Source organism: Podarcis muralis, chromosome 5, assembly GCF_964188315.1.
Source record: "Podarcis muralis chromosome 5, rPodMur119.hap1.1, whole genome shotgun sequence".
NCBI classification, from domain to species: Eukaryota; Metazoa; Chordata; class Lepidosauria; order Squamata; family Lacertidae; genus Podarcis; species Podarcis muralis.
The window spans coordinates 35050533-35338890 of record NC_135659.1 but is presented as its reverse complement, the minus strand read 5'-3'; positions in this window follow the sequence as shown (position 1 = coordinate 35338890).

Sequence of the window (288358 nt, the reverse complement as noted above, 5' to 3'; positions counted from 1 at the left end):
TGGGGGTCGGGAGCGAAGCGCTGCCGACCCCCTGCAATTTAAAATCTCCCCGTGTCCCAGGAAGGTTTTAAAATCCTGGGGGTCGGCAGCCCGACCCCCAGCATTTTAAAATCTTCCCAGGACACGGGGAGATTTTAAAATGCTGGGGGTCGGCAGCGCTTCGCTCCCGACCCCCAGCATTTTAAAACGCTGTTCCGAAGGGGGGGGGACACCTGCCCCAGCCGCCCCACTTCGGAAAGCTGTTCCGAAGCGGGGAGGGAGGGCGGGGACATCTGCCCCAGCCGCCCCACTTCGGAAAGCTGTTCCGAAGCGGGGCAGGGGGCGGGGACATCTGCCCCAGCCGCCCCACTTCGGAAAGCTGTTCCGAAGCGGGGAAGGGGGGCGGGGACATCTGCCCCAGCCGCCCCACTTCGGAAAGCTGTTTCGAAGCGGGGAGGGGGGGCGGGGACATCTGCCCCAGCCGCCCCACTTCGGAAAGCTGTTCCGAAGCGGGGAGGGGGGGCGGGGACATCTGCCCCAGCCGCCCCACTTCGGAAAGCTGTTCCGAAGCGGGGAGGGGGGGCGGGGACATCTGCCCCAGCCGCCCCACTTCGGAAAGCTGTTCCGAAGTGGGGAGGGGGGGCGGGGACATCTGCCCCAGCCGCCCCACTTTGGAAAGCTGTTCCGAAGTGGGGAGGGGGGGCGGGGACACCTGCCCCAGCCGCCCCACTTCGGAAAGCTGTTCCGAAGCGGGGCGGGGGCGGGAACACCTTCTGAAGGCGGGTGGGGGGCGAAAGTCTTTGTCCCCCCTGCCTGCCTTCCCAGGGGCTTTTAAATCGCCTCGGACAGCGGAGAAGTCCTCCGCTGTCCCGGGGTTTTTTAAAATGCTGGGGGTGGGAAGAAAAGCCCTTGTTTCCCCCCCCCCCAGCCTTCAGAAGAGGTCCGGGGACAGACTGTCCCCGGACCTGGTCTGAAGGCGGTTTCCCTAGGAACGCATTAATTGATTTTCAATGCATTCCTATGGGAAACCGTGCATCGCAAGACGAAAAAACCGCAAGACGAAGAGACTTGCGGAACGAATTAATTTCGTCTTGCGAGGCACCACTGTATAATTTTGTCACTGTGAAAATACAATAATTTAGTCTAGGAAAACTTGAAGTATGGAATCATTTTCAGGCCAACCTTGTGTCTTTTCCCCTTCAAAATGATACTGTTTTTCAGGTTTCTAGCGTGGAGGGTCTCTGCTGTAGTCCTCGCAGAGGTAGGCTGCTTAATGAACCACATTAAAAATAATGAATTGCCTTTCTTTCTGAGCTGTATCCAAACAACAGAACGAAACAACAGAAATGTGAAAAAGTAAGAAAAAATAAATAAAAATGGCAGGATCCTACCAAATGAATGAAGGCAAGAACTGCCTCTTGCTGTTTAACTCCAAAATCTGATAATTAAAGGTATTCTGCTTGGGAACAGACATTCCACTTTCTTTTAGCAGCTAGGATTAATAGCCATTGCTTGAACCATACTCCACGAAGCTGTCAGTCCTCTGAGCTATCTATGTTGGAAGCCATCATAATGCGTTAGTAATGATTTAGTAAATAATAATAATAATAATAATAATAATAATAATAATAATAATAATAATAATAATAATAATAAATTATTCCTATGATCTAGCCTGAACCTACTTTCCAATTAATTTCATTGGATGAGTCCAAACTTGGACTCAAGGGCTGGCATATTCAGGCACTACCAAGTTCTCTGTGACTCAGAAGGGACCAGTGCAGACTGGCTCAACGCTATCGATCCATTGGAAACATTGCGAAAACATTGTGAAGTGCCAGCTGCGCCTGCCGCTATTGAATTAGAATCATAGAATCGTGAGAGTTCGAAGGGGCCACCAGGGTCATCTAGTTCAGCCCCCTGCAATGCAGGAATCTTTTGCCAAAAGTGGGGCTTGAACCCACAGTCCTGAGATTAAGAGCTTGATAGTCTACTGATTGAGCTGCATGGTACTACAGTCATACCTCGGGTTACAGATGCTTCAGGTTGCGCATTTTCGGGTTGCACACCGCGCAGAACCTGGAAGTACCAGAATGGGTTACCTCTGGGTTTTGGTGCTTTGCACATGCTCAGAAGCACCGAATCATGACCCGCACATGCACAAATGCGGCACTGCGGGTTGTGAATGTGCCTCCCGCACAGATCACATTCGCAATCCGAGCGTCCACTGTATTGCTATTCATGGTCATAATACACCAACTTTGAAGGGACTGCACAAGCTGCCAGTTTGCTACAAGTGAAATTTAAGGAGCCCTATATAACTTGGGTGCTCAGTATTTGAGTTAATGGCTGCTCCCGTATAGACCTGTCTATATGTTGAGAATTTTGAAGAAGGCTTTCTGGGTTGTACTTTATATGGCAAGCCACAGGAATATGCTCTCCATGGTGGCATCTCCTTTGTGAAATTCCTACCTCTCTGAAATAAGGCAGGCATCAACTCTGATGAGTTTGCAGCATCTGCCTAAAAATTCTCTATTCACCCAGGTTTGTTCTTAGCTTGATCACAGCATATAATTGGCTGTGGTAGTTTGCATCTGTGCCTTCGTAACTTCTTTGCAAAATTCACAAAGCAATTTGTTTGTGTGCCCAGAAGATGGAGTTATTAGCTATTTAGCTGAGCCCCACAATGCACACTGCTTATGCCAAGACAAATAGTATGAAAAATGAGTAAATATTTATTATCCTCTCTGATACAATATATCTGAAGAGAAGATATTACATTCAGATTACATTTGTCTTCCTTCCTTTGCAGTCAATAAAACAAGTATTTTCCCAATTGCATTTGATAGGGGATGGACTCAAATCCATAATTCTGTCTTTTACATTTCAGATGCATGCCCACTGCTGTCAAAGTATTTTCCCTTGTAGGAAAACATCTTATATTTGCATTCATTGTGTCGGGTCCAAAGGTGTTCTGTGCATGCAGAAAGGCACTTCTGCCTGTGCAAATACCTTCCCTCAATTCTATCAACCTGAGCCCCTTTCCACGCTGTCCCACACTTTTCCTCAACTCTCAATAACAATTTTCAGGAGATGCATATGGCTGCAGAGAGAAGGAAGAGGTGGCAAAGTCCCATTGTCCAAGCGGAACTTCACTCCTGATTCATTGAATGCAACCCTCTGTTACCTTTGTTAGGCCTGCCTATCTTTCTGTCCTTCCAGCTCATAACCAGAAGTTTAAAAAATCTGGGGTGTCCCTTATGATGAGGGACAGATTCTGATGTATTTGCAGAGTATCTTTCTTTTCATTTAGATGTCAATAAGACGAAAGTGGAAAGGACCTAACAGAAGCAGAAGACATCAAGAAGAGGTGGCAAGAATACACAGAGGAACTATACCAGAAAGAAATGGATGCCTCGTACACCCCAGGTAGTGTGGTTGCTGACCTTGAGCCAGACATCCTGGAAAGTGAAGTCAAATGGGCCTTAGAAAGCACTGCAAATAACAAGGCCAGTGGAAGTGATGGTATTCCAGCTGAACTATTTAAAATTTTAAAAGATGATGCTGTTAAGGTGCTACACTCAATATGCCAGCAAATTTGGAAAACTCAGCAGTGGCCAGAAGATTGGAGAAGATCAGTCTACATCCCAATCCCAAAGAAGGGCAGTGCCAAAGAATGCTCCAACTATCGCACAATTGCACTCATTTCACACGCTAGCAAGGTTATGCTTAAAATTCTACAAGGAAGGCTCAAGCAGTATGTGGATCGAGAACTCCCAGAAGTGCAAGCTGGATTTAGAAGAGGCAGAGGAACCAGAGACCAAATTGCAAACATGCGCTGGATTATGGAGAAAGCTAGAGAGTTCCAGAAAGACATCTACTTCTGCTTCATTGACTATGCAAAAGCCTTTGACTGTGTCGACCACAGCAAACTATGGCAAGTTCTTAAAGAAATGGGAGTGCCTGATCACCTCATCTGTCTCCTGAGAAATCTCTATGTGGGACAAGAAGCTACAGTTAGAACTGGATATGGAACAACTGATTGGTTCAAAATTGGGAAAGGAGTACGACAAGGCTGTATTTTGTCTCCCTGCTTATTTAATTTATATGCAGAATACATCATGCGAAAGGCTGGGCTGGATGAATCCCAAGCTGGAATTAAGATTGCCGGAAGAAATATCAACAACCTCAGATATGCAGATGACACAACCTTGATGGCAGAAAGTGAGGAGGAATTAAAGAACCTTTTAATGAGGGTGAAAGAGGAGAGCGCAAAATATGGTCTGAAGCTCAACATCAAAAAAACGAAGATCATGGCCACTGGTCCCATCACCTCCTGGCAAATAGAAGGGGAAGAAATGGAGGCAGTGAGAGATTTTACTTTCTTGGGCTCCATGATCACTGCAGATGGTGACAGCAGCCACGAAATTAAAAGACGCCTGCTTCTTGGGAGAAGGGCAATGACAGGCCTAGACAGCATCTTGAGAAGTAGAGATGTCACCTTGCCAACAAAGGTCCGTATAGTTAAAGCCATGGTCTTCCCAGTAGTGATGTATGGAAGTGAGAGCTGGACCATAAAGAAGGCTGATCGCCGAAGAATTGATGCTTTTGAATTATGGTGCTGGAGAAGACTCTTGAGAGTCCCATGGACGGCAAGAAGATCAAATGCATCCATTCTTAAGGAAATCAGACCTGAGTGCTCACTGGAAGGACAGATCGTGAAGCTGAGGCTCCAGTACTTTGGCCACCTCATGAGAAGAGAAGACTCCCTGGAGAAGACACTGATGCTGGGAAAGATGGAGGGCACAAGGAGAAGGGGGCGACAGAGGACGAGATGGTTGGATAGTGTTTTCGAGGTTACCAGCATGAGTTTGACCAAACTGCGGGAGGTAGTGGAGGACAGAGGTGCCTGGCGTGCTCTGGTCCATGGGGTCACGAAGAGTCGGACACGACTAAACGACTAAACAACAACAACAAGGTGGTGATTTAAATCCAGATGAATAAAATTATTCCCTATAACAGTAGGAAGTTCCTCCATGCTTCATGTTATTGTGCACTGTTTAGGCATTTTGTCAGTTTGTCTTTCTTAGTACAGAAAGTATTGAGCTGATGTGTAGAGATCTTTCCTGTTCTGCTTAGTTCAAGAGGGTTCTGGAAGGTTTCTTCTCTGTGTGAAAGAAGGTTGCTTGTTTGGGTTATTCCTTCTGAGAAGCTGAGTACAGCTGGTTTAAACTGGTTCTGCTGTCAAGGTCATGCTGACTATACTAGTCAGGCCAGAAGGAGCCTGGGTTTCACTTACTTTCTCTTTCTATCTTTTTGTTCTGGTGTGGTGTTCTGTTCTGTATATAGTATAATGGTTTAGTCTTATTATAAGTTCTTGTTGGCAATCTAAGATAAGTCTGCTGCAACTGGACTTCTTATGGACTGTGCCGATCCTGAATGTATTGGATTTGTGACCATTATGCTCATTTGCCTTCAGTAGCAGATAAGCTTTGCTGGATTAAGTAGAATTGCCCCTGGTCTATTTCTTGGGAACTCTGCAATGTGTTTAAGTTTTTTCTCCACACACTTGACACATTCTGACCTCCTCTGCGGCCCATGGCACTCAAAATCTTCTCCAAAGATTTGGGGGGCCTCCTAGAGCAGACTTGGGGAGGGTATAAGGAGAGGAGATGGAAGGGGAGTCCCCCTGAATGAGTGGAGTTTTGTTCATGCAGCAAGGGGTACAACCCCAAGTTGTGATTCATGATATGTTGTATTTGATGATTTGATTGATTGATTAATAGTATAAACTGCCCTGTTGTCTCTTGGGCTAAGAGTGGGCTAGAAATAACACGAATAAATGAAGCTCTAGCTATGCAGTCAGGTGCAAAAATTAGAAATATCCACACATATAGAGAAGAATGATAAATCCATGCAGATGGGCTGCAATCAGAGGTTCCAATCCAATGATTTGTTTGCATGTGCAAACCGAAATTTGTTTTCTTCGTTGCTATGTAAACATATGAACCTGCTATTTCTTGAATCAGGTCATCTGGTCCATATTTTCTACTCTCCTGGAAGTGGCTGTCGAAGGCTTTGGCGTGACACCTTTTCCAACCCAGCAGTTTGACATCCTTTTAACTCATTGCTAAGGATGGGAACTGGGATCTTGTTAAGTATGGGTAAATCTGTCAAATATGGTTTTTCTTGCTTTATCCCCTCCCCCTTAATCTTCAGCACAGTCCTCCACATTTTCCAGATCACTCTCATGAAAAGAAACCAGCTTTTCAGTGCAAATTTCTCCTAATTTACATTTTTGGAAGAAATTTTGCCTAATATACACATTTTGGCAAAGCAATTTCTGCTAAAATAACGCATTTTTGAATATTGATTTGCTAACCTAAGCAGCTGTATGCACACTTTATTCTGGCGTTTGCATTTTTGTATATATTACTTGGCTGGAAAACTGCATTGCAAAATTCAGAGAAGTGCAAAGATCAAAGGATGGCTGGGTTTCATGTTCCCATATTGTTTGGAAAAGTGTGATTTACATGCAAACTGAATTGAATTTCTCCCCCTCCCTAGAGCTTGTGCTTGCCATGCTCTACCACACTGAGATTTAGTCCCTCCCTCCTTGTGGCGCCAAGACTATGGGTACATTTGTTTCTTCAATGAGCATTTGAGATGAGCTGATGTCATTTTGTGATTTGAAATGTTTTCGTGGCAGCAATCTGGATTTCATTTGAATTTGTTTTGTCGCTGATAAATTTTGAAGGTTTTTTTTTTTTTTTAGCTTACTATGCTTTTAATTAGATACATTATTACTTTTTTGTTTAGGGAGCTTCACAGTTGTTTTTTGGTAATGCCTTCTATTAATACAAGTTAATGGGGGACACGGGTGGCGCTGTGGGTAAAAGCCTCAGCGCCTAGGGCTTGCCGATCGAAAGGTCGGCGGTTTGAATCCCCGCAGCGTGGTGCGCTCCCGTTGTTCGGTCCCAGCGCCTGCCAACCTAGCAGTTTGAAAGCACTCCCAGGTGCAAGTAGATAAATAGGGACCGCTTACTAGCAGGAAGGTAAACGGCGTTTCCGTGTGCGGCTCTGGCTCGCCAGAGCAGCGATGTCACGCTGGCCACGTGACCCGGAAGTGTCTCCAGACAGCGCTGGCCCCCGGCCTCTTGAGTGAGATGGGTGCACAACCCTAGAGTCTGTCAAGACTGGCCTGTACAGGCAGGGGTACCTTTACCTTTAATACAAGTTAATAAATATACTAGCTTCTTTACTGTTTGCATACAATGGAAATTGCTGTAATTACAGACTCGATATGGCCTCATCAATGTCACCGATGCCAATTTACACAAAACAAAATGAAGATTCAGTCATACTAGCACAGGGCTATGGATTTCATACTGTGGATTTCATTTTTAGTTTATACAGTGAAGGAGAGATAGGCATCCTGGTTCTCAAACATATATGTTGAAAGCTGCCATTTACAAATCCAAATGCCAGCATATATTTTTAATTTAACTATTCTGGAGCAGTTATTGAACAAGTTTAACTTTCATCGTTGCAGGTTTTTTAGCTTTCCAGTTATAGCAGCGATGGGTTTTTTTCTTGCTCAGTAATGAGCTTGTATTCTAGCCAAACAGCTGCTTATGTGGGCTGCCAGAGTTACTCTTCACACACTTCTCCATTAGCAGAGTTTAAATTACTTGAGGTTCATAAAAATCTATTTCTACTACTTTATGAAGGGAGGTCAGCATGATGTCAGCCAGCATGCAGTAGCCTTATTGCAAGTTATATAACTAATGACTTTTTTGTTATATCTGAAGGGGGTTTAATATGCATACTTTGATAATGAGTGTACACGGCCATAGTCCTAAATACATCTCTTCTGTCATGTTTGTCTGCAATGCTAGTATGATGTCTCTATAAAGCCAGTGCACAAAGACAAGATTATTTTTCTTAATGTACTTTGCTATGCGGTTGGTATCCTAAACATATACCTGGCAATTGTAAGTCTAAGGGTCTCTCCTGACCAGTGGTAGTTTCCCCCCAGGTGTATTCTTCATCATGTTCTTGACACAATAGAATCATAGACTCATAGAATTGTAGAGTTGGAAGGGACCCTGAGGATCATCAAGTCCCACCCCCTTCAATGCAGGTCCCAAACAGGAATCAAACCTGCAACCTTGGCATTATCAGCACCACACTCTCAGCAACTGAACTATCCAGTGCATTCATGGTGGATTTGTATGGGACCATCCACAAATCATTCCATTTTATTAGTTGTTGTTCTACAATGTTTCCTCATTGCAACCATGTTATTGCTGTCTGGAGAGGCCATGAGGCAAGAAAAGTATGACCTCCCCCCCAACCCAACCCCCCAAATAACCCATCTTCAGGCCACTGAAAACTACTTGGAGCAGAGGAGAAGGAGTAACATCAGGTGATCAGGTCTTGGTTTAATACTTCACAATGTAGCCTGAGGTTCTTTTGTTTTCTTTGAACTTGCAAATGATAAGGTTGGGATGACAGAAACTTATAGTGAAAAGAGACAATTAATTTACCAGGTACTTTTGCAGCTCAGCTTGCTTGGAATATGCATAACTGGCATCCTGTTATGGAGTCCCTCTTTTTTTAAAAAAAACGTTTTAATGAAGATTTTCTTGAGTAACAATAGAACATAAAGAGTCTATGTTTTACTGAATTATTCAGACAAAACAGTCATGTTCAGGGTGATACATTACTGTTACAGGCAATATGGGGTTGTTGGAAAAGATAAGTGGGGAGAAGGGGTGCAAAGGGGAAGACAGTGAAATTGCATTCTCTTTTACATGGTGTACACACAAACTTTTGTGTCAGCATCACGTAGACAGGTATTTTATTTTGCTGGCAATGCAAAAGCCTGGAGGGCCCAGGGTTGGTTGGAGCCTCTCTAGGCCAAAAGCAAACCATCCTTCTTGGGTGCTGCCTATCAGAGCAAAAATAAAAATGGATCTTTTAGGGGTGTTTCAAAAAAAACACAAGGAAGATTGACACAAATTCAAATGCACGGTTTAAAAGTTACCTGCATTGTTCAGCTCACCGCCCACCCACTGTGCCTTGCAAAACCTTTGCTAGGTTACATGTAGCATCTTTTTCTTCAGCTCAGTTCAGACCTCAAAGCAAGCCTTGCTGGAGGTAGAGAATATCACATTAGGGAGGGCACAGCTTTTCCATGAGATAATTGGGCAAGGCAGATAATTAGCTGGTGGTTTTAAGCACCCTTATTCCATTTGCTAATTCCCCCCTACAAATTCTCCTACCCTATCTGTTTAATAGTATTCAGAAGGGGTGATGGCACCGGAGACCCTTTGTTTCTCTCATAACATATCATGCAGCCTCTGGAATCATGATGATACAAGCAGAGGGCACTATTCAGCCAAAGGTCTGTACTTTTAATTACAAGGGGTGATGTAAAACATCTTCTTAACTCTTTCCCATTGAAATCAAAACTACTTAATGCTTAAGTCCCATTGATTTCAGTCGGAGAAAGAGCATGCTTTACATCTCCCATTGGAATCAATGAGACTTAACAGTGTTTCACTTGGGCTGGGATTGTCTCCAATTGATTTCAATGGGAAAGAGTTAAGCATGTGAATAAATCTTTCCGATTGAAATCAATAAGACTTACATTCTGATCCCAGCTCTATTTACATGGGGATAAATCCCACTAATTGGGCATGCTTCCAATTAAGCAAACATAGGGCAAGGCCTTAAAAGTAGCTCACATTGGTAGAATAATTCCTAAAGCAAACTTTAATTTGCTTCCCCACTGCCCCACAAATGTGCTATATCTGGTTGGCACAAAAGGGAGGAAGGTAGGGGGAAAGAATGTGTTCGTTTGCACCGAAGGTGCTCTATGTTTAGATTGCCTAGTTAGAAAAGCAAACCTGTTCTGATCAGTAGTCAATAACTGTCTCCATCAATGATCAGTGCCAGAAGCAAAATATAGCACAGCACATGACAATTAGAGAACAATCTGAACTTTGTTGCCCATTAAGCCTAGCAACAACAACAACAAAAATAATTCAGAAAATGCCTAAAAACATTACGGGTGGGAACTATTGAGAGTAGTTCCGTCAACATGACTAACTTAAGTCCGTTACTTTCAGTGGGCTGAGTAAAACTTAGCTGACTAGCACTCTTTGTTATTCAAAAGTTGCATAAAGGCACAGAACTGCATCACATTCAGTTTATAAAGCATTTCAGTACAAGATATCACCTTAGTTATATCCGCCATATTAAGAAGAGACCGGCTGGATCAGGCCAAATGCCGACCTAGTTCAGCATCCTGTTCTCACAGTGGCCAACCAAATGCAAGCAGGACATGAGGGCAACAGCACCCTCTCCACTTGCGCTCCCCACCAACTTCTTCTAATTTCAGAGAAACATCACCTGATATACTAGATGTAGTACACAAACACTGTGACCAGTATCCACTCGTAGGCTTATCTTCCCTTAATTTGTCTGATAGTCTTTTAAAGCCATCCAGGATAGTGGCCATCACTGCATCTTCTGGGACCAAATGCCACAGCATAGCTTATGCAATGGGTGAATAATGATTTTCTTCTCTCTGCCCTGAATCTATCAATATCCATGTGGATTGGATAGTCTTGATTTCTAGCATTATGAGATTCTCCGAAATTTTTTTACACATCACTTGGGAAGACAGGCAAAATAATACCAGTGTACTGGAAGAAGCAAAGATCACCGGTGTTGAAGCAATGATACTTCAACATCAACTTTGTTGGACTGGACATGTTGTGCAGATGCCTAATGATCGTCTTCCAAAGCAACTACTCTATTCCGAACTTAAAAATGGAAAGCGTAATAGCGTAATGCTGGTGGTCAACAAAAGAGGTTTAAATACTGTCTCAAGGCAAATCTAAAAAAAAAATGTAGTATAAACACTAACAATTGGGAAACACTTGCCTGCAAGCACTCCAATTGGAGAACAGCCTTTATCAAAGGTGTCATGGGCTTTGAAGACATTCAATCTCAGAACGCAAGGGAGAAATGTGCTAAGAGGAAGGCATGCTTGGCAAATCCACACCGTGATCAACTCCCATCTGGAAACCAATGTCCCCACTGTGGAAGGACGTGTGGTTCCAGAACTGGCCTCCACAGTCACTTACGGACTCATTGTTAAAACGGTGTTTATGGAAGACAATCTTACTCGACTACAAGTGATCGCCAAAGAAAGAAGTATTATGAAAGAGGGTGAAAAGCATCTTCTTATCCACTTTGTAATTTTATACATTTCCATCATGCCACCACTATCTTGCCTTTTCTCTAAGCTAAAATGCCACTGAAAAGTGACAATATGCCATGGAAAAGTAACCTGTGCCCTCTACCTCAGATGCCACTCTGTAGCCCACTGTTTGATATTGCTGCTGCTGTTATTTTAGCACTGAGGTCACCAGCAGTTGCTGAGCATACTTGGCATGTGGCATGTATCTAGCTCCTTTCTGTCTAGCTCACGGTCAAAATGACTGGAATTCATTGGAAGTACAAGAAGATTGCCATGGATATAAGAAGACTGTTGATATGTCTCTGCTGCTTCATTATCACTGAGATTGGTTCCCATACCCATTACAGGAAATGACCTGTTCTTGGCAATTTATCATAGTGTTCTCTGTATGTCCAGTATGCTGGATAATACCCCTGCTGATTACTTGGTGCTAATTGTTGTTCTGTTGTGTCTCATTACGTTTACATTGAGTGCAATGTCAGTGGATTTAATTTTAACATATTTCCGTCTCTAACGTACTGGCATCACAGATGCACATTAAAACAGGGTTATCCTATCATTTCCTTGGCCTTACTTTATTATTTGAGTTTCTTAAACTCTTCTGAATAATGTCATGTAAAGAGGTCAAATTATGCTTAAAATATGGCACTGTAGAATATTTAATGTAACATAAGTTAATGCATTCTATATTAGTCCAAGAAATATTGAAATTATTTTCCATACAACCCTTTGATAATATATTTATTCTGAATAATAGAGCAAACTTCCAGAGAACGTCATGAATCATGGAACAGATCTGAAATCTTGACTTCCATTTCCTTGGAATTAGGGTTCTGTCTGCCACTGGCACTGTGGCATACTAGAGATTGCCTTATTCACGGAGCAAATAGCTCTAAATCCTTGAACCATATGATTGAATGAAAACAGAATTAAAATGTGGTTGTGGGAGATATTGCATATCCTAAGGAAATAATACTACATATACATATATATATAGATACACACACGTGTGATTTTATGATATATCTTTTTCTTCTTCATGGTAACATCACAACAGTACCTGTTTCTTAAGCTGTAATAGAAAGGTCTTACCACTCAATTAAAGCCACATAAAAAACTTATCCTTACCCACTGATTGTCTGTATAGAGTTCTGTGGACTGTGGGAAACACTTGTAACTGCTAAGTGTTTTGAAGGGAAAAAATACAATAAACCCATCCATATAAATGTGCAACGGAAGAAGATTACAGCTGGAAATGCTGGTTCTTCATATTTATATTTTTATTCATGTGCTCTTCTTCTCTAACAGCCCAAGGTGAATTAAAACACTCAAAACATGGATTGTTTTGCAGGCAAGATGGCACCACCCACACTTGGGTGCAGCATTACACTTGGACAAACTCCAAGATTTGCAGAAGTGCACAGACACAAATAAGAGAAGGGGTAGGGGAGAAATAAAATTAACAGGCCAATGAAGGTTCCGTTGCTAGCAGGGGCCATTTTGAAGGGGTGACTCAAGGATGGAGGTTCCAATTGTACTGATAGAAAACATCCACCACCTTCTCAGGGGCTGTTTAAAGACTAGTACCTCCTGATGAAAGGCAGAGGAGGAAAAGGCAGGGCTGGGGAATGTATGCCATCAGCTCCTGAAGAGCCCACCAATGGCCTGAGAGAGCTCTCTCTGTCATATTTTGTAATGGATTTTCTTTGTAATGTTTTAAAATTCCCAGTGTCTTGTGAGAAGGATAAAGAGCATAAGTGCACAGTTTGATGGTTCCTTCACAAGTTGGCAAAAACTGGGCAAACCTGTTTAGTGGTTACATTCTTAATATCCACTTTGCCCTCTGCTAGTTTCATCTGTAGTACAGTTGTACTTGTATCATGTCTCCCAAAAAAGAGAGAACTGGCCATGGAAAATCTCATCTTTGACCAATAGGGGGCTGATTTCATGAAACGTAAAAAGCCATTTAATCCTGGCATGTGAATTAGAGAACACTTTGCCATTGCTGCTTGTAATTGCCAGCAGAGCCTTTCTTTTCTAAAAAGCTTTCATTTCCACCTTCTCAAGCTGAAGTGTTTGTTCCTAGCATTTAAACATTTCGAGAATAAGCTATTTTCCTTCCAAGCTCCCTGACGCTAGATAGCAATCTCTGTGTCATATTATTTACTGCTTTGAAAAAATGATGCTAGGATCTTTGCATCTGTCAAGGGTCAGGAGAATTGCCATCTTCTTCCCAGATTCCTGACAATACAAGGCAATGAGGCAACTGACCTTCTTAAACTTTTCAATTGTGTCAGGAAAAGAACACTTTGATCAATGGAAGAGGATCCAGGACAGCTTTTACATTCCACAATGTAAAATGAATGTGCTAAAATGATCTTGTTCAATACATGAAGAGATTTGATGATCCAGGCTCACTATGAAACAGTTTCCATTTTCTGTGCAGAACTGAATCCATGGCGTGGAGACCCAAGGTTGAAAATGCTGGCCCAATTCCCTCACCACCAAACATTCACAATATAACAGAAAATCCATAGATTCTGTACACATGTGCCTTCAATTCCCGAGCATTCAAACACTTGTGTATTCATACATGTACATACAATCCTAGAATGACTGAGTACTGGATGCCATGCAACTTTATTCCACTACGGTTCAAAATTTAATACTGGTACACTGCCTGGAGAAAGATTATTTGGGTTAAAATGTTTTTGAGTTAAAAATCTCACTGCCAGAAGTAACAACACTGTCACAGCTGGTGCTAAATGATTTAGGCCACTTATTGCATTTAAATTCTTCTTTGTTTTTTGTCTAGTTTTCTCCTGTTAATATAGTGGTTGTAAGTTATTCATTCATTCATTCATTCATTGTGGTTAGAAGATTTGTATGAATGATATATTGGTGTGGGGCAAAGTAATCCACATTCTTCTTATTCCAGTTTGAGGAGAGATCTTGGATTGAGTGGAGCTATCCCTTTACTCAGCTCTGCCAACTAAGGATGGGGCACTTTATGCTACACTCTAAATTTCTATTACACATTTTGCAATTACCACAGAAATAAGGAATGGTAAAAAAATAAACAATATGTATATAGCTTTCAGTGGTGAGGCCTACTATGATCTTGGGAGAGGTTAGTACCTTTTTATTTTATTTTATTTTTATTTTTAAATGTATACATTTGATTCACTGATTACTGGTTCCTTCTTTGAGTCACTGAAATGAAGTACGTAGATTACAGCTGTATATGGGTAAAGGTAAAGGTAAAGGGACCCCTGACCATTAGGTCCAGTCGTGACCAACGCTGGGGTTGCGGTGCTCATCTCGCTTTATTGGCTGAGGGAGCCGGCGTACAGCTTCCAGGTCATGTGGCCAGCATGACTAAGCCACTTCTGGCAAACCAGAGCAGTGCACGGAAACGCCGTTTACCTTCCCACAGGAGCGGTACCTATTTATCTACTTGAACTTTGACGTGCTTTCGAACTGCTAGGTTGGCAGGAGCAGGGACTGAACAATGGGAGCTCACCCCGTTGCGGGGATTCGAATTGCCGACCTGATCGGCAAGTCATAGGCTCTGTGGTTTAACCCACAGCGCCACCCGCGTCCCACAGCTGTATATAGCTGCCCCCAAAATGAAAATAAAACAAAACATACAAGTTTTATTTTCATTTTGTGAAATAAGCATGTTCTCGTAAGGGTTGTTACAGTGCAGCTTCCAAATGTGTGTAGCCACTCACTTGTGCACTCAACATTTTCACGCAGGAGCACATATTTTTGCAGGGAAAACATTATGTGTTAATCAGCCCAGAGGTTTTTACAGCTAAGTATTCATCATTTTGAAAAGAAAAGGGGGAAAGGAACACTTCATGTTAACTGTTAATATTCATGGGTTTTAGGGCCATTGAGAAACATCAGCAGGAGAAGCAGAAAACCCAGCATGAAGATTCAGCTTAATCCAGGCACTAACCATCTGCAAAGTATACAGCAAGGTCAGAATTAAGCAGAGGAGCAGTGGGATCTTGAAACATTCCTCACCAGGTGAAGAAGAAGAAGCAGCAGCTTTATGTTGGGTATGAAAAAATAACACACTTTAAGGAAGTGTATTGTTTAAGCAGTCTCTGCCTGTGGAGTAATACCATTCCACTGATTCTCAAAACACATAGAAATCATTGTTTAAAAGCTACCGTGGTCTTTTTGAAGATGTCACATGTGAGAATCCTTAGGTAAAAAGGAGGGAGGCTTCAGAAGATGCATTTAAATTAAAACTCTCATATAGTTCTGACCACAGCAGTTCGAACACATTGCCCCTGCATACTGAGAGGAAAATATCGGAGGTATGTGTGAGATCTGAAGCCACCATCTTATTAAAAGAATCTGAACAGTTTATCCTGGGGGGAAAAGCAAAACACAGAAAATCTTATGAAAACCAAACATATTTCTCCCTCTTTGCTTCTTATATTCTATTGCTAAGGGTGGTTAATAGTTTAATAACCCTACCGACACACAGTTAAGACTGTGTTCATGGAAGACAATCTTACTTGGCTACAACTGATTGCCAGAGAAGAGTACTAGATGCTGAGTGGTCCTGTCCCCCCCCCCCCCCCAAAGTTGTGCTTTTCCAGCTTCCTATTACACATACACACATCAACACAAATTTTCCTGTTGAAGTTTTAATATTTAGCAAGTCTCCCCACCACCACTTCCAGCAAAGAAAGTCCCACAATAAATAACTTAGTGAATGGACATCTGAAGAACGCAACATTGAGCAGCCAGAAATATAGCAGTAAAATTTAATATTGCTTCCTTAATATAATAAGGGGGGGGGGATGAAGAATCTCTTTCTCACACCTGGATATCAAAAGTATTTGTTCCAGTAAATTTCTAACACCATCTTGTATAAGGCTTGATCACATCTTTTGAGCAACGTTCCTCTTCAACCAGGCCATGCCTATAACTGATGAGCTGCCAGAATTCGATACTGTTTGCAGTAACAATGAACCCTTACAAGTTCCAGAATGTTAGCTGCAGTAAGTTCTCCTGCAAGGGCAGACTTTAATTTTTGGGGGGTGTGCACAAATGGAATCAAAGGGGGCAACAGGTTTGTAAAGCCTTGGGTTCTCTTGAACAAAGCTTCCTGTATAACAGGAGGCAGAGTTATATGTTGGAGTATTACGACTTTTCAAATTCACAGCTGTTTCTCCCTGAAATGGAGATATTCATATAATATACTAATTTTAGCCTTGTTCATGAACACTATAAGCAGCAGCAACCTACACAATCATTTTGAATAAGTGTGTTTCTCTGTGACTTCTTCGGTTTATCTCAGTTGTACAGTTGCTTAGCTAGATGGGTCACTGTCAAGCAAAGCAGAATGAATAACAGTCAAAAGGTGAGATTCTATTTTCAGCAAGGCAGAACTGTTGTCAACTGAGACATTTTTGTTGATTTTTTTATGATTATAATAATAATCTCACTTGATGGTAGACTGGCATCGAATATGAGAGCATCCTCTTTTTTAGGTGAGACACATAGGATGATTAGAACCGATCTGCTGCCATAACAGAGAACTGTTTTTTGAACGTGCTCTGTCATGGAAGTGAAATGACAGGGTAGAGTACACACTTTCCATGAAGAAGTGCCAAAGTTCCATCCGCAACATCTTGAGTTAAAGATTCTTAGGAAGCAGGGCTAAAAAACTGCTTGGGAAATCTAGAAAAGCTGCCTCAGAATAGACAATATGGGGCTAAGATGGGTCGGTACTGGACTAGATGGAGCCACAGCTTCATGATGGAACCTTGTGAGACTTGTTTCTGAGATTTTTGAGAGAAGCTTCCAGGCTTGTATCTACATCATACCTTTCAGCTGAAGTAAATTATTGTTGGCATCGTTGACTTATTTTCTCACTTCCAAATCAGGATGCTGCCAACTAAAGTGATGTCCAGCTGAGGCTGAAATACTGTATCTGGGAGCAAGTCCCACTGAAGTCAATAGAGCTTAGTAAACATCTATAGGATTGAGCTATCTAATCACATTTTAAAAGAAAACCAAGCACAACGAGAACATTTTCATTGCATTAGTCAACACATTGGGGATGAAACTTACCCTTGCTGAGCAGAAATGAGACTAGGATAAGATAAGACCAGCCACAGTATGCAGGTAACCTTGGATCCAATAATATTCTTACATCGGTTACATGAGATGGAAAAAATATACACAGAAGAATACAGTGAGCATATTCTAAATGAGTAGAAGTTTATGTTCTCCCTGTTGACAATGTATTACATTTCAGAGGTTGGTGGAAAAGCATACTGAAATTTTCACTACGGAGGTTTCATTGCAAATTTGGTTCTTAACGCAATCCTGGCCAGCAGTCATTCTGTTTTCACAGCTGTCAAAAGGCAAACTACTGTTCTTTTCAGAACTATGTGGTCTTGGTCTCTGTGAAGCTTGTGAGCATTAGACTGTTTACAGGGAGGGGGAAAACAAAATTCTTTCCCCCCTTTCTGCTTAGAATTAGGCATACTCTGATGAAACAAAATAAATCATAGCACAATTCTAGCCATGTCTATTCAGACAAAAGTCCTATGAATTCAGTAGGGTTGCCACCCAGGTAAGTGGGTTTTGGATTGAAGCCTTAGTCTGTACCTTCCTTGCTGCTTTTCTGAGTAGCAGGATAGCTCATTTGATGGAGCATTACACTCTTGATCTCAGGGTTGTGCCTTCGAGCCCATGTTGGGCAAAAGATTGGTGTATTGCAGGGGTTTGGACTAGATGACCCTTGTGGTTCCTTCCAACTCTACAATTCTAGGATTCTAAGAAGAAGAAACATTGAATTTGATAGCACCATGGCTGCTGTTCTCAACCAGGTCAACAACACTGAGATCTCTCACCCGGTCTTGGAAGCCCCTTGTTTGGTTTGGGTTTGGTGAATATACAGGAGATTGCTGGTACAAAATGCTGGAATTGTTTGACATTGAAGTATGAGAATGAAAATATCTAAAGAATATACCTTGGAGTCTATTTAAAGTAATGAACCAATGTGAAGCATTAAAAGCATGGTGGATTTCAGTATGATTTAGAACGGCAGTATTTGAGCCAAAATTGTTTTGAATTGTGGTTGTATGACTAGTTTCACTTGAGAACTCACTAGATGTTGGCCCAGATTGAATCTAAATCATGGAATGAACAGCCATGCTTTTAACAAAAACAGGGCAGCAATGTGTGGCAAAATTCTGTTTTTCTTTCTGTTTATTCTAAAGTCCAGCTGAGAAAACAATTACTTACTTTCAGTTTTACAAACATGCTCCAATAATGTTTTCTTAGACCACACAATCACATTCCCTTCTGATGTAAAAGTAATTTTGAGAAGAGAAATTTTGCCTGCCCTCCCCACAGCTATACATTCTGCAAATATTTGGTCACAAAATGCCTATCTTTAGCCTTGCATGCAATTTATCAAATGCCAATTATATATACTGAGGAATGGAAAAGCTTTCCCAGATACTGTTATATGTTGAAATTGATGTGCATTTACTTTAAATTGTTGTGTGAAAATGTGTTCCCCCCCCCCACTACACAAAGTAACTGGTAATGCATAACATGAAATACCAAGTTAGTCTACATTTAAATGATATGCATTTTCCCCAATGTAATATCTTGAAGGACTTTTTTGTCAGCTGATTTAGAAGACAAAATAGGGAGCCATTATATTGTAGCAGATAGAGAGCTAGACTACTACACCTAGGGGTATTTGAGTTTCAATCTTCACTCATCCATCAAATTCAAAAGATGACTTTTAACCTAACTTACCACACAGGGTTGTTTTGAGAATAAAAGAGGGGCATCTGCTATGGCAAACAGGTGTTCTTCTAAAACACACGCCACACATTCTCTAGGGCCATCAGAACAAAGTGAGGCAGGAATTCCTGGGAGGCTAAGATCCTCATGGTATTGTTTCAATTAATTAATTAATTAATTAATTGCCTTAATCACTTGTATGATTGATGCATTAACTGTATTTTATGTACTGTTGGAAACCTACCTTGGACCACTTGGTTTGAGAAATCAAACCAAAATAAAGACTGAGAAGTCATGTGTGAAGAGGGCCCATGAAACAGGAAGCTTAAGAGAATGGAGACCCAAAGGTGCCCTAGTTGTATATTGTTACAGGAATCAATTAGACACAGGCACAAGCATCTGACTTCAGCTGATGTACTTCCCTATAGATTCCAAAGCTGGGGTGGTTGTCTCACATTTTAGGAACATTCAGTTCTTACGCAGAAAGTAGAGAAGATCCAAACTTAAGAGCAGTAGGCACATGACATGGAAACAGCAAAATGGAGGGGAGTTTGTCTCTGTTTCACCTTTTATGCTCTATTACAGCTGATTTAGGGAGCTACTTAAACAGCCATGCCTGTCCTTCTGCCTTTTAAAAATGTATCATCTTACATTTCTCTAGCAATTACAACATATAGCAGTTAGTAAGCATGCCTATTAGAAACCAAGATTCAACATATCTTCGTGAGCTGGCATTAATGAGATGGGTAAACCACAGAACAACAACAACAACAACAAAATCTTGAAACCAAATCTAGGCAGAAGCTGTAACTACTTGGAGCAGAAATATCCTGCCTAATGAGCCACCTCATAATTTTATTGTAACTCAGACTAGAAAGTTTGTTCTTCCATAATTCTTGGTGTGTCTGTGTGTTTTAATGTGGCAGCTAGAAGGCTGAGAAGGCTCATATCACAGATACGGGCCTTGCAAGCATCTAATTTCTTTTATTTAAATTATTTTTACTACAGGTGCTCAATGGCCCCCAAGATTCACTTTGGTCTTCCACATTTTCAAAATCTGGTCTGTTACTAAGTCACTCCATACTCTTGCCACTTGAATTTTTGTTTTACATTCTGAGATGCTTTGATTGGCCAGGCAGGCACATTATGTGACCCATGAGAGCAGCAAAATAACAAAGACTGTACAGTGGTGATTGGTCACAATCAGGCCTAATCTTCATTGACAGCAGCAGGCGAGATAAGGGTTGACGTGGCATTGAGTCCCAGGATCATTCCTCAAGCCTCATGTTGATGGAATAGATCCGCCAGGTTTTGACCACCCCAACCCTGTTCCCATGGTAGTTTGAACTTTGCTGTGGTGCAAGCCAGGCAAGGAAGGTCTAAGTGAGCAACCAAGGTGCAGATTCCTACCAAGCAGGTACCCCAAGCTTAGGGGTGCTGTGGTCAATCCTCCCCTTGGGCCCCTTATCCCCCATACTACGTTGATCCTGACCAATGCCATTTTCACCCTCATAGAAGCGAAATTCTTCAACCTAACAAAGGAAGGCTATAATTTCACTGAGAGAAAGACCCAGTCAAGTGCCAAACAGGTTGAGCAAAATAAAAATAAAAATAAAAAAATCCTTTCCAGCCTTGTCAACTAGAGACCCAAAATTGCTCAGTGAACACTCTAACCTGAAGGTGGGTGGGTAGCTCTAAAAGCAAAATGGCCCTGAGCTCCAGAGGAAGCAGTCTTATATAGGTTTCCCCTCCCCTTTGCAAGGGCTCATGGGACAACCCCTCCACTTGAAGGACAACATAAACGTGTTTCAAATAAAATGAATGGACCAAGGACAAATGCCCCTCTTATGCTCAATAAGTATCTAAGAAGTTCTAGGGGCACAGCTGTAAGCAGTGGCACAATTAGCACTTTTATATCTGTAATACAGTGGTACCTCGCAAGACGAATGCTTCGCAAGACAAAAAACTCGCTAGATGAAAGGGTTTTTTGTTTTTTGAGCTGCTTCGCAAGACGATTTTCCCTATGGGCTTGCTTCGCAATATGGAAACGTCTTGCAAGTTTGTTTCCTTTTTCTTAACACCGTTAATACAGTTGTGACTTGACTTCAAGGAGCAACTCATAGAACGCGGTGTGGTAGCCTTTTTTGAGGTTTTTGAAGACTTTTGTGATTTTTGAAGCTTTTCCAAAATTTTCCCGACACCGTGCTTCGCAAGACGAAAAAAATCACAAGACGACAAAACTCGCGGAACGAATTAATTTCGTCTTGCGAGGCACCACTGTATACTATATGAAGACACTCCAGATTTACCTAGCATACAATCCAGCCAGCCATGCTATCTCCCATAACATGATCAATCCTTTTCTATTTCACATTCTACTTTGGACTTTCCATAGAATTTAGACTTTGGTGGAAAACTGAGAGCTGCATATCATGTCTCACTACTGCTGTTGAGGCTGTGATTACTATATGCTGAAACAGAATCAATTTTATTAGATTTGAGGGAAACTGTGCATTAGTTAATACTTTCTCAAATAGCACACATGATAGCATCCTGTGAAGATGTTAGCTCCCCTTATTGCAGCTTAAATAATTTTAGCATACAGATGTTCTTGGTATCTGTGAAAATCTAACCAAGTCCAGGTGTTTTCCCAGCAGGCGTGAAGTGACTGTATTGCCGTTCAGACTCTCTAGGTGGTAGTTTCCAGCTTGCATGTTGCCTGCCTTAACAATAACGAAACAAAATTCCTCAAGAAGTTTGGAAAGGAGCTTAATTTGTCTTTTTCACTGGCACAACAAAAAAGAAACTTCCTATTTCTTTTCTGGCAGCAAAAGCTTGTGAGATTCCATCAAAGTAAAATTTAAGTACAGGCCAAAGACCAAATATCACTTACGAAGCTATTTTGTGCAAGTGAACAAATCAATATCTGATATCCATAATGGGAAGAAATCTGAGAGGTGCAGGCTTCACAAATGCATTGAAAGTGGATGAGGGAGCATAAGAAAAGAGCAGTACCAAATTAGGCACAGATTCACAAAGGTGGAGCCTTCAGTCAGAGCCTAGATGTCTCAAAATTATCCTGCACGGACTGCATATTTTAGAAGAAACATTCTAGAAACAATGAAAAGCTCTCATTCTCATTCTTCTCTTTCTCTATGCTCCCTTATGCTCAAGGTCCTTATTCCCCTTACATCAGGCATAGGCAAACTCGGCCCTCCAGATGTTTTGGGACTACAACTCCAATGATCCCTAGCTAACAGGACCAGTGGTCAAGGATGATGGGGATTGTAGTCCCAAAATATCTGGAGGGCAAAGTTTGCCTATGCTTACCCTACATTCATAATGTATGACATCATTTCCTGCTTTTCTACATGACATGATGACTCGCCATGATGGCTATATGTTGATACTGTTCATATGGATATTGTGGTATATTTTACTCATAAGACCAAATAAAGATCCCCACTGGATCAGACCAAGGGCCCACCTAACAAAGCATTCTGTTTTCACAGTGGCTAGCCAGAAACCTATGGGAACCCCACAAGCAGGTCAGAAGCACAATATCACTTTCTTGGGGTCTGGATGCAACAGTATGTCGGTACAAATGTATATATGTTTTCTTTAATGTAATCTCCTTCGTGGCCCTAAAGACATCTAATAATCACTCTTGTTAGGCAATCAGAAAAAGAAAGTTGACCACCCACTGTTGGCGCGTAGGGGTGGGTGGGCTCCCAGTAGGGGGGGGGGGACCAGAAGAAGGTGGATGGATAAGGATACCTGGTTAAGTTTGTTTAAGCATTTTCCTCATGTACACACTTTTTCATTTACACTTTACATAGCAAAACATAATTGGAAGGCATTGGTATGTTTTATTCATAAGGAACGTGTTAGAAATAAAGGAGCTTTCCTTCCTATTGACAAAAAAATTGGTTATATTGCAGTCCCTGCATTGTGATTTTCCACACATGCCCCCCATGCCACTACTGGACTGTTTGTCATCACATTAAGCATAAAACAACACGATAACATATAAATGTATCAGCAAATGCAACACATGCACATGCAAGCCACATCCCAGTGTTCTCATTTACTTCCTCTTCACCTGGCCAATACCTGACCCTTTCTTGTTCTGCAGAGAAAATCTGAATGGAACTGCTCACATTTGCTTTAATGCAAGCAGAGCACTTGATGTTATCAGGAATTCTGATGAAACAGGATAGCCATTCATGCTAAGTATTCAGCTTGTGCTCAAGCCTTTTGCAGATCTTCCCCACTAGGGGAGTTTCTGGGGAGGCTGATTGGGGCTGGGGTGACACCATACACAATAACTTGGGGGCACTGTGTTGAGGCAAACACCTGAACACAACCTTTCTCTCCACTAATGCAAAATTCACACCATTCCCTTTGCAGAACTGATTTGTAGGAGAGAGTTCAATTAATTTAGTAGTTAAGCTTAATTCTCCCAGGTAGTATAGTAGAACATTTATTGGTATGGTAGGTAAACCACATTTTTAATTAGCATTTTTTTTGAAGTTTGGGTTTCTCTATCCAAGAATGTTTCCAAAATTAATGAGCTAAATATTTCCAGCTGATAACCTTCTGCACTCTTACCTTGTTTTCTAAGGTTGCTGCTGCAAACTACATGCAAACTCTTTGAGTTAGCTTCCCCAGCCCCCCCCCCCCCAATAATATCAGCAAGATATTGCTGGACTTTGTATATTTGTGATTTGTGTACGTTATGATGCGATAGTTCCTCATAATTGCTTGTTTTAAAAGGAATTCTTAGAATACGTGTTGAAAGCTAACCATACAGCTAAAATAAATTTAGTACGAGTTAAACAAAACTGTCTCTCTCACCCCCAATATGTTTGTTAAAATGAGTCAATTTATTAAAATAATCTAGTGACCCACATGTACATTTCACAGAGGGGAAAAAGTGATGTAAAAGTCCTTTTCAGTGGGGCTTTCTCCCAGGTGAGTAGCCACAGGCTTGTAGCAGAGAGGTACATATTCTTAACTTACTGAAATCTATCAATTTGCTCACTTTTATTCTGCACTGTGCAATAGAAAGCAGACTCCCTTCTGAGCCTTGGTTTAGTCCCCTGATTTTGGTCTTTTTTCTGCAACAAAAGAGCACCAGCCCAATTTTCATGCACACAGGGGATACAGCCTTTTCTATTCTGTGTATTATTATTTTTTTGCCATGCCTGTCCAAGCCCCAGTCCACTTTCAGATGGCATTCCAGCACTTAATGCTGATGGAAAATCATTACTATCCTGGTAATGCCTCCTACCATTCTAAAGCACTGCCTAAAAATTCCAGTAGCCTATAGCTACTTTAGATTCCCCCTACCCCCTCCCCCATCTACCACATCTACAATAAACTTACAATAACCAGCTTATAAACCAGGCATAGGCAAACTCTGGCCCTCCAGATGTTTGGGACTACAATTTCCATCATATCTGACCACTGGTCCTGTTAGCTAGGGATGATGGGAATTGTAGTCCCAAACATCTGGAGGGCTGGAGTTTGCCTATGCCTGTTACAAACAGTAGTAATGTAAGACCATGTGAGAATTTCTCGTGAAAGCAAACCTTCTTTTCCCCAAGATTCAACCATGTCAAACCTAGCAGAAACAGATTTACAGAAACAGATTCTGCAATGACTATTGGGATGAATAAGAAACTTAATAAGGAATGGGACTGTATGCTACTATGAAATTGAAATGTACAGATAACTGATGAGAGGATTTATTGATTTATTGACTTATATAAAACATACAACCCCTTTCAGAACAAATGTTTTTCACAGAGGCTTACATCAAAACCATAATATTCAATAACCATAAAACCACTATATAAAACTAAAATATCAAAACATAAGTGCAGTAAAATAGCAGCCACTATAACAGAACTGAGCACCACATACAGAAAAGCAGTTTGATTTTTTTTAAGGCCTTAGTGTCCATTTTAAAGCCAGCCCAACAGGGGGAATGTAGAAGGGCCTTCAGGTCTGCCTAACTTTCTTAGAATTATATCCTGAGTCTGCCTTCTCCTCTCCCCTTTAATTCAACAGATAGCACAGCATCAGGCTTATATTTTTTCCCCTCCTGTGTTTACAGAACAAAAAGTGTTTTTATGTAATTTCATTCTTTCACGCTATTATTGATGCCACTGACTGTACTTTTCTTTAGCTATTAAAACATGCCTAAAATTGCTGAGCATCAGAAAAAGAGGCAACTATGGCGTCAGTGCACCGTGTTCATGGTGTGAGTGCATTCTTTTAAGTGCAGCGCCTAAATTCCTCAGATCAATATATGATTTGTGATCCTTCAAATACTCAATTATCTCAGTTTTGAAGTGGTGACCTGAAGATGTCAGAAATTGTATTGATTGGTCTTTAGTACTTCTTTTTTTCTTTTTGAAGTAGCACTTGAAAAAAAAAATCAGCTTTGAATGTCATGTTTTCCTATAATTATTTTGATCAAATAAGTATGGTATTTTATCATTGTAGGCATGGGCAATTTTGCCAATCTTCACAGAAACCATTGCAGAACTCTTGAAGACAATACACACGTTTGTTTAATCCTTTCCAGTTCATCTTGAAATAAATCAAAAGGAGCGGGACATAGACTGTGCTTCAGAACTGAAGAAGTAGGGATGGCATTGATGTGACCTTGAACAGGTGGACCCAATCCAGCAAAAGCTGGCCTTAACTAGCATGACAGTTCCCTAAGAAAACTTACTGTCAAATCGTCAGGACTTACTTTGGGGTATTTGTAGTTATAATGGGGCTTTAAATCCAGTTGAAATCAATAAAATTCAGTTGAAATACAATGAAGTCCTGTTGCAAACAACATTTCCTAGATTTTGTTCCATGCATAAATCTTTGTCTCTTTTTTCCATAACACTGGCTTGGGGAAAATAAAATGAATGTGTACCTATTTACAGAGCCTTTTTAAATAGCCTGAATGGTTAATTTATACATAATTACTGTAAGCCTTAGATTTTTAACCAGAAACAGATGACATGGTTTTGAAAGAATGAATATGCTAGTATATTTTGGTTATATAAATAACTTGATGGGCATTTAATATTAACAGTAACACATAAAACCTATGCATAAATGAATAATTATACTGGGCACCTGCTCTAATATGGAAAATGAAAGTATCATCAAAATTTGGGAAAACTGTAATAAAGACGAAAAACCTGGAACATACTAAATGCTTCAGACCATGAGATTTTACTTGCATGTGTACTTCAAAGTGCCACTGTTCACAGACTGGAAAAGAGCAACATTTTGCTTTGTGAAATTTTGCTGTGAGAAGTTTTGAACTGGGGTTGAAAATGGGTTGGGAAATGAGAAAGCTCATCCAAACTTGGACTCATCAGCATTCCAAAACAAGAGACATAAACATTGAATCCCTGAGATGGAGACACACACAGGAGAACCTATCTACTTTTCCTTTTTTTGGAAACTCTGGGCTATCCTGTACCTAGATTAGGCATTCATATCAATGTCCCTTTCCTCAGTGCTTTTTCCTTTCTTTTTCCACATCAGGCTTAATTACCAAGCAGAGGCATATGTATCAGAAGGCTAATAAATAGATACAAGGAAACTATGAACTACTGATCTTCTCTCTCTTCCTGCCCCCTCCCATGGACCTTCCAATATCAGGTGATGTTAGATGCTCCTCATTTTTCACAGTAACTGAGACAGTGACACCTATCTGTGAAGGCATACTATAGGCAACAGAGAGCCACAATATGCAATACTGCATATTTATTTATTTGAACCACCATGAACTCTTAGAAATAAATAATTCAGAGATATTTTCAGCTCTGTATATCAGGGGACCTCTTATGTGGTGATGTCATGGGTGCTCCTGCATGCCCGGAACCAATTTTAGGGGCACAGCAGCCACCCCAGTGATGATGGAAGACTTTTCCTGCATCTCGCAAGGCCTAACCTGCTCTTAAGTGGCCTTGCAGGATCTCAGGAAGGAGACAGGGTGATGGACTTTTAAGGTCCAGGCATTGAGCCAAACTGGTCCTATCGCAGGTCCTATCTGCACCACACATTGCATGCAGTATCACCCCACTTTAAACTGTCAATGCTTCCCCTAAAGAATCCTGAGAGCTGTAGTTTGATAAAAGTACTGAGAGTCTGGAGGTTAAAAGGTAAAGGTAAAGGTACCCCTGCCCGTACGGGCCAGTCTTGACAGACTCTAGGGTTGTGCGCCCATCTCACTCAAGAGGCCGAGGGCCAGCGCTGTCCGAAGACACTTCCGGGTCACGTGGCCAGTGTGACAAGCTGCATCTGGCGAGCCAGCGCAGCACACGGAACGCCGTTTACCTTCCCGCTGGTAAGCGGTCCCTATTTATCTACTTGCACCCGAAGGTGCTTTCGAACTGCTAGGTTGGCAGGCGCTGGGACCGAACAACGGGAGCGCACCCCGCCGCAGGGATTCGAACCGCCGACCTTTCGATCGGCAAGTCCTAGGCGCTGAGGCTTTAACCCACAGCGCCACCTGCGTCTGGAGGTTACTAACACATGAATGTTTGCAGCCTTCTTTGTCTCCTACAGGAAATGCATTCTGGTCACCGTTGCCGCCTGAGCATCTAGAAGCAGGGCCTGATCAATAACTTCCAAGCTGTTTTCATTTACATATGTTCTGCTTTGTGCATTTCCCCTCCATACTCAGATATGCAACGGGAAATACAAATCAGCCTTCAAGGTCCTTGGTTTTTTTAAGGGAAAAAGCAAACGAATTCTATAATTTGAAGAAAAACCAGAGAAACCTACTAGCATTTAATGAGTTCATTGTCATGATTTAAATAAAAAGCCCTAACCAACAAAGGAGGACAGCTACTTGGCATAAGAAATGGCATTGCTTGCTTTCATTCTGACTCAGGCATCTTATCCTACACTTTATATTCTAACTGGAAATGGCTCTCCAGAGTCTTGGGCAGAAGTCCTTCCCAGACTTGTTACTTTAGATGTTTAAATTAGAGATGCCAATCAACTCGGCTGAATGTGAATTTGCAAAGACCTGCCTCCACACGCAGACACCCTCATCTTTTATAAGTGATGTTCCACTTTTGCAGATTATTTTTATCGGCATCTGAAGTCAGGTATTTGTAATACGAAGATACAGGCAAAATAATTGAAAAGACTATACACAGCCCTGGTTATATTTCCGCAGCAGCAAAGTCCTTTTGAAATGGGTAATGTGGAAAACAGGAAAAAGTCAAGACTCTGTTGTGCAATCCCCACTTAAGAGGTAAGAATTTCCAAGGCAGTACTTTCAATTATTTGGCTTCCTTTGATGAGATCATTGGCAACATATGACATTAATTGTGTACTATTTTATTTATTTATAAATAAGGTAACATATAGGTGAGGTAAAACAGCTTAAGCACTCCTACAAGTAGCAAATCTACTGCCCTCATTAGATCCCTGGAGAAGTATGGCAACACTCCCAAATGCATCTTCCAAACTACAGTTCACAACTGTGGCTGGATCCAGGTGCATCAAAAAGCGCTTCAGGAAAACGCATGGTAAACTTTATTATGGCGAAAGACAGGGCTCCACAGTGCCATCTGGTGTCACAGTATTACATTGTATATAAAACGGGTTTTCTTTACTAATGTAGCTGAGTCCTGTATCTCTGCTTCAAGAAACACTTCTAGTGTTACAGAGAATGAGAATAAGAGAAACAGACAGACAGACACTGAGAGATTTTTAGTCTTTCCCCTTAGCCAGAGCTTCTCAGAGTTGATTGCATTCTCCATTCTGAATTTACCAGGAATTCTCCAGGTTGGAAATCACACTTCCATCCCAAGCTTTAAGTCAATATTGTGCCTTTAAAAAGGTGTAGCCTTGCCCACATTCATAAGAAAACCAATTGTTTGGTTCATTTGTTTTGATCTCAGAGTAGCTGAATCACACATCCATTCCTTTCACTTGACTGTGACAAGTAATAACATGCATGTGTGAAGTCACAGTTTTCACATCTGTACTAACCTTTCATATCTTCTCATATCACTCCCAACCCAATACTTGCAAACTGAGGAAGCATGAATTATCCTAAATCAAAAATATGCAAGAGTAAGGCACCCTTCTTGCGATACAACTTTTGTTAAAACGTGTCATTCATGAAATGCTCTAAAGGACAATAATCACAATGTAAGGAGAGGCAATCAGGCTGTCATTAAGATTCTGGTAAACTTGGAAAGTTAAACCAAAAAAGAAAAAGAAAAAGTTTCCTTATTCCATCATAAAGTGTTGCGCTTCAATGTCAGAAGCAACTTCAAAATCCATTAAGTTATGTTCAAATATATGCCCACATTGCACAATAATAATTTGTATCAAAGAGTACAATTGTATCAAACAGTCAGATTAAGGCTCTTCATATGGAGAAAACACTGGAAGGAGAGAACACTGTGGAGCACCAGGGAAATATGTAGAAAAAAACTGTGATAATATTCTCCTCTGCTTTTGGCATAAAAGCAATACTTAAGGAAAAATACAAAATTACTACCTCATGAATTTTATGCATTCTGATCAGCAGGTAAAGGGAGCATTTCAATGTGATGTATTATGCTAAAAGTTATATCTATTTGCAGAAGTAGGTAAAACCACAGAGAGACGGCTATAGAAAATCTACTGGCTGCTAGTTCTTTCAGATTGTTAATGTTCTGTCCCTGTTGATCTTGCACGTTTTAAATGGGTCTTTTGTTTCTTCAAAGTCATGTAACTAAAACTAGTAATACTTTGAGATTGGACAGCCCTCTTGTGAGATGCAGTCATTATGCCACAACCAAGAGACACTTCAAAAACATTACAACGGAAGCATTCAATATGGCAGGAGAACATGCTGGATTTCAGAATATAGCTCCTGTTGCTCTAGGTCTGAGCTGCTCTGCTACTTGTAGTTTGGTGTTTTCCATTCTGTTGGCAGGCATTTTGAAACATTCTGCTACCCCAAGGGACCACATCTGACAAGGGAACCCAAACTTCACACTAGCATGGTGATGGACGGGGTGGCAGAAACCATTTTTCAAGTCAACTGGTATTATAAAATGCAATCCTCCAGACTAACTCAGGTGAGCACAGTCGACTAGGATTAAACTGCTGAGCAAAGTGGAAAGAGGTGATACAGAACTTTCTTTCTGCACTAACACAAAGCATGAAGGCCTGCAAATATTCTTTCTTCAGGGAAAGAACAAAATCACAAACAGGGGATAAAGCAACTGTTTTTGCTCCTTTCTTTTATACTCCTCCACATCTTCACTTGCCACTGTGATTGGAGGGTACTGTGAAGAAAGAAGGCCTATCATATTATTCAAAACATTGGCTAGAATGTGCCTGACTTGAAGAGTGGGTGCTCTCTCTCCACTACCTTTGCCTGTAATTTCATCTGAACCTATGCTTGTTGTTGTTTAGCCATTTAGTCATGTCCGACTCTTCGTGACCCCATGGGCCACAGCACGCCAGGCACTCCTGTCTTCCACTGCCTCCCGCAGTTTGGTCAAACTCATGTTGGTAGCTTCGAGAACACTATCCAACCATCTCGTCCTCTGTCATCCCCTTCTCCTTGTGCCCTCCATCTTTCCCAACATCAGGGTCTTTTCCAGGGAGTCTTCTCTTCTCATGAGGTGGCCAAAGTACTGGAGCGTCAGCTTCACGATCTGTCCTTCCAGTGAGCACTCAGGGCTGATTTCCTTAAGAATGGAGAGATTTGATCTTCTTGCAGTCCATGGGACTCTCAAGAGTCTCCTCCAGCACCATAATTCAAAAGTGTCAATTCTTTGGCGATCAGCTTTCTTTATGGTCCAGCTCTCACTTCCATACATCACTGCTGGGAAAACCATAGCTTTAACCATCTGCTTATTTTACATCAACAATTAACTTCCATGGGAATTGATTTGTGAGGGGAAGATGAATCTTATATAAAATACACTAATTCACTGTGATTGAAAGCTAGATCTATCCATCAAAATGAAAGATCGCCACAGCATTCCAACTCTGCTTTCTTCTCTTCATCCCTCCCATCTCAAGCTCTGCGCATTTCTCCAGTCAACCTGGTTCCATTTCTCAGGGGCAGGGAAAGTGGGGAGCAGTGCCTTTATGTTTTTGGGGACTCAGAAAGCTGGGAACTCCCAAATCCACCACAACACACCTGTGCTGTGACTCAGAAATGTGAAAGTTTCTCCCCAATCACCCCACTTTGCCTTCGTATTTGGTGTATATGCAGAGCAGATGCGCACCCCTACTAAATAAACCAATAAAATTACCTCATACATAAAATTCCTACCTTCAATTGAGAAAAGAAGCATTTGGCCCCAAATCACAGGTTTCTGTCAACTGCTACATACAAACAGATGCTTAACTTTGAGCGAATTCTTAAGTGATACTTGAAGCATATAAAATGTCTTGCATTTAAAGCAAAATAAAACACAGAGCTTTTCCTGGCTGTTCACACAGCACAGGTGCAATGATAGAATGAGAAATAAAGGGAAAGAGAGAGAGAGTTCATCTAAAAACGCCTGCAATTACCTGCACCTGAGGAAAACTGGTATCAGATACAGATTTTCTTAATGACTCTGCAGTCAACACAGAGCTTAATGAGGTAAATGGGAAAAGCCGCTGGGAGCTTCTGCTTATTTTACATCAACAATTAACTTCCATGGGACTTGATTTGTGAGGGGAAGATGGAATCTTATGGATTTAAAAGCTATCCTTATTTGCCAGTAATGGTTGAAAATTTAATGGATGCTGCTAGATTATTCTCATGTCAAAGAGAGGTTACATTTCCAAGCAGACACATCCCCCTCTGCCTCTCTTTTAGGATGCGTCTGAAATGAATGCCTATTCAGCATGTGTTATTTATTTCTTATTGTTCTGGAATGAATGCAGGAGAAAACATTCCTCATTGTGCAATGCAAGTGATTTTACAAGTGGTCAATACATAGAGATAATTGGTATACTCAAAACTCAGGAATGGCTACACTATCACGAACGTTTAGGGCAGTTTTTCAGCATTATTTGTGAACATGTTTCCTTATCTGTTTACATTGCCTACCTTTGTCTTGCCTATCTATTGTCTTCATTTGTTCTCTCTGGCATGAGCACATAGCCAATCTGATTGTGGACCCAACTGGTATTGTGATGTCATTCCTTTCTGATTGGTGGGTATATTCATCTGCCTCATCCAAAAACAACGAAACAGCTGTCAGCAAAGTGGTGAAGGAACAGCCAGAAAAAAATAGTATAAAATAAATTTATAAAACAAAGCATCTTATCCAATGGGTCTACCAGTTTCGTTGTATCTTTATATTTTATTGGAAGGTGCTCAGAGTGGCAACCCAGTCAGATGGGCAGGGTACAAATAAATTGTTCTTATTGTTGTTATTAGAAATGAATTGACATTACTTAAGATCATTAATTTCAATGGGTATACTCTAAGTAAATTGTAATTAAATACAACCAAAACAGCCTAGTAAATATTCAACGCAAATTACTTTCATCCTCTGCTCAAGATAAATGGCTAATTGCAGAAAGTGGTGAAAATGTGGTTCTGCCATTCACTTTCAACGTTGTGGAGAGGCTGTAGTGTAATGCATAGCCAAAGAATGAATACAAGGGGACATAGATTAGATACAAATTCGGCCACAACATTATTGGTTACAGATTAAACAGGCTTGGCATGGGTATTGGCTGTGTATCTAATAAACAGCCAGCCAGCCCGCCTGCTGTTTGATGGATAGTTGTGGTTGAATAAAATAAACAAAGGAGCCATAGGGAGTGAATGGTGGACGCTGGCATATCAGGGTCATAATTTTGACTCAGGGAGACCACTTTAATCAATTAATTGGAATGATTGATTAACAGCAGCTGAAAGAATACTTGAAAGAATACTTTTTGAAAGAATACTTGCAAGCCTACCTAAAACAGTGACATCAACAAACCATCGAAACATGTGCAGAATCACATAGAAACACAGATTTGGAAGAGACCATGAGGATCATCTAGTCCATGCATGTCCAACCGGTTGCTCGTGATCTACTAGTCGATCGCGGGGTGTACCTGGTCAATTACCTAATCTTGACTGATTGGGCAAAACAAAACAAAGAAAAGAAAAGGGAGGGAAAGCTCAACAACTCTGGGCAATAACAACAGGTAGATCACTGCCAGTTTTATTATACTGGGAGTAGATTGCAGTTTCCAGGGAGTTGAACATGCCTTCTAGTCTAATCCCTTGCAGTGCAGGAATCTTTCACCCAACATGGGGCTTGAACCACAACCCTGAAATTAAGAGTTTCATGCTCTTAGTTAATTCTTCTTAAAGGTTATTCCCTGCTAGATATGGAGGAGAAATTGAATTCCGTTTGCATTTAGAGGTGAACCTACCTAATTTTCCATTTCCAAAACTATCCAAGAACCAAAACATATACATCCTTCAAAACTTGCACATCTCTGAATTTTGCAATGCTGTTCTGCGGCCAAGTAACATGCACAAGAAGGCATATACTAAGCTAAAGCGTGAGCTGAAAAAAGCACTAAAAATGCATTGCATTATGTGCAAAACTGTGCATATTTGGCAAAATGCATTCCAAAGTGTGAATGACAGGAGAGCTATGCACTAAAATGCTGAGGAATTTTCATGAGGACTTGGTGGGGGGAGGGAATCTGACTCCTGTGGAAATGTGGAGAGCTGAACATAAGAGTGGGAAAATGAGAAACTGAAATTGGCAGATTCTCACATCCCTAGTGCCTGTCATTCAAAGGTAGTTCACACTTTAGGACCCTAATTCATCCATGATAGGACAGGTGTGAGTTCCATAGCCATAGTTCCAAAGATGAGGTCTTTCCATGCATTCTTGATTTATTTAGTTAGCATCACAAAAATTATGAAATCTGGAGTTTGCATTAAGATTGCTACATTCGAAAACCATGACACTGCCAACCTTCTGCTAGTAAGCAGTGAATAGACTGGGCCCCATAGCATGACAACTAAGCTCCTATGAATTTCTGTGTGGTCAAGGATAGCCCACGAGGCTTCACAATGGAAAGGTGGCAAATGCCGAGATGTATTGAACAGAAGCTTTCAAGTTTGGATGATTCCATGTGGCACAGTAAAAGAAGACAAATAGGTACTTGACTAATGTGGTTAAATCAAATGTCATTTCCAGGCAGAGACCTTTTGTAAAAGTCAGCTTTTGTTGAGACCATATTTATTTCACCTTGGAAAAAGATGGCTTTTTAAATAGAAATGGACACCACGGGGGGAAGGGTGGGAGATGTTGAAACATGAACACAAGCTGTGTTATTGCCACAATTTAAAGCTGTTTCCTCTCTCCTGCTGTGTGCCCAGTTCATGTACCTGCATGACAGGCAGATATCAAACAGGTAAAGTTTCATTTATTTTCGGCATATGCGCTTTACAACTAAAAGTCACTGAAGTAGCATGCAAAGGATTACAGACTCAGGAAACCAAACGCAGCAAAATCATTTCAACAATTGTACAATTATTATTTCATAAAATAATATATATGTGGTAGGATAGGTTTCTGTGCATCCACTGCGGTAGTATGTAACTGTTCCATCTGTGCAGGAATATCTACTTGCACAACAGGACTTCCCTCACCTTCTCCACCTTCCAACATTTCTCCAATGAAAACTGGGATGTCCTATTCCATAGTAGTAGTTGTCACTGGCAGAGGAAGAGGAGTGTGGGGGAGCGCACGCCCCCAGCATCACGATCCCGGTAGGGTGCCATTGCGGCTGCCTCCCTGCCCGCGCTGGGCCCCAGGCACCTGCAGGCCGCGTGCCCCGTGGCCAGAACGTGTGCCACGCCTCTGCGGGTGGCACGCCCCACCCCCAGGATGTGCACCAGCCCCACCCCTGCCTGCTCTCCAACCCCTGGTGCCGGAACATGAAGCTCCGCCACTGGTAGTAGTAGTAATTTTATTATTTATACCCTACCCATCTGATTGTGTTGCCCCAGCCACTCTGAGTGGCTTCTAACATATATACATTAACAAACTTCACTATACAGAGCAGCTTTCAGATGTCTTCTAAAGGCTCAGGAGTTGCAAAACTCCATACCATTCAACATTTCTCTGATGAAAATAGGGATGTCCTAAGGAAAAGTGGGACATTTTCTGGGATCTGATCAGAAACTGGGACTGCTTCTGTAAATCTGGAAAATAGGGAGGGTCTGATGTTAGGCCCAGCTGTGCATACCCAAAAAGAGTAGCACATCGAGCGAGAAGAACAGCCATGTTTATATTACCCAGGGCTTTCCTGATCACTATATTTTGCTAAGATAGTGTGTTGATTTAGCGCACTACTCTTTATGGATATGATGTGTGTGTAGCTGCCTTTTACATTTGGGTGTCTGTATCTGGATACGAAACGTAAAGTGAAAATTGGCCCTTAGCCAAGGCATTTATCCGCTGGCGATGCATGTATAGCTTAAGTATACAATGTCAAGTTCTGTAGCAAAATGCTTCTAGCCATCCACTGTGACATGCCCTGATACTATGCAAAGTGTGTGTGGCAGCCACAATTTCTAATTTGGATATATTATTAATAAGAATGGAATAATAGAATTATTGTTATTATTATTATTATTTGCACAGACATGCAGTTCCACTTCTTCCTTCTGTATTATACAACCCCACACCAAAGACGCCTTTCCTCTTCTTGTATGCTATCTGAGGAGCATTTAACTCCCAAGCCTTGTGGTTATGCTTCTATAAACTAGATGTCATCTGTTGGTTCATTATAATACACTTGCCAAGCATAATCTCACTGCTGTTGAATGCATCAGGCCTTACAAGCCTGGATTATATTTCCCCTCATGGAGGCTAAAGGAACATTATGGATTTTATCACTGACATGTGGAAAAGCAATCAGACACTACATTAGTCAGCTGTCACTGCCCATTTGCCTGTTCTTATTCTCTCCTTGTAGCAAAAGAAGGAAAGAAACAGGCCTGCGCCACGGCAGCTGACATTGCTTTGCAGAACCGAGCAAACGCTTACGACAAATAATAACGTGTGGGTTTTATTTATTTTCCCTTTTGATGCATGTGCTTTATCTGCATAAAAGGTGCACTAGCTGCAAGACAGCATTTTTTTTTAACCCCGATATTGTGGAAATTTAACCTATTAATCAACAATTAATAGATCAGGCTTGTTGACAGATCATGGCTTGCTGCGGAAGACTCGTTTTTATTTATTTATTTTTAAAGAATTAATTGATTCTGTGAGTTCACAGTATTTATTTCAAGTCTCCTGCTGAAATGCATCAACAGGGTGAAAGAGAAAGAATACAGTGCGAGTAAAAGGGTATTTTCCTTAAGAGAGAGAACTCCCTGATAGATGTACAGAACACGACACAATTGCATTGTTCTAAAACAGGTGGGAAACCTTTTCTTGTTGTTCTTTTAAAGGTGAAGGGCCACATTTCATTGTGGGATTCAAATGTCAGTGATGGGTGGAGCCAGCACTGTAAGCCAGGATGGGGCACCATTGAACCATTAAGGGTTAAACCCTCAACAATGCGAGGAAATGAGTTCATTTTGTCTTTTTTTAATGTAAGCAAGTACATTTGTGTACATATGCACTTTATAACATTTGGGATTCTCTCCTATATGTTAAGATAAGGAGTTGTTTTCTTTCCTCCATGTACTGCATATTTTATTCACCTTTGTTCAGTTTTTTGGGGTGTAAAATACACAGACTGGTGTACAAAATGTTGGTCTATATAGCAAAAGTTCCATTCCAAGATTTTATTCTCTTTACCTCATTGGCTGTGAGCCAAGATACTGTCAACAAGCACAGAGCAAGCCCATCAATCTGGAGGGCAATTCCCAAAATACTTAGTATTCTTGTGTGTGTGTGTGTGTGTGTGTGTGTATGCGCTCTATGGTAGGTTTTTACAAGAAACATGTGTGTATCTGCTAACCACTTAAATGATCTCAGTGAATCTGTTTTCTTAATTGAGCAAATTAAGCATACATAAGTATTTATTTAAAAATCACATATAACATTTGCAGTAAGTTTTGTTTTATTTATTGCTTTTGACTTATATTGTTAAATTATTTATTTATTATTTCCATCACACCATTATTCTAATAAACTATTTATTTATTGAACTCGGATATCTATAACCCCATATAAGGGAGGACTTCTCAGATCCTTTCACAATGAAGGAAAGTAAGGGCCAGCACATTATATGGTAGCAGGTGAAGTGCAACTACCCCTGCTTTCTCTCCCCTCTCCCTCTTGTTTTGACTATTTTGACACTGCCAATTCAGCCGTGGTGTGCCTCTCTGCCATGGACTGGTTGGATGCTGAGGAATGGTGGGATGAACCAGCTGGGGAACCACAAATGGAAGAAGTGTCAGTGTCAGGAATGAGCCAGCTCCTAGTGGAACGTTACAGCCTGCTGCAGAACAGAGAGGGCTTACAGCGAAACTTCCCCATCCCTTGGAATGCCGGGGGCCAAGGGAACGCCTGAGAGTGGGCTGGAACACAGCCAAAGCTCTCAAGAAGTTCAATCAGGCGGGAACATACACAGAGAGAGTACATCAGGGCAGGAAGAGGTTGGAGCTAGTCCAATCTCTCCAAGAAGTCATTAAATGGGAGGGCTGTTAGACTGGAAGCAAAACAAGGAACGCAAGGGGCGACCGTTCAATATATTCTGTAAAACCCGGAAATACTCTTCAGAAGGGTCATCTTGATTGATGATGCTGGTGGCTGCATTAGAGCTTTCCGGAGCTATCTGTTTGTTTTTGCAACAAATCCTCACTTTAAATTACCTACACTTACTGTGTTATCAAGCTGGGAACTTGGATGCCTGACAGTCAGAGCCTGAGGAGTGGTGGTGGGACTAAGCTGAGTGGTCAGGGGGAAGAGAGAGAGAAGATGGAGAAGAGGAGGTGTCAGAAGCTGAAGAGGTAACCGAGCTGGGAGAGTCTGTGGCAGAGAGAAGTTCAGAATCAGAGACAGAAGCTGGAGCAGGAAAGTGGGATGAGGGAGCCCAAGAGGCAGAGATGAGAGAGCCCAAGAGGCAGGCTGGTGAAGAATGTTCCTGCCCTGCTGCAACAAACTCCCCTCCTCTCTGTTTCCCAGAACCAGAAGAGGCATGCAAAAGATGGGGGAGAGGTTGGTTATATGCAAGTGCAGTCTCTAATTGCTTGGGGGAAACCCCGGAGAGGAACAGACTAACTGGCTATCAGGAGTTTTCAGTCTCAGCAAGTGATCCTTGGGAAAAGACCTACTGGGGATGAAGTGATGAGCTGCAATGCTGTGAAGATTGTGTTCTTGCTAACTCCAACTTTCACAGTGTGACTTACTGCCATCTCACTCCTATTACTCTTTTTCATCTCCAACTTGGTCTGAGGAATTGAAGAGAGCCCTTCCTGAGTACAATATTCTGGGAGCGGTGGCCCAGGACACTGCCTTTGCTATGTCTGTGTGTGCATATATGTGTGTCCATGTGCATATATGTGTGTCCGTGTGCATGTGTGTGTGTGTATGGTGAATATAAGCATTCTTTTACAATTATATGCCTTGCAGAATGTATCTGCTTATGTGGCAGTCACTTTGGGGGATCTGGATTGCATTTAAATATAATATGAACATAATAATATTATATATGTATAATAATGTGCACAATAATGTAATATTTGAGAACTGCTCCAATTTTTAGTGGAGCTAGTAGAATAATGATGTGCTTCTCATCAAGATCAAGGAATTGATAAGCCTGATGGTTTCAGAAAATTCCATCCCTACCTACTTCATTCTTGACATGCTTAGTGAATGCGGTTGTGGTCCTTGCCTCCATCTACCAGCCCCAGCAGCTAGGGCCCATGTGTCTTGCTGGGGCCACATTTTGTTGTTGTTGCTGTTGTTTAGTCATGTCCGACTCTTCGTGACCCCATGGACCAGAGCACACCAGGCACTCCTGTCTTCCACTGCCTCCCACAGTTTGGTCAAACTCATGCTGGTAGCTTCGAGAACACTATCCAACCATCTCGTCCTCTGTCGTCCCCTTCTCCTTCTGCCCTCCATCTTTCCCAACATCAGGGTCCTTTCCAGGGAGTCTTCTCTTCTCATGAGGTGGCCAAAGTATTGGAGCCTCAGCTTCAGGATCTGTCCTTCCAGTGAGCACTCAGGGCTGATTTCCTTAAGAATGGAGAGGTTTGATCTTCTTGCAGTCCATGGGACTCTCAAGAGTCTCCTCCAGCACCACAATTCAAAAGCAATTTTTTTTTAACCACCCATAAATAATCTTTCTTCTTTTTTTGAGGGACTTGTTATGGGGATTAAGGACAGAGCAGCTTTATGCTCCTGGTCCAAAGTGGAGACACAGCAGCCGAGGGAGACCGGAGGATGGGAGCAAAAAATATTCAAAGGTGCTGGGGGGAATGGGTGGCTGACCTCCCCACACTGATTTGAATTCCAACCAATTTTTTTAAGCTACAGCACTCTGGCTATTTAACTACATCATTCTGAGAACATAATATTTGAATATAACAGTGATATCTATGTCTTTTAAAAAAGAGAGGGTTAAAAATAACACCAGCTGGAAAGGCTATTTGGGCAAATATCCCTGACAGGAAGTTCACCTGACCTTTCCAAATGTGTGTTTGTGTGTTTCCATTTTCTTCTTTTCACTGACAGTGTCAGATGTGATGGAATAAGTCATAACGATTTTAGTTTTCTCCTCTGAAACGAGCCGAGAATGATCCCGTTCTATAGAGATAAGCACTTAGTGTTCTCCACAGCTGATGAACAACTCCCAAAAGCTAGATGTTGCCCTGGGGACTGTAAAAGGAGACAGTACTATCTGTTTCCACCTCTCTCCTTATCCTTTTTCCCTGACCCTTAGCCACCAAGGAGCTTTGACTACAAAACAGAGCAAGTCTTGTAATATATATTGCGGATGTTTATAATGATCTTTTGCTTTTTTTTTGTAGTCTAATAGCTGCTTTTCTTTTAAAAAGCTGCAAATTTTCCATAACTGAGGAAAGAGAGGAATATTTTTAAAAGAAACAAACCCAACAATCTCTATTCGGCTTAATTTAAAGTAGGTGTTATTTTCACTACTAGGAACAAGCGCAGTAGGTATATAAAATTATAATATTTGTATTAGTGGCGGGTGGCTGGGCACTCGGTCCCAGTTTGATGTCCTCTGTATTAAAGGCCGTATCTGTATATATATTTATGGTACTAATATACTGCCTGATTTGCCATGTTCTTTTGGCAATTGGCAAATTTAAAAATCAATGAACATACAAATAAAATCGAAACTAAAAGGCGGTCAATACAGCGCTAGCACAAAGATCAGCGTAAAGCCACCGTAAAGCATCACAGGGCAGCGTAAGATCAATAAGAACAATAAAATCAGCACTAAAACCCAGCAAAGGGGGAAACAAAACAAAAAAACGTGAAGAGATAAAATGTGAAAAGAAAGGAGAACATATTCACTGAGTTCTGAAAAGGTCCTGATGTAAGTACCAGGCAAAACCTCAGTCCAGTTAAGGACTATGTATGTGACAAGACTTTGTTCTGGAAGTGATAGAATTCAGATGCTGGTTGTTGTGTGAGTTTGTGGGGGGTACGTTTGGGGCAAAGGGACTCTGAGAGATGGACTCTGCTGTGACACAGCAACTTGGGCAAATGCACACGCGCGCACGCGCACACACACACACACACACACATAAATGGAATCATCCTACTCCTGTGACTGCAATTTGTTTTAAACTGCTTTCATACTTCATTTTAAAATTGCTGTACCCCCCCCCCCCGGAACCTTAAGGTGAAGGGCATGTAAGAAACCAATAATAATAATAACAACAACAGTAATAGTAATAAGTGACTGGTCCAAAAAAAAGAGAGGCGAAGACAATAAATAACCATGAGAAAGTTTGATAAAGAACCAAAAGGTGGAGGGTGGGGAGATATTAATGGGTATATACATTATGTACCAAGGAAAATGTGGAATTGTTTCCTTTTTAGTCACACGTCCTAAACACAGTGCTCTCATTGGCCACTTTTTAATTGATTCAAGTTTTTCAGACCACGTGAAAAGTTTGGTCCTCTTGCTGCAAAGCTCCTGAATTGTGGATCATGACCTTTATAAGGATGGTTTTCAATTAGCCCATCCCATCAGTGCAAGGATTTATCTTTGCCCAATAGGACCTCTTCCCCTACTCCACCTTCCTCAAATCTTCTCTGGGGGTTTACATAAAAATTACTGTTAATCATGTGACATGCTCTCATGTCCCAAAGTTATTCAAGTGAGTAATTTCCACACAATTAAGTTTTGTGAAGCAGGCACAGAGATCATAGGCAGATATCGATATCTTTAGGACCAGATAGAGATATCAATCGATGTAAAGAAATGAATATTCATATGTTGCTGGGATCAGAGGCAAGTAATTCAGCTAAACTGCTCAGGTTTTCACATTGCATAGGTAATACACAATCAAAAGTAAATATACGAAAAATATTCATATATGGTATATACGGTACTTGTATATTGATTTTTTCTATACATTTTGTACCTTTTTCTTTTTCTCTTTTTCTTTGTATCACTTTATTTCTTTATAATTGAACCCTTCTCAATAAAATATTAATTCCCATTTTTAAAAAATAATATATTTTTTTAAAAAATCAAAAGTAAAATAGAGGGCCCTTAATCACCCACATACAATACTTTGCTTTCCGCCCAAACTGGTATCCTATGTTGGCTTGATTTACATGCAAGAAGGAAGAATCAATGGATTTCTTCTCCTGTTGGTGTGGTGGAATCTCATGTACATAAATAGCCATTCTTCCTGCATTCAGTGAATCTTGGACCGGGTGGTTAGTGGTTACATATCAAAGAAGGAACACTTCTGATCAGTCGGCTTATCTGTAGTATTTAGCTGGTAGCTTGCATAACTGGAAGGGTTGATCGGAAGCATATCGTAATCTGAATAACTGTCATGTAATTATGGAAAAAAGCATGAAGGTGATAGAAAAACAAGCCTTGTTTGAGATCCAAACATTGGAAATACGTTGACAAAGTGGATGTCTTTCATAAGTAGACATTACCCCATCTCTTGCAATCAGGAAGAAAAATTGACTTTGTCATGATATGCTTCTTAAAGCAAAAGTAATAAATTCTGTACAATTGGCAAGCCTGCAGTGTGCCTAATTTATTCATTACCCACCCTGAAAAATAATTAAGTCATGCTTTCTTTCCTGGTGCTTCATTACAGTTTAGCCTTTTTTCTGCAGCAGTCAGTGACTGAATGCTTATTAAAATAAATTAGCTGCAAAACTTTTAACTCTGTCTTAAAGAAAAACTAATCCATTTTTCTAGTGGAAGCAACATTGATTAAATAAACCCAGTTTCATGCAGAGCAGGCTAATTCCTTTAGCCACAGTTTCCAATCGTAAATCATGTTGTATCTGCATTAGTCTGAGCAGGATATAATGAGCTGTGAGTTTATAATTGCTATTAACCTCTTTCGGCAAGCGCTTTTATTGGCAGGATGGGTGGTTTTATAGTGCCGTAGACTCACTCAGACACACCCATATTTCTGCTTTAATGCAGCTCCTTTAGATAGATTAACTTGATACATGGCAGCCACCGGATGTTGGGAAGGTCATGCAATTGCTGAGACCCAATCCTTGCTAAGGTGCTTCCAGACTGGTACTCAATGCAGAGTGTGGATGGATGGATACATCTGTTTTTGGTTTATTTGGAAATGTTTTTTTCATAAGCCCATTCTGTCTTCTTTCCATTCTGTCTTCTTTCTACTTTTTTTTATTATTAAACTCGCATGGTAATTCATATTGAATTGTCCAGGTAAATACATATTTGGAATGCATTTTCTCTTAAAGTAAGCACTCTACCTCTGACTAGGCTAAGCACTGCATGGAAAACATCTATTCTTTGAGAAGCCCCCAATGGGCAACTGGGGTTCACACTTCAGTGGGCATCATCCATACTTCACTGGAGAGTGACATCATACGTGACAAACTTGCCGTTGCCAAAATTGCTGCACTCCACCGTATTGACAAAAGATAGCATGAGCCAGAAACAAGTCATTCATTTGTCAATGCAAGAAGGCATTGGCAATGAAACATCGCAGTGAGACACAAACAACAGTGACATGCTGTTGATTGGAGCACTTAGAAGAAGTGATGCCTTGGTCCCTAACTGGGATGCCTTACAAAGCTTTATATGGCAATGTATGTTTCAAAGAATGTCTCCATTACACTGAGATACACATCACTTTAAATGGCTGCTCACCTGTATACATGATATCTGGAGAAAATGAGTGGCCCTTAGACCCAGGAGGGAAAGAAGATCTTCAGGTGGCCTGCTGTACAGTCATACCTCGGGATAAATACGCTTCAGGATAAGTATTTACTGGTTGCGCTCTGTGGCGACCCAGAAGTAATGGAGCACGTTACTTCCGGGTTTCGCTGCTCGCACATGCACAGACAGTCAAAATTACGTCATGCGCATGCACGGAAGCGGCAAAACGCAGAATGCACAGATGTGCTGTCACATCTTACATTCTGTTCAGGATGCGAACGGGGCTCCGGAATGGATCCCGTTCGCATCCCGAGGTACCACTGTATATAACTAGCGGTAGGCAAACTTCTCTTGGCTTGATTCAGAAGACAGGCAGGTGAGAGTTGGCTAACGTTGGTAGAGCAGGGCTCCATTTGTTCTAATGGGCCAGCTTCCACTAATCAGCACAGTGGCACCGGAGGCTTAGTACAGTAGCTTAGTACAGTTTTTCCCCCTTCAGCTGGAACTTGCCGGAACTCGGTTCCGGCATCTCTCAGGTGGACGCCATTGCCATTTTAAGAGAACGAGGAAGGATGGTGAGTTCAAACATCTCTTTTTCTAGAAAAACAGCACTGGGTTCCTGTATTAAAGTTAAAATGAGCAGCAGAGAAGTCCTCTTTCCAAATTACTGAAAGCCTTATACCTGATATATTATGCAGCCGTTTCATGGCAAAAACGTGACCCACCATGGCCATCATAGCTCTCAGTATTTTTACTGACTTCTGTGAACATCTCTAGAGGTTATCTGGACGATACCTTTTCAAGTTCCATTTGGAAAATGCAGATAAGCCCTGCTTTCTAGTTGAATTTTACTTCCTTAATTAAGAGCACTCCATACAAACTTTTTTATATATATAGAAAAAAACCTAATGTGCAATTTGTACAAATGAAATCTATCTGATATAAATTATATTTCACTGATCTAAACCCAATTAACCTTCAGGAAATCTAGATAGATATACCCTGTGAATGATGTTAATTATGGCTGGGGGAAAGCTAGGCAATTATTGACCAAGTTTGGCAGACGTTTTATGTTACCTACTGATACCACATACTGCTAGCTGCCTTGATATGTAACGGAGAAGTATTAATTCAAATGAGGTCACTTGGAGAATCATGAGCTGAATATCTCTTGACCATTTAAAATAGCACTTTAGGCTCTTTAAAGCAATAGCTGCCCCTTACTCCACCCTGTCTTTCAAAAGAAAATAAATTACTGCTATTATTGCACAGATATGCATTTAGAAATGAAAATAGGTTGGTTGTAGACCAAATATTAAGAAATGCCATGAGCTGTTTCTAATTTTGAAAATGTTTGCTACTAATCTCTTGAGACTACTTAAAATTCTTCAGCCACATGGAGCCTGGAGCTTTCTAGAAGCAAACCAAGACACTAGGCTACAGCAAGACGGAACATTAGAAGCACTTATGTGCCGGTCTGATAGCAAGCATTTGGGAGCCTGTTCTCAAAACCACTTCTCCGATCTGTGCAAAGAGCTGACCCAGGTCCAAATTAAAGGGCTAAGAGGACAGACATCTAAGAGGATGTGTAGTACACAGATATTGATAAATAAATAAGTAAATCATAAAGTCATCAACAGCGGCAGAGCAAGCTGATCGGGCGCCAGGTGTGGCGCGCGTGCCCTGCACCCAGGGGTGGGGCCAGCTGCCCATGTGGGTGGGGCCAGCCAGGGCAGGATGCTCCACAGGGCCTCCATGGAGTCTGCCTGCCTCCTCCCACTCAATCACCCAACAGCTGGGGAGAGGCAGTGGGCAGACCATTTGGGCAGTGCAGAGCGTGCGTGCACCCAAGCCACCATGTCTCTCCGAGGAGAGATGCGTGGCTCGGGTGCAATGCAGGCCCCGTGGTGAGTGCCGCCCATCATTTTGGCACCCCCCCCCAATGGTGACACCCGAGGTGGTCCAAGCCTAAAAGGCTATAGCAGTGATGGGGAACCATCGGCCCAAGAGGCCTAATTCATCCTTCCATGCCTATCTGCCTAGCCCTTTGACTCTCTCTAGGCCACACCCCTTTCCTGCCACACACCCTTCATTGGCCTTGTTCCACTCCCTCCTTGAGTGTTTTTGCCTTGCTGGAATGTGTCCTTGAGCTCTGAAAATTCTCCTTGCTTGCCTGGATGGAGGATTCGCGAGGGAGGTGTGAATGGACGTTCTCCTCTTTTGATTCTATGATGCCATTGTTTTATCAAAATAATAATAATAATAATTGCCTACCCCCTTATCTGTTTACACATAAATTCAGACGCTTCTTTTCCACCCAGAAGGACCCCCCAGAACAGCTAATAGTAATGCTAAGAAGAGACAGTATAGCAAGCTTTTGCTTTCAGAGGTTTGGCATACAGCTCTTCTGCAGAGGTGTGTAAAGGACCTTGATAGGTCATTACAGTAGTTAAAATAATCTACATGGGACAGAGAAGTCATAGCTCTATCTGGGGGGAGATACTAGCCTAATTCTAGCCCTTATACACAAGGGAGGAAAGTTGGCTTTTCTATGAGATGAAACAATTATGCATTAGATTAAAAGGAAGAGCCTTGCTTTACTGCTGTAGCTAGGACAATTATTAGAAATGTGCATTTTGGAAGGCCAGTCAAAAACCCCAGCAGAAGGAATAGCAAAAATTGCATTGATTTTAATGAAGCTGGATTACGTGCTAAAAGTTATATATAGACGCAGGGGTGGATTTATATTTATACCCTTCTAAATTATACATAGCTACCCATTATTCATACTGCAGTAGCCACCAGAGGGCATTGATCAGGCATCCTAGAGTCAATCTGCTAGACACACTTTTTTAAATTTCATTGTGGCTTTGTCAAGATAAATCTGCCAGCAATGTTGTGCTAATAGGTATCCCTTATGGTTTAATTTTTGAATCTGACAGATCAGATAACATTTTACTCTGGTGCAAAAGGGGAGGGGGTGCGGGGAAGGCAAGCACACTGTAATAAAATAACCTTGAAGAGACAACTTAATTAGTATTTAAGTGATTCTGATTTACAGTGTAATTCGTATGGAAATATGGATGCCCACCTGCATATCAAATGCCATCTCCACATTTGTAACTTTTTTATATACTAAACAGCATTCAATTGCTTTATTCAAAAGTAAAGCAATTGTTTCAGGGACTATCTACATAGGGCGATTTATCTACGGCATTGATGTGCATGAAGGTAACTATGGGCCCTAAGTACGATAATGTATGCTGAGATGCTAGAATCACCTTGGACTAGTCTCCTCAACCTTGGAGGGGTTTAGACAGACCAGCTAGAAAACTGCATAAAGAGGGGAAAAAACACATTGATGATAGTCAGAAGCTATACTTAAAGCATAATTTTGTTAGCTGAGTAAATGACACACAAAAATACTTGATAGAGAAACCTCCGATAGTTAGTATAATGAAGGACTTCTGCCTTGATAGAAATTCCAATTTCAAGAAGAAACCATTAGGTCTCATTTTGGCTTTGTATTTCAACTACCGGTATGTCCCTGTGATTATATAATGAGTGTAATTCAGTCAGCTTCTCTGTGTTGCTTTTGATTCTTGTTAAAAGGTGCTTTTGCTGGAAGATGCTCTCCTTATTTCAAGCATATTGGTGTTACCAGGTGAAAGTAGCCTCTGGGTGCATCTGCACTGTGGAACCAAATGTTGCTCAAAATCTTGTACCTGTCAGATGACAGCATGCCTGAACAAAGGCAGTGTGACTCATTAGTGCAACCCTGCACTTCTCTAGGTCTTCCTGTGCTCCTTGAATATTAGACAAGCACCTACTGAAGACCAAACATTTTCACTTGAGATCTTTTCCAGTCTGCACCTCTATTGCAGTTGTTTTAAACAAAAAGTTTTAGGGGTGTTTTATTGTTTTATCTCTTGTTGTTTTCTGCCCTGGGCTCCATTGGGAGAATGATAGACAACTTTCTTCAAATGGACCTCTCTTTAGAAATCCATCTGGTATGAAATAACCCCTTTCACAACAGACAGATTTCCTACACAACAGAATTTGCTGGTGTGTATGAAATTTCATGTACTGTATCCTGTGTGTGGTTCATCAAGGTAAAGGAAACTGCCTTATATTAATTCAGATCTCGTCAAGTGTTGTGCCATGATCTGTTCTCCAGTTTCTTTAAATGTTTTCTTTCTCTGCGAATGAGGTTTCCATTTTTCTGTATCATTCTCGTGTTTTAGAAGCCCTTAAGAATTTTGATCGGTGTGGAGTTTTGAGCTTACCTTATCATTATAAGGTAGCCAAGGGTGGTAGAGGTGCTTTTCTTTCATGTAAATATATTTCAAATCCTCTGCAACCTCCTCGGCTGCCCCCACTTCCTGATCTGGGGAAAAAACAAAACACGAAATGAGTTACCTTGTGATATCTAATTGATGTGCACCTGCGGAGGCTGCAGAAATTTCTCTCCTCCTTGATACAATTTATTTGGGTATTATCTGATGGCATATGGTCATCATGGTATTATTCTAAACTGGTAATGCCTTCTTTGAACAGCAACTGCTGTCCGGTCCTGATGGCAGAGATATTTTCTAATGGGATATTCTCCATGTACAATAGGTTCTACAACACTGACAGATTATCACTTTTCCTACAAAGGAGTTATATTTATATGTAAAACTGCATGTATGCAGCACATGCGTTTTGCCATGTGAATATTATTCAGGGCCAACAATGCACAAGCTTTGCTCAGTTACCTACAGAGGATTGACTTCCACGTAGGATATTCTTCAGTGTCAGCCCAAGGTTGACGAGCATACTAGCATAGCCACAATACTGATGACATTTTAAAAAGTATTGTTAGCTAAAAGTCTGCTACCCAAGGGACTATTGTTTCCTTTGCCTGTTTCTGTAAAGGATCTCAGTGACTAGAGTTCACTGAACTCTGAAGAACAAGAGACAAGAAAGAAAGAAAAAAGGCGGGGCGGGGGGGGGGGAGATAAGCTACCTGGCAGAAATACAAAACCCAAACCTTTTTATTTTTATTTTTAGGGTGTTGTTGAGGGTTTTTGCAACTCAGGTAAGGGAGCTCACTTTTCCTCACACAGTTTGTGCATTTCTCTGCTTAGGTACTTCAGTGACTACCATAGAGTGCAGTGAATTCTAATACAGTTGACTGGAATGGGCAGCAGTACACAGAAAATTAAAAAAAAGGTCATACTTGTGAGACCATTTGAAACTATTTGCTTCCTCTTGGGGAAAACATTAAATTAAAAGTCATCAAAAATAACAGCAGCAGGCTGGGGAGAGGGAAGGGTTTGAGAAAGTTTATCCAAAAAATAATAATACTTTCTTCTCTAGTGTAGAGAAATGAATAGGATGTTCTGCTACATCTCTTTTTGTCCAGTAGGATGAGGAGATGAAACAAAACTCTTGGGTCCTAGCGGATCCTCTATTTCAAAGAAGTCAAAGGGTGATTAATTATTTGGTGCTTGGAAGCTGAATAAAAACCAAACCAGAAGAACGAATCTGCTTTAAATTAATGAATCCAAATCTACTCACAACCCAGCAGAATTTAGTCCCACATTACCTTGCACATTCTGATAGTGATAGGAAAGTTCTCCTTTGGCTGAAATCAGACTTGGCTCAGTAATTATGTTAGTTAGTTAGTTAGTTAGTTAGTTAGTTAGTTAGTTAGTTAGTTAAAAGGTAAAGGGACCCCTGACCATTAGGTCCAGTTGTGGCCAACTCTGGGGTTGCGGCGCTTATCTCACTTTATTGGCCGAGGGAGCCGGCGTACATCTTCCGGGTCATGTGGCCAGCATGACTAAGCCGCTTCTGGCTAACCAGAGCAGCACACGGAAACACCGTTTACCTTCCCGCCGGAGCGGTACCTATTTATTTGCACTTTGATGTGCTTTCAAACTGCTAGGTTGGCAGGAGCAGGGACCGAGCAACGGGAGCTCACCCCGTCGTGGGGATTCGAACCGCCGACCTTCTGATCAGCAAGTCCTAGGCTCTGTGGTTTAACCCACAGCACCACCCGCATCCCCAGTTAGTTAGTTAGTTAGTTAGTTATTGCTTATTAACAATAAAACACCAACAATAAAAACTGTATTAAATCCATTACAGATGCAGGCTGCAATAAGAGTTTCTACTTAAAATACTCATGGGGAGGGGAAAAGAAAGTCTTCCATATGTGCCAAAAAAACTCTATAGGAATGGTACTTAGCTGTTATGTAATGGGAGAGTGTTTATATTTTTATTCCAAAGGACAGGTGCCACCACACTAAAGGCAGATTCCAACTTTATATGGAATGAAGTTTCTGGTCAGATGGTATGTGAAGGAGGCCCACTTCTGCAGCATAAAGTGATTGGTTGGGTATATAGTAGGTGACGTGATCTTATGAGTTTTCCCAGGAAGCATTCAGATGAAAAAATCATCCATGTTAAAGAGATCTTTCAGTGCTTGTCATGTTTACCGATGTATGTAGATAGTACCACTCCCGTGGTGGTGATTTCATGTGCTCTATTTTATTGTCTCATGGGAACTGCAACTCACCACACCAGCCATGGCTGAGGGCTGCTTGGAAATTCATGCATGTCACTTTTTGAAAAAGTGAAACACCTAAGAACGGGGACCGGGGGGGATGGGGGAGAATCCTTAGATCTGGATGCAGGACAATAATGGCTCAAAAATGCTTGGAAGAAATCATTAATAACATTGATTAAAGTGTTTGGGGTTGTCATGAAGGATGAGATGGGGAACTGCCATTGTTCCCATATTTTAAATTAATTAAAAAATTAAAATAACATCGATAAAAATAGGGGGGATATGGAGTGATCTCCGTTGTTAGTCATACTTAGCCCATTGAAATCAATGGAATGAAGTCCATTGGACTGTTCCATCACTCTCATTGTGCATGTAGAACTGGCTTCCGCTCACACAACAAAACTTCCCTTCCTCTCTTTCCCCTAACAACTCCCTGCACATCCTCGAATGTCTGCTCCAGAGGGTTGGGTAATCTGGAGGATTTGGGGTGTGTTGAGAACTACAGGGGGAGGAGAGGAAGGGAAGGTGTGCTCTTGCAGTGTTGGATACAACATATTGATTTCGGTGCCTCTGCTTGGAGTATGACTCATGTTGGCTTCCATCCGCTGACCATCTCTTCAAGCAATCAATAAGAGCGTCAGCAAAAGTAAGGGTTGCATATTAGAGAACTTTTGCGCATGTGCGTACAAAACAACCGGCTTCACAGTTCGTGTAATTTCACAGTGTGAGAGTGAGGGATTTATTAAAGAACTTGCCACAGGCATTTACAAAATTGCTGAGGAAAATGTTGCTTAATTCATAATATGTGCTAGTCTTACACAGTCGAGGCAAATTCATATTCTGAGCCAGGTAATTACAAGCTGCAGCAATGTTATTACTTCTGCACTGTTTGGTCACTTCTGTGAGAATGAATACACCACTGCTTTTCTTCTTGCTTTGATTTCATGGTGAGAAGAATGGCACAGCTGTAGTATATACATGTGTATTCTGCAAGGGAATGAGACAATCCCTTAGGAAAGGGCAGGTTCTCCAACTATTTCCCCCCCAAAATTATCTCCATTTCCTGTTTCTGGCCTGAACAGCAGCTGAACCTTTAATCAGTTATTTAATGATGAACTGCCATGGGTCAGGAGTAAACTCTACAAAGGTAAAAGCATATTAAGCGATAGTACCAGTAGTAAGGGACGCGGGTGGCGCTGTGGTCTAAACCACAGAGCCTAGGGTTTGCTGATCAGAAGGTCGGTGGTTCAAATCCCCGCTATGGGGTGAGCTCCCATTGCTCGGTCTCTGCTCCTGCCAACCTAGCAGTTCGAAAGCATGTCAAAGTGCAAGTAGATAAATAGGTACCGCTCCGGCGGGAAGGTAAACGGCATTTCCGTGCGCTGCTTTGGTTTGCCAGAAGCGGCTTAGTCATGCTGGCCACATGACCCGGAAGCGGTACGCTGGCTCCCTTGGCCAATAAAGTGAGATGAGCGCTGCAACCGCAGAGTCGGCCACGATTGGACCTAACGGTCAGGGGTCCCTTTACCTTAACCTTTACCAGTAGTAAATATCTGGTGTGCATAGCAAAGGGTGTGGATGTGGAATAGCCACTTAACTGTATGGGTGGGAGTGTACAGAAACAACATTTTTTAATGTTTCTAAGTTTATATTGAGAGAATGCAAACATATTGAATTTGAACATGCTAATAATTACTTTATTAACACAGATTGTCAGCGGAGGCCGCCATGATTCATATTTTAATTATCTTTATGGGTGGAAGGGAAATCAAAAAAGTTTTACGTAAGTGTAATTAGATATTTTCAAAGCTCTAGCTATCAAGATGCTTGATACTTTCAGCTACTAGGGAAACCTCCTACAACACAGGAAGCTATGCTTTTGGCAGCTGCCTTACAAATATTTCACTCCTAACAGTATTTCTTCAGGTGTTAAATTACCGCCTTGTCACTCCCCACCCACCTCTTCCTACCCACCCACCATGCCAAGATACACAAAACTATTAAACAAAGTCAGGTGTTGGGTTTACCAATACATGAAAAGCAGCAGGGATTATTTCAATTTTAGCTCAACTTCAGAGGGTTTTCGACAACATCTGCTTTCTAAGTTCAGTGGAACTTGCTTCCTGCTAACAAAGGTACCTAGGAAACCTAGAAAAGTTGCAGCTTGGGTGTCCTCTTCACATCAAGTGCATAGTTAGGCTACAGAATCAATGCAGGTTCAAGTTTCTCTATTGGGTGTGTGCAGGTTGTGTGGTAGGCTGAGCTGCTCACTTGACTTACATCCAGCTGAGCCACTAGGCATACCAGGATAGAGAGTTGGGTGGTGAGGTTAGAGCACTGGATTAGTCCTGCTGGTGTGTTTTCTCTGCACTGACCTTGCCACTGCAGCCCTCTCCCTCTCCATCCCAGCCAGTTCTAAGTTGCCGTTGTGGCATGAAGAATCTATATTGCAGGGGTAATAATAATAATAATAATTCCAACAAAATATTAAAATACCGTAATACATCAAACATTAAAAGCTTCCCTAAAAAGGGCTGCCTTCAGGTGTCTCCTAAAAGTCTGGTAGTTGTTTTTTCCTTTGACATCTGGTGGGAGGGCGTTCCACAGGGCGGGCGCCACTACCGAGAAGGCCCTCTGCCTGGTTCCCTGGTTCTGCGGTCTTCCAGAATTTGTTGGACTCCAGTTCCCATCAGCCCCAGCCAACATGATTTACAGTCAGGGATGGTGGAAATTGTAGTCCAACAACAACTAGAAGAACACAGGTTTTCCACTTCTGAGTTGTAGGTAGCCAGCTGACATGGAGGTTTACTTGATGGAGAAGATCATGAGAATGGAGCTTGATCAACTATGAAACATTGTACTTACATGCTAGAAGGACTATACTTAGTAATGTATACAAGGCTGTCCATGATGTGAGATTTACTTACCACCATTCAAGCTAAATATTTGCAAAAGTTTTGTCAAGTCGCTGCTTCAGAGCATAATCCGCCCCCCCCCCAACCATGGCAGGATGTTTTAATTTCAGGAAAATTGATAGGTACAATGAATTTAATGGCCCCTAACTGACCTGTCTTATGTTTAAAAACACTGAGACAGATGTTATGGGCTTGAAACATCATACCAGGAATTCAGTGAAAGGAAAAGATAGGAATGTTTGATATAAGCTGGATACAGATCAAAAGGAAAAGGTATGAGGAGGATGAAAGAAATTCCTTGACAAATCCAATCATAAACATTTATAAAATTAAAACCGCAACCCTAATATGCAATATAATTAGTTGATAATATAACTGATTTTTTTTTTAAAAAAAGAGCCATATTATGATATCCTTAGCAATATTAATCATTAGAGAACATAGAGTATATTACAAAAAAAAAAGGTGTCAGTGCCAGTTAGAAGATTTCATTAAAAATCATAATAGTAGTCAAGGAGTAGTCTTTGTGTTTAGGGTACAAATGAAGTGGACAGTTTTTGAGTTTCGTTTCACATTCATTTCAGATTTATCACATGTAAGGATCATTTCATTTTGAAAAGCTTTCAAACTAAACTTCTTAAGTAAAATCAAGTGGCATTACATTCTCATTGAACCAAACACTAGCCAGGCACTCTTTTGTGTCTCTGGTGTATAACAGGGACTTAGAGGAAAGGAATTTGTCTAATTTGTTGTCTGATGCTTTTTGTCATATGGACAATGTCAGAGAGTCTTTCCAGATGATCAATTCATTCATTCATTCATTCCACAAGAAATGCTCAGTTGTTATTCATTTGCTGCAGGAGAAGCCTTGAGGTACCAGATCTATTGAGGGGAATAAAATATTTTGCCAGATCCAAACAATATTAATTTTGGAAACATGGTTCTTCTTCCAGCTATCACTTTCATTGCCATTGTTGGTCCCAGTAGTATGCGACTATGTGCCTGTCCTGGGCCAGTTTCTTAACAGTTTTCCTTAATCCTCAACATTAGTTTTCCTCAATGCATTACCAATAACTTTACTTGCTTTGTTTCCATCTCTCCCTACTTCCTTCTTCTCCCTCTCTTCAGTGGTTTCTGCATCCTTGTTTCCCCTCCCTTCTTCCATTGACCTTGGCTGTGTTCCCTACTCTTCGCACTCTGTGGTTTCCTCTTTTAAGTTTGTTCCTCCTTTGAAATCAATAGCTCCTGCCGTCTTACATTATCTGCTGCATATCTTTAATCTGTTCATATTCTTTGGTTCTTTTCCTTCCTACTTGTCTCTTAATCATACCCACATACACACCCACCTATATGCCTTGTGTTCCTTCTCTTTGCATCCTTTGTTTCTGATAGTATTGTATTTTCATATGACAGTCAATTTCTCCCTGCAAATACTTAACTTGATCCATTCTGCTCTGGGTTTCAATCTGCCCATTCAGCAAACAAAAAACAAAAAAGCCACACATTTCCCCCCTTGATCTAGATGTGCCTTCCTTAACTAAGATGTCTGTTGATTTCTTTGTTATTTCCTCCTGGAAGTTTCCCCATTATGTCAGATTTTACAGTGAAGTCCCCACATTTGTCCCATTATACTAGTCCTTCATGTGGAATTTAGATCTATGGTTTAGTCTGCAGTTTTAAAGACCTTTCTGAGAACTGGTTCAAGTGTTCTACTTATGAGGTGTTTGGGGTGTATACTGGACTAGAATATAGCACAAAGCGGGGGATGGGGTGGGGAGGCTTTTAAAAAACTCATGGACAAACCAAAATGGGGCCTTCAGCTCTTAAGAATTTATAATAAATATTCAGAATCAATCAAAGAAGCAGCCATGCAATAGACAGACCATAATGCCAGGCATGTCATTAGTATATTTATTAGCCACCCTCCATCTTCTGTATTCAGAGAACTGAATTTCTTGTCTTAGAATAACTGCAAACAGCCACGTCAACATGGAAAGTGAGTCAACGGAAGCCACTCTGAGTTGTGCAGCATAGAGAGCCACTTGACTTTATGACAATATAAAATGTCACAGCTGTATCTTCCTCATATATCAAAGCCTTATTCAGTCCAACACCGCTGCAATTGTTCCTACTGCCTAGCTTTAGGGAATTGCTTCCGCTCACGTCTCTCGTCCAAATTATTAACTCAAAAGTGTGACTGTGTCAGAGTTTTGCTGGTTTTGTCTTGAAGATTACATCCATCCAGTTTCCTTGATGAATTTTATTGCTGCAAACAGACCTTGAACTTCCCCATGTATTTTATTGCAAGTTCATTATATCCGAGTCAAAAGGTTTACAGCCAAAAGTGTAGATACATTGGATTGTGGCAAACATTTCTTGCCTCTACATGCCATGTGTTACTGTACCATTTATAAGTTTTAAAGCCTTGAATTGAAAAAGCTTCATTGTTAGAACCATCATTTCCCTTCTGCTCAGTGTAGAGCGTTTCATGCATCCATTTCCCCCACTTTCCCTTTCCCTTTTTTTAATTGAGTACAGCTGCAGCCATCTAACACTTTGCCCTGGAGAAATATGATTGGAGCCAACCAGACTACAAAATACTAAACGTTGCAAGAATCATGACCACTTTTTTTTTAAAAAAAAAAAACCACGTTAATACTGCTTTAGAATAAAAGATGTCTATGTGGATTACAGGGTCCATCTTAAATAGCCACTGAGATTTGAAACCGTGTCCATAAAGTTTACAAGTGCTGAGACATAACAGGTATATATATATATATATATGTTTTCGTATATATATGCAAATGAGAGATATACATTGCCTTGTGGGTTGGAAAATCCTACTAACACCTCTTGCCTAAATGAAATGAATGAGCTCCTTTATATTTCAACCATTATTCTTTATATGGCCAAAGGAACAATATTAGCTTGAAATATGCAGTGCATTCAGACTTCCCCTTTATTTTAGGGGTGGGAAACAGTCATTGTTCAAATGCTACATAATAGTCTAGAGGATACGCTTCAGAAGATAGGGTGCGCTAGGAGACGTGTCTGCAATTCTCTGGTCACTGGTGTATAACTAAGTAGTCCAAAAACTATAGCTTGTTTCAATTTGGCCTTTGCAAACAATTGAGCTGTGGCACATCCGGTACCTTCTGGAATTCTCAAAGCGACACTTTCCCCATGTTTTAGCTAACAATGGTAGATAAGGACTGTCATCTTAATGTCATGCTAGTTCAGGGGGATCTTTTGTTCTTCCTTCAGACAGGACTGGCTAGTCAGTCATCAGAGATGCTTAATCTTGGAAGGATGCAGCTTTTACCCCCTTTCTTTTCTCCCCTTTTTGAGATAAACACATTAGCATGTGCAGCTGATGACAACCAATGGCTATGAGGGTCTTGCAGTCGACGTTTGATGAAGCTCAAATGCTTCTTGCAGCTTCCTATGCTTGGGAAAACTGTTTCCTATGTGAAGAATATATTTACAAATGCACCAGCGCCATGGGTGATAGCTTTAACGAGGTGCAAAAATGAAGTGCAAAATTGCAAAGTGACTATTAGGACTACATTAAAGGTATGAGAAGAGAAAGCAACACGAAGCAATTACAGTACAGTGTCTTATGTAGCTTGAACAAAAATTAACAATTCTCCATTATATTATATTATATTATATTATATTATATTATATTATATTATATTATATTATTATTATATTATATTATATTATATTATATTATATTATATTATATTATATTATATTATTATATTATATTATATTATATTATATATCATATTCAAGAGGCATAGCATCTGCAGATGGTCTCAGGTTCTGTCAAAAATAGAAACAGGAGCAAAAAATGACCACAATTTGCATGTTCATAGGTGGTCAGGAAACCAGGCAAGCAAATATGAGCAGTATTTGCCAAGGTTTATTTAGTCCACAAACATTATGTAAATGATTATATTATTTTCTGCATGATTTTTGATGTGTCTCTTCCATTTAAACATATGGAAATGAACTGTGTTATTAATGCCATTAGTTTTGGCTCTGGCAGATGACATGACAAACAAGGTACATAGGTTTTAGCAGAAGCCGAACTGCAGGAGAATTAAAAGAGTGCTGGTTGATATGAGCACATTATGGGACGGGAATCGCTGCTGCCTCCCTACACCCCCGTCAGAAATCCGGGAGAAGTACTGCCAGTCACTGTATACTACACAGTACTGAGTAAGATGGACTAACTTCGTAAAGGCAGCTTCCCATGTTCCCCTATAGACGACATTTCATGCATCTGATGAAATGTGCCTGGCCTATGAAAACTTATAACACTATAAATATGTCTTAAAATTCCACAACAGTCCTTTTTAAATAGAAGAAGAAGAAAAAGAAGGTAAGATGTGCCTCACGTTATAGTGTTGTTGGTAGCAGGTGAATTCACCTTCTTCCAGGCTGTTTTATGAACATGTAATTCAGAGAAGGCTGGCTGCCTTCATGAATATTTCTGTGAGGTTTGGCTGAGTTTCAAGTGATACAAGGCCAGGCACCAAGTGAGAAGATTTATGGTTTCCAGGAGTAAGTAAGCAAACCTTGCTGCTTTCAGCTGACTCTTATTTTGAGGACTTTCGGTTCCAAACCCTATCAAAACAAAGCTTAGGGGGACAGTTTTCACCGCTGCAAAAACAACAAAAACCCATAATCCAACCTACAGGATGCAAAGCTTGGGCAAAATAATGAATAAAATAAAATGTGCCACAGAACACACAGGGCTGAATTAGCAGGGATTTACACAGCTCTAATTATTATCATTGCACTGCAGGCTAATGATTATTTTAACAGAACAGATCGTATGAAATATGCAGAAATATTGTGCATGTGAGGGTCCATTACAAAGAATACAAAATAATATTTGCTTCAGGAATGATATCAATGAATTAGCATCCAACTAGAATGAAGAGAGAGATACAGGCAACTGCATAAAATAAGGAATAATATGGTTACTGGAAGAAAAACTGGCTTATGTTTTTTGTTTTAGTCCCCCCCCCCTTATGCTGTCAACAACAGGACAGATCCCCCCCCCCCCCGTTGTTCTTACAGCAAGCAGGCCCCAATTAGAGTCAACAAGGCAGTGCCGGAATAAATGCTTTTAGCTTTCACAGTCCAAAAAGGCAGTGGACCTTTTTGCATGCTTTGAATCTCACCTATAGGGCACATGTCAAACGCTAAAATGCCTCCATTAAGGTGGGAGATATGTGCATGTGCACACACATAATTTAAAGCCTTGAATAGAAATCCTATCCAAAAGCACCCCCGGTATCTGCCACTCACTACATTATTGTTACCGTCTTTTGGGGCAGGTCCTTTAATTTTGAAACCACTGCTTTCAACTTAAAGACATTCTCACCTCCATTTTCACAGTCTTCATGGCCCTGTGTTGTTCATGTAATCGGCATTGCAAAAGAGTGCAAAAACAATTGTTTTCCAAATTCCCTTTCTGTTTACAAATGATCCATCAATATTATTAGTTAAAATGTTCAATTTTTACAGTTGTGGTAGCTTTCTTAATTGACCAGGCATGAGATATATCTAACTTGTTCAGCAAATAATATTTCACTATCTGTCTCTTGCTATATATGTTTATACTGCTACTGAAATTGGCATATAATTGTAGGATAGAAATACATTTATATTGATGCTCTTATTGTAGCACCATTTTTTTCATGATCTACAGCACCTTGTTATTTTTCTGTGAATGCAAATAAATAAATATAATGAAATCTGAGCTAGTGGACTCATTACTGTATATCTTGGAAGCTATAAGAATGGGAAGACTGGAAGATGCCTATAATCTAACATTTTCAGGGAGATACATTTGCACAGTAAGGAGTCAGAACAGGTTGAAATGTGCCAACCTTTGTTGGTATCTCCAAAATCACAGAAAGTATTGTACAGTAGGCTAGAGCAGCAAACAAGGGGAGCCATCTTAAGAGAAAGAATGTGAGATCATTAGGAAACAGCAGCTCTATGAATGTCAGAATCTAAAAATATGGAGTCTGCTGATGGGAGAGGGATGGAGGTTCCAGGCCTTTCATTTTTAGGAATAGTATAATACAGACACATGTTATGATATAATATTGTATGCTTAATTTCATTTGAACTTTTGGAAGGGATAGTGACTGAAGCCATGACTCTCGTAGCCATATCCATCATGAATTCTTATGGCTTTATGCACTAACATTCTCTTAGTTGAAAGTACTGCCTCTGGCTTATAAAGCTCAACACCTCTTTTGCCATTTCCAAAGAAGCATCTATTATTTTAATCTACTAGGAATTCAAGAGAAAGCAAACAACAACAAAAAGTATGGATCTTTAATGGGATTGAAACTGGTGGCTATTTTTCTGGGATTGATTGAATGGGATCATTAAATCTCTTTTGTTGGCTTTAATAGAGAATGATTGAAAAATCAATGGATACATACTTCAGATCACAGAAACGATGACATGTCAAAATGTCACCAGGGATGAAGAGCTAATGATAGAGCTCTGAAGAAAATGGATAAGGTCTCCCTTTGACTGCAGCACTTGCCAAGTTGAAAACATGAAAGTTACTCACTGAACAGCCTTTTACTTTTTGAAAGCCTTCGACAATCATTGTGACTCGACGTATATCTGTCTCTTTTTCTTGAAGGAATAAAAATCATAAAGAAATCTCAGGAATGATTCTTCCTTGCCAATATGACGGTTTTTGGGGGAAGGGAGAAAGACAACATCTCAGTAGATGCTCTAAGCATCTTCCAACTTACACATGGAACGAAATGCGATAGGCAACAACAATAAATTCAGTGATGGGGGAAAAACAGACACATCAATTGATAGTTGATGTTTAATGTCCCCTTTCTTACAGTGTATTGTTGCTTGTGGCAGACATTCTCAACACATTATAAAGCAAGGTGAATGACGCAAATTTTGCAATACAGTTTTCTTTGTAAACACTCAAAGAAGCTGTTATTGTTGTTGCTATTATAATAATCAAGCAATGGACTGAGGATTTTGATACTGGATATGCAGACTTGGATGTTTCTCTCAGGGTGTGTGTGAATCACAGATATTCAAACTTATAATGAAGAAAAAGAAGAGCCATGGGGAGAAGGAGGATGCCACCAGGTGGTGGCTAGGGTTTCCTGCAGGTTATCAGGATCTTGGGCCCTCCTGTCAAAATACTGTCCTCCAGGGAGGAAAAGACCTCTACGCTTCCATTTTGTGGCTAGGGCACTACTGTGACTCCAGTCCATCAGGACTGTAAATACGATATTAAGTAAAGGGAATATGGGGATGAAAGGGCTGGGTAAATGGGAAGGGATTAGCAGTACAGTGGTGCCCCGCAAGACGAATGCCTCGCAAGACGAAAAACCCGCAAGACGAAAGGGTTTTCCGTCGCGGAGGCGCTTCGCAAGACGAATTTCCCTATGGGCTTGCTTCGCAAGACGAAAACGTCTTGCGAGTCTCGCCATTTCCCCCCCGCTCCCCCCCCTTTTCAAAGCCGCTAAGCCGTTAATAGCCTTTTAACAGCTTAGCTGCTAAGCCCGCTAAGCCGCTAATAGCGCTAAATCGCTAATAGCGCTAATCCGCTTAGCCGCTAATGGGGTTGCTTCGCAAGACGAAAAAACTGCTAGACGAAGAGAATCGCGGAACGGATTCTTTTCGTCTTGCGAGGCACCACTGTATATTCTTCCCCAACTCAGATTATAACCCAAGAATAATCCAGGGCTCTCGGATGGCCATCCTTTGACACAAGCATTATTAGTTTCCATATTTCCCAGGTGAGCATCACTGTCATCTTTATATGATGGCTATCCATAAAGTTAACTGGATTTTGCTAAGAAATATATTGCCTTTTTTCAGTTCTGAGGCTACTGAAAGTGTACTTCATAGGCTGAACCCAAATTCTAGAGAGAGAGAGAAGGCTCCCTTCTGTTCAGTCTTTTCACACCCCACAATACATCAACTTTCAAGGAGAATTCTGCTTGTTTGGATTTTTGCAATTGAGCGACCTGGTCTGAAACTTTTGAACTTTCTTGCAGATTGGAACACAAGTCACAATTGGATTACACATTTTTCTGAATTTTGCAATTCGTGTTCTGTGTGCAAAAACTACAAGTATATTTGTATTTTTACATATTTTATATATTTTATATTTTACATGAATGTTGCATGTGGTATACTTATTTTACTGGAGAATGCACTAAAAAGCACTGAAAAGTGTTTCTTTTACAGTAAAGACGTGCTACAGAGACATGCCAGTAAGACTGAAATGGGACAAAATTAGTTGCTCAGCCCATCCTTGAATACTGTCTTTAAAATTTCCATCTGTGCACCAGTAGAGTGTTCTTTGGGAAAACATAAAAGACACAGAAAGATGGCCAGTGTAAAGTGAAGCAAGTCTCATTGAAACAATTCCAGTAGAAAAGAAAATGCAAAGTTAAGCCTTCCAGCACCTTTCATACCTGCCTGACCAAGTCCAATTTGTAGAGTCTCAACAGTAATAAAATCCAGGCTGGCCCTAATCCAGATACTGGCACATTAGAGCTACTGCAAAAGATGAAATCAAGTGTCTTTGATCTAACTTCTGAACAACAGAGAAAAAGAGTCTTTAATAACTACATCATAAACTTGGCACATCTTTCTCTGGAAGACCTTCCAAAGCCCGAGAATGAATATCTTTTGAAAATATTGTTAAGATCTCTTTTGTATGTGCTAGTTTCTTGTTGCTAAAGGTTATGCTGTAGGAGGCATAAATACTTGCTATGTTTTATGTATCTGACTTGTTATTTGATATAAATTCTTTCCAAGGTATTTTTACCTACACAAAATCTTGAGGATGGGTAGACTCACACTTTAAATAAATAAAATAGTTAGATCATTTTAAAAATGCAGAAACATTTCAAAAATCAATTGCAGAAGATTCTATGACATTCCCAGTGATAGTTTAGTAAGCATGAAACACAAACATAATTGCTTGGCTTCTAACTAGGTGCTTGGAAATAGAACTATTCATTCCATTCATGGAGGAACTGCGCTCCAGTGGAAGATCCTCCAGCAGAAAGGAGATAGGCATTTTTTTTGCCAGTTTCCCCCTTAACCCCACTGCGTTGCTTCTCATCCTATTCTAGATGGTCCCCCAATCTCCCAGAGCTGATTGGTTGGGGCATGGAAAGACCTCATTCCACCAGGGGCAGTATTCCATGGCCAGAACTGTGCTCAGGGAACAATTCCACCAGCAGAAGATTAGATAGGATTAATTGTGTGTGTTTTCAGATGGAGCATGTCAGAGTACAGTTCTGGTACTTCTCAGGTGGACGCCATTGTGGGCCGGAATTTTCCCCACCTGCTTCCTGTTTTTACATACTTCTGAGAAGCCCAAAATGAATATTTCAAATCAAAATGGAAGCTGGTTGGGTTTTCGAGTCTACACTTTTTTTTAAAGACCTATCACTCCATTTAGCTCCTAGTTGCTCCTATCCACCATTGGTCAAGCTACAGGGCAGGGCTAATTCATATTTACTTTTCTTCAATCTGTCTCCAGTGTTGTGGTTTTCCAGCCAAGCCTTTAGTGTTTCATGTGCACACATTTGTGCAAGGGCCTTTCTGAGCTGCCCTAGCCATCTACCTGAATCTAAGAGAATGAGGGATGCAGCGTGCATTTAATTGACCTGTACCAGAACCAGGAGCAACCCTCAAACAAGCTAGGATAGGGAGACAGCTTGCCATAATTTTTAGCCGTGATATTGTCAAACCGGCATCCGTTCAGGGCTGCCTCAAGTAGCCCGGTGACTTAATGTAACAACTTCATGGTGAGTTCTGGCACCTATTTTTCTTGGGGGAAAAGCACTGGTTAGGATCCAAGCCACTGACGCTCTTAATAAAAGAATAATATGATGAAGTTTCAGAGCTGTGACGCAAAATTTTGTTTCTGTTGCAAAAACAACAACAACACCAAATGTAACTTGGGCAGCAGTTGTGGTGTACAAACGTGTTCACCAGTAATTAGTATGGCCACAAAGCATGTGCTGGTAGTTGCAGTCCCAAACATCTGGAGGGCAGCAGGATGGTAAAAGCTGCTTTAAGTAGATTTTTTGTGCTAGTGTACCTCTGTGTGTGTGTGTGTGTGTGTGTGTGTGTGAGAGAGAGAGAGAGAGAGAGAGAGAGAGAGAGAGAGAGAAGAGAGCAGTTTAATATACTACTCCTGAAAGCTTTCTTTGGGCACAGTCCCAAAAATATGCCTGTATTTGTGCTTCCCTAGTAATCAGTCAAGTCTCCCCATTGTCGGTGTGTCTAAATATTTCCCGTTTATCTCATACTCTCCACTCAATGGCATGTCTTCACGAAAGACTTCAAGGGCTTCATATCTTCAGCAAACACGCTTGTAATCTGTGGTCCTAATTTGGCTGCAGGCTGTGACAATTAAGGAAAGTATGATTTATACATGGACACGAGCAAAGTTGGGGCCAGTTCTGTTTCAAATAATGGAGTGCTAATACTAGTCATTTACCGGTGGCTATAATAGTACTGGGTCCCTTAAAAAATAATAATTGAAGGATGAGTTTTATTCTACTTAAAAGCCAAAGTGCCTGAAGAGAATTTGTTTAACTCCAAGCTTCCTTTTGGGCAAGGAGCTACACTAGCTGCAGGTAGCTGGCGAAAACAGTGCTCATGACTACCCACATCTAATTCATGCTGCTGTGTGCAGCCCTAAGGTCACAATTATTTCTGAATTCCACAACAAATGGAGACTTGATATGATGGCTAAAGCAGAATAGCTGGAGATTTCCTTTCCCCCTCCCCTAGCTACAACCCAGAGAAGTCCTCTTGGCTGAAAACAATATGTCACCTCTAATCTTATTTCCTTTTCCTAGCCTGTATTTTCATTAACCCACTTTTTATTTCATAGCCTGCAATCTGACACAGTACTCGCTTTGTTTCCAGAATAATTGTGTGTGACTTTACAAGGGGCTAAATTGATGGAATGGATTAGACCAGTCTGCAAAAGATGTGTTCCCCTGCTGCCCTCCCCCCCCCAAACAGCTGTTTTCCAAACAACTTCATTTGGGAAGCAGAAAAGAAACGAGATTTATTGAGCACTCATTCATAGCTTTACTTTTAAATAAATCCAGTATATCATGGACAATCTGTGCCTTTTTGTTGTTGTTACCCACTGCAAAGTTTAGACCTATAAAATAGATAAATAAATTGCCATTAATATCTGCCTGCCATTTGGTAATTTGTATATCAACATTTTGCAAATGAAAATAGGATCATGCTTGTAATACCCTCAATTCTTAATCTGAAGATCATAGTCGGAGTGATTTCCTCTATTATTGCTCATTGCTGCAACTTTTCTTTGTGTTTCTTTTCTTTTTAAAAAATATGAAATTGCTTCTGTTCCTCTGATTTAACAGCTAGGACCATGCTAGTTCTAGAAAAAAAGGACAATGCTGACCTACAACCTTTTAAAATATGCCTCAGCTGCTAAAGTAGGAAATGGAAGACAGTGCACTGCATAGTGTCTTAATGTTTATTTATTTTATTATTATTTATGAAAATTATTTATATTTCATTTATTGTGATAAATCCTATCAAGGTGGCTTACAAGATAGTCCATCTGGAGAAGCATCTTGAAACTCAGGAGTCTGGCAGAATAAGTTTGTTCTTTTGATGGGACTTTTCCCAAAGCTCCCAAAATTAGTTATCTAGTTCACAGATGGCCAACATGGTTGCATCCAAATTTTGTGGACTACAACTACCATTGTTCTGAATACATTGACCATGCTGTCTGGGGCTGAGAGGGGGTGTAGTACAAAACATTAGGAGGGCACCACAATGACCAACCCTGATTTAAGAGTTATGTTTCTCCTTCAGCTCACCAACATGACATTACTTGGTTTGAAAGTTTAGAAGATGGAGAAATATTTAAGCTATGTGTTTCAGCCAATTGGTTTCATGAAATTTATGGGAGTGGGGTTTCCTTTGTGAACACAGGACTTTCTTTTGCCCTGGATTCTCTTAGTTCTTAGTATCAGTGAGTTCATTCTACTCTGATCAGCAGCACAATTAGATGCAAGCATGTCAAGCTGTAACTATAACCTATTAGGAACTTAAGGTTTGCTTGGGTTTTGGTAGCATCTATAGGAAACAGTGGACTCACTTACTAAAGAAAAGCATTCACTGTTAACTCTTTTGCATTCACAATCCCTGTTGCAAAGCTCATATATTGTTGAACCAGAATTGAATCAAGAATGACAGAAAGAAACTCAAGGATAAACAAAATATAACTGTTGGTACGTGTGTGTTTTGTTTTTATTCCCTGTGTACTAAATGATTTTTTAATTCAAATATTGCAACTTACATTTGTTGAATTTTTTAAAATTATTTTTTACAAAACAGAGAAGGCATTCAATCACTGCACCAAGGTAAGGCATGCACCAAGTACAAAGGCAATTGAAAATCAAGCATTTTCTTACTATGGAATTCACAGGGTTCAGATTAAAATGATATTTGAGGATATTGTATTTCCCAAAAGATGCTGCCTAGAAATAAACCATTTAATGTTTATAGGCCACCCTCAGGACTCACACAGCATGTGAACATTAAATTAATGAAGCTTGTATCAGCAGAGCCATTGGAGAATCTTAGCTATAGCACAATCCTAATTCTGGTGAATCAATTGGGGGTTCCCTCATTGACTTTAATGAGTGAAAAATGCACCCTGCACTGGTCCATCTCTTCCTTGCTAACAGTGTCTTGCCATCTATGAACAAGTGTGCAAGCAAGGGTTTTGTATAGGGTGGAACCCCTGGGCAGTAATTATACTCGCACACTAACAATGCATCCTTGCTTGTCAGATACGAACAGAAAACCTTTGCAGCGCTAACACTTACCTTATATATAAAAAAAAAAATAGCACTGATCTGTGAACATTTTTTTTAAAGCATCAAATGTTGCCTCCCTTTTGGTCATTCTTCAGGGGTTGCTGAAAGTGTTGATCTGGTTAGGAAGCATCGCCAAGAATAGGCTTTCAGAAGTTGCAGTTCAGTGACATCTGGAGGGTCAGTGGTTCCCCCACACCTGTTCTAAATAACTTGCCCTTACCAGTGTCAGAAAGTAGCCAATTCTGACTACATTATCAGATACATAGCCCACAAGATAACCATGATCCCTGACTGCTCCATCGAGTATGTTGTATTTATGCTGATAGTGCTTATAACCTTCTAGCGATCCAAATTCAGTAACTGAACATTCCTTGTGGCTGCTTACTGATACAGTTGGAAACTGTGTAAGAGACGGTCTAAGATAGCTAAAGGAGGAGATTAAACACAAGCAAACCCACACCTGATACCTCAAGAAAAAATTATCTGTTAGTGAATAAAAAAGGCCCACAAACATGAAAGGGGACAAGGATCTCTTCCATATGAATCGGAGGAAATAAGTTTCACAAAATCTATTCTGAACATTTTCCTTCTCCTATTTGTAATATGCATGCACATGCTGCAGAAAGACATGTTATTAAAACCAAGCCTTTTTTTGGAAGAGCGTTGTGTACATGGGCCTTCCTTTGTGTATGTGGGTCTTCCTTTGAGGCACATCCTATGAACAGACATGAGGTGATGAGAGTAAGTGCTGCCAAGGCATGGCTCAAGAGTGGGGAAGCATTGGTCATCCAGATATTGCTGAACCACAACTACTATCAGCCCCAACAAGTAGTTCAGCAAGATGCGGGAGACCAAAGACTATTCCCACCTGAATTAGCTAGTTGGGGGGAGATGAGAAACAGTGTGCACACAAAGAGAAAAGTGGGATAGAAGAGGGGTGGAAAGAGGGGAAAGCAAGAAATGGAGAAACACAAAAGGAGTAACTATACTAAGAAAAGATGCGACAGAAGGGATGGGAATGAAGGGAATAAGAAGGGGTAGATGTATGGAAGAAAACAAGCTGAGGAAAAAGGGTGGGAAGATGAGTGAGAAAAGGAAGGGAACAGGAAGGCAACTAGAGGACCAATGGGAAGAAGGATGAAGGAAAAGACAGGAGGAGCTTATCATTCTCTCCTTCCTCTCTCACACACATGGCAAGGACCTCTACTCTCCACGGAAGAGGCAGTTAGTCATGGCAAGGATTTTTTGGGGTGGCAAAACAAACAGACATTTTATGGGAGAAGGGGAAACAGTGCAAAAAAAGCAAGAAGTATTACATTATTGTAGGCAAGATTAAGAGAGGGCACCTGATCACCCTTTGTCTCTGACTTAACATTAATAACGTGAATGTGTGTGTGGTGATCTGTGTTGCCTATTAGTAACAAGAGAATGTGGTTTTTGAATGTCATGAGAAGGTGAGGTCTTTTATCTTAATTAGTAGATTAAATACAAGGAAGCGCCTGACAAAGATTCTAGAGAAGGAAAATGCATCCATACCATACCTGCCCATGCTCATTTCACAAGTTTTAAAATATTCAATCCGTTTGCCCTGTAAATATGGTTGTCATAGTCAGGACAGATTCTGACTTGGCAATCTCATAGGAACAGAAGAATTTGTCTTATCCTGAGCCAAACCATTGGTCCACCTAGCTTAGCATTATCTGCAATCACTGGTAGCAGCTCAACGGGATTTCAGAAAGGGGTTTCTCTCAACTCTACTGTAGATGCTTGGAATTGGACCTCCTGCATGCAGCGGAGCAGATGCTATGGCCCTTCTCCAATAAAGGCAACTCTGCAGTATAGTAATTAACACAATAACTATACAAGTGTGTCATAATTGCTATGTCTTCAGACCTCCTTTTATTCCATGTTAATTTAAAGGAACCCAAAGCCACTTCTCCAAGTCAATGCCAGCATGCCAATGTTGTCCATTCAGCTTGGTCCAAAATGGCAATGGAATTTCCAGATGGCCTCAAGCACAATTCTCCTCCGAGCTACGAGTGGCAGGCTGTGCTGCGTCAAACGTTTCCAACAAACGTTTGAGCAAACAAGCAAACGCTATGGGAGGATGCATACCAACCAGCATTCACCGTCTAACAAAGGAATTCTTGCTAACATTCAAGCAGTAAGTGAGCATTATTTACTGCTAGATTACAATAGAATTCCTGTGGTATCACATATTATATTCACATTAAAACCAAATGAGCTCATCGTGATTAATGTTACCACAATGAATGCTGGAGGAATTAGAAATGATTACCCACTCATTGTAAAGGGTTGCTGATAATTAGTGCTATTACACAAAAAGGTACATTTTAAGCAATCATCATAATTAATTCATTCTGCATTGTATTATGCAGTGCCGATAACAATGAGGTCTCCTGGTTCTTCCGTGGCTCTCACATGTACATCTGTCAACTCTCCTTTTGTAATGCCTCTCTCCAGATTAGTGTCAAGTGACAAACACGTCAATGGTTACCTGTGGGGGATCATATCCTGTTTTCTCCTCTTAAATGTTCTGCTATAGCAGTGAGTAAATCATTTTTAAAAAATATACAATAGTCTATGCAGAATAATCTCAGTAAATATGAATGCCTTTAGCTAGGGCAAACAAAGTAGCAATGATCTAACATTAATCTTTTTTAGATAAAAATGGAATCATTCCACCAAATGTAACTTAATCCAGAGGTGTTTGTTTTCATTTTTTAACACTCTACGCTTCCTCTGTGGAGCTCAGAATGGCTCTGAGTCATCCCAGAACAGGTTCTGAGGGTGGTGGTGATGATGATGATTTGGCTTCTAAGTAGTTTACATGATGTACCAACCTTTCAGCAAGTCTGGGTTGGGGTCAGCTTAAGATTCCATCTGGGCTCCCATATACACTGCCTTATGTTGTATTAAAGCAGGGCTCACCCAAACATAAGGCAGGGCAAGATGGCTACTTCAGGCAGGGGATGTTGAAGTGACACTGCTGGCAACCTACCTAGCCATTTCCCTCTGTTGGATGGTAAGAGTTGTAAACACCATGTTGACCTGTCTTGTGCTTAACACCTTGCTGCTCTCAGGTGTTGTGGAGAACTCTTTCTTGACACCATTGCTGAAGAACGTGTCAGCTGCCAGTCCACTTGGTTTCTATATGCCAAATGGAAAGCGTCGCCAAGTCCTTTGGGTCAGATAGTAAAGTGCCTTGAAAGGAAGTGGGATACAAACCAATTACGTATAACACTATAATATCCTAGCTTACGCATATTTCCTTTATCAGATACAAATCCTTTTTGGAGTTTAGCAACTTTGAAAGCCACTCCAAACAGCATAACCACTGGTGCGTCGTCAGACGGTCAGCAGTTGATATAATATCCTACCACGCTCTTCCAAAATATTAATTAAGAGCAAGAAAGGGAAGTCCTATGACACATCTAAGAGTGCTTTTAAAAATGCAAATGTTATGAGAACTTGCTTCGTATCAGAACTTACCACATTTTAATCAGAGCTGGGTATTTGCATGAGAGTTGTTGAATCGTGCCTTAGGCTGGGTTTCAATATGCCTCGGAGCTACAGCAGAACTGATGCGAAAAGCCCAGTCCATATGGAAACTCTCTCCCCCCTCCCCAGCAAGTGACAACTGATCTGTTTTGAGCAACAGCTCCAGCAGTGTGGTAACAAGGCTTCAATGGCACCTAGAGCAGCTCTGTAAGGTGCTGTTTCAATGACCACCATCCTCAGTCTTAAATGAGAGCTAAATCTCCACCTTCCATGACAGCAGTCTCTCCATTCAAAGTGCTTCTGCTTTTTCTTAAGCTGTTGACACCAACAGAGTGGGAGATAGTGGTGTTTCACTAAGGATTCTCGGATGGAGTAAGAGTAGAGCAACACAACTTTCCCTGGCCAGAGAGGCACTTGCACAATGGTCTGCTGTTACTCTAGGATGTACATCAGCAGAGGGCAATTGCCTCTCCCACTCTGAATCCATGGCTTCACCCTCTGGAGTCTGATTACATGGTCAGGACCACAACCATCAGAAGACTTGGCTGACTCTGCCAAGAGGGTTCTCCTTCCACATGGTTCTTGATTTCTCATATTTCCCCAGGTATGGGTTCAAACAGCCATGCCGCTAAGACAGCCATGCCATTGAGATAAACATAAGAGCAAGAGCCCACTTTTAGATAACACCACTTAGGTACAACATCATAAATTCAGAAACATTTTCCTAGTGACTACATGATTTGCCCTTTAGGTAGGTCTCCTTTGTTACTTAGCAGCATGGTATAAATCACTATTACAAATGCCCTTTCCTTGAACAACTGTCATACATTCCCCTCTTCCTTTGTGCTTTCTGACAGTTCCAACTTGCATAAAACACCTGAAAATCATGTTTTCAACAAATGTATTCACCTGTGGATGATAAAATGAAAGAGGTGGCGGCTGATAGTGCTGAATTATAGGGTGGTGTTTAAAAGCTAAAGAAAGATAAAGTCTTGAGGTCTGCAGAGTTCAACATCCATTAAAATGTCTATTTTCAATAAACCTAGCTAAAAATGCAATTCAGCCATTCCTTTTTAGTCATGTCCAGAATAGCATTGACAAGGCAACTCCTTGCTGGCATTGAAGACATTGCAATTTCCCCCCTCTTGAATAACTTTGCATATTCTGGCATGATAGCGCAACAGGAAAGTGACATGACCTTCATTGCATCAATTTACAAGTGCGTAATATAGTTTAAATAGTGAACACTATATTCCTGAGAGCAATGCTCACTGATGGAAATGTTCCTGCTCTCATCTCACATTGAAAGGAAATGGGTTAACCTAACATGCTTATAGTTTCTCAAAAAAACCCCCCAAAACTTTCTGCAACTATATATAAAAAAGCTAGAATGAACGAATGTTAATAAATGCTCTTTGTCTTTGAAGTAGTAGAAGGTGGTGGTGTCAGACAGGACAGCATAATAGGTATTTAAAACAGTTGGAGGTTGGAAGCGATGCTTTTTTCAATGCAACAACAAACAACCCCCCCCAAAAAAAAACCACCAACACGAATGGAATTTGTATAACTTGGTTCAAATGTTGATTCTAAACTTCATAACTGTGTAATTAGCCACAGAAACTCGGCAGCCTTGGGGTCAGAGAAGCTTCCATGTACAAAAGGGTGTACCCTGCGATGAGGGGTGTGGGTGGCGCTGTGGTCTAAACCACTGAGCCTCTTGGGCTTGCTGATCGGAAGGTCGGCAGTTCGAATCTGTGTGGCAGAGTGAGCTCCCGTTACTCTGTCCCAGCTTCTGCCAACCTGGCAGTTCAAAAGCATACTAGTGCAATTTGATAATTAGGTACCACTGCGGCAGGGACGCGGGTGGCACTGTGGGTAAAAGCCTCAGCGCCTAGGGCTTGCCGATCGAAAGGTCGGCGGTTCGAATCCCCGCGGCGGGGTGCGCTCCCGTTGTTCGGTCCCAGCGCCTACCAACCTAGCAGTTCGAAAGCACCCCCGGGTGCAAGTAGATAAATAGGGACCGCTTACTAGCGGGAAGGTAAACGGCATTTCCGTGTGCAGCTCTGGCTCGCTAGAGCAGCGATGGGCGCACAACCCTAGAGTCTTTCAAGACTGGCCCCGTACGGGCAGGGGTAGCTTTACCTTTTACCACTGCGGCGGGAAGGTAAACGGTGTTTCTATGCACTCTGGCACTCGCCCTGGTGTCCCATTGCACCAGAAGTGGTTTAGTCATGCTGGCCACATGACAAACACCGGATCTCATGGCCTGAAAAACAAGATGAGCGCTGCACACCATAGTTGCCTTTGACTGGACTTAACCGTCCAGGGTTCCTTCACCTTTACCTTACCCTGCTATGAAGCAATAAATGCTCATTTCCCATTGCACATGTGGAACCTACAGGAGCAATTGACATTTTCTGCATGCAATGACCTATGCACGACCCTCTTAAAAGTTTAGACTTCTTTCTCCAAATAAGCAGCTTGGGAAGGTGGGTTTAAAAATTTGGTGCTTTATCTTGCATAGTTTCCATTTATTTTGATGGCACTTGTTTAGAAGAACTTCCCAATGGATACTATGTCACTAGCCTTTCACATGTTTTTTTTAAGCATCAGTGCTAAGCTCAGAGAAACAGGATAAAAATGCAAATTAATATAAATTGCACACAATCTGGCACTACTCGTATGCTGCTAATGCAATATGTTACTGTGTTTATTCTAGAGCAGCCGAGGTACACTTTTTGCTCCAACCCTGACATTATGTCTTTTCCTTTGACCATGTTGATCATTGGTTGTCTGAGGCAAAAGCACAAGGGCCTACTGTCAGGTAGGGAATGTGTATGTCTGGGACACCTGCACAACTGAGTGCCATGATTGTGCACAGACCCACATGCAAGCAAGAGCCAGCACATTGGGGTTTCACCAAGAAACAGACTCTGAAAGACTTCTTCCAGAAATGGACCTTCATGTAAAATTCGTTGAGGTGTGGGGTTTTTTTTTTTAACAATTAAGAGGTGTATAAATTTTATTAAATAAATAAGTAATACTTGATTTGCACAATGGGACTTGTTGGCTCCCTCATTACTACAGCCCCCTGCATCCTAAAAAGATGCTTCCGAAAGATGAAGGACCCTCCAGAACAGAGGTCGGCAACCTAAGGCCCATGGGCCAGTTCCGGCCCATGAGCCTCCCAGAACCGGCCCACGGCTGGTTCCGTGGATCGGTGTGGGGATTCTGTGGTATTTGTGTGTGGAGCAAGCACCTTCCCCACCGCCGCCAATATTTCCCCACCCCTCTCCATCACTGCGGCAGAAACACCTCCCTCCTCCTGATGCAGCAAATCGCTGGCCAGACGCCTGCAAAGGTTTGAGGCCCTGGCCAATGGATGAACGGCAGCTGTGCATGTTTGAGAGGAGGAAGGGGGCTGGGCTGAGCTGGCCGAGCGCAAGCCCCGAGAGAAGCCCCTCTGCTGTATGCGCATGCATGCACACACATGCACTCTGGCCCACCAAGATGTTTGTGGTGCTGTGAACCAGCCCACCTCCAAAAAAGCTTGCTGACCCCTGCTCCAGAACAACATGTGATGGAGCTCTGGTGTGTGTGTGTGTGTGTGTGTGTGTGTGTGTGTGTGTGTGTCTAGTGTGATGGAATTTTTTTTCCAAGTCCCTACATTATTTGATTCATGATACATGATTCATATCCAAGTTTGCTAGCACTGAAGAACAGGTTAGAAATGACTGGTTTATTCAGAGAAATGACTTGGTTGCAACATTGCCAGAAGTATATCCTGCTAATCTGATACATGGTACCTATTGCACTATGAATTGAACTGAATGAAGACACTGGATTTAGCAGAAGGGTAGTTGACAGGATGGCAAATGTACCAGTTGCACTGCTACTTATTAACATCATTAGACATGGGTGCCTTCATTGGGGAGGCCTTTGGTACTTGTCATTCCCTCATCATCAATCAGCGACAAATCCTCGTGAATCCCTAATCTAGGTCTCCCAGGTTGATTCTAATAATTTTGCAAGGAGCTGCCAAAAATTACTTATTGTTCTGTTAATCATTGCTAATAGGAACAGAGGATGTTTTGAGATGCCCCATGAAAATCATACTAATTAGAAATGTCTGAATTCATACAACTCCTCAGAGATTAATTTATTCATCATAATCAGTTAATCACTTTTTTCCTTACATAATTAGACAGTGCCTGGTGGAAAGGAGAGCTCCTTTTGTTCTTCTGGAAAGAAGAAGACTACTGTATGAGCTGACAGAATGCAAGGCTGAGATTGTAGGCTTGCCTATCAATTCACATTCAAAGCCTGGACATGCTGATTAGAGCAGGTGCCTTTATTGCCCATTCTTCCAAAAATCAGTTTTTCCCCCCACAGCAGATATGATTTTTGCTAAATAGAATACACATTTTTCCTATTGGAAAAGAGATTTGCATTCATTCTTCCTTTACAGAGTGATGGAAGACCTTGCTTCCCAATGTAGGGTGTTTTCACACATTCAACATGTCTTCTTTCCTTCTATTTGTGTGCATGAGGGATCATTAATGCAGGGCAGCTAGTGGAAGAGATGTGTTGCTAAACGGAATGCGTATTATAAACCAGGCTTCCCTGACCTGATGCCATTAGAACTTTCAGACTACAACTTCCATCCGCCTCAGCCAGTTTAGTCAATGGCCAGGGATTATGGGAGTTGTAGTCCAACAGCATGTGGAGGGTCCTAGGTCGGAGAAGGCTATTCTGGACAAAGCAGCCAAGCAAGATTGAAAGTGCAACTCTACACATTCTGGTGTAGATCCTACTAACTCCCAGATAAGTAGGCATTGAATTGCAGCCTGTCAAGAAAAAGCGTCCTAGCATAATACGTTAAAACTAAAAGGCAGGGGATTTTTATATTTAGGTGTATGTTACACTTCGCTCTTTTACACGGCACCATCACATAAACTGCCAAATCAACAATTCACCCATTTTCCAGCATGTGAAGTGGGGGGAGCATTTTATTTCAGGTAACAAACCTTACCAATGACTAGGTGCCATGTTGTGTGGCAGTGCTAAATCTGGTGCCTTCAGCCTGAGGTTCTGACCCTCAGTGTGGTCAAAACTTAAGAGTACAGGGGAAATTATTTTTTTGCACCCATTGTGAACATATCGTGCAGGCAGCAGTGGCCATAGTTTGAATATTACTGGCATTCTCTCAGCAACTAAAGTAATTCATGGAGACATAGTTAAGTACAGAAGAAGAGGAATGCCCATGAAGAACAGCATTCAACAGCACAACAGACTTCCTCGGGGGGTTTGGAGATCTCCTTCATTGGAGGTTTTTAAGCAGAGGTTGGATGGCCATCTGTCATGGATGCTTTAGTTGAGATTCCAGCATTGCAGGGAGTTGGACTAAATGACCTTTGGGGATCCCTTCCAATTCTATGAATCTATGAAGAGCCACCATACTAGACTGAACATCAAATCCCTCAGAACAATCACAAATGAAGTTGTGAATTATGGCCCCAGAAGGGAAATAGTTGCCCTGCACATTTTGACCTTTTCCGTATTTATGCAGATCAAAATTTCTTTGATTTTTGTTTGCTTAAATCCCAGAGTTCTGTATCTGGAACCCATCAATGTCCTACATGGGGGGAAAAACACACATGGATCATAAGACCAGCCCTCCCATGTGAGCACATGGGAATGGAGTTAATGGAGAAATGGGGGTTGGCAGAAGGAACTCTAATCCCCGTATTCTCCAATATCACCAAATGTTCCAACACCATGAATGGATCTCATAAAAATAAAGGGCATCCATGTGTAAACTAACTCTTGCTTTTCGGATGGCTTTGTCTTTAGATAAGCGAAGTGGCATACATTGAGGTTTCCTTAAAGGCTAAGTGGTAGATTATTTTTATTTTTCTCATCATGCATGCAGCTTCATCTGCATTTACTGCTGCAGGTACCAATATGTCTAGACCTCCTCTTTTCTCATTTACATGAATATTTAGGGATAATTAATCCTTGCGGTGGGGTGCGCTCCCGTTGTTCAGTCCCAGCACCTGCCAACCTAGCAGTTCGAAAGCACCCCCGGGTGCAAGTAGATAAATAGGGACCGCTTACTGGCGGGAAGGTAAACGGCGTTTCCGTGTGCTGCGCTGGCTGGCCAGATGCAGCTTTGTCACGCTGGCCACGTGACCCGGAAAGTGTCTCCGGACAGCGCTGGCCCCCGGCCTCTTAAGTGAGATGGGCGCACAACCCTAGAGTCTGTCAAGACTGGCCTGTACGGGCAGGGGTACCTTTACCTTTACCTTTAATCCTTGCTCAATACACGTTGTAACAAAGTTTCATTTGCAAACAAAACCAGAAAATGCCCAGTGTTGGCTACCTACCTAATGTTTTCATGCATATGGTGACATTTACTAAATAATCCTGAAGCTTCACTGGGAAACAGCAGTGTGTGTGTGTGTGTGTGTGTGTGTGTGTGTGTGTGTGTGTGTAGGAATGGGAGGGATGGGGTTTTTCTCTTATAGATTTTTGTAGAGGAGATTTTTATCACAAGATCTATGCCTTTGTAATGAGGAGATACAACAAGGCTCAAACACATACATGAGGGGGTTTAAGCTGCGCCATGCCCATTCTTATACCACCACCACCACCATCATATGCACTGGCCACTCCAGCTCCTTTGGACCCACACATTAACCAGCAAATTGAAGGGGCATATGTATAGGGTTTTACCAGAGATGTGCAATCCTGACTGACCGTTTCCCTGTCAGCTTGGAGTAGCTATATGCTCTCATGGCTCTTCCATGTGGCAACATTGTGCAAAACCCTGAGGTACAGGGTTGGTGCTTATGGAAAGTGTAGGCCTAATTCCATAAATCCCTCATAGGTGAAAAAAATGACACCATACCATTCAAATGAACCCTACTAATCTTAAGTTGTCATTGGTGGTTTCTTAGATAATCATTAGTAGTGATTAGATGTGTATCTGCAAAATGGGGGCCTGCACAAGATGGAACCTGCTAAACTGGTCAAACTAGTCGCTTTGTAAGATAATGGCCTCAACTGGCCATGTTGCCTTGGAGACAACTGAGCTATGATGAGTGATAGACATTTCCCCCACCCCTTCATCTGGCTGGAGGCAACATATTTTTCTGAATAGGAGAACAATAGCCAGGGCTATGTTGCATGTTTAGTGCTGACTGGAAGATATAAAGAAAGAGACTTCTTGCTCTGTGCATGCATGGCTATGTCTTTTGGGACCCTTCTCACCTGAAAACTTAATGGAGAAGCAAAACCCGTTGGATTGTTAATGCTATGAGCCCTCCCATCTTATGTTCAGGTTGTATATATCTCTCTGTGTAAATGAAACCATATATCTTAAAGACACCACAGTCTCCACTGACCTTCATTCCAAGAAAACCAAACTGGCACTCCTGAAGCTCAGAGATTGGGATGCATTCAACAACATCCACTATTTCGGTTTCTTGTCATAGGCTGTTCATGACTAGTGAAGAGCCCTCCAGCTCATGCCACTGCCCTAGGCAGCTCCCAAATAAATAAATACTTAAATCTTCCACCTTATGGAACCATCAATGTGCATTGTGTTTTTTAAAAGTACTAAAGAGGACAGGTCACAGCCTCAGGGAGAAACCAATGAGCATCTATTACAGTTATGTATAGTTAGACTTAGTTGCAATACGGAACAGAGATCTGATTATTCATAGACTGTGATTGAATATCCTGACGTGAACATCAAAAACAAATATAATTCCAGTGCAATAGCTGAATTCTATTTTTACAAAGGATTTAATAGTATTTTAAAGATAAATTACATCTACGCAAAATGAATGAAAGTATGCTCATTTTCCACATTTGGATAAGATTAAAGTGTTTATTAGAATTTATTAGAACCATTAATTACTTTCATCTAATTTATTCGACTTTTGTGTCTGAGTAGAAGGCGACTGGATTGGGAGAATTTCATGCATTCCTATAATTAATTACATATCAAATTTCTCAATAAGATTCCATTTTTTTCCTGTCTCAAATGGTATTGATTTTTTTTTTCAAATTACAGAATGCCAATATTAATTATGAAAACATTATGAGTTTCCATTTTATAAGCATTGCCAGATTTCATGCATGCAGAGTGAGAGTTTGATGTGTGAGTGGGTGGTCCAGTGCAGAAAGTGTTGGGTAATGTATACATCCATATAAACCAATGTAAGATGTAGTTATGAATACATTTCCCATGAAGACATTTCACTAAAGCTGTTGAAAAATATAAAAGGTCAGGCTGTTGCTGGAAAGCACCTGTTAATTTCCTGAAATTCCAAGTCTTTTTATGAGTCATGTTAATCATTATGTTGCTTGCTCCGAGGCAAAGATATGCTATGGGGTGAAAAATGTAGAGCCCCATTAAGTCTCACTGGTTAAGTAAGGAGCTATGTAAGCAGGTTTTTCCTTTAAAATGGGGCATTTAAGCCTAGATGAAAATCTTCCCTCCTGAAATCTCTCTCTACACCTCTGAAAAGGCATCCCTACATTATTTGAATCTGTGTTTCTGGTTCTCAGATGGAGTGGGTTTACAGAAATCCTGCCTGAAAGACTAGTGGTGTCTATATGTTCTTGTCCAAATATTTCCATTTTTAGGCTCCAGAGATTCGCGTAAATTAGATAAGACCCAGATAAGCAGCCCAAGAACCTGGGGCTCATCCAACCCAAATGCAGATTCTGAGCATGGGAGGTTTGTGGACTTGACTACTTCAAAACAGGAAAATGAGAGACTTGTGTCTCTGTTAAGCAGATGCTTTACTTCCCAAAACCTTTCAAGTCACATGGTTCCTGGTAGGTGTCAGGGGTGAGGGTGGGTTGTGGATATGAAACTTTTAAAAAAATATATAACAAAAATAAATATATCACATGCATAATTCCATGCATTGATGTGAGCTGACATGGCTACGGCATCATATCCCCATGTGTAAATTACTTCTCCCTTCCTCAACTAAATATGAGCAAATGAGCAACTGACGAAGGAAATGATATATTTTAATCCCCAATCTACTGGCATTGGCATTTTTTTTTGTTTTTCTTGTGGCTGCCATTTCCCCCTGCCTCCCATACTGTATGTCTCTAGAATGATAGCATTCTCACTTCAATTGTCTGCAACATAGTGCAGCGTGATGAGGTCAATCTTTTTCCGAAGCCAGGATGAGAGCAATGCTTCCTGCCCTCACTCATCATTGGGGCCAAGAACGAAAACGGCCACTTCCAGGGATCCTTATGATAAATTTGTGGCTGGTTTAGCACTTTTCTCAACACTCCACTCCATAACATCCGAAGAAAGCTAGCTCTGAGGGTGAGGGTGAAGTGAACATGGAAAACATTTTGGTGGACTCCTGTTTTGAGCCCTTAAAGCAGGCATCCCCAAACTCGGCCCTCCAGATGTGTTGGGACTACAATTCCCATCATCCCTGACCACTGGTCCTGTTAGCTAGGGATGATGGGAGTTGTAGTCCCCAAACATCTGGAGGGCCGTGTTTGCCTATGCCTGCCTTCAAGGAATAAGACACTCTTGGCAAGTGCATTTTATGTTTGCTGTTCAAGATGTTTGCAATGAAGTAATAAGCATTAACTGCAAAGGATGTGTGGAGTTAAGATCTGGGCTAGTACATTGGAGATTAAATTTAGATAGATAGATTCTCTGCCTTTCATCCAAAGAGCTCAAGTTTTGGAACCGCTGTCTTATATGATACAAAAACTGCTTTTGAAAATCTCCTACATTTCAAAAGGGTTTGTCTTGTGGCACATGGCAGCCCAGATCCCTTTCTGAGCATGTGGAACTAGTTGTGAGGGCCTTTTGACCCCAGCCATCATTTCTAACCTAAACCATTTGCAATATAAATCTAATATAATCCACTTGCAGTATAACCTGATATAATCTGCTTGGCAAGAGACTTTCCCCTTCTGTTCTTGTTTGCTATAGAATTGACTCAGTTGCCCCTCAGTTGCTCCTCAGCTGTATTCTGTATGACCCCTTTGTTCTGTGAAAAATGGTACAATTGAGATGCCCATCAGATAAATGATCGCAAACTGTCTTCCTGAACATTGCACTGCTAACTCAGGGTTAACATTTGCAATCCTAAATCTCCCCTGACTAGAACCTGTCAGTGAGGCTAAGCAACTGAAATATATATACTTGGGGTGCACTGACAGGTTGAATTATTGTCTTCTGTGAACTGATCTGAGTACAAAGTCAGTTTTGCTTCAGACTTCACTTGACTTTAACCCTATCCTCATGGGGAGAACTTGGTATTATAGCCTCCTAAACTATTTGGACCTTTATGGACATAATTACATTTACAGGATGGCTTCTGCGTTTCCTTTTAAATCTGACTCAAATACAGTCTGTTCATGTAGCTGTAGAGATTTTCCAGAAAATTCCTGCTCTGTGAGGTAATGGCTCTATGAATCTTATCATTTGAACACATTTCTACTTGCCTTTTTGTTTTTGAAAGATAAACACAGCAAATCTCAGATCATTCAGTTCGACTGATGTTGCTGGACTTTCCACTCATTAACAAATAATTTCCAGATAGGGACAAACACTCAGAAGGCTTGATAATCCTTAACATTCCCACAATGCCTCTCTCTTTCTCTGAAATAATGCTGGCTATCTCATCATTCACTGGATGAAGTGCTGAGCACCTTACAAATAGATTTAGATATGATAAGAGACAGACAAGTGTCTAGGCCTAAATTCTGGGCTTGAAATTCATGAAAGTTATGGAAAGTAAAAGGGGGGGGGGGAGAACAGCACTGAGTGTTTAAGTTTTTGTTTCTGACAAATGACAGCCTCTGTTTTTCAGATATGCGTTATCTAAGCTAGTAGATTTTTAAAGAGCAGTTCTAAATGCAAGAGACAGGAAATAAGTAGGACAGTAGCCCGAAAAAGCAGCCGACAGAAGTTGAAACACAGCATTCAGTTCTGACATTGCTCCCCCACCTTCAAGGAATTACCTTCACTTTCTGCACATACTTTAGAAACTAAAGCAAGAACTACTGAAGAAATGTGGAGGGGGATTGCCATCTATTTATTTTGAAGTATTTCTCACTCATTTTTCAATTGTAGATATTCAAAGCAAGTTAGACAAATAATGATAAAAGAGAGAGCAAATAAACTGAAATATTGCCTACTATTGTACTTTCCAGAAACGGCTAAAGATATGTTTGCTTCAATGAACTTTTCGAGCTGGATGGAAAGGGCTCTGCATTAGGAGTTCCTTTTGTACTGTTTTTAAACATATCTTCACGGATGTTTCTGTTTCGAAAACCTATTATGAAAACTTTTTTATGATTTGTTTGTAAATCACTTTGAGGCACATGTAAAAGGTGATTGATAAATTGGTCAATAAATCACACAAGCACACACTACTTGCCTTTTAATTTACACAGTTTAAAAGATGACTTACATTAATCAAAATCAAACTGGCATCAGCAGCAACTCGGTGTAACAATGGGCTTTGTTCTGGCATAAAAAAACCTTCCAAAAATGGTGTGAGTTGAACATCTCTAGGGGTTCTTTTCCACACTGGGGGCATCAATAATGAAAAGGTCCCATGTGTCTAGCAGCAACCAGCCTCTGAATCTGTGACAAGCAGAGTAGAGCCACTGAATAAGATCACAATGACCAGCTTCATATATGGGAAAGCGTGTTCTTCTTCATGGAGAGCACGTGTTGCAGTGGGGGCCGCCAGGACACTCCAAAGTTGGGGGTGGGCCAATTGATCGCTGGCCACTGATGCAATTGGGGCTTCCCTTGTTGTTGGGAAGAAGTTAATGTTGCCATTTGTTGATTGACAGCCAGAAATGCTAAAACTCATTGCATGAGGCTAGGGCTTCCTTTTTTCGCCCGTGCATCGGATTGCCCGTCCCCCCCTCCCTAGAATTAGGGTTGTTCGCTTTGACCTTGCTATGCCTGTCATGGGGTCGTCAGCTCTTGGGGCAGGGGCCCGGTAGGAATTTTGTCCATCTGGCTGATTGGCTGGGGCCATTTGGTTTTTGCCTACTGCGTAGCAAATTGTCACAACTTGTAAGGTTGTGGTTAGGCATTGGTTTATGGTTTGGTTGGTTGAGGGGCATGGATTGGCTGTGCCTGCCCCTCTAATGCTGCTGCTGCAAGGGATTCCGTTAAAGGAATCAGGGGCTAACTATTGCTTGTCCAATTTGTCAAGGGGGCTCGGGCCATAGCAATGAGCTCCTGGTTGCATTTGGGGAGGGCTGAGGGCAGGTTCCCTGCTCCCTCACTACCCCCCAAGTGTATTCCCCTATTCTGACTTTCGCATCGTGTGGATGTCAGTCTGTCCCCCATGGTGGGGGCAGATAGTCGCAACCAATGCCTACGCAACCACTCACATTTTTGTATTTTAATAAAGTTGTGGCCAAAATTATGCCAAAAACCTTAAACAAAAAATTCTGTGTGATGTGTGAGTTATTGGGGTGGCCCTGACGACCTCAACATGCAATTAGTTATCCTTTTCTTATTCCTGGCCTCAAACCATATGCAGTATTAAAGACTGTGAAGTATTCTCAGAACAAAGAAGCAAAGATCACCAGTGTTGAAGAAATGATTCTTCAACATCAACTTCGTTGGACTGGACATGTTGTGCAGATGCCTGATTATCATCTTCCAAAGCAACTACTCTATTCCAAACTTAAAAATGGAAAGTGTAATACTGGTGGTCAACGAAAGAGGATTAAAGACTGTCTCAAGGCAAATAAAAAAAAAAAGTAGGATAAACACTGACAACTGGGAAACACTGGCCTGTGAGTGCTCCAACTGGAGAACAGCCTTTACCAAAGGTGTCATGGGCTTTGAAGACACTCAAACTCAGGACAAAAGAGAGAAACATGCTAGGAGGAAGGCAATCTTGGCAAATCCACACCGTGATCAATTCCTGCCTGGAAACCAATGTCCCCACTGTGGAAAGACACGTGGTTCCAGAATTGGCCTCCACAGTCACTTACAGACTCATTGTTAAAACTGTTTATGGAAGACAATCTTACTTGGCTATGAGTGATCGCCAAAGAAGAATAATTCTCAGAAACGCACAGGAAGTCAGTGAGGATATTTTAATACTGATGAAATGTGTTCAAATTGGCTGTCTCCAGTCAGCAGTTTGGCTACTACATTTTACATTTATTGAAGTGTGCAAGTACCCAAAGGCATCCACAGATATAACACATTGCAGGTCAGAGCAATCTTGACCCCTGAACAGCTGCATGAGAGGGAGTTTCCATATGCCCAGCCCTGAACAGCTCTGTTAGCTTCCTCTTTGCTTCTGTATGCCTATATGATTATAGCCCACAATCAATCGTGAAATCTGCTAAAAGAAAATGGCATCAATTCGCCTTCAAACTTTAAGGAACACAGAGGAGAACAGGAAGCCCAAGTGCCTCACGCCTCCAGTTCCCTGGTCTTCCTCTTATTTATACATCTGTTCTGTCCTTGCATCAAGAGATTGCACATCTCAAAAGAGGAGAAGTTGCAATATTATGTTGTTGTTGTTGTTGTTGTTGTTGTTGTTGTTGTTGTTGTTTAGTCGTTTAGTCGTGTCCGACTCTTCATGACCCCCTGGACCAGAGCACGCCAGGCACTCGTGTCTTCCACTGCCTCCTGCAGCTTGGTCAAACTCATGCTGGTAGCTTCGAGAACACTGTCCAACCATCTCGTCCTCTGTCATCCCCTTCTCCTTATGCCCTCAATCTTTCCCAACATCAGGGCCTTTTCCAGGGAGTCTTCTCTTCTCATGAGGTGGCCAAAGTATTGGAGCCTCAGCTTCAGGATCTGTCCTTCCAGTGAGCACTCAGGGCTGATTTCCTTAAGAATGGATAGTTTTGATCTTCTTGCAGTCCATGGGACTCTCAAGAGTCTCCTCCAGCACCATAATTAAAAAGCATCAATTCTTCGGCGATCAGCCTTCTTTATGTTAGTATGAAGAAATGCAGAGGACAGGAAGTATGGGCTAGTGTGCTTCCTGTTCCTCTGTATCTCGTAACTGCAGAAGACTCTCTGAGTTATACTGGAATGAGAAAAAAGCTAGGTAGTTTTTAGTCCTACAAATCATGTTTAAAAGACAATGGAGGTCATTCATTTCCCAGTGGAAAAGAATAACATGCCATAAGCTATTTTTGGTTCCAGTTTAACAATGTTAATTGAAATCCAAACTGGCAATAAGATTGCTGGAATTTCAAAGGCTGAAGACAAAGGTAAGATGTGGTGTCAACGTAGAAAGCTACGTGTAGCTTAAAATGTGCAAAGACAGAAAGTGACAGAGTATAATTATTACTCTAAAGGAGGAGGAGAAGAAAAAACAGTTCTTAAGGTTCATTTCAGGCATACTAATTTTAGAACACCAGTGAACAAGAAAATCTTCAAATGTCAGGCTAGTTAAAACATAAGTCTGCAAATTATGGATGCAATCCAACTGCATTAAAATCAATGACAAGTTTTGCAACTGAATTAAATAGGAGGTATATTGAACACGGTGACTTTATTATTCCATTACCTAATCTGCATCTGTGTTTATTTACAGCCCAAAGTGATTACGCTCCTCATTTTATATGTTAGGGTCGTTAAAATTGTGTTCTTGTTGTCACTTGTTGGTTTTCTAATATGTGTTTGTATTTTTCTTTGAAGAGAATTACCTGGAACAATATACCAGTCAAAACTCAGACAAGAAACACCCAGTGAGTGCTTCAACATCTGTGGCTAGATTACAGAATAAAAATGAAATGTATTTAAAAAAACGAATAAAGATTTATTAAAATGCAGTGTAGTCTGTTCCTTGGATAATAGTATGACTATTACCAATAGCAGCTATTAGTTGCTTTGGGATAGAAGCTTCATTTTTTCTCACCTTGAAGTAGTCAAGAATTCAGTGTAATCTATGAGTTTTTTGTTGAAGACCAAGATAGAAGAAAATGGAGTATACCATATAGTGCCTAGACTAGTGATACTACTACTAATAAGAGGATAAATGACTGCTACTACTTTTACTTCTATTGCTACCACTACTAGTAGCAATAGGTTGGTAGCATCACGTGAATACAAGAAATTTAGGTTTGCACAATAAAAGCGAGTTCTGCTGCCCGGGTGTAACAAGGCTTTTTGAGGTTTGGAGGAAAATTGTGGGGTGAATGAATGGTTCACAGGAAGATGCACAAATATTCTACATGCAAATCAGGATGATTGCTCATTGATGGTAAACCTCCCTGGAGACAAGTCAGAATGAATGCTTCATCAAGATTGGAAGCAGTCTAACCTCTATGTAAGCTTTGTGCAAGCAAATCAGGATAAATGGTCAATAAACAGGTCCTTCAGATGTGCCCTAAGTCAGAGAGACACCCTAATGCCCTTGAATGCTTATATCCATACAATGTTTTATTTAAAACCATTAGGGTTTTTAGAATTAATACTGAAGTGATTTAAGGTTAGCATATATGGAAATTTAATATTTCCATATAAAAATACCTTAGAACGGAGTGGAAAATATTAAGGCTTTCTATACTTGGGCTTTTATGACTGTAAAATGCCAGGATAGTGTCTAATTTGTTATAGCTGTCGCAAAAGTGAGAACAGGTTAAAGGTTCACTGTAGCAACATGTTTGAGTTGACTTACTGGAATTTTAATCAAGACTAATAACTTAAAAGTGCTTAGAGAAACTAAAGTAGCTTAATTTTATTTAAGACGAAGGAGCTAAGGCTTTGAATCCCCTGCCCAAAATTAATATTTGCTGCATCAAAATTATCGAGGAGGTGGGTAGAGGTGAGACTGAGTCTGTTTACCATTTCCTGTGCTTCCCTCAGCTATCTTTTTAAGGAGCTACAACAATACCATTTCCTATCATAATGCACCATGTTTTTAGGTTTGCTGTTGAAACCTGAGTTCACATGTGTGGTCATAAGTATGTGTAGATAAGGACACATGGTAACAAGTGAAGAAAAAGGTTCAATTAAGGCATTCTTGTGTTAGTTATGTGAATTTTGTTGTTGTTTAGTCATTTAGTCGTGTCCGACTCTTCGTGACCCCATGGACCATAGCACGCCAGGCACCTCTGTCCTCCACTACTTCCCGCAGTTTGGTCAGACTCATGCTGGTAACCTCGAAAACACTATCCAACCATCTTGTCCTCTGTCGCCCCCTTCTCCTTGTGCCCTCCATCTTTCCCAGCATCAGTGTCTTCTCCAGGGAGTCTTCTCTTCTCATGAGGTGGCCAAAGTACTGGAGCCTCAGCTTCACGATCTGTCCTTCCAGTGAGCACTCAGGGCTGATTTCCTTAAGAATGGATGTGTTTGATCTTCTTGCAGTCCATGGGACTCTCAAGAGTCTCCTCCAGCACCATCATTCAAAAGCATCAATTCTTTGGCGATCAGCCTTCTTTATGGTCCAGCTCTCACTTCCATACATCACTAGTGGGAAAACCATGGCTTTAACTATACGGACCTTTGTTGGCAAGGTGACATCTCTACTTCTCAAGATGCTGTTTAGGCCTGTCATTGCCCTTCTCCCAAGAAGCAGGCGTCTTTTAATTTCGTGGCTGCTGTCACCATCTGCAGTGATCATGGAGCCCAAGAAAGTAAAATCTCTCACTGCCTCCATTTCTTCCCCTTCTATTTGCCAGGAGGTGATGGGACCAGTGGCCCAGTATGTGAATAAGACGATATAAACAAAAAGAGAGAACCAAATCAAACCATTTGTTATTTATTTTTAATTGGACTGATAATGTCCTCAGCTACATGTGCTTAGGAGTATAGATGTTTGTTCTTTACAGTACTTCTGTTGTAGTAAATGAAGTTTGGAACTGAATAATTTGTTCAACTGTGGGGATCTTGGAACGTACCAACTTCAAATGCCATAGAGGTATGTCATCACCACGGTACATTGGGGCTCCATTTTGTTTGAACAGCTAAGCTCCAGTAGCCACACGAGGAACCTTGGCCACAAATCCAGTCCACACTCCATTAAACAAACCATCGTCTGATCTGTAATTGACATAGCAGCAGATATAGGCCTATAAAATTTTAAGGGGCAGGCAAAGATAGACTCAGGCTTCCTTGGGTCAAGCAGGGATGCCTGTTCCTTTACCTTCCCACCTGAACATAGAGAGTAGAACTCATCTGTGAAATGAGTTTTGTTTGGAACTGACTTTATATGTGCGAATGAGATTTACTGAGCGTTACTTGTTAAGATACAGCTGCTCCCTGGATTGTATTGCTCTCGGAAGGAACGTGTGGTGCACACATGGCGTTGAAAGGCAAGAAAGTGAAGTATGAAATAAAACTGCTGGGATAGATATAGAATGATTGACGGCGTGTATTTTCTGCTGAGTGCAATCTGTTTGAGGGTACCAGAGAGATAAGAATGTGGTACGTAGTATGTAAAAGGGTGTTCTTTCTCTTGTACTCAATCACACTGTATTAACTTAAATAACATCTCACTTCCCTCACCCACAATGTACCACTTTCTTTTCACTTCCCGAAACAACACAAAACCATGGCTTGTACAAGAGAAATGTGGCCTTTTAAAATTATAAATCTTTCTCTTTCTGACATAGCCCCTCTGTTGGTGGGAAGAAATGTTCAGTGTGAGAAATGTTCACTGTGAATGTTCTCTATTTCAGATGTCATAGAAAGTGTGTTGTTGTTTCTTCCCAGTGCTTGGTACAGACAGCATACAATTCTCTTTCAATGTGAAATATTGCAAGGAAGTTGATAATTTTCTGATTAATTCTGTGAGGAAAGTCAGATGCATGTTTTCAGTGAATGGAACTCGTTTTTGCTCAATTTCTGTACCAAATACAAAGTTGTTCAGAGCCTTGACTGAAACGCCTTTGAAATAAACTTAGATGGCTACTGTAAATAATCACCAGTGAGGTGGTGGTGTAAAGTTTTCAGTGAAATCTAGTCAGCTGTGTTGTTTTCAGTGCCAAATGAAGGAAAATTGCCTTTGTGTTATGGAGGTTCTGCTTATCTCCAGAAATGTAAGAGCTAGACTGTTTTGTAAGGAACAGAAAAGCAGTAAACAGTCTTGAAGGTTGGTGTCTTTCTCTCATCAGAAAAGTTGGATGCATCCCATTCCCATATAATACTAATTAGTCTGTGGCCTCTTGTTCCAGGCATGAAACAATCACTTTCAGATGAAACTGCAGGTGAAAGGCTTGGACTTCCTTTTTATAGCAGGCTTAAAATAGCCACACTTCTTCTTTCTTGTGATAAAGCTGCTTTGCACTCTGGTCTCATCAACTACACTGGGATCTTAATTCCTTTCTGCCACATTTCATGTAATAAAAATCTTTTAAAGTAGGCTTGCTTAAATGGCAAATTCTCAAAACAAGGAAATAGATGAGGTGGTAGTGGCAGGCCGGGCATAAGTACTCCAGAGGTGGACCGGAATGAAGTTTGCTGGTCCAGTCTGGTCTGTCCCCAAAAGCGGAGCCAGGCACCCAGCCCACCAGTGACTGGCGAAATGACTAGCAGGCCAGAAGTCAATTCCCAGGCCGATGCAAGACCAATTTGGTGTTGCACCAGCCTGGGAAAAGACCCCACCTCCAGGTTCCATGCCAGATCATGGTGGACGCAGCTGGTGTCATCCTGCAAAGGTGTCCAATCCTGGAGGTACACGTCATTCTCAAAACAAGGCTATCAATATTCTGGACATTTTTGGAGACATAGAAGACAACTTCAATTTCTCAGTACAGTACCAGAATGGATTTATTTAGGGACGAATTAGGGGCTTGTGGAGTCAGTAATGGGGACTGAAGGTTCAATTCCTAAAATTAGCTCTATTTGTTGTTGAGGTGAGCAGTCAGATCTAGAGATCCCAAACCACTTTCAAATCTCTCATTGATTTGTTAACTTGACAGAATGGTTGTAAACGGCACTCAAACACATGGAACACAGTACATATGACTTTTCTGTACATATACTCTGGACACAACTCTTTATATTTTAAGCCCCCATTTTGTTCTTTTGATTGTAATTTCTTTTGATCTGGTTATAATATTGTATGTTGAATTGTTTTCACCTGCCATGGGACCTCACAATAAAAGAAATGTTAGAAACAAATGTAACAATGCTTAGCCTTTCGGCATTTGAGAGGATAATGAAGTTTTGCAATATACAGTTGGCCACATATTATTAAGTTTTTTTTTAAAAAAATGGCAGATAACTACAATACGGCCACCACCCTGTGAAATGTTGATGGTTGCTAGAACTGCAAAGATGGGTGATGAAGCTGCTTCAGGCGCTTTGCATTTCATTGTGCTAGTAGACAACAAGGTAAAAGGTTTCATTTTAATGTAATACAGCCTTGAAGGTTGTACTGGGGAAATCTGGCTCAGGTTGCCTGGTGGCCTGTCTGGAAGAACAATCTCTGACAGGTATCCTCTCTCCACTCCTGCTTGTCTTTCTCTCCTTCTTTATTGGTTTCACCATTTTCCTCAATGAGCCTAAAGCATATTTTCCCAAACACTTAAAAATCAATAAATATCAGGACACCTCAACTGTTTCACCACACGCCAATCTCTCTACCTCTCTCTTGCACACACACATACACGCACACATGTTGTAAAGAAGCCCATTCAAATCAAGATCCCCCTTTTAAAAAAAAAAAAATCACAGTGTGAACTACCTGCATTTTCTTTTTTAGCCCTGCTTTTCTTTCCTGAATGAAACAAGGCATTGTTACTTAGCAGAGCCTTTTCAATTTTGGATCTGCCAAGAACTGAAAGGACAGAGGTGAATAGTCTAGAGATGTAAAAGAGACAATTATACCAAAAAAAATGTGCCTTTTGAAGTTTCTTTTCCCCACCTTTTTCTTACATACATATTTTACTGTGGGAAAGGATAACTGTATATAAAAGCAATGGTAAGCGAAGCTCAATTAGGATAAATGAGGATTAGGATAAATATCCTGCTTTTTCACTTTCAGCTGAAAAAGCAGGACATTTAATACTGTATAAGAGAACAAGGAAAACCTGCTGGATCCAGCCCATGGTTCATCTAGTCCAGCTTCTTGTCCTCACAGTCGTCGACTAGATGCCTGTGGAAACCCCACAAACAGGACCTGCGCACAAGAGCACTCTCCCTCTCATATTTCCAGTAACTGTTATTAAGAAGCATTAGTGCAACTATGGAAGCCGAGCATAGCCATCATGACTAGTAGTCATTGAGAGCCTTATCTCCCCGATATTGACAAGCAGACAGATAGCTGAGAGCATTCTACATAAGAACATAACAATAATCTTTAAAACCAGAACCTCTGAATGTGGTTGGAGCTCTTTGTTTTTCTCTTTACACAACTCCCTGTTCTTCTGGGATGACATGGAGGAACATGTGTATGAACTGGTAGATCCACATGGAAGCTGGACCTGTGACCACTGTGTTTACACAGTCAGAGCCTGGAAAAAGTACCCGTAGGAACTGAGCAATGCCCACCAGTTGGGATAAAATGTGGTTATAAAGCCTGCTGATGAACTGGTTTTAACTTCAAATAACTGCATATCAAAAACGAACTGAAGCGCCTGCGTTGAGCCTCCAGAAAACTAGATTCTGAAGTTGTGAAGCTTCATAAGAAGTTGGCTACTCTCCTTTTTTTACCGGGGCACCCAAGAAGCTGCTGATAGCTGAGCCCAATGTTCCATACTGTAGATGTAACAGATGGGCTTCTGTCAACCTGCTTGCAGGCAACAACTCATACTAGATTTATAATACACTACTGTACTAAGTTCAGATCTTACAAGAAGGGAATTGTTTATGTCAAGGACAACCCTCAGCTTTGTGTCCCACTGCCCCATGTGAGCTGCAGTCTGAAGACTCTTTGTAGGGCCATGATGTATTTTCAAGCTCTGCCTACTCAAATCAGCCACTAGGTGCTCCTAGACAAGAAAAGCTATAGAGGACTTCCCCTTTTGGTTAAGACTGCATGAACAACAATTTTCACCCTGGTTCCAGTGGTTTTTAGTTCTGGCTTCGTTCCTTGGCTTAAATGGTTGGCTTTGTCTTTAATGTCTGAATATTTCCATGTTTTAATGGTTCTGACTCCTGTCTGCTCTTGGGCCTGTTGGATCTAACTCCTGGCAAATTCCTGACCTCTGGTTCCTAGCTCCACACCTGTGTCCCAACCCTGTCATGATGCTGGTTGCACAGTAGAAAGGGGCTTGTTTAAGTAGGAGGCAAAATTTATATTTGAGGGTTGCAAATGGTTATCCTATCTCGTTATATAAGCAGTTGCCAAAGACAGAATGAAAATGGATGTGTAGCATGTGTAGTCATTGAAAACCAAACTTAGTAAAAAGGCGAGTGGATTTTCTATAACCCTCTGGAGAATACTTAATAGATCCCCCCCCCCACTTGCAAATAAAAACTGAAGTACAAAGTCTGATCCAAAGTTGGTTAGTGAACTTGCAAGTAACCAGACATCCATGCAATTAATTCATCCTGATGTCAATTCATCCCAGTGCACATATCTTCCATCATAAAAAATAATAACAACTTGATCTCTTCTTTTTGTCTCCTTGCTTCAGTTCACCAGAACTTGTGAAGTTAATAATAATTAACAATCAATACCAATCTGGGAGACAGAGTGGAAAAAATAAAACTAAAATTGAGCCATTGTGTGGCATTATCCGTCTGACATGATGATGCATGCTGTATTGAACCATGTAATGGTTCACAACCAATGTAATAGGATGACACTGACAAAATTGTATAGGGAACAGACTTATTGTAATTAAATTGCAGCTTTCAGCATGAATATCATCCATCTAATACACAGCCCACAAAGTGAATGGAAGCATGCAAACATGATTGTAGTGTTTACAACAAACTAATCAAGGCTTCAGGCTCCCTGTTAGCAGTAATATATCTCATTGTACAAGTCAGCAGCAACTTCCTGCAGTGTTCTGCATTCTGACTGCAGATGTATGGGAGGCCAATCTAAATAAGTACAACTCACATCAAGTAGCCACAAATAATTCAGAAGGAAATTGAAATTGCATTCATATTATTTTAACAATTGTAATTTTCTTTTTTTAAAACACACACCAGGGCTTTAACATCAGTCCCTCATTGTTTGTGTATGTGTTTGGGCAGGGGAGCTATGGGAATACAGAAATACAAAGGATGGAAAAGAAGGGAACATCATTTGTTTATGCAAATTGGATCTGGCAGCAGAACTCCATTCATTCTAGGGTGTGATGCTTACATTCTTCGGGTCTGCTTCCAGTAAGAAAAACAGTAAGAATACTCATTTTAGATTACTGTAATAACATCAGAAGAAGTACATGTTTTCCCAACTGCAATTTCCCCTTCATTCAGTGGGGCTTTCTCTCAGGTAAGTGTGTACAGGGCTGACACCTCCTATTACACTGGGCGAATTGTAACAAAGACCATGCCTGATTTTAAAAGCAGGATGGTTCATGCATGCACATTTATTTCTTGCCCATAGGCCCCCTAGTATGGGAGGAGGAAAAGGGGACACTTTATCCAGCCCTGGGCATCTAGTCCTTGACATGGGTAGTAAGTCCATAACCAAAAGAAAAAGAAAATAAGGCTATATTGTTGTACATCTTGCTTGAGGATATTTGCACAGACGTAACTCCTTGTATTTATGTGGGGCGCCCAGATCATGTAGGACAATGTGGGACTTGCTGGTAACAATGAGAAACAGTGCTAGAACATTAGATATGCTAGCCTATGCCTTCCAAGAAGAAAGTTGTATAGGAAACTCTAGTAGGTTGAGAAACAGAGGGAAGTGTGCGACCTTATATGACATGCCTTCCTGAGAACTTCTTTGAATTCTTTAATGCTTGATGACATTTCTGTATGCACAGGGAAGAGGTACAAGTGGGTTATGGCAGCAGACTATTAGCAGGAAGGACAAGGATAATAATCAACAGGGGTGCTGAGATCTCAGGAACCTTTATGCGGATGAAATTTAAAGGCTTCAGAATATGAGAGAGTAAATGGATGCTATTTCCAAAGTACACGTAACAACTGGCATGAGATCCCAGGAACAGGGAACAAGATCTAATAGGCATTTGCCTATGGTCTCAATAGATAAAACAGTTGAGGGAGTTGGGTAATGTTTAGCCTGGAAAAAAGGAAAGTGAGAGGAGATATGATAGCAACCTTCAAATATCTAAAGGGCTGTCAAATAGGGGAAAAGAGCAATCTTGTTTTCTCCAGCTCTAGAGGGTAGGACAAGAACCAATGGATGCAAGATACGAGAAAGGAGATTCTAACTAAGCATCAGGAAGAACTTTCTAATGGTAAGAGCTGTTTGATAGTGGAATGGACACCCTCAGAAGGTGGTGGACTCTCCTTCATTGGAGGTTTTTAAGCAGAGGTTGGATGGCCATCTGTCATGGATGCTTTAGTTGAGATGCTGCCTGGCAGGGGGTCGGGCAAGTTGACTCTTGGGGTACCCTCCAGCTATACAATTTTATGATTCTAACTTGTATGCATATATACCATTGTGTGATGCCTTCTTGTACATAGAAATTGGGCAGCCAGGAGTTTAGACAAGGATGTTTAAAGAAGCATAAGCAAATAGGCTTAAAGAAGGACAGCACTGAATCTTTCTGTTTTTAAATAAAGACCATTATTGGGGTGCCTGTGTTCTAAGTTTGTATTGGACCCACTACCATGATGCTTGAGAACTGCAAGATTGGGTTTGGAGGAGAGTTTGGGTCAATCTGTATCTTAAGTGAATTGACACAATTCACACCTCCTAGACCAACACATAGATTGGTAAGTAATTTTCCTTTGGATTTTGCAATTCTTTTAATTCTGCAATACAGTTCTCAGCCCAAAAAGCACCAGAATGAATGAAAACAACTATTACAGGACAGAAATATGTACACTGAGATAAAAATACAGATTCAAATACAGATTTACTATAAATATGTACTCAGTTGTGTGTGTGTGTTTTGCTCAGATTTGGAAACCAACAATTCACAGATTAATGTGGAAGTGGGATGCAAACAATTTACGAATGGACACATGTGAACTGGCATGGACCAGAAATAGACTGATCCACCCATCCCTATAGAACATTTGACTTAGCCTTATACATTAAGCAGTGCCATTGAAGGAAGTTCCAGAGAGTGCTCATTCACATGTGCAAGTTGCAGCAGACATGCATGCCATGAACTGGGCCAAAATGCAACAAGGGCTTGCATATGTAGCAGAAGGTTTGGGAACGCAGGTAGCAAAAAGAACAGCTCAGTAAACAAGACAACTGGAACAATGCCATTGTAGCAATCTCCCCCACCCCCACCCACATTTTCTGTGAATGTTGAGAGTAGTATTAGAAGCCAGCAACTCTCTGCAGTTGTTAATACAATTAACACCTCAAATTGCAACTGCACATTCAAAATGGCAGTAAGGTGGTTCAGCAGCTTTATTTATCTCAGCAAAATTTTAACACATTAAGCCCAACAGATACATAGAATACTTCTATTATGGCAGAGAGTAATTCTGTTTAATAGATTTCCCATCTTCTCAATCCTGGCCAGGTAATTTCATCTATGCTAGTTCACATTTGAGTTAATGTTTTCTTCACCACAAGTGGGGCCTGCAACAAATGGTGCAGTGTGGAATTCTCTTCAGGAATCCAGCCAGCCAGCCATGCCCTTTTTCCCAGAATACAGTGGTACCTCGGGTTAAGTACTTAATTCGTTCCAGAGGTCTGTTCTTAACCTGAAACTGTTCTTAACCTGAAGTACCACTTTAGCTAATGCAGCCGGAGCACAATTTTTGTTCTCATCCTGAAGCAAAGTTCTTAAGCTGAGGTACTATTTCTGGGTTAGCGGAGTCTGTAACCTGAAGCGTATGTAACCTGAAGCGTATGTAACCCGAGTTACCACTGTACTCCATTCCATCCTTCCTGCATTCCACTCTTCAATCCCTGATCCTGACCAAGAGTCATTCTGCATCTCAGGCCTCCTGAACATTCTCACTTCTCCCTAAGTTGTTTTGAGGGTTTTCTTCCACTTAGGGTTTTCCCTCTTTATTTCTTTTTTGTACTAGGGCAAATCTTTGGGTGCCCTCAAGCCTGTGAATGCTACCCTAATGTGCATGGATAGTGCTGTTTTGGCTACATAAGGACTGACAATTGGACAGTAGTTTTGCTGTTAGTATATGCAATGCCTGTACTTAGTAACAACAGGAATGGAGTGAACAGCTGGCAGCTTAAAAGGCAAGGTGCTTTCTTTATGCGATCTTGATCTGTGGCATGCCACATAAAGCTTTGTTATGTCAATGCCTCAGTGATCTATTTGCAGTGGTGCTGCATTGGAACAACCAAGGTGCTTGACCTCAAATCCTTGGATATCCCACTGCAATCCAAGAGTACCACCGGAGCTACAGCTGAAGGACCCTAGTGAGCAATCGCCACTGCCGTCATCTCTGTTTGCCCCCTACATTTCACAGCCAAAGGATCCCACCAGAATTAGCACATTGATTTATTGAAAACAAACATATTGATTTTACATTACGCTTCTCCCAGCTGCCGCTTTCCACTTCCTATTTGTTTTTCCCCCCTTTGCTCTTGTTCAGAAGAATATTTCATATTCATATCCCAGCTCTCGGGGTGCTCTTCAAAGTTATAGTCTGCATGTCAGTTGCTTTTAGCTTCCCTTTCCAGCATGGGACAAGACTTATAAGCCTCTGATGATGTCCGCAACATATTCTCCCATGACTGAGCCAGCTAGATAAACAGGGTCAATGAGGGAGGGGAGAGAGAAAAAAGGGAGAGACAAACGAGCCAAGATCTTAAGAGCTTCTTGGTCAAAAATAAAATCTCCAATGAACATTTGAGGCAGCTCTGCTGATGAGTCACTCCACGACAATGGCTGTCTTGACTGAAATGGGTCATGTCACAGATTGCAGACAACATGATGCTAACTAATAATAATGAGGAGGAGGAAGAATAAGGAGGTGGAAAATTGCCATCAGGTTACTGTGACACAAAGGAAACTCTTGAAAATAATGTTTCAAATGTGATTTTGATTACATGTGCTGCAAAGTGGACTGCAACTGTGCATAGAATAATCAAAGGAATGCATAGCCATATGTGGGGTGCTGATAATGCCAAGGTTGCAGGTTTAATCCCCGTATGGGGCAGCTGCATATTCCTGCATTGTGGAGGCCTGGACAAGATGATCCTCAGGGTCCCTTCCAACTATGATTCTATGAAAACAAAAACCCTGTAAGGTTCTTCATACCATTTTAATAGCCTTCAACTCAACAGTATCTTCAATGTGCCATTGAGCTCTTAGGTAGCCCAGTACTGGTTTATTGCTGCTTTATCTGGGCATAGGAGGACTTCAAGTAATGGATGAGGTTAGCGTGCAATCTAGAGAAAGTCAGAATGTGCACAAGGCTGGCATTCTAGGGGGATAGAGAAATAGCAATGTACAGAGACATGTACATTGTACAGATAGAGAAATAGCAATGTACATAGACTACCCATATGGCATAAAATAAAATAAAAATATTCTCCCTTCCAGTCGATGTGCAGGCAACATGCCAGTTCACTACACAAATAAAGAAAAATATGAGAGGCTTAAGTTCTCTTCCCTTATCTCTGTCCAGCTCTACCATGCCAGATCATACGCAACACTGCTCGAACCACCAACCTTCTGGTTAACAAGCAGATGTTCTGACCCATTGCGCCAAGATTTGCCTTGCATTGCAAGGAATGTTCCATGGCAACACCTGCTGAGTTGATACTGGAAAAGTAGATGGATTGGACACACAGTTATTCAGCAGAGCAAAGTGCTTCTCATCACAGAGGTTCCCCATCATGAAAAGTAGCCATTAATAAACCCATTTTCCACATATCTGTCCATTTTTTTCCAACAGCCATCTGCATTGCTATTTTAAACAGAAAGCAGATATCCTAATGCAAGCTGGTTTTACACACACACACACAAGCTGGTTCAGAACATTTGTGTAAATGGTCCTTGTTGCAACTTCCTATTCTGTTTTGGGGCAAGACATTCACAGCCACAGTGACATTCATCGTGCCAACAACAACAAAAACATGAAAACCACAAGGTCGAAACAAGTTATTCAGAGCAATATCATGCAGCAAGTGCATCTGATCAAAGTTATATTCCCCAGTTTTCTACTTAAGAATCCTAATTGTTTCAAGCTGAGATAGTTATTGTGCATTTTGTTTGTTACTGTGTTTGTTTCACAACTGAAGTTAAGATACAAGATCATAATTACTTTGAATATAAACAAAACTGTGAAATTATCCAGCTTTATGAAGGGGGGAGGAACCCCAAGTTCAGAAAGGAGAAATAAGATCTTGGTGGACAGTGAACCTATTTGAAAGCTTGCGATGCTGTCAAAGCCCAGCTGTGTGCAGAAATTGGATTATACCTTGTGATAGCAAAAGCAAACGCAAACCTGAAACAAGGCAAATTCTTTCAGAAAAGGTAAGAAGGTACACTGAGCTGTGACATGGGTTAAGTTCATAAATCCTTGGTTCAGAATATGAACTTTGGGTAGTGCTACATCACTTGAGGGTCCCCCACACCAATTTAGGCTTTAATCTGAGAGATAACTTCTCCTGCAAGCAGTATTCTCTAACACAATGCATTTTACATGCTATTTTCATGAATATATGTATTTTAATGTGCACTTTCCCCTAATATATATGTGTACATTATTTGGCTGCAAACTGCATCACAAAATTCAGAGAAGTGCAAATTCCAAAACTGCTTTGGTTCACATATAGTTTCAGATAGTGCAAATCAGGTAGGTTCACATTAAAATCCTAACCAAGCCAAATTTCTCCCCCTCCTTAATCCTGTCATAGCAAGAATGAAGAATGAAGAATTATTTATGGTAGTAAGAATGTGCAGCCTCTAGAAATAGAAATGCTGTGCACGTTAGACATTTATCAGCAAAAGGTTGAGGTCAAACCTGGATTTCCCTTCCCCATACATAGAAACGAGGGGCCTTTGCATTCAATGCAGACCCTGAGCAGTTAGGTAACACAACTTTTTGTCAACTTTCAGGAGGTTGAACCCGTCATAGGAAAGGTGTTTCATTAACTAGGGTCTGGAGGAAAGGTCACCTTTCCCCCCCACTGCGCTGCCTATGGATATTCAAAAAGTCGTTCATTGCGGGAAATCATGAAGAGCACATTCTACAACTGTAAACAAACACAAGCCAGTTTGTGATGATTGTTAGAATAAAACCTTTGCTAATTCTTTATTTTTATTTTTAGGACGCGGGTGGTGCTGTGGGTAAAACCTCAGCGCCTAGGGCTTGCCGATCGCATGGTTGGCGGTTCGAATCCCCGCGGTGGGGTGAGCTCCCATCTTTCGGTCCCAGCTCCTGCCCACCTAGCAGTTCGAAAGCACTCCCGGGTGCAAGTAGATAAATAGGGACCGCTTTATAGTGGGAAGGTAAACGGCGTTTCCGTGTGCTGCGCTGGTGCTGGCTCGCCAGAGCAGCTTCATCACGCTGGCCACGTGTATCCAGACAGCGCTGAAGTGTATCCAGACAGCGCTGGCCCCTGGCCTCTTAAGTGAGATGGGCGCACAACCCTAGAGTCGGACACGACTGGCCCGTACGGGCAGGGGTACCTTTACCTTTTAATGTTTTTTAAAAGTCTTCATGCAATAGCCACAGTGCTACTGAAACTCTGTTGCATGGGAAAGAACCCAAACAAAGGGCATTCTTGGATCCAAAAGGTAAAGGAAGAAGATATTAATGGAGTGCACACAGTCATTTTTAACCACAGAAGAGGAACTCTTCTTCTTCTTCTTCTTCTTCTTCTTCTTCTTCTTCTTCTTCTTCTTCTTCTTCTTCTTCTTCTGCGATTACTCATTGCCAAGTAAGAATCTCTTCTACAAACACAGTCTTAACAGTGTGTCCGTAAGTGACTGTGGAGGCCAATTCTGGATCCACACATCCTTTCACAGTGGGGACATAGGTTTCTGGCTGGGAGTTGATCACGGTGATGGTTTGCCAAACATGCCTTCCTCTTAGCATGTTTCTCCCTTGCGTCCTGAGTTTGAGCATCTTCAAAGTCCATTACACCTTTTGTAAATTGGAATGCACTCTCTCAGATTTTTTTCAATGAGCTTGTGAAGTTGTTGTGTAAGTTCAATTCTGTCCACTTTGAAGACTCCGGCAGGTATCCCATCAGGATACCTGCATTGAAGTATAATCTTGATAGCCATCATGGAACGTATTAATCGGTGATCTGTCCAGCCGTCATCAACACTCGTCATAGCTCTGGTAAGGAGCACATCATGGCAATCTTCAGCTCGGACAATTACATAGAGGTGTCAGTGGTTCGACCGAGGGTGCCTACATGATGTTTTTAATTTTTTGTCGAAAGGGTTTGTTGGTAATAACAAGGTTGTGTGCTTCACATATATTCAAAAGTAAGATTCCATTCTGGTTGCTGTTGCCAATTCCTTCTTTCCCAATAGTCCTGGACCACAGATCAAATCTCGCCCAACTCTTGCATTAAAATCACCCTGGAGGATAATTTTATCCTCCTTAGGTGTCTCTGATAGGATGGCATCTAGCTGAGAATATAAAATTTTTCTTTAATGTCTTCATTGGTATCCAGTGTTGGTGAATAAACACTTAGAATAGTAGCCTGTTGGTTTTTGGTGAGTTTTATTTGAAGGGTTGAAAGTCACTCATTAATGCCGGTAGGTACTTCTGACAAGAGCTTCACAAGATCATTTTTGATAGCAAAGCCTACTCCATGTATTTGACGTTCTTGCTCAGGTAGACTTTTCCAGAAGAATATGTAGCCTTCTTTTTCTTCCTGTAGTTGTCCCTCTCCTGCTCTTCAAGTTTCTTGAAGCACTGCAATATCAATGTTCAAACTCTCTTGCAATGATGGCAGTCCTGTGTTTGGGATACTTATTATCTGTGTTATCCAACAAAATCCGTATATTCCATGTTCCAAAGTTCGATTTTCTTTTATGACCACTGGGTAGTGACCCCACTGGGCACGGTAATCCAGTCAGGGAAAAAGGGAGGCAGACTATGTTTAAGGCACCTTTTCTAGCCCCTCCCCCTATTTGGGGTAAGCATAGTGGATCCTAAATAAGACTGCTCAGTCATGGATACAGTTGTTGAGCTACTCAACGGCCTCATTCCTTGAGTCAGAACAACTGAATCTGTATCCGCCAACCATGTGTCAGTTCATGACTAGGGGCTTCCAGATTTCACAGTCCTGCCCCCTTTACCATTTGCCAATCGCCATGAGACTTTTTTGGGGTTAGGTTTGGGATGGGTTTTTGGTAGATGTCTGTGTGTGAATTTGTTTTATGTGTGTAGATCAGTGCACGCTGACCAACGCACAGTCTTCGCAGTAAGGCTCTATTACGATGGCATGAGTATCACAACGACCGGTAGATTCTTATCTGTTGCAGCCTTCACCTGCCTTCACAGCCATTGTAACAGACCGCTTGTTACCTTCTGCCTGTTATGCCGTTGAGGACTTCTTGGATCATTCTTTGTCTATCTCCTCCCCTTTGACCTTACCGCCTTGGGTGACCCTGCTGAGACTACGAGATTCCCGACGGCTTCGCTCACAAGGGTCATAGGAATGTGCAAGCCTACTCACCATGACAAGGTGATGATCCAGAAAGTGAGAGGAGCTATTAGATTTGCAGGAAAAACACTCGGAGATTTAATACTTTGGCTAAATAGACCAGAGTGAAACTTTAGCAAACATACCGGAGGAAACAATGTGTGGTACTCAATACCAGCCATACTCTAGAGTAGAGCCATTGAAACGGATAGATATGATTAATTTTGGTCGTGTCTACTTTGAGGAGGACTTAGTCGAATGCAACCTTCTAGTAAGGGAATGAAAAAATCATTTTATTCTGCTCTCTCTTTGTTTTTAATTGGATGCAGTTTTTATCTATATCATTTTAACTGGGGTAGTTGCTTATGTTATAATCCACTCTCAGATCAGCTGATGAAGGGTGGGTTACAGATATATAAAATAAATAAATATGATCTGTTTAATTTTTTTACTAGGGGCACTTATCTCTTAGAAATGGGATTGCTGGTGGTGAACCAAGAGAGCTGAGCAGAGGGGCACCTCCAACCTATTCCACTTCCCTGCCAGTTCAGTGTTGGATTGCTCTTCCAGATGGTTATTATGTATTTTGTACAAATCCAAGCAAAAACGGGCCCTTCCATACATCTTTTTAAATTGCTCGTGATGCTACTTTCAATACACTTTGCCCCACCAAAGCTTTTGGGACTTCCAATCAGTGCATATCTCGTAACTTCCTACTTAAATTGCATAAACTTTAATACTGTAAATGTTCTGGTTCTTTTTGCCCTGCTATTGCTGCTCTACAGCCCCTCCAGACAGCAATAATGTGGTAGCACTGGAGAAGCACCTCAGAACAAACTAAAGCAAATAAATCTACCAGTAATGCACTATTATTGCTTCGAGAACACACCCACAATAAAACACTGGTCTGGGGAAATGCAACACTCAGCTTTCTCTTTATATCATACATGGCACTGTTTTAGGATTGTTGTTGTATGACAGATAACACAGAGTTTACCCATTTGATATAATTGCGAGATGAAAGTGCTGCCCATTAGTGGCCCATTTGCAATGCTGTAACATTGTTAATTGTGTGTGTGAAAGCGTGTTCTCACTAAAGGAGAGCACGTGTTGCGGATGGGGCCAGGCAAAGCACCCCGTAGTTGCCAGGCAGGATAGATTGAAGGGGCCTGGCTTGGATTGGTGGTTGGTGTTGCTGGGGTAAATTTGATGTTGCCAATTTGGGGGTGGGAACAGAGGTTATTTAAACAAGGCTCACAGCATGTTCCTTTCTCTTTCGCTGTGGGCACCGGATCACCCGCCCGCCCTCCCTTGTTTGGGCTTGTGCTTTGACCTTGCTATGCCTGTCATGGGGTCGTCCGCCTTGGTGCGGGGGCCTGGTAGGAATTTTTCCATTTGGCTGATTAGTGTGTGCCATTTGGTTTTTGCCTACTGCGTAGCAAATCATCACAACTTGTAAGGTTGGGGGTTAGGCATTGGTTTAAATTGGTTCGTGGAGGGGTATGGATTGGCTGTGCCTGCCCCTCCAATGCTGCTGCTGCACGGGAATTCCATTAAAGGAATTCAGGGGCTTACCATCCTTTTGTCCAAACCCCTGGAATCGGGTTTGGGCCGCGTAAGCCCCTGGGAGCATGCAGGGAGAAGCTGAGGGTCTGTGCCGCAGCTCCAGTTATCCCTGATCTTGTTCCTCCACACTGGCTTTCGCTGGAATCTGGGAGTCAGTGCTGTCCCCCAAGGCGGGGGGGGGGGGGACAGATAGTCATAACCAATGCCTAAGCAACCACTCACAATTTGTATGTTTAATAAAGTTGTGGCCAAAATTATGCCAGAAACCTTAAACAAAAATTTATGAGTGATGTGTGAGTTATTGGGGTAGGGGTGTTTTGGGGGACCTCAGCACGCAAAGACACACACACACACACAGAGAGAGAGAGAGAGAGAGAGAGAGAGAGAGAGACAAAGTATTCCAGCTTTTACCCCCCCCCCCACTTTAGAACGAAGCCTAAATCTTATTTTACTGTTACAGCCACATGTTTCGATGACAAGGGAACTGTCAAATTCTGGCACAATGGGAAAGCTTTTAATTAAACAGAAAATGGGTTTAGAACATTTCAGTGACATGGAACAATACATCTGACTCTTCAGTTTGATACATTTCCTAAGGATTATGAGTTCCCTGTTCTGTAGCACATGAGTTCTTGATATCATCAACATTCTTGTTTCCTTATTGATCTTCAAGAGAGTCCCTGGTAAGCTAATGTGTGCATGCCTGTGTTTTTTTCCCTTTGCTAGAAGAAATATCTATGTCACTAGAGGGCAGCCATCATCTGTTGGAGAGCGAGACGAGCTCTCAACAGAAACAGTGGCCTGACTTCAGATACAGAGGGTGTGATTCTGGATCAGTGGACTGTGTCTCAGCTGTACTAATTTTCAACAGAAGTGATTATCAACATTTCAAGTTTGTGCCTAGGGATCATCAATATAGCTGGCTTAAAAAAAAACTCCGCACAGAGACAGAATACAGGAAGCAAAACAAAAGCTTTTCTTTCCCAACTGCTACACAGCACTCAAAGTCAACTATTTGGGCTGCATGGATCTCTTTAAGATTAAATTAATGTTGTCTGTCCTCATCACTTCTCCAATTCTGCTTGTTTCTTTTTGGTATGCAAAACAACAACACACTAATGATTTTCCTGTAAGACTTTTGCTGCCAATTTAATTGAAATGTACATGGCAAGTAAGATCACAAATGTTATGCTCTGATATGACACTCTCTTTAGCTTTAGATATGTCCTTTTTTGTCATACTGTGGAGCTGGTCGAACTAATATGCTGAGTAAGACTACAGCTTTGCATCACATATGGGCTGCAATTTTATGAAATGATATGATTCAATATGAAAGCTCACTAGCATGAAAAAAGTGTGCATATTGTACTTCTACTACTCTGGAAGTCTTGTAAAAAATCTATTTAGCTCAGACATGGAAGTGTTAGCATAATCTATCACTGTGTCTCTTTTCCACAGTAAAAGCTTTAAAACAGATGAACTGCAGAATTATATCCTGGAAAGGAGAGAGGAGGTTGGACATAATATTTAGCAGCATAATATTTATGCGAGGATATTGACAAAAAACATATAGTGTGGTTTGCAGATTAAACATATTTGGGAGCCCAGAATATAATCTGGCACAGATCCCTTATTTCCTTTCTAGTTATGTTCTGCAATAATGTTGAGACAGTTGCTGGATCATAGTCTTGGATTATCCGTCCAACATTGATTCCAACTTAATTTAGCTTTTGAACCTGAGACAGAATTGCCGGGTGACATGCATGTGATCTCATTTAAAATTAAACTGTGGCACATCTGCGAAAGGAAATAGTTTCATAAAACACAAAAGAAGGTCCCAAATATATTTGACATAATGACAGGTTTAAAAAGCACAGGGTGTGAGAACAGATAAAAAACAAAGGAACCCGCACATGTTTAATGAAAGCTTATACTTGACAGATCTTTTTTTTTTTTTTTAGAACAATTCTGTACTTTTCTGTACCATTTGACAGGATGATAATGCTGCTTTGCTATCACAACAATATATTCTCTCCATTTCAGGAACATAGTAGGCATGTGCCCATGTGTGACATACTGTAACTTCTAAATCCATCCGTCACTCCACATAGACCCTCTCAGGTGTTAAGGTCACCAGAAAGGGGGGGGGGCTCAGAAGTTTGGGGGTAGGCAGCCGGGGAGAGGGCCTTCTTTGCAGTGGCCCTAAGTCATGGAATTCATTCTCCACACAGGGGCATATGGCATCAACATTGTGTAGTTCATGTTGTATGTTGAAGACATATCTCTTTATCCTGGCCTTTGACAACTTAGATTTTTTTACAACCCACCATATTCTTTAACTGGCATTTCTTTTAAAGTGTTATCTGCCTTGAGACCTTATGGTGAGGGGTGGGTAAGAAATGATGATGATGATGATGATGATGATGATAACAATAATAATAATGCCTAGGTTTGGCTCCCTGGTAAGTAATTCAACTGCCACAGAAGGTTCTAGATAGACTCCTGTTCCAGCACCTGACCATCAGCCCAGCTCAGCTAATATCAACCAGAATTATTGTAGTTGGCTGGGTATAGGTGGGTTTCTTTCCCACAGCTGAATACCCAATATAAACATCACTTCTTATTTCCACTAACAAACCAGAAAACCAAGTGAATATCATTAAGTAGCATGGATTAGAAAGCTGAGATTTGTCTAAAACAAAGCCTCATCAACTGCCTCCTCGTGTTTTTATTAAGACAAAATGTCCAATGCTGTGTGTTGGAATACAGCACTGCTATTCTTGGATGAGGAACCAGAGCTGAGATGTCCAAATATCTTGAGGCAATAGACATGTCAGATTTGTATACATTTGCCCAGTGACATGTTTTCAGGACTGATTTCTGTACTTAATAATTTGGGGGGGGGGGTGAAAGAAGCTGGTGGTGGTTTTATTTCTCCTCTGTGGCACAACAGTTGAACTTTTCTATTCAACTGGTATACAGTGTATGCTCAAATGATTCACACTCCGAAGGGAACTGTATGGACAAGATGCTGGAGCCCCTTGACGCTTTCTGATGGCATCCACCTTCAGTGATAACAGGGGATACCTGACAGGAATTAACCTGAGCCTTTCTGAGCTCAGGGATTGCCTATAGTTTTCCTGTGAGAAACAAGTTTTCCTGTGGGGATTTAACAAAAAAGAAAAGAGAGGCAAACTGTGGTCCAACAGGAATTATGTGAGGACCCTGGACACTCTGTATAACCTTTCATCCTATCCCCCCCCCCCCTAGACTGATAGCAAACAGCTACTCTTTTGTAATCCACATCTCTCTTGGCTCCCACGCTCCTTTTGTAATAGTTCTTCTGCAGATAAAAGTTATGATGCGAGTTCTCCCTAATATATTCATCTACAGACACGTAGTGGGAAATGTGAACCTTTCACAGAAGCCAAAAATACATATAATAATGTACAGTAAGCGTCATTGTCACAAGTCCAAGAATCGATTCATCAACAAACCATAGTGAGAACAAGTTCCAGTTTCTCGTTCTATGGCCTGTTCAGCAATCCTTTGCTGCAGCTAATTTTTTACTGCTGTGTCACACTGTTGGCTCATGTTAAGCTTGTGGTCCACTAAGACCCCTAGATTCTTTTCACATGTACTACTGGCAAGCCAGGTGTGACCCATCTTATATTTGTGCAGCTGGCTATTCTTTCCCAGGTGCAAAACCTGACATTTGTCCAACGGAAATGCATTCTGTTAGTTTTGGCCCAGTTCTCCAATCGGTTAAGGTCATATTGAATCCCAATTCTGTCTTCTGTTTGTCATCCTTGTTTGCTAAGACAAAACAAAGAGAAACATGGCAATCAGTTGAAACCAAATAGTGTAGTGTCACCTAGTACTTTGTTGATCCATTAGAAAAAAAAATTGAAGTCCACAGTTTTGTAATATCTTTGCTAGAACCAACAAATAAGTTCCCAAAAAGTCTTTTTTCATAGCAATAATGGACTAAGTACAGATAGGTAGCCGTGTTGGTCTGCCATAGTCAAAACAAAAGAAATTCCTTCCAGTAGCACCTTAAAGACCAACTAAGTTAGTTCTTGGTATGAGCTTTCGTGTGCATGCACACTTCTTCAGATAATGGACTAAGATAATAGTGGACTAAGATAGCCACTTAAAAGGAGATGAATACCTATTTATTCCTGAACCTAAAGAGTTAAGCAAGCTACTGTGGGCAGTGGCAAATCATGGCTTAAAGTGCATTATTTTGTGGGGGAGCATTAATAATGATAAATCCAAATAATGAAACTTCTTCCCAAAATTGTGTTTCAGGAGCTGGTCAATGAACACCTGATAGAGACTTTGCTAGTGATGGAAGGAGTATTTACATCCTAGAATGTGAACTAGTCTATTAACCTCTAAAAAAACACACCCTGATGGCGATCCTGGAAAATACAGAAATAACTAACACAGAAAGTTGAGAGAAGTAAGCAAAAAAAATCCACTTCCCACCATAAAAAAAGCTAGAAGTATTTCTAATCATTCGATGATTGATTTTACTGACAGAAATGTAAAGGAAAATATACTATGTTCTTTTCCTCTTGTGTTAAGGAACTAAGCTCCCACACATCTCCAATTTAACAATAATCAAAACATTTCCTTCTTCTGAAATTTAAAATAGCAAGGTGGCCTGGGGAATTAGGCCAGATCTTCAAATCAATTGTTTCTTACCCAGGAAAATCGTACTGACCTTGTTAAAAGATGTGGCAGACAGACAAAAGACTTCGCTAACATTTCACTGCTGTGATAGAAATCCTGGGTGTTATCCAGCCCAAAGTTAAGCACTTTTGAGCCCCATTCATTTCATCAATGGGGAAATTAGCACATGCTTAAATCTCTCCTACCATAATCAGTACTACTGAAATTGTTTCTTAGTTGCCCACTATTCAATGCAGCAAAATTGAGATGACCGTTAAACTGTCTTTCTGTCGCCTTCATTTCGATTCCCCATTGCAAGAGTGCCCATTTTGATATTTTAAATTTGTAAAGGTTGCTTTGGCTAATGCTCTCACTCTCTGATGATATCAACTTGAAGAATGGTGGTACGGGGGCAGGGAGCTTTGAGGAGCACAATACAAATGGGAGAGATTTAATTTGAAACATCCAGACAGACCAGGAAATACCTAAATGTACCCTGCAATAAAAGATTGTGAAGGTGTATGCCACTTCTATTAGCACTTACAGTGTATTTAATCCTGGCCTCAATTTTCTCTGGATTCAAATAATCTAGAAGGAGGGGAAGTAGTGGATTGCACTGTGTTTCCATGAGGTTATTTTCAGTACACATTTGCCCTTGGAGGGGTTGAAGTAGGAGGAAGCTGACAGGGTCCTTGAGAAAGCCCCTATTTCCTGACCTTTCACCCTTGGGGGGGCCTTCTTTCCAAATACTTTTAAACCTGAAACATGTTTTCCCTAACCATTAAACTAGCATCACATATTGAACATGATGGCATCAAGGTACCATGTAGCCAAACTGATTTGTCTGGGTGATCGAAGAGCAAGAGGAAATTCATTCTTGTGAATGTTGCACTGTTCATTAAGGCCTTCACCATGAACAGGCTCTAGTTGGCATGCTTAGCTGAAGAGAAAGGAGATCTGGATTCTCAGCCACAAACTGCCCCACGTGAACTGCATGTGACTGGATCCAGAAGTGGAAATGTTCATCTGGAATCCTTGGGCAATGGCCACACATCTCCTCTTCTGCCAACATTCACCCTTCACAATCCAACACACTTTTACAAAGGGATACAACAAATCTACATTTTGTGTAGGGCATTGCGAAATGTGCTTCTCCATTTCTGCTCAATGCACATGATAAAGGAATTCTTTTTATGTTCTGAATCTCCAAGGCATTTTTTTCTCGTTTCTAACAACAACAACAAAATTCTCATGAAGCTGTTTCGAAAGTGAAAAACCAACCTTCAAACACAATCTACCACTGAACTATATCAGTGTGGACCATTTCATTACAACATTCTAGTGGGCTCTGAGTCAATTTTTAATGTTTCCTCTCAACCAATAAACTAACTGGAACAAAGCATAGCTCTCTGATGCTCATCTGGTGTTCTCAAAGCCATGCAGTCAGCTTCCAAAAATTTGAACTGTACTTTCTGATAAAAATCAGAAGCTCAGTGAAATGCGTTTCAAACACACTCAACAAACATTTGTTTAGTTATAGATAAGAGACATGATACATAAAAACAAATATAAGTTAATATTTTAAATACATGGGAAGATTTGAGCTTGAAATGTCTTCATAATATGTGCACATGTGTGTGTGTGGGGGGGGGGGAATAGGTTTATATAGGCTTACTAAGAGCAACTTGTGTCAATGCAACTTGGTATATACTGACCTATTTCCCTTTCTGAATACACTTAATGAAGTTACCAGCAGCCATACCTTTCCTCGGTCATGGAGTTTAAAAAGAATACATTAGCAACGGCTACAGCACCTGTAGTAAATAAGCACTGATTCACTGTGAAACTCCCATGTGCAATACTAATTTCCCCTTAAAATGCTTATATATTATCTCATATGTAGACTCTAGTTTTTTGCCATTTCTGTTACAGTAGAACGGCATTAGTTCAAGCCCTTTTGTCAAATTACACACATGCACATGCAGACACAATTTCCTCCTACACTGATGTAATTTGATGTTGGCACTTATCCTTAAAAAGGCAGAAGGGTGTTGCTGTTGCAAATACAATAGGAATATATAGAATAGAAAACAAAGATCACATGAGAACAAATGAATCAGTGCAGAAGTTGACTGCAAAAGAATCATGGTTTTGCAGAACTTCAGGAAAAGGAAACCTTCATTTTTTATTAAGTGGACCTCACTGCTGAAAATAAGTCATTGATTGAGATGAAAGAATGGTTGGCAGGCAAATTCTGGAAGTACTTTTAGGGAACCAACTACTTTTAAGACCAGAGTGGCTGGTATGGTGGCCTAATGCCAGGCAGTCGCCCTTCTAACATCAGCATCACTGATGCTTATTGGGCAGAGCAAGGGACAAGGCAGATCAGGACAGAAAGGGCATGCCACTGAGGTAAGCAACAGCAACACCAGCATTGGAAGGTTGTTTCAGAAGAGCTTCCCAACCATGACAGCCACTCCAGCTCCCAGGAATGGGTGAATCCAGTGCTTTTTTTCTAAAAGAAAAATAATGCTTAGGGGTACTCTCATTTTGACTCAAAAAAATTCACCATTTTATAGTTCAAATCGGGGGAAATAATAATAATAATAATAAATAATAAATTTTATTTATATCCCGCCCTCCCCAGCTGAAGCCGGGCTCAGGGCGGCTAACAACACTAAAACAGTGCAAGATTATAAAAACATTATAAAAATTAATTAAAATACAAATTGATGGCAACCATAAACTAAAGTTTTGTAAAGATTGCCAAAGGAGGGAGTCAGGCTGTGCCTTGACCAAAGGCCTGGTGGAACAGCTCTGTCTTACAGGCCCTGCGAAAAGATGTCAAGTCCTGTAGGGCCCTTGTCTCTTGCGACAGAGCGTTCCACCAGGTTGGAGCCGCAGCCGAAAAAGCTCTGGCTCTAGTTGAGGCCAGCCTAACCTCTCTGTGACCTGGGACCTTCAAGATGTTTTTATTTGAAGACCGTAAGTTCCTCTGTGGGGCATACCACAAATAAATATAGTAAATGGACAAAAGTACAAAGATTCACAAAATGTTTAGGGGTATGTGTCCCCTGCGTCCCCCCAGGGAAAAAAAGCACTGGGTGAATCTGTGCTTGCATCCAGACGATATTTTATTCCTTCTTCTGGACATTTCCTTACCTGTTAATGTTACCTGCAAACAGGTACTGCAGCATAAAATGAACATTAAGAATCGGGACAGAAGCATTGGCATTGTAACCAGCAAAACTAACCGAATGTGTGCAACAAGGTGAGCTCCCATTGCTTAGTCCCAGCTCCTGCCAACCTAACAGTTCAAAAACATACCAGCACAAGCAGATAAATAGGTACCGCTGTGACAGGAAGGTAAATGGTGTTTCTGTGCACCCTGGCACTCATCACAGTGTCCCGTGCGGCAGAAGCGGTTTAGTCATGCTGGCCACATGACCTGGAAAAGCTGTCTGCAGACAAGCGTCGGCTCCCTCAGCCTGAAAGCAGAGATGAGCGTCGCACCCCATAGTCGAATTTGACTGGACTTAACCATCCAGGGGCCCTTTACCTTTACCTTATGTATACACACACACATTCTTATCCCTCATCATATGTGATTTCAGGGTAAAGGTAAAGGTAAAGGGACCCCTGACCATTAGGTCCAGTCATGACCGACTCTGGGGTTGCGGCACTCATCTCACTTTATTGGCCGAGGGAGCCGGCGTACAGTTTCCAGGTCATGTGGCCAGCATGACTAAGCCGCTTCTGGCGAACTAGAGCAACGCACGGAAACGCCGTTTACCTTCCCGCAGGAGCAGTACCTATTTATCTACTTGCACTTTGACGTGCTTTCGAACTGATAGGTTGGCAGGAGCAGGGACCAAGCAAGGGGAGCTCACCCCATCACGGGGATTCGAACCACCGACCTTCTGATCGGCAAGTCCTAGGCTCTGTGGTTTAACCCACAGCGCCACCTGCGTCCCTGATTTCAGGGTAGGTCACAACAAATAAATAAATGCAGCTTCAAAACCAGAATCCATGAAAAACTATTACAATTCTTCAGTCTGCACATAATATTATACAAGGCTTGGTAGAACAAATAGAGAAGCAGCTAACCAAAGCTCAAAGAGGAGAATCTTTCATAGCCAGGGTGCTACTGCTGAGAAGGCCCTCTGGTGAGTCCTTGATTTTTTAACCTTAGGGTTAACAACAACACCTATTTTTTATATGGGTACCTACTGCAAAGAGCCAAAACTGCACACAACTGTACCAATTTCCATCCTCACTCAGGGCACCATATTACCAAAGTCCACCCCCTGCCAAGAGGTGTGGATAAGGGCATTTTATATAAGAATTCATCAAGGTAAAATTCCTCAGACATACCCAGTTAATTTCACTTGTTTCATGCAGGTATGAGCTTTGTAAAATGAACATTTCTTTACTACTATATACTTAAATGGCTCCTTTTTATCATGCAGATTACTCTGCTCTTTGCTGAGTGTTTGGGTGGCAATCTTAGAGTGGCTGTGGACTTAAAGAGACATTCTGGGTCCATAACTGATTGACAAGATCAATAATTTTAAGATCAAATTCTAGCAGCACTCTGTTTTTGCTTTAATCAGTATCTTTTTGGTTCATACCCCTGCCTACAGCTAGATCCTGTTTTCCACATGTTGACACAGCTTCCTGCTGTGTGCTGTCGAAAGAATGAGAAGGCAAGATGGAGAATCAATTTGAGGGTGTGGGGAAGCTTTCATTGACAAAGCTTTACTGTAGATCAATGGAATCTGCCTAGTTAATATCTGTAGTAGAGATTTTTCTGATCATATGCTTTGAAGTAATCAGGTCAGATATATTCCCCCTCTCCCGATCATTCATTCAGTGATCTTTAAGATCAACCCCTGTTTCTTTGCACACAGACACACACACATACAAAAACCTTATTACATCATCACTTTAATATATATTTTTCTTCATCATGAAATACAGGGCACCACTTACAATGCTTTGATATACAGGGAATCTCTAACAGGTTTGAAATACTGCAGCATTAATTAGAACATTTTGTCCTCTAGCAAAGTAGACCAATCAAATCCTATTTATCCACTGAAAAGCCTAATCACTGTTATACTTCCCAACTCAGTACTTGGGTGATATATTTGTTTGATTCGTATTGTGCCTCTATCACTTATTTGTTTGAACAGGTTCCACTACAACCATGGAATGTACACAGGCGGCTGCAAAGTACATGTATTTGTTTTGCAGCTTTATTCAGATATCTGATATTAATTTAATTGGGTTTCACTACATTTGCATTCCTGCAGTAATTAGTTGTTGAAAACTCTTAATCGCATCAAGTGAAAATGTCGCTGATTGGTTTTCTTAAACACACACGCACAAACGTGTGCATGCGCATGTATATAGGTTAATATTTATAATAAAAGGAATCTCCTAATAGTGATTCTAGTAACTGATCACATGGGGTGGTGAAGAATGCAGCGCATGTTCCTCAACATGAAATGTGCAAGTAAATAATTTAGAAACTGATCTTAGCCCTGCAGCTAGCTGAGAAGAGAAAATGAATAATCTAATCCACATTCCCAACTGAACTTTGACCTAGTAGTACTGCGGGCTTCAATGCCTCAGCTTTGAAAACTCCTTTAACTGCTTAGACATAATTTCTACATTAAAATGCTGCCTTTTGATTTTATCTTTTCTGATGTATGGGGGCTCCGAGTGTAATGGCTTAAAAAGTCCTATTGGGGAAACAAAATAATAAAAAACAGCTTTTGCTTGGTACCAACCTGACTTACTAAAATTGGTTCAGTCATCTGGCCTTTTTTTGGCATTCTTGTGACGCCAAGTACCACTGAGGTAGGTGTTGCTTGTCCTCATGGTGTAACTTACAGCCTCAGCTTCTATAAGACCACTTCTGAGTCATTTCCTTCAAGCAAAATAACTACTGAAGTCTACGGAGGGGTTACTTTTCGTTAAGCATTGAGTTTTACTTGCCTGTGTTACACTTCAGAGTTACGTTGCTGGCAGAGATGGATTGGTGGCAGCCATGACTGGTTCAGTCACACTGGGCATGGAGCCTCGGAAGCACCACAGGGGACACCGGTATTATTATTACTTCTTGTGGATCTTCGAAAATCTGCTTGTGCGAGGAGCATCAAGTCCATAATAAATTGTTCCATGGTAGCACCCTATATCACACATTTCATGGAGCCTATAGTTAGATCTACAGGTGGCTTCCCTCAAGGAATCCTGGGCACTGTCATTTACCCTGCACAGTGCTACAATTCCCCAAACCCTTAAGATCCCAGATCCCAGGATTCTTGGGGAGAAGTCACATGCCTTAAATATATGGTGTTGATGCAACCCCAGATCAGAGATCCATGTATTTAACTCTCTTTCTTGTAACATTTCTCCACTGTGATTTTTCCTTTCTTATGTCATTTAGTGGGAACTATCAAATCTTACCATGGGGCTTACAGTCACGGATAAAGGCCTCCTGCACAGTACTCAATTAAGTCTGGGATGTTAGTCATATAAAATTCTCAGCTATTATGAGCTTGATCCAAAGCCCCTGAGCCTCAGTAGAAAATTCTTGACTATGCAGAGACCGGATTATGCTATATTAGAAGCAACAGTAAAATACAAACTATTCTGAGAGAACATGCATTAAACCAGCCCTTTGGGCCTGACCCCCACTTCTGAACAGGAGTCAAGTAGCACTTTCCTCCCAATCTCAACCAGCTTACATTACTGAAGTAAGAAAACAAGACAAAAAACTTTTGATAATAGTCTAATTGGCATAAAGTTGTCTCAGCTCATCTAAGGCCATGCCTGCTCTGACAAATGGATTCAAGCAACTTCGAAGCCTGCAGAGCAGGACAGGCTAAAAGTACTATTTGCTATTTACTCCATTCCCTCCAATGCGACGTGGCCCCAAACCGGGATACCATCTTCCGGGTCTGTACTCCCATACAAGGCATGTGAGATTGTGGACCAGGAAAAATACCTTTTATTTTATTTTATTTTTGGCACAGCACCCAAAAATGCACATTTTGGGACACCATGCAAGATCATGGACCTAAAAAAGTGCTTTTTCAGGGTGAGATCTTGGCTCAAAATTGCGTGAGAGCCCAATGCCCCCAGTGGCCACTGTGCTCTTGTGGGGGAAAATGGGATACCCCAGTTTTTTTGGGCAGGTACACCTGCCACCATCTCTACTTTTAACCCATTGTCTGAATGCAAAGGCAATTCAATCTTACAGTTTATGAGTGTTTTTTGACTTTATTCAAAGTAGACCTAGGGAAATTAATGAACATTAGTAAGTTAGGTCGGTTAATTTATCCGTCTAAGTAAAACTTAATTGAATGCCAACCTAGGCTTCTAGAGAATGATGGAGCCTTTTTACAGGGGCAGTCAATAGCCTAAATGCTGCAGAGCTGGCTGTCCAAGGGAAACCCAAATTGCTCTTTTCTCTGCTCTTTAGTGTTCAAAGAGCAGTTGCCCCCTGGGGAAAACAGCAAAACAAGAGGAAGTGTGGATAAGTCCTGAACTGTGAAAACACCATCAGTTTCAAAGTTTTTCTAATGATGAGGTCTAGAAAGTTATTTTCTTCTAGAAAATAAACCAGTTTTTACTGAATCTACATCCACCCAAAACCTTTTCCTGCTTTCACCTTCAGCTATAAAATTGGCGCTAAATATTGCACACTAGAGTGGCTGGTGAAACCCAGCCAGATGGGCGGGTTATAAATAATAAATTATTATTATTATTATTATTATTATTATTATTATTATTATTATTATTACACTATTAGGTAGCAGAGACTGGGTCGCAAGGGGGTTATAAGTAAGTCCATTCTAATGAAAGTGCACTGAAGTGATGCAATTGATCCATTTTTTTGAGATAAAGCTGTCAGTCTCTGTTGAAGGATTATATTCAAACTATTACAGAAGACCTAGCAAAGTTCACTATGGTGTGGGTTAAAATGTGAATCAGAAACACGGATATTCAAACTCATACTTGTTCAGCTGTTGTCTCAAAAACCAGAAGTTCTTTGTGAGTGTTATAGGTTAAAAAAATTACTGCCCCTTGTGTAAACCACAGACAGCAATGCCAAGACTTAGATGTTTTTGAGTGACAGTTACCCTGTAACTGTAGAATTGTGTAACTTTGATTGAAAGCTGCAACACATGGGATTTAAATGTACTTGGAGAAGGGTTAAGAAGCAGACACAGGAACAGCTTGACACAGTTTGGAGATAGAAGCTGGTAGCTGAAACTTGAAGGCAAAATTGTCTGTCTGGGTGGGAAGCTAAAACAACTCTGAATACTCCAGTTTTGCTCTCCCCACTTTCCATTATTGTTTGAGACACCCCTGTCTTGTCAATAAGGTGGGGGAAAACAGCATTATTCTATGCATGTAGATCTCCTTCCTGTCTCCCTCATTCTCTTTTAACAAACCTGTTCAAATGTCTTGCTTCCTTTCAAGCTGACAATATTCTCTTAACTCAAGCTATCCTGAGTGTAGAAGGGGATAGTGAACTCCCATCTTGCACCTTGAGAATGCAGCCATTGCTTTGTTTTTATTATTTTTTTGTTTTATTAAAAAATGGGAAATGCACATTTTCTTCCTTGCTTATGAGTCAACGTGCCCCCAAAGCTCAGACATGTTTTCACACAACTGTTGATTTCTAAATATCAAGATGCAGATTTTCTTTTGTCCTATGCATAATGTATGAGACTTGCTCAGAAGGTGACCTTCAGAGAGCTCAGCTACTGGATACCAAGAGAGAGAGAGAGAGAGAGAGAGAGAGAGAGAGACCTTTATTTATTTATTTATTTATTTCCCACCCAAAAAGGGCAATGTTAGAAAAGAAACCTCGGGGGGGGGGGACTGCACTTGAGTTACTTCCTGCCCATGACAAATTCACACACTTCTTCAGTCCAGCCGATTTGCAAATTGTATCTCTAATATTGATAACTTTTAAAGCTAAGAAGAAGAAGAAGAAGAAGAAGAAGAAGAAGAAGAAGAAGAAGAGGAGGAGGAGGAGGAGGAGTTTGGACTTGCTATCCCACCTTTCCAGCCCTATTGTAAAGCCATCTGAGCCAGTGTGGTGTAGTGGTTAAGAGCGATGGACTCATAATCTGGTGAACTGGGTTCGCATCCCCGCTCCTCCACATGCAGCTGCTGGGTGATGTCTCAAAGCAGCTAACAATCTCCTTTTCCTCCCTCCCCCACAGCAAACACTCTGTGATGTGAGTGGGGCTGAGAGACTTCAGAGAAGTGTGACTAGCCCAAGGTCACCCAGCAGCTGCATGTGGAGGAGCGGGGATGCGAACCCAGTTCACCAGATTATGAGTCCATCGCTCTTAACCACTACACCACACTGGCTCAGATGGCTTTACAATAGGGCTGGACAAATTCATGGAGGTAAAGGCTGACAGTGGCTGTTAGCCATGATGGCTTTACTCTGCCTCCATAGTTGCAGGAAGTAACTATTCTGAATGCCAGTTGCTGGAAACCACAGGAGGGGAGAATGTTCTTGTGCTCAGGTCTCACTTGAGGGCTTGCAACAACCATCTGGGTGGCCACTGTGAGAACAAGGTGCTGGGCCAGAAGGGCCATTGGCCTGATTCAGCAGATGCCAGTGGCGTAGTGTGGAGGGGCCACAGGGAATTTTAGTTGGGCAACATCTTGAGGGCCACAGGTTCCCCCCTCCTGTGGTGTGGGCCATTTGGGAGAAGAGCCTGTAGGCAGAAAAGATGTGTGATTTCCCCTCCCAGCGGCGGGGATATCAGATAGAAAGTATCTGGAGCCATGTGGAAATGCAGGTGATGACCCTGAGGAGGCCTCGGGTCTAACTCTACAGCAGTGTTTCCCAAACTTTGGTCTCTAGCTGTTATTTGACTACAGCTCCCATGATCCCTATCTAGGAGGACCAGTGGTCAGAGATTATGGGAATCGTAGTCCAAAAACAGCTGGAGGCCCAAGTTTGGAAAACACTGCTTTAGGAAAGGAAGGGACTAGCAATGCAAGAGCTGGCTAAAGTCCCAGACTACCAAAACACAAATACAGCTCCTGAAAGGAACTGAAGAATCCAGCTACAGTGGTACCTCGGGTTAAGAACTTAATTCGTTCTGGAGGTCTGTTCTTAACCTGAAACTGTTCTTAACCTGAAGCACCATTTTAGCTAATGGGGCCTCCTGCTGCCGCCACAACGCCGACGCGCGATTTCTGTTCTCATCCTGAAGCAAAGTTCTTAACCCAAGGTACTATTTCTGGGTTTATAACCTGTAGCGTCTGTAACCTGAAGCGTCTGTAACCCGAGGCACCACTGTATTGATAAAACAAAGTATGCCTCCATTTTGCACACCTAACTGAAGCCCAGTGTGGGAGGCCATTAGCTGAGAGTGAAGGAGGAATCTAGGTGCCTGTTGTAGCAATTGTAATGTCTTGTGCTAGATGCTGCATGCTTTTTAATTATTTCTTTTATTTCTTATATTGCATTTTATTGTATTACAGTTTGAATTCCATAGAACCACCTGCATGGAACCCCTTAGAGTGCTGGTGCTGCATCGAGTACAGTTTGAGAACCACTGCTCCAAAATATCCATTTAAAATACCAATAAAAAAACAAGCATTAAAGGCAAGCTTCATTTTTAAAAAATCAATATATAAAGTAAAATCCTTGGGTTGAATTTAGTGTTGTGCTCTACTGCAGTGTTTCCCAACCGGTGTTCCGCGGCACACTAGTGTGCCGTGAGACCTTGCCTGGTGTGCTGTGGGAGGGAGGCGGGAGAGGCGGGGCGGCGGCGGCATCTCCTGCTGGATGCAAATCCAAACATGGTGGGCTCCCTCGCTCCTTTGTAGGCGGACCATCGAGAGAGAAAGAAAAGGAGGCGAAAGAGCGAGAGAAGGCGCCTGCGCGGAAAGAGGAGCGAGCAGTGTGCCTGCGCGCCGCGGCGCCCGAGATCGCTTCTCCCCGCCGCCCCTTGCTTCAAAAGAGGTCCGGGGACAGCGGGCAGCGCTTCGCGCTGCCCCCGGACCTCTTTTGAAGCAAGGGTTTGCGGGGAGAAGCGATCTCCCCGCAGCCCCTTGCTTCAAAAGAGGTCCGGGGGCAGCGGGAAGCGCAGCGCTTCTTCCCCGCTGCCCCCGGACCTCTTTTGAAGCAAGGGGCTGCGGGGAGATCGCTTCTCCCGGTGCTCCGAAGCGGGGCGGGGGGGCGGGAACACCTGCCCCAGCCGCCCCGCTTCGGAACGATGCCCCGATGCCGGGCGGTGGGGCGGGAACCTCACACCCCGCCGCCGGGCATCGGAACGATGCCCCGATGCCGGGCGGTGGGGCGGGAACCTCTCCCCGCCGCCCGGCATCGGAACGATGCCCCGATGCCGGGTGGTGGGGCGGGAACCTCGCACCCCACCGCCGGGCATCGGAACGAGGTCCTGGACCTCTTCTGAAGGCAGGCGGGGGCAAAAGTCTTTGCTCCCCCCGCCTGCCTTCCCGGGACAGCGGAGACTTCTCCGCTGCCCCGGGCGATCTTAAAATGCTGGCGGGCGGGAGCGAAGCGTTCGCTGCCGACCCCCAGCATTTTAAAATCTCCTCGGGGCAGCGGAGACTTCGCTCCCGCCCGCCAGCATTTTAAAATCGCCCCGGGACAGCAGGGGCTTTTAAAATGCTGGCGGTCGGCAGCAAAGCCCTCCTGTCCCCGGAGCTTGCGGGGCGGGAGGTGGGAAGAAGGGCTTTTCTTCCCACCGCCAGCCTTCAGAACAGCCTTCTGAAGGCTGGCAGTGGGAAGAAAAGCCCTTGTCCCCCCCCCCAGCCTTCAGAAGAGGTCGGGGGACAGACTGTCCCCGGACCTGGTCTGAAGGCGGTTTCCCTAGGAACGCATTAATTGATTTTCAATGCATTCCTATGGGAAACCGTGCATCGCAAGACGAAAAACTCGCAAGACGAAGAGACTTGCGGAACGAATTAATTTCGTCTTGCGAGGCACCACAGTACTTTTTATATAGTCAATATAGGCACAGAGTTAAATTTTTTAACATTTTCTAATGGTGGTGTGCCTCGAGATTTTTTTCATGAAACAAGTGTGCCTTTGCCCAAAAAAGGTTGGGAAACACTGCTCTACTGCACAACCATTCTAGCATTTCAGGCCTCCTGTCCTCTTCTGTGCAATATTCAGGCCAGGGGAGGTTCTCCTCACACTCAGAGCTAGTTTCAGGAGGGGCAGGGGCAGGAGAGGCTGGAATGCCCCATTGTAGAAGCACAAAGTTTCAGCTGACAGGCTAGTTAAGTGAATCCCATGTGTAATGTTGTAGTCAATCAAGTCCTACTCAGAGTAGACCAATTGAAATTAATGAGCCAAAGCTAGTCATGTCCATTAACTTCAGAGGGTCTGCACTGAGTAAGAGGAGCATTGAATACTACTCAGTAATCTTAAAACCATGTATACCTCAGTCACATGACTGGGTTGGTTTGCTAGAACATTTTTTTTTTAAACACATACTGAAAACAATATAGTGAAGCTGTTGGCCAGCTTACAGCTCCAACCCAATTCTCGAAAGGTACAGGGTCACATCACATGGAAGCCATTGCTGCTGTAGCTGTTTAAAATAGTTCTTGTAGGAACTGGAGGAACATGTCTGAATCTTGCTGTTGGGCAACTGCTGGGACTTCAAACCAGACACTCTGTTGTTACCATTAACAAGTTTGACTTATCCTGGAAATTTCCAGTTGGGGAAGTTGAGAACGTCTCTTGCTGTGAAAATCCCATGAAGAACAACCTTGCTGCTCCCCCAGCCTGTGCTTTCAATTGTGTTTTGCAGTGTCAAACATTGAAGGTTGTCATGTGGGACATGCTTTTAGCAGAGGCTTTAGTTCAATTTGCTTGTCATTATTGAAAGGCCTGACCCTACCACTGAGGCATATTCAATTTGTCTTCCTATCTTAGGAGAGAGGGCTTTTTGTTTTTGTTTTGCTTTTCGCAAAACTTTCATGTAAAACAGTTTGCAAGGTATAAATCTGTTGCTGCTGCTTTAGCTATCTGCTGGAGGATGTACACATTAAGATAAATGGATTGTCATCATTCTAGAACTGTTTAGTTTCACATTTAGAAGACCATCTGTTCTCTGATGGATGTCCTTGCATATATTGGTAAGAAAGCTGTATTGGGGTTTTAAAGCATTTTAATAAATGCCATACCTAATTACAAAATAAAGAGAGTGGAAAAATAACTTGCAGGAACTTTATTTTTTTTTTAAAGGCAAACAGAATATGATGGATAAATATAAATATCTGGTGGATAAATGTATTTCACAGTGGCTACACATTTTGGACAACTTTTATTCCACTTGAAAATAGCATTATATTTTGCACCCTGATAGACACAGAAAGAGGCAGACCCATAAGCTGGGGTTGAACTGGGCCACCTTTATTTAGACTTTAAATTCAAATCAGTAGAAGGGGATGACTGTGGGATGAGAACTTAACTGTATAACTATAGCCATTGGATGACTCGCCCTTGCCTAAGGAATTGGGGCATGGCTCCTAATTGGGAAAAATTCCTACATGGCCCCTTAGTGGCAACCCTGAAGCACACTGGGAGACAAGGAGTGAGGATGGGTGCTGCTGCAAATGTAGAAGCCCTGCCCTGTCCCACCTTAGACTACCTTAGAAATGCACCAATCGGTGCCAAGCATTTTCCTACTCTGCCTTTCCTGGCCAATGGCCCAAAAAGGCACCCAGCCTTCTAGGTAACATTTAGGCCTTTTGTATAAGGCATATTCAGGCATGTTGCTGCTTTTGCAATTCCACTATGGACACGGGGCATTAGAATATCTTTTTTCTCACAGGAATGTGTCCTGGATATAGATGATGGTGTAAATGTGTGTGCAAAGCTCTGGGATGTAGTCTACTGTGCCAGTGCTATTTTTTCTAGAAAAAAAAAGAGGTGCCGGAACTCACCATGAAGACCTCCCTCATTCTCATAGAATGGCAATGATGCCCACCTGAGAGGTGCCAGAACGAGTTCCTGCGAGTTCTGGCTGAAAAAAAATCCCTGTACTGTACAAAGGTAATTAACACATCTAAGGTTCCATCCACTTTTGCCTTTTCTCCCTAATACCACTGACATGCAACCCTCAGAGGTTTCTCAATGAGGGACTGTGGTCTTCTGGCTGACAAGAGGTTCCCCAGCTCTATATAACAGTCTGTCTGAGAGATTTCTAATTGCTAGTGTACAAATGCAAATGCTGGTGACTCAAGATATTTCCTGTAAAGGTGAGGCAAAAACCAGGATTCTCAAATTCTTTCCCATGTCAGATAGAGAAGAATCACTCCCGCCAGAGAAGAGCTCTTCCCACGCTGCCACCAACCCAGCCACCTGCCTGGAAGAAGCAAGGGCAGTAGAACTGCCCTGAGATCTTTGGGTGAAGGGTGGTATATAAATTTAATAAATAAAATAAATATAAGGATAGAGTGCGGGATCTATCTTTTCATCTCTCTTTATATACCATTTCCCTGACACTTGGCCTGATGGAGAATTCAGTTTCCTCAGAATGCCTGAAAACGAACCTTCTTTACGAGAAAGGTTTACAGCATTTGCAGCTTTTTTTTTAATTGAAAGAAAAGGTGCCTCAGGGAAAGGAGTGGAATGAAAGTGGCTTATAAAAATTTTTCTCCACACTTTGAGTAGTGTGGAGAAAGTAGCCATTTCCCCCCCCCCCTTCTCTGTCATTCCTGGGCCATGCATAGCTGACTGAGGTTAGGAAGCAATCAGGACAGAAGCATTAGTCACAATTGAAGGACAACGTAGGTGGCAAAACTGAGAAGCAAGACAGAAGGGAGGACAAACCAGGATGCAAGCTGGACTTTGGGACTGAAGACAACCAAAGGATAAAAGGACAAGCTAGAGCTCAGAATGACATGGTTGATAGAGCAAGTGTAACTGGGAACATATTTTGTTTAGAAATTGTTGAAACACATTTGGGAGGGCAATAGATTTGCATCTCTTGTTGACAAATACTCTGTTCTTTACTGCTTTTCATTGCAGTTGCCAGAAGCTAATCTGGTCCAATCACTGGTATGCACCCTGTTGTTTTAAAAGGGCTCCCTGATATGGTAAATTCTTAGCAATTATTCAAAATATATTTAACATCTGGCACATATGCTCAGGGATGAACTACATTTGCATGGTTATCAATCATGATAATATAGAGTTTACTGTATCATTTCACATTGCTCAGGTGGAGCATCTTTTACATTTGCTTCTCGGGACAACAAGAAGTCTATATTGCCTTGGATACTGAAGTTAGCCTGGCATGTGCAAAGTATAGATGTAGATTCTACTAGTGGGGCCTATATTGCTGGGAAAGGCCAGTGGCAGAGGGCCTGTGTGGCTGGCTTAAGGTCTTAAATTTAATTCCTGGTAGAGCTATTTTAAACATGGATGAGTAATAGGACTGAGAAGTACCCTGAGATTCTAGACACGGTAAACAGATTTGTATTAAATTGCCCTTGATCAAAGGCCTATATCCTGCAATGTGCCTCAGTAGCAGAACTACCTAGGAGACCACCACAAGGCCTCTGAAGACAGTTCAGAAACTTCAGCTGTGCAGAATTCAGCACCGAAGTTGCTCACCAGGGCAAGATGGTTTGAGAAGATTACACTGATCCTGTCCTAACTGCACTGGCTGCCAATTACTTTCCAGGTCCAATTCAAAGGGCCTACAAACCTTAAATGGCTCAGGACCACAATGCATCAAGGACCGCCTCTCCCCATATAAATTGACCCAGACACAGTTGAGACTTCTCCCACAAGAGGTCCAGAGGATGGCAACACGAGAACAGGCCTTGCAGCAGTGTCTCCCCACTTATGAAATGCTGTGCCCATTACTTATCTTTAAGCACCAGGCGAAAATGTTCTTCTTTAACCAGGTCTTTGGCTGAACAACATCTATGGCCTTTTAAATGTGTTTGTGGGAGGGGAAGTTATTAGTTTGCTTTTTTTGTTGTTGTTCTCATTGTGTATTTTATATTGTCAACCATCCTATGATATCCGGATGAAATAAAATTTAGCAACTCCTTTTTGGGGATCTTCCTACCACATTGGGCAGGAAAGGACAGAGTTCAGAAGTAGAGCTTCTGCTTTACATGTAAAACTCTATCTGAAACTCTGCAGAACCACTCTCAGTCAGGGTAGACAATTCTGAACTAGACCAACCAATGGGCTGAATCTCATTTTCCTACGTCAAGTTCTTTTCGCCATTATATCTAGCTATGGAATCCTAATGGTGTGCCATGTTTCTTTAGTAAAGTTCTGACCTCTTCTAATCCCAATCAACCCATCTCTTTCTTACCCTTGTATCTGCAGTACTCCCACCTTGCTTGTAAGGAAGGGAGACTTTACTGTTCTCATAAAGAAAAAGAAAACGGCCTCACTTCAAAGAAAGAACAAGCGGAGTAACAGGATATATCCAGAAGGGAGTAAATCTCTTGGGTAAAGCTAGAAGCGCAGGCATCTGAAATTCGTCCCAGGCAAAATTCCAAGGAAGCCCCAACCTATCTTAGAAATAATGCCCCATGATTTCAATAACTGTATGCAGGCATTGTAGCCTTAGTTTTGCACATTAATTTCACACAAGAATGGATTTATCATATTCGCTGACGACACCGGATTCCAATGGTCTCTCTCCCCCCCCCCCTACTTTGCCATACAGACAAATATCCAAGGAGTCATTTCTGGTGATAGGTATAGAAACAGCATGCTGCTGAAAAGCAAATCTGCAACAATTGAGTTACAACTGCACATTACTGCACAGTCAGATTATTGTTTGGAAAGGCTCTTATTACAAGCTTAATTTGGATCAATGTGTAGCTCTTGACACTTTCTTGGACGGCACCTCTCTAATATTTTATCCGAATATGTGGGAATTGGATTTGGATATTACATTTAATCAATGGAAAATCCTCCGGTTCGGTGCAGAGCTTAAGCGTATTGCTAGGAGAAGTGAAACGTTGAAAAACAAAGAACGGCAAAATTGAGCAATTCCTGTAGTCAAATCGGTAGGCTTATTTCTGTGCTATGACATGAGGCAATAATGGGTGGCAGCTACTTAAAGGAAATGCATACAAGCTTCCTGCAGTGGGCTATGCTCAGCTGAGTGCCTAAAGAGAATGAAGAGGGGGAGAAAAGGTTTCTCCTATGCAAAATCTTTATTTATTTAGGTATGACTCCATTGCTCCACAATTAGGCACCCCAAGCTCCTATCAACAATAGTGGCAAAATAATAAAATACAGCAAAGCTGGGGTGTATCAGGTGGGAGGAGGGATGGCAGCAGCGGGGCTATGTTTCCTGGCATGTAGATGGGGGGAGATGGACAGCGAGGCTGGGGGATCTCTGGGTTGGCCATGGTCTGCAGGAGGCTGTAGTTCACCAGCCTGCATCTCCTCTGACCTCACCACTGCTAAAAAGCAGGAGCACATAAAAAATAGCAGGCAACTTAAAACATCTGCCATCACTGAGTAGTGGGAAAACACAACTCAGACCTGTCTAAACAAACAAACAAAAGTATTTGGTTGTTGGCAGAAGATCCCTGGAGAGGGACCTAGATATACCTCATCAGAGCCTGGGTGCAGCTGCTGAGAAGACCCTCTCTTGTGTCTCTGCCAGAAGCATCTCCCCTTGGGGCAGACTCATACTGGAGAATGTGGTCCTTCAGATAACCAGTCACAACCTGGCAAGGCACATGAAAGGTCATGAACCAGATGTGCATCTGCAGCAGAATGGTGTATGCCTATTGCCTATTGTCCTGTACCGCAAAATTAAAAGGGAAAGTGGCTTTTGAACCATGATTTTCTGAGCTTCTGAGTTTCTTAAATGCAGCAGTCAGTTAACTGTTTCTGAGGCTAGCTTTATCCTTAGGTCAGGGAGAGCCAAGAGAATGCTTTCCAGCTCTCAGCATTCCCTTTGAGACTTAGTGAAAAGCAGGATGTGAGAGCCAGTGTGGTGTAGTGGTTAAGAGCGGTGGACTCGTAATCTGGTGAACTGGGTTCGATTCCCCGCTCCTCCACATGCAGCTGCTGGGTGACCTTGGGCCAGTCACACTTCTCTGAAGTCTCTCAGCCCCACTCACCTCACAGAGTGTTTGTTGTGGGGGAGGAAGGGAAAGGAGAATGTTAGCCGCTTTGAGACTCCTTAAAGGGAGTGAAAGGCGGGATATCAAATCCAAACTCTTCTTCTTCTTCTTTTTTAATAAATAATACAATTCCTGAGCTGCCTGGGATTGTAGTCCAATGATATCCATGCTGGCTACCTCTTCTGAAAGCTGCAGTCATCCCATGAATAATGGCTGATGTTACATTTATAATAGCTGATATTCCTCCCTATCCTTATTCTCTAGACCTTAAAATCCTATAGGAACTATGACTAGGAAGTTGGTTGTGCATTCCTAATGACTACATTGACAAATTATCCAATTGGATGTAAAATGTGATGATTCCTGGTATGTAGGAAGTATGCAGTTGTGCCATCACCACCTGACCTGAGAAGGCTATGGCAACACGGCATCTTCCAACAGCAAAGTAATGAGTATCTCAGTCAAAAGATGCACCATGAAAACAGCTGGAGCCTGCTGTTACCATGTGACCAAGAGCCAGTCACAGAAATTAGTGCTTCTGGAGAATATCTCTCTCTCTCTCTCTCTCTCTCTCTCTCTCTCTCTCTCTCTCTCTCACACACACACACACACACACACACACACAATGTACCTTGAAAAAGGAGGAGGATCAATGTAAAAATAGCCTCAGGCAATCTTTTCCATTTCAAAAGGTTAGTTGTTTCCCTTTGATGAACTGTAAGGAAATGAAAAGTTTCCAACTGGCAGCTCAGAATTACTTCTGAATTTATAAACAGAACTTTTTTTTTATCAGTAGTACCTTACAAAATATAGATTGATTGATTGATTGATTGGTTTTTGTTTTTTGCTTTGCATATTCCACCATAAAGTCATTTTGGAATATGAATAATATTAAAGAGGGTCCTCTTAGCATATTTGACAGAGGCGGCATATGTCGTGTTATATAGATTTTTCTTGCCCAGCTCTCAATCTGCATGTTTTCTGAATAAGGGAGACTTGCAAAAGATTTTCCACTGCACTGTGTGCTTGGAAATAAGTCCCACTGAGTTCAATGGAATTTTTATTCCCAGGTAAGTGCCTATAGGGCTGCAGCTTTTTGAAATGAAACCATTTGCAAAAGGAGCCGGGGGGCAAGAAGAGTTGCTCCCCAGCATTTCCTCCTCTCCTGGTGCCAACTTTTATGTGCAAAGAAAACTTTGTGCTGATTTTTTCTTGTTTTTGAAGTCTCCCGTATTATGGATTTGCGCAGACCCTTTAGGGCTCTTGTATAACAAATGTTATGATAATGTAAAAGGCTTCTGTGCCATTTGTTGAAATAAATCAACAAATGTTATTACAAAACAGCTGGTTTAACTACAGGATGAAGCTACAAAATTAGCCTCAGGTATGTGGGCTACTGAGAAGGGAGCAGATAGAGAAAGAGCTGTCTGGAGTAGAAGCTGGGAAAGCACTGTGGCAGCTGCAATGGTGAGAAGGAGCCTTTAGGACATAATGATAGAAGACCAAACAAAACAATTTCTTTGTAAAAACAACAATAATAAAACCGAGGCGCCCACAGAGCTATCAGGAGTCCGTAAGGGCCTGCTGATCAAAAGAAAAGCAGCCTGTGTTTTGGAGTATGGCAGGGTGGAAAGGGAAATCCTCAAGTCTAAAGGCATGGTGCATTAAAACAACAACAACAACAACAACAACAACAACAACAACAACAACAACAACAACAACAGGAATTGTTAAAATGCAGCCCATGGACCATCTCAGAAAATGTACATGCATTTCCCTCAAAAAACAAATTAATGAAATGAAAATTAACTGAAATTAATTAAAAATCAATCGTGCAAAAGGGGGACAGAACGAACTATTTCATATGACATTTACGACAACCATATTCAGAATGACCCCAACTACAGTATGGATGGGAATGTGCACTCAGGTTATGGTAGTTGCAGTAGCATGCTGAGCAGACACAAGCCAGGGAGGCAGGCAGAAAGAAAAGAAGAACTGCACCAACCTGCTAATCCCAAAAGTGGAATCTTTCAACAGTCATCCTTGGGGGTGAGATAGGGATATTACAAGTATGTTAAGACTGTTTCTATTTCCAACTGTGAAATCCTGGGGTGTGGATCCAGTATGAGAATAATAATGCTGATTTCTGATCAGGGCAGGCTGCAGGATTTGAGGGGGGGCGTTGATCGAAGTGAACTCCATTGGGTCCCCTCCTCTGCTGATGGGCCTTGGTAGGCTTACCTGACAGCGACAACAGCTAGCTGCATTGTATGGTAGCCCCCATTTTAATTCCCCACAATTCCCCTGAAATAGAATCCATTTGGGGCATTGTGGAGAATTAAAATGGTAGCTAGAATCTGCCACCTTCTACTCTAACACATCCGCCTCAGAGAAAACTAAAGGGGGGCGGCGGTCTGGGATATATTCAGGGCCTTTTTACAAATAATAGAGCCAACAGTACAAATCTTTTTCTTTTTCTTTTTCAAATGACTGCCTCCATGTTGCGGGGAGAGAACAATTATTGGGTGGGAAAGGCCCATAGAATTAGCCTTGAGCACCTGACTGTAGTTTCTATGCACAAAGTATACCTATGTGGAGCAGCTTAACAGGAAAATGAGTCCTTCTCTGTCGGAGATGTGAGTGAAAGGAGCCTAATGTGACAAACACAAATCGCCATGCACTATAGCTCCCGACGGTTCTTATTCACCACATCACCTTGTTGCTCATTGCTATATGTGGATTGGGGCACTCATTTTAAATTGTTTCGTTCTTTTTAATACCTGATTGCAGCTTTACACAACACCTCGGCATCTGCTTTGCTGCTGAGAGTAATTTTCCCACCGTCCTCCTTTCAATCTGTACCATTTTTTAAAATCAAATATGCACTTGAGTAATGACTGGAGGTCCTGCAAGATACAAAGTTGTTTTCCTCTCTTTGAGAAATGATTTGTCAGTGAGCACCTTTTGTTGACTAAAGAATTCATGCTAACTCTGAATTTCTTTGGGCACCTAACAAGAAGGTTACAGATGGTGCGCACTTCATATGACAAATAGCTTGTTACCTGCTGGCATTTGAGAAGGGGAAAGAAATGTTTCCATCAGAGCACTTCTCCATTTAACAGCTACTCAATCAAACAGAGAAAATATAGAGTCCTAAAGAAATAGATGAGTGAGACCACAATCAAGTCAAGAATTATTCATTACAGCATCACACTAGGTCCTAGACTAATGGAAGCAATCGCTACATCTTTGGATGTGGAGATTTGGATGTGAGGAATAAAGGGAAGTACTGTACACCATGATAGATGATTTCTACCTGCTCTCTCTATCTGTCTAGTAATCTGTTTAGGTTTTGCCACTTCTTGGAGTATAGAGATAGATTATCTGCTGCAAAACAACTGAAAGGTTACTGTGTCTCATGATTAAAACGCCAGATTGCGAGTCAAATAAAAGCTAGCTTTAGTCCCATTTACTCATAAACCTATATAACTTCAAGAAAACAAAGAACTTGAATGAAAACAAAGAACTTGAATATACAATTTCCATCTAGAGGTAAAGAAAAGGACTGTGTACATACGATGCCCTTAAAACATGTTTTCCCCCCTTCAAAGAATGCATATACTAGTTTAAAGTGTACAAAAATATGTATATATCAGTGAAAATAGAATACAAAGTTCATTAATTAATGAATGTTTATATTTGCTTTGCAAAAATGTGTATATTCTGGGGAAAAATTGAATTAAAGGATGTGTTTATTATGATGAATTGGTACTAAAATGTTTTTTTCATGGGGGATAGTTGTTGTTGTTGTTGTTTTTAATTTGTCACGCTGGCCACGTGACCCGGAAGTGTCTCCGGACAGCGCTGGCCCCCGGCCTCTTGAGTGAGATGGGCGCACAACCCTAGAGTCTGTCAAGACTGGCCCGTACGGGCAGGGGTACCTTTACCTTTACCTTAAAAAATTAACATTCAATAAATAAGCTTATCCAGATTACTCTCTTAAGAAAGGTGGGAACTGTGAGCCCCCCTGGACCCTGACTGGCCCACCATCCTAGAATCTTGACACGCAATAGACTTACAATGCTGACAGAACTTTGTCAACACAACTTAAAAGTGTGTTGGCAGGGATGTGCTGTTCAGTTGATTTACTTGATGCTGTGCCCCAGGTGGAGGGATCCCCTGAATAATGTGGCAGCAAGAGATATTTGTTCTTATTGCACAGCTTGATTGAAAGATACATGCTGAACTTAAAGGAAGCTAACATTTATTGAGTTAAGGGTGCTGCAAATCAGACATGTGAATTAATCAGGTTGTGGCCTATAGTGTTGTGTCTTCATTATGGGGTTCCTTTATGCTAACATGACCCAGACATGACTGGCAGCAGTCACTAGAGGCAATTGGACGTGGGGAAGTATACCTCCTATGTGAACAAGCTCCCCCTTTTACAGTATGACCACTCTTTGGCCAAGCAAAAACAAAAATGAATGTGTGAAAATATCCAGAACCCTGGTTAGATATGAATTTGGATGTGGCCAATGTCCTCCACCCTAAATACCTGCTTCTTCAGACTGGGAAAATGGAACTGAAAATGGAATTATTCCTCTGGATTTCATATGCAACTATATGGGTAAGAACGGCCGCATTGGATCGCTGTAGTTCATGTCTCTAATTTTAAAGTGGTATACAAACAGTGCTGTTAAAATGTGCTGTAAAATGTATTCTACAGTGTAGCACTCCATAATGCAATGAGAGCTGACAAAAGTTTTTTTTTTTAAAGACAACACGCATGACATGTTTGTACTTCTGTTTGGACCATATGTTCAACATTTTTAAAGGCACTGCAAACAAGTGGTCTCTTAAAATTCTCTTTGGTTTATCGAAGCTCATCTTTTTTTTAAAGCCTAGGCACTATCTGTCTGACTCAGGCTTGGTTGTTTAAGGTATGTATCTATATCGGGGGGCAGAGGGGACCTAACCTCACCTAGCTCCCAAGCAAATGTTGCTGCCCCACTGTTGTCATGGCAGTGCCAAAAAGAAAAGAAAAGAACACAGCTTTGAGATAGCCCATTCCCAATAGATGGGCAAATTGCTTCTCAGATCAGCTGTGTGCAATCTGTGTGTACATGTTAGAGTGTGCATTGGTGTAGGCTGACCATACCCACTGTGGGCCACATCCAACACCCACATCAAGGAAGAATATAGCCCTCAGTACAAATATGCTCCCCTTTCCGTAGTAGGCAATATTACTTCTTTGGCTTCAAGTTGAAGCAGCTGTGGATTGGAAATTCTATAGGTAAAATAGGCAGCATTAATTCTGACTCATAGCTTTTCCATACTTTCTGACATATGGAACCTTTCTTTTCACGAACAGGAGAAATATCCACGTTGAAGGACAGCAAAAAAGGTTGACAGTAGTGGGATCTTTCATTCAGTCTTCTTAAAGAGATTTACATAGCTCTCCTCAGTAACAGTCAAGAAGCCAAATCATGAGCTCAAAAGAGGTGCTCTTTTGGAGCCATGGTCTCGCAGCAACAACAAAAACTGCATGTTTTGTGGTGCCACACAAGATCGCATCCCTGAAAAAAGAAATTTATTCAGAGTGAGATCTCGGTGCAAAATCGCATGAGATCATGGTGACCAAAATGTCAGGCTCTCACAGGGGGCAGGGGGGGCAGGATGTTTGTCCTCCCCCCCCCCAGGACACTTGCAGGGTATGGAATATCCAGATAGGGCTGTATGAAAACCTTAAGACCTGCTGCCTGTGGTGGATGCTGGTTCATTTGGGCAAATGAGGCAGTGAGTGTCCCATTCAGCTAACGCCCCCCCCCTCCTGTTTTTCTACTTACAACAAGTACAGGAAGTGGAACTATCAACTTCTTCCACCTTAGTTTCAGGGTTATCCTTGTAGAACTCAGCCAGGAGAAGAAGCAGGAGAAAATCAAATTAGTTGGCCCTGCTTGTCAATGGTTCGGGCTCCTCCTACTTTTGGTCTCCCTGCCTTCCTCCCTGCTAGGCTTAGTGGCCACCAGCCACCACTATCTGCAAGTCAGTGTAGACAATATGGTCTGAAATAGATGCTTTAATGGTCCGACTCAGTAGGAGGCAGCTCCCTACGTCCCTATAGAAACTGCCGCAGTGTGTGGTCTTTTTGCATTATTCTGGTTATGATCAGAGGATATGCACCATTTGGAGGAACCTGCAATGTTATTCTTCCCTGTAACAGGATTGCTTATCCCAGGAAGTGGATCAACACTCGTGAGAGGGGGAATTATAGCATGAGCTGTGCCTATGTAGCCCAACTTTTCTGTATCTCAGTGGCAGAGCACCAACTTTGCAGGCAAAAGGTCCCCAGCTCAGTCCTTGCCTGTCAGTGACAGCTCCTATTTACTGGAGTAGGGAGAGCCAAACTCACACTACAGAGCCTCAGTTTAAGGATGTGGTCTATAAAGCGTCAAGAGGATGTAGCCTATAAAGATAATGCGTGAAGAGTCAATGATTCTTTGGGTTTTGTTACCTCTTTTGCATAAGGAATGGGGCTTAATATATGTTACAGAAACTCAAGCACAGCTCGGATTGCAATGTGAGAAAGCAAATAACCCTGTTGTGCTGTTGCTCCAAGTTGATCACCAGCACTTATTTATTTCACAATCTCAGCAGCCTGCTGTCTCCCAAGTATATGAACGATTAGTTAAGGGGGGGAGAGCAGAACTTCATGGACAACTCCCAAAGAAAGATCTTTTGAGGGGGAAGAAAACCTCTCCACTCATCTTGTCCCAGTTGATGATATGACAGTGTTGCATCAATGACACCTGCTGGGAACTGTCTCTCAATCGGAAAGGGACTCTGAACAGCGAGGGCACGCGAACGATGCTGGAAAAGTAAAAAGCGAGTGCCAAAAAAACAAGAGGCACTCTGCGGCTTTGCTCCACGCTCTAGGAGGTAATTAAATATCAAGCAAGCTAACCAAATATTGTGTCAGAGGGGGATAAGCCATAACGCAGAATGATACAAAGCAAGCTGTTAATGCTTGTCCCCAGTGTGCCCATAATTAAAATGCATTATACACTGGTAAAGGATTGTCTAAACTAGGAACACAGTGTGGAAGATTTTGTGGGCTGCTGGATGTAGGGCAGAGCAAACCAAACACTCTGGGGCTGGGAAAGGGCTTGGATTGGGAGGAGGTATCACCGCAAGCAGCCCTGCTGGCTTCCATCAACCTCCTGTTGGATCCCGAACCAGCCCTGTACTTCACCCACCACCATTACAGAACGGCTTCACACTTGACCACCACCACTTCTGTCTTCCCTGGCCACCATGTACTGCAGGATGTAGTGGATGCTAGCTTAGTGAAGTCTTCATCCAACTTCCTTCTCGTAAGGAGCTTCCAGAGTACAATGAACTCATCCGCAAACCAGTCGATGTCAAGAAAATAAAGGAGCGCATCTGGAGCCACAAGTACCGCAGTCTGAATGATCTGGAGAAGGATGTCATGCTCCCATCAGGATGAAGTGGGATGGGGAATTGTGATTACTCTATCAGAGCAGGGTTTCTTACCAGGAAAATGCTGCCATGCATTTCAGCTAGGTGGGGTGGGGGGAGTGATTGTGTTTGTGTGTGGCAATCCACACCCAGGTGGCTGATTGTACGCTGTTCTTCCAACTATCTGCTCATGGCTCAGTTCATGAAAATGGAGGAGAACACTAAAGTTTTGGCACACTCCTATATAAGTCCTGAAAGACAAGTAAAAGGTTTTGCATTTTAGCAAACCTACTCAGCAGATGTGTGTAAACAGCCATAGCCAAATCAAAGGAGGATGAACTCTTAGCTATCTGGTGTGTGTCAGACTGGGTCTGTGGTTTAGTTTGGCGTTTATCTGACAGCTTCTAGTCCTCAGGGTGTCCAGAAGCATGAAATGTCATCACTTGCTGAACAAGACTGCTATTTGCATCCACAACTGGGCATGGGACTCATTGCTCATTAACATTTATTGCAACGAGGAGATCTGCTACAATTTAAAACTGTATGGAAACATGGTCTAAAGTGAGCCATTTGACAATCTCCCCACCTTTGAATCAGTGAATTGACTGTGTTCCCTATTTTGACACCATTATCAGGTGGTGACTTGCAGGCACTCACCCCAAGGCACAAATCTGGATGGAACCAGATAGTGTGCTTGGGCACCAGGGCTTTTTTCAGCCAGGACTTGCCGGAACTCACTTCTGACACCTCTCAGGTGGGCGTCATTGTCAAAAGAAGAGAGGCTTTCAATTCTGGCACTTCTTTTTCTAGAAAAATAGCACTGTTGGACATTATCTTGTTCAGACACAACACAGTCTCCACAGTCGACTTTATTTTTCACCCTAGTGTAGATGGGTTAATCAGTTTCTGTTTTTCATTTTGTCATGCTTCTGAATCAAGTTGGATTTAAAAAAAGAAAAGTCTTGATGAAAACTGGCATTCATTTATCCTAATATACAACTTGCTGTGTGCACTTTTACTTAACATACTTAATATACACTGAAATGATCCTATAAATAATAATTTTTGTATAACATTTTCACTAATATATGCGTTTCCCTGCATGTTTTTTGGTTGGGGAACATTTTGCATTTTGGTTTGCCTATTGGTTCAGGAAATGAGGATTAGATAAATTCACATTAAAATGTGAACCGGACCGAATTCCTCTCCACCCTTAGGCTTTTAGTGGCACACTGTAGAGAGAGACATGATTTGAATATCTTGTGGACTCCTTAACAAGAAAAGATTCTGCACAATTGTTGAAAAGTCACCTTGAGATAGAAAAATTGCCATAGATACGTATGAGTTTCCAGTTTCTGTTATTTAGTGTGTGGGACTTTTTCTCTTAAATTTGTCATTCTTGAGCTATCATATGTGATTCTAATTTCCAATCAGATTTATAATAGGGTAACTCCATTGGCTTCATATGAATCTCTAGCACAAATGAAGGAAGGTTGGATCAACATTTTTTCTGGCTGTATTATCTGTACATAAATATGGAGGAGAATGTTTAATAAGCTCATTTCAAAGAACTCAATTCTGAGTATTGTATCAATAAATGTGTATCCTTTTTATAGGCAAAGAAATTGACTGACTAGAGTATACAGACAAAAAAAAATATAGCTCTAAGGTTCTTTGAGGAAAAGAGCGCATTACTATAGTGAACATACACAATCTCTGTGTTTGCTTTTCTGCTTTTACGGCAGCATCTCTGACATTAGAAAACAAAATGAAAATTGAACTGTACATTTTTCATGTAACAAGGTAAAGCCTGAAATAGATTTTCAGATATGAAACCAAGCAACACCAGCAAGTGTAGTATAAAAGTAAATTCATTACCTTACAGAATTGCCTTGGCAATGATAATTCTCTACCCGACAGAACTGATAAAAGCAGGTAGGCAGACAGCAGACACTGGAGATCTAAAGCAGATTTTTGTCCTTTTACTCCATTCCTTTTCCACACTGGAAACATCAATATTCATAACAAAAACCTAAGAAAACCCTATGAAGAAGTGAAAGGGTATCTCTGCTACAACTGAATGCTGCGGGAGGGCAGACATGGGATACTAGGTAGACCTATAATGAAGTATTGATAATCAAACTTGGGAAAGGTTGTATTAAGTTTTTAACAGTTATGTAGAAATTTGGGAAATCCAACAAGACGAAGCATTGTGATTCTGAGTCAAAGCATGATGTAAAAAAGTCCAGAAAAAACCCCTAAGTCTCATGTTGCTCTATTTCTGTAATTTTCTGTGCCCTATAGCTTTATGTTTTCCTATATACAACACATCTAGGTCCATGAGATATGCAAGAAGTGAGGCTGACCAAAATGTTGAGAGCAATCTTTTGATTTCCCAATACTGTCATATCTGAACAGAATTAGATGTGTGTCCCATCTCTGCTGACAATATGTATTTCTGAACTTGATGGATCCCCAATAAAGATTCATTTAAACTTCCAGGTAGCAAATTGCCACATTTGGAGAAAGGCCACACATATTTCCTTTTGCTAGAAAAATGGAAATATGAATAACTTTAGTGAGAATACACAGTATTTTCTTGTTAATTAACATGCCGTATCTAGAATCTCTCATCATGCTGTTCAACACATGTGACTTATACCTTTTCCTCTTAACTCAAATGCCTCTTTTAATACTCTGTTGTAGTTAGAGACAGAAAGTTTCCGATTAAAACAGATTAATTATTTTGTGCACGCAAACCTTTTTCTTGGGCCTCAGATGTTTAGGCAATTATCACCTCTGTTTACTATCCTGGGCCTTGTTTACACTGATAAACAATGAAAACCTTAGTATTGCAGTGAAGAGGCATTTAGTGAGGCAGAATAAATTTATTCATGTTTGAACTGGCCAAAGTAAACTAAGCCATAAACAACCTAAGGGGCAAACATATCCTGGTAAGGAACACAGGGATGAGGGGAGATGCTTGTATGGTTTCGGCTGTCCCTGTGTTTCTGTGAGTCATCACCGGTTAAAAGCCTAGAGTGGTTGTGTGTTGTGGTAGGGAGTGATTAAATATTTGTTTGGGAAGGAGACCAGATGAGAAGGGCCCATGGATATCAGTTAACCCAGTAATCGGGGCAAGAAAAAGGCATGGCTAGAAGCGGTAGTGGGAGGAGAAATTATAGATGCTTGTATTGTATCCCTTGCTCTGTCCCTCCTCCCATCCTTGGTATCACAGATGGTTCACCCACTGTGCCCAAATAGCCTCAGGTCTGTTCATAAAAATACCATTTTGAGCCACAGTCTTTTGATCCCTCCCAACTGAGATTATAGACAGGCACCTACTTTGCTGAAGTTCAAGTGCATGACTAAGACTTTCTTGTTTCAGCAGGTTTTTTGATGTAGTGTTCAGGTTTTTTAAATATATTTTATTGTGTTACCCCCCTCCCATATTCTGTGGGATGTTTCTGTGTACAACACTTAGAAATGTGAATGCTTAAGTGATATATAACTTTCTTAAATAAATAAATGCCAATGTTAACAGTATAATAGAGAAGAATGGATCTGCAGTCCTATTCCACAAAGAAAGATTTATTGAATTTCATAACTGCAAACACTGACCCCAATTATTACAAGTGATCCATAAAATAAGTCCCCTCCCCCACTGAGTTGTCCAACTGTGCATCACCCCTCTTGTGTAAGTATGGTCTAGCAGTACCAAACACAGTCTGCTACCTAGAGAGAAATAAGGAACTGTTCAGATCACTGAACCTCCTCAGAGTAGCTCACTGTTTTTGGAACTGAACTTCAGTTGACCTACACTCAAGGTTATAAAATATTCTGGTTACTTGAAAAAGCTGCATATTTCTGCATTTCCTGGGGTCTGAATGAAATTGGAGCTGCAAGCCTAGAAGCAGTGCAAGGAGAATTCTCAGGGAATTTACAGCTTTGTGGGAACTGTAAGTGCATTCTGAGATAACATGTAGAGGTGTACCTAGGGTCCCTTGAACCCCTGACAAGGAGCTGACAAGGCGCCCCCTCAAAAAAACCACTTCATTGCAATAGCCACATTAGAAATTACAAGCACTCAAAGAATCTAAAGCAAGGACGAGGCAAGGAGAAAGGGCCACGGACAGGGAGTTTCCCATGTGTTTGATCTCACTGTGACAGCAGCAGCTTGTTGCCACACACGTGTCATAAACTCCATAGTCTCCAGTAGTCTGCTTTCATACCACCCTTGCCATTTCTCCTGCGGCTCAGCTCCCAGCTCTTGTCTAAACTCACAACCTTACACAGATAACTGGAGACAGATTTCTGGGGTGATTGTTGTGCCCTCGTCCCACTGGGCCTGGGTCCCTGGTAGATATGTCTCTAATCAGTGGCATAGCGTGGGGGGGTGCAGGGGGGCTGGCCGCACCGGGAGCAACATCTGGGGTTAGGGCAAATCCACAGGTTAGGGGGCGCAAATTACTTGCCTTGCCCCGGGTGCTGACAACCCACGCTACGCCACTGTCTCTAATAACATGTGCTTCTGAGATTCACAGCCCATTTCACAGACACATGGACACTGATAGTCCAATCTTATATATGCCTACTCAGAAGAAAGCCCCAATGAGATAATTAAGCATATGATTTGCAGTCCGAGTAACTGAATAACCTGTGAGTAAGAGGCCATGCCATCACAGTAGACAGGTTAACGCAAAAAGCATCTTTCATTGTGCTAAATCAAGGGTAAGTAATACCAAAAGTATGCTAGCCAGTCTTAAATATGTGTATATTCTTACCTGAGTCCAATCTGGGTGTGGTGGGATGGCTCTACTGCCATCCAAAGATACCAAATGCCCTTTAATCTGAAGCCCCCTGTTTACTGAAATTAAGGAACATCAGGGAACAAATATTAGGGACAATGAGGTGGGAAGTTTTCAATAGTTACATGAATGCACACTGAGAAGCAAAGTCAAGTCAAACTGTCCACCACCTCATACTACAGAGAGGATACTCCAGGTTTTCTTCGATCCAGCTCCAGACAACATGGCCAATGTACATGTAAGTAAGGATGTTGAAAAATTCCAATGACAATTGAAAGGAAGTGGAAATGGCTGCAGTTCACATGTTCAACTGTGGTCAAGAAGAGAAGGCATGCAGGCAGATATGACTGGTGTTCATTCACTTCACTTTTCTCCCCAGTCTACAAAAAAATCACAATTAATTATTTTCTTCACATTGTTTTGACATTTCCTTCATGTTAATAGGAATGCAGCGTACCCATGTTACCTAAGTAGCCATGTAACTTATGTTACTTACATTAAATAACTGATAGCAAGATGAATACAGTAACATTTGGTGGAAACTGAACTGTGGCAGAACAGAAACAGAGCTGATTGTGACGAATACAGTTTGGAATGGAAGTGGCAGGCTTCTTATATCCCTATGTATAAGTGAAGTAGTCATATGCTTCCTTCTGCCTACCCATGATTCCATTCTGTCATCTCCTCTTTCGTTTCCCTTCTATTTTAGACTGTAAGCTCCTTGGGGTAGGGGCCTGTCAGACCTGTTCTGTGTGGAGCAACAGGTTTAAAAAAGAATATGACACCCTTGCCACTCTAGAAACAGCAAACCACTGGCAATTCTTGGAGAGTTTGTCAAAACAACTAAATATCTGGCTAAGGACTATTGCTGAATTAGCACTGGCATTGTTGGCTAGAGCTTGTCACCTGGAGAAAGACCAACCAGCCTCTTACTACACTTTGCGCCCCAACATAGATTCTCCAGTTGACTGTAGCAACCTATCAGAAGGTATAAGGGGAGAAGCAGTCTCTCAATGAACTAAGCTATATTGGACTTTGTGTGCCAATACAACATTAGACTTGGACTGGTAGCTTACTGGCAGCCAGTGCAACTGTTTCAACAGAGGTGTTACATGTTGATAGTTGATCACTCCAGAAATCAACCTCGCAGCTGCATTTTATGCAGCTGCAACTTCTGGACCAACCTTAAGGGCAGCCCCACATACAGTGCCTTGCGGTGGTCAAGCCTTGAAGATACCAGTGCACGAACTACAATGGACAAGTTGTTCCTATCAGGATCATAGCTGGAGCACCAGACCAAAATGGTTAAAAAGCACTCCTACCTATTGGGGCCACCTGAGCCTCAAGTGACGGAAATAGAACTAGGAGCACCCCCAAACTACGTACCAGATTCTTCAGAGGGAGTGTGACCAACCCCCCTCCCCCCAGAAAAGGCAGTTGACTAATTCCCAGAACAAATACAGCGGTACCTCGGGTTAAGAACTTAATTCGTTCTGGAGGTCCATTCTTAACCTGAAACTGTTCTTAACCTGAGCTACCACTTTAGATAATGGGGCCTCCCGTTGCCGACGCACAATTTCTGTTCTCATCCTGAAGCAAAATTCTTAACCCGAGGTACTATTTCTGGGTTAGCGGAGTCTGTAACCTGAAGCATCTGTAACCCGAGGTACCACTGTATTCCATTAGGCAGCATAGTAGTTTTTCTTTAATTTTCATGGTTAAGAACTCAAAGAAAACCAGGTCATAAGGGGGTGGGGTCTACATTTATTTTTCTTTGAATATCAGTTCCTTTGCCAACTGTATGCACCGCTTTTGAGGGCAACTTCAAAAGGCATTTGTAATAAGGCATCGAGGTCAACATTCAGCTAGTGCACGTCTCTTACACCAGCCTAAATAGCTATTTGGATCCAGCTTTTGATTTATCTGCAAAACTGCAGAAGTAAACTGAGAATCAGATCAGTTATGTATTTCCTTATGATGTCTTACAGTGCTTGGTATGAATAAATTAAAGTAATTTATTATGTCGTAAGTAAAACATTTGGATAATTGCAAGGCCTGAGTACAACCATTTTTGTCCCCAGCCAGGATTTCATATGTTAATATTTTGATTGCCCCAGATTTATCTTGAGATGGAAAAGTAAACATAATTATGCCCACTGACACTCAGTAAAATACTTTGCTGTGTAATTAGTGTGGTCTGATCACTATTGCCACCATTCCTGAATGACCCAGAAGTAGTAGAATTTTGAAGTGGGATTACAGTAATGTGTGATTGATGATGGCTGCTCTCACTATATTATGTGCTGTAAGTAAGCATGTAACAGATGGATTTCATTGCCATATAACATATGAGTTTCACCACTTGATGAATTTCTTTACTTGCAACGTGCTGCAATTTTCCTTACAAAAATAATCTATTACACTTGTCAGAACATTCATTAAATTACTCAGTTTATGCATTTCATTATATAGCAGAACCTTTTCATTTTACAGTAAAATGAGTCTCTCTCTCTCTCTCTCTCTCTCTCTCACACACACACACACACACACACACACCATTCTAGCATATTTCCCCCACCCTTACATAATCCAAAATGCTTCCAAGACCTTTGGCAGTAGTTTCCCCCCCCCCCTCCACTGCAGCAAATAAACTTTGGCTCTGCTCACAATGATTTCGTGGAAGTGTTTGTTTTTGGGTCTTTTCTTTTTTAAAACAGCAACAACATCACCACACCCTATTAATACCTCTATATATGAAAATCTTCATTAACCAAACCTCAGGTGTTTTTAAAGCCAAATCCAATATTTATAGCAATCTTTTATAAGTTTTATATTCCACTTTTCTGCAGCAAAACCATATCCAAACCAGCTAACCAAAGGACCTATCCAAACCAGCTAACCAAAAACATATAATAAAAACCTAGAACAAGGGTAATGGGGTGGTATAGTAGAGGTTGCTCTACTACAGATTCCATGATACCTTATCATTGGCCATGCTGGCTGGAACTGATGGATGCTGTTAGTTCAACAACATCAGCATGCTTCCACGTGTCCCAATTTTCCAGGGACAGTCCTGGAATTACAGAAGCCATCCCAGTTTGTGATTTGATCCTGGAATGTCCCACTTGTCCTCAATAGAACACCCCTATTTTCATTCAAGAAATGTTGGAGGGGATTGAATAGAACTTCCCCATTTTCACTGGAGAAATGTTGGAGGGGATGTATCAGACAATTCTATTCCCATTTTGCCTTGGAGTGCTTGCCTGGAATGGTGTGTGGCTCCACCTCCTTCTGGAGCTCCAGAGCTCCAGTGTGATAGGTTAGCCTCAAGAGAAGGGGCGGCTTCTTTTATGGGCAAAGTGCAGCAAAGCCCTGCCAAGATTCCATTCATCCCAACATTTCTCTGATGAAAATAGGGGCATCTCTTTCCATAATGATAATTTTACTATTTATACCCCACCCATCTGACCGGGTTGCCCCAGACATGCTGGGCAGCTTCCAACATGTATAAAAACATGATAAAACATTAAACATTTTCTTTAAAAGCTTGCCTGTATAGGATTGCCTTCAGATGGCTCAGGGGTCAAATAACTCCATACCTCCAACATTTATCCAATGAAAATAGGGACATTCTACCATACCTTCCAACATTTCTCCAATGAAAATAAAGACTTCTTAATGAAAAGCGGGACATTCCAGGATCAAATCAGAATCTGGGATGGCTTTTCTAAATCAGGGACGTCCCTGGAAAATAGGGACACTTGGAGGGTCTGAGATTCTGAACCTCCCAAAGCCATGGCCTAGTCTTTGTCCTGTTAAGCACAATGATACGAATACATTTCCAGTGACTGAAATGTTTCTGTCCATCTTCTCTGATTAGCCAGTCAGAAAAATCATTAAGTTACAGTAATAAAAACAATAATAAATTATTATTTGTACCCCACCCATCTGACTGGGTTGCCCCAGCCATTCTGGGCAGCTTAAAGCATATATAAAAACATAATAAAACATTAAACATTAAAAAGCTTCCCTATACAGTGGTACCTCGGATTAAGTGAAGTGTATGTACCCCGACGCGGGTGGCGCTGTGGGTAAAAGCCTCAGCGCCTAGGGCTTGCCGATCGAAAGGTCGGCGGTTCGAATCCCCGCGGCGGGGTGCGCTCCCGTTGCTCGGTCCCAGCGCCTGCCAACCTAGCAGTTCGAAAGCACCCCCAGGTGCAAGTAGATAAATAGGGACCACTTACTGGCGGAAGGTAAACGGCGTTTCCGTGTGCTGTGCTGGCTCACCAGATGCAGCTTTGTCACACTGGCCACGTGACCCGGAAGTGTCTCTGGACAGCGCTGGCCCCCGGCCTCTTAAGTGAGATGGGCGCACAACCCCAGAGTCTGTCAAGACTGGCCCGTACGGGCAGGGGTACCTTTACCTTACCTTTTATGTACCCCGAGGTACCACTGTACAGGGCTGCCTCCAGATGTTTCCTAAATGTTATATAATTACTCATCTTCTTAACATCTGATGGGAGGGCATTCCACAGGGTGGGGGCCACTACCTAGAAGGCCCTCTGCCTTCCCTCCTATATTTCCAAGGAAACAGTTAAAAGAAACCCAAGCAACTCTCTTGCACAGAAAGATCTGAGAGGGTGGTTAAACTACTGCTCACATTGTCTTTGACCATTGACCATGCTTTCTGAGACTGATGGGAGTCAGGCCTCAACACTTCATGCCAATAGCATCGGGAACACACCATTTTGCTTCCCCAGTATGATGCTACATATGTAGTGCCACCATTTTGCAGTGGATGCACACACATATAATGGATCAAAACATATGTTTGTATCTTTGACTCTCCTGGGTATGTGGTTCTAAACTTTCCTTGGAGAGTACAGCAATTGGGGCTACCATGGCAAGCTCCTGCACTGTCAAATTTACCACTGCTAACAAATCTGTGTGGACAAATCCCTGGATCCAGTAAAGTTCGAAATTCGTTTCTGCCTTCCTCAACCAGCATCTTCCTGATATTTTGGATTACAGCTCACAGCATCGATTACCCTTGGCTAGGGTGGCTGGTGCTGATGGAAATTGTAGTTTAAAATATCTCAGAGTGTGGGTGGGCGAAGCTAGTCTACATGAATATAAACTCCATGCTAATAAAAGACACATAATTGACTCTTGAGTAAATTGACAGTATTCATATGTCTACATGTTGTTCTTTTTCAAAGGCATCATTTACACCAGCATTGTTTCTTTTGAGCTTCATCAAAGGAAGCATTCTCGAGTACATACACATCCCTTAATGCTGTTTGTTTTCCGGCTCTTACAGAGCACTTAAGGCTATAATGAATTTACACTGGAATCCTGAATCAAGTTAAGCAGCTATTAATGCTCTTGAAGTAACATGAACAAATGCTGATTTCTTTCCCTCTCTCAGTAAATGAAACCATAACTTGCCTATGACTTTATCTGACCTTCATGCATGCATTTCATGATTGGTATGGAATATGGGGTGCCTGTGTCTGTAAAATGTTTTGTTTGGAAATATAGTCCAATAACATTGATTTATGGTGATGCCTGATCTCTAAAACCTTATGGATACTGCATTTTGAATGAATGAAACAGGGATAGTTCATCACCGAGTATGAAGTGAGCAGTTCTGAAAGACGAATGACTCTTCAGCATGCCTAAAGTGGTGTCATTTTAAAGGAGCTTCATGTTAGGCAATGTAGTTTACCTTGTGGGTTTCCTTAGGAAACAAAGGCATTTGCACATATTCTTTATATTTTTGCATTTTCTACATGATGACTCTGTTGTTGTTGAGGGGAGCAGGGAGGAAAACTATTAGAAAGTTAAATGACTTGTAACAGTTAGATTGGAAAATGACTCACAGAGGCTATATCGTTATTTTACTTCTGCTCTCGTTATTGTTTTTTTTTTCTTTGCAAAATCCATTTCTGCTGCATTAAGAGAGCTACCATTCCAGTGGTTGAAAGTTAGGGCCTAGCATTAGAAGCCATTAGGAGTGGAAATTGACAAACACACATCTATATATTAAAATTGAGATTTATGATAGCTAAACTATCCACTCTTTCTCCATGGCCATAAACATTTCCTGAGCCTTGAAACACCCGAAAGTAGAGTTAACTTCAGTCCCTCCCCCCACTGTTAAAATTCTTCATCCCTCCCATAGCTTGGCTTCTCTGTAGTGCAGGAAACAACTGCCTAATAACTGATGAATAGCTCTGTGTAAATGTGCCCCAAGAGTGGTCAGGGGGAAAAAATCACTCTTGATACAAAGACGTTAGGAGGCCATTTAAAACAGCTTGTTAGTTGAATTGCACAATAGGGAAACTCGTAGTTAAACAGCTTTGCTAGCAGGTGTTCCCAGTGTGCTGGTAAACTGCTACATGTTTTAAGCAATAATGGAGATAGGGAATCATATGGAAATCCCAAGTTTTCCTCCCTAAATCTATCCATCCAAGAGCTTATTAATACATTGCTCTAAAGCACAGCAACACTATATTCCTTATGACGTTTGATGGTTCATAACCAGTTGTAATGCTCAATCAAGTTTACAGCAATGGCTTTCAAATGTTTTGTCTTCAGGGAACCCTTTCCATACGCTAACACAGGATTCTAGAACATCTAGGATGCTTAAAAGCATTGGAGATACAATTTGCATTCAGAACTTCCAGATTTAATCTCTAGCATCAGTGAAAAATGCAACACAGGTGATGGGAATGATTCTGCCTGATTCCCAGGGCAGCTGCTAGCTAAGTTTCATAGAAAGGAATGGAATGGCTTAGCACAAAAGGCCTGATTGGTGATTACGCAAATATGTTTCAGTTCTATCATTCTCTCAGTGATGCTATTGGTGACACAATGTGGTCTGGGCTTCAAAACAATGTGAGGTGGTGGTGAGGAGGATCAGCTCACCGCTATGCAGACTAAATGGTGTTAGAGAAGATAATGTTGTGATGTCAGGAGATGAGAAGCAAAGAGTAGCAGGAAGAAGATACAGGTGGTGACTATTTTTCACGGGGTTTCGTTCCCAGCCCCCGTTTGCATTGTCAGAGCATGCATAAGTGCACCCCACCCCATTCCATTACCCCTTCGGCCCCTGTTCTTCCCTCTTCTGGGTCCAAAGAGACCCACATGTCAGTGATCATACATCATTTGGACATGCCTAAAAGGTCGCTGCCTGTATATCTTGTGGTTGTAAGAGAAGCAGGAAATATGAGTCAAGGTTATGCATTGTATTCAGTGTAGTGATAAGCAAAATATTCCATCAGACCACAGCGTTTAATTCAAACCCTCATTTGGTGCTTTGGAAACAGTCCTCCTTGGTCCACAGTACTTCAGTGGCTACCTGATTCAGCTCATGGTATAAATCCAAGTCTTCTCTGCTAAAAAGCAAAACACCTATTATCTCCCTTTTTACAAAAGTAGATAAAATTTGCAGGCATAGCAGCAGATTCAGAATGAATAAAGCCTACAAAATTACAGGCAAATGTGTCCTGGGTTTTTGTGTTCGTCTTTAAATTTTGTTTTTCAAAAAAAAAAAAAAGGTTGATAACTTTATGTATCTTCAGCATATTTGGATACAGTTTGCACCCTCCAGAGAGAATAACTGCTACAACAGTTTTAGAAGTATAGCTACAGTGATTTTCCCTGTAAGGAATCTTTAACAATTTTAAGGTGATTAAAAAAGAGAATTCTCACCTAATTGTTGCATGGATAGTTGTTATGAAAATAGTAGACATGAGAAAAGTGGTGGGGGGTTATTGGTAAGAAAATATATTCCAAATTATAGAAAACAGATTGAGGAGTTTATGCACCAAGAGCTTTTAAAATTGACTGGGGATGAGAACTAAAATGGATTCATTTCCCTCCTTGTTTGCAGGCAGTGATGTAATAACAATAACAATAATTTATTTGTACCCCCCCCACACACACATCTGGCTGGGCTCCCCAGCCACTCTGGGCAGCTTCCAGGATATATAAAACACAGTAAAACATTAAACCTTAAAAAGCTTGTCAATACAGGGCTGCCTTCAGATGTTTTCTAAATGTTATATAATTACTCATCTCCTTAACATGCAATGGGAGAGCATTCCACAGGGTGACATTACATAGGTGCTCATAGATTATTCTGCATAGAGTACCAATCAAATTATACATGCATTTGTGGAGTAGGTTGGCATGGGCACAGGAAACTTCCATCTCCTGGCCCCATATCTCCATTGGCCCCATATCTCCATTGCCATTCAATATATATATATCCAGTCCAAGAGGGTAAAACAAGACAGAGTTGACTCCTCCTGCTCTGCTTACATTTACTAGGACATCTTTTTCATGCATCCGTATAGTGCTATTTGAAGTGCAATATTTATATTGTCCATCACAGGTCATTCATCAAATGGGTGCATGGGGGGAAATGCCTAAGATACTGTTCATCTCTTGACCTAAATGTCACAAAGTATGGCCAAGATTGTGTTCCTGTGTCATGAAACTCCGTTTTACATAATCTAATACATTTCCTGTATAAAATAAGTTTACACAACTGATTAATACAGAGGACAGAATACAATTATATTATAATGTGCATGCAGTCCATCCCATTGGGAAATTAGAAGCATAGCAATAGAACAGTATAAGAATATAACCCTCATCGCAAAGCAGGCCATGGAAGATAAAAACAAGTCTCACACTTTTCTCTTCTGACCACTTAACATAACTACTTTCCATTTAATTTGATCTCTCTTCAATTTGCATCTTTAAGTAATGATGCATTAGTGGGCAAAAAGGCAACAAAACTGTAGCTATTCCTCTGTGTTCTTTGAACCAGGATGCTATTCTATTTTATATCCCCTAGGCGCTACGCCATTCATAATTGTATTTGAGTTAGAAAATGGCTAGCTTTCAGGTTACTTACGATTTCTGTAGAACTCCTCTCTTGTGGGAACACAGTGTTAGTTATTTATACACAGTGACTCCAGCACCAAAGAATACTGAACAACTTGCTACATAATAATGCCGAGGTCAGGATCAGACCCATGTCAAAGGGCAGAACAGAGAGCTTATCCTGTAAGGCATAAAACCTGGTCTACCTGATTTAGTTTCTACACATAGCCAGAAACTATAGTGCGAATTATTAAGATGTGTGTGTTTGTGTACACACATACAACCCCCCCCCAGTAGCTGATACTAACAGACTAACAGCACAATCAGACAGGAGCCTTATTGCAGGAGAATTGCATCTATTTTTCCTACTGGGTTTTCATGAACTATTCACACTACTTGTTTTTTCTCCATGAATATTTCATCAAAATTGTGGTTATTTTCATTCACACCAGCAGGCGTGCTCTTCTCCTGACAGTGCTTAGCAGTCATTTCTCATCCTTTCCATGTTCTCCATAACCATCCCACCATCCTCAGTATTCAGAATGTGTAAGCTCATTTTTGGCTATTTGACAGGACTGTTTTTCAGAGCAGGGACCATTTAAAAAACATTCAAAATCAAAGCATTGTGTTGAAAGAGATATCTGGACATGTGGAAAATTATATGCTTGCTTTTGTCTGCAGAATGAATCCAATAATGTTGATTGATTTCGTAACATTTGAGCTGTACATGACAGTTCTTGGTGGTGCTGTCCATCAATAATTAAGATTCCTGGACCTTCCTTGAAGGTGTCTCTAAATAAGACACTTCCTCCTGCTGGCCTGAAATCTATATCTATCATACAGACATTGACTAGCCCTGTGTAATAAGAAGTCTCTCAAGGAGGAATGGTCCTATTCTCATTTCAACAGATACTGGATCCTACTTGAAAAATGACAGCTTTCACCACAGAACCCATAAATGAAGAAGTCATTGACAGTAGTAACAATATCCTTCCTACATGGATAAGTTGAACACAACATGGAGAAATGGGGGCATATTTAACAGGAAAATTAATCATCTCTGACCAACAGGACTGTTGTCCAAATACTGCTGGACATGGACCATTGTAATGTCATCTGAGAGCAGTTCCTTGGTTGACTCCTGTGTGATACTGTCTGAATATGTTTCTTCCTGTGTCATTTGACGATAGGAAAGGCTTTCCAATACATGTTTAGGGAGTGATGCTTTCACCAGCACCTGATATGAGACTATTTTAAGTGGGAAGGAGCACAGGAAGGGATAAACCCCTTCCTTGGGTGCCACTGTTCCAACCTGGATCAAGACCCTGCATGGCTTCTGTTTCCTGAAAAGAGGAATAGTTTAGGAATCTTTAAATATGTGTCACTTGATTCTGATTGACGTTGGTTCTCCGGGGTCTTGTCAAATGTACTTCACATTCCTGCCACCTGCCCCTTAAGAAAGAAAAGAAGAAGAAGAAGAACTCAAGGTGCCAGAGGTTGAACCTAGTTCCTTGAAGATGCAAAATAGTTTTCTATCACTGAAATATGGTCTTTCTCCCCAGAAATATGCCTTATACAATATTGTATCTATCTATCTATGTATGAATGAATGAATAAATGAATGAAAAATTGGCAATTTCTTTAGGGAATGAAGTGATACTGCATTTTGAGGACCAGGTATATAGTTTCTTATAGGGTTACTATGATGCAAGCAGGGTGACTATGACTCTGTTCATTATTGGACAGAAGGACAATTTATAGGAACTGCAGCATTTCCCACCTTTATTAGGCATGTTTCACCTGCTGAAACAGTGGGGAGATACTTGGTGTTTGCCATCAAACACTGTGCTTGACAGCTGAATTATGTATTTTCAGGACCCTATCATTTCTTTAGATTGTAAATGATTTAATTTTATTTTAATATTGTATTTTATAGTGTTGTAAACCACCTATGGTGAAGGGGCGGTAGAAATTATTATTATTATTATTATTATTATTACTACTACTACTACTACTACTACTGCTACTACTACTACTACTACAGTAATATTATAAACACCCTGCAAACCTGCTTCCCATAACATTTTCCCCAATTTCTGTTTCATATGGCTTCTATTTCATTCCTTTGGTTGGTTCTTCTCATTCAAAATTGAAGTTTGTACATTTGAAACGGATGTGCAGCGGGGGCGGGGGGGGGGGGGGCCACGACACCCAACTCTTTGGAAAAGTTCCATAAATATATTTCTAAAGCATATCCAACAGAGTCACTGTTCTCCAAAATTCATGAGATAGCACTGCTGTTGCTGGGTACTCACAATAATCAGTATTCAAGATGTCAATGCCTTACCAAGTCAAAGGTTTTGGAGAACAATTGAAAGGATGAGTGGGATTTGAATAATAAGGATAGCTGGCTTTTACACAAACTTCAAAGTCTGTTTGTCCAACTCTGGTGAACCCCCTCCTATAAGTCACAGAGGAGCTCTGTGCATATGACACTTCTAATCTCTGCAGGAGTAGAGATTTGGTCCTACAGACCTTTAATCCTGCTGAGTTTATAATTATCACAAGACAGAATATACATGCCTATTGAGGTTCAAATCTCTGTGAGTCTGATGCTTTTCGGCAGGGCAACTAAAGATGCTGAAATAAAGTAGGGCCTTCCACCATTATCCCAATATAAACTGTCATCTTCAAGCCTTTATATAATGAGCTTCAATGCCCACTATCATTTCTTAATTTTTCAAGACTCGAAAGCTCTACAATATTGAAATACTGAATCTGTATAAAGGAACCCTCTGATGAATTCTGGAAGGAACTCCCTTAGCATGAAACAGCATTCACGTTTGCTGGGCCATTTGAGTAAGGATTTGGCTGATCTTCATTTCATCTAGGTGTGTGATCTGAGGACAATTAATTGCTAGCCAGAACTATTACAGCAATCTGGCTAAACAGAAGTAGCAACTAAAAGCGACACAAACACAGTTGCGCACTTCTAGACTATTGAGAGCCAGTGTGGTGTAGTGGTTAAGAGCGGTAGTCTCATAATCTGGTGAACCGGGTTCGCGTCTCCGCTCCTCCACATGCAGCTGCTGGGTGACCTTGGGCCAGTCACACTTCTTTGAAGTCTCTCAGCCCCACTCACCTCACAGAGTGTTTGTTGTGGGGGAGGAAGGGAAAGGAGAATGTTAGCCGCTTTGAGACTCCTTAAAGGGAGTGAAAGGTGGGATATCAAATCCAAACTCTTCTTCTCTTCTTCTAATGTGCATTTGTTCATTAATGCAGTTGTTGCCATATATTCCTGATGACCCATCAAAGGGTTTGGTGAGGGATTGGTCTTGACATATTAGTCAGCTATTGGACTGTAATTCCACAAAACATCTCCACATCTACAAACACCTACACACACCTTTGTGTGCCAATAAGTAAAAAGTTTGTAAAGCAGGACTGGCAGGGCTCAAAGGAATGTGTGGCAGAGGGGGCTGAGTCAAGGGCAGGGGGCAGTCGATTATGGGGTTTTGCTCCTCCAACGAGGCAGGAGCCAATATAAAGCTGCAGAGATAGAGAGAGATAAGGAGTTAGAGAGATGGATAAACATTTGTTTAGGGTAAACAGATGTATTTGCCCAAACCAAACACTGCCATATAAGCAATGCTTTTTTTCCTCTGGGTACGCATACCCCTAAACATTTTGTGAATCTAAGTTTGGCCTCATTGAGGGGCAATATTTCAAGATGAGTAGGAAAATGAGAGTACCCCTAAACTTTTTTTTTTAGGAAAAAAGCACTGCATATAAGCAATGATATAAATAGTGCTTTCCTCTGAGAAAGTGAGTACACAATAGCAAGGCATAAGGGGAAAGAAAAAGTAAATAGGAGACAGATCACTGAATCTGCAGTAGCACAGATTTACCTTTACAAACTTAATATAAATGTTAAAGTTAAGCTATCACCAGTCTGTAGTGAGAGAAGAGCCACCTGGAATGGTGTTTGGCCAATGGGTTTAATACAGGGTTTAGCCCCTACCTTGCACTTTTTAAATTACGGTAAAATATAAGAGGTTTGCAGCAAAGACAACTATATAAACCAACTTGTTCCACTTACATTCTTGGAGTAGATTGTGAAGAGCCTGGCAGAGAATCAAACCCGCGATCTGCTTCCCTGTTTGAGTATTGTTACGGCATTGCACAGTTATGTACTATCCATTGCATTTATGCAGTCCTGCATATTTATTCTGCCAAAACGTTATCATTTGTATTATGTGATACAGAAGTTTGTGTAGGTGGCAGAACACAAAGCATCCTTTGAATTATGGATTAGAAGTCTATGTTTATAACTATGGAACTGCCATTATATCCTTCTTTGCATCTTTTATCTTCCATAATTATATAAAGCTCTATGTTTTCAATAGAACCAATTTACACAACTGAGGAGGGGGCGACTGCTCAAGATATTCAGGGCGCTTAACCTATGAAATGTAGTATATTCTGACGTATAAAAATTGTGCACACAACAAGAAGTTATCAAAAACAACACAAAACTTTTTTTATTAAAATGAGATTATGCTGAATGAATCATGCATTATTTGAGATTGTATTCTTTGTAGATCACTTGCTCCATGAGTTTTGAGTCCCAAACACTCTCTTTTCTATTAAGAGAAAGACTATAATAGAGAAGTACATCCATCACAACATTTGATTTTAGTCTGATCTGATCCTTTATAAAAACAGCTTGTTTCAAGTGTTTCAGAGGCTGCCAAATCTGTCTTAACATCCTAGTCCACTTCTGGGGAAAAAAAGTTTCTTTTTGAAATCAAATGGGAAATCAAAAGATGACTCTATGGCTCCAAATCCACCCCCCTTGATATAAGTGAATGAAATTTGCTTTCCTTGACGGTGGCTTAAACCTGCCAAATTATAAACGATACCCAGCTGTGTATCTATCTATCTATCTATCTATCTATCTATCTATCTATCTATCTATCTATCATCTATCTATCTATATCATCTATCTATCTATCTATCTATCTATCTATCTATCTATCATCTATCATCTATCATCTCTATCTATCATCTATCTATCTATCTATCATCTATCTATCTATCTATCTATCTATCTATCTATCATCTATCTATCTATCATCTATCTATCTATATCATCTATCTATCTATCTATCTATCTATCTATCTATCTATCATCTATCATCTCTATCTATCATCTATCTATCTATCTATCATCTATCTATCTATCTATCTATCTATCATCATCTATCTATCATCTATCATCAGTCTATCATCTGTCTTTCATCATCATCTTTTGACAGAATTGGATTAAATTTGCAGGTATTGTAGCTCCTCTTGATGGAATAGCTGCAGAGGCTTTCCTGGAAGTAACACACTTACACTTTTGGAATGGGTAAAAAATTAGTCCCATCATCTCCCCTGAGAGACACCTCTAGGATAGAAATCTGACAAATTGCAAACAAATAAGTTCTGCTCTTTGTATGCTAGGCACACAACTTTAAAGTTAATTCCGAGGTGGGGTAGAACTAAAAGAGATTGACTTGTTTCTCCCAAATCACTGGGACTGGAAAGTCTGAGTAACATCTTTCTCTCCCCCCCCCCCCCCGATTATAAGCTTGACCTGTAAGTCACAGTGGAGCTCTGCCTTCTCCCTCCATTTACCTGTTATTTGCTCTGCCCCTCCCCTATTGGTGCTTTCCTTATATGGTAAAGTAAAAATAATTCATTTTGTTTTTAATAGACACTACTCTATAGCATAGGGACGCGGGTGGCGCTGTGGGTAAAAGCCTCAGCGCCTAGGGCTTGCCGATCAAAAGGTCGGCGGTTCGAATCCCTGCGGCGGGGTGCGCTCCCACTGCTCGGTCCCAGCGCCTGCCAACCTAGCAGTTTGAAAGCACCCCCGGGTGCAAGTAGATAAATAGGGACCGCTTACCAGCGGGAAGGTAAACGGCGTTCCGTGTGCTGCGCTGGCTCGCCAGATGCAGCTTTGTCACGCTGGCCACGTGACCCGGAAGTGTCTGCGGACAGTGCTGGCCCCCGGCCTCTTGAGTGAGATGGGCACACAACCCTAGAGTCTGTCAAGACTGGCCCGTACGGGCAGGGGTACCTTTACCTTTACCTTTTTACTCTATATCATATTTTTTTGCATCTGGGGGAGCATGAGGAGCTTGGGGGTGGCAATTCAACTTGGGGCACCTTGTACAGATCCCTCCTCACATCAGAAAAGCCCATAATTCCTCTGAAGCACTCTGTTTTGGCTCATAGCTGCTTCACATCCCTATATTGGCTCCCAGTATGTTTCCAGGCACATATCAAGGTGTTGGTGCTGACCTTTAAAGCCCGAAACAGCCTCAGCCCAGTATACCCAAAGAAGCGCCTCTACCCCCATCATTCAACCTGGACACTGAGATCCAGCTCCGAGCGCCTTCTGGTGGTTCCCTCCCTGCGGGAAGTGAGGTTACAGGGAACCAGGCAGAGGGCCTTCTCGGTAGTGGTGCCTGTCCTGTAGAACGCCCTCCCACCAGATGTCGAAGAGAACAACTACCAGACTTTTAGAAGATATCTGAAGGCAGCCTTGTTTAGGGAAGCTTTTAATGTTTGATTTACTATTGTATTTTAATATTTTGTTGGAAGCCGCCCAGAGTGGCTGGGGAAACCTAGCCAGATGGGCAGGGTATTAATAATAATAATAATAATAATTATATCATAAACTGATCTGGGTTTTCCAATGAAGAACGGGATACATAATAATGGGGAAATGAAATAATAGAATCACTGAATTGCGGAGTTGGAAGTGATCCTCAAGGGCAATCTAGTCCATCACCCTGCAATGCAAACCTCCAATCTCCAAGGCAGTCTTTTCCACTGTAAAACAACTCTTCGTAAAATAAGGCAGCCAGCCTTAATAAATATCCTAAGACCATTTTTTTTGGGGGGGGGCATTGGTTATGGTGCACTCCATTGCATATTTACTCAGAAGTAAATCCCAAATAAGAGTGCATAGCAGTACTATTTTTCTAGAAAAGAGGTGCCAGAACTCAGCATGAACACCTGCCTTCTTCTCTTATAATGGCAGCGGCACCCACCTGAGAGGTGCCAGAACAGAGTTCTGGTGAGTTCCTGCTGGGGGGAAAGGGCCTTGGTGCATAGGTATTCTGCCACAGTATCCGTCATTATACCTCTGATAGCTTTGTGTATTTTTTGCAATATTTTTTAACAACCACAGTCCAAACTTGCACATGGCCCTAATTTCTCAGCCACAAAACAAACAAACTGTTGGGAAAGTGTGCTGAAAGAAATGAGGGAAGCGGGGAATGCTTTTCACTTCTTCTCCTTTGGTTAGCATGAACACTCGAAGAAGTAACACTTGGTGCAGTTACAGGCAATGATATTATGTAACCGATCTGCCTTGCTGACATCCCCAAACTGACTGGTGGTTAATAATTCACCACCTCTGCAAAGTACATGCACATCACAATCCAGGCCGCTTTTCATTTTAATCCTTTTCCTCCCTGAAGTTGTTAGATCACTACATGATAGACTTTGTATCTTGCTGGGCGGTATTTTTAGAATAAGAAAAATGCTTTACTCCTAAAGAAGCAAAAGGTGCGAGGGGAGGGGAAGGAACTTAGAAGAAAAAAACAAATTAACAATTGTCTGATAAAGATTCCAGCTGTGATAAACTTCACATTTTTAATGTCCTTGCTTGGCTTTTAAATGTACATTTCTGACAGCAACATCTGAGGCACCTAATGAAAAAAAATCACAGCTGTAGATTGTGATTGCCTCTCATCTGCCCTCTTTATTATCATGTAATCTACTCGCTTTTACTCCCCACATATTGCAAATATACTCTCAGTACTGTACTTTCATGATTATGCAAACGTCTTCGTTCCAAGGACCAGTTCAATCTGTCATGATGGGAAGTAGCATTATAACATAATGAACGCTCTCGTTTCCTGCAATTTCCCCCGTTTTTTGCACAAAAAGTTTAAATAGTTCACTAGTACAATCTGCTGGGGTTTGTTAATGAAAAACTGCATACTTTGATAAGTGTATTTATCATGCAGTTGTGATGATAGATCAGAAACAATGTTCCATAAATTTTTTCTTCTTTTGCTTCAAATGCTACAGCCAAATCATGGGAACAGGTTCCTCTAAAACGAGCCATTATGTTAGGGAAGAAAGCACTTTTTCTGCTCATTCGGGTTTGCCTAACCAGAGTAGTTGATGTAGTGACTTCCAGATGTTGTTGGACTATACTTTTTATCAGTCCTAGCAACATGGTCAAGGTTGATGGGAGTTGTACTTCCACAACATCTGGACCACAGTATGGTAGCTTCCTCTGGATTGAACTCTTGGACAGCAATGTGGAGAAAAATATAGAGGCAAAATATTAAGCATAGGTCCGAATGTGAGACAACTTTGGACGGTGCTGTGAGAGCCTCTCCACTTCCCTCTCATGAGTTTCCATGGAAAGGGGAACATCCTATGGGATCTTGCATGAGACAAGAGAAGCCATTTTGCCCTGTGAGCTTCCTACCAACCCACCCTGGGTGTTAGAGCCTTACTAAACTACAGTGGTACCTCGGGTTAAATACTTAATTCATTTTGGAGGTCCGTTCTTAACCTGAAACTGTTCTTATCCTGAAGCACCACTTTAGCTAATGGGGCTTCCTGCTGCTGCTACACCGCCGATGAGCAATTTCTGTTCTCATCCTGAAGCAAAGTTCTTAACCTGAAGTACTATTTCTGGGTTAGCAGAGTCTGTAACCTGAAGCGTATGTAACCTGAAGCATATCTAACATGAGGTACCACTGTACTTGGGTCATGGGTTTCCCCCCTCCAAAATTACCTTCAGATGGGTCCTGTCCCCCCACCCTTTCCTAGTTATGTTAGATGATCACATAAAAATCACAACTTTTTGGCACTGGGCAGGATCAGCATCATAAAGGGGTCCCCAATAAGAGGGGAGGGTTGGCTCAAGGCATGTCCTAAGCTCAGGTGGGGCATCTGCCTATATTAACAGTCTGGATGGCTTCCAACACATCATAACATCAAGCACATCAAACATTTAAAACTTCCCTATACAGGGCTGCTTTCATGTGTCTTCTTAACCTGTAACGTCACTTCTTACAATGAAGGAACCACGAGAAGGCCTGGCTGGAATCTGTTCCTCCAGTTGCCAAATGGGACACTGGACACATTTGGCCATGGGAGGGGTCAATGCCAGCCAACGTCCATGGTTAAGTGCTTCCTAACGCTAAGCAGAATGTGATTCCATCAAAAAGAGCTTAGTTGCCTCTGCTTACCTAACCCATAAAGCTGTGGCCTTATTTCACCCAATGCTGGTGGCCAGCATGAGTCATTTTCACCACTCTCACAAGCCACAAATATGTGCCTGGCGGGACAATGTTTCTAGTGGAAGATCACTAAAGCATTCGGCCCATAACTGCTGCTGTGATGAACGAGTGGATTCAGATTTACACAGCTCATTTTGTACGAGCAAACAGTGATAACCATTTGTCATTTTGAACATTCAACCTTGCCACCTTCATTATAGGCCTTTTTATTGTATTATGCAAGGATGGAAGCAGATCCCAGACATTGTGGTTAGCCCTCCCATATTACAACTGCGTGCAATCAATATCACTTCCTCTTGAAATATGTACAGTGGCAATAAAGAGCGACTGTGAATTGTTCAATAAATATGCACAAAGATTTGTGCAATCATATGCATATGATTGGCTCTATTCAGGTGTCCAAGACGTATAATAAAAAACTTGTGAGTCAGAAATACAAGGTTATGCTTGCTTGCATTTGGTAGGCTGCCCCACTTCAAGCATCCTCCTAGATGCATAGATTAAAAGGCCTTTTGTCAATGATCTCAATAAGCAATATGATCCTACAGGAGAATCTTTGTCTGAAGTTTCTATTCTTCAGTCTCTATTGCTTTCCAGAGGGAAATAGTAACCTTTGCTTCACATAGGAAGCAAATTTCAGCTATAATTTTGTTAAAGCAAAAAACTGAAATAAAAAAATCAAATGAGGCACATAGGGGGGATATTGAAGTAAGTTTTACTCAGAATAGGATTAATGAACCTGATTGTTAGGCCCAATCATTTTAATGGGTGTACGCTAAGGAAAACTTAATCAATGCCATCAACAGGGTAAAATCTCAGTGTTGTTTTTCTTTCACAGAAGGACTTCTTCTATGAAGGAGGGAGCTTTGATCCAGAAGATAATACCATTAACCAAAAGGGTTGTCACCTCACTTACTTTGTTGCTGTTTAATCGTTTAGTCGTGTCCGATTCTTTGTGATCCCATGGACCAGAGCACGCCAGGCACTCCTGTCTTCCACTGCCTCCCGCAGCATGGTCAAGCTCATGTTGGTAGCTTCAAGAACACTGTCCAACCATCTCGTCCTCTGTCGTCCCCTTCTCCTTGTGCCTTCAATCTTTCTCAACATCAGGGTTGAGGTGGCCAAAGTATTGGACCCTCAGCTTCAGGATCTGTCCTTACAGTGAGCACTCAGGGCTGATTTCCTTAAGAATGAATAGGTTTGATCTTCTTGCAGTCCATGGGACTCTCAAGAGTCTCCTCCAGCACCATAATTCAAAAGCATCAATTCTTCGGTGATCAGCCTTCTTTATGGTCCAGCTCTCACTTCCATACATCACTACTGGGAAGACCATAGCTTTAACTATACAGACCTTTGTTGGCAAAGTGATATCTCTGCTTTTTAAGTTACTGTCACTTACTACTCCAGCAGAATTGGCAAAACTCACCTCTTTGCCTTCCATTTGCAGGCACCAGAAGTGCACTTTCCAGAATTCTACTTGAGATCCAACCCAACTGAATGGAGGGACCATTGCTCATCCTTGGTATGTAAAACTCAATTCCTAGCATCCACTGTTACAGTTGGGGCATCTCCCTGAAACTTTGGAGATCCACTGCTAAATTAAGGCACCTTCTCATGTTCCTAACCCATAGATATGAAAGGAATCCACACCTTTTCCCAAATCCCATAACCCTTTTCCCTTTCTCATCTGAGGACCAGACCCTTTCCAAATAGGCACTTCAGCATTCTTGTGTAATGATCAATTGTTGAAAATTGTTAAGAGTTTAAATATCTCTAGGAGAGCTGTTCTTCACTCCCTGCTGTTTACAAGTTAAAATGCTGTCTACAAATATAATACATTACATTAGCTGTTCTCTTTAGCATAACACAATGTTGAAATACTTGTAGCATTTATAGAAAAGACACCAACTGATTGCGAGATGAACGTTACCCTTGAGCAAATTATGAACACATTTATTTTAGTCTTATGCATTTGAAACTAATTTTCTGGTAATATCAAAAGTGTTCGTAGAATTAATTTCCTGTCAGTTCAGCAGTATTCAAGTGAATATTTTATGATTTTGCATTAGCTGTATTTGTCTAGAGTTGTGACATGATCGAGTCATTCTCTGAGGGAAACACATTAATAATTAAACTCTGTCCAATGTGGAGTACTAAGGATGACAGCATAATTGTACATTCTCAGAGGCCATCTCACACGGCAGAGAACGAGAATCGCCCTACTACCATTTACAGACTTTCCTTCTAAAATGACAGCAGTACATAGCAGGCAGAAAGGAGGGGCAAAGCCAATGTCAAAGCCCATTCTCCCTGCCAACTCATGATTATTTCTCTAAAAATGCAAGTGAAATAGAAATGGACTTTTAATATATATCCCTCAAATGCTCACTAAGAAAAAAAATCACCATGAGCTTCTTCATCTTTCTATTAATACGAGTGTGGGAGCTGAGGGGGAGTAGGCTGCATGTGAGATCCTTCTAACCCCTGGATCCAGCAACTGTTAAAATACCATATTCACTCGAGTCTAATGCACCATCGAATTTAATGTGTACCTCAATTTTCAGAACCTTGAAACCAAAAAAAGTTTTTGCTGGCGAATGTGCCATTCAATCTAATGCACACCTTAATTTTAAATGTAATTTGGCCAAAAAAGGTGAGCATTAGATTTGAGTAAATACGGTATAAGTCAGGGTCGCCAGGGCGATTCCTGTTAAGTAAGGCTGGCATTAAACTAGCGGAATCCCCAATCCCCAGTCTGTTCCAACTGCCAGAAACACATGCTATATTTTCCGCAACTGGACAGACAGCCTGGAGAAAAGAAAGAAAGAAATTAGACCACAACAACTCCCCTTCCCCAACCCTCAAGTCTGTTCTGATGCTTCATTGAGTACCCAGGTGGGCACAGATGGGTGAGACCAACTCCACCCTGCTTACCTACTCAGGTCTCAGTGGTATAGACCAGATGCTGTTGCGTGATGGCAATGAGGCACTCCCTGCCTCTGGAATGCCCTATTTGGCGGCCGGAAAGGGGAGTCCCACACTGACAGAATGACACATCATTCCTTCTGCAGTGGACAGGAGGCCAATATGACACAAGGTGTGTGTGTGTGTGTGTGTGTGTGTGTGTGTGTGTGTTTGATTGCTGTGTCTTATTTACAGTACTGGTTCATGTCTTTGGTGTGGCAAGCAGTGACCATACGCTCAATAGAATAAAAGGAAATTATGATGCTTTTTTTACATCATATTGAAAGTACTTTTTTTTGCACCATATTATCTAAAAATATTTTGATGAAATAACCAAGTAAGAAGGGGGGAAATAAACAGAACTAGAGCAATAGCCTTACACAAATAGAACTTAAAGGTCAGGAGGAACTATTTTTTTTATTGCTTTCTACATAGCACATGGGAGAAATATGTTATTTTCAGAAAATGTTATTCATGTAATTTTAATAATCTTGAAGACAGGACGTTTGGGATTATAGTTGCCACTGCAGCTTCATCTCTCGCCTTGGAGTGCTTTGTAGTATCGTTTTCAAGCAATGCCCTGTAAGGATTTTTCTTGGTCATTCATCTTCTGGGATTCATCTTCTGATCACTGAATAAACTGGGAAAGCAGAGGAGACAACTGGCCAATCTTTATTCCTTGATTATATTCTCTATCAAAAAATAAGACAAAAGGAAAAACATCCTATGATGAAATCCCAACTGATGAAGAGATTAGGTGGATATGGAGATTTTATTTTATTTTTCTGCTTTTAGAGGCTGAGAGGGAGGTTTTGTCATTTGGGCAGCCCAGGACCTCCATACACACTGCCATAGGAGCTGAGAGGTTTTCAGCATCCCCAAAGTTGCCATTCAAATGGTGTGCGTGCTTGGCATCATGTGATTGATTATGTGGGATGGGGTTTTAAAGGTAAAGGTAAAGGGACCCCTGACCATTAGGTCCAGTCGTGGCCGACCTTGGGGTTGCGGCACTCATCTCACTTTATTGGCCGAGGGAGCCGGCGTACAGCTTCCGGGTCATGTGGCCAGCATGACTAAGCCACTTCTGGCGAACCAGAGCAGCGCACGGAAATGCCATTTACCTTCCCACCAGAGCGGTACCTATTTAAGAACTTGCACTTGAAGTGCTTTCAAACTGCTATGTTGGCAGGAGCAGGGACCGAGCAATGGGAGCTCACCCCGTCACAGGGATTCGAACCACCGACCTTCTGATTGGCAAGTCCTACGCTCTGTGGTTTAACCCACAGTGCCACCCACATCCCTGGGATGGGGTTTACCAGCCCCCTAATATTTTAATCAAGTGTGCCCCCCTGCACACTGCCCAGGCTTGCAACCCAGGGAGGTCACTTCAGTGCTACTAATGCAGTGGTTTGACTTCACGTCTGGATGCACACTCCATTTTCTCTCAAGACAGAAGGATGCCAACAACATGACAGAATTCCACCAGCTACATTCCTTAATGAGACTTCCTGACAAGAATTAAGCCAGACAAGAATTCACTGGACATTAGAATCCTAGAACAGCTATGGACTAGAACTGAACTGTTTTGCTCATCTCAAATGCCTTTCAAAGGAGCTGAACATTAAGTTATCTGCACTTCTTTATCATCAAGTTGCAAAATAAAACCTGAAGTTGCATGGTTTCCACAATTGCTTGATTTCATATGGAAAAACAATTATTCTGGCACTTCCTGCTTTGGTTCTTGGTTCTTCCTTGGTCAGGCAGCACCTCCCACCAACATTTTCTCTGGCAAGGGAGTGTGGGGAAGAGCAGCTGGCTCTCACTCAGCCCATGAAAGAAGCAGTCTTCCTTTGGGGACAGTTTGTAGTTGTAGGTAACAGCTCTCTCCAAAATACTTCAAGGCAAATGAGTGGGACTGAGGAGCTGAATCTTGCTCAGCCCATAACGGAAGTGGTTTTCCCTGGCTGGCCGTCAGCAGTCAAAAGTAAGTCCCACTGAAGTTGGTGTGAATAGATAGAACGTGATAGAAACAGGCCAGGGGTTTCCAAACGTGGTGTGCAGAACACTTCATTGAGGTGTTCTGTGGTGTATTTGTGGATTTGGCATCGAAGATGGAAGATGGCACATCCATCACATTAAGTATTAATATTGACTTTTAATTGTATTTTCTTTCTTCTTTTCTTTCTGCTTAGGCTTTTATTGTATTGTAATACAGTATAGCACAATAAAAGCATACAGCATCTAGCACGGTGAATTACAATTGCTACAATGGGCATAAAAATCATTAAGTGGTCTGCCAATACCCTCAGCAATTTTTGAGTGGTCTGTGGGGAAACCAGTTTGGGAACCACAAAAGTAGAATAAATGTGTCCGTATAAAACAACGGCTCACCATTCTCAAGAGTACAAATTTTGCCCATTCTGGTGCACCTTATCATGACTGCTATAATTCATGCATCCCAAGATACACGTCCACATCTGCAATATAATTATTTGAATTTGCTATATCATTAGTGTTAACATTTTAATTAATGATGAATATTTATAATCCATGAATATTCATTAAAGGATGTTCACATTTTTCAATGTTCTGATACATCGGTTAAGTCCCAGTGGCATGACTAAAGGGGCTTGGTGAACAAGCTCCTCATAGGTGAGAATTCTCTTGTTTCCCTTTCTCTTTTCAAACAGTGGCAACCCTTTACAAGATGTATGGCAGGTGTCAACAGGGTCATAATGCGCCATTGTTTCAGAGGAGTGCATCCGAACCAAAATGACAAACTGCTTCAAAGAAGAAAGGTTATACAGATGTATTTTTAAAATACTGTTTCCCAGGAATAGAATTCATTGCAATAAATCACATCATTTTCCTAAGATGTAGTGCTGTTGAAATAATTTATCAGCCTTTGTAATAGGGTGAGTCATTGCCTAAGTAGCTCACATGCATCATTTATACCCTTTCAAAAAACCAAAAATCTAAAAAGCCACCCTCCTGCAAATGAATTTCTTCTGAGTTAGAAATACCTAAACAGAACGTCTAATGTTAAGAATGACTCATGGTTGACTTGGTGGCCCGCTCTTTATGTTGAGGAAGACTTCCAAGATGAGATGTCATGTGTGCACACACATTCACAAATGCGTGAGTCAATATTATTATTATTAATATTATTATTATTAATACCTCACCCATCTGGCTGGGTTTCCCCCAGCCACTCTGGGCGGCTTCCAACAAAATATTAAAATGCAATAGGACATGAATGTCAGATGTGGCAAGTTCCACGATCTCAAACGTATGCTTTTATGCATCACAAATCACACAAACTGATGCAACTGGTGTATATAGACTACCACCAGGTTGCTTCCACCTACCTAGACATGGAGACAACCAGACGTAGTTAGTGGGACAGTGCAGCATTGCACAACTGGCTTCCCACCACAGAGTGTCCCTGCTGGCTATGGAGTGGGTGAGAGGTGGGGAGCTCATCACAGAACAGGCATGGCAGCAGGAGCACCAGATTGGTTCAGCCATTGTGCCCACACTGTGCTGAGCTCCCTGTCCCTCACCCCTCTCCCTCTTTGTAACCAGCAGCAATGTTTAGTGTTGGGAAACCAGGTACGCAATGTAGCCCTACCTGTGCCACTTCACATTAGGCTAGGCATTGATGTATTAGGCTAGCAAATTCCATTTATCAGTAACTTAACTAAACTTCTGTTTTCGTTTTAACATGATTGAGGGTTTAGTTGTTCCCATAATTTGCTTAAAATTCTAGTTGATTAAGTTTCTGATTGTTTTTGCATGAGTTTGCATACAAAATCCTAGTCATTATAAGAATAAATAATACCTGGTTTTGTCAGTCTGGTCTTTTTTGAGTTTTGCCATATTTTAACAATCACATAAGTGAGGCTAATGGGATTTCGCTGTGTACACCAATTACCATTTTTTATTTTATTCATGGGGAATTCCGCCCACAAGTAGAAAAAGTCTCAGTTTTCAGAACTGCAGCTCCAGCACTTGTCATTCCCTCTTTTTTCCAACCGGCAGGAACTTCCAAGGTGTCCAATCCCACTGACATATTTTTTTCACACAATTTTCTTTTCAGCTGCTCTTGATTTAAGAAAGTGGACTCTCTAAGCAATTAAAATGTCCAAAGTCTTCTAGGATAGTATATATACCAGGCCAACTTTATTTTAAACCACACGCTTCTGTGTCTGTACTTTATAGATAGCAGACAATATCTTGTATATCCTATGAAAACATTTGGGTTTATTTTCTGCAAGCAAGATTTAGGAATCGGTTTGGTCTCTGTGTATTGATTCCAGTTGTTGTCAAAAGAGTGGTCCACTGTAAAGCAGCAATTCATTTATTTACTTGCTGAAATGTGCAAGCATGAATATACACGACTTAGCCATTTCAGACAAAGCCTACTTCAGCTTTTGAAAATATGTAATCAATCCATTTTGCAGGTATAGGCAGACTAAGAAATGTATTCTTCTAGTACAGATTATGGCAGAAAGTGAATCCCCACTACTTCCCCCTCAAAAAGTTCCCAGTCCAATTCTATGCAATTTGGTGGGCTTAATCCACTCTTGAAGGGCTCCTATACCTGCAAATTTTGTCCACTTTGTCCAAAAGGGAATATGTATATGTATATGAAATTAAATTGTCAATAAGAGTGAATGGGGAACAAAGAGTGGTTTAACAATTAATCCTTCTTCCTAATGAAGTTCTTTGAGGGGAATAGGGATCTCCTAACAACTTTTAGCACAGTTCCCACGATTCCTTGGGAAAGCCATCACTGTTAAAACGGCACAAGATGGATGATGCAGATGTAGCCTAAATTACAACTGCTGCTAAAATATGTCCCGGGTTCATAGACTATCGGCAAGAGCTTGGTAGGCCTGTTCTCACCTGCAGGATATGGGTTTGTCACCCTAGACTTAGAACATTCATAACACCTCATATCAGTGGTGATGGGGTATAGCTATTTAGCAGCCAAAGAGAGTTTTGTTTCTCAGTGCAACCACTAAGCAAAAATAAACAGACAAATCCCATCCATCCTGAAATCCAAAATAAATATTAACAGTCCATTTTAGATCCTATGTCTCTACTAATGATAATGATTAATACCTGCTCCATGCTTGTGCTGATTTTGCGATTCCTCATTCAGAAATGGTTGCTATAGCTGCTGGTCCAAATAAATATTGTGAAGAGAATCCATAGAGGCAGAAGCAGGCTTTTTGCAGCCAAGTTTAAAAAAAACAACAACACAACCTTATAATTTTGCAAACAGGAAACCAAAACTGCTGAAGATGCTCAAATAGTTTCACTAAGGCAACTGTGAAAAAGTTATATTGTAAAAAGGGAGGGTCGATCAATATCTATATATATATATGACTATGCTCCTTACCACAGTACTAGTTTATTACATAAAAGTGGGCAGTATAGTTTAAACTAAGTAAAATATTCATTGACTATATAATAACACCAAATAATTATTGACAGGATATATTTATTATTTAGATGGCCAGTTTCCCGAGCTTGAATTATGAAGGGAAAATGTGAGCAAAGAGGAGGATGTTATTACTCCAGTCAAAGCATCAAGGTAAAAGGTCAAGGACTGCTCCTTTTCATGCTCCATTGTCTGTCCATGGTTGTCAATCCAACCTATTCCAAAAGCCTTAAATTCAAAAATTCAAACACAATCTGAATTTGATGAATTGCTTCATTGAAATGCTGAAATACAAGACCTTTTTTTTCTCTAGATAATAGACATGACAGGATGATGGATTGACAGCATTGATTTTTCAATGGCAAGCAAGTCAACCATAATAATCTACCCACTGTTGGACAGCCATTATGTAGATCGCTGCACATCACTGGGAAAGGTATGTTGACAGATGCAATGGCCAACATCTGAGAGAAATAAAGATGGAGTACATGGAGAAAAGTGAATGTGAAAAAGAAAGACAAACACTGTCTTAGAGCCAATATATACATTTCCTAATCACTGCAAGAGGCCATTGGATAATAAGGGAAGGCTCATAGCTCATTGGGAAGAATCTTCCAGGTTTGGACTCAAGGCCCATCTAGGCCAGCATTCTGTTCACAAAGTGACCAACGCAGATGCTTATGGCAACCCCACAAGCAGAACATGAGCACGATAACAGTCTCCCACCCATGAATGCCAGCTACTAGAATTCAGAGGCATATTGCCATCATGACAAGCAGTCATTGATGGTATTCTCATCCATAGCTAAGTATACTTTCAGCACTGCTTCAAGATGATCAACTATGTCACTCTGATAGAGAAGGCTGCTGTTCTGTCTCAAGTTGTAGAATGAGGGTGTCTAGCTGAGAGAGCCAAGTTTCATCCCTTTTACAGCTGTCCAAGTTGATGGCCTTCACTACATCCTCTGGTAGCAAATGTCACAGTTTAACTATGGTCTCTGTAAACACATATTACACGCTCTCATGAATATCCCACCGTTCAGCTTCATTGGGTGACATCGGATTCTAGTATTAGTAGAGAAAGAGAAAATATTTTCTTTATCCATTTTCTCTACACCATGCATCGTTTTATATTCTTGACTCATAACCCACCTTACCTGCCTCCCCCCAAACTATAAAGCCCCAAGCTTTGTAACTTTGCATCATAGCAGAGTCGCTCCATCCCTCTGATAATTTTTGCTGCATTTTCATGCACCTTTTCCACAGCATCCTTTTGGAGGTGCAGTAGCAAAACTGTATGCAGTATTCCAATAGATTTCATTTCCTAATGATCTCCAGCATGAAACACCCCCCCCCCCTTTTTACAGTAACTTCATATTGAGTCAACATCTTTAGCAAGCTGTCCACCGCAACCGCAGACCTCAACAGTGCATGCATTTTGCTCCAACATACATCATTTCATACTTCTTTATGTTAAATCAAGTTTGCCATTTTAATGCCCATCCCCCCAGCTTTGAGGGGTCTTTTTGGAGCTCTTTGCTCTCCCTTTATGTTTTAATCCCAGTAAATAATTTGTTTACTGGGCCCAACCAACATGACCAGGAGTCAGATAACGGGACTTTGTCGGATTTTGTAGTCCAACAAAATCTGGAGGTCATAGGTTGCCCTTCTCTGCTCTACAATAACAATTTTAACAATTTTGTTTTTTTATACCGTGGCCCATCTAGTGGGGCTGCCCCAGCCACTCTATTATTTTCTCCTTCTGTAGTTTCATTTTCCAAGCTAAATAACCCCCCTCCTTTCCCCTTTCCTAGTAGGAAGATGATCTAAACAATTAATCATCATTCTGCTCCTTTTCTAGATCTACAATGTCATTTTTTTGTTTGATTAGGAGTCCGTTATTTCACCCTGTATTGCAGACATGTCTGCAGCATAGATTATACTGGCTGCTTTATTTTTGTTCAATTTCCTAAATAAAACCCTACATAGCAGTTGTTTCTTTCACCACCACAGCCAACCATAAACTGAGATAGCATTTTCATTGAGCTACCCACCCTGAACCTAACATTGCTTTTCTGTTTAGTCAGGGCAATGTTCTTGGACTCATAGTAGCTAGTTTAATATAAATGCTATATTGGTGTTCTGCAGCATTATTAGGAAATTTGCTCCTTGGTGCAGTTGCCCTGGAAACCAACTTTCTCCTGAACAAACAACTCTAGCAAAGTTTCTGTAATGGGATGGGGCCCTGCCAGAGCAGCATTTCAAGCAGTGTTATAAGAATCTCACAAAAAGTAGCTCATTCTGCAACAGAAGTATGAAAAATAAGAATATTTTGTTTTTTAAGAGACTCTTAGTACCATACAGAACATGGAGTTTGCTTCTAGATGGGTATTTATTGTGGGATCGGTGCTCATTATATATGTGCTTTGTCCTAGAGTGTCCACACATTGTCATTCCCATCAAACTGTCAACTCATATTTTTCCATATTTAATCTGGATTTGCAAACTGCTTCCCGCAACCCTTTTGTGATATCTCAGTACCCGGTTTACAGTATTGAGCTCCCATCTGGAAGCACCCTACAATATTTCGCCTTTTAATAAAAACAAGAGAACAAATAAAATAATTGTATTGTTTCCTGCCAACTTGAATATGCATTTACTAACATTTTAGTAAGATTCTACACAATATATGTCACTGAATATCAGATTTACCTGAACCCCAACCTTTACTGAAAATTTGTGTGTTTCTATGTGTGTTTAAATGCAGAATCTATGTGTGTTTAAATGCAGAAAGCTAAGTAAACTGCATTCTTATAAGCTTATTGCCAGGAAGGAATTCAATCCACTGAATTCCTGGCGCCCTGACAAACCCTGCAGTTGTTTACTATTATTGGCTAGATTTTTTTTTCCTGGAATAATTTCACATATTGCACGTTTAGGTGAAGTCATCATAAACACTGGACATAAAAAATACTCCAGAGATAATATTTGTGTATGACTGGCTTAACTACTGTATCATTCCTTACGTTAGATAACAAATATCGTTTCTGGCATATATTTGTTTAATACACACACATATGCAAAACCAAACCTGTGTGCAAAACGTATATACAAGTATAATAAAACATTAAACACCACAAAAAAGCAAACCTTTAATTTTCTTTACCAGTCTCGGATATATGCAACACCTAATTGCAATTCTCTTTTATTACGCCTAAGGCAGTCACTTCAAGCAATGTGTGTTTGATTAGGATGTTTTTTGTGGGTGCCTAAAGGCAGGGCTGGTGCTATCATTAGGCTAACTAGGCAACTGCCCAGGCCACAGAAGGGCACCTAGCACTGTCTTAATTGCTTGGAAATTGCTGTTGTTACAAAATGTGGCTGCAGTGCAAAGCTCCTGACAAGGACGGCTCACAGGAAGCTCTGCATTGGCTGCTTGTTTGGTCACATGGTTGCTGCCGGCTCCGCCTCCTATTTAAGCAGCTGGCTCCGCCTCCCTGCAGGGCTGATTGGCTAGCCAAGGCAGGGAGGCAGACCAGCTCAGCCACCTGGTGGATCCCAGGTGGGCTGTGGTGCTGTGCGCAGTCCTGCAAAGGGTGCCCACAAAGGAAGGTGTGAGCGCTCATTTCTAAATTTCACCGAGAGTGGTTTTGCTGATATTTATGTCTCATTTATGGAGACATAGAGAAAATCAGAGAGATCTTGGACTTATTCTATCATGGAGCTCTTTCCCCTGGAAAGAATGATTTTCCTGACTAGATTCTGCAAGCTAGCAAACAACAAGCTACCCTTTTTGTTTCTTATAATAATAAACGTGTGTTTTCTTCAGTTTTAAAATTATAAACCTGATACGTTAGCTGTGGTGCTGCCTTAACTATTCTAGATATTAACAGTGGCATGTTTTGCAAAATATTATTTTTTAAAATATATATATATATGGAAGCCATTGCAAGAACTCTATGTGGGTAAACCATTAAGGGAGAATTTTTTTAAAAAATGGCTATCACTTCTATCAATCCTTAAGACAGATATACATGCACACATATTTCATTCTTCTGGAAAGACCTAGGACCAAAAGAGCTTATTGCCTTTCCCCCCTTTTAAGTTCACTATTATTAACACAAAACACACATTCACACACAAAACACATGTTTGGCTCTTTTATCCTGATAGATTAAAGTAAATAAAAAAAATCAACCTGTCTGCTCCTGCTGTAACAAAATACTATGTATATGCTTTGGATATGTGGATGGCATTAAGCTCTCTAGGGAAGAGGTGGGTTGGGTTTTTTTAAAAATTCTGAGTACTGTATGGTTTTATTCTGTATATTTTTTTTTCATTTGTTCTGACAATCAGTAGAAATTACACACACATATTAAAGCTATTAAGTTGGCTTAATAACCACAAAGGAACTCCACAGCCTCTTCCTGGGTGAAAAAGGGGGGAATGCTATGAATATTATATTGTAGCTTTCAAACTGATTTGCTTTAAGAGACATCAGTGAAAGTGTTATTTAACTAATACTTATTTTTATTTCAAGGACACCATCTGCAGCCCAAATACCATCAAACGATGGCAGATTTCCCAAGTAGTCCTTGGAAGATTATTTAGAGTCTGGCAATGGACCACTTGTTGTTAATGTGGGATATAGAAGATGAGGGGGGGCCTTTAACAACTGAATATCCCAGTCAGGCTGGCAAAAAGGACAAGGTTCCCACGCCTTCCTATAGTTGTGTGCAAGAAGGAATAACAAGAGGTGTAGGTTGCCATGCAAGGAAAGCTGCTGAAGTGCCCACTTCTACACAACTCTTAAAGTTAAAGGAACCCTGTCCTCTTCTTCACCTGCAAACCCTATTTCTAGCCAATGTAAGCTGTATATTCAAATTACAAATGTGGGGCATTAGGGAAGGGTGGAAAACAAGTTGAGTGTTGCTTGTGTAAATGGGCTAATTGCTCAACTTTATTTCACTTCCATCTTCAGTGTAGGAGGAGAACTGAGAAAGGAAGCAAAATTCACCCAGTAAGACCACTCAGACTGCACAGAGTGAACAAAATGTTGGAGCAGCAAATTAATGAAAAGATCTAAGTGTGAGATTAATAGGCTGCCCCACAATCCCCTCCTCCAACCCAGCATGTACTGAAGCTCTTTAAAGGATCCTTTTGCACTGTAGCCCTCCCGCGGGTCAGCACTTAAATCTTAAAAATATCTTTGAAGCCCATCTGCTGTAGTGCTTCATTTTTAATGAAAATGGAAGGTGCCAGCCATAACTGACTCTGATAACAGCAAAGCTCTTCCATAATGCTAGTTTGTTATATCTCAGAGGAGACAATTTAAACCATGCATATTTCTAGGCATGTTCATAAGCTCACGAACAAATTTCCTAAGAGAGGAAGTGATGGAATGTACTGACAGATAAATACTCAATGAAGGACCATCACGTCAATTAATTCACCCAAGCTGGGTTGCTGGTAATAATGTATTATCTATGGAAAATGGTCCAGCATAGCTTTGCTTTGCTTCCCCTTTAGGAAATAATGTCTGAAATCAAGAAACTGACACATGTCTCAAAACTGGTTTGCAATGACAGGGAGCGTTTGTTAATTTAATTATCTCACACTTAATAGACATTGCATGTGCATGATTATAGAATTCTAGATGGGCCTTTGGCTCGTTCCAGCAAGACTCTTACTATGTTATTGTGGTCTTAACTCTGTTTACTTGAGAGTAAACCCCATGAATTCAATAGGACTTACCAATATAATTTAATTAGACATTTAGGATTGCATAAAGAAGGCTGATTGCCGAAGAATTGATGCTTTTGAATTATGGCGCTGGAGGAGACTCTTGAGAGTCCCATGGACTGCAAGAAGATCAAACCTCTCCATTCTTAAGGAAATCAGCCCTGAGTGCTCACTGGAAGGACAGATCCTGAAGCTGAGGCTCCAATACTTTGGCCACTTCATGAGAAGAGGAGACTCCCTGGAAAAGACCCTGATGTTGGGAAAGATGGAGGGCACAAGGAGAAGGGGACGACAGAGGACGAGATGGTTGGATAGTGTTCTCGAAGCTACTAACATGAATTTGACCAAACTGCGGGAGGCTCTGGTCCATGGGGTCACGAAGAGTCAGACACAACTAAATGACTAAGTAACAACAGAATTGCACTGTTAGTAATAGAATTGAAAAGATAAATCTGTTAGATCTGATATTCCTGTGTGGATGTCATCAACTTTCTTGGTAACAACTGCAGCTCCATCTTAACTGAACAACTACTAACTAAGAGCAAAGCCTGTGAGCCATGGACCTCTTTCTGTGTCAAGACGGACATCCAAGTGTGGAAAAGGAAATCCCTTCACAAACTCCATGGCTGTCTGTCCTTCATTACTGGTCCGACAGCAGTAGAAGGTGCTTGTTGGATTTGGATTGGGGTAATCATTGGATCTTCTGGATCCAAAGCCCATACATTTCCCCAAATGCACCCTGAGGATGGGGGAGGTACAACACTCCCAGAGTTGGTGTACTCTCTGCACCCTGCTCTCCTCACCATCTGCCCCACCAGCATGAGACTTGGAGAAGTATCATCACCATCATCATCCCCTGACTGTGCAAAAGAACTGATAATTGAAACAAATCCCAAACACTCCTCAGAATTTAGATGAAGACTTTCCCTAGCAGTTCGCCACTATGGTCTGAGTCAGAGGCTATAACTTGTAACAATTTGTTTCTTCAAATGTTATGCATTTTGATAGTAATCCTCAGTGAGTATTGGGCCCATTTTACTGTGGAAAAGCAGAATATAAATAAACTAACCATTTCACATAAACTCTGGGAGATGTAATTTTTAAAATTCTTTCTTATTCATTTAACAGGGGGAATGAAAGGCTATGATTTTCATAGTTGTTGTGGCACTGTTTGGTTCAAAAATGTTTCAAAAGCCTTCTTTGCAAAGAGCAAAAAGTATAGCAGAATAGTAGAATTGTAGAGCTAGAATCATCTAGAGTGGGGTTATTGGAATCATCTAGAGTTGGAATCCTTGTACAGTGAGAATCATCTAGTCTAACAGGAATATGCATTTGTCCCATACAGGGATTGAACATACAACCTTGATGTTATCAGCATCATGATCTAACCAACTGAACTATCCACCAGTTGATTTTTAAGCTTGCAAGACTTCTCAGATTCCACCTTCCTTTTAATCTTTTTAACTTTGTGAAAGTATAGGAAAGGGGTGGGGAGGGAAATTGGCAATGAGAGAGATATGGTGGAATATTTCCTCTGGGCTGGGACTTCCTGAGCTTTGGAGAATTATCAATGGAGAAAAATTTCATCCTCATTGAATGTGTTATATTCATTACTATGTAGAAGTCCGTGACAGACTGTGTGTGGTCCATAGCTTGTGTATTGGTCATCCTGCTCACTTTGCCATTAGACAATCTGAAAGATTTCCTAGGAGTAACACAGGCTGTACCCTTGCAAAGCTCATGGTCCTTTGTGCTTTCTTTTGCAGACAGAAAGTCCATCTCAGGTTCAAATTTAGATGTGTCTAGTTAAACTAGCAAAGCTTGAAACAACAGCCATGCACAATAGAGCAACAGCCATGCACAATAGAGAGTACTATGCAAGGCTCACTTGGTGTAAGCAGTTTGTTATGCATCTGAGAAATATTTGAAAGCTTTCATGTTTTAGCATGCCATCCCAATGCAACCGAGTGTCTGTGATACAGCTATCTTCTCTTTGCACATCGTATTTGTTGCCTGTAAAGCACTACAGTAAAGCTGTCCAAAGTTCATTACATGAATGATTAGAAATTGAATCTTCCTTGAGAGTAGGGTTATAGCATGCATGGTCAAATTCCTATCACTGACACACATAGAAACGCATTTCAAGAGGTATTCACATGTTGGCTAATTGGGCCCTTAGGGGCCTACTTGCTAATTAAAAGAGGGCATGCAGAAAAGACATATCACCAAAAGAAAATTTGTACAGAATGATTATGAGCTTAAATGGGCTGCACTGGCTATATAAAAGCTGTAAAACTTGATAGCTAAGGAATGCAGCTATTGCCAAAACTCCTGTCAATAAAATGCCTTTTTTTGTACCATTAAACAGAAAGGCATTGTTTTGAGGGTGAAAAGTTATAAACATATGCCTTTTACTTAAAAGTTTTCAATACTTATTAGAGGTTTAAGGTTAGAATAAATTCCAATATACACTCTTTGCTATGCTAATAAACTGGGACAAGGGGTAAGCTCTCAAACTGAAGAGCCGAAAAAGTGGGAGAACCTCAAATCAAATGCTTTTAAAACTTTAGACATTCATTAATTAAAATTGCATAAGCTTTAATGACACTGTTTATTAGTTTGGCTATAGGCAACCTTTTTATCTCACATAATTGAAAGCTGTGGTTTATTGCTTTGATTATACACAAGGTAAAATTTAAAGGCACTCTTCACCCAACACCCATCCCCATGTTCTTTGAGATGAGAGTTGCATGTCCACAAGAAAGTAAATTATAGAACTTTTACAGAGTTGTGATTCGTTTTATTTCATATCAAATGGTATCCACTTGACATATCTGTAAAGGCCTCAATGTTTATACTGGATGTGTATACAATATTACATCACACCTCATAACCAAGATAAACTAGCGGGGACCCTAAAGTAGAATAAGAACGAGATTGCATTTATCTCTTAAACCTGTCATTTTAATTTTCCACTCTGGATGGTGCCATACAGTCAGTTGGACTTAGGTTCCTGGTGGCTGTTAGTCCACAGTATTGTAAGATTTCAAATTTAGAACCTAACCAAATTGCTTTGCATTTAGTATTCTTATCTTGACTTGTATGAGTGGATCTGCAGTATCCCTCATAAGTACACCTAGAGGAATATCCTATTTTTATAGCATTCTAAATGTAAATCCTGTTTTCACACTTAAGCTGTGGTCAATCCATCTGTATATATAGATATTTTTTTTTAAAAAAAATAAAATAAAATGAGTTGTTGAAATGGTGAAACGACAATTTGGGAAGACTTTTGGAGCAATCTCAAACAGGCTGCTGGGTGATCCACTGATCTGCTCTGGACTGCATTTAAGAACACTTATTTCACAGGCAAACTTCATTTACTGTGAAGCCAAGATTAAATTGGTTGGTTACCACAAAGAAAAATGCCTCTTTTACTCAAATCTAATAAAACTCAACGTGCCTTGCTTTACAGCTACTTTATCTATAAGCATATTTCTAAAGTCCCCAAAGTCCCCAATTATTACGCTCACTTCATTAAAAAACAAAAACAGGCATAGACAACCACCCAACACAGCAACACATAGCAAGAAAGGCAAAAAAGGAAAAGCAATTCAAGAGTTCCAATTGCATTTATATGCAATTCCTGCCAGATGTATTTTCCAAACTAAAAGCAGTCATTATTTCCTATTAAAAAAGATATATGCATTTAATGAAACAAACCTGTAAACTCGTTGCTTTATCTCTTGCACCAAAAAGTCAAGGAATTAATTACCTGTAGAGAAAGATAGAGACCTAAGTACGAGCAGTGGGTTGGCTGCTGCTTCCAAAACCCTGGCCAGCCTTGTGGGTGCTTCCACAGCTAACCCCTGGTCCATTGCATCATGGCTGCTTACTTGGACACACACAGGGAGGGACAAGGTGATAGGGAGTGCCAGAATGGATCTGCTGGTGGAACCACATTATCAACTAGAAATATACAGCTTAGGATTCAGCTCTGCTCCACCACCATTATGCCCCATTTTGTGGGACTGTGCTGGCTACCAGCAGTGGAAACACTGCCAGAGGTAGCTTTTGAATTTCCACATGTTCCACAGGCCAACAGAGTCCAGGAAAAAGACCCTATTTTCTAACAGCTCCAGCAGCAAAGGTTATGACTGCACTGTTAGTTACACTTAACTCCCAGTGGAATCAACTGGACAAACAGATGAAAACTTGCCACTCAGGAATGAGCTGCACAGATTATCTGTGATGCCTGTTCCTCGAAGCCAACATCACACATCTAGTAAAACCTTCACATCTCCTTTGCTTGACAAGCACAATCTGGCTTGGAAGCTTGTGCTTCACCTAGGCAGGGGAAATGTGAAGGGGTGCAGGGAACATGAGGCCTGCCAGATGTTGTTGGATTCCAACTCCCATCAGCCCCAGCCAACATGGCCGATAGTCAGGGATCTTGGGAGTTATGGTCCAGCGATATATGGAAGGGCACGTATGCCTCATCCCTATTATGAATTTATTACAAGGTTGTGAAGTAACAGGAAGAATGGTAAGCATGCATATCCTGTTCCTGCAGGGAAAGTTAAAATCTAAAAGACCTCTCTGATATTTTATTCTATGGTACTTAATCATATAATTAGATCTTGCTCTGAAAGGAGAGTCATTGCATTAGTCAAATGAAATAAAAACATACATGACATTTCCCTTCTTTTTTTAAAAAAAAGACGTATCAAGGAATTAATTGAAAGTCTACCAACTGGCTTCAATAGGCATATAATTTATCCTGTAAATGATACTCCTGTTACAAGCTTGTGATGAATTTTTAAGCACGACTTTTCCCATTACATAAGTAAGTTGTTTAAGACAGTTGTGGTGAAGGATGGGTAAAAAAATTAAACAACAGCTTTGTCATTTTCTGTCCTTCCAGAATAGAACATTATTAATCTTGTATATGGGAGAAATACAGCTAAATGAATATAAAACACTCTGCACATTTTTCTAAAATGGGAAAAATCTGATCTGAACTCATTTGACCTATATGCAAATAAATGCATTGTTCTCTTGTAAAGGTTTACTTATTTCCCATTGCAGTAAAACAAAAGACTGCTACTGGTTTGATCAAAGAGCTCAATTCTTGAGAAAGGATATCATTCTTATTTTAATGGTCAACTGGGGGAGACCCAAGAATAAACTCACAATTATTCCTCAGCAAACCTACATATCCAATGGTTATAATGTATCAAAAGGGGACAACACTATTTAATACACTGGGATGTATGTATCATGAGGACACGCTCCCTTGGAGCTCAGTAGATCACATCAATTCTCCTCCTCCCAATCCAGATGCAGTTAGTGATGGAAGCAATACAATGTGCTCAAACCAGGATGTATAATCAAGGACACTTGCCCCATGTGTTCCAGTAGCCACAGTCCTCAAAACATGAAGTGATGTGTCCTCATGGCCACAGGGAGAAGCAAGATGGAGAAGGAACAGCTTGCGCTCTCTGTAAACTTCTACACACAAGGATATCATTTGTCACTTTGTTATCAGCCAATATACTTGCAAGTAGAGAAGGAGAGAGAGAATATAGCTATTCAATCAACAAAAGGAAGGTAATAGACTCTGACAGCAATCAACACACTAAACCTGAAGGCTAGAAACATGTCTGCATGGAGGTTATTAACTAATTAGTTAAATCAGGTATAAAATGCTAAATATTTTAAAGGAAAACCAGAGAGTGCCATATAGCCTGGAGAGATTTTTAAGATCACGTTGTACAGGCACAGACAGCCCTAATTCAGGCTTATATAAGTAGAATCATTACTTTTAATAGGATTACTTGCCTATGTACAAGAAAAAAGCATTTGGCTCAGATTGATTATATAAAAGCTATACATTATCCTCTCAATAATTCATTGAACTGTGAGTAATCTAAGATCTTTTAAGTCCACCATATATTGCGGTGTGGTGTATCTAGTGTCTAATTAAATTTTAAATGTATGTGAAAATAGTATTCAAGGTCTAATTTTAAAACAACAAAAGGCAGGAAATTCAGTAATTAGATCAAGAATGTAGTGGTGCCATGTAGAATAATTATTTATAGTCCTGCTTCACCTTTCAAAATATTTCTCTTTCTCCTTGAAATCATCCTATCTGAAATGAATGGAGCATTTATGCTCTGAGAATGATCAGAGCAAATTCATTATTTTCAAGGTCAACTTGTACTGTTCAAGTTTGGAAGGTAGTACCAAGTTTGGTACACAAAATAATGGGGATAATGTGAGCAAGCTCTTTGTTTGTGCATGTGTGTATGTGTTCATCTGTGATGTGTACATACATGGACAAAATTTGAATGCACTCTGAATATTGTCAGTAAACCAGAACTTGCAGTTCTGTAACATAAAACAAGGTCAGCAAATACTGGCCAAAGTACCTCAAACTTGCATTATATTCATAAGCAATTTCCACTCCATTTGCTTAACTTTTCAAATGACACTGGTACAATACAATAATATTGAACAGTTAAGTGGTGAGAAGTTTGCATGTGTGTGGAATCCAAAAGCTGGCTCCACAGCTCTATGCGATGAACACTTCAAAATACAACAGAGAAAAATCATTTTTTCTTGTTGTCCTGCCAGCAGGTGAAAACTTTTTTGTTCCAACAAGCTTTGCGGAACTGACTGCTTTTAAAGAAAGGACTGGTGCAGTGCTGTTTTTATTATTGTGCCGTTTTTATTTTTAATAGATTTTAGATGTGCATATAGTTTTAATTCTGCCAGTGCTTAATTGTTTAAAATGATTGTTTTCCTTTTTTTCAATTATGCAATGAGGAATATCTGGATTACAGGTAGTACATGTAAAAAGGATCTAGGGGTTTTAGTAGACCAGCAGCTTAACCTATCCATTCTGAAGGAAATCAGCCCTGAGTGCTCACTGGAAGGACAGATCCTGAAGCTGAGACTCCAATACTTTGGCCACCTCATGAGAAGACAAGACTCCCTGGAAAAGACCCTGATTTTGGGAAAGATTGAGGGCACAAGGAGAAAGGGACGACAGAGGACGAGATGGTTGGACAGTGTTCTTGAAGCTACCAATATGAGTCTGACCAAACTGTGGGAGGCAGTGGAAGACAGGAGTGCCTGGCATGCTCTGGTCCATGGGGTCACGAAGAGTCGGACAACAATAAAGCTTTACCTGAGTCAACAAGGTGATGCAGCCATACAAAAAAGAGCTAATGCTATTCTAGGCTTGCATCAACAGAAGTATAGTGTCCCAGTTAAGGAAAGTCATAGTGCTGTTCTAATCTTCCCTAAACAGGGCTGCCTTCAGATGTCTTCTAAAAGTCAGGTAGTTTTTTATTTTCTTTCCATCTGATGGGAGGGCGTTCCACAGGGCGGGCGCCACTACCTAGAAGGCCCTCTGCCTGGTTCCCTGTAACTTTGCTTCTCACAGTGAAGGAACCCCCAGAAGGCCATCGGCGCTGGACCTCAGTGTCTGGGCAGAATGATGAGAGTGGAGACACTCCTTCAGGTATACTGGGTCAAGGCCATTTAGGGCTTTAAAGGTCAACACCAACACTTTTAATTGTGCTCGGAAACATACTGGGAGCCAAAGAAGGTCTTTCAGGACTGGTGTTGAGTATGTTTAGCCTGGAAAAGAAGATTGCCATCTTCAAATATCTCAAGGGCTTTCACATGGATGATGGAGCAAGCTTGTTTTCTTCTGCACTAGAAGCCATGGCTTCAAGTTACAAGGAAGGAAATTCCGACTAAACTCCAGGAAGCACTTTCTGGCAGTAAGAACCATTCAACAGTGGAACAGCTTCCCACAAGGAAGTAGTGGACTCTCCTTCCTTGCCAGTTTTAAAGTAGATGTTGGATGGCCATCTGTCACATATTATTTAGTTGAAATTTCTGCATTGTAGGGGGTTGAATGAAAATACCTTCAGAATTCCTCTACAATTATATGATTCTATGATTCTTTGTTTTTAGCAGTTTATTTTTATCTGTAAGCTGCTATGAATCCCAACAGGAAAAAAGTTGGGGTCTAAATTATGCAGAAGTAGTAATACTACAACAAAGGTTTTGAAAAATACTACTACAAAACATTTGTTGTCTAGGCTGCAGAGGCCCATGACACTTATTGATGAAGTTATGTGACTTTGCAACTGTTTGGTTGGTATATTTTGGGGGCGGGAGTGGGTGGTATATACAAACATGATTACATAGTCTGAAATCCCAACTAAATTTAATCTGGTGCTCCGATGGTTCAGTCAAAATTATTCTCTCTTTCATATAAAACAAAGAGGAATCCTGTACAAATGCATACTAATGGTGTCATGCCATCAGACACACTTCGTGATTATACAGTGTCAACATGACCTGACAATGATATTTATTTAGGGACTTATTTAGTCTCACTCAGTATCTCGATGAATCAAGGCTTGTGAGCTCTCACCTAATGAAAATCTCTTACAGGAGATCCTATTCTTAGCTGATACATTTATAACAATGTGTATATGCAATATGATTTGGCTACATAATGTATTCATTCTAAACTCTCTCATTAACTAGTGAACTTCTCCTTAGGTTGTTTACTTAAATTCTCCCATCAACTTACTTACAGCATACTAAAAATGTAGCAAGTATCCATTTCCCCAAAGTTGCAGTTTTGTTGCATTCTTACATGTGTTCTTCTGTTTTGTTCTCTGTATTTTTTAACTTTATTTGAAAATAAAAGTCCATGTTTAATTAGAGAGTTCATATAATAATGTAAAGTAATTTGTTGCATTCTTCATATAGACCCCCCCCACCCCGAAAGCTGTTACTCAATCAAGCAGTTCAGGTATATAATGTAAATAACATTCGGATGAATGTTATTTCATTCGATGGCCCTTGTGGTCTCTTCCAACTCTATGATTCTATGATTCTATGATTCTATGATATCACTTCCATTCAAGTCCGTGTATGCAGTTGCCAATGGCATGAGGTCGTCCCTTTAGCAGGAAATGTGTAGTTCTAACTAGCTGTGTGTTAGCCCCCTGACCCTACAGAGCACTTGATCTGGGCAGCTTGGTGCACTGAAATCAATCACAAATCTTATTTGCTTTTAATAGCTCTAGATAGTTCTTTTATTATATTTTTGGTGATCTATGTTTTTCCATCCCCTGAATGCATTATCAAGTGAAGCTGTCTTGATTTGTTTTTGTTAAAATACTGTGAAACCCACAAGCCACCTGGCATTTAATTTATATCATGCCTGCCATTTATTTTTAATAACATTTATGATTCTCTGAGGTGGAAGAAATCAATACACATTTTTTGGAAAACAAAATCAGCAGGATGTAGAAGTACCCTCAGCGATACTTTGAGATTCTTTTGAAAGAAAAGTACTAAGATTTTTATTTATTTAAGTGCCCCTGGATGTTGCAGACGTGGCAATCTCTGTTGTTAAAAGAAGATTTTTCTGAAGCCTGAAGCTCTTCAAAGGGATTTGTAACTTGTAATCCTTGCTTCTCTGTTTCACTCCACCTTTGTCTTTCTCGGTTTAATTCAAACAATGAACATCTTGGATGATGTAAACTAACCAAATCCTTTCCCTTGTCTATGGTGGCAGAAAGGCAACTCTTTGTAATTCGATAAACAACTAGTAAAAGAAAAGCCAGTTGCTGCTTTCATCTCCAACTTTTTTTCCTCTGGTTCAATTCTATTTTGACTTTCCAGTTAAAGCAAACCTATATGACATATTAGACTTTCTTAAAGGAAATATAACTGATCCAAAGCAACCCTATAAACAGAGCAGAGTCTTTCATGCCTCACGTAACAAAGGAGAGTTAAAGTGCAGTATCTGGGGGATACATTTAACAAATCAACAAAAGTTTTATATAAGAAATCATGGAATCGACAGCTGGGTTTTTTTGTTTTAAATTAGGTCACTTTTGATGACTTCTCAGTTATAAAAGGCTTGTTATTATTTCTAATCCAACTTGTCAAACACAGTTCCTCAGTCATATATTGTGAACTGTTGGATCCTTCACTAACTCACAATCTCTCTCACACACACAAACTTTGTTTTTGTAGTCATAGGCTAACATCCTCTGCTAGCTCCAAGTTCAAGCGTTTCCTAACCATAATCTCTCTTCTAGGCCCTCTTCCTATGATGGTGGTCCTTGGCAGTTGACTTAGTGTAAGATGGGCAGCTCCAGCAGTTCTGTGATGGTCACCCAGTTGCTTGGCACTGTCCACCATTTAAATTTTGCAGAGTGCCTCTGAGATACTGTCACTTCAGGGCACTGTGAGAAACCAAAAGAGCAGGCAATTCCCAGGCTTGTTTGCATTGATTGCAAGCAGCAGCTGTATGTATTCAGATCCCCAGAAATTGTCAATCCATATTGCATAGAGAGGGTTGGACTATGTGGTCCTTATATGCACTGAAATCCTAGGCAATGAAACCCACAAAACAGGGCAGGTATATGTATCACATCTTTCTTTTCTCATAATCCTTTGGAGTCACCAGCCCAACCATCCTCCACACAGTTTATAGACTAGGATTCCCCGTGAGTTCTGCTATATAAATGACCACACAGGCTGATTCATCAGAGTCAGTGGTCACTAGGGTTGTATCCAACTTAGCACTTCTCCGATTACATCCATTGGAAGAAACAGACTTAAGTTAGTCATGCCCATGATTTTTAATGGTCTTATTCTGAGTGCCAATACATTGGACACAGCACTAGACATTTGAATGCTAATTGCAACATTGCGGAATGGCTACATACCTATAATGATGTCCAGATGTTAGGAATGTCTTAAACAGCTGATTATATCATTATTTTACATCTCTGTAAAATGGATCCACCTCCAGTTGAACAAATCCCCACTGTACTTTAATACACGTTTATTTTTCTGTGGCTCGTGACCATTTAGAATGCAATGCTACAGTGACGCACTCCCAATATCAGACTCCTGCTATCTCAGGCAATTTCCCCTTCTTCCAGAGACTCCCTAAAAATCTTAGGTGACAGTGCATTTTAAATGTCAGGAACATGGGGAATGTTTGCAGGTACCGTAACATATCTGATACACTGCTGAATATACGAGATGAAACGACTGTTCATTTTTATTACAGATTTCTGTGCTCAGTTCGGAGGGGGTGGGGAACAAAAAATAAACAGCGGAAAAACTGCCCTGCAAAGCACGTAATGGAATAAGGTATAAACACTGAGCCTGTGGGCAATCTTTGCCAGATAATAATATTTGCCATGTTTGTACTCCTGTCTGCTTCAGCAAGATTTCCTACACTAAGGACCCATCATTTCACTTTCCACTGCAGAATTTCAAGGAAAGCTCAGGTTCAGTAGACAGTAAATCTAGTCCAAAATGTTTGTATTTAGGCAAATAATGTTCTCCTCTAGATACCTAAATGGATGTGGTTGTTTGAGGGAATATAGCCTAAGACACTATTTAATTTTGTAACATGGGTTGGGGGGGATGTAACAACTGTGATAAGAATGCTGCTTATGACTCTGATGGAGTATGGAATCTTAGTGTTATGAAGGTCAGGCAGAGTAAAATATAAATGAAACATTTGCCTTGTAAAATGCAAGAACCATTTATTGCAGTGCAGTGTCCAAGTTCTGAAAAATTAATATTCATCATCATTTTATTCTTAACCTGCTTTCCCTTCTAAACATAGGCCCCAAGTGGCCAACATTTTGTGAAAACAAATAGCAAAAGTCAAACTATGAAGTAGAATATGATAAGAACAGAATAGCTAGATTTTACATAATATAAATATAAAATATATTTATATTATGTATATAAGAAGAGTTTGGATTTGATATCCTGCTTTATCACTACCTGAAGGAGTCTCAAAGCGGCTAACATTTTCCTTTCCCTTCCTCCCCCACAACAAACACTCTGTGAGGTGAGTGGGGCTGAGAGACTTCAGAGAAGTGTGACTGGCCCAAGGTCACCCAGCAGCTGCATGTGGAGGAGTGGAGACGCGAACCCAGTTCACCAGATTACGAGTCTATCACTCTTAACCACTACACCACACTGGCCTGCTATACAGTGGCACCTCGTGTTACATACGCTTCAGGTTACATACACTTCAGGTTACAGACTCCACTGACCGAGAAATAGTGCTTCAGGTTAAGAACTTTGCTTCAGGATGAGAACAGAAATCGGGCTCTGGCGGCGCAGCAGCAGCAGGAGGCCCCATTAGCTAAAGTGGTGCTTCAGATTAAGAACAGTTCTGCTGGCTCAAAACAGGTGTGTGTGGGGGGGTTTCTTCTCTGCATGCCAACATTTATGATCTTTTACCTCCTTGACCCCAATGGGTAGTAAATTAACAATACCAGCTCTAGATAAATGGAGGGGCTTTGCTTTCCATGAATCCAGGACCACATTTGCATACCCTCCAAGTGTCCCTATTTTCCAGGGACAGTCCCAGAATTACAAAAGCCACCCTGGCATGTGATTCGATCCTGGAATGTTGCTATTTTCTCCATGAGTGCCGCCACTGCTGAGCTCAGGGAGGAAGATGAGCCAGTGCTCGTCCTGAGTAACAGCAACAGGAGTGGTGGCTATGAGGGAGCATCCTGTGGCCTCTTCATGGCTTCCACTGCTGGCTTCCTCCCTTGGGCAGCTCAAGGAGCAGGAGAGACTGCTGGCAAAGTGGTGGCAGCACTCACCAGACATCCAAAAGCTAAGCACATGGATGTAAAAATATGTGCTTCTTGGATGGAAGCCAGCAATGGCTCATATTCCTGAGAGAAGATGGGTGGAGACATTGGTGTCTCCATCCATGGTAGTGGTGGTGCTGTACTGATTGGGATAGGGATGGAACAGCAACAGCAAAGACAAGTGTATTTTTTATCTTTGTTGGAAGCCGCCCAGAGTGGCTGGGGAAACCCAGCCAGATGGGCGGGGTACAAATAATAAATTATTATTATTATTATTATTATAAGGAAGCTCCAGGTTGCTGATGTTTGTGACCCTGCAGGTGGACCTTCCCTGCTACTGCTAGGGCTTTGTGGAATGGTGTGGCAGCTGCCTCATCTGCAGGACTGATGTTCAAAGTGAAGAAGAGGAGAATGAGGCCCAGAATGCCCTTCCATCAGCTTGTGCCACTCTGTCAGCGATGGCTGGTGGGAGGCTGGCTGATTCTGAAGAGCTGGGCCAAGCAAGACCTCCACTCAATGCTCCCCCCCCCCCAGCCTGGTGTAAGGGGGTTTGTATTGCTATGTTAGTTTTTCTTAATAGTTCCAGTTCACCTATTTCATGCTGGACAGATTATGAGGAACATCATGAGAGGTGTCACCAGCAAACTTGAAATGGGGATTAGAAAATATTTAACCATGGACGATAAATATCTGAGGCTTTGTTCCTCTGAGCATTGATGAGCTCCTAAAATTAGAGTGAAAGTTATCTTGGAAATTAACCTAAGTTTCAGGGGTAGGGCAAATTACACAAATGTAGTGTCTGTGTGGTCTTACTGTTAAAATGGAGGCAACAAAGGGTTTCTTTCTCTCTTTCACCCCACCAGCCTTAATGCCTTGTTGCAGTTTCAAGCTGTTCTCTGTAGCCTAGCTGCATTCCTGGAGCACAATGACCCTTTAGATATAATGGTAATGGCATTGGATGAGGACAGTATCCTATCTAAAGAAGCTTGTGCACCCCACAAAAGAAATAGATAAGTTACCACTGCTTGGCTAGAGAAGAGGTCATGTTGCAACATTGGTCCAGAGAAGCAGTTTGTGAGAGGATCCAGAATGATGGGATTGCAACCCTAGTCTCAACATTTCACCCAAAGTTGGAAGATTTTATGTTCCCAAAAAGATTAGGCTTTTCAAGTCACAATAGGTTTACTAAAGAGAAGTTCTAAAGGAATGCCTGATATATTCATATTGGAGAACTTATAACTCAAGATCATCTTACACATTTTCTTATCCACTCCTTGGCTGCTTGCTTCTAATGTTTCTCATGTCTAGCCCATGTTACCAAATGTCTTCTCTCTTACAGGGATAATCTCCACACCAGTCCAAAACAGAATGTCTGGGAAATGGGTACGGCAAGGAAACTCTCAACATGATAGAGTCATGTGGAAACTGGGCATCAGATTGGCTTTCAAGCCACAATGAAATAACTGTTCCAGATCTCTGTATCCTGCCTCATCATAACTCTAGCTTTGCAACTGAGGGACCCATTTCCTTTTACTGCAAGATGTGCTGCACATCGATTTACATCCGGGACTACATCCAGTCATTTGAATTAGCTATTTTAATCTGATCTGTGGAGGTTTTAAACGTTTTTTTCAAGCAGGGCTGTCTCTTAAAAAAAAAAAAAAGGAAAGTCTGCCCTATCTTGTGCAGATATAGTAAGTCACATCTGTAGTACAGACAGTAAAATAAATAACAGCAAATAACTCTGAAAGAAGCTTTTGGCATTTGATCTGACATATGAAAAGCCCCTTTAAACTGATGCACCAGACATGAAAAGTTTAAATGGGGTTACAATGTTGCCATTAAGATAAGGATCAGCTGAGCTCATGAAATATCTTTAGGTCTCTGATTGTTTTATGTGCGCTCTATACACTGAGTTGTGTGGAACTCTATAGTTCCTTTGTGCAGTACAAATGCCTTCATTTTGGCTTTAAGTGATCAAGAAGAAAAGTTCACCTGAGAAAACACTTGAACTCTGATAATTCCCTGAGAGGAGTTAAAAGGAGAAAATGTGCATTGGATCTACACAATTCTTAAGTATCTTTGCCACTTCAAGAAAAAAAAAATGTTCCAAAGCCTAGCGACTATTGAAAGTCCTTTTGTGATTAAGAGCTTCAAGTGCTGTCTTGTGTGTTCTTCATTAGTTTCGTCAGGACTTTACATACTTTCATTCAAATTATGTTTTTCTTAACATTGTTCTTCCTTTAGAAAATGGCATTTTCCTGTGATTCTTAACAAACTTAGGCCCATTCAATCCAATGGGTAATAGCCATTTGTGGTGGTGTCTGAATATACTATGCAGTGTGTGTTCTGCTTCTCCTCTTCCATATCCTACATATTCCTCCAATTGGCTCTGAAGGGAAGAAGATATGAGGATCCATGGGAGCTTTCATGGGAAAGAGTAAGTCCCATTGAGGGAGCAGAAATATTCTTGCTCAGTGCTAGATTTCACCCAGAGTCCCAGACATTGCAATCCTCTCCATTTTGACTTAGAAGTAAGCCCTGTAGAAATCGAAAGGATTTAGGTCTCAATAGGCATGTAAGATTGGGCTAAAAGTTAAGCACTTTTAGCTTTTCCAATTTCAGCTGGGGAGTTAAGCCCATGCACCAGTTTAATGTATCACAAATCATTGAAAGAAACCATTTGGATAAACTTTACCCTCAGCAAATGTTTTGTTTGAACTGATGTCAGAGTTTGGTGTGTACTGGTTGTTTCATGGTGTTGTAGATTTGGGAGGAGACTCCAAAACCCTAGAAATTAGTAAATTGTATGATTTTGATTAATTGGGATGTCGATGAAAGTGCAAGCAGCAGAATTGTGTCAGACAAGAAATCCCTGGGCTGATTTATGCAAAACTGTTAACCTGACAAAAGGTGTTTATGGGCCATCTGAGAGGAATCCTTTGACCTGGGGAGACAGTTGATGCCAGGGAATCTGTGTATAAAGTGACAGGAATAGGGAGTCTTTTAGCAAGGGGTTCTGGGAAGAAGAAGAGGGGAGAAGAAAGACTGGGATCCCTCATGGGCAGGCTGGCTGAAGGCTGGCTGGGAGAGACGCCTTGTTCTCCATAGCTGCACTTGTGTGAAGAACAAGCCCCTCTTGAAATGACCATGCTGTGAGATTTGGACTCCCTCCATGCAGACTGAAGGTGTAAATAGGTGACTAAACCATATTTCTTAAAGCTACAACAGTCTCTGCCATGTCTCAGTTCTCCAAAGGAACACAGGCTCTGGGTGAGTGCCTGGAGCCACCAGGAACCTTGCAGAGAGTTGTGGTGGCACATGACTTTGGTAACAATATATTCAAATAAATCTGCAGGTGTTGTGCTGCAGCCTAGTGCTACAGTCATTGAGTGATGAACAAGCATGTCTGAACTCACGCTACTGTACTTGAAAGAAAGAAAAGTATTTGTAAAGAGTCAGTAATCCTAACGCAGGTTCAAGTGTGAAAACGTCACCAGGCCAAACAAGATTTTGAACAAAAGGACTCTGGCATAATACATTCATATTGGAATGTCTGGAAATGGATGGAAAACACCAGTTCTCTTTCCTTTGAAGCTGCAGATGTCTCAAAGTGCCACTCTCTAGCCCTACTGACATCTTAAAACTAACATAACAGCTCCGTCAAAACAGCAAGATGTTCTAAACTATTTATGTTCAAATATATAAGAAATTAGCCGTTTAAATGCAAGGCAAGTGGTCAGAAACCAATCTGGCAGCATAGGTGGGTCAGGGATCACAACCACAACCAATAACTTTAGAACGATTCCACAGAGAAATATTCCACAAAGGAAGAGAATTGGGACTGTGAGATCAAAGAGAAGTATAGGCGCTGAAGGCTAAGTTGAAAGTGAGTACAATAAGCAAACCTGTAGAATGTGTCAATTGCTTACATGGCCAGGCGCCTTATCATCCTTTTTGACACTTGAGTAAAATTGTAGGCATTTCTAGATCAAAGGGGTTTCTTTCTTTTTTTAGCCATAGAATTATTACCTTCTTGGAGGATATTGGTACTTGCAAGTTCTTCCACAAACACGGCATATACGTCAAATATGCATTCAATCATTATGCTTGTGGTTTGGAGAAGCAACACATTTATGGTCTTACAGTATGAGTTTTACTGAATTGCACATAATAATTACATATAGAATAGAGATTTCATCTGATGAGACAAATTTACGAACCTTTTTTTAAAAAAAATAACCAAATGCTTTAAATTACTCTTCTTTGTGATAGTCCACCCCTCCTAACTCGTTATATTATCTGGCAATTAAAAACATGTTCTTTCTTCTGGCAAGGTGAATAAAGATTAAATATTCATTTAAATAATCGCCTTGCTTATGTTCAACAACCCACATCTAAAATATCATTAATGTGCTAAATTATTTGACACAAATCCCAAGGGTAAAGCTTTCAGCTTGTCAAAGCCTCTAGGTTAAGATCTGGCAAAATGTCATTCACTGATTCATTCATACAACTAGACTTTAAATATTATTATGAAGTACGTTATACATGTTGTGCTTTTACACATAGGCACAGACAGACAGATATCAGAACAGGTACCCTGGTAGTGCAAGTACAGAAAATATAAGGAAGAAAGTCGTGGTTAAATTTTCATTTTCTCTCAGAATAGTTTGTAATGTACTGAAACAGGATTGCCTTCACTGAATCACGTTACTGTACTAAGTTCTGCAATTGCTGGAACAAATGCAATAGAGCAATCTCGATGTGGCCAAAGTCACCTGCTTCCATAAGTAGTTAGTGAGACTGATTGGGGATGGAAATAGATCTTACTTCAACAAGACTGTTTCCCCATGTGTGTGCTTGCTGAGATACTAAAAATGGGTAGTGGTGGCAGCAAACAAATATAGCAGGAAATTGGCGGGGGTGATTTCATGCCCATCCATTCTTCCCTACCGTTGACCTCCAGACTGGTTCCATGGAGAAAAATCTAAGCCGGAGAGTCACTATCAGGAGAAAATTTATGGGTGAATGAAGGGTAAGGGTTAAGCACCCACATCATGATCACTGATTCCTCCCTTCAAATGTTTCTGCCACCACATTGGTTGGAGAAACAACTTGTTTGGAAGGAGACTTGCACCTCTCCCCATTCTCCTTTCTTTGAGATGCCTAAATCAGGAATAGCCAATGTGGTGATTCCCCAGATGTAGATGGGTTATAATTCCCTTCGCCCCAATCAGTGGTTGTACTGGGGGGAGCTGATGGGAGTTGATCTGAAAGGCACCACATTGGCTACCAATGTGGGGAAAAAAATAGTTCTTATTCTTTGAGAAAGTCCCAACCTTTTCTATAAAAAAATGATGCAGGCCACCTGTTCAAATGGTGACATGTTTACCTGTGCAATTACTTGTTCCTTTAAAATGTACATCCCATCTTTCTATTGAACATTGCTGAAGGCAGATCACAAATGTATGAAAAAAGTTGTTGTCAACGTACCTAATAAACTAGATGGAGCTTGTCACAAGATACATCTCAATTAATTTTCAGTTCAAAATTAGTGTTTTAGACATACTGGCGTCTCTTGGTAGTTCTGAGTTTGGCAGGCTTCGGATATGAACTCTCATGGGTTATCAGCTGTCAACTACTGTCAATAACAGATATAGTCAAATTGGCATTTGCTGTCTGCTTCTGTGCATTCATCAAAAACACACCTGCATTTTGCTGTGCAAGCTGCCCCAAGAAATGACTTTTGGTAAAGGAGGATCAGAAGAGTCCCTCCCTGCTGACTGCCATTTTGCACGAACTAAATGGTCCACTTCTTTCCGCTTGACCTCGGTGGTTGCCACTGAATACCACGGCCCTGCAATATGTCAAATGTTATCACACTATTTGATGCAATTTATCAAATACTTTGAAATCATAGAAACACACAAAGAGCCTTGCTAGATCAGACCCAAGGTCCATCTAATCCAGTTCTCTGTTCCCAGAGTAGCCAGTCAGATACTTATAGTGAGTCCAAGAGTAGGATTTGAGGACTAGAACTGGGCGATATCTGGTTTTTAACACTGTGATGTATCACCAGCTAAACATCATGGTATACAGATATCTCATGATGTCTGATATAAGGATGGAGTTATGTAGAGGCATTGGCTGGCTTCACAATTTTACCTGTATTGTGATTTTTGCATCACACACATGCGCGCACACACACACACACACACACACACACACACACACACACTTCACAATATATTGCCAGGTCAAAAATTATCAAACCAATATGAAGTTATGGACTTCAAATAGGATTTTGACAATATATCACCTAGCCCTAGTCAAGACCCCCTCTGACCTCCTTCCTGATTGCCCACAGAGATCTGGACAGGATCCTTCAAGGTATACCTGGTGGGTCCCTAGGTGATCCTGGGGACTCTCCTCATTACAGGATCTCCTTTCTGTCTGTACCTTCTACCTTTCTCACTCCCTTCTCCCTGGCTTGCAACTGATATTCTAGCCCCAGACACACACACCTTCCATGTGCCCTGTGCTCTTCTGCTCAGTTCCCACATCTCTGATGGCTGTCCTGTATGGAGTGGCCCTGAGTATAGGCATGTGTCTTGCTACCACTGTGGTGACCCATTTCCAACCTGCCTATGCTTACATCAGCTCAAGCTGATAGCAGGGTCCGGCTGACAGACAACACAACCCTCTCTTCACGCCAGTCATAAGCACAAAGGCACTCTCCAGTTCATGATTTCCAGAAACTGGCATTCAGAGACTCTGTATCAATTGATCACCGGATGTCAAATAGAGATATCAGCTCTCTTCAGAATGTTTAGCAAGCATCAGGAGAATATTGTGCATCACGATGTGCAGGGCAGAATTTTAGGGAACAAATTGCCTTCAGCTCCAAACACTGGTCATTTCCTGTCCTCTGAACACAGTTGATGAGGAGGAGGCAGAGAAAGTAGTTCTCAGACTGACTCTAAGGAATATGAAAAAGGGCTCAGATTCATTAGTCTTCCTTTGGTGGTATTTAACAAGGTTTTATGCCCCCCCCCCAACACAGGAATTTGTGGACACATGGGAAGAATAAAGATCAGCACAATGTGTTCTATGAGGGCATTAATTAAGAAGATATACGTAGTACAGAGAGCAGAGAGCAGTTTTACAATAAAAGAAGCACTGTAATCTGATCATGGAGGGCAAGTAGCAAAAATATAAAACAAAAAAATCTGTTTCTGCAATATGACTTAATGGGTAGATTGGATTAAGCTAGAATTTCTATATACAGATACTAACTTGCTCTATGCCTTCGGGGCAATAATCAAAAACGGTTTCCATTAATTATATTTTTGCACACACACAAAATAATTTTAAAAAGAAAAAAGATTCACAGTAGTAACTAGAAATGAAATAAATGCTAAGGTTCATTCATGAGGCTGAGCTAGTCACTGAAATTGCAAGTATGAGATCTGGCAGGGAAGCCAGATTCTTTTGCAATGCCTTTACACAAACTACTTTAATAAATGATCACATTTGAAAATGTAAATGAGCTCCTCTCAAGTAAATGATCAAAAAGAACTGTTGTTTAATTTATGATCCGAATATCTTTCCCCATTCAAATATTCTGCTTCTAAGATGTTTTCCTGCTGAAATCCATACATCACATATACATGAACATATAGGGACAGAAGGAGTGAAACTCTTCCTAATCATTTCCCCCCTTTGTCTTTAATGAAGCCTGCAAGAAAAAAAATCAATAAGATCCATTGCTCAGTGTGCAGAATTCACATTAATGGGCATCCCCCTCCATACTCCCAATTTGTATAGCAACACAGCTAAAACTCCTTATCTGTCACTTACAGCGCTACAAAAAAAATGTATTTTCTAGTGCAGTACCATTGTTGTAGGAGTGATGGTTTTTATTATATTTTTATGAAGTGCCAACCACCTTAAGCATTTGGATCAAGGGTAGAAATAAATAAAAATAAATCTTTAGAATTTTCTTTTAAGATAATTGACAGCTTTTTAGATATTCATGTGTATTCCTGCCCCAACAGGTTTAGAGAATGAACAAATGAAGTGTTTCTCCTGACAAAAACTTTTATTTACAGAAGGCGCAACTCCACATATTTTCGTCCCAGAAGCTCCAACCTTCAGATTCAGGGCAGGATTCAATGCCACACTCTTCCAATTGTTCTATCTGCACAAGCATGCCAGCTTGCTAGATGAAATAATATTCCCTCTTCTCCCCCCACCCCATTCTAGGGGTTCTCCTGACCCTCCCAGAGTCATTTTGGGGGAGCATCACCAGAACAGAGTGAACATCAGAAGATGCCTTACACATCAGACCTTTGGTCCACCTAGTTTTATATTGTTATGAGTTTGGGGTGTCAGGCTGTTTGCCAAGACCTTTTTAATCCCTGGATCCAGCAGGTGTTAAAATTTAAGCAAGGATTCTAATTCTTGGAATAGCCAGGCTAGGCTCCTGGGGAGATGATCATTGTTTTCTGGACAATGCAAATAGCTAGACAGTGCTACCCTTCCTATTTTAGGTTCAATCCCAGCTGGCTCTGGCACCAGCACATCCACATATTCTGAAGGACATTCAGAATAATAGGGTCCAGTTAAAGTTAACAATAAATATTCTATATTTTACCAACTCATTTTTTTAAAGCTCCTCCAAAATGAAAACTAGTGAAATATTTTGAAATATTTTCCCCGAGTGTTGGATAGTAAATAACATGTTATAGCTGCATTCATATTCTTGTTCCTCCCTGCCCCGCCACATCTTGCTATGGTATTTTATTGTTTCCTCCAGGAAAGAAAAGAGGACAAGTATAGCTCTACAGATCTGTTCTGGCTGTATCATTCAAACTTTCTAAAGTGTTGTTTATCGTGATTTAATGCTCAATCTATGTTGCCCTCTCCTATGCTACAGATATCCTGAAGTCTTTGTCTTGTGCAATTTTCGCTTGTCTTGTATTCTAGTGCTATAAATCTCGAAAGGATAAAGGAGCGCATACTGTCATTTCCCAGGAGCATCTCAAGAAGCCACAATAGGGCTAACCCATCTGATTTCTGTATAGCCCAGGCTCCAGGCAAGCTTTTGCTGACTGCTGCCTTCTAAAGATCCAGGAAGCTGCAGGAGACAGATTCTGCCTTCAAATTTCAAAATAAAGAGGGATAAATAGTGACAGACTAAAAATAATCACAAGTATAACAGTCATAGTTCAGGTCAGGATAACAACTTACCAGTCAGTCCAGGATGAAAATCAGAAATAACAAAAGTGAATGTCTATTGGTATAAAGGACACTTGGGAATGGATGAAGAACTAGCCCCCCACCCCACCCCTTCCAGTATTATATCACTTTAAAGAGTTACAGCTTGCTCTGAAGAATCCTGGGAACTGAAGTTTGTTAAGGATGCTGAGAGTTGTTAAGAGACTCCTATTTCCCTAACAGAGCTGCAATTCTAGGTTTCCCTGGGAAGACGGATTGATTGTGAAACTTCTCTGTGAATTGTGACTCTGTGAGGGGAACAAGGATAGCCTAGTAATTGTCATAACAAACAACAGTTCCCAGGATTGTTTGAGGGAAGCCATACCAATTTTAAGTGGTATGATATAGCTTTAAATGTATAGCGCCATTGGGGCCAATGTCAAGGTGTCCCCCCCCCCCCCATGGAGGGTATTGTGGGTGGCAAATGACAGCTTTCGGCTACTGATGTTCCAGGTCCACAAAACACGCAGCAAAGGAAAACCAGGAAAGGCTGCAAGGCGCCTGAGGAGAAATGTCATGTTAACCTCGTTGCTAATGGAAACAGCCAGCCGTAATTTCTGTAATTGTTAAGAATGTTGCTGTGTCCTCTGCAATCATGGGAAGTGCTGCTCTTCACTTCTGACTCTATATATGTTTGATTGCCCACCTACATCCCTGCATGTAAACGTCGCCAGAGGGGCAACTTGCAGTGCTCACAGGAAGCTGAGAAGGCCCTGTGCAAATGAACCAGGAGCAAGATCCATGATTAGTACAGTACTGAACTGTTGATGCCCCTTAAGTTGTTGGGTGGGAAATTTCTTCCAAAAGTCCCTCCAAAAGTTGAGAGGTATAGCATTTTTCATTCCTGTTGATAACACCAGTATGCCATTTCTTTGACATCTTAAATGTGTGTTTCTTTCTTTCCCTTTCCTGCATTATCCCAACCAATCACACAAGAAAAGTGAAGGTGACATGGCACCATATTGACAATTAGATATGGCTCTGTCATAGCATCACTAAGAGCTACATAAGCTCAAGTCCTTTTACTGTCACTTATGAGACCATGCTTCCACGGCCAAGAATCTTCCTGTATTGCCACATTCTTTTTCCATACACTAACACACACCAAAACTAAATTATCAACAGTGCAGTGTTGACAGTTATATTGCTTTCTAGCTCTGTGCAGCAAATGTTTTACCTTGATGTGGCTCTAGCCATGCCTAGTTGCATCATGTGTCTAATTGTGGCAAAATGTGGCTTTGGGTGTGCAATACAAGTCACACTCGGCCACAACTAGACAACTACCTGTAGCTGGATCATGGAAAATAAACAGGTTCAGCTGCCTCATCAATGGCTATAGACTCCCCTTCCCTCTGAAATCTTCCTTTGAATTGCTGTCACTTTTTGTTTTGCAAAAGGGCACAGGAAGAAGAGCAAAATGAAGTCACTGAACAGGATACCAATTTTACAGGAGGTGAAAGGACAATTTTACAGGAGGACCATAACAGCTGCCACCAGGTTGCCAACCCATTCGCCCATGTTGCTGGTGGCTTAGGCAGCTGGTGTGGTGACAGGACCAATACCCTTCCCAGTCCAGGAGCACTTTGGGAAAGAACAACAGCAGTGAGAACAGATGGAGAGCCATTGCTGCTTGTAGAGAAGTAAGGTAGGAAACAGGTATGTTTTTTTTGGGGGGGGGGGAGAGAAAAGGAGGGAAGTTAAAAGAAAGAAGTGCACTTGCTCACCAAAATGGTAAGTGTCACCCTGCATAATATTTCCACACCTTTACCATACAGTGGTGCCTCTAGTTACGAACTTAATTCATTCCGGAGATCCGTTCTTAACCTGAAACTGAAACTAGAGGCGTGCTTTCGCTAATGGGACCTCTTGCTGCTGCTGAGCTGCTGGCACACAATTTCCATTCTCATTGTCAGGAGTTCAGCCTACCCTCGAGTAGGACCCTGGCAGAAACACATGCCCGACTGGCATGTACTCTCCCTCCTGGAGACCTCCTGGTCTTTCGTTTGGGAGCTTCAAAAGCTTTCTTCTGCCCAAACATCATAGCGACCGATGCCAACCGACAGTGGCACACACGCAGAGTCTGTGCAGATCACGTGACAGACCTCAGCAACTCAGCATTTTGGCTAATCTACTTTATTTACATATAAACACACACGGAGCACTGCAACATGGCTCCCTCTCTCTCTAGCATCAGACAGCAAAGAGAGAAAGAACAAAGGACAATCTTCCCACTTCACAGAACAGAGTAACACAAACATCCTGTCTCCATCACTTCCCACTCTCTGGAGTCAAAACATATACCATCATGTATATGTAGAAGAGTGACTAGTGGGGTGCCACAGGGTTCTGTCTTGGGCCCGGTCTTATTCAACATCTTTATCAACGACTTGGATGATGGACTCAAGGGCATCCTGATCAAATTTGCAGATGACACCAAACTGGGAGGGGTGGCTAACACCCCAGAGGACAGGATCACACTTCAAAACGACCTTGACAGATTAGAGAACTGGGCCAAAACAAACAAGATGAACTTTAACAGGGAGAAATGTAAAGTATTGCACTTGGGCAAAAAAAAAATGAGAGGCACAAATACAAGATGGGGGACACCTGGCTTGAGAGCAGTACATGTGAAAAGGATCTAGGAGTCTTGGTTGACCACAAACTTGACATGAGCCAACAGTGTGACGCAGCAGCTAAAAAAGCCAATGCAATTCTGGGCTGCATCAATAGGAGTATAGCATCTAGATCAAGGGAAGTAATAGTGCCACTGTATTCTGCTCTGGTCGGACCTCACCTGGAGTACTGTGTCCAGTTCTAGGCACCACAGTTCAAGAAGGACACTGACAAACTGGAACGTGTCCAGAGGAGGGCAACCAAAATGGTCAAAGGTCTGGATACGATGCCTTATGAGGAACGGCTAAGGGAGCTGGGCATGTTTAGCCTGGAGAAGAGGAGGTTAAGGGGTGATATGATAGCCATGTTCAAATATATAAAAGGATGTCATATAGAGGAGGGAGAAAGGTTGTTTTCTGCTGCTCCAGAGAAGCCATGGTTTTCCCAGTAGTGATGTATGGAAGTGAGAGCTGGACCATCAAGAAGGCTGATCGCCGAAGAATTGATGCTTTTGAATTATGGTGCTGGAGAAGACTCTTGAGAGTCCCATGGACTGCAAGAAGATCAAACGCATCCATTCTTAAGGAAATCAGCCCTGAGTGCTCACTGGAAGGACAGATCGTGAAGCTGAGGCTCCAGTACTTTGGCCACCTCATGAGAAGAGAAGACTCCCTGGAGAAGACCCTGATGCTGGGAAAGATGGAGGGCACAAGGAGAAGGGGGCGACAGAGGACGAGATGGTTGGATAGTGTTTTCGAGGTTACCAGCATGAGTCTGACCAAACTGCGGGAAGTAGTGGAGGACAGAGGTGCCTGGCGTGCTCTGGTCCATGGGGTCACGAAGAGTCGGACACGACTAAACGACTAAACAACAACAACAACAGAGAAGCGGACATGGAGCAATGGATCCAAACCACAAGAAAGAAGATTCCACCTAAACATTAGGAAGAACTTCCTGACAGTAAGAGCTGTTCAACAGTGGAATTTGCTGCCAAGGAGTGTGGTGGAGTCTCCTTCTTTGGAGGTCTTTAAGCAGAGGCTTGACAACCATATGTCAGGAGTGCTCTGATGGTGTTTCCTGCTTGGCAAGGGGTTGGACTCGATGGCCCTTGTGGTCTATTCCAACTCTATGATTCTATGTGAAAGACAACAATCCCATGACTGCAATCATGGAGCAGGAATTCTAACACTCATCCTGGGGCAAAGTTCTCAACTCGAGATAACTCTGTTGGCTGTTTGCAGTATGGTAGCGCTGCAGAGAGCTTGCTGGGGAGACCTTGCATAAAAAAGGGACTCAAAAATAACTTAAACAAGGTTTTAATAAGAAAAACTCCTTTTACACTAAATACATTAACAACCAAACCAGACCCAACCACCAACCCAACCCCCAGGGTAATGGGAGAGCTAGGTGCTGCTCCTTATATACTAAACCCAAATGCTGACACACCTTAATCAAATACAACTCAGCAGCACCTGCTATGTTTCACAGCTGTAAAGCTGGGTCTCGTTATCTTGCTCTGGCCCTTGCTCTGGCCCCTTAAAGACATACACATTGAATGGAACAACGATGAACCTTTACATTTAAAGAAACCATTCAACAAACTCTTCCAGGTTAGCGGAGTTTGTAACCTGATGTGTTTGTAACCTGAGGTGTTTGTAACTCGAGGTACCACTGTACTGTTTTACACTTCTGTTTAGTTTTGCTTCCAGGGTCCAGATGCTGGAATCATATTCCACTTCTTTAGGGGATGATGTACAGGACACTAAGCCAGAAAGGAAACTACAGGCAGGGCCAGCCCCAGAAACAAGCCCTCAATATGAGTCCACAGCTCAGAAATGTTGCATTATGGTTCTCTGACTCAGAGGACTACACCACAGAAGCCCCAGAGTTTCCCGTCTTCTGTTATTATAAAATACTTCTGAAGCAGGCTGGTCTCCTTTAACTGAACACTAGAGTTAGATCTTAAGACAGGGACAGAAATGCTGCTTCAACATAAGACTCAGTCTTCAGCATCAGAGTTCTGCTCTCTTATGGCACTCAACTTGACCCCTATGCGAGGCCTTGCCTTGCCCCACCCAGGTCAGTGCTTGCATCATAGTATCGGGGTTGCCACTGCAAAGGTGGCTGAACCCCCAAAGTGAAATGAAATAAATGATCTCAGCAGTAGTCACTCTGCATCTGACAGCTTGCCATTGTATAGTAAATCATTCTCAACACACAGCTCATCTTATATTATATACCTTTGTCCCCCAGCAATGATTTTCCGCCCCCTTTCTTTGCCATCCCTGCCTTGTTCTCTTTTGCTCTGTTTCCAACAGTTGGTTATATTAGCATGAAACTCTACAATATGTTGGCTGGTTAATTCCTAAACGGACAATTACAAATTATATTTATATCTTGTCTCTTTTTATCTTTAACAGGAATTAATTCTGGTGTATTCCCACCTCCCATTCCCATCTGTTCTCTCTCTGGTCCCTCATCCCCCCTCTCATATGTTTCCACTGGCTCTTCCCTGCGTACCCCATCTGCTTGAAGTATCAGCACATCTCCAGGGAGTATTCCTACCTCTGCACAATTCCCACCAGCCTACACAGGCTGAAAAACATGTGTAGCCGCCTCCCTCCCCTCACATAATATTCACTATATGAAGAATGGATTTGGCTAGATTTCGAAGGACGCATTTGCCAAGGGAAACTGAAGCTTCCAAGCAAGGAAGGAAAGCAAGGCCAAGTTTGTGAGGTCGACGAAGGACGAGAACCACGACCTCCTGCACCCTCCTCTCCTCTGCTCCATGTTGGCCCTTCAGCCTATTCTGTTTCCCTCACTTCGCTGGTGGCATTGCAACACAGCTGACTGTTTCAAGTTGCAGGAATCTGTCCTATGGCTTCTAGGACATATCAAGCAGTCTGATCCTCTGGCACGGCGGTTGTCTGTGCTTCATGATTGTTAGAAATCCATCATGCTCACATTCTCAAAATTGTGTCACTTGCTTACCCTCCCATGAGTGTAATGGCAGTCAATGCAGGGTAGAGGCAGCTTTATGGGTAGGGTGATGCCATTCTGCTTCCTTTCCAACAGGCCACTGCTGCTTACCAAGAGGGAAACAAATGAGGCAGCGAGGAGTTCATTGTGGTACAAATGCACCAGTGACCTCCTGTAGGAGGCTGTTCGAAAGAGGAATTTCTGCTTGTGACACTGCAGGCATTCAAGTCATGCTACCCCATGGCAAGTAGATTTTGCATCTGTTTTCCTTGTCTGTTTAATCAGAGGGAACAGCAGCACAAAATACTGTATTTTTCTGTCTATTAGATGCTCCCATGTATAGGATGACCCCCTATTTTGGGGGACTGTAAATTAAGAAAATGGGGGGAGATTGCCCAGAGTTGTTGAGTTTTTTTTACAATCACATGCATTGCTAGAGCCACCTATTGTCTGCCCAATCAGTGCCAGGAAGTGATGCTTCTCTCAAGCCACTTTCAACACTCTTGAAAATATTGAATGACTAGCCCCAATCAGCAGGTGTTTGGCATGATACAAATATACACACTGACAATGGAGCATACTTTTAAAATCTTCCGTTCAACTTACTCTAAAGCAAGCAGAATCCCTTGGACCCACATAAGGCTAACTACATTGCAGCATTGCAAATTGTTATTTCCCCTCTTTCTGCTACACACCTAACACACAGAAGACTGCTCATCTCAGCACCACCCTACTCAGTAGTTGTGTCCTGGCTAGTAGCAGACCCTCCAACCACAGTGGGATACTCTCTATATTAGTATTCATTAGACAAAGTGTGGCCACTTAGCTATGGACCATATTGGGATAAGTTCTACCCGATGCCCTCTACAGATGTTTTGGTCTACAATTCTCGTCAGCCCTGACCATTGGCCATATAAGCCAGGGCTGATGGCAAGATGTGTTCAGAAAGCAATAGAAGCCAGCAAAACAACATGTAGTTTTCAGAGCTATTCTTCATTTGCAGTTAGCTGAACCAGAGTTACTGCAAAATTACATTGGGGATTATGAGAAGTGATGGAGAAAGAATGCTATTAACGGTCCAGCTTAATTATGCTTGTCATGTTTCTCTTCCACGTTTACTTTCAAAGAAGTACATGGATGCCAGAATAGTTGTTCTGGTGAGCTAACCCAATTTTGAAGAGCCCTTGAAACTGCAATCCTTTCAAATGATCTTACTGCTGACATCCTTCTGCTTACACACAGTAACAGAAATAATATGGTGGATCCATAATTTATTTAGCATTTACAAGAAGGAGAAGTACGGGCAAAATCAGTAAAGCTGAGAGCTCCATGCTACTGAGTCTGTTTTGCTAGCAAAATGTAAGGAAACCATGTGTTTGTTTGGTGCAAAAAGCAATATTTTGTTTCATCCACTTCCCTCTGCAAATGCATGACTGCAATGATAAGCTTTCAGAATCCATGCTGTGGAGCTACTGTACTGTTGTGTAGATTTCACTCTTGAAATGCATTGCCTGTGGAGCTGTCACTTCTATTCAGTACAAAAGGGATTAAAAATGGTTAAGGATCTCTCTGCAGCTTTAAAAGCATCCTCCCATACAATCGCTCCTTTAGTGCCCTGTCCATGTAGTGTCCCACTGATTTACCCCCAGATGCAAATTCAATATATGCAGCTGCAGGGGGAAATAATAGTAAGTGAAGCTGTTTTAAGCTTCATCTTAGCATCTTATGCTTCTGTGGGAGCTTTCAAGGAATCACTTGACCATTTAAGCAGGCTTCTAATGCAGGTCAGCTAGAGTAACTATAATGAAAGGATAGACATTTTTTTCTACTCTCTCAAAGGATGCTCATGTTATGGACTTCTGAGTCTTGTCCATAGCTGTGATTTAGAGGGGCAGATTTAAACTGTCTGAAGGTATGTGTGGAAATACACACACACACACACACACACACACACACACTTCTGCTGGAATTATTCCTAAAGTTCTCATCTCAACAGCTTGAATTCTCAAAGCCACTTTTCAAATTCCCAAGTATAAAAAGCTTTCTTGAAGTTTAGCTTCACTTCATAAAAAACATTGAAACACTTCCTTCAAATCCACTAATTTATCTTCAATTTGGACAATCCTAACTCATTTTAAGGGATGCAGGTAGTGCTGTGGTCTAAACCACAGAGCCTAGGGCTTGCCGATCAGAAGGTCGGTGGTTCAAATCCCCACATTGGGGTGAGCTCCCGTTGTTCAGTCCCAGCTCCTGCCCACCTAGCAGTTTGAAAGCACGTCAAAGTGCAGGTAGATGGTTCACCAGAAGTGGCTTAGTCATGCTAGACACATGACCCAGAAGCTGTCTGCAGACAAACACCGGCTCCCTCGGCTAATAGAGCGAGATGAGCGCCACAACCCCAGAGTCGTTCGTGCCTGGCAGTGGCGTAGCGTGGGGGTGCAGGGGGGGCCGGCCGCACCGGGCGCAACATCTGGGGGTTAGGGTTAGGGGGCGCAAATTACTTGCCTTGCCCCGGGTGCTGACAACCCACGCTACGCCACTGGTGCCTGGACCTAACGGTCAGGGGTACCTTTACCTTTACCTTTACCTTTAACTCATTTTAAGCAAACTACAAGCCTGCGTTCCAAGTCTTATCATCCCTCAAATGATGTCACAGAGAAAGTTCTGAAGCCCTCCCAATCCCTTCATGACCTTTCTCACTGCTGGAGAACAGGATGAGGCCTTGAGGCCTTCGTGCCCTAACTGCCTGGTGACATGAGGACTTTCCTGCTGCTCCTGCCTTTAGTTTGCTTCAAACATATATAGTGGCAGCAAAAATAGGCAGGACTGCCACAAAGAGGTGTACTGGAGTTGTGGGGGGGGGGGTCGAAGACCTTACTATTTCTGCAGCAGGGTCACAGAAGTGCCCCCGCCTCCATTGTCTAATCAGCATGAAAGGGGGCCTTCTTAGCAACTGAGAAAAAGTCTTCTCAGTCTTTGTGCTGATTGAATCCAATCAGAGTGAAAGGAGGCGAGTCAGTCACTGAGGATTGGCTCCTAGGGTCCCTCTGGAGAAGGCACACACAAAGAACACAGAGGATGAATTTTTCTGTATGATCCAAAGCTAAACATTTAAGAACACTGAAAACACAAGGTGCTGCAGTTTCAAGAGAAAGGTTTGCAAGTCCTCTTACATACGGTTGAACTTCTAGGAAAAAAACAACAATTTAATTCACTCTGAAAGAAGGTATTGGAGCACTCCAAATCATTTGCCCATGCACATGCATAGAAAATAGTGGATCTAGACTAAAGGCAACCAACAAAGGTCTGCACTGGTTGTTTCAATGCATCCCAAATTATTACTCTTTTAAAAATTATAACATTATTATATAATCTTAGAAGGCTGTATAGTCTTAAAAGGTGGCGTGGCTGTAAGGAGGTGTGGCTGTCAGTGGCGTAGCGTGGGTTGTCAGCACCCGGGGCAAGGCAAGTAATTTGTGCCCCCTAACCCATGGATTTGTGCCCCCTAACCCGTGGATTTGCGCCCCCTAACCCGTGGATTTGCGCCCCTAACCCGTGGATTTGCGCCCCCTAACCCTAACCCCCAGATGTTGCGCCCGGTGCGGCCGGCCCCCCCTGCACCCCCCACGCTACGCCACTGGTGGCTGTGAGGGTGCATGCCTGTGATTATTATGAAGGGACTCTGAACTTCTGAATTTGCTGTTACATTACTGCTGCCACAGCCATAGTCTTGATTAGGCACTGCCACTTCACCAGGAGTCCAGAATAGTATCCCAGGAACCAGGATCCCTGAGAACAGCAGTTTTCTAGGGTTTCTGACTCTTTCCCAGAACTTTAGTACTGCCATGTTGCTGCAGGGCAGAACGGCAACTCTTTTATCACTGCCTTTGTTGCCAGACAAATTTCCAAACGGAATGGAAAGGGCTATCTGAATGAGTTAAATCATATAAACTCGATTCAACAGGTTTCAGCATGATATACTGTGTCTCAAAAAAGGGGGGGGGGAGAGAGAGTCGCTTTTAAGATATCATTTATTGCACTATGTGTTTGATACAAATCTATGAGAAAGTCTGTTTCATGCGTTTCAGCAGAAGTGGGTTTATTTTTCCTTTTAAAACAATATTCTCCTTTTCAGTCTCTTTAGCAAATCTTCCACAACATTGTGAAACAGCTTTAAAATATCTCCCAGATCTATGGGTGTCACTTGTCTTGATTCATTTCCTTGCGAATTGCAGTGACCACATGATATTATCAACTGGTCAAATTTATATTACAGTGTATTTGCTTTGGCTATTGCATTTGCTTTATTTGGCTGTTTAATTGGATGGGGCTTCAGTAAGTGAACAAGGAAACTTCTGGTACGTCTACATAATCATAAGAAATTACTCTTCAGTTGCAGTTCTAACCATGTTACAAGAAATTAAGCCTCTATGAACACTATGGGACTTTCTTCTGTGTAAACATGCTTAGAACTCTGCTATTCATTGAATTGGGGTTGGGGAATCCTACTACACAGAAATGCAAAAATATTATATCTTTTCTTATATTGTCTATTTATATGAACTGTTGGCTGCTTGTGCTTAGTGTTCAAGCCCATGGATAGAAAAAAGCTCAAAATGCCATTAAAGTCCAGTACTTGATCACTGTCTTGCTAGATATTTTCATTTAGACTAACGAATACCAAATTTCAGTCATATATGCAAGTAGAACTGAGAGATCTGTCTCATGAATACCCTCAGTGTACCAGTTGCTGCTTGTATAGAGGCTTAAAAGGGGATTAGACAAATTCAGATCCATGCAGCAGGGTGGACTCCCATTGTTCTGTCCCAGCTTCTGCCAACCTAGCAGTTCAAAAGCACACCAGTGCAAGTAGATAAATAGGTACCACTGCGGCGGGAAGGTAAACGGAGTTTCCGTCACAGTGTTCTGTTGCACCAGAAGTGGTTTAGTCATGCTGGCTGGCCACATGACCTTCTGCCATTTGCTGACCTTCTGCCATTTGCTGAAGACGCACCTCTTTACCCTGGCCTTTGACAGTTAATTTGTTTGCTTGTATTTGGACTCACTTCTGTCATTGAATCTATCCTGTTCCAGTTGTGGTTGGAATGGTTTTACTGTTTCAATAAGTTTACAGTGGTACCTCGGGTTACAAACACCTCGGGTTACAAATACTTCGGGTTACAGACTCCGCTAACCGGAAGTAGTACCTTGGGTTAAGAACTTTACCTCAGGATGAGAACAGAAATCATGTGACGGTGTGGCAGCAGCGGGAGCCCCCATTAGCTAAAGTGGTACCTCAGCCTAAGAGTGGTTTCATGTTAAGAACGGACCTCCAGAACGAATTAAGTTCGTAACCAGAGGTACCACTGTCTATTGTACGATTGTAATCTACCCTGGGGCTTAGTGGTGAAGGAGAGGTAAGAAATACTATAATTACATAAAATAAAATGCCAGTAAATATGTATTACTAGCCTTTTGTACACCACTTTGAGAGAAAAAATTGCATGTGTTCTCAACAGCATATGATCATTATTGTTTGTTTATTTAATTTCGATACCACCATTCATCTCAAGGTCACAGGACAGTTTACAATATAAAAACACAATAATGCATACCATAATAACAAACAGCAACAAGCCGCTCCCCATTTTAGATGCCATAGATTGCTTAATTAGCCAAAGGCCTGGGAAATGAGAAATGTTTCTGCCTGGTGCCTAAAGCTATGTAATGAAGGAGCCAGGCAAGCATGGTTTCCCACTAACTAGGAGTCACTAAAGAAAAGGCCCATTCTTCTGTTGCTGCCCTCTGGACCTATCATGGAGGAGGCACATGAAGAAGGGCCTCAGATGATGAATGCAAGGTCTGGGTCGGTTCCTATGGGGAGAGGCAGCCCTTAAAAAACTCAATGCAGACAGAGGTGTATGTGTGCCACCAGCCTGTGAGTGACCTGTCCATAGGACTAGTGGCAAGAAATGACTGAAAGCAGAGGCTACCCATGTCATAGATTCTGCGTCTTCAACAGAATTCTTCACATGGTTATGAGATCAGTTAGATTATCTCATTTACTGTTTCTCCCACGCAAACAGTGTAGATGTCTTTCAGCCAAACACTTCTTGATATTTAATCAAAGACCCATGGAGCCCATCTAATCTGCATTTCAAATCACTTGGAATATTGTGGATGACTGCCAGGAATAAAACAAGAGATAGGCAGACTGATTGGCATGCGGACAGGCTCTGATGAAGACAGGTCCAGGGATTATTTAGTAATTTCATAGTTATTACAATCTACTGTCTTTAAGCTCTGGACATCTGGAAATGGTTAATGCAGAGTTAAGAAAATATCAGGAGCCCCTTTATTATTTAATTTCAAAAATATTTCTGAATTGTGTGTATATTTAATAAATAGCAACTTGATTTAGAAATAGATCTTGGTAGCAAGCAGAAATCCTTGGATGTTTGAGGTATGGGGATATGGGAGACCTTCCTTCTGGGAACTTCCTTACATAAAGTTATGGTAGGATCCAGGCTAGATCGTGGTTAAATCCTGCCCCCTGCCTGCCCCTGCAGCCTCCCCCCACAAATTCCTGATTGTTCAGGAAGGCATGGTGTATGGGTTTTTGTCAGGCTCATTTTTTTCTGTTTAAATTATAAACTCAACCTATAACTCAGTTTTATAAATTGGGAGGTCCTCTGAGTATGTAGAAACAACGACTTGGTCTGTGGGTGGAGTCATTTCAGCACCCACCAAGTTCAGTATTAGCCTGAAACTCAGATGACCAGAAATAATGCCCATTACATAACCAGTTGTAGCTTTGTCATTTGATGTGTGATGTTTGAACAATATATCAAAGCTTTATTTGACTTCAGTGGAATCAGGATTTCATCCCTGGTGAACAGCTTTGTATTCAAACACATTAACAAGAAATAAATTGCAAAACAAAACATAAAACTTGGAGAAATCTGAATTGCAAATAGTACTATCTCGTCATGGAGAAAACAAAGCACGAGTGATTTATTCACTGTGAATTATTTGTCCAGATCTAATCATTATACATTATTTGTATGATTATATGTAAACAAGTCCTGCTTCCAGGGTTTCTTCAAACATGCAAGTATGCAGGGTTGAAGCAAAGCACAAAGGTAAATTTGGATTATGTCGTTACACTTGAGAGGTCCAGAGTTAGGAAGACATCGTCTTGCAAAGTTCACACAATGTCTTGCATTGTTGTGCTACAACCAAATGCTTGTTTCTAATATTGTGCACATAAACTATGCCAGCACTGCAGAGCTTCTGGTTGGGGGCTTTCACATTTTGAACTGAAATGGATTATGACTAGGAACAGGGCCTTTTGAATTATTATGCCCAGACTTTGAAATGTTCCCCAGGCTCATTTTTCACACTGCTGGTGTTCAAAATTGAGAGGTGCAAAATATTCAGACAAATCTCAAAAAATGAAGCAAAGCTGGACTGCTTTGGATAGATTTGAGCTTTGTCTGAGCTGAGGCAGAATATTTCTGAAGTGCTCTGAACCAACGGAGGCCTCCAAAGTGCTATGGGGCCAGTGTGGTGTAGTGGTTAAGAGCGGTAGTCTCGTAATCTGGGGAACTGGGTTCGCGTCTCCGCTCCTCCACATGCAGCTGCTGGGTGACCTTGGGCCAGTCACACTTCTTTGAAGTCTCTCAGCCCCACTCACCTCACAGAGTGTTTGTTGTGGGGGAGGAAGGGAAAGGAGAATGTTAGCCGCTTTGAGACTCCTTAAAGAGAGTGAAAGGCGGGATATCAAATCCAAACTCCTCCTCCTCCTCCTCCTCCTCTTCTTCTTCTTCTTCTTCGAGTGTCACCTGTTTAAAAAAATGATGCAGACAGCGTGCCTGCAAAAACGGAAACATTTCTCACCAAGCTTGCCATATAAGAAAAACAACAGGCTGGAGGAAAGCATGACAGAGATCTCTTTTGTGACTGACAGATCCAGCCACTAACTGGAAAGGATGATTTTTTTACCAGGGCTCACCGTTTCAGGAAGCCATTGAAAATGGACTATCCATAAGATTTCTCCCTGTCTGCAAGTTTGACTCACAACACAAACTCTTGCTCTGAATGCTTTTCTCCTTACTTTGCTACAACAAAAAAGTTAAAAATAAATAAATGTGCATATTATATATTAACAGATCTGCAAATCTAATGCAATATTCATTGATGCATAGCAGTCCCAACAGGTGCTTCACTGCTTTTCTCCCCCCCCCCCCAAAGTTTTTTTCAGAAAACCTGACTGAATAAGTTATTTGTTACTAGAGACAACCTCACCAACCTGGTCATTCCTTTCTCTTCCCTCCCAGTAGTGGCAGTGACTCCACCACCAGCAGGTCAGATATACCTGGCAGCTTCAGTGCCACATGCCCACATAGCTCTTCTTGTCAAACTAGCTTTGCAGTACGCTTGTGTGATGTTTCATGCCCCTTTAGCAGAACACAAACCAGAATATGCCTTTCCATCACTTTCTAGCTCATGTTTCCATCCTTCTAAAATGTGGAAGTTTCAGAATGAATGGAGATCTTTCACATATAGACAAGGCTCTCTGTTGCAGGCATTGGATTTAATTCAGACCCACTGTAATCAATATAACAATTCTATTCTGACATAACAGTGACATAACAATTCTATTCTGCTGCTTTTTAGTTTAATTATATAGGGTGCTTTTCTAACAAGAGTGATTCTGATTGTTTTGAATTTTCATGTAAGCCACCTTGGGAGTCTGAAACTGTGAAAAATGTTTTAATAAATAATGAATCAATAGCAGTATTTCAGGACAACAGACACATCTATTTGGTGTGAACAAGGAATGAATGGCACTAAAAACTGCAAATGGATGTTATGAATGGCTTTTGAGCTGGTTCTTGCCACATAGAGAATATTATCCCTTTACACTAATACTTCATTACTTTTTGGGATAGAATTCAACTCCTCTTGGTTCACAACTGGTGAATTTGGGAGATATTTCTGCAACTTCATATGGGGCAGTGAAATTTCTTAAGAGATTGTTGGCCCTTCTTATTAGCAAATGGCAGTAGCTCTTGTGCAACCTTTCTGTATCTTTTTCTCTGCCCCAAAGGGGTGGCGGAAGTAGAACTCCTCAAGGCCACCATTCTCTTTTTCACAGAATGTGCCATATATAATGTCGCTCCAGCAAAGTAAAATAGTAGCTAGCACATGGGTAGGCAAACTAAGGCCTGGGGGCCGGATCCAGCCCAATCACCTTTTAAATCCAGCCCATGGACAGTCCGGGAATCAGTGTGTTTTTACATGAGTAGAATGTGTCCTTTTATTTAAAATGCATCTCTGGGTGATTTGTGGGGCCTGCCTTGTGTTTTTACAAGAGTAGAATGTGTGCTTTTATTTAAAATGCATCTCTGTGTTATTTGTGGGGCACAGGAATTTGTTCATCTCCCCCCAAAAAATATAGTATGGCCCCCCACAAGGTCTGAGGGACAGTGGACCAGCCCCCTGCTTTAAAAGTTTGCTGACCTCTGAGCTAGCATATTAAAAGGCAGCCCCACCCCCTGCTGGCCCACCGAGAGCCTTGGAGCAACATCTGGGCCATTTTGAGAAAATGGAAAATGGCAGCCACCAGCTGCATTAGGGAACTTCATTGAGGCACCACCCAAAAAGTTATATACTTAAAAGCTGGCCATGATACCTTCTTCTATTGTTAAGCCTTACTGAATCTCATAAAAATGTTTGTATTCACTAAAAAAATAAACCCATGGTTCTCTCCCTCTTCCCCACCAATTTCTCACATTCCAATTTTAGACCTAAAGATTTTCAGTTGAGAACTTTCACTGGTCTCTTTCAGCCTTTGAAGCCTAACCAGACTTGATGTTCTCCAGAACTACAATTCCCACTGTCCCTGATCACTTGCTATGTTGACTACAGCTGACTGGAGTTGAAGTCCAAAAGGTGTTTTTGTGTTTGCAAGCGGGGAATATCAAGTCAGTGAAAGCTAGTTTTGGATACTACAGAGAGCATCTGTTTTCATCTGATTGCATTGCCCTTCTGAAACCAGGAGAATGGTTTCTTAGAGGCAACAAGGTCAGGACACCTTGCCCAAGTTGGCTCATCGGTGCATTTGTCTCCCAATATTTTAGGGAGAGACCAGGACTTATTGTTTTAGTGGGAAGTAACGGATATGATCAGTGCTACTGAACTTGTGACTGATGGGTTCTAATTAGTTGCTTTGTTTTAACAAATGCTTTAAATAGTATTTGGGTTATTATATTTCAGGCATAGCTACCTTAAAGTTCATTCACTTCTGCTACATTGTAAAGAGACAGCAAATTATTTTATATGAAATAGGAAAAAACACCTGATGCAGGCTATCCGTTTAATTCTTCACTTTATGTTTGAAAATGTGACTTTTAATACATTTTGAATGCTCAAAGGAATGCAACATGTGTTATAGTTGCACAGAGATAAGTCTCACCTGGGGGTGAGGGACAAGAGACAGAATATATCATATGTTCCCTGCTCTTTCTCCTATGAAATATGCTATTCAGTTCTCTGCTTAAGAATTCTGCTTCAGTTCTCTATGTAAGAAAATGTGAGCATTTCACCTAGATTTGTATTCAATCCATAATAAATATGAAAGAATTGAATCCATAATAACACAATGGGAACTACTTTTAGGCAATGGGACTTTCATCTCCCCCCCAACAGCAGCTCACTTTCTCTAAAAATCTCCTCTATGGGTTGGGGTTCCTTTGGAATTGTGGGGAATAGGGGTCATCAACTTTTGGGGGCATGTGGGCACATTGAGATGTCGTTGGTGGAAGTCAAAAAATGGCAACTGCAGGAACATGGCACAACACAAAATGGCTACCACATCTGAAAGAGCAGAAAAAGGAGTCAGGACTACAAAATGGTTTGGGTATGTTTCCTCATCAGCTGCCCTACCAATGGCAGAAGGTGCACCTATATTAGCCACTGTAATGCACAGAGCTACATAGGGAGAGGTTATTTGAATTTCTCCTCCATTTAGAAAGGATGAGATGGTGAGTGTCCAGTTTAGAAAACCAATGGAATATTGACTTGTTTCAGGTGGTGCATTCAATGTAAGAAAGGCTGAACCAGTGTAAATGGGAACTGAGCAGGTAGATCAAACAGTCTCTTGTACATTGAGAATGTTGAGGGGACATTACTGAGACCAATCAAGGCTGCTCCATTGGGCTTACTGAGGCACAACACCCCCACACTGAAAATGTTGATAATTTTTTTAAAAATAATCCTAAAAATCTCAAAGCCACATTCTCTTTCCTGTTTTCCCCAACATTTTACTTCCTTGAAGTTATATACACACTTCTGTCAAACTCCTGTTCTCTGTCCAATCAGCTTTCTGCACCACTTATCCAGTCCTAAACCAAAACTATACCTATGGCGGATAGTCACTCCCATGTGCCTCTAAACAGAAAAGTCATGTGACTGATTGGAAAGCCTGAAAGTCAGCCCTACCAGGTAGGTTCCATCTGTTGCTATGAGGCATATGCAGCACAGCCACAACAGCAGATAGAACCATCCCACATTGTAGCATTAGACTCTATCAGGACCATGGATAGCTCCAGGTGAGCAACTTGCTCCAACCATGGTTGGCCTTTTACACCTCTGTTTCCAAACTACCTCTTTCATTAATGGAATTAAAGAAAATTTGCAGTCACTGTGCTACAGTAACTCTGCAGGATACTGCTTAAAATATGGTGGCCTGACAATCAAATCCAGCCACCTTTGATTTCTGGGTGGGTTGCTGTTGCTCACTGTGATGGGGAGAATCAAGTTGGCAGGAAGGCTAATGCAATGCAAACCCAATGGTGGAGCAATACTGCACTCCTGACAGTGTGTTTGCACTGTGCTGACTTCACTGCCACCTCAGCTTTGGTCGCCATCCACTCCACCTTTTAGGCTGTAAATACTTACGTGGGAGTAAGCTCCATTTAACTCAGTGAAGTTCCCCATGCATATGATCATGCAGATTAACATCCTAATTAGACAAATTATGCAGAAATAGGTATACTGCTTATAACTAACTTGCAATGCAATGCTAAGTTAATATTACTTAATGAGAAGCATAATGACTTATTTTTTTAAAAAAACAAAGAGCTTTTGTCTTCTACATTCAGGTATTTTCCCTGATAAAGGTCCACACAGATAGCTGCTGTCAGCAACTAAATGATTCCACGTTTTACATTCTACTTCCAACTTGGCATAAATCCTAAAGTTAATAAAATATATTATTCTCCTCAGTAATTAAAACAAGGTGATCCTTCTGCAATAATAATGATTTCAAGCAACCAGAAGCCAAAATACTGAAGGGATAATTCTCTACTCAGCAGTGTAATATGTTAGTCAATAAAGAACAGATTGCCTTGAATTGATGAACTGGTAATGCTGGATATTTTACTCAAAATAATGAATATTCTCTCCTATAGAAAATTGCTATTTGTTTTGTGTGGGGGGGGCGAGGTGGTGGTGGAAATCAGGTAGGATGCTTAATTTCAGAGATCTTAAAGATGTGACTTCTGTCAGCCTAATGATTCTGAGCCGAACATGTCACATTCACAGCAATACATAATTTCTGGTTTGCCCACCCCTCAGACAGCTGATGCTGACATTGAGAAATATTGAAAAGTCTTGAGAAAGAGGGAGGGAATCAATTCACACTGACAGAAATAAAGCAGCCGGCTCTAAAATTAAACTGAAGAAGATTAATTGAGTCTCACTTCCCATTGCATTGTCTTTAGAGACACGAATATGATCCATAAGCACATACTTTAGATTTCTTTTTTAAGGAAAACAACAACAACTCTGCAATAAAGTGTTCATTTATATTGGAAGTTAAAAAACATAAGGTGGTAGCAAGGAGAAATCACATTTCTTATGTATTTAATACAAGCATTCAAAGACGCTCTCATTTTTCTAGGCTCTGTTACTTTCAGTTTTTTTCAGACTTAAGTTGAAAATGTTCCTGCTGCATTTACAGTTCAGTTTGTGACTGAAGTTGTCATGGAAATTTGCCAGCATTTCAGTGCACTTTTCTCCTGATCTACACCTTTTTGTTTGCCATTATTATTATTATTATTATTATTATTATTATTATTATTATTATTAAAATTTGTATACTGCCTTTCATTCGCAAATCTCAGGGCAGTTCTACAACATTTTCACAACTGTACATAATTTACCCGAATGTAACGATATATGCAATTTTAACACATAATCCCCCCAATATATGCATTTTGTGTGAAGCCATGATACATGTTATTTTTTATTGCCCATTTTATGCCAAAAAAAGAAGATAAGTATTTGGCCCCCTTATTGAAGGAGGGGATTCATCGCACTGACTCTTCCAGGGTGTCTTATTTGCTGAACAATTGTAGTAATAGCATTGTGGAAAATGTGGCAAGATTTTTGAGTGATGGCATGAAATTACATCACCATGGGACGCAGGTGGCACTGTGGTCTAAGCCACAGAGCCTAGGGCTTGCCGATCAGAAGGTCAGTGGTTTGAATCCCGTGACGGGGTGAGCTCCCGTTGTTCGGTCCCAGCTCCTGCCCACCTAGCAGTTCAAAAGCATGTTAAAGTGCAACTAGATAAATAGGTACTGCTCAAGCGGGAAGGTAAATGGCATTTCTGTGCGCTGCTCTGGTTCGCCAGAAGCAGCTTAGTCATGCTGGCCACATGACCGGAAGCTGTACGCGAGCTCCCTTGGCCAGTAAAGTGAGATGAGCGCCGTAACCCCAGAGTCGTCTGCAACTGGACTAACAGTCAGGGGTCCCTTTACCTTTACCTTTAGGTCCTAAGAGCAATCTTCATACCTCATGATGTCTGGATAGTTTTATCCGAAAGTATCTGCTACTATGTTTCATTAACAGTGTTGTGTTCTGATCCCTGTCTACGATGCACATTTTATGCCAATAAAGGAGATGGATTGATATGCATTTTGGGTACATTTTTGTTGTCAAAGAACTACACTGCAAAATTCAAGGAAGTGTGAATTTTGCACAATCGCTGCCTTTTGGTTTGCACATTGCTCTGGGGAATGTGAATTAGATAGCACCACATAAAAATGTGAACCAAACCCCCATTCCTATACTTGACTATTCATCTGTCATTTAAAATTCAATTAGTTTCCACTTTGTTGTCATATAATGCTTGTCCGTTTTTTGTGGCAAATGGAAGTCCACACCACTGCTTCATAAAATAAAATAACAGCCCGGTACACTGATACAGTCATACCTCGAGTTGAATGTGCTTCGGGATGAGCGCATTCGAGTTGCGCTCCGCAGCAACCTGGAAGTAATGGAGTGCATTACTTCCGGGTTTCGTCGCTTGCGCATGTGCATGTGCAGACGCTCAAAATGATGTCACACGCATGCGCAGAAGTGCCTAAACGTGACCTGCGCACTCGCAGATGTGCGAACACAGGTTACGTTTGCTTCTAGATGCTAACGGGGCTCAGGAACGGATCCTGAGGTACCACTGTAGTTCTATAACGTTTGAGCTTCTGCTTTGCATGCAGAAGGTTCTACGTTGAATTCCTGGTATATCCAGGCAGAGGAGGGGAAAGGTTCCTTGTCTGAACCCTGGAGAGCTGGTACAGCCCTAGATGCACTCGATAAAACAATGTTTCCTATCGTCTTGTGTTCTCGGCAAGAAACACCAAGCTTTTATAAAACAAAATAAAAGCATATGTTGCTTTTATTGTTTTGTCAGGATGTTCAGCTGAATGGAATTTGCCTGGAGAATTGAACAGTACTTTGAGAAGTTCTTGAGTTCGTCTCTCATATGCTGAAAGAACAATGTAATTCCTCATTGCCTATTCCCCCCCCCCCTCTTGTAAGCAGTGGCTCCCTCTGATAGTAGTAAGGATGTGTTTTGAATATGGATATGGCCACACTGTCTCTCAATAGGACTTATTTAATCTGAGATCTGATACTATTAGTGCTGACAGGTTTTAAGGGAGCAGCTGTAGAGATAAACAGAGTTTTGATGTATTTCCTCAAAGAATTTGTTCTGTCAAGAAAAGTTTCCAAATATGTCGGGGTGCATAAACCCTTCTCAAGAGGCCTACTTTATCAAGTATAAAATGATATGGCCAAGGGATTACTAGTGTTTGACACACTTCTGATTTAAAACAATGCATAACCCTTTGGATTCTTAACCACCACTTGTCTCTTCACATCAGCCTTAATTCAGAAATACAGAAAAGCCAATGCATTGAGTATTAACCTGGGACAGTTGAGAAGATGATCCTCTGAGGGAGCAGCAAGAGAAGGATCAATTTTTGATATGTAATCGGAATTGAAATCCACAAAATATGTGTGTGTGGCATTTCTATCTAGTTTCTCTGTCACCAAAAGCAGCACCTCAAGTGGGGAACCAAGGAACAAGAGAACATTCTTAAAAATCAAAATACATAGATTTTTTTTAAAAATCACTTTTAAAATCACTAAACTCAGAGATATGAGTGAAATGGAGTGGAGTATTCTGGAAAAGGGTATGGCTGGCTGGCTGAAACACTGAACTCTGCAATTTGGACTCTGCATGTAGCTCTGCAATATTTTGTTGCAGGTCCCACTTGCAGGTATTAAAAAGCAATTTCCCAAATAAAGGAATTGTGGGCCATAAGACAATCTCTCCATGCTTTGAGAAAGTTCTCTGAACCACCTCAAAGAGCTGTGATCAGAAACAGAAATCAGAAAGCATTTGGAGTCTATCCGCCCTGCTTATGGTTTGTAATGTTTAGCAGTTTGTCTGGCTCTGAAAGTTTGATAATCAGGACAAAAACATGTTCAGTATATCATAGAAATAATTCCTTTCTCCTTATTTAACATGATCTACACCTTTTGGTGATTACTATTGAAATACTAGCAATGGAGAAATAAATGGTTCAAGATATTATTGACAAATGCTGATTTAGGGAGTCAGTGGCATTTATTTAGTGGGTTGCACACAGCCCACAAAGCCATTGGAGCTTGTAGCACTAATCTTTCCAGCAGCCTTCTCTTTCCAATCACTACAATCCAGTAATTCCTATCTTCATAGTTATCTATTCTCAATTCTCAAAGTTATTAATCTAGCGCATAAAAAGGTGGGCACTAGAGTGTTAAATCAATGGCTCTGAGCATCCAGTGGATGTTGCAAAGAATAGGGACCGTGTAAACCTGCAGGATTGGGACGCAGGTGGCTCTGTGGGTAAAACCTCAGCACCTAGGACTTGCCGATCGCATGGTCGGCGGTTCGAATCCCCGCAGCGGGGTGCGCTCCCGTCGTTCGGTCCCAGCGCCTGCCAACCTAGCAGTTCGAAAGCACCCCCGGGTGCAAGTAGATAAATAGGGACCGCTTACCAGCGGGAAGGTAAACGGCGTTCCGTGTGCTGCCAGATGCAGCTTGTCACGCTGGCCACATGACCCGGAAGTGTCTGCGGACAGCGCTGGCTCCCGGCATATAGAGTGAGATGAGCGCACAACCCTAGAGTCTGTCAAGACTGGCCCGTACGGGCAGGGGTTCCTTTACCTTTACCTTTAAACTTGCAGGTGGAAGTGGCTTTGGGCTGCAAGGGGTGAGGAAGAAAGAGGGAGCAAGAGCAGAAATGATGATGGTGATGATGATTTTTTTCCTTGTGTTTGCATTTGAAAGAAATATGAAACTATTCTTACTGATACATTTTATTAGAGCTGAGTGCATGATTAAAACATTTCCATTCCCACATTCATACTAGTCCTGGATAGTTTCTTACTGAATCTTTGTCTTTTAAGAGCAATCAGGGTGTCAAGTGTATTCCCTGTGTCTGCTGTTTGCATTTAGCTGATATCTTGCTAGACCTTGACTGCTGAGGAGGCAAAATGTACTGAAAATTGTCAAAGAATGCACAAAGATGACCCCTTGCTTTTTTATTTTTTTAGAAAGGGTTTCGAAAAAATGAATCAAAACATTTTAGTAAAGTTTTTTGTTTATCCACCACATACCATTTAATGGAAACTTTAATGTGAACTTCCTGCCCCCCCCCCAAATCAATTTTATGAAAGCTGTATTAGCAGGAACTGTTCAGAATTCTGATTTAGTATTTTTATACCAAGGTGGAAGAGTTATACACACACACACACACACACACACACACACAAAATATCAATCATTCTGCACAATGGCGTTCTCTATGTATCTGCTTGTTTTCTCCAAAACTTTGGGGAATAACAAAATTAAGAGGGCCCGCTTTCTTCATGCACTTGTAACTATGCATCATTGTATCATTTAAGGCACTAAATGACAAGACAAAGGTGACAAAAACCGTACAGCAAAGTTTCAGCAATCTTGAACATCAAAGATATCCAACAGAAGCAAATCAAATCTGTAGGTCACTAATAGCGTTTAAGATGTAAAGGCCTGGCAAAACTGAAAATTATTTACATGTCAGTGAAAAGACCACACAGTGGGCCTCATGTGGACCTGTATTAGTAAGAAATTCCATAATGAGGGTGCCACCACGGAAAAGGCCATCTCCACATTAGCCACCCACTCCACCTTGTTTGGTGATGGAACCCAGAGATGGAATCAGAAATGACCTTATGATCTTTGAGGAAGCAAGAAAAGAAAGAAAAATTTCAAGAAGCACAAAACCAAGCTGTTTACTGTTTTCTGTTTTCTGACTTTGGGTCCAGGATGGGAATACTCAAAGAGGCCACTCATCCCAAGAACTGGTATTGGAAGAGGAGAGGAATATAGAATAACTCTGAAATGTTGAGTTACTTAAATTGTGATTTCATTTCCCAAATACCTGTAAGATTTGGGCCTCAACTAGCATCTCTTAGCTAGTATCTCTGTCCAGGATAATTATAGTTGAGAATGAACGGAAGAATGTGCTCACTTGCAAAATAAATCCTGGCACCCCCTTATTACCACCACTATATAGCACACAGTGATAGCAGTGAGGGGGTGTGAGCATTTGTACAATGTCTGCCATGTTCAGTTATCAAGGTGAGTGGTTGTACCTGCAGCTTATGCCATCCTGACCTGATGTTCACCTCCCTGGCCTCATCTAGGCATAAATGTATGACATATATTCATTTGATACTTTTAGTTTTTGTGTAAGTTGCACCATCGTGATAGAAACAGCCAGGTTTCATTTTGCTCTAGTAGCATAAATAGGTTGTAGAGCAAATTGTTAGCATTGGATTTGTTTGTTTGTTTTTAAAAAGTAAGTGAAGAAGCAATCATGGCCACAATCTAGTTTTACAAGTGGAGATATTTTCCCCAGCTTAAATATATATTTAAAATATCAGCTTATGTGGATAACTGGAGCATGCTGGTGAGCCGAAAGGGAACATCACTTTCTAATACCGCACTATGGCTACATGAAGAAACCTGTCTCAGAAGAGCAGTCAGGGTACGCTAGTGGGAAGCATATGTATGAGTCAGAAGAGGCATATGCATGAAGTGAATTTTATTACAGAACAGATGTCAGATATGTTGAACTGTGATATGATGTAGATCATTTTATTGGCTTCTTTGTAAAGAGTACTTTATGAAGAGTACTGACTAATCTCTTTTACTTTCTTGTAAATCATCAAGGGAGGGAGACAAGTCAGCAACGAACTTCTTGAAAGGTTGGAGAGCTCCTTGGAGGTGGGAGAAGAGGCCACTTTCCCTCAGGCAAGGTAACAGGAGGTGAGGGGGCAACTCATTCGGAGTTTGGGGTTGGTTTTTTTTAAGTGTTTCATAAAGGGCCCCTCTGACATTTCCTCCTTTCCTTTCTGATTTCTCCCTCTCCCGCCCGCCCCCCAGCCATTCCCAATGGAGGAAAGTCACATGAAAAGACTCCCAGGGAAGGTAAGTGATCTTTATTGACCTGTGACTTTTGTGCAGCCATGGCCTGTGGCATGTAGCTGCAATGTGCATTTCTTGTCAAAATAGGTAAGGGAATTGCACACTGCCTTAAAGGGATGTCTGGTACGTGCGTGCGTGCAGGACTGCTAAAAGGCGAGAGATTGAAGTGACGGTAGAAGAAGGGAGGTGGGGAGAATGAAGGAAAGCAAAAAAAAGAGGGGGGGGGGAATAATGTGACATAAATTCATTTTCTTTCCTGCCTCCAATAATGCATATTTCAGCTTTTAAATCGCTCAGTACTGAAGCATCAAGCTTGACTTCCAAATATTTTAATTCTTGTTGCTTTTGGAAAGAGGTCAAACTTGATTTCTCAAGTGTTTCTGAATTTAATACCTCTCTCTTATTAGTCTCTGGATTAAATGCATGGTTTTAGTGATTAATTGCATCCTAGAGTCAGAGCAAACTTGTCTGTAGTATTGGTTAATGCTTTTAAAAAATCATTCTCTCTGTGTCTCTCCCTCACACACACATACATGTGTGTTTGCATAAGTGTGTGTGGAGTTTGTACAATTTAGGATTTTCATCCCATTAGTATTTCTTTCTAATACCCTAAATTGCAACCTTCCAAATTTCCCATGTTTGAGCAGTAATTTTTGGATTTGGGAGCACAGTTTTCTGCAGAAGGATAAAAGCAAGAGAGGAACATTTTTCTTTATTGAAGCAAATTATACCTGAGAATCTAGAAAGAGTAATGAGAGCCATATAAAAGGACTGTGAACTGACTTGACCTTTCGGGGCAAATTTTAAGAGTGCGAATGACTACTTTTATCTTATATATTTACAGCTTCTGTCAAACAGAAAAATGAAGGACAAAAATGGCACGGCGCTGTAAAAAACAATTCTTCTTTTCCTTTCCTCTCCACCACTTTCTCGTCTCTCCCCCCCCCCCACGATCGCCTCAGTTTCACAGGAATATTTCATAGGGCAAAAGACAATTCTTCCTCCTGCTTCAAGCTGAGTCCTGCTCTTGCATATCAGTTTTGCCGAACTGTTTCATCCTGGGAGCAGTGGGATCAGACCTGAACGCTCATGTCAGCAGCAACAGTCTCGCTGCCAGATGTGCCTAAGGGGCAGACAACAAGGTGTTTTTGCAAGCTTGGAGGGGATGTGCTTTGCACATCTCAAAAGCAAACTCTCCCAAAGAGCTGACAGCAGCTCTATGAAAAAAAATTATCTCTGAAACAACCAGCCTGAAAGTATAAAACATCCCACAAAGTGCCTGCTGTCCCCATTATTTCATTCTCCCCCCACATCTTGGGCACAAAGCCCAATTTGGTGTATATCTCCTGTAGTGTTGTCAAGATACTCACTTCTACTGGCGAGATAACCGCTTCTGCTGCAGGATTTTCCTAATTCACTTGGAACACTGAAGTCTCGACCACGCCATACATTTAAAGCATGTGGTGTTCCCAAAGAATCATGGGGACTATAGTGTACCATTCACAGAGACCCACAGAGGCAGCTCCACCAAAGAGTACTGCCTATGTGGTGTCCTGGGATAGGGCCTTTTCTGTAGTGCACTCTCGCTTGCAGAAATTCCTGCCTCTGAACTCCTGTCAAGTGCCCTCACTCTTGAGCTTTCGTCATCAACTAAAGAAGCATGTATTCACCGTGGCTATTGCTACTTCTATTGAACTATCTGCTGCTGTACTACTATTATGAATGGTAAATCTATGGTTTAAATGTTAATGTTTTAAAATATTCATTGTTTAATGATATACCTTTGTGACAGGGCTTTCCCCCCAGCCGGAACACACTGGAACTCAGTTCTGGCACCTCTCAGGTGGGCGCCATTGCCATTATAAGAGAACAAGGGAGGCATTTGTGGTGAGTTCCACTAGAAAAATAACACTGCTTTGTATGTTATTGTTTTGTTATATATTATAAACCACCCTATGGTCTTTTAATGAAGGGTGGTCTACAGATGATGTGGTCTGATGATGTTGATGATGGTATACACATTTACCTGGGAGTAAGCCTCACTGAACTCTGAGTAAACATGCCTAGAGTTGAGCTCTTTGTGAGTTTTAAGCATCTATAATTTTCTAGTATTTTAAACATTCCTTTAATTATTCTTCAGAAGGTGTTGGATCTTTTAATTATTTCTGGATGTTGTTGCTTTCCAGGGAATAGTACAGTAAAAAATAAAAATAAAAATCCAAACCCCAGTAATACCAGAAAGCAGAAACTAGAGATGTCAGTGAGAAATGGAATCAAACTTAGTATACTTGTCACAGCAGTGAAGGGCAATTGAGAGGCATGTCTATATCTAGTCAATTATAGTCCTCCAAATATGGGCACTTAGACTCTTACCATATAAGGTCAGAAGGGTGTTGTGCAATTGACAAGCACTCACTCCTCAAAGCAAACAGTTACTGTAAGCCACAGAGTGTCACCCAGATACTGTGCTGATTGTTACATTGAAGGCAGACACTCTTTTGACCTCCAAAAAGCTCCAATGTCTGATTCAGTAACTGTGGTCTGTACACAATCTCCCATGTTTATTTAACCCCAAGAACCTGAAAAGAGAAGCAATGGGCAATCAGGATATATATATATATATATATATATATATATATATATATATATAGCCCCAAAATGCAAGGGGAGAAAACGCCTTAAAACACTTCCACATCTGTTAAAAGCTGATAATATTTTCCGGCATTAACTCCACTGCTTCATTTTTCTGAGGCAAAAGGTCACAGGAGAACAGCAAAGTGCACATCCTGACTTCATTACCGCAGCCAAGATTATTACAACAATACAAAATATCACAATATAAATCCCCTCTCTTGACATTTGCAGATAATAATCTTAGAGTCTATCAAAATGCCAGCATTGGGTTGCACATCTGCACGGAGCCAGATGTGCACGACTTCGATACTGAGAATTACTGGAAACAGATAACTAGTTTCCTCACAGCACATAGATTTGAACATGCTGCCACATGTCTCAAAGAGCCCAGGTTGTTGCAGGCTGACACAGAAAATTCTGCTGTGAGGTAGTGGGGGGTAGCTGCGGCGTTCCGCTAGGCCAGGTATCCTTTGTCAAAGCAGCACAGCTTGAACAATACTGCTCAGGAATGTGCAGATGGTGAGCATAGTAGACCTTCTCAGCAAAGCTGGGATGTGATATGCGTTGGCAAGGCTTCTTTCACGTTCCTTAGGAAATTCCAGGGGAAATGGAAACACAGCTTGTCTTTCCAAAGTGGGAAGAAGTTATATTGGCTGCATTTATGAGAGACACTTGGGTTGCATTATTGTTTTTCTTCTGCATCTATGCAACATCCAATCAAACTTTTTCACACTGCGCTGCCTGTGACAGTCTGCAGTGGGGAAGAGGTATGTGTCAAATTGTCCCCATCCCAGATGTACCATAATCCCCCGATTGCCAGCTTTCATTTTGAAAAGGTACAGGAAGTTTCTGGTTTTGTAGAAACTGAGATAAGAGGCAAAGAAGCACAATCATAATAATTCTTCTCCTTTTGGTGTGTGTGAGAGAAACTATCCTGCAGACCTAGTGATCTGTTCATTTTAAATTTCTCATTAAGGCTCCATCTCTTGTATATCTCAGTTTAGGACATTGGAATCTGCTCTACATTCTCTGCAGTGAAGACATACCCAAGGATCACTTTCAGCTTCTTTGCAATCTCCTTCCCCTCTTTTGTTGTTGTTGTTGTTGTTGTTTAGTTGTTTAGTTGTGTCTGACTCTTCGGCACTCCTGTCTTCCACTGCCTCCCACAGTTTGGTCAAACTCATGCTGGTAGCTTCGAGAACGCTGTCCAACCATCTCGTTCTCTGTCGTCCCCTTCTCCTTGTGCCCTCAATCTTTCCCAACATCAGGGTCTTTTCCAGGGAGTCTTCTCTTCTCATGAGGTGGCCAAAGTATTGGAGCCTCAACTTCACGATCTGTCCTTCCAGTGAGCACTCAGGGCTGATTTCCTTAAGAATGGATTGGTTTTATCTTCTTGCAGTCCATGGGACTCTCAAGAGTCTCCTCCAGCACCATAATTCAAAAGTATCAATTCTTCGGCGATCAGCCTTCTTTACGGTCCAGCTCTCACTTCCATACATCACTACTGGGAAAACCATAGCTTTAACTATACAAACCTTTGTTGGCAAGGTGATATCTCTGCTTTTTAAGATGCACACATTTAACTCCATTATCATTCTGTGCTCCAACTGCCTTTGTAGCCAGTTTCCTGCTTCCAATATATTTTAAATAATGTGTAATTATTGTTATTTATGGGCTGGATTCAGCTAACCCATTCTACTGGTAGAAGTCCAGCTTCTGCAACAGGATTTCTCCCTCCCATGCCCCTGAACTCTCCTCCCCAAACCCACTCTGAAGGCTTGGGGATACCCCAGGGCAGTGATGGTAGAGAGGGAAGATCATTCTAATGGGCAAGCAGAAATTCTTAGTGTTACATTGAATCTCAGCATATGATTTTTAGTGATTTTTAAATTGTTTGCATTCTTATTTTACTTATTTTGGTGTATGGGGTGTTAGGAAAGGGGTAGTACCTCTAGTGGGGAGCACGTGGTGCTCCTTCTGTGGTAGTTTGTCCACCTTTGGTCCCCACACTGCACTCTCCTGTGGCTCCTAAAGCTGTCGGCATGCAAAATGGCTTCAGGTGGCCGGCTAAACCAGATGAGGGTAGCCAATTGGTCTCAAACACTCACTGAGTTAGGAACTTCCCCTGCATGTGAAGACAGGCTCTGGTGGATTGAGTGGACAAGACCCATAGAGGATCCATCAGTCAAGGAAAGGGAAGTGAGGGGCAGATGGGGCCCATCAACCTGAGAAGGTAGCCCATCTAAGAGAAGGAAAACTCTGATTTTAAACCTCTGCTGCCTTATGGCATATCTTTGGGAGAAGAAAAGGCTAAGGAGTAAACAATACACAAATCCAGAGTGCAGTCCCTAAGACAGTTGGATGTACGCCTCCTTCCAGCAACTCCTGCAGCCAAGCAACGTACTGCTCTGCTTTCCTTTGGACCACGTCAGTGAGGCTGAGAGTGGGGTCTTGTCATCTGGACAGCCCAGGACCTCCATGAACCCTGCCCAGGCTGGCATCCTAGGTAGGTAATAATGCAGTGGTTTGACTTCCCCCCAGGAGGCATACTGTCCCTTTAGACAGCTTGATGTCAACATGTCCTTCTGCCAGTTTCCCATGATGTGGTAGAATAAAATAAATGAAGCGTTGGAGAACACTGGACCATCATTTTTACGTTAGGAGTCTCTGGCAGTCTTCCTTCAGACATAGCTATTTCCCAGCAGGCAACTGCCATCTACAATATCTTATTACCATAACCAGGTTTTCCTTAATAGCTCTCACTAATTTATGTTGGGGTTTTTTAATAGCAGAAAATATATACCATTTGCTAGGTAATGCCTTGCAGGTATATAAATATTTCGAGTGTGTATCTTGTCGTCATCGTACTTATTCTTTCAGAGGGATCAGTGTTTACTTCTGATGCATAAACATAAATACATACCACATTATAGGTGGCTTTAATATGACATTTTAATAAGCCAGTACAATGATTTTCACACTGGTATCACAGTAGTATAAATGAAAGCCAATCCCCAGGGGTGGGGAAACTGAACTGATATCGTTGAACTGCAACTTGCAGGTCTTAGTTGGACAATTGAAGCCAGAGCATGACTTAGAAACTTACGGAGTCCCTGATCCAAAATGAAATGCCTTGTTAACATAACAGCAAAATCAAACTCAGAAACATGGAGTGCTATTTTTCTACAAAAAGAGGTGAACACCTCCTGTGGCAATGGCGCCCATCTGAGAGGTTCCAGAACTGAATTCTGGTGAGTTCTGGCTGGAAAAACAACCCTGGAAACATGTGAACCTGGATCATTCCAATTTGCCTCATAATTTGGGGTGCCCAGAGAGCTGATGCAGATAACTGATATTTACACATGATGCTTGAGTCATATTTATATTTTATCAGTGCTTTCCCTAACCCATAATCCAGTTACTATCCCATTGTTTTCAGTTAGATCATTTGAGAGATGAACATTTTCAGCCCCCTTTTTTGCCATAATGTATGAACTCACAAAGGGAAAGTCATTCTTAATAATAAATAAAGCATCATCTGTAAAAATATATCCTTGAGTAAGCAGGAAATTTCTGAGAGCTATTTTGATGTCTTGCTTATCTCTGTGTAGTTTTTAACTCATACTGGTTTATCCAGATCTTCTGGGACTATCATTACCAATTCTAAATTGTTACCATTGGCAGGATGAGAACAGGTCCAAAGATACTCCATAAGCCTAGGGTCATTGTAAAACTGAGTTGACACATTAATTAATTCCTCATTTGACACTGTGGAACAATTATCTGAAACCCAAAAGTTGCTGATTACTATTTACAAAAGGGCATGTGATATGATTTAACAAAGACAAGAGGATACGGAATGTAAGTTAACAAATTGTGTTAATTGTAACATAATTATTATTAGAACGATTTGGAAGGAAGCTTCTTTTTTACCAAAAAGTTCTTAACATAAGCCATTTTGATAGAAGACACCAAAGTTAGAGGCATCAGAAAAGCACCCGAGTCTCTAGTAAAAGTAACATTGGGTTCATAATTCTATATATAATTGCCTGGAAGTAAGCATTAATTTACTTCTGAGCAGTCTGAAATTCAGCAGTTCATATTACTGGGGGGGGGGGCGGTAATTTTATCCCCAAAGAGAAACCCTAAATGAAATCAAGTATACCTGAGAAAGGTAATCTCACTCCTTATGTACTCAACTGGTCGCTGTGTTCTGCAGGTTAGGGACTCCTGTATATAGCATCTCATTAGAAGGCCCATTTGAAATTATGTAGGAATTAGGAAGTGATGGTATTCCAGCTGAACTATTTAAAATTTTAAAAGATGATGCTGTTAAGGTGCTACACTCAATATGCCAGCAAATTTGGAAAACTCAGCAGTGGCCAGAAGATTGGAGAAGATCAGTCTACATCCCAATCCCAAAGAAGGGCAGTGCCAAAGAATGCTCCAACTACCGCACAATTGCACTCATTTCACACGCTAGCAAGGTTATGCTTAAAATTCTACAAGGAAGGCTCAAGCAGTATGTGGATCGAGAACTCCCAGAAGTGCAAGCTGGATTTAGAAGAGGCAGAGGAACCAGAGACCAAATTGCAAACATGCGCTGGATTATGGAGAAAGCTAGAGAGTTCCAGAAAGACATATACTTCTGCTTCATTGACTATGCAAAAGCCTTTGACTGTGTCGACCACAGCAAACTATGGCAAGTTCTTAAAGAAATGGGAGTGCCTGATCACCTCATCTGTCTCCTGAGAAATCTCTATGTGGGACAAGAAGCTACAGTTAGAACTGGATATGGAACAACTGATTGGTTCAAAATTGGGAAAGGAGTACGACAAGGCTGTATTTTGTCTCCCTGCTTATTTAATTTATATGCAGAATACATCATGCGAAAGGCTGGGCTGGATGAATCCCAAGCTGGAATTAAGATTGCCGGAAGAAATATCAACAACCTCAGATATGCAGATGACACAACCTTGATGGCAGAAAGTGAGGAGGAATTAAAGAACCTTTTAATGAGGGTGAAAGAGGAGAGCGCAAAATATGGTCTGAAGCTCAACATCAAAAAAACGAAGATCATGGCCACTGGTCCCATCACCTCCTGGCAAATAGAAGGGGAAGAAATGGAGGCAGTGAGAGATTTTACTTACTTGGGCGCCATGATCACTGCAGATGGTGACAGCAGCCACGAAATTAAAAGACGCCTGCTTCTTGGGAGAAGGGCAATGACAAGCCTAGACAGCATCTTGAGAAGTAGAGATGTCACCTTGCCAACAAAGGTCCGTATAGTTAAAGCCATGGTCTTCCCAGTAGTGATGTATGGAAGTGAGAGCTGGACCATAAAGAAGGCTGATCGCCGAAGAATTGATGCTTTTGAATTATGGTGCTGGAGAAGACTCTTGAGAGTCCCATGGACGGCAAGAAGATCAAATGCATCCATTCTTAAGGAAATCAGACCTGAGTGCTCACTGGAAGGACAGATCGTGAAGCTGAGGCTCCAGTACTTTGGCCACCTCATGAGAAGAGAAGACTCCCTGGAGAAGACACTGATGCTGGGAAAGATGGAGGGCACAAGGAGAAGGGGGCGACAGAGGACGAGATGGTTGGATAGCGTTTTTGAGGTTACCAGCATGAGTTTGACCAAACTGCGGGAGGTAGTGGAGGACAGAGGTGCCTGGCGTGCTCTGGTCCATGGGGTCACGAAGAGTCGGACACGACTAAACGACTAAACAACAACAACAACAAGGAATTAGGCATTCAGTGTGGTATCTACCCTTTGGTGCTAAGGAACTTGTTTGTATATGTTTTGAAAACTACTGGAGAATAGGTGAATCTTCTCCTTTTCAAATGAGGTGGAATAATAATAATAATAATAATAATAATAATAATAATAATAATGGTTTGAGGTCAATATTTGGACATGTTCTTGAACAGATTAATTGAGCAATCAGTTTTGAGAGCATTTAGAAAAATGCACTATAACCACAAGGAATCAGCTGGTCTCAAGAAGAACCCTTGCCACACAAACCTAAATTATTAGCACAGTAATTTCAGCATTGCTATTGTTCATACCATACCGAAATGGCTTATTAGGTCTCCTTGTCAACCAGGAAAGAAGTGACAAGTGAGATGCAGAAGGTCTGTTCTATGAGGAAAGGTTGAAGCACTTAGTATGTTTAGCTTAGATAAGAGATTCTTAAAAGCAAGCTTGTTTACTGCTAAATGTTTTAAAGCAAAGGTTAGATGGCCAACTCTGTGGGATGCTGTAGTAATGGATTTCCAGTATCAGCAGGAGTTGGGACAAGATGGTGTTTGTGGTGTCTTCTAGCTCTGTGACCCAATGAACGTTGCCATTCAATTGGATTAAGAACCATAGTGTTGGGCCAAGACTTTGCATCCTGCAAGTAGAAAGACTTCTAACTGAATGGAGAATTCTCACTGGCAGAATGGGAGTATATATTGTTGTTGTTGAATTTCCCATAGCACTGCACGCACACACACACGCGTACACACACACACACACACACAAAAGAGTGTTCCACCAATGGGAATATCTTGAGTAGAAATTGACTCAGAGGATGCCACCACCAGGGGGAAGAATCTGGATCCAACCTATAAAAATTACAGGCAACAGAAGAACAGGTGGCTCTCATGGAAACTAAAATAAACGGGAATAATTAAAACAGATGATAAGCTAATGAATAGGAACTAAAATAAATGAATGTGATCATAGTAAATGAAACATGAAACAAGTGAACATTTCAGTAATGAAAGGAAACGGAGAAATGAAACGCTATTTTGTTTCTTGCTCACCACTCAGAATGCACATAGCAGACAAGTGGTTGCTAACTTTTTGAGGCCCTGGGGCACATTCAATGACCACCACAAATTGTGGCCTTATACAAAATGGCTGCCACAAGGTCAGTTCAACCAGCAATTATGTGGTTCAGATATATTTTTGAACTAATTCAGCTGATTCCAAGCACTGGGAGAATTCAGTGTGGTTTCCTTCTAAGCCACATTTTCCCCTCCTCCACATTATAACTATAATTATTTTGCAATTTGGAACTCTAGTTGAGGTACAGTTCTTTAACATCTTTCTTACAGTGCGTGCACAGCAAAATTAGATCCATGGTTGTCTTGCATTCTGCATCAAAACAGCAAGATGCGAAGAAGTTAGCATCTGATACAATAATACAGTGCTTTAAGATATGTGTCACCAAGATATTGCTTGCTTCAAGGAAGATCATTTGTTATCTCCAGCACATGTGTTGTTGAAAACAGAGTTACACACTTTCTGCTCTGTTTTTCCTCTACTACTAGGTCATTTTATTATCTGATGGATTGTTGTCAGGTCACTGGAGGTAACTGAGATGCCTCAGACCCAAAATAAAGTGGCTTTGCCAGTCCTTTGCCCAATTAAGAAGTTGCTGACCTTGAGGACCCAGAGACCGCCATGCACAGAATTACCTGCCAACACAAGAAGATCCATCAACTTTCTTGGGGCTTGGGAAGCAAAATGGTAAACTTCTCACCTCTTATATCTTGAGCCGAATGTGAAATTGGACAAGGTTCAGGCAGCTATTATTGCTGTGTATTAGGATGTGGGGGGAATTCAGTGACAGTCCACAAAGAGGAAAACGACATAGAGGTAGAAAGGCATTTCAACACATTGGGGCAGTGTGTGTTCTATGAAACTCAAGAGCGAGCAAATTAGAATGCATGTTATCGCTTACTACTGCAGCTTTCTATGAGAAAAAATGCAGTGCCTTCAAAATATTGGGAGAATCAAATGATAGCCGCAGAGCTGGAACATGAAAAATTCTTAAAGGCAATTGGGAGTGGGAGGGATCAGAACTGACAGTGTTCTGAAGCTGCAAATTCCAGACAGCGATCCTCTGAGAGAAATCCAGACGAAAAGAGCAGAGGTCGTGTCAAAAAATAATCACATCAATTTCTCTCTCTCCTCCCCCCCCCCTTATTTTTAAATACCCAAGCAAATATAAACAGCAGATTGTCAGTAAGGAGTGCGCTTCCTTGTGTGGCTACACAACATTTGACTAAAAATCTAATGTTGAAAAAAGAAGAAGAGACACTGGGTTTAAATTCTATGCCACAAGAGACTAGGGCCCTGCGGGACCTGACATCTTTCCGCAGGGCCTGCAAGAAAGAGTTGTTCCACCAGGCCTTTGGTCAGGGCGCAGCCTGACTCCCTCCTCTGGCAACCTGCACAGAATTTTGCTTAATCGGTTGCCATCAATTCGATTTTAATTAATTTTTATAATGAAATATTTTTAGAATGTGTGATTATTTGACTGTTTGATTATTTGATTGTTCTTAGTCGCCCTGAGCCCGGCTTCGGCTAGGGAGGGCGGGATATAAATAAAATTTATTATTATTATTATTATTATTATTATTATTATTATTATTATTATTATTTAGTGTTAATGAGAATACAGATTATTTCCATATTTGAGGGATTTAGGTGCATAAGATCAATGTAGAATCTTAAAGACAGTCAAGATCAACTTGATGTGGACCTTGATTTGACGCAAAGCTTTTGATATTCCTTTTCCATTATCTGCCTGCTTTTTAAAAAAAATTCTGTGTGTTTTAATCAACATATTCCAACTTCAGCTAGAAGTTTCTTTTTAAGATACAGGTCACATTGGCAGATAGCTCACCATGCAGACAGACTACCTGACCAGATAAAGTGATCTCTTTTTTAAAAAAAATAATAATAATTTTTATTAGGTTTCATATTACCAAATTAAACATATCAAACCAATTAATCCAAATTATAACAATACATATCATGTAATCCAATTGTTTGCCAAATTGTAAATTTTTTTTGTGGGGGGTACCCATGCTTCTCGATCGGCAGGAGTCCAATCCTCAACTGTTTTCTGCTGCTTTCATCAGATAAAGTGATCTCAGTATTAGGTGTCTCTACTCCCACTAGTCATTCAAGGTGGCCATGATGCCCTTTTTGGGTGAAAGAAAAGGAATGGCCCATCATCTATTTTAGATCTATTTTAACTTTTTTTAACTTTTGCATTTCAAACAAAACAAAATGGTTTCATGGAGGGATTCCATTTCTATCTTGGGCCTGGCCATGAAGTCTTAGGAACTGGGCTCCACCAGCAGAGGGGCAGGACTACCAGCAGTACAACACATATGCCTCACATGGTCCTCCAGTATGTATTCAGAAAGTTCCACTGCCATTTATAGCATCATAGAACTGGAAAAGACACAAAGGGTCATCTAGTCCTGTGGGAGATTTCCCCCCCAAAGACTGGGAAACAGGGTATCTTGGGTGCACGTTGGGATATGGGAGGGAAGAAGAAATTGCTGTGCCTCAACTTCTCACCTTGGTTGCAAAAATCAGCAAGGCGATGGAAGAGGCTGTGGCTCCACCAGAGGATTAAACACAGTGGTGTTGGGGATTCATCAGACTTCTGAGTCTGTTCAAAATCAGTGTTATTCGCTCTCTGAGTAGTTCTCTCTATTTCTCTCCCTCTGTACTTGCACACACTTCTATATGTTATTTATACCATGAATTGAAAACAGCAACATCACCATATTTTTAAAAGATGGTAACGAATGACAGGGGACGCGGGTGGCGCTGTGGGTTAAACCACAGAGCCTAGGACTTGCTGATCGGAAGGTCGGCGGTTCGAATCCCCACAACGGGGTGAGCTCCCATTGCTTGGTCCCTGCTCCTGCCAACCTAGCAGTTTGAAAGCATGTCAAAGTGCAAGTAGATAAATAGGTACCGCTCCAGCGGGAAGGTAAATGACGTTTCCGTGCGCTGCTCTGGTTCGCCAGAAGCGGCTTAATCATGCTGGCCACATGACCCATAAGCTGTACGCCGGCTCCCTCGGCCAATAAAGCGAGATGAGCGCCGCAACCCCAGAATCGGCCACGACTGGACCTAATGGTCAGGGGTCCCTTTACCTTTACCTAACGAATGACAGCTAAAAACCACAAAGCGTGTTCTCCCTCATGGAGAGCACGTGTTGTGGTGGGGGCTGACAAGACACCTCACTGTTGCTGGGCAAGAGTTTGGCCATCTTTAAGCAGGGGTGGGCTGTTACTGGGGAGATTTATATGTTGCCATTTATTGATTGAAAGCCCTATTTATACACTGCATGTAGCAATGAACTTCCTCTTTCGCTGCATGCTTCGGATCACCCACCCTTCCTCCCTAATGTTAGGCTCTTTGCTTGACCTTGCTATACCTGTCATGGGGTCATCTCCTTTGGGGCAGGGGCCCAGTAGGAATTTTGTCCATTTGGCTAATTGGCTGGTGCCATTTGGTTTTTGCCTACCACGTAGCAAATCGTCACAATTTGTAAGGTTGCGGTTAGGCATTGGTTTGGGAATTGGTTGGTGGAGGGGTATGGATTTGACTTTGCCTGCCCCTCCAAAATGCTGCTGCTGCAAGGGTTTTCTGTTAAAGGAACCCAGGGGCTCTCCATGCTTTTGTCCAAACCCCTGGCAAGGGGCTAGGGCCACGCAAGCCCCTGGGAGCATTCTGGGTAGAGGTGAGGCATGGTTCCCAGTCCCGTCTCTCTCCCAGGGTGACTTACCCTTGCTGACTTTGCGGGGGGTGCGAATGTCAGACTGTCCCCATGTGGGGTCAGTTAGTCGCTACCAATGCCTAAGCAACCACTCACATTGCTGTACTTTTAATAAAGTTGTGGCCAAAATTATGCCAAAAACCTTAAACAAAAATCAAGTGTCATTGTGTTTTTATTGGGCTGTCTTGGGGACCTCGACCCGCAAGTAAAATTAAGTAAAATCAGCTGTACATAGGGATGCAGGAGGAATCAGTTTTAAACAATTTATTGACAGAATTTGGTTGTCTTCACCCAGCTGAGCCTTGCTAACGTTGGGGACTGACTCCTCTCCTCTCCTCTCCTTTCCAAACTTGGTCATACTATTAGTTGCATTGTGACAACGGTGTTAGAAGTGGTTTGGGTGCAGGAAGATGTAAACAGGTGAGGAAAAGTCTTCTCCGGCATGCTGCGGCTCCTCACAGAGATGAGGAGTATTTTGTTCAGTTTGCATCTTAAAGCAAATTCACCTCATTTGGCATTTCTGGATTTAAGACATGGTTAGGAATGAGGATAACAATCTATCTTTGGTTAAAAATGCATTTGATCTATATTTTAAAGATAAAATATACAAAATGTTATAAGATATGCAGAAAATGTGGATTATTGTTGGATGCTCATACATTAAGAGGAAGGCACTTACCAGCTCACATAAATAACCCCAGGTCACTCACTTAGTGAGGATAATCTCTGGCCAGCTAAGGATAAGTATCATGACGCAGTGTTCACTCCTGAACTGCACATAATATGATCTCTAGAAAAACTGTAAGACTTACAGCTAAATCTTGCAATGGGCTCAGGTAGGGACTTTCTGATAATTTTGTGTTGTCAACAGATTATGGGTGGTATACAAATAGTAGCAGTAGTAGTAGTAGTAATAGTAATGATGATGATGGTGGTGGTGGTGGTGATAATTTATTTATACCCCTCTCATCTGGCTGGGTTTTCCCAGCCCCTCTGGGAGGCTCCCAACAGAATATTAAAAACATGATAAAAGATCCAATATTAATAACTTCCCTAAACAGGGCTGCTTTCAGATGTCTTCTAAAGGCCAGATAGTTGTTTATTTCCTTGACATCTGATGGGAGGGCATGCCACAGGGCGGGTGCCACTACCGAGAAGGCCCTCTGCCTGGTTTCCTGTAACATCACTTCTCGCAGGGAGGGAACCACCAGAAGGCCCTTGGCACTGGACCTCAGTGTCCAGGCTGAATGATGGGGGTGGAAACGCTCCTTCAGGTATACTGGTGGTAGTAGTAGTAGTAGTAGTAGTAGTAGTAGTAATAATAATAATAATAATAATAATAATAATAATAATAATAATAATAATAATAATAGTGTTCCACCAATAGGAATATCTTAAGTCAATACTGATCTAGATGGACAAATAGTCTGTATTCCTATATAAGACAAGTTCCGATGCTTCTGATATTTGTAGGTCAGCTTGGAATCTGCTTCTGTGATGACACCCCGCTAATACACACTCACGTTACCCCCACTAATTATCTAAATATCCCTAGATAACGGATTTTGACCTTGCTGCAATCGGTGTTCTGTGCACACTGGCCATTTCCTATCTGCTTCCTGACCAAAAAGTTTCTTTAAAAGCTACAACCTGTTGATCTTCCCAATATCTTTTTCTTCAATGACTCAACACACAAAGCCTCAATTTTAAAATAACAATTTCTGACATTTCACATGATAAGGAAGGAACACAATTTCCCAAGAACATGATGTATTTTGTTGCTTGAATCATCACACTTTTCTCTTTATCCAGGTTATGCTGACCCTGTAACAAAGGCTTTTGATGTTTGGCAATAATTTCTTCATGGGTATCTTACATGAAGACTGTTTGTGAAAATGTGGTGTTTTGGGGTTTTTTTTTGTCTTCCCTCTAAGAACATTCTGGTTTAGCACATTGCAAGGAAATATATTTTTGAGGTCAATGATAATATCCGCTATAACACAAGTGGTGCTACACTTACAATACTCTGAGCTGGTGTTCTCAAGAAACATTTCTTATTTTACCAGAGTATATTGATTTATGTTTTCCACATCATTCAGGCTTTCCTTTGCCAGTTCTTACTACAGATCATGTCATATTGTACTCATCCACTGAGGGCAGGCTCCATGATCCAGTGGGGCTTTCATAATGGAAAGTAGATGTGTTTTCCTCTTATTTTTCATTCAGATTTTATCCTTCTGCCTGTACTCCCTGCATGTGCTCCAGAGGGTTGTGTAGTGTGAACTGACTGGGAAAATGGCTCCACAATTTTCCTCATTCAAATTTCTCTCTGGATTTTGGAGATCCAGATTCCATGTGATTGTTTCTGAAGTGGAACTGATGAATTGGAAACCCCATTTCATTACAGTGGTACCTCAGGTTACATACGCTTCAGGTTACAGACGCTTCAGGTTACAGACTCTGCTAACCCAGAAATAGTACCTTGGGTTAAGAACTTTGCTTCAGGATGAGAACAGAAATCACGCAGTGGCGGCACGGCAGCAGCGGGAGGCCCCATTAGCTAAAGTGGTGCTTCAGGTTAAGAACAGTTTCAGGTTAAGAATGGACCTTCGAAACGAATTAAGTACGTAACCAGAGGTACCACTGTACTGAGTATCACTGTGAAAGCATGATTGCCACAACTTTTAGTTCATTCGTGTGCCTTTCTCCCTCATGACACTACAATAAATTTGCATGTGCTTATTAATAAGCCAGGGACGCGGGTGGTGCTGTGGGTAAACCACAGAGCCTAGGACTTGCCGATCAGAAGGTCGGTGGTTCAAATCCCCACAACGGGTTGAGCTCCCGTTGCTCGGTCCCAGCTCCTGCCAACCTAGCAGTTCGAAAGCACGTCAAAGTGCAAGTAGATAAATAGGTACCGCTCCGGTGGGAAGGTAAACAGTGTTTCCGTGCGCTGCTCTGGTTCACCAGAATCAGCTTAGTCATACTGGCCACATGACCTGGAAGCTGTATGCCGGCTCCCTCGGCCAATAAAGTGAGATGAGCGCTGCAACCCCATAGTCGGTCAAGACTGGACCTAATGGTCAGGAATCCCTTTACCTTTACTATCAATAAACCATTGCAAAGCCAAACCACAACCCAACCTTGATGTGATTCCATATATGGTTCTTTAGAGAATCTTTTGGTGTGGTATTTTTCATTGGCATAGGAGCACATGGGCACATCTGTAAAGCAATGCTTAAAAAGGGACTGATGATGCAATCATCTGCATGCTCAAGATAGTAGTAATAGTTTTTTCAATGTACACATGTGAGTTGCTTGCAAGGGGCAGGGGCGAGTTTAAACTGAAACAGCTAAATATATGGCAAAGTGTGAGTGCTGTAAATCCAGAATAAATTTCAGAATTTCTCCTAAGGTGTTTGTCTGATGCATTTTGTTGAGTAGGGAAGGCCTGAGGGTCATGCTTGCCAGCTCATCTGGTTGGCCACTGTGAGAACAGGATACTGAGCTAGATAAGACATTGGCCTCATCCAGCAGCCTCTTCTTACATTCTTTGCTTGAACATGAGTAGAACCCTTTGTGCACAGAGGGTTCTACTCATGTTCAAGCAAATTCAAGTAAAAGCCAATTTTAGACCTTTCCTGTTCAACAAAGGAAGGAAGGGGTTGATGCATAAAGTCTGATCTTTCACAGTTTCTTGTCAACTTCTGAATACAGTGGTACCTCGGGTTAAGAACTTTATTTGTTCTGGAGGTCCGTTCTTAACCTGAAACTGTTCTTAACCTGAGGTACCACTTTAGCTAATGGGGGCTCCCGCTGCTGCCACGCCGCCACCACACGATTTCTGTTCTCATCCTGAAGCAAAGTTCTTAACCCGAGGTACTATTTCTGGGTTAGCGGAGTCTGTGACCTGAAACGTCTATAACCTGAAGCATCTGTAACCTGAGGAACCACTGTACAGCTCTTGTTAAGCCAGAATTTAGGAGACATGGAAGATGGTTCACAACAAGCAAATGGAAGTGAGGATGGAATCTCTTATCCATAGTATGTAGTGTTCTTGCTCATGATTTATCCTGAGGTTTCAGTTTGGCTTTAAAATTGCTCTTAAATCCTGATGATGTGTTCCAATGAAAGCTCACTCACCAACTTGGTCCCAATCCCAGGTTTTGCAGTGTGATGAAGCTGGTGCCATTCGGTTGTCAGAAGGTTTTATTTTCGCAGGTGTGTAACAGCACCCTGCACAACTTATACTAACTTACCTGGGAGTAAACCCTGAGCAGACATGTATGCACTGTCAAAATGATGATAAATGATGACACTAATAAATTTTCTCCTGTGGATAATCTATTTATTTATTTAACATGGGTGTGGGGAATAGCTTTACTAATTCCAGACACTGTAATAATTATTTGAATGGCAGCAGTCAAAACCACTGTGAGTTCTTTCCTTTCAAAGATAGCATCGCACTCCAAACAAACTTAAAACTGTGCGTTTTTCAAAGGGCTGCTGTGTAGTCTTCAGCCACACAAAATGTGCCTGCGTTGCAGAGTTTTAAATAGTTCTGAACTTCTGATACCTCTGTGTTACCTGCAAAATCCAATACAACAGCTACATCCTGGGAAGTCTTCCCTGAAAACTGCTTACCGTTACTAGGCTGCAGTTGACTTAAAGGTTAAGTGACCTCTTAGAAGAATGCAAACTTGTGAATTAGGGAATAGTGCTGTTCTCAGGTGGCATTTATTCACCACAAGAAATGGCTGCTAATGAGCTCCCTAGCTGGTGAAAAGCTAGATGTAAAATATGTAAAACTTGGAATGTCGACTGTTTCATTAAAAAAAATGGCATGTAAGCGAGGCTCATTAGATAAATTATAGTAGATCAGACCAGAGGAAAGGGCAAAACTAGGTGTCAAAACCTGGAGTGTCCAATCAGAGTATTTTCTACATGCTTTTCATAGTGTAACCTTAGACTACTTATTTAGGTGATATGATTTGCAAATAGAAGGTTACTTCATCTCAAAAGTGTACTACATTAATATTGCTTTAAAAGCAAGCCTACTGTGAGGGCTGAATGTGCCACACTATAAGATGCTCATTATGTGGAATTTCCAGAATTCAAGAAACCAGTTCATTTCCTTTTCAGTTGCTTATACCAGGGTTAAAAAAAAAATAAAAAAATGGAGTGCTGATTTGTGCCATGAATTTTAAACGAGAGCTGGGGGAGGGAGGAGACTCTGAAATTGCTAATAGGTGTTCTGTGAAAATGGTGGGACCAACAGTAAATGAATTATGTGTGTTGGAGTTTATAGGTCTAAACTGCTGGGAGATTGAAATGTGCCCAGCCTTGTGCTATGATGGAATCTGCCTTCTGATTTCTTGAAAGTTTTATTTCCCTGCGAAATCAGTTTTCAGGGCCTTTCATTCCCAGGAAACTTCTGAATTTTGGTCAGTGTGGAGTTTTGAGCTGACTTTATTGTACAGAGTGAGGTAGGCATGTGAGCATATTTCTAACCCTAATCCTGGGTACCTGCACTTCCTGATCTGAAAAATTCCAGTGGAAGGAGTGATGTCCTTTAATTGGGCTTTAATTGAAGTATGGGCAGTGGGAAATGCTGCACAGTGCAGACTACTAGTGAGATTTCCCTTTGAAGGACAATCATTCATAAACACCCATCAGCAATATAAAAAGTCAGGTAACCACATACCGATAACGTTTTGCCCACATTTTCTGTTCCAAGTGGAATTTCTTTTCCCATTAATTGATGGGGAATGGTAAACAAATATGTAGGAGAAATTTTCAGCCCAGAACTAGCCCAAAGAAAATACAGTTAGGTCTACAAAGTAGCAAAACAAGTCCATTGCCTTTCTCTAAACCAATTCTAATTTTGGAGGGACTTCAGCATGTGTGTTAGGTTCTTCCTCTTTTAAATTCTAGCTCACTTATTGTGTTATTGAATAGATAAGACCATATTGGACGTTTCCCCTTTCAGATGTTGTGCTGCGGGGATATCTGCAGCTTGTGGGTCACCTGACAACAGGATGAGGCCAGCAGCTGTAGTCCCTCCTTTTCGTCACCTTTAATGTACATGTGGAAGGGATCTTCTGGAATGCTTCTCCCATGCTAGAGTTGCGGGGAGGGAATTGCCACATCCTTCTTCTCCTGTGAAGAAGCCCTGAGTGCTTCCTCCCAGGGGATGTCTTGCTTTCAGCACACAGACCACTTAAAGGTAAAGGTAAAGGGACCCCTGACCATTAGGTCCAGTCGTGGTCGACTCTGGGGTTGCGGCACTCATCTCGCTTTATTGGCCGAGGGAGTTGGCGTACAGCTTCCGGGTCATGTGGGCAGCATGACTAAGCCGCTTCTGGTGAACCAGAGCAGTGCACGGAAACACCGTTTACCTTCCCGCTGGAGCGGTACCTGTTTATCTACTTGCACTTCGTGCTTTCGAACTGCTAGATTGGCAGGAGCAGGGACCGAGCAATGGGAGATCACCCCGTTGCAGGGATTCGAACCGCCGACCTTCTGATCAGCAATTCCTAGGCTCTGTGGTTTAACTCACAGCGCTTCCCAATTGAAATACTTCATAGGATGTCAATCATAAATGAAAATAATAAATAATACTGAATAACAGAAGAGAATGAGGCAGGCAGGCAAATGCTGCAGTCAAACTGTTGCCTCCCCTCCCCAGGGACATCTGCCCTGTGGGAAGAAGACAGTGAGGGAGTCAGGCAAAGACAACATCAGGGTCCGATCTCATGGGACTGGCCCCTTCCCTTCTCACAGGAGTAATGGACTCCATCTGTGGAACATGAAAAGATAGAAGGAAACAGGCAAAGACCGCTCTTCACCTTGCTGGGCCAACGTTACACTTTATATCATTTCTTTGTTTTAGTACTTCAAAAATTGCAAACCACCTTTGGGTGCCTTGCCCAAAAGGCAACATATATAGATAAATGCTGCATTGTTTCACACATACGTTATTTATCACTCATTGGCATGTGTGTGATATAGTGCACACTAACAGAGTTGTACGACTTAACATGTTTAAATGCAATAGTCAAATTTCATTTATTTTCATTTTAAAAAATCTCTACAGTGCAAGATAGGAAGAAAGGGGGGGTTGTGTGTGTGTGTGCACGCACGCACGCACGTACACACACACACACACACACATTGCAGAAGTGAAGGCACAGTCTGATAAGTTCAGGTTAAATAGAGTCTGTCAGGAAATTCATTTTGGTTTAATTTATAGTAGCAGGAAGACATTCCAAAGAACTACCCCAAAAAGGCCACCTAGAAATAAAAGAACCTTGAAGCAGACGGCAGGTGGTCTTAATTGCTAACACGGTTTCCCTGGCTTTAGCTTCTGTTATGTTCTGAACATGACCTCATACCAAAATCACTATTATGGAATCTGTCTCCACACCCCACATTCCCATTTATTTCTTACTGTACCTCGGAACTCAATGCAAATATAATTTTACAACCACACACTTTATTTAGTTTCTGACTGCCAGAATTCTGTTTGATGTATCCTTTGCTAGTTAATATTCTGTTCACATAAGAATAATATAATTAAATGATGTTAACTTGCAGAGTAAATCAATTGGGTTTTTTCCTTCTTCTGACAGAATAAAAAAGAGGCTACACCTTTTTATTTAAAAAAAAACATGATTTTTTTTCTGTCAATCATATTGTATTTTTGAAATCACAGGCAACTGTTTTTAAGGCACTAAAAGTGTCATTATTACCCTTTCAGTGATTGTTAGAAATTCATACATATTTCCAGAAAATATTGCTCCTTTTCCTAAGTCACTGCATTTTCAGAACCCAAACCACAATATCTTGTTATCAACAAAATGTAGTACTCCAATAAGATACAGCCAATATTACTAGTTTGAACTGCTGTCTGCAAAGAGGTTGTACAAACATCAGTGATACTACTGGCTACTGCTACTACTGCTAGCTTTTGAACCTGGATAAGCATGTGACTATTTATTGAATAATGCAACCACCATATATTGCCATGGGATACACAGGGTGTTTTGACTGCTTGAAGATACATGCATACGAGTCTTTCCTTAGGAAGCTTGGGCAGGCAGGTAAGGCAACACAAAACCAGCAACAGCTTGCTTAAAATTCACAAAATGGCATGAGATGTCTCAGGAATAATGGCGTGTGATTGAGCAGCCGGCTGGATTGTCACTCTTCATCACAAATTACACCCACCAAACACCGGTGCCCTGCACAACTGCAACAGCTGAGAAGCATCATTCCGTCCTGCGGTGGATGTTATTGTTGCACAAGTTTAATTGACCAAGAAAGAGGTAAAAATTTGGAGCAGAGGAGATGGAACGTTAATTAAACAGAAATCCCCTTCTCTCCAGCCCATCTGAAAAATAATTAAAAAGCACAATCACCCAGGTGCAATTTCATGATTTACTACAGATTCCAAGCGTGGCTTACCCAGCCTTGAAACATAAAGTCTTTCTTTCACTGGAAGGGAGGCAAATGTTCCAGCCCTTTCACCAGTTTGCATTCCTGCAATGCTTCAGTTCCAAATTACATGCCCTGGTGGAGTTCCCTCAATCTCCTCACTTCTGTCCGAGTACATTAGTGAAATCCTGTTCCTCTCAAAACTGTCTTGTGATGATTAATCCCTCCTCTCTCTGCCCCGTGAGCCCGCTGTTCTCAGTCGACAGATCCCATGGCCTTTATTCAAGAATGCAAAGAAGCTGCAGAAACAGTCCTTGACAACGCTTCGCTGTGATAAAGAGGGGAAGGAGGAAGGAATGAATGGAAAAGGTATTTGCATGAAGCCTGACTTGGCAAGTTCGACGAATCCCAGAATACCTACGCTTGACAGATGCAATATTTAACAACCTTTAACCTTACATCCACCACTCCTCTTGGGGTGATGACAAGGGGATATATTCAATTGAACAGGCTTGTGATAAGCAGATAGGAGAATGAGACAAAAAGCATGTTTAAGCAAGGAGTGGGGCTTCTTATCCATGTTCCTGACTACCATCCCTGTCCAGGTTTATTAACTTGAAACAAAACGACATGGATTAATAATTCAGCATCAGAACTACTTGATATTTATGTTTTCTGAAGAATGATTTTAAAAGTCTCCCTTATTACTATGCTTTTAATTTCCTGACTGCACTGGCAAAAGCACATTGAGAGTGATTCTGACTGAGGAAAAAGTCTGTCTTTATAAATTCCAGTATGAACTGACCACGTGTGAGCTCTCAGAAATGCTTTTTAAAAACAAATAAATGAATGCATATTTTGAGAGCAAAAAAAATTATTAGGCAATTAAGAGCATATCTCCCACAATGGTTTATTGATGCTTATTTTTATTTTGCTTTCAAATTGTTTTAAATTGTTTATGTTTTTATTGTTTGGTTTTTATCTTTTAAATATTGTAAAACACTTGATATGTTTTGTGATTTGGTGGTATATAAATACTTTTATAAATGAATAACATTTGGAGAGAAGTCAGTGGAATCACTCGTATTTTGAGGTACAATGCAATTGTGATTCGTTTGAAAGAGATATTTGTAAATGGGTTTTTTAAAATGCATAATAATATGCACTTTAATATGCATATTAAAGGAATAAAGAAATATGAAAAAATGGATTCTTAACAGGTGATAATCTAAAGCTACAATATATTAAGATTAAAGATCAGGATAAAACAAAGAGGGAAAGGATTTGCTGAACCAATAAATTGAACTGGAATACAAAAAAGGGAGGTGTGAGGAGGTCCGGGAAACAAGCAAATGAAAGATAAGATACGGAAAGATTGAATTGTTTTTAACTATTTTTATTTTGTATTTTCTCTTTTTCTTTTTTCTTTTTGTAATACTTTGAAAACTTTAATAAATATCTTTTTAAAAAAGAGATATTTGTAAATGGGTTTTTAAAAATGCATAATAATATGCACTTTAATATGCACTAATAATAATATGGAAATGGTAGGCAGGGACTTATGGATGAACACATGGAGAAATGGGCTTGGGCTGGAAATGAGCCGCTTCAGTCATCCCTAAATTGTGGCCTGTGATTGTGATTCTGCTAACACAACCAGATGGTTGTGGTCATTTACAATGAATTAATTTAAGGAGGGGGGGGGGTGGAGTGTGGAGGACCAGTAGATTTTCCTCTGAAGAACTAATAACGAGTCCAGGAGGCAATCTGCATTGGGACATTGGGGTGGGGTGGGGAAAACCAATCTGGTCCAAATTGCCCCTCACCTTTATGTTGTTTTCAGCAAAACAAACAAAAAACAAACAAAAACAAAACCCAAAACTGAAAAACAGGATCTAGTTTTGTGCTAAAATGAAAAGGAATTCTCAGAAACATCATCAGCCAGTCAACCACTGAAAAATACTTCTCTGTTGTCCCATAAATGTAATAATAATGATCAAATATTTTCTGAAAGAAGAAAGAGGCCTGTGCTAATTTAAAACAAACAAACAAATTAGTTAACAATGGTTGTGGAATACTGAAATAATAAGAGGCTAGTTGACTAGTCAGTTGACAATATTTGACTGGTTTCCCGATCCTTGCAATTCCTCCTACATGTTAATAAGATGCATACATGGTGTGATACGTTTGGATGTTAATAAGCTATATATTTTTGCTCATTCAGCTAAGGAGTTTGTGATACCTAACCAAAAGAAAAAGCCCCCACCCCAAACGTCAGTGCTGTTCAATCATTAAAATTAGTTTATTGCACTCTGACTAATGAGGTAACCCAAAGAAGTATTATATAAATATACATGCACCCACAGAGATTTATAAGTAGGTCAGAATGCTGCTTCCAAATTTACTACTAATTAATTAGGTGAAAATGGAAAGGAGGAATCCCTTCACTGACAAAATCTATCATACTGAAAATGCCACGTTTCACTGGCAGTATTTGCTGTGCTTGATTATTAAGGAACACTTGAAAGCCATTAATTTATACTGCACAATATTACTACACACTGAGCATCCACTTTTAATCCCTAAGTGCTGTTTCCATACTGTCCAGACAGGGTCAAACATTTCATTAGTCGAGTGGCCATCATATCTCAACATCATTAGACTACCACAGATTTAATAAATCAGCTCATTTGCTAAATAATTATGCTAGATTTAATTTGATGATGAGGCATTCCTTCAGGGGGAGGGGGAACTGAGGAAGGTCATGTTCATATAGTCTCTCACCACTGCAAGTGGAGAACAGCATTCTCCAAACGTCCAACTCAAGAGATACGCCCAGTGCTTAAGGGTCAGGAATGATGGGATGGGAGGCTGCCCCTGGCCTACTGCACGACATAATGTAAAACACCTGAAATGTGTGTGTGTGAGAGAGAGAGAGAAAGAGAGAGAGAGAGAGAGAGAGAGAGAGAGAGAGTTGGAACAATTTAATGTGGCACGCTGCCCCAATTTAATGTGGTTGGTGCTCTCTCCCACAAAAGAAAATGTCCCACCTAACAATCTCTCACCTAACAAGGAAAGCTGACTCCAGGGCTGGGTGGAGACAGAGGCGGAGCTAACTGCTCTGGCACCTGGAGCGGCACACATGCTGTGTACCTGAGGGCGGGGCTAACTACGTGTGGGGGAGGGGCTAGCCACCCACGGCAAGCGTCCCAGAGGGGTGCCGCCCGCAGCAAGTGGCGAGTGTCCCAGAGGGGCGCTGCCCGCGGTGAGCGGCAAGTGTCCCAGGGGGGTGGCGCAACGCCATCACCCCCCTCAGGGATGACGCCCGGGGCGGCCCATACCCACCGCACCCCCCTTCCTCCCCCAGTGGGTGGAGACATACTTCTCTTCCTTCAAGTTGTCATGCGTAAAAGCCTGATGAAAGAAGATGATATTGTAGGGGGAACACTGTTGAATGGGGCGAGAATAAAGGAGTTTGCTTAAGGGAATCTTCTCTGATCTGCTGGCCTCTAGCTGTTTTCATCTACAACTCCCATCAGCCTCAGAAAGCGCACCAATGGTCAGAGAAGACAGACCCTCCAAGTGTACCTATTTTCCAGGGACACCCTTGATTTTGACTAGCCGGTTTCTGATTTGATCCTGAAATGTCCCGCTTTTCCTTCGGATGTCCCTATTTTCATCAGAGAAATGTTGGAGGGTATGGGAAGATGGGAGTTGAAGTCCAAACTATTTAGACAGCAACAGCTGGAGAAGGCTGGCTTGAGGGGTTGATAATGTTAGGATATTTCCGTTCCACCTTAAGAGAGAGCAGGCTTGTGAGTCACAGAGTCTGCGTATTTCCTGTTGAGGATGTTTATGTTTGCTGTTTCCTTTTGATTTCAGTCGGTCGGAGTCACTGACTCAGAACGGTCATGTTTTCCCTTTGTTCTGTTCAACGCTAAATAAAATCTGTAAATTATGCTCTCTTCTGCGGTGCAAGCTTTCTGGCTGTGGTTTCTGCTGATAAAGAACAGTGTGCACAAGCCTGGAATGTGGCAATCTATTTCTGAGGCTTTGTGTCGCTAACTGCTGGATCTGCCTGGCTACGGGAGATCGATGGACGTTCGGCAGCCGGCTTGGGGCCATGATGGACAATATCTCCCTGGCAGTTTCCCAACATCAAGGTTATGGGCCCAGATTCACAGCACCTACAGGAGAGTAAAGCTGCAACAGACTGCGTTTGAGAGGTATGTGAAAAGCGAAAGCAGCGAGAGCGGAGGCTTTTCTGTTTACCTCAACAAGGAGCCTTTGAACTCCGGCAAGGCTTAATTGGCCTGGGAGCCAAGCCAGGGAGTTCGTGATTAATGGGCTGCTGAGATAATAAGTCTTTGAAGGCATAAAGACTTGGGCTCACGTAAAGACCTGAGATGGATCTTTTACAATCCTCAGAAGTAGCTCCGTGTCCACCGAAGCTAAATGGCCACAACTATCAGACCTGGGCAAGGTACTGTGAGGGCCAGATGAGAAGGCTTGGAGTGTGGAATACCATTTCTGAGAACCCCCCAGCCCCTGTGACAGATGAGTGGAAAGCACAGGATTCGAGAGCCATGGGGATAATTTTGCTCTCAGTAGCTCCTGAAGAGTTAATCACCTTGGCTGGCAAGGCAACTGCCCGTGAGATGTGGGACGGGCTTAAAGCCTGTCATCTCCGACAAGAGGCTGGGTCTGTGTTGCTTTATTTCAGAAAACTGCACAGGAAGCGTTTAGAGCCAGGGGAAGATCTTAGAGCCCACGTTTTACATTTGCAGCATCTCAGACAGGAATTGACTCAGAGAGGTTTCAATATGCCTGAGTCACTGTTTGCAATTCTCATCCTGGACTCCCTGGATGAAAGCTATCATGCCGTGGCAAGTCAGCTGGCGACCCTCCCAGCACAAGACCTCACTGCTACAAAGGTCTTGGCGACTTTGCAAAACGAATATGATAGAAGGAATGCAGCTGAGTCGGCTTGTGCGCTTCAGGGGGAGCAAAGTGGGACAGCATTCCAGCCTCCAGGGGGAGCCAAAGCGTTGGCAGCTGTGAAGTGCTGGAACTGTGGGAACCAACGTCATACTCAGAGGTTTTGTCCAAAGACTGGAAATAAACAAAAGAAAAAGCCTGCAGGTGGCCCGAAGCAGAAGGGGGGTGGAAAGCCCGCGCCAGGGAAAAACAAAGCGATGTTTGCTGGCACAGCTTCACCAAAGGCTAAAGGCACGTCTGCTGGCCAGGAGCAGCAGGGGGGCAAGCTGCAAAAGCCCAAGTCAGTGGAAAACAAGGGTTTGCTTGCTGTAAAGACTGCTCCAACAGCCAAAGGCAGGTTTATTATCGATTCAGGTGCCAGCCGCCATATTTCGAAGGATCGCCACCTGTTTATCTCCTTCAAGCCTCAGGAAGGTGAGATCCACCTGGCTGATGGAAGGACGTTGCAAATTGCAGGAGAAGGGACTGTGAAACTTGCAAGTTTGCACACAACCATCAGCGGGGTACTATATGTTCCAGGCGCTGCAAGCAATTTGTTGAGCGTCCCGCAGCTTACTGGACGTGGTTTTCAGATTTCCTTCAAGAGGAGCGTCTGTGTCATCAGTAAAGGCAAAGAGGACTATTTGCATGCAAAGTTTGTGGATGGTTTGTTCCATATAACTTATGATGACACTGCTGTTGTATCTAATGCTGATTCTTGTTGTGTTGCACAAACTAACAAAGTTCTTCATGCAGGTTGCATTCATGAAGCGCATCGAAGGTTTGGTCACCTCTCTTGGAAGGCACTGGCCAAGATGCCAGAGGCGGTTGAGGGTTTGAACATCAAACCCTGTAAATATCACATGAAATGTGTATCTTGTGCTGAGAACAAGGTGAAGGTTGCTCCAAAAGGCAAAGAGTCTAGCAGGCAGGCTTCCAAGCCCTACCAGCTAGTGCACGCAGACCTGGTTGGGCCACTTACGCCCTCTTTAGGAGGAGCAAGGTTCTTCATGGTTCTAATTGATTCTTTTTCTAGGTACATTCATGTGTTTTTGCTCGAACAGAAATCGCAAGCGTTTCTGAAGTTTAAGGCATTCTGTGCTTGGTTGGAGAATGCTCACGGTAAACGTATCGGCTGTCTTTTTACCGATCGGGGCGGGGAATTCACTTCTCAGCAGTTTGAAGCTTTCCTGACTGAGAAGGGAATCCAGCATGACATGTCAACCCCCAGATCGCCATGGATGAATGGGCTTGCGGAGAGAGCAAATCAGACATTGCTGCAAGGAATGAAAACCTTGTTGCATGATGCCAATCTCCCTGATAAGTTTTGGGGGGAGGCTTTGGGGAATCTGGTTTACTCCGTTAATCGCAGATTGTCATCACCCATTGGTTGTACCCCCTATGAGAAGATGTTTGGCAAGAAACCCAACACCAAACACATGAGAATTTTTGGTTCTGACATGTGGGTACGCACCCCACAAACCAACAAGCTTGGGAAGCGTGGGGCACATGGTTTGTTCATGGGGTATGAAAAAGGCGCATACAGGGTATGGATGACTGACTCTAAGTCCATAAAGTTCACAAGGAGTGTTGAGTACAATCCAAAGTGGGGGGAAAATGTGGGAATTTTCCAGAGTTACCCAGAGGAGGATGAAGGTGATGTCAAGCAAGCAGCTAAAGCTGAGGAAGCTGCTGAGGATGATGATGATGAGGATGATGATGATGATGATGATCAGAGTTCGGATTCCAGTTCATTGGGCGGCGCTGCTGCTGATGTCAGTGAGAGTGATGACACAGCGGACTACAAGAGTGCAAAGGCCTCAGTCAGACCATCTGATGCGTCTGACAATGAACTGGAAGAACCACTGTTCACCATTGGTCATTTTTCTCCTAAGAAAGAGGAGATGAGTCCAGAAGACTTGCGTCTAGTACGTAGGTCTGAAAGGGCGACCAAAGGCAGACCTCCAAAGAGATTTGCTGATGAGTTTGCTAAGACTGCAACTGCTGTTCTTAGTAGCTCAGAGAAGGTGTGGGAACCTTCAAGCTTCAAAGAGGTTCAGGAGTTAACCTCTAAAGATGCTGAGCCTTGGCTTAATGCCATGAAGGCTGAAGTTGATTCCTTGAACAGGAACCAAACTTGGGAGCTGGTACCGGTAGTCCCAGGTATGAGACTGGTTGGCAGCAAATGGGTCTTCAAGGCCAAGACAGACCAGAATGGCAAGGTTGTCAGACACAAAGCCAGATTGGTTGCCAGAGGTTTTTCACAGGTACCAGGACAGGATTACCACGAGACCTACTCACCCACCGTCAAATATGAGAGCATTCGGCTGATGCTCAAAATCGCTGCGGAGGAGAAACTGCATGTTTCTCATCATGACATTAATACAGCTTTTTTGTACGGGATTTTGAACGAGGAGCTGTTTATGCTTCCACCTGATGGGATGCAGATACAGAAGGGAATGGTCTGTAAACTGCGGAAATCCTTATATGGTCTCAAGCAGAGTGCTAGGTGTTGGAACACAAAACTCACTGAAACGTTGCTTTCTCTAGGTTTTCACCAGGGCAAAGCTGATCCATGTGTGTTTGTCAAGGAGGAGGGGCAAAACAAACTGTATTGTTTATGTTTTGTTGATGATCTTCTGATGTTTTGGAAGAATCAGGCTTTCTATCAAAGCACCCTAGCTCAACTGAAGGAGCACTTTGACATGAAGGATCTTGGTGAGGTATCCAACTATCTTTCTCTGCAGGTGGAGAAGGACCAAGCAGGTAATTTTCTGGTACACCAAACACAGAAAATTGCTGATGTATTAACCAGGTTGAATTTGGTTGATGCAAACCCAGCAGACACACCGATGGTGACAGGTTACCAGGTAGACAGTACTGCTGAAGCGTTTTCTGACACAACGCTGTACAGATGCGTTCTAGGCAAGCTGAATTTCATTGCCAGATGTTCAAGACCTGACATAGCTGTAAGCTGTAATCTGCTTAGCAGACATGCCAACAATCCTACGGTTCAGGATTGGAAAGCTCTGAAGCGCATAGCCCGCTATTTGAAAGGGACTATGCACTACAGGCTGAGGTTCACCAGTCAGAAGACTGGAGGTCTTGAAATCTTTGCAGATGCAAGTTTTGGAAGTGACACCACAGATGGTACAAGCACTTCTGGAGTATGCTACATGTACAACCACTGCCTGTTTGACTGGTTGTGCAAGAAGCAAACAACAGTGAGCCTAAGTTCCTGTGAAGCAGAACTCAATGCTCTGTCATTTTCACTCATGGATTGTGAATGGTTGATGCAACTGTTTAAGGACATCGGGGTTTCTGTGAAATGTCCTATACAAGTGTATCAAGACAATAGATCATGTTTGGCTTTGCTGAACTCCGAGAGTTGCAAGCAAAGAACCAAGTACTTGCAGATTAAGCTACATCGTGCAAGAGAGTGTATTCAAAAGGGACTGATTCGGGTGTCCTACATGGCAGGAAATGAAATTCCTGCTGATCTGTTGTCTAAGGTTGTTAACAAAGAACAACTTAAGGTTTACACACAGAGGTTGCAATTGGGTGAACCACAGGTACTACAGGTTACACGGAAAGGGGGAGGATGTTAGGATATTTCCGTTCCACCTTAAGAGAGAGCAGGCTTGTGAGTCACAGAGTCTGCGTATTTCCTGTTGAGGATGTTTATGTTTGCTGTTTCCTTTCGATTTCAGTCGGTCGGAGTCACTGACTCAGAACGGTCATGTTTTCCCTTTGTTCTGTTCAACGCTAAATAAAATCTGTAAATTATGCTCTCTTCTGCGGTGCAAGCTTTCTGGCTGTGGTTTCTGCTGATAAAGAACAGTGTGCACAAGCCTGGAATGTGGCAATCTATTTCTGAGGCTTTGTGTCGCTAACTGCTGGATCTGCCTGGCTACGGGAGATCGATGGACGTTCGGCAGCCGGCTTGGGGCCATGATGGACAATATCTCCCTGGCAGTTTCCCAACAGATAATGCCCTCTGGAACATTATATGCTAACAGTGCCCTTGGGGAATTGGAAAATCTAAAATGTACACCCTAGCTTTTGTGGTGTGCCTAATGCACATTAGCAAAGCAGCATACATTTTAAGTGGTTGATAGGGAATGTGAAGGAGAAAAGTCACTATCTGTATATTCTTCTGAAGAGAAAAAATGGCTTCCCCTCCTCCCAGACCAGGAAGACCAACCAACAGACTGAATGCTATAAAAATAAATACTAAATATTTTGAATTGCTTGTAGCTACAATTATAATTGAATCTGAGCACAGTATTCCAAGAATTCAGCCCTTGTGATTTGGATTTGGCTCAATCCATAATGGGCAGAAGAGACTTAGCATTTACTCGCAAGTTAATGTCAGCAATTCTGAGTTTTTGATTGTCCAATGAAAATGCAATGCAGGCTAATTAAGCAATAATGTACTGTGCTGAGCACATTTTCACAGGATAAAGTCATGACTGAATATGAGCAGAGTCAAGGGATTTAATGCAAAAGTGGAGAGCACTTTTTCACCTAATTTGCATTAAAAGGAGTTTGCTAGAATGCCAAATAAATGAAGTGAATAAAACAAACAGGAATGCAATTTTTAAATAAAACTACTCCATTGAAAGTTTAAATAAACAGTCTAACAGTACGAAGCCAATGTACTACAGGCTGTAATTTTTACAGCAGCACATTAGTCTCTGTACAATTTGTACAAGGAATAAAACGGAGCCAGATGTGGGTGTAGAGAACCACCTTCTATTTCTAAAGTATTATGCAACCTAAATGTGGGGTTGCCATAATGCATGTGCCCGTAGTGCCTTTTATAAGAAAATTTGTCCCTCTGTTTCCTTTTTAACTGCACACCCTTTCAAAGCATTTCCCTTTTACTGCATCCAGTTGAATGGAAACCTATTGTAGCTTATAGCTACCCAGAAGTTTCAGGAATTGATTTTAGGCGCCCTGACATTTCCGCTTCTGTTGTACAAAATGGAGTCATTTCGTAAAGGACACCATTAAAAGGAAGATGACATTTTTATCAGTTAGTAGCCATGTAGCCAAAGGGGGCAGCAGGGAATGGCAACAGTTAGTGCAATATGCCATTTTCTTTGGCAACAATGACTCTTTGCACCTGGCTGTTTGTCTACCTAAGATGAACTCACAGAGGAGAATCACACTGCTTTTCCTGCTCCTCATATCCCTGCTTTCATCAGCTCTTCATGCAGAAAGTCGTTGCACTCAAGCGCTGCCTGTGTGGTTGTGAACTTCTCCCCCCCCAAAAAAAAATCCAGGTTCCTAGTTGCAGGACCGCCTCTCCACATATCAACCGTCCCAGACTCTGCGTTCATCATCTGAAGCCCTTCTTCATCTGCCCCCTCCACATGAGGTCTGGAGGATAGCAACATGAGAACAGGCCTTCTCTGTAGTGGTTCCCCATTTGTGGAATGCCCTCCTCAGGGCACCATCATCATATATTCTTAGGCACGAGGCAAAAACATTCTTCTTATACCAGGACTTTGGCTGATTCATATTCTAGGTAAAGGTAAAGGGACCCCTGACCATTAGGTCCAGTTGTGACTGACTCTGGGGTTGCGACGCTCATCTCGCTTTATTGGCTGAGGGAGCCGGCATTTGTCCACAGACAGCTTCCGGGTCATGTGGCCAGCATGACTGAGCCGTTTCTGGCGAACCAGAGCAGTGCACGGAAACGCCGTTTACCTTCCCGCCGGAGCAGTACCTATTTATCTACTGGCACTTTGACGTGCTTTCGAACTGCTAGGTTGGCAGAAGGTGGGACAGAGCGACGGGAGCTCACCCTGTCACGGGGATTCGAACCGCCGACCTGATCGGCAAGTCCTAGACTCTGTGGTTTAACCCACAGCACCACCCGTGTCCCTGATTCATATTCTACAGCCTTTTAAATGTGTTTGGGGGAAAGGGGGTATTGCTGTTTTGTTTTATTTACTTACTTGTTTTTATCCTGTATTTTATTCTGTGAACCACCCTGAGATCTTATGATGAAGGGCAGTATAGCAATCAATTAATCAATCAATCAAATAAATAAATAAATGCACAGAGAAGTGGGAAGGAGGCAGAAACAGGAGCCAACCTTCTGTTCCTTTCGTATGTTCAGTCAAGCCCATATAGTGTGAAAAGGGATAATTATGAGCAGATACCAAGTTCATTGGTCCATCAAGAACATCAGGGAGGCCTAAGGCTTGGTTCAAGGAGCCTCTTAGCTAAGCCAGGATGGGGAAAATACATTGCCGTATCTCTGGCTGAACTGAGGGTAGGGAGTTATGCCAAGATAGTCTGGATGTGCCAAGAATCCCCAGGCTCAGCTGGAGATCTGCTGGATCTCTTATTCCAGAAGATCTCGTAACAGACGTGCTGCCTAAGTCTCAATGGTGTTAGGAACTGGAAATCGTACACTCCTGATGTTCAAAAGATGAAATTATTTCCTTATTAGTCAAATTTGGGGAGGGGGATTGGGGACCAATGACATTAGTCTTTTGTAGAAGATTTATATAAGCTTTCAAAGAGTGTCGTTTATGTATATGTTACTTTGTTAATGGGTATGTGTTTTGTGACTGTTGTTAAATAAATAAATGACAAAAAGGCACACACACACACAAAAATCTCAGCAAGTGGAATTCCATAGATAAAAAAAACCCCAACTACCAAACGAAGCCTGTCTGGAGTTTGCTCATTCAAATTAACTATGTGATCCATCATTCTGTCCCATCTTTAGCAGAATAATGTCTACTGTGATGACTTATTGCCTGTTTGAAAAGAGAAGCGAATGGTACAGAAAATGTAATTTACTTTTCTGTTCTGCATTGGATTTATTGTTTACTAATTGGCATGTCATACCCAATGAATTATGCAGCAAAAAGAAAAGAGACTATCTGAATGCCTGTAGTGAGAGAACCAAAGAAAACTATTTGATCATTGGTTCAAGTTCAAATAATTTTAATTGGGCTAAGCTTCTGTATTTGACTATGACAGGCAATTATTTGTAAAATAATCAATGGTAATCCTTATTGAAATTGTTTTCTTAATGCCACATTTCTCCAAAGTAAGGCAGCATGCGTTCATTCACAGAACTGTCAACAGAGAGCTTTCTTGATTTCCTTTCTATTTAAGTATTGTTTTCATCACTGTGTTCTGAAACATTACCAGCTTAGCTGAACACATTCATGTCTGTGCTTTTCAATGCTATCTTAAACCTGCATTCAAAGATATCGATTTGCATGGGCTCCCCCTCCCCTCTCTGCCCCCCACTGCAAAGAAATGTAGCTGGAAATAATGGGAAATGTGCATGGGATACTTATGTACTTACTAACTTGAATTCTAGCCTGCAGAAGTAATATTTCATCCTACGTAATTGCCACTTTTCTTCCTAGAAAAGGTGGCAGAAGAACCTACACAACTGAGCAACCAGTTTTTTTGGGGGGGGGGACTGATTTATCGACCATTGGCAGTAAACATGACTGGAACCTCAACTATGGGCTTTGGAAAGCATGGCTATAGCAACATTGGAGATATTTCAGTTCCCTTCCCTATACAGGGATGGTCTAGGAAGTGATAGTCTAGGAAGCTCCTCTATTTTTTTAGCTCCCCTTGGCAAAAAACAACAACCAGCAGTACACCCAGTACTTTCAATTGAGGTAATATAAGAGGGGTGAAATAGTACATCAGTATTCTACAGTAGGGGATGCGGATGGCGTTGTGGTCTAAACCACTGAGCCTCTTGGGCTTGCCGATCAGAAGGTCGGCGGTTCAAATCCCAAAGATGAGTTGAGCTAGTGCAAGTAGATAAATAGGTACCACTCTGGCGGGAAGGTAAATGCTGTTTCTGTGCGCTGCTCTGGGTTCGCCAGAAGTGGCTTAGTCATGCTGGCCACATGACCCAGAAAATCTGTCTGTGGAGCGAACAAACGCCGGCTCCCTCGGCCTGTAAAGCGAGATGAGCACCGCAACCCGAGTCGTCTGCGACTGGACTTAACTGTCAGGGGTCCTTTACCTTTACCTTTTTATTCTACAGTAAGAAGTACAGCTGCTCTTGCCTTCCAGTTTTTGGGGTCAATGACAGAAAGTGAAAAACAGTGTAGTATAGCAACTGTGACCAAGGAGACCCAGGTTAAAATCCCTGTTTAGCTCACACAGCATAATCATATGAAAAACCAATAAAATAGCAAAACCTGACCATCTGAATTTAGGTTCAGTCTGTTCTGCATCAGATTTTCCCCTACACCCTGACCATAGGTAAAAATTGGGCCTACAGATTTATTGGCAAATTTTCAAGAGAGGGAGATTCCACTTGGTTGAGGGGCAGCTACTGAGAAGGCCACTGTGCTCTTGTAGTCATGACTTGGCTCAAAGAGAGTGAACTTTAAAACAAAAACCAGGAAGAGAACTGTCAGATCACACTGCACATATCACCAGTGCAAGACTTTATGCTGCAGTTGAAAAGGAATATAATAGAATGAGGAATACATGTTTACTGACTGCCAAAAGACCATTGCAATTTTCATTGGGTGGGGGGCAAATCAACATAAAGCAGCCAGTGTTGTTGCAAAGAAATCTTATAGTATGGTGCAAATAATCTATTCAATTCCATGCCACTATGTATAGAATATTACCTGGAGTATTACACCAATATCCTGTCCTGCTCAGTCATTCTATTCCAATTCCACAAGGGAGATCTGTTTTCAGTAACAGCCTTCTGCTTGCAGTTTCCTTGCTGGATTTGAAGGTGTACACATGCAAATGTGTCAGCATCACCATAAACAACAAAGCTTGGCACATCTAATAGAATGCTGCCTTGCCTCTGCAGGACTGGGGAGAGTTGAATCTTCCCGTCTATATATTGCAACGTGATATCTTGAGAAGGGGGACTATAGCTATATTTTCTAACATTAGTTCTCTGAAATGAGTTACCATTTTTCATCAGAATTTGTTCCTTAATGTAGAATGCATTACTGCACACTTTTGTTTTGCTTTGGACTGTCATGAGTTTTCGTACAGATGCAGCAACATTCATAAATGCAAAACCTGGACTCATAACCTCCCGCCAAGCCATGTGTCCATATCTGTATATGGGTGTAGATACTGCTGCATCCAATTCCATGCAAAATCCTAAGGCCGATAACTAACTGCAAATTTGTTCTGCTATGAAATCGATGAAATCAGATTGCATTTTGCCTCAAGTTAATAGAGCTGTGCTGAATAGATACATGATTACAGGACTGATAATGTTTCATACGATTTTCACACCCAACATGTTAATGCTGACATCTGATAGTTAAAAAGATACATCAAAGTCAAATTATAGAGGGGGAAACAGGCAAGGAAGAGCAATAGATTCAATGAGACGGTCCCTGTGGGACTTGGAAACAAATGCTGCCTAGAGAGCCCTGAAAGGTCAATATGGCATAATCTTAGTAGACTTCCTGCTTTTATAGTGTACTTAATTGATGGGGAATAAAAAAAAGCCCCATTTTTAATTATCTGATATATTATCTTTATTGCCAGAAAAGCATAAGAGCAACCATCTCTCCTAAGGATATTTACTATTTATGTAGACCACGTGCTTGAAGTGCTCCTAAGTGCTCCAAGTGCTTTATATAGAATATTGCAGGAGCGACGGTTGCTATATAAGTTAGTTCAGACTATTTGTCTATCTAGCCTAGTAATTTTTACTCTGACTAGCAAATGGCTCATTAGTGCCTCAGGTCAAGATCTTCAGGATAGCCTGCGACCTGTTCCTTGTAAAAGTTGATGCCACAGATTGAATTTGAGACTGTCCTCATGCAAAAGAAGTTCTTTGCCGCCAAGCTAGGAACATCAAAATAAGAGTATAGGAAAATGCTTATGGACACCAGGTCCAACTCTTTGTCCAACCATTCCAGTTTTGGCACCTAGTACCAGGGTCTCAGGCAAAGGTCTTTTACATCACAAGTTATCTGATTCATCCAGTGTGGTGTAGTGGTTAAGAACGGTAGTCTCGTAATCTGGGGAACCGGGTTCGCGTCTCCTCTCCTCCACATGCAGCTGCTGGGTGACCTTGGGCCAGTCACACTTCTTTGAAGTCTCTCATTCCCACTCACTTCACAGAGTGTTTGTTGTGGGGGAGGAAGGGAAAGGAGAATGTTAGCTGCTTTGAGACTCCTTAAAGGGAGTGAAAGGCGGGATATCAAATCCAACCTCCTCCTCCTCCTCCTCCTCCTCCTCCTCATCCTCCTCCTCTTCTTCTTCTTCTTCATCTAACTGTCAGGGACTAGACCTGCGATCTTCTGTGTTTAAAGACTGTGCTCAGTCACTGAGCTAATCTGAGATACAGTAGCTTCCCTAAAGCTTTGAACTCACCTGAGCCTCTACTCTTTCTTCTTGTTTTCTGGGTGTACTTTGGTTTGAATGGCCAGTTGCAAAACCTGCAAGTTATACATCAAATGTGAACCATGTACGTGCAGCATTATTATTATTATTATTATTATTATTATTATTATTATTATTATTATTTCATTTAAACAGACTTGTGAAGGGCCCATCTGTAGCAAGTGTTTTTGCTTTAAGTAGAAACAGGGATAATAATGCATGTGGGCACAGCTCACATTTGGCAGTTGTGTACATTGAACTCAGGTAAAAAGAAAAAGACTTGTCTGAAGTGGTTTTCAGACAGATCCTTCTGAAGTTTGTCATCAATGTATTGGCTAATACTGAGAAACATTATCAGTGGCTATTCCTCAGTTGTGGAGCACCTTCGTTCAGAGACTCACAGTCATGCAATATTCTTTCAAAAACAAAACAAGAAATGTCTGCTGGCTTTTGATGGCCAAACATAGGGTAGCATGAAATATGCAGCAGACAGCATGTTCAGGTGCCACCACTCAACTGACCTTTGGTAAGGCCAGTCCAGCACTAACTCCAGCTTGGACCACACCATATTCAGACATCAGTCTTTCCACAACCAAGGCTTCTTTTCAGTAGGAACTCTCTGGAACTCAGTTCCAGCACCTTTCAGGTGGACGCCATTGCCATTATAAGAGAACAAGGGAAGCATTCATGGTGAAGGACATTCCAGCCCCTCTTTTTCCAGAAAAATATCACTATCCTCAACCATTTTGAAATTAGCAAGTACTCTTCAACTGAACTATGGTTCTTCCCGCAACCAATGCAAACATAACCATATATTTTATAGGTAATATTTCCTAGGTAATAGATGTTAGAAAAATCAATCTATTTTGTGGCTGATTGATGGTGTTTGCATCAGCAGTGAAGAACTATAGTGACTTTTTTAAAGGGTTTCCCTTATCAGCACATTAACGCACAGAAAGCAACACACTGTTGAACAATGTGAAATGGACTGGGTCTGCCCACCAGTTTTTCTCTTTTAAGATATTTATAAACTGTTTTCTTTACATTAAATTAAGTTTGTCTTTGCAGCATGGATGAGTTGCTTAACATGATTATATAATATTTTTTTTCCAATTAGTTGTTTTGTATTGCAACAATTATCAGCAGATTTTTATGTGCAAAGTTTTCACATGTAGAGTGACTTATCATTTATCAACTATGAATAACAATTAAAAACTCTCAATAATCAGGTGTCACAGACACCTTACATATTCAAGGTTATTAAACAAAATGTGGATGGAATTATTGATATGTGTGCTAATGTCCCTAAGCTGTTATTTAGAATGTTATAGCTGTTTTGAAAGTAATTACTCTGACACATTATTACAAGAAGAGCTGAAAACAGCAAATTAAGCAGTTTAAAACAATTAGATAGCTTTAGCACTGACTAAGAAGGGACCCAAAAATTATTAATTGCCTTCGCCAAAAAAAGATATTTTTATTTCCTTCTTATTCTTTTTAAACAAATTAAAACAATAATTATGGCATCCCTTAGATCAGGAGTGCAGAACATTTCTCAACCCAAGAGTTGCATTCTTTTATGGTGAAACTTATCCATTCTTAAGGAAATCAGCCCTGAGTGTCACTGAAAAGACTGATCCTGAAGCTGAGGCTCCAATACTTTGGCCACCTCATGAGAAGAGAAGACTCCCTGGAAAAGTCCCGATGTTGGGAAAGATGGAGGGCACAAGGAGAAGGGGACAACAGAGGACGAGATGGTTGGACAGTGTTCTCGAAGCTACCAGCATGAGTTTGACCAAACTGTGGGAGGCAGTGGAAGACAGGAGTGCCTGGCATGCTCTGGTCCATGGGGTCACGAAGAGTCGGGCACGACTAAATGACTAAACAACAACAACATGGTCAACTTTCCAAGGGACACATGTGAGTTGGCAGGGCAACAAATGTGAATTTCCCCCTTTTTTGCAGTACACTAGTAATATACCCTTGCGCATGCCCTCTTTCAACCTGGTAAACATTTATCAAAGTTCAAGGACATATTCCATCCAAGAGAGCTGTGTTCAGCTCCCAAATCTGAGGCTTCCTTAGTCTGCTTTAGTGTCATAAATGAGCCAGCTCCCAGGGAAGGAAGCAGCTAGGAACAGAGAGGGTTAACTGCTAGGTAGGATGAGCATCAGTGAGTGCCAACTCCACGGCCCCTTGGAATGTGGATTGACAAGGAAATGGCTGAAAGCAGGCCGGAACCCAGCCAACACTCTAGAGAAGTGCAAATTGGCGTGAACAGCGAAGGAAGCAGTTTATCAGGCGGGAAAGAGCTAAGGGACAGCCTCTCAGAGAATGGGGAAGAGGTGGGAGCTGACCCTCTCAGTCCAAGGTCTCGACAAATGGGAAGGCTCTATGACCGGAAGCATAACCAGAGATGTCAGAAGTGATCGTTCAGTTGCTTCTGGTCTTGCAGGAAGCAGTCTTCAGAAGGGTCATCATGATTGATGAGGCTGGCGGCTTGTTAGAGCCATCTGGCGGATGCTGTTTTTGCAATAAATTTTCCTTTTTGATTACCTACGCTTGCTGTTTTATCAAGACAGGAACCGGAACTCCTGACATTTAGATTGTTAGATTGCTTTGATGGATGGAATATCAAAGTACCAGCAGATTTATAAACTAGGTGTGCATCTTAGCCAAGTGTATTTGGTTATATAGTTCTTTTATTCACAATTTGCCAATTGTGTTTCTGCTAAAAAATAAATATGGTATAGAATAGAATGTAACTATGTTCTGCCCATGCAGAGTATATATATTTGCAGTGTACAGTGGTACCTCAGGTTAAGTACTTAATTCGTTCCGGAGGTCCGTTCTTAACCTGAAACTGTTCTTAACCTGAAGCACCACTTTAGCTAATGGGGCCTCCCGCTGCCGCCTCACCACCGGAGCACGATTTCATTTCTCATCCTGAAGCAAAGTTCTTAACCCGAGGTACTATTTCTGGGTTAGCGGATTCTGTAACCTGAAGCGTATGTAACCCGAGGTACCACTGTATTGTGTTCTGGAATTACTAAGCTATTGTGAAGAACATCTACATAAATGAATCTACAATAAACTTATAGGTCACAAAAAATGCTAGCGTTTGAAAGATGAGTATATAGATGAGCCAAAAAGATGAAGGGTTCATATTAACAAATAGCACACAACCCACCTAAGTCATAATGATTTGGTATGTGGTAGGATTGACTGTTATCTCTCAACACACTGCCCTTCTGGGAAGTTCTGGGAAGGATCCCTTGTGGAAGGGATGTAGCTCAGTGGTAGAGCCTTTGCAAACCAAAGGCACTAAGCTGAATCCCCAAGCATCTCCATGAGGGCTGGGAGCCAGCCTAGTCTGGAACCCAGAAAAGCCACTGCCTTTCAGTAAAGACAATGCCAAGTTAGATGGACCAACAGCTTCCTATAAAATACCTGGCAAGTGCCCTGGAAATCTCAGTGACCATTTTGGGTGCTGAGATCTCGCATGCTCTTGCACTGCACTCTCACTCCAAAAAAGAACTTTTTCAGGATGAGTGTTAGGTCCACGACATATGACTTGCCAGAGAGCACCTCTTGGAAGACATGTGTCCAGTTGGGGGTTGGAAAAAGTTGGACAGTATGCTATATCATGAAGTTCTTAAGTTTTGGATCAGTCCTGCTTAAAACTACTCCTTAGCTGTTCTTCAGAGGTGAACAAATTCTCTGCAACTTAGATAAAAGTATTTGGTTAGGACAATGTCTAATAAGGATAGCACTTCAACCTCACTTTTTCCCTTTTTCTTTCAAGAGGTTTGAAGGTCATATTCTTTGATCTTCTCCAGTCTCTGAGTGTGCACCTGTTCTTTGCAATGCTCTTAGAGTATACTGGGCAGAGTATTTTTTTAAAAAGTGCATAATATGATTTGGAGCTTGCAATATCAGCAGTCCAAGCTTTGAAAACAGGGCAGGCTTTATTATTGATAAACACACACAGAGCTGAAGTGCATCAAACAGCACTGGCATTCAGGAGGAATCCAAAGATAGCATTACATTAACTTCTTTGCACAGGCTTCCATAGATGTTAGTTGCAAGAGTTCTGCTTGATTGAAAGCATACTTGAGCCACAGGAACTGAACCACAGATTCCCTTTTGTTCCTTAGGCCTACATCAGTCACATAACCATGAAAATGAACATTAATTTCTCTTCAATCTCCTCACTCTGAACCCTGCCTCCCCAAAAAGAGAAATAACATTTAGATAGATGATAGATGATTGATAGATGATAGATTATAGTAGATAGATGATAGCTAGATGATAGATAGATAGATATAGATAGATAGATGATAGATAGATAGATAGATGATAGATAGATAGATAGATAGATAGATAGATAGATAGATAGATGTAGATAGATAGATAGATAGATAGATAGATGTAGATAGATAGATGATAGATAGATAGATGACAGATGATAGATGATAGATAGATATAGATATAGATATATCGATCCCCAATTCTAAGAATCAAGGAAAATAGCTCAGCACTAAGTTACCGTATTTTTTGCCCCATAGGACACACTTTTTCCCCTCCAAAAATGAAGGGGAAATGTGTGTGCATCCTATGGGGCGAATGCAGGCTTTCGCTGAAGCCTGGAGAGCGAGAGGGGTCGGTGCGCACCGACCCCTCTCGCTCTCCAGGCTTCGCGCAGATCTCCATAAGCCGTAGGAGCCCTGCGATGGGCTCCCGCGGCTTTCGGAGAGTTGCCTGCATGCCGAAGGCTGGGCGCACTGAGCTTAGCGCGCCCAGACCTCGCACAGCTCTCCGCAAGGCGTGGGAGCCCGGCGCTGGGCTCCTGCGGCTTGCGGAGAGTTGCCTGTTCTGGGGGCTGGGGGGGAAATAATTTTTTTCCCTTTATTTCCCCCCCAAAAAAACTAGGTGCGCCTTATGGGACAGTGCGTCCTATAGGGCGAAAAATACGGTAGTTATTTGAATAGGGAAATAATAAAAAATACCCTTAATGAATATTACATTTTCTCAGGAGCAATTAGTGTCTGTGAAGCACCAAATATAGGTTTTAGCAGAAGCCAATTTGTAGCAGAATGGAGACAGCACTGATAACAATGAACACAGGGTGCAACAGAAATTGCTGTCTCTGTGTATCTCTAGTCCAGATCCATAAATCCATTTCCTCTTGCACAGCAGCTTGGTTCTTCAAAATTATAACAACTAAGCAGAGCAGAACACAAAAATACTGGTCAAAATGGAGGCTATGGTTAAAGTATACCTTTTTAAGAAGTGCAGCTCATTAGACAAGAGTAGTAAGCAGTTGGGTATTAGACTGTCCGAGTGACCAGGAGGGCAGCTGCAGAGCAATATGTACATACTGCAGTGTTTGTGTATCTTATTTACAGATTAATAACTTTAACATACATAGGGTTGCAATGTGAAACAGGGATGTGCAGGGCTTATTTTTTCAGCCAGAACTCACTGGAACTCAGTTCCGGCACCTCTCAAGTGGGCGCCATTGCCATTCTAAGGGAACACGGGAAGTGTTCGTGGTGAGCTCCAGCACCTCTTTTTCTGGAAAAATAGCACTGGGTATGGGGAACCTCAGGGTGAATGCACCCCTCCAAGCCTTTTTATGTAACTCTTGGAGCTCTCCCCCAAGCTTCACCCCTTCTCCACAGACCACACCCTACACTGGCCTTTTCTTGCACAATCCTTGAATGAAATAAATAAATATATAATTAACACGAAAGCTTATACCCAGAAGTAACTTAGTTGTGTGTTGAGGTCCCCAAGCCACCCCTCAAATAACTCACAACACAGACATAAATTTTGTTTAAGGTTTTTGGCATAATTTTGGCAACAACTTTCTTGAAATACATAAATGTGAGTGGTTGTTTAGGCATTGGTTAAGACTATCTGTCCCCCCACCTGGGGACAGAACTGACTTCCGGGCACCACTGAAAGCCAGTAAGAGAAAACAATATTGGGGAGAAAGGGAGCTGAGGCACAGACCCTCACCTCTCCCCGCATGCTCCCCAGGGCTTGCCGGCCCTAGACCCATTCCAGGGATTCAGATGAAAAGATGGCAAGCCCCAGGATTCCTTTAACGGAATTCCCTTTCTGCAGCAACCTTGGAGGGGCAGGCCCAGCCTATCCTAACCCCTCCTCCAACCAATTGATAACCAATGCCTAACCACAACCTTACAAGTTGTGATTATTTGCTACGCAGCAGGCAAAAACCGAATGGCACCAGCCAATCAGCCAGATGGACAAAATTCCTACCAGGCCCCTGCCCCATTGGCAGACGACCCCATGACAGGCATAGCAAGGTCAACGCAAAACCCATAAAATTAGGGTGGCTGGGTGGGCGGGTGGGTGATCCGTTGCACATAGCGAAAGAGAAAGCTCCAAGCTGCATTCACGGGATTTAAAACATCCGATCCCTCCCACCAAATTGCAACATAGGATTTACCCCAGCAACCCAGCCATCCAATCGTTGCAACAGGCTTCCTTAGTAATCCTGCCTGACAACAGAGGGGTGGCCTGGTGGACCTCACCGCAACACGCGCTCTCCATGAAGGAGAACATGCTTTGGTCTCTAAGGTGCCACTGGACAACGTTTTAATTTTATTTATTTATTTTGACTGCGTCAGACCAACACGGCTACCTACCTGAATCTCATTGAATGGTTCTGCCTGGCTTGAACGTGTCCCTAATCTCTGACAATGGGTCTTGCTTGCCTGGATGACGCTTGAGAGGGAAGTAACAGTAATCAATATTTGTTGCCCTGCCCACTTCTACTTCTGGCCCTACCCACCACCAGCATGGGGCCCCTGGACGTTTGCCAAGAAAATAATGTGGATCTTTGGATGGGGAAGAAAAAAGAAAGCTTTCTTATGCCTGCTCTAGATACTTGGCTGATGAAGCACCTGCCTTCTCAGAAATAATGCTCCAGCAATTAGTTCACAAAGGCAAACTAAGAAACTTTGGGAAGAACAAAGAGTGCTCATTAATTTTGAATCCAAGTGCCCTCAATGAGTTGCTACAATAAATAGACCAAGATCTTTTTGCCCCTGAAGAAGGCAAGATGCTGCACTGAATGTATTATACTTCTCAATAAATCTTTTCATTTCAAGCATCATCTTGAGGCACTTGATTAGATGAATATACTTGATTCTTGAAACTTTTTACTATCTACAGTGGTGCCTCGCAAGACGAAATTAATTCGTTCCGCGAGTTTTGTCGTCTTGCGATTTTTTTCGTCTTGCAAAGCACGGTGTTGGGAAAGTTTTGGAAAAGCTTCAAAAATCACCTAAGTCTTTAAAAACCTCAAAAAAGGCTACCACACCACGTTCTATGAGTTGCTCCTCAAAGTCAAGTCGCAACTGTATTAACGGTGTTAAGAAAAAGGAAACAAACTTGCAAGACGTTTCTGTCTTGCGAAGCAAGCCCATAGGGAAATTTGTCTTGCGAAGCAGCTCAAAAAACAAAAAACCCTTTCATCTAGCGAGTTTTTTTGTCTTGCGAGGCATTCGTCTTGCGAGGTACCACTGTACACCTATTAGCAAACTGCTAACTGAAAGTCCTACTTTTTCATAGTTAATAGATATATCATCAGTCGTAAAGCCTAAGACATAAATACTCAATAACTGATTGTACCATTGCACATAATGCAAATTTATTTGCCTTCCTTGGCACTTGAAAAAAAACTTGGGGAGAAACAGGGAGCTGCTTCACATATTGGCTTAGTTCTTGACCCAAGTAACAATCTTTTTAATATTCACACAAGCAGCAAAAACAGATTGGGCTATATATACAGTGGTACCTTGGGTTAGGAACTTAATTCGTTCTAGCGTTCCTTTCTTAACCTGAAACTGTTCTTAACCTGAGGTACCACTTTAGCTAATGGGGCCTCCTGCTGCCAACATACTGCCTGTGTGTGATTTCTGTTCTCATCCTAAGGTAAAGTTCTTAACCAGAGGTACTACTTCCAGGTTAGCGGAGTCTGTAACCTGAAGTGTTTGTAACCCGAGGTACCACTGTATATCAAGCAGTATCATGCACCAAAGTGCTGGGGTCAGCTTACCATGATGTAATTACTAAAAAAAACTTGAATGAATGTTTATTATGGAGCAAGAAGATATACATGTGCTGCCAAGTGTAGCCCAGTTTCCTGAGACGAGGACTTGGAAAAACATATTCCACTTTGCAATGCTATAACTCAATAGTGCTTCAGGGTGCCTGCCAATCCAGTTCTTAAATTCCCACTGCTGCCCACATTGTATGCCAAACAGACCAAGTACAAAAATCAGAAGCCAGTGGAAGATTTCTAAGAAGAATCCTAAGGGCTAATCAGGAACTGCTCCCCGCCCCCCAAGTCCTACTCAGCGGCTTTAAAGGGTGGCTAGTCAAAAACCCATATCATAGAGGGAGGGAGAGGAAATGCTGCAAAAGAGAAAGAGGATGTGGAGGCGACAGAGCATGATAAAATAGTCAGTATCCACCCCACCCCTCCATATTCCTGCCCAAGCAGCACGGAGAACACAGATCAAAACTAGCATTTTAGGGCCTGAAAAAAAGGGGGGGTAATAATAAATAAGGCCTTTAAAAAGAATTTCTTGAAGTAGATGCTAAAAGATCACAGTAAAAAATAGATTCTAAACATTTTATATATATACAGAGAGAGAGAGGTTGGGGATCACTATGAGTTAGTTTCCACATTACATTCCTGCTTTAAGAATTCCATCATGGTATCTTTATTTTCTTTCCATCCCTTTGGCTGGACAGATGTTGGATTGTTTGATGCAGCTGATTAATATCTGCTTCACTGCAGTTCTTCCCCTAACTGGTAACATCTGCCAGTATTCTGTCCTGGCACTGAACTGAAGGAGCTGTCCCAAGAAGTACAGTTGAGCAAAACCCTCTAGCAATAGAGGGGACTGGAGGATATTAAACTCTTTACTGGCTGGAGTATTAGGCAGAGGTTTTGAAAACCCAGAAAAAGAACAAGAAAGGCTTGAAATGAATTGCCATCTTGCTGTGAGTCCTTAAATTTTCACACTGGTTATGTATTGCTTTTGTCAAATTTTCCCGCCATTTCTTTTCCCCATGCCTGACACAAGAGAATGTGATTTGTGAAGTAGGAATATCGGAGAATTAAAAAACAAAACACCACTGAAAAAGATGTTGCTTTCAATCTGCAAATGATACACAATTGATTTCCTCTCCCCAATTTGCATTGTGTTTCCTTTCCATTTAAATGAATGGCGTAGAATAGAATAATGATAGCATAACATATGATTGATTATGTAAGTCTTGTAATTCCATCAGACCAGATAGTAGTTTTTGGTTGGAAATGAACTGGGGTGGAATGGAAACAGTGCTACATGCAACAAATGCAAGGCAGAATGCAAAATGATGCTGTCTTACACCCCCTAACCCTAAGTAGAAGTTTGGGGCTGTATCCAGTGCTGTAGCTTCACTGGCCTAAGGGAATTCTGTGTGCACAAACTCCCACTTCTCCTTTTTTCAGACCCTCCAAGTGTCCCTGTTTTCCAGGCACAGTCCCAGATTTACAGAAGCTGTCCTGGTTTCTGATTTGATCCAGAAATATCTCATTTTTCCTTAGGACGTCCCTATTTTCATCAGAGAAACATTGGAGGGTATGGAATAGGATGTCCCTATTTTCATTGGAGGGTATGTTTTCTCATCCACACCCACACCTTAAAATCAACTTAGAAGAGTTGAAGGACCTTCTGGAGAAGATGTTGGGGTTACATGAGAGGAAGCAGAAGTCCTATCGCATTGAGCAGAGTGCCAATTTGGATACAAAGTGTTAGATACAACTCATTGATCCAAAACATTAGAACACAAAGTTAACAATGTTATTTTTATACTCAGATCCTTGCACCTCTTATGTCTACTCAAAATTAAACTCCACTGAGTTCAACAGAGTTTATTCTGGGGGAGATGTGAATAGGATTTCCAGCAGTGTGGGGCCATGAAGCTGTGTGCACTGAACCACCTCCCAGTTTCTCCCCCACCAACCTTTTGTATGTTGGACATAAAGAGTCTGCAGGATTACTTTAAGTGTCTTCAACTAAGTACAGTTACACCTCTTCAGTTAGGAATCTTGATGTTATTGAATGGAAATGTGAAGAAAATAGCAAGACAAGAGACTGGGACAAAGATCAAGAGGAACGGAATAGTTCTTTTTAAAGATTTTGGACTAATAGAAGGTGTTGCATCATCTACGAGCTTAACTGATCTATTCATACCACTGGCAAATGAATGAAAAATAAAAGATACAGAAGACTGAGAACACTGTGATTCAAAATGTACGTAGTGCAGGTTAGGGAATGTACTTCAGCAGAGCAGACTAAATAAACTACAACAAAGGGCTATGGGAAATTATTTATTATTTTTAGAGAATAAATGAGCAAGGAAGGCAAATGATGAAAGCATTTATGGGTAATAAACCTTGAAGGACACCCAAAAGCATTCATTCTCCGCTCCCCGTCTTTCTGAGTGAGTAAATAGATGTATGACACATTGCTAAGGGAATGTACATCATTTAGCATTAGTAGTGGGTGACCTCACCTTGCTTTTCAGAGCATAATAGGAGAAATATTAGGAAAAAAAGCACAGCCCTTTCTGAGCTTTTCCTAAGTAAAAACTTGAGCAAAACTGGGACTCTGAGGGTTTCATCTGCTATAAGAATATTCCAAGATATAAGAATATAAGAATATTCCAAAAGCCTGCTGGATCCTAGCAAACCCAACACCAACACAGTCACAAACTAAAGACTATGGGAAAACCAAACGCGGGATCTGAACACAACAGCCATGGCACCATTTCTGTTTCCCAGCAACAGGAATTCAGAAGTGTATGTTCTCTGATAGTTTAGATAGCCATTGTGGCTAGTAGTTATTGCCTTATGCTCCCTGACTCCAAGGGCCAAGCTCTATCCAGCTCTAGCCTCATAGTTCTTGAATTACACTTTTGTATAAATGGCATGCATTTTTAGGTAAATGCTGGAAACAGCAGTTGTAGAAAGAATCAGGCCACGCATGGTCAAGCAGTCCCTAAGAGCAATATTTAATGTATGGTGTGGGGCTCATATCTGCCAATCCTTACATTTCATCACTGATCACTAATTGGAAATACTCCTCATTCTTATTGCTGCAATCTGCTGGGCTGAGAGATAGAATTTCCCTCATAAGAAATAACTCCTAAGTGAGTTCTTGGAGCTTTATGAATTGTCCATAAGCCATAAAATAAGAGCAGGGAGTTGAAGTTATATTTAATTATATTTCACAGGGGGGAATTTGTGAGCTGGAAAAAAAATTAACTAAGGGTGTCAGGAGGTAACCACATGCCCCAAATATGAAGAAATTAAACTGAATTTACATGAAATGTTTCAGGCTGGGTTTCATTAGTATTGAAGGACTATTTAAAATGAATCCCTATTGATCCACATTGAAATGGATAGAACCTGGTGTTCAATCAATCAAATTATGGAACCACAGAGGACAGATTCTGGAGTTAAATTTAGAGCAACTTGTTCATATCATGGTACATATTTTATAGACAATATTGCACTAATCAGCTATACAAGTGTAACTTGGCAGTGTTTTCTAGGAGAGAAATATTAGTAGCTCATATGACGCAACTGCAGTTGTGTCTTTTACACACAAAAAGCAGAAGCAGGGATGTGACTACACAACCGGTAATATTCTCCAACTGATTCTCAGGGCAGAATGGGTGGGTCACCATTATCAGTAGTAATAGCCTTCCTTCCTTCTTTTCTCCTAAGGCATGTCTGTGTGTTGGCAGCCTGACCACCATTTTGGATCCGCCACAATGATCGAGACCTACTGTCAAACCAAGGCACTGAATCTCAGAAATGTTCTCAGATGCAATTCTAGGCACAATTGTGTGCTAGGTCTCCCTCCACCTAGAGGAAGAATTGATAGGAGAATAATATCCCAACAAAGCTGAGTTCTGCTTTGGAGACCCTTAAAATTTTAATATAAGGAGCCACATATACAAAACAAGCTATTGAAAAGATGGTTTATGATAAGATCCACCCCCCTTCCATCCAACTGGCTGTTCTCCTGTGTATGTCTCCTGCATCTCCTTTCTGTATTTATAAGGATGCAACTGATTTGGACTAAACAGTATAATTAACAGTTCCTTTCTTGTCCCAGAAACTATTATTATAAGTCCCCCCCCCCCTAATAATATAGGGATCTTTAACTCTGCCTCATTGACTGGATTTAAGCTTCTAAATAATCCTAATGAATGATTTTTTAAAAAACTGTTCTTAACATAATTTATTGTAATATTTTCATGGATTATAGCAGAGGGGTATGCTTTGTATTTTAATTTTCCTGTGACTGGATTGAGTGTAATAATTGTGTATCATTTTTAATTCCCCTCTAGGAAAGATTGCAGATGTTGTGGGGGGGGGGGGAGGAGATATTGTATTTTGTGGTCATTTAATGCAAGCCACCTTTCTGAGTGCTTTGCCCTTAAAAGTGAGCCAGCCTTGAACAAATAAGTGAAACCAGTAAGCGGTTCCAATTTGTGTGGAATTTTCTTTTTCAGTCTCAGATTTATTTATTGTTTTTCACAATCTATGACCTTTCCAGGAGAAAATTTCTCAGTGTTTGGACATTCTCTGCATAAGAGTCTGAACCTTGCAAGAGAAAGGTGACCTGGTCTTTCCGTGTACAGGCTAAGTTTCAAATTGGAATTGGAGATTTCCCCCATTTTCCCATTGTCACAGAAATGGTCCAGCATTGTTACTCAGCCCCAGCCTGGCTCAGACTGTAAGCTCATGTGAAAACACTTATGTTGTTTACTTCATATCCCAGTAGAAACCATAACAGTGCACTTCCAAATTCACCATTTGTCTCTTGCCTATCTTCATCTGCCTGACTCTCTCTTGTCAGCTTAATACAGACAGACCATATCCAAAGTGTTGTGATTATTAATAATGATGCCATATATGGAGAATTCCAGGATGGGAAGAGGGGAAGAAGGGGAGCTGAGCTTTGCTTATTGAGAGCTGAAGAGCTCGAATCTCACCAATAGTGTCCAGTCACAGCCCTTTAGCAGAGGGATGGTAAAATTTTAAATAGCTGCGTGCAACTGCTTATCCATCAGCACTTCCCACATGGATAAGGTAATGTTTGAATGGCAACTACATAGGCAAAAGTCAATTGCGTATCTGTAGCTGTTCAGTACTGATGCTGTGGGAAAGATCAACATAATCGATTCCTCCCCCCTCCATTCTCATTATCATTATCAGATCATTAAAAAATAAATGACACTATTGGAAGAACATGTAAAAGACATGCAAACAGAGTCTAATGATATGTGAACAAAGTATGTTCTCTTTTTTCTGCAATAATGCATTCCACTATTAATAAGACCACTTCTCATTAATCTTTTGCGGTTAGGACTTTTGGATTTTTATCATCAACCTGATTTTGAAGGAAGCAGTTTAGATTCTGAAGAATACAGTGCTTCCTTTTCCCAACAGAAATGTGTCCATTGTGAAATTTAACAAGATCCCATAATGCAGTATTACTCATATCTTCACATCTGTCCACATTTTTCTCTACCTTCTGTTCTAGCATCTTAGCACAGCAATTGTGATTGTTCAGATTCCAACTTTGGAGACAAGGAGTCCACAAGGTCGTTCATCCCCGCTATTACTTTTGAGAACGCACTGCATGGGTCGCATACAAAAGAGCTTGTTTCCCTCTCACAAACTTGTTTGCTTGCTTGTTTTAGCCCATCCATATCTACTCTACATTTAAACCAAGACCCACAGGCACTTTCCTTCTTCTCTTTAGTTATACTCCCAGACTGGTTTCATGTGATTGATCAAAGGGCTGCTTTTGGTGTTTCTCAGCTATGTGACTTCAAAACACCACGAGAAATAGCCGATGGCCACTTGCCTCAGAACACACCTGAGGCATGTATTAATGGAGCAATAAAAATATGGCCTACTCTGTCATAGCACTATAGTCCCATTCCAAATGAATTACATTTTCCCCAGAATTTGCCATGGGCAATCATATATTTCATCTTTATGTCTGATTTGAGACTTTCTTTATACCCTTTCAAATTGTTAACCAGCAGATGTACTTTTCATGTTCATTAATGCTCATCTGTATATACACTATCCCATGGATCTGGGCATGTCCTTTATGTATTATTTTGACCCATACAATTTAGTCTATTAATTTTATTTCGTATCTGTCCAAACTAAGGATATTCAGACAGGATATTCAGTCCAGACTAAGGATATTCCCTCAAGAGTAGAGTGACTTTTACCAGCATAGAGTGAAAAGATTCCCCCTTTTAAAAATTATTATAACCTGCATTAAATAAATCTGTACAAAAATATCAGACTTGAGAATGGCATTATTGTATATTGGTCCCTAGAGTAGCTAATAAAAATATATTTATAGAGTTAGACCCCATGTCCATATTACCTATGAGATGGATAAAAACAAGCATGATGGAGAAATATTTCTGTGTTTCTACTTTCGGAGATAAACCATAAGGCAAACAGGAGAGGATGGGTGCCTAAATTTTCTACCACTAATTCTAACGCTACCTTTAAGCATTTCATTCTGTTGCAAAAGATGAGATGGCATGGCTTGGCACTGGACAGGGCTAAATACTTCATGAGAGCAGAGCTCAGATGTTGCTTCAGCAGCAGTCATCCTCCATCTGAGTCTTCAATGGGAACTGGAGGTCAATCCTAGCAGACTCCTTCTTTGTAAAGGAGCCTATCCTGCTTTAGAAGACATTACTGTGATGGGGCAAGAAAGAATCTGGTTGTACTAGGAGAACCTCCAGTTGTTGACCATGCACCTGACCTCCTGCTATCTCCAACTTTGGTGGGGGGTGTCCCAATACTGTGTACCACTGAGTGCCACCGGAAAAAGCACTGCTTATTTCTATTTTTAAAAAATTAAAATTATATGAATATTATATACATATTAAATTTAATAGAGTTAAATAGCTGTAGACATAATAGTGGGTTTGTATTTGTTGTTCTGCATTGATTCCTTTCTCTGTTTCTCTCTCTCTCACACACACATTTCCAGGATGCTTTTGGGTATCTGACCTCTTTGAAGCTACAAGAGTATTTCAGGTGATTAATTGTAGGAAAAGAGATCCTAATTAATCCCTGCTTCAATAACTCTCTGAGCTGTGATGAAGTGGGTAGACTCTTTAACAGCTTCAATATCCTGGAAAGACAAGGGGCTGTGGTGGCACACTTCTCTTGACTTCAGTTTCACATATAAACTCTCCCATACTCCATGGAAAGACATGTGTAAATATACTATATTTTTGTAGTGCTGTCAGGCGTCAGAAGATCCAACCCCCCATGGTAGGTTGCCAGGAATGGATAAGACTAGGAAAGTTCTTACCAATGTTGTTTACTCAATATTCAGAGAGGCTTAGAAATGCAGCCTCTTGGAGTAATGGTGTTCCTCCGAGTAAATCTCCACCCCTCTTCTCTTCTACTTCCTCATTTGTCAACAGCACCACCCACCTTACGGCTGCCAGTTAGGACCATCTGTCTCCAAGCCCTTTGCTCTCCTACTTTCAATGCTCGCTGGGTTCTGGGAGGGTGGTGGTGGAATGCTGTCTAGTGATAAGGAGTCAGCCAGCTTCTCCTGTTCTGCCTCCTCCTCCTTCTTCTGTCCCATTATTTCCCTATTTCCCCCCTCATCTGCCTCTGAGCTGTGACCTCCTGCAAACCACTGTTGTAAACCTGTACTGTCTTACTCTTCTCTGGAAGGTTCAGGCTAGGGAGGCGGCCTCCACCATTCCTCCTCTGTCCAGTCCCTGACAACTACATACCTTCATATTTACCTAGCCCTGGACCCAGAAAGTCTGAAGTCAGCTCTAGAGGGTAAAACCACCTATCTTGGACCAGAACACAGTTGTTCTGTGCTATTTGTCTATAATAGATCCATCTCTTGAATATTGCAGAGCATACTAAACTGTCAAGAAGCAGTCGGTTGCAAGCTGGCAGGATGAAGCAGGAACTGGTAACTTGGTTACTTATAGGTTTATTATTTACAACAGACTCACAAGTTACTATATACAAGATACAGACATGGATCTTAACTCTCTCTGAACAAAACTCCAACAAACTCTCAGATCAACACTGACCAACCAACCAACCACAGGAAAGTCATGAGTCATCATGCCTATGTGGATGACCTCGTCCAATAGCAGAGTTGTATCCAAGGTCCCATATCTCGAGGCAGAATAACTCCCTTTGCTCAGTCTTCTTGGCCTTCGGCCAACTCCTTAATTGCTTCTGTGGGAAGCTGCATCAGATAGCATGTAGGCAAAAATCCCAACACCATCTTCCAAGGGTCTCAGGGTAGCATATCTGGCTCATCCCATTTTATCTTCACAACAAACTCATGTGGTAGGTTATGCAGAGGAGTGGGGCTTACTGTGTTGCCTTCATTCCTGTGCTAGAAATTTAAGCTAAGTTATCATGATCTCAGACTGAAACTAACCTCTACACCACAGTAACTGTCAATGGTGTTGTGGGAAGGGGGAAGAGAAGAGAAGAGAAGAGAAGAGAAGAGAAGAGAAGAGAAGAGAAGAGAAGAACTGGAAGTGACCATGAAGGTCATTTAGTTCAAGCCCCAGCAATGCAGAAATCTCTGTTAAAGCATCCATTACAAACAGCCATCCAACCTCTGCTTTCAAAACTCCAAGAGAATCGACAACCTCCCAAGGGTGACTATTCCACAGTCGAACAGCTCTTGCTGTCAGAAAGTTTTCCCTGCAGTGCCATGGACATCCCATAATTCATCTCCCTTTTCTGTGATTCTACAGACCTCAAAGTTGTATATAGTTACGGAAGGATTTTTCTTTTCAAGTCGAATAGTGTGGTTAAGTAGCTTATCCAAAGACTTTCTTTTCAAACTTTTGAACTTGCCTACATATGTGTTAAGACCAATTTCACTCCAGCTATTTAGGAAGAGGTTTCTGCACATCTGATTAATGAAAGGACTATTGGATATATCATCTCATAATAAATTATATTTCTCTGGTGTTTTCCTTGGTCATTTTTCAATCCTGTTTACATGATGCCTTGTTCTACATAAATAATATGCTCCAGCTCCTAAATATTTACTTCTCAAATGTCCCCATGATGGCAAATGTAAAGATTATTGAGAGGCACAAAAGATCATATAATTTAAGGTAACTAGTGATTTATAGCATTGTTACCTCCCATCACGGAGGAAATGAGCCTTGAAACTGAATAATGTTTCTCTTTATTTTGTTTGTCGGAAACATTTATAACTTCCCCTGCAGACTTTTCAGAGCAACATTCTGTGATATTTTAAAATGATTCCTGAGCCATTATTTGATCTTAATTGCACTTGATTAGCACTCTCATTTCAGGGATGTTTTTAATTAGCCTAACTCCTTTAGATGTTACTTCTTATTAAAGTTTACTTTAATGCATTGCTGACACAATTAAAGATTTGATGTTGTAATTCTATGTGGGTCTACTCAGGAGGAAGGTGCAAGTTCACTGAGACTTACTCCCAAAGAAATGCATATTGGACTACAGTCTATGAACAGGATTCAATGAAGTTGTTGTGTGAGGTTTGCTCTCCTCATGCCCTGTGTCCTCAATTCAGACTGGAAGGAAAAGGATACAAAAGAACATCTAAAGACTCTAAAAGAAAAAGGTAAAGGTAGAGGACCCCTGGATGGTTAAGTCCAGTCAAAGGCGGCTATTGGGTTGTGGCGCTCATCTCACTTTCAGGCTGAAGGAGCCGGCGATTGTCCACAAACAGTTTTCCGGATCATGTGGCTGCTTCTGGTGCAACAGACACTGTAATGGAAACCAAAGCACACAGAAACACCATTTACCTTCCTGCTGCAGTGCTACGTATTTATCTACTTGCCCTGGCATGCTTTTGAACTGCTAGGTTGGCAGACCCTAGAGTGGCGATCTGTCCCCCAAGCAGGGGAATGACACCTCTCTGGCTAATGTCAGCTGTAGCTCCACTACAGCTTATGATGTCAGAGCAACTCATTTTAATAAAGTTTTGGGAAAGATAGTCAATGTCCCTGTTGCTTTAATGGTAAGCCATGGTTGTTGTTGTTGTTGTTGTTGTTGTTGTTGTTGTTGTTGTTTCTCCTGAAAAACGCACCAAAATGCCTTCCCCATTTTTTCAGCCCGAGAATGGGGCTGCAAAACTGGGGAAACATTGCCTGGTTCTGCTTCAGTTAAAAGTTTATTCTTTCCACATTGCAGTCCTAAGATGGTCTTCAGTGAAGTTCTACTCACTGGCTACAACCCTTGGTTAAGATTGTAGGAGTCCATAGGAAGTTGTTAATATGAATTCAGAGGAGAACCGCATGTACTGCAATCAAATATATAGCTAAGATATATTTTGACCCTCACATTGCCACTCTGCGTTAACATTTAAGCTACTTTATACAAGGAGTGACAATTAGACAGTGTATGTTAATTCTTGGGTGGTCAGATTCAGAGCTAAAATATCCCCCCCCCAAAAAAAAGTGAATCATCCTTTCAACTATTTAACCCTCCCTCCACTATCTTTTCTATAGAAACTGTGCATCTTAACGAACTCATTAGCTGGTCTTCATAAATGCCAAAAGCCTTTTGGTAAGGATTGACACTTTCTGGAAAATGAATCTAGGAAGTCTCCTAATCAAAAGACTTATTAACAATGTTCACTTTCCAGTCTTTTTAATGAACTCCACATCCATTTTCATCTCCTATTGATAAAGTTAATGTATCCCAGAACATTGTCAGTAAATATTATGATCACATATCTTTAGACCATATATTTTCTGTCTTCACCTAACTGGTATATACAGAAAGCTAAACATTCTGCTTGATATATGAGCAGAAGATGACATGCTGTTTTTCCCTCCTGTGATAAAACATTATGGTTTGTTTATGTATTAATCCTTAAAAAGAAACAACTTTTTTTTTACCCTCCAGATAACAAGCATTTGGAAACAAATTGGGAAACTGTGAGAAGAAAAAACCCAGCTCTTAGTGCTTAATTACATTCTAGATTATATGTCAGTATTAACCCACATATTTGTCTTCAGCAAGCTTCCCAACGATATGGAAGACTGATTCCCAAGGAATCCAATACCTTGCTGTGTGACACCACAGAGAACTCTCACAAAGTGTCTTTGAAGGAAGCACATGATAGCATACACTCCCATGTGTACTTCAGGGTGCTCACGTCATCACCCCTCACAAATGGGTGCCCAATGAACCACCCCTCAAATCCTCGACATGTGTGCCAGCCCTACCCCACCCCTTGACTGGATGTGTAATTTAGTGCACATGAGAAGGTATCAGTATATGCCCATAGATGACTTTTGCTCATAGAGTTGCCTTTATCTAGAGCTATACTTGTTTACATCGAGCCATTTCTCACACTTGAATGCATGGATGGTGGCAAAGACTGCTATTTTTTTCCTCTGGAATTAGTCGCCTTCCCTCCACCAGCCCCTTTTTAGAAATATGCTTAAAATGGATTAGTAACATAATGAGCACAACACAAAGCGAATGTCAGGTCATGCTTGCGGGCTTCCCATAGGCATTTGGAGGACCACTGTGAGAACAGGATGCCGGACTAGATGGGCCTTTGCCCCGATACAGCAGGCGCTCCTTATGTTCTCAGATTTGCCTCGCCATGAGGCAAATTACGTTTCGGAGGCAAGTGCCCCCTGGATGCAATGCAAGACATCCGACAGTCTATAGATGCCAGCTTGCATCTGCCATCTTCAATCTCAAGGCTTCTAACAGTGTCACAGCGCTGACCTTTGCAAAGCGATTAGCAGCAAACAGCTTCCCCTCAGAAACCTCTCTGTAGTTCTAAACAGAAAATAGCAAGTTTTAAATTATGAGTATAGATTTCACTGTTATTAGCAGATGGGGAGATTGTAGACCTGACCACCTCACGTTACACTTTTAAAATATCAGCACATGTTATTAAAATGGTGAAATAGGAATTTGGGTAGCGAAGCATTCGTTTGTCCGCCCCACCAAAACAAAACCCCAACCCTTTATGCTTGAGGGCACAATGCATATCCTATTGAATGGTGAAGCTCCTGTTGATCTTTATGGGGTAGAATGTAAGGGGATAACTGTGTACTGAGAGGTCAATGGAACATGAAGGAAATGATTCCACCCTCATTATATTAGCACTCAAAAATAATTTTACATCTTTCAGGTCAGACCTCCTCATAAAGATCTAGGGATGCCATAGAGTTAACCAGCAATATCACTAAGGCACTTATAATCCCAGCCTTTCTGGCTGAAAAATGGGTTGACCTTGGCACCATTAATGTGGCTTAAAATAAACTCTGTTCAGAAGCTGAAAAGATATACTAGAGCAATGCAGGGGGGAAATGTGTAAACTCTTTGGGGTCAGGAAAAGTTTTGTCCAGACCAGTTCAACAAAGAAAAATCTAAACCTTAAAAGAGACTTTTTAAAAAATGACAGATATTACAAAAACCAAAGTAATCAATATGTTTTTATGTTCCATTTAGAAGAGAACCATTACTAGATAAGAATATCACTGCCAGAGTTTAAAGGACTTTCCCCCTAATAGCGATTTGCTATGTTTTATATTGAACTGCTGCTTTGGGTGTGGCCAAATTTTAAGGGTGGTCAAGTTGCAGGAATCTGCAATGCTCCTGTTCTGAAAATTATCCAGAACCTGGAGGATTTATTCTTTATATGCATCCTAGCCAAGTTCTTAAGCTTTGTAAGTTGTAAAATTGCAAGGAATCATTTTAGTTTCATCCCTCAGCCCCATCTGATCCCAAAGGAAATCCTCTGGTGCTGTGCATATTATGTGGACAGATTTCAAACCCACCCACTCCCACCTCTGAGGCTATTTGTACAATGTAAGAAAGGACGTAAGGGTATAATTTGTCAGCGTCATGGAAACTACTGTCTTAAAGTGAGAGGTGGAGAAATCTGCCTTTTCTGATTCTCCCAAGTTTCTCATTTTCCCAAGCTGATATTCAGTTCTCTGCATTTTCACGATTTCCAAAAAGCATCTTTAAAAAAAAAAATCTGTCACATTTCTCTGCTAATTTCTCCTAATAGCCCCTTATTTACACTGGTTTGACTAAATGACACATTTCAGCAAACAATGTCCCTCAATGTATGGCATTTTAAAAAATATAATATTAATATGATTTCATTAATATAATCATTTTAATGCACATTTTACCCTAGTATATGCACTGCAAACTTTGGAGAAATGTGGACTTCGAAGGTGGTTTTGCTACAGTTAATCTATATCTTAAGAAAGTGCAGATTAAGAAGATTTGTCTCTAAATGCAAACTGATTTGAATCCCTCCACCTCCCTGTCACTACCTAACGCTGCCACATCTGATTCAAACCCGAAGCATCACAAGTAGTTACTGTAAAAAGCCAGATATAAGATAAAAAACCTTCAATATAATGGGTCCGCTAATTAGTACTGATCACAAGCCAATATTCTATGGAAGTGCTTATCACAGCTGCATTAAAAATCAAACGAGTCCTTCAGAATTAATGTCCTTGCAATAAATATCAATGCAGTTAAGAATGATTAGGCCAGTGTTATAAAACGTTATGGGGAGGAGAAGCAAGTGGAAAGAAATGAAGAGGGGAAGGCTTTTTCCAAAATAAAAATTAAAAAATGGTAACAGCAGTGACAGAGGTCTCCTATCTGGTCTATGCTCATTATCAGCAGGTGAGTTGGCTAAAGCTGCTGTAAAATTGTGGGTGCTACCAAAGATGTAGGGACGTGGATGGCACTGTGGTCTAAACCACAGAGCCTAGGGCTTGCCGATCAGAAGGTCGGTGGTTCGAATCCCCGCGACGGGGTGAGCTCCCGTTGTTTGGTCCCAGCTCCTGCGCACCTAGCAGTTCGAAAGCACGTCAAAGTGCAAGTAGATAAATAGGTACCGCTCCAGCTTTCGTGCGCTGCTCTCTGGTTTCGCCAGAAGCGGCTTATTCATGCTGGCCACATGACCTGGAAGCTGTCTGCAGACAAACACTGGCTCCCTCGGCCTGTAGAGCGAGATGAGCACGCAACCCCAGAGTTGTCCATGACTGGACCTAATGGTCAGTGGTACCTTTACCTTTACCAAAGGTGTACATTTTTAAAAATGATCAAAATATGTGGTTTCCTACTGAAAACACTTGATCTAAATAAATAAATGAGAAACCCATGGACCCATCCTGGGAACCAGGCCTAATAGTTTCATAGGGGTCAAGGCACAAAATAGTTGTCAATTAATTCTTATGCAATTCGGTTTTATGTTTTTAAGCGTTGGGAAAGCAGCAAGCCATGTTATTCAAAACTCTACTACAAAATAAATGTTCGTTTAGCAGGATTCATATACCATTAAATCATCAAAACCTCTACATAAAACATACATTAAACCTTTACATAAAATATACATTGAAGTCACTCATACAACCAGTCGCTGAAAACAAGTCAGACTAAAAAAAATCCAAAATAAAATCAGCATACATTATAAAATAAAAGAATATCTTAAAACACATGTCAGGTGTACACATCTGGGTAGGCTTGCTGAAACAAAAAAAATTCTTAGTAGGCTCTGAAAACAGTACAGTGAAGACACCTGCCCAATATCATTCTATTCTCTATCATGTAATGCAGTCCCCAAACAATTATGATCTTGAGATTTTATCTCCTTATATGCAACAATATTTGGCACTTTTGCGCCAGGAAAGGGGGGTTATATTTGAGCCAGTTGTTCCTAGCATTAGAGGCAGTAAGGTAAGAGGCAGTCGTGAAGACAACAATATTCTGATTAAGTAAATGCAATGTTATTCAAGCAAGCCTTATTGTGCTCAGCTGCTTTGTTTTTTAATGCAGTGTACGATGACCCATATAGGAACATATTCTCAGGGCAAGCATAAAACAGCTACTCAGGTTCATGCTGACAACATAAATCTGAACATCTTTAATTCAACCTCATGGCGTCTAGGTCACTTCACTACTGAGCGATGCATATTTAAGTACACGGTCTTCAGGAACCTGCTTAGATCAAACAAATGAGATGCGAATTTTCTCACACAAGAAGTCTTGAATGAAAAGTTTTGACCTGTGTAGTTATAATGATAGGCACATGTTAAATATCTCACCTCTTAAAAATAAAAATAAAAGATCCAAACACAAAGATCAATATATCTTACCCTCTCTTGTATATAATACAGAAATGAATTAAACATTTTTATCACCAATATTATTAACTTCTAAGCACCGACAGAAACATCCATGCTTGTATCAAATGCCTACTGTGATGAATGGTCACCATAAAGGTGCAATTTAAGGTGCTCACTGGAGACAGAATGTGAAACGGAGGACTGTCTCTAACTGAGGCAGCACTGACAATTTCACCTTCAGTTTTTTAAACTGCACAGCTTGCTAGAAGTGATTGCTCAAGAGCAGTTGGCCTGTGGCTCTCAGTAAAGGGTGAACAGTCTTTCAGAAAGTAGACAGCTGGAACATCAAGGGTGAGAAGAGATCTGAAGATTAAAGATATGAAGATCCCATACCAGCTTATCCAGAAATCAGGACTAAGTGGGTGCAGTTGCAGCAAACCAAGATCAACCTATGAACACTTGGAGAGGAGCCCCATTGAACACAGTTGTGTGATCTCACCTGGAGGGCCTAGATTTTCAGGAGAGAAGGTTTAAAAGCTAGACTGATGGAGTTTTCTCGCCCACTACCATCTGCTGAAGAAGACCAGCGTGGATAGCAGCTGAACCTAGGAGGAGCTTGTTCCATTCCAGCACCTCGCTATATCTGAATCTGCTTTCCTCTTTCAATATTTTTGACACATGAAAAAATATGAATGCAACTTACACAAATCTGATTGAAATTATATAAAACCCCAAAAGATGAAATGAAGTACCAACAAACATCTTCCTGACTAGATGCAATGTGTGGGTGGGTGGGGTGGGGGAATCCATAACACTGTTTACAGCAGATAAAAAATAGAAAATTCGCACTTTTTGCAGTTACATATGATTTGGGTCTCAAAGGTGGACCTCTCCACACAGTTCATTTCCAAGCACAATTCAAAGTGTTGGTGGTGACCTTTAAAGCCCTAAATGGCCTCGGCCCAGTATACCTGAAGGAGCGTCTCCACCCCCATCATTCTGCCCGGACACTGAGGTCCAGCGCCGAGCACCTTCCGGCGGTTCCCTCATTGCGAAAAGTGAGGTTACAGGGAACTAGGCAGAGGGCCTTCTCAGTTGTGACGCCTGTCAGTTGTGACGCCCTCCATTCAAGGAAATAAACAACGATCTGACTTTTAGAAGACATCTGAAGGCAGCCCTGTTTAGGGAAGTTTTAAATGTCTGATGTTTTATTGTATTCTTAATATTTTGTTGGAAGCTGCCCAAAGTGGCTGGGGAAACCTAGCCAGATGGGCAGGGTATAAATAATAAATTATTATTATAATATTATTATATTTCCCCCGATATGCCTCAAGAATTTGTTCCTGCAACACATAATATAAGAAGCAATATATACTAAGACAAAAGTGGGGATGGAAGAGTCACCACACCCACTTTCACATGGGTACATCCCCTCCCATCTTGTGTCCATCAAAATACATATTTATATATTTTGATTTGTTTTATTTTTAGAAACCGGCACTTTTAAAGCACTTTTTCTCATTATTTTTTTAGATGGTCAAGGACTTTGTTGCAACATTTGGAGGAATGTAGCCTTTAAAGGATTGCTATGTTCTGATCTGCACATTATTTTAAGAGTTGTGGATCAGGTCTGCTTGTCGCAGAGATGCGGTCAGTTTATATCAGAATCCTCAAAGCCCTACATCATCAGATGGCCAGGCATCTCACATCAGGGTTCACATCAACTTGCTGCAGTTACTGGATGATCTCCAAAGGCAGCCCTATGCAGAGCATATTCCAGAAATTTGGCCTTTATGCAACAAAACCTTGTTAACAGTACTTCTGGGAATGTGCCATTTTCTGAGTCTTTAAAAATTAGACTTTGTGTACAATGTGTCAGCAGTTTACAGCATTCAGGACATGGACAAAAACCCCACTCTACATACTCTGGTGAACTAGACTGCATGGTTTAGCACCCTTAACAGGCAATCAAGTTGGAAAAAAACTTATCTGCAGTTAGCCTGGTCAACCTGAATGCTGGCTTCACGTATGCAGAAGCTGGTTTTCAACTCCAAGCTAGAGAATAATGCCTGTGCAAAATGCAAATATCAACCATGTGGATCATATGCAAAATAAAGAAAAAATGGCCCTCTGGAAAATTGTTCAAAGCGCTATAAATTCTTTGACAGGCCCAGTAGCTCTCCTGAAGCTTCCCCTCCTCTTGTTCTTTTCTACTTAATGTGACCAAGGTCACTTCTCAGTTGAATTTGCTAATTTTCCAGGTAGGTTTTTAGGTAGAAATATTTGGCACTGCCTTGCAGAACCCCCACTTAGCTCTTCCCGCATCTTAAGTGAATGTTGCCGCACTTAACAGACCTCCTCATCCCTGCCTTTACCCCCAACAGCAGGACTAGCAATTTTGCAGATAAAGTGGGCTACATGGTGTCAGAGGGAAAATCCACAGCTCTCAACCTGCTTCACTTGGAAGTCCCAGAATCCATGGCAAACGCCATTCTTTGGCTTCTATGAAGACCAAGTCACCTAAGCAATTCTATTAAGACTTAAAAAGGAAAAGGCATTGAGACTGGTGCTTCCTTCTTCATTTTGTCTACATAGATGTCAGCAGAGGTCTTCCCGTCACACGCTGTCCACAATGTGCATTGTCCCTTCCCAAGAAATGGCCGTTTTTACACACCCCACTCAGGCAGGCTGTACTTTACAGCATGAATTATTAACTCTTTTCACATCAAGCTGTCCTAAATTATATTGCACTCAGGCAGGATTTTGGTCAGTGTCAGTTAGAATATACTTTATGCAATTTTAAACCCATGGCTACATGTTACAAGCAACAATAAAAAGGAATGCTGCAGGCAGAAACTGCTTGGGCTTCTTATGAAACACTTTATCCCCACGATGAGTATATGGCGTTAAAAAAAAAAGTATTCAGCTGAATTCTTCTAATATACAAAGCTACTTTAATTCTTAATTCCTTTCTTTTCCTCTGTTAGGGATAGGGCCCAGTATATAATGAAAGACACACAAACACACACACACACACACACACACACACACACACATGTTGCACAGGAGACTCCATAAATGCTGAGCAGGATAAACAAAAGTTTGATCTCCAGACAGTATGTTCATCCAGGAATTCCTTATGCAACCAGTTTGGCGGATTAGTGCTGTGTTGTAAGCTTGTGAAATGATACCCCCAAAATGGAAGCACCATGGTCAAAATTCTTCTGCAGGCTCCATCATCTACAGCCACCCTGCCAAGATGGAAGTGCAAAAAACCTTAAGCCAAGGCGTACTTGCCTTGTGCTTTATTTACAAGGTGAGCATTATCCCCCCCTCTCTTTTGCATTCTAAGAAAGACGTCTGAACGCGTATCAATAGATTTCTTTGTAATTTCCACTAACAAATTCCTCCCCACCACCACCGCCATCCCGCCTCCTTTCTCAGGTAGTAGGTGTTGAAAAATTTGAATCAGAATGTGGCAGCTCATGGCTTCCAAACAGCAGGGGCTGAGCTTTAATTGCTTGGAAATACATTTTCACAGCTGATCCTGAAGAACGGGGGTGGGGGGGGGGAGGGAGTTTGCATGTCAAGAGGCTCTAAACTAATCATTTAACCATAACATACCCCACCCTGCACCAAGGCACAGAATAACTGTTAACAGCTTGAAGCTGTTAGAAATACACCAATAGGGTGGTTTCCTTCGTCCTGCTCCCACTAATACATTTCCTAAGTCTGAATAAATTAAGAGAGAAATGTTTTCGGCCTGCCAGGCTGAATGACAATGATGGTTCAGAATGCATTAAACTGCCCACTGTTCATTAAGGTGGCAATCCTGAAGTTGCACAAATATTAATCCATTTGCCTTCAAAAACTTAAGGGCTCTTTGTTAGATCTGGTTACACTCAAGAGACAGAGGTCTGATTTCTGGCACTCGAGAGCAGGCCAAGAATTGTATTAACAATTAGCCATTAGTCACTAGATCTCAATCTACCACAACAGAAGGTCATTTCCCCTCTCCCTCGGGGTGTGGGAGAATTACATTTCTGGAAGGGCAGAAAAGTGTTGATCCTCTGGAAATCAGAAAAGAAATAAATAAATGCAGATCTGAAGCTTTGTTGCCGCCTTTTAAAAACAAAATCGTATGACTAGATGGACAAGAAAGCCATTAGTGGAAATGTCAAATTGCTGATTTTTTTTTTTAAATACTTTCAGCTCTGGGAAACTGCTATGAAGAGGTGTTGAAAGAATCCAGGAGCTTTTGCATGAGTTTTCCCCTTTTCTTTTTTGGCTATTGCCACAATAGTAACAAATAATGGGAGTCACATCAGTACTTGAAGGCTTGAAGTCCACTGCTGATCTCAGTGCACTTCCAGGGTGCTTGTAGTTGAGCTGGCTGAAGCCTGAACCAGATCAAAGATTCTGTCTTGTTAAACTATCATCTTATTAAACTCAATGAAAAACCTGTTGCCCAGATTTTAGCTGTGATGGCTGTACATATCCCACCATTTTGGTCCTCTGAATGAATGAATGAATGAATGAGTAGAAGGCCTAATGGACCAATTATAATTGTAATGGACAATGTACATTTTAGGACAAACATTATAGATAAGCCCTAAATTAACCTCCTTAAAGGTTAAATAACATTTTGGAATTTTTAGGAATTTTTCAAGACAGTTTTGGAATTAAAAATGCAACACATGGCGATTGAACACATTTCGATTATTCTGTCCTTTATAACATGCACCTGAATTTTCCTTCTATTCAAGTTGTTTAAATATACTATGAAAATTCAAAAATGTATTAACAGCTTTTTTTAAAAAAAAAGGGTTACAAGTGAAAACAAAAAGCACTCTATTCATTGGTTCAGTAAACCATTACGCTGATTTAAGTCAGGGAAAGGGAGGTAGAATGTAGCAGTTCATTAGTTTTTATAATACGAAATGCTGGTGTACTTCACAGGGAATGAGCTGCCTTTTTTGTGAACTCATCAAAGGCCTAGGTAGAAAAGGTATGGTGGCTTTGTTAAAGACTCTAATCTATAATGAAGAAAGTGGGAGGACATGTCAGCTGAGACAGCAGATTGCATTTCAGATCAGTCCGTCACTTTCTAATGGACTTTAGCAGTTCCTGATGAGATTATAAAAGCAGCTTCAAAAGTTTGAGAATCAATATACAAAGGTAGTTTTCCTTGGAAACAAGAGGAGGGATGAATAGAGGGTAGCAGGATGGGGGATACATCCCAATTGATCTCTCCAATCATCAATTGACAAATAGTTGAATGTACAGGGGTCAAAGGTTGGCTGTTGGGAGTACATGCCATGGGACTGTTGGAGGTAAAAAAAATTGCATTATTGATGCTATTGTAGGCATGATCAGTCTGTCAAAAATCATTAGCATTGCAGTTTCTATCGAATGAGTACTAAGGCCAGGGGGTTTTCTTTTATGTTTTTTAAATGGGAATGTTCAATTTACAATCATCACTAGTAATCCTTTAAAGGAATGAATTTTATACTTTATATATTTTTCCAACTGTTTTTATTTTTCCTGTTATAGTTCCTTCAGTTAATTCTTTTAACATACTACCTATATTCCTAATTGCAAGGTGAAATGCATGCCTGGAAAAAGGAATCAATGGAGCTTTTACAACTTATTTTCTGGAAACCTAACAATGATTGAGAGGACAGCAGCAGGGGGATCTTGGAAGCACCATTGCGATGAAGGCAAAAAGGTCCAGAGTAACCTTTGAAGCTGATTGGCATGAAGAAAGAGGGATTTGGGTTTTCCTAGGGCACAGGTAGCTGCATTCACCTCAAAGGATGGACAGCTTGAGGCTGGTACTGCCTATGACTCGCTCCATTCTGAAATGCATTGACTATAAGGAGAAAGAATCAGAAAACAGCTGATCTCATGCTAAGAGCCAGCGCAGGGTCATCAAACTGAAGCGAAGGCAGGATATAAGCTTTTTCAGTTATTATCTGTTTATTTCAGACATTGATATTTCATTTTTTAATCCCAATGGTGGTCCCGCACCAGTTTTGAGGGCAATAAAACAACACCAATATTACAATGCACAGTCAGAAAACATTGTAAATGCCAGGACAGTGAACAGGCAGCAGCACTAAATTCATCATTGGGGATGGCAATGGAGCTGAGCAAACCCCCAGCAACCAGCTGATTGATGAGGGTTGCACAGATCCATGCACAGCACATTGTAAAGTGTTGCACACAATGAACAGCAAATCCCCTCTGGCTCGGCTGTTCCACACCTAATATCAGGGCTCCCCCCCCCCGCCAAAACTCACTGGAACTCAGTTTCAGCACCTCCCAGGTGGTCACCATTGCCATTATCAGAGAACATGGGAAGCGTTCATGGTGAGTTCCAGCGCCTCTTTTTCTAGAAAAATAGCACTGCCTAATGTCAATTGGTGAGGGTTGTCCCTAAGCTTACAGCTAACTTAACCAGATGCAGAGAACAGAGAAATTTTAATTTACCCCACCACGACCCAAGAATAGCACCCATAATGTGGCTGTCTTTACCTCCAGGGAGAGAGAGTTTCACAGATGGGATGCACTATAATCTCTAGATCTGCACTATCAGGAATTTTATTGCCCAGACAGGCACATTTTGTGGCCCACGAGTGCGGTGAAATAACTGAGACAGCACACTGGTGTTGAGTGAGAATCAAGCCAATTTTGTAGCGACTAACAGCAAGTAAACAGGGGTGGCCTGCCTGAATGTGCAACAAATTCTTACAAATACCTAATGCAAAGAAGCAAAGATCTGTTTCTCATTCCATTCAGCCCTTGCTGATGGGGTGGCATTGTCTCCATGGGAATCACCCAGCATTGAAACCTTGTGTGGTACAAGCCAAGCACCCAGAATCTCGCTGGGTGACTGGAGTGAGAGATTCCAGCCAGCCACAGGCCCTGGCCTAAGCTTAGGGTGTGTCTTACTCAATCATCCTCTAGCGCCCCTTATGGACCCCGCTTGACTATTTGATGAACACCATTTCTGCCTGAATGTGCAACAAATTCTTACAAATACCTAATGCAAAGAAGCATTTCACTGAGGGGGAGGTGGGGGTGGGGGACCCCAACAAAGGGCCAGCTGAGGTTGAGAAGAAACAATGCCTTTGGGGCCCTGTCAACCAGTGACCCAAGTAGCTTTGTCAGATTCTTAACACTGTGTGTGGGGCGGGGAGAGGGGACTACACGGGGCAAAATAGCCCTGAACCCTCATGGGTAATGTCTCAACACCCACTCCTCTTCACAAGATCCCACAGGGTGATAGCTATCCTGCAAAATCTCATCACAGCACAGGCAGATTTGGGAAAGTGTGAACGGTGTGGCCACATGGGCATGCAGCCGAGAAGGGGCGCCTTTTCAAAGCCTGGCTTTGAGAAGGAGGTGTGAGGACTCTGACAGGGTCCTAAAGTCCTCCTTCCTCCTTCCCAAAACTGGGCAAAGGCTTACTGGGCTTTGGGGAGGAGGTAGAAGGGACGTAGGTGGTGCTGTTGGTTAAACCACAGAGCCTGGAACTTGCTGATCAGAAGGTCGGCAGTTCGAATCCCCGCGATGGGGTGAGTTCCCATTGCTCGGTCCCAGCTCCTGCCAACCTAGCAGTTCGAAAGCATGTCAACGTGCAAGTAGATAAATAGGTGGGAAGGTAAACGGCATTTCTGTGCGCTGCTCTGGTTCGCCAGAAGTGGCTTAGTCATGCTGGCCACATGACCCGGAAGCTCTACGCTGGCTCCCTCAGCCAATAAAGCGAGATGAGTGCCGCAACCCCAGAGTCGGTCATGAATGGACCTAATGGTCAGGGGTCCCTTTACCTTTACTAGAAGGGCATTAGGACCCTACCAGAGCCTCATGCCACCTTCCCAAAACCCCGCTTTGGCCAGCGCCACGAGGGCTGTGGGGAGGGCGTCAAACCTCACACAGGGAAGGATATGACCAAGCTGCACCTCTGATGAGAGCACATTGGCAAGTTGTGTCTCTGCCTCCAGCTGCTTTCTCGACCATGTGCCACTAGGCAAAGTCACCCTGTGCTCACAGGTAGCATCCATATCGAGGCTTCCGATTGCAGTTAAGTTGTATTCATAAAGTTATGTCCCTGTTCTCCCCAAATATGGCTTTGTGGCTTAATTTGGGTTTAGGAACAATGCAGCCACTCACACTTATCAAGCATCTTTTGTACCCAGGCAGAAGATGGAGGGAGGATAAAGAGCTCTGCCCAAGCAGAAATCAACCCATTTATCACAAAGTCTAGAAAGATTTCTGAGCGAGCGCTTGGAGAGAGGCAGCCTTTGCATTTGTGCAGATCCAGGCCCAGGCTCAGAGTCCCACAGAGCTTTAGTTCACAGAAATTATGGTTTAAAGAAAAACACTCTGGGCTTTCAGAAGAAACTAAAATGAATCTGAACTGTCTTTATAGCAACAGAGATGTAAACAACAGACATTCAGAATTTTGTATCCTTTTCACCTTTAATTACATCCCATGTGACTTCACCTGACTTTTCTCCCAGCAAAATCAGCAACACCTATTTTATCTCTCTGGGCACCTGAAAAGGACCTGCCATTTAAAAAAATATATTATTGCTTTCATTTTTAAAAAACAAAAAACAAAACAAAACAAAATCTTTCCTTTAAAAGACCTTGAAAAATAATGAATGTGCTTGTTTTTTGATAGAGCCCTCATTAGTACTCCTTCGTCTGAGGAATACTAATTCTGCCCAGATAAAACATCTCTGTTAACGGTATTTTCCTGTTGAAACTTGCAGGTTGTAACTTGAACGAAAGGAGTTTGCAATAATCTGCGCTTTCAAGACCCTTCCTTAGGGATTGTGTTCCAAGGAATAAAAACAACCTGCATTTAGTTATATGCACTTTGTGGAAGTTATGTAATGTTGAGTCACAATCCGGTAACATGCTATTGTATGTTTGTGCTGCTTTAAATACAACAATTTCTTTTAAACCTTCAACACATGCACATTTGCCATGTGTTTCTATCCCCGATGATGTCAAGGATTAAAAAAACGAAGTTGAAAAATAAGAGTGAACGCTTTGATGTTTCAGTGTTTGCGGAAGGAAAGGAGATCAAATGTGGGTTTCCCAGTGTCTAATAAGTCTTGACTTTGCCTCCCGACAAATTACATCTGTATCTTCAGTCCGCTTGGTTCATTTGATGGACAGATGCATGTCATGCAATACCTGATGAGAAACCAGTGATTCTGCTTTGGGCCTGCTCTGCTCCGAACTGTCAGACGCATCATTTCTCTGGGGCCTCTTTCGTCTTGCTGTGCATCAGAGCAAAATAATATTTTATTGTTCAAGGTAATTAATAATTCATCAAAAGACACACACAAAAAAGATGGCACATACACAAATACAGATATAAATCTTATTAAGGTTTCTTGGATAAAGTTTCCGGGCTCTTTTTTTGCATTTAAGAATTTTCCATCCTGTATTATATCATCCAATATTGGAATGAGCTGGGGAGGGCCGGTGGTGGTGGAATGTAATATAAAAATTTGATAAATTGCTTTCTGTCTGTAAATGAGAAAACAGACTTGTAAAATGTGAAATGAACCATTCTGGCAAAGTAGAATTTGAGCTTAGAGTGTAAACACTTGAGTTAATGGCTAGGGTATCTCAGAGTCTCAGAAGCCACGGTACACAGGGAGGGTGAAACTGAGGTTATGGAGGCACTATCAATATTTTACATTGAACATCCTTACAGGCCGTAATTAGACAGATTACCTGTTATGCATGGCGTAGTGTGCTGAACAGTTTTAAACTGGCTTGTCCTCAAGGCAAATGGAAGGCAAAGTCAAAAAGAATTACGCTCGACACAAATAACACTGAATGTTCTATTAATGGCTCCGGCAAAAATGAAACCTTCCCAGCCAATGCTGTATTTAATTTTTAACTCCATTGACTACAAAAGAGTTTGTTAAATATTTACTGGCCACTTGAATTTATGTACCCAACCAGTCCCAGCCACCCGCTTCTGCATATATATATATATATATATATATATATATATATATATATATAAAAAAACTAGTGACAGGATTATAAATTGTTGGCATAAACCATAACAAAGCCTTATGTTGCAATCGCTTGAACTTAAATGTGAACTCTGGGGTTCTGCTCTGTTATTCTTTGCATCTCAAAATATCAGGGCTCTGGCTCAAAGCCGAGATTTATGTGCGTTTGGGTGCATTCAGATTTATGTGCATTCGGGTCTTGAGCATGCTGTGGTTTGTCTGCATGGGCAAAGGAATGTGAGACTGCTGGGGAGTTTTGTCCTTGTGTTGATGCTCCCACATTCGGAGCAGAAGACCCGTGCATTTTCTGTCCACAAGGACTAGTGAACCGCTTGTCAACAAAGATGCAAACACAAATTTGAACCAATGTAATAGATTTTTTTTATTAAAAAAAAAGAAAAAAAAGATGCAAACCCAAATTTGGACCAGTGTACTAGTTTTTTTTTTTAAAAAAGATTATTATTATTATTATTATTATTATTATTATTATCTCATTTTATAATGTATCTAAAACAGAAAGAACAATTCTAACAAAAGACAAAAATTAAAAGATGCAAAACTAAAAAGGCACGTGGAATGAGTTAATACAATGTCAATAATTTTTACCTGGACAGGAAATATATTATTATCATTATCACATCATCAAGTATTGTTCCAGTTTTGCCAGGTTTGTGACAAGGGTTGGCTTGAAAATCATGGTTCCACTGCATATGACATAAAGGAATGACAAATCATATAATAAGTGTCCAGAGGTACTACTCCTTGTTGAAATCTCAAATTATGCCTAATTTTCTCCGCTAAAGTGTGTTCTCCCTCATGGAGAGCACAGGTTGCGGGCGGGGCTGACAAGACACCTCACTGTTACTAGGCAAATGGTTTGGCCATCCTTTAAGCAGGGGCAGGCTGTTACTGGGGACATCTAGATGTTGCCATTTGTTGATTGACAGCCCCATTTGTTAAATACAATGCTTGCAGCGAGGAACTTCCTCTTTTTGCTGCTTACTTCGGATCACCCGCCCTCCCTTCTCTAATTTTAGGCTGTTTGCTTGACCTTGCTATGCCTGTCATGGGGTCGTCTGCTTTGGAGCAAGGGGCCTGGTAGGAATTTTGTCCATTTGGCTGATTAGTGTGTGCCATTTGGTTTTTGCCTACTGCGTAGCAAATCGTCACAACTTGTAAGGTTTGCGGTTAGGCATTGGTCTTGGAATTGGTTGGTGGAGGGGTATGGATTCGGCTGTGCTTGCCCCTCCAAAATGCTGCTGCTGCTGAAGGGTTTTACTGTTAAAGGAACCCAGGGGCTCCCCATGCTTTTGTCCGAAACCCCCTGGCAAGGGGCTAGGGCCACGCAAGCCCCTGAGAGCATTATGGGGAGAGGTGAGGCATGGTTCCCAGTCCTGTCTCTCTCCCCAGGTGACTTACCCTTGCTGACTTCGCGGGGGGTGCGAATGTCAGAGCTGTCCCCGTGCGGGGTCAGTTAGTGCTACCAATGCCTAAGCAACCACTCACATTGCTGTAATTTGAATAAAGTTGTGGCCAAAATTATGCCAAAAACCTTAAACAAAAATTAAGTGTCAATTGTGTTTTTCTTTGGGGGGGGGTGTCTTGGGGACCTCGACGTGCAATAGCTATATGCCAGAGTGGGTGGTCCAAGATTCTGGGCTGTTTTACACCAGTATGAGAACAAAACCCCATTTTGGCAATTCTTCTAGAAAAAGGGGTTCTGAAACTCTTCTCTTATAATGGCAATGGCGCTCGCCTGAGAAGTGTCAGAACTGAGTTTCAGTGAGCTCTGGCTGGAAAAAAAGCCCTGGGTTCAGAAAGCAATGCAGATTAAGCAACACAGATTAGAAAGCCTTCAAAACAAAAAAGTTGCTATATTACAAAACACTGTTGGCAACCTAACTTTCCATAACAGCCATCATTTGATTTGAACAAATTCTTGGCCCATTATTTTATACATGCCCATTTTTCATGACGGGTCTTTCAATATTATCATGGTTCTCGTATGTTTGTCTCTGTTGTCCACCACTGTAGATGAAGGGAGAATATTTGGTGCCATTTCCAGTGACTGGTGAGAAATAACACCTCGTGTCTGGTGTTTTTAATGACCATGAAAGTAGAAAGAAACAAAACAGCACACCAGAAAGGGTTCCTCCAGATGACCTGTTTCTTGAGCATCCCTCCCTATTTTCTTTCAGAAAGACTGTACCCAATTCATACCATGTCCATTCTTTATTGAGAATTCATTTGGTTGCATAGAAGTTTTGTCCCTTTCTGCCAATTGGTTGTTGTCTCACTTGAGTGCATTCCCCTGCCACTTTCCTTACTGCAATAAGTCTACCCTTTTTTAAAGAAAGAAGTGGATTTGCTGCATCAGAAAACTTGAACCCACTTCAATTGCGTGTCTATCCATCCATCCATCTATTTATCTATCATCTATCTCTATCTATCTATCTATCTATCTATCTATCTATCTATCTATCTATCTATCTTTCTTTCCATCTATCTATCTATCTATCTATCTATCTATCTATCTATCTATCATCT